The 239,987-nt window shown below is 37.6% G+C and overlaps 25 protein-coding genes, 1 long non-coding RNA gene, 4 other non-coding genes and 1 pseudogene across 59 annotated transcripts; 10 read left to right on the top strand and 21 right to left on the bottom strand.

Moving 5' to 3' along the window:
• Positions 1-604: 604 nt before the first annotated feature.
• On the bottom strand, positions 605-3,709 carry LOC135637022 (omega-6 fatty acid desaturase, endoplasmic reticulum isozyme 2-like). The gene is made up of 2 exons (XM_065149345.1): positions 3,526-3,709; positions 605-2,099 (listed from the first exon to the last, which is right to left on the bottom strand). Exon 2 carries the CDS (start codon positions 2,080-2,082, stop codon positions 880-882), a length of 1,203 nt encoding a protein of 400 aa, XP_065005417.1. The 5' UTR covers positions 2,083-2,099; positions 3,526-3,709; the 3' UTR covers positions 605-879.
• Positions 3,710-6,093: 2,384 nt separating this feature from the next.
• LOC135582262 (uncharacterized) lies at positions 6,094-11,190 on the bottom strand. Of its 2 annotated transcripts, XM_065149344.1 has the most exons (9): positions 10,960-11,190; positions 10,520-10,618; positions 9,862-10,364; positions 9,223-9,388; positions 9,070-9,120; positions 8,155-8,337; positions 7,914-8,025; positions 6,646-7,379; positions 6,094-6,564 (listed from the first exon to the last, which is right to left on the bottom strand). In XM_065149344.1, exons 3-9 carry the CDS (start codon positions 10,323-10,325, stop codon positions 6,262-6,264), a joined length of 2,013 nt encoding a protein of 670 aa, XP_065005416.1. In that variant the 5' UTR covers positions 10,326-10,364; positions 10,520-10,618; positions 10,960-11,190; the 3' UTR covers positions 6,094-6,261. The 2 variants fall into 2 exon arrangements, with proteins under 2 accessions (XP_065005416.1, XP_065005415.1); XM_065149343.1 differs by lacking the exon at positions 10,520-10,618.
• A 3,439-nt stretch (positions 11,191-14,629) lies between these two features.
• LOC103980418 (nuclear transport factor 2) lies at positions 14,630-26,103 on the top strand. Of its 7 annotated transcripts, none has more exons than XM_065149182.1 (11): positions 14,631-14,800; positions 17,174-17,224; positions 20,820-20,869; positions 20,957-21,094; positions 21,889-22,195; positions 22,271-22,497; positions 22,790-22,955; positions 23,030-23,151; positions 23,227-23,292; positions 25,183-25,246; positions 25,702-26,103. In XM_065149182.1, exons 3-11 carry the CDS (start codon positions 20,822-20,824, stop codon positions 25,986-25,988), a joined length of 1,425 nt encoding a protein of 474 aa, XP_065005254.1. In that variant the 5' UTR covers positions 14,631-14,800; positions 17,174-17,224; positions 20,820-20,821; the 3' UTR covers positions 25,989-26,103. The 7 variants fall into 7 exon arrangements, with proteins under 7 accessions (XP_018680631.1, XP_065005254.1, XP_065005255.1 ...); XM_065149183.1 differs by lacking the exon at positions 17,174-17,224 and adding an exon at positions 16,187-16,234; XM_018825086.2 differs by lacking the exon at positions 17,174-17,224 and having other exon boundaries at positions 14,630-14,800; positions 20,820-20,886.
• Positions 26,104-30,775: 4,672 nt separating this feature from the next.
• LOC135635066 (LRR receptor-like serine/threonine-protein kinase RPK2) lies at positions 30,776-34,601 on the bottom strand. Its single transcript, XM_065145898.1, has one exon. It carries the CDS (start codon positions 34,374-34,376, stop codon positions 31,002-31,004), a length of 3,375 nt encoding a protein of 1,124 aa, XP_065001970.1. The 5' UTR covers positions 34,377-34,601; the 3' UTR covers positions 30,776-31,001.
• Positions 34,602-37,534: 2,933 nt separating this feature from the next.
• LOC103980420 (uncharacterized) lies at positions 37,535-46,845 on the top strand. 4 transcript variants are annotated; one of them, XM_065147840.1, is made up of 6 exons: positions 37,535-38,026; positions 38,117-38,496; positions 39,675-39,776; positions 44,443-44,603; positions 44,683-44,961; positions 45,058-46,845. In XM_065147840.1, the coding sequence occupies exons 3-6, from the start codon at positions 39,682-39,684 to the stop codon at positions 46,437-46,439; spliced, it is 1,917 nt and encodes a 638-aa protein (XP_065003912.1). In that variant the 5' UTR covers positions 37,535-38,026; positions 38,117-38,496; positions 39,675-39,681; the 3' UTR covers positions 46,440-46,845. The 4 variants fall into 4 exon arrangements, with proteins under 4 accessions (XP_065003912.1, XP_018680868.2, XP_009395107.2 ...); XM_018825323.2 differs by lacking the exon at positions 39,675-39,776 and having other exon boundaries at positions 37,536-38,237; positions 38,471-38,496; XM_009396832.3 differs by lacking the exon at positions 39,675-39,776 and having other exon boundaries at positions 37,536-38,496.
• Positions 46,846-48,272: 1,427 nt separating this feature from the next.
• On the top strand, positions 48,273-51,086 carry LOC103980543 (heparanase-like protein 1). Its single transcript, XM_009396979.2, has 9 exons — positions 48,273-48,491; positions 49,118-49,154; positions 49,254-49,437; positions 49,542-49,696; positions 49,788-50,021; positions 50,102-50,291; positions 50,366-50,491; positions 50,583-50,682; positions 50,754-51,086. Exons 1-9 carry the CDS (start codon positions 48,273-48,275, stop codon positions 51,084-51,086), a joined length of 1,578 nt encoding a protein of 525 aa, XP_009395254.2.
• Positions 51,087-53,004: 1,918 nt separating this feature from the next.
• LOC103980544 (binding partner of ACD11 1) lies at positions 53,005-57,071 on the top strand. The gene is made up of 6 exons (XM_018824915.2): positions 53,005-53,146; positions 55,077-55,160; positions 55,570-55,673; positions 55,746-55,821; positions 55,916-55,999; positions 56,412-57,071. Exons 2-6 carry the CDS (start codon positions 55,083-55,085, stop codon positions 56,985-56,987), a joined length of 918 nt encoding a protein of 305 aa, XP_018680460.1. The 5' UTR covers positions 53,005-53,146; positions 55,077-55,082; the 3' UTR covers positions 56,988-57,071.
• A 1,699-nt stretch (positions 57,072-58,770) lies between these two features.
• Positions 58,771-70,481, bottom strand: LOC135582081 (uncharacterized). 4 transcript variants are annotated; one of them, XM_065149357.1, is made up of 11 exons: positions 70,106-70,481; positions 69,630-69,661; positions 65,262-65,534; positions 64,630-64,713; positions 64,026-64,550; positions 62,989-63,124; positions 62,643-62,805; positions 62,425-62,553; positions 62,070-62,264; positions 61,657-61,779; positions 58,771-59,025 (listed from the first exon to the last, which is right to left on the bottom strand). In XM_065149357.1, the coding sequence occupies exons 3-11, from the start codon at positions 65,509-65,511 to the stop codon at positions 58,915-58,917; spliced, it is 1,716 nt and encodes a 571-aa protein (XP_065005429.1). In that variant the 5' UTR covers positions 65,512-65,534; positions 69,630-69,661; positions 70,106-70,481; the 3' UTR covers positions 58,771-58,914. The 4 variants fall into 4 exon arrangements, with proteins under 4 accessions (XP_065005429.1, XP_065005428.1, XP_065005430.1 ...); XM_065149356.1 differs by lacking the exon at positions 69,630-69,661; XM_065149358.1 differs by lacking the exon at positions 69,630-69,661 and having other exon boundaries at positions 70,203-70,481.
• Positions 70,482-73,042: 2,561 nt separating this feature from the next.
• LOC135636688 (protein PIR-like) lies at positions 73,043-123,329 on the bottom strand. 2 transcript variants are annotated; one of them, XM_065148590.1, is made up of 30 exons: positions 123,072-123,329; positions 121,007-121,079; positions 119,525-119,589; positions 117,754-117,831; positions 116,001-116,120; positions 114,433-114,503; positions 111,540-111,632; positions 105,546-105,615; positions 105,304-105,368; positions 104,711-104,906; positions 104,426-104,577; positions 102,017-102,110; positions 101,328-101,543; positions 100,520-100,731; positions 99,671-99,818; positions 98,159-98,327; positions 94,755-94,831; positions 94,357-94,527; positions 93,090-93,166; positions 92,900-93,002; positions 92,638-92,757; positions 92,419-92,562; positions 91,154-91,303; positions 89,648-89,791; positions 87,090-87,177; positions 84,372-84,499; positions 77,698-77,902; positions 75,822-75,994; positions 74,139-74,360; positions 73,043-73,461 (listed from the first exon to the last, which is right to left on the bottom strand). In XM_065148590.1, exons 1-30 carry the CDS (start codon positions 123,123-123,125, stop codon positions 73,264-73,266), a joined length of 3,876 nt encoding a protein of 1,291 aa, XP_065004662.1. In that variant the 5' UTR covers positions 123,126-123,329; the 3' UTR covers positions 73,043-73,263. The 2 variants fall into 2 exon arrangements, with proteins under 2 accessions (XP_065004662.1, XP_065004663.1); XM_065148591.1 differs by having other exon boundaries at positions 73,043-73,458.
• Positions 123,330-137,897: 14,568 nt separating this feature from the next.
• LOC135634549 (homeobox-leucine zipper protein ATHB-13-like) lies at positions 137,898-139,317 on the bottom strand. Its single transcript, XM_065144917.1, has 2 exons — positions 138,624-139,317; positions 137,898-138,480 (listed from the first exon to the last, which is right to left on the bottom strand). Exons 1-2 carry the CDS (start codon positions 139,182-139,184, stop codon positions 138,184-138,186), a joined length of 858 nt encoding a protein of 285 aa, XP_065000989.1. The 5' UTR covers positions 139,185-139,317; the 3' UTR covers positions 137,898-138,183.
• A 6,623-nt stretch (positions 139,318-145,940) lies between these two features.
• Positions 145,941-148,318, top strand: LOC135635980 (uncharacterized protein At3g28850-like). Its single transcript, XM_065147467.1, has one exon. It carries the CDS (start codon positions 146,559-146,561, stop codon positions 148,029-148,031), a length of 1,473 nt encoding a protein of 490 aa, XP_065003539.1. The 5' UTR covers positions 145,941-146,558; the 3' UTR covers positions 148,032-148,318.
• Positions 148,319-150,993: 2,675 nt separating this feature from the next.
• Positions 150,994-151,958, bottom strand: LOC103980427 (transcription factor ILI6). Its single transcript, XM_009396846.3, has 2 exons — positions 151,411-151,958; positions 150,994-151,322 (listed from the first exon to the last, which is right to left on the bottom strand). The coding sequence occupies exons 1-2, from the start codon at positions 151,750-151,752 to the stop codon at positions 151,170-151,172; spliced, it is 495 nt and encodes a 164-aa protein (XP_009395121.3). The 5' UTR covers positions 151,753-151,958; the 3' UTR covers positions 150,994-151,169.
• A 4,470-nt stretch (positions 151,959-156,428) lies between these two features.
• Positions 156,429-159,122, top strand: LOC103980428 (F-box/kelch-repeat protein SKIP11). Of its 3 annotated transcripts, XM_065145697.1 has the most exons (3): positions 156,429-156,742; positions 156,831-156,987; positions 157,332-159,122. In XM_065145697.1, the coding sequence occupies exon 3, from the start codon at positions 157,422-157,424 to the stop codon at positions 158,715-158,717; it is 1,296 nt and encodes a 431-aa protein (XP_065001769.1). In that variant the 5' UTR covers positions 156,429-156,742; positions 156,831-156,987; positions 157,332-157,421; the 3' UTR covers positions 158,718-159,122. The 3 variants fall into 3 exon arrangements, with proteins under 3 accessions (XP_065001769.1, XP_018679764.2, XP_009395122.2); XM_018824219.2 differs by lacking the exon at positions 156,831-156,987 and having other exon boundaries at positions 157,335-159,122; XM_009396847.3 differs by lacking the exon at positions 156,831-156,987 and having other exon boundaries at positions 156,430-156,742.
• A 2,504-nt stretch (positions 159,123-161,626) lies between these two features.
• Positions 161,627-173,207, bottom strand: LOC135637129 (PH, RCC1 and FYVE domains-containing protein 1-like). Its single transcript, XM_065149572.1, has 9 exons — positions 172,269-173,207; positions 169,888-169,974; positions 169,523-169,612; positions 169,066-169,146; positions 168,625-168,813; positions 166,481-168,541; positions 165,993-166,139; positions 163,345-163,634; positions 161,627-162,275 (listed from the first exon to the last, which is right to left on the bottom strand). Exons 1-9 carry the CDS (start codon positions 172,344-172,346, stop codon positions 162,119-162,121), a joined length of 3,180 nt encoding a protein of 1,059 aa, XP_065005644.1. The 5' UTR covers positions 172,347-173,207; the 3' UTR covers positions 161,627-162,118.
• A 2,287-nt stretch (positions 173,208-175,494) lies between these two features.
• Positions 175,495-177,393, bottom strand: LOC135636046 (transcription factor TCP15-like). 2 transcript variants are annotated; one of them, XM_065147579.1, is made up of 2 exons: positions 177,267-177,393; positions 175,495-176,750 (listed from the first exon to the last, which is right to left on the bottom strand). In XM_065147579.1, the coding sequence occupies exon 2, from the start codon at positions 176,717-176,719 to the stop codon at positions 175,643-175,645; it is 1,077 nt and encodes a 358-aa protein (XP_065003651.1). In that variant the 5' UTR covers positions 176,720-176,750; positions 177,267-177,393; the 3' UTR covers positions 175,495-175,642. The 2 variants fall into 2 exon arrangements, with proteins under 2 accessions (XP_065003651.1, XP_065003650.1); XM_065147578.1 differs by having other exon boundaries at positions 177,156-177,282.
• Positions 177,394-179,968: 2,575 nt separating this feature from the next.
• LOC135635463 (uncharacterized) lies at positions 179,969-180,650 on the bottom strand. Its single transcript, XR_010495640.1, has 2 exons — positions 180,511-180,650; positions 179,969-180,363 (listed from the first exon to the last, which is right to left on the bottom strand). It is a non-coding gene; the product is annotated as an uncharacterized LOC135635463 (long non-coding RNA).
• Positions 180,651-183,565: 2,915 nt separating this feature from the next.
• Positions 183,566-189,375, bottom strand: LOC135635496 (NAP1-related protein 2-like). Of its 2 annotated transcripts, none has more exons than XM_065146600.1 (10): positions 189,116-189,375; positions 187,908-188,030; positions 187,762-187,812; positions 187,522-187,593; positions 187,275-187,388; positions 187,114-187,178; positions 185,627-185,687; positions 185,306-185,368; positions 185,124-185,168; positions 183,566-183,882 (listed from the first exon to the last, which is right to left on the bottom strand). In XM_065146600.1, exons 1-10 carry the CDS (start codon positions 189,248-189,250, stop codon positions 183,835-183,837), a joined length of 777 nt encoding a protein of 258 aa, XP_065002672.1. In that variant the 5' UTR covers positions 189,251-189,375; the 3' UTR covers positions 183,566-183,834. The 2 variants fall into 2 exon arrangements, with proteins under 2 accessions (XP_065002672.1, XP_065002673.1); XM_065146601.1 differs by having other exon boundaries at positions 185,306-185,362; positions 189,116-189,374.
• Positions 189,376-195,660: 6,285 nt separating this feature from the next.
• On the bottom strand, positions 195,661-197,079 carry LOC103980432 (myb-related protein 306). The gene is made up of 3 exons (XM_009396854.3): positions 196,788-197,079; positions 196,566-196,695; positions 195,661-196,500 (listed from the first exon to the last, which is right to left on the bottom strand). Exons 1-3 carry the CDS (start codon positions 196,915-196,917, stop codon positions 195,873-195,875), a joined length of 888 nt encoding a protein of 295 aa, XP_009395129.2. The 5' UTR covers positions 196,918-197,079; the 3' UTR covers positions 195,661-195,872.
• Positions 197,080-199,559: 2,480 nt separating this feature from the next.
• On the top strand, positions 199,560-202,049 carry LOC135581868 (uncharacterized). 2 transcript variants are annotated; one of them, XM_065147191.1, is made up of 6 exons: positions 199,560-199,598; positions 199,729-199,937; positions 200,036-200,883; positions 200,947-201,336; positions 201,402-201,628; positions 201,696-202,049. In XM_065147191.1, exons 2-6 carry the CDS (start codon positions 199,852-199,854, stop codon positions 201,945-201,947), a joined length of 1,803 nt encoding a protein of 600 aa, XP_065003263.1. In that variant the 5' UTR covers positions 199,560-199,598; positions 199,729-199,851; the 3' UTR covers positions 201,948-202,049. The 2 variants fall into 2 exon arrangements, with proteins under 2 accessions (XP_065003263.1, XP_065003264.1); XM_065147192.1 differs by lacking the exon at positions 199,560-199,598 and having other exon boundaries at positions 199,646-199,937.
• A 1,081-nt stretch (positions 202,050-203,130) lies between these two features.
• LOC135635386 (extracellular ribonuclease LE-like) lies at positions 203,131-204,150 on the top strand. The gene is made up of 3 exons (XM_065146418.1): positions 203,131-203,290; positions 203,362-203,517; positions 203,586-204,150. Exons 1-3 carry the CDS (start codon positions 203,192-203,194, stop codon positions 204,006-204,008), a joined length of 678 nt encoding a protein of 225 aa, XP_065002490.1. The 5' UTR covers positions 203,131-203,191; the 3' UTR covers positions 204,009-204,150.
• Positions 204,151-205,837: 1,687 nt separating this feature from the next.
• On the top strand, positions 205,838-213,512 carry LOC103980546 (beta-1,3-galactosyltransferase GALT1-like). Of its 2 annotated transcripts, XM_009396982.3 has the most exons (8): positions 205,838-206,064; positions 208,287-209,219; positions 210,221-210,456; positions 210,566-210,847; positions 211,637-211,765; positions 211,859-212,038; positions 212,762-212,869; positions 213,192-213,512. In XM_009396982.3, the coding sequence occupies exons 2-8, from the start codon at positions 208,469-208,471 to the stop codon at positions 213,402-213,404; spliced, it is 1,899 nt and encodes a 632-aa protein (XP_009395257.2). In that variant the 5' UTR covers positions 205,838-206,064; positions 208,287-208,468; the 3' UTR covers positions 213,405-213,512. The 2 variants fall into 2 exon arrangements, with proteins under 2 accessions (XP_009395257.2, XP_065006069.1); XM_065149997.1 differs by lacking the exon at positions 211,637-211,765.
• On the bottom strand, positions 213,263-218,257 carry LOC103980434 (pentatricopeptide repeat-containing protein At5g56310). 9 transcript variants are annotated; one of them, XM_065150003.1, is made up of 4 exons: positions 218,021-218,257; positions 217,844-217,916; positions 214,755-217,723; positions 213,952-214,289 (listed from the first exon to the last, which is right to left on the bottom strand). In XM_065150003.1, exon 3 carries the CDS (start codon positions 216,510-216,512, stop codon positions 214,965-214,967), a length of 1,548 nt encoding a protein of 515 aa, XP_065006075.1. In that variant the 5' UTR covers positions 216,513-217,723; positions 217,844-217,916; positions 218,021-218,257; the 3' UTR covers positions 213,952-214,289; positions 214,755-214,964. The 9 variants fall into 9 exon arrangements, with proteins under 9 accessions (XP_065006071.1, XP_065006075.1, XP_065006077.1 ...); XM_065150005.1 differs by having other exon boundaries at positions 214,755-216,799; XM_065150000.1 differs by having other exon boundaries at positions 217,844-218,257.
• LOC135637442 (small nucleolar RNA SNORD25) lies at positions 217,022-217,107 on the bottom strand. The gene has a single exon (XR_010496289.1). It is a non-coding gene; the product is annotated as a small nucleolar RNA SNORD25 (small nucleolar RNA).
• Positions 217,224-217,308, bottom strand: LOC135637446 (small nucleolar RNA SNORD25). Its single transcript, XR_010496291.1, has one exon. It is a non-coding gene; the product is annotated as a small nucleolar RNA SNORD25 (small nucleolar RNA).
• On the bottom strand, positions 217,450-217,529 carry LOC135637447 (small nucleolar RNA SNORD25; annotated as a pseudogene).
• Positions 217,644-217,728, bottom strand: LOC135637443 (small nucleolar RNA SNORD25). The gene has a single exon (XR_010496290.1). It is a non-coding gene; the product is annotated as a small nucleolar RNA SNORD25 (small nucleolar RNA).
• On the bottom strand, positions 217,874-217,959 carry LOC135637441 (small nucleolar RNA SNORD25). Its single transcript, XR_010496288.1, has one exon. It is a non-coding gene; the product is annotated as a small nucleolar RNA SNORD25 (small nucleolar RNA).
• A 2,680-nt stretch (positions 218,258-220,937) lies between the features above and the next one.
• LOC135635521 (uncharacterized) lies at positions 220,938-225,717 on the bottom strand. Its single transcript, XM_065146634.1, has 4 exons — positions 225,348-225,717; positions 223,044-223,153; positions 221,346-221,488; positions 220,938-221,163 (listed from the first exon to the last, which is right to left on the bottom strand). The coding sequence occupies exons 1-4, from the start codon at positions 225,487-225,489 to the stop codon at positions 221,121-221,123; spliced, it is 438 nt and encodes a 145-aa protein (XP_065002706.1). The 5' UTR covers positions 225,490-225,717; the 3' UTR covers positions 220,938-221,120.
• Positions 225,718-226,499: 782 nt separating this feature from the next.
• On the bottom strand, positions 226,500-229,352 carry LOC135635520 (chloroplast stem-loop binding protein of 41 kDa a, chloroplastic-like). The gene is made up of 6 exons (XM_065146633.1): positions 228,928-229,352; positions 228,691-228,812; positions 228,362-228,464; positions 227,880-228,021; positions 227,009-227,286; positions 226,500-226,929 (listed from the first exon to the last, which is right to left on the bottom strand). Exons 1-6 carry the CDS (start codon positions 229,300-229,302, stop codon positions 226,747-226,749), a joined length of 1,203 nt encoding a protein of 400 aa, XP_065002705.1. The 5' UTR covers positions 229,303-229,352; the 3' UTR covers positions 226,500-226,746.
• Positions 229,353-230,584: 1,232 nt separating this feature from the next.
• Positions 230,585-234,994, bottom strand: LOC103980438 (dual specificity protein phosphatase 1B). Of its 2 annotated transcripts, XM_009396862.3 has the most exons (6): positions 234,836-234,994; positions 234,497-234,761; positions 234,247-234,382; positions 232,703-232,829; positions 231,400-231,545; positions 230,585-231,081 (listed from the first exon to the last, which is right to left on the bottom strand). In XM_009396862.3, exons 2-6 carry the CDS (start codon positions 234,602-234,604, stop codon positions 231,014-231,016), a joined length of 585 nt encoding a protein of 194 aa, XP_009395137.2. In that variant the 5' UTR covers positions 234,605-234,761; positions 234,836-234,994; the 3' UTR covers positions 230,585-231,013. The 2 variants fall into 2 exon arrangements, with proteins under 2 accessions (XP_009395137.2, XP_009395138.2); XM_009396863.3 differs by having other exon boundaries at positions 232,709-232,829; positions 234,497-234,987.
• A 382-nt stretch (positions 234,995-235,376) lies between these two features.
• On the top strand, positions 235,377-239,383 carry LOC103980439 (histone-lysine N-methyltransferase ASHR2). Its single transcript, XM_009396864.3, has 2 exons — positions 235,377-236,654; positions 239,079-239,383. Exon 1 carries the CDS (start codon positions 235,469-235,471, stop codon positions 236,627-236,629), a length of 1,161 nt encoding a protein of 386 aa, XP_009395139.2. The 5' UTR covers positions 235,377-235,468; the 3' UTR covers positions 236,630-236,654; positions 239,079-239,383.
• Positions 239,384-239,987: the final 604 nt, after the last annotated feature.

Below are 239,987 nucleotides of genomic sequence, written 5' to 3'. Positions count from 1 at the left end.
TCTTAATTATTTTCTTCTGGAACAAACAAACCCTTCAGGTTACGAGAGAGACACTATGTTCTGAAACAATGGGGGCCAGTTAACATGACCACAACTTTCGACCAGCCAAGGCTTGACACATAGGTCTCAATCATTTCGTATATGCAAAGCATCGATTAGCAATGTCATGCTAGCTCTCGAAGATGACAAAAACATGGATTTGTTTTCTTTTTTTTCCCAAATGTGACAACATTAATATACATATATATATATATATATATATATATTACATCTCATGGGTGAAGTAAGTGTGTCATCCATTATTGACATCCAATCGCTTCATCTATATAGACAGACACTCTTCTTCCCATGGCTTCCCTGTTTATTGTCATCGGATGAATTCCCATGTTACGAGCACCGACCGGCACATCTTGTACATGAGTCAAGATGGCAGGTGTCACAATAGCCGCCTCCTCCGGGAATGGGGGTTACGTCCCAAGTCCCTACACACAACAGTGTTCCACAGATTCGGCATGGCAAAGCCCTGAAGCCAGTCAACTTTATTAACATGTGACCTGTGCTCAAGATTGATTGAAACACAATACCACCCTGAAGCCGAGTCCCATAAAGAAGATCTACTAAGAACTCAGAGCCATGCGAATCCAAACTAACAGACGCTGAAGAAAAGACTGCATCATAAGATGATTATTGTCTCCACACTCGGGTGTTTTTTTTTTCCGATTGTCAGTGTGTTTGATGATTTGATGGATTGGATACACTAACACAATGGAATAAGACATCACCGACCAGACTGCATGCATCAAAATGACGACCGACGACACGACTACGACGAAACACAAATGACCAACCTATCACAGCCACCGTCGGCACCATCACCTCTTAGATGTCGTTTCGATACCAGAAGACGCCCTTCTTCGTGCTCCCCTCGTCCGGCTCCACGTAGAGGCACTCGCGCGCCTCCCTCCACATGGCCTTCAGCAGCGGCGTGCCGTCGTACTGGTAGTACTCGCCCAGCAGGGGTTTGATTACCCTGGTAGCCTCCATGGCGTGGTAGTGCGGCATCGTCGAGAAGAGGTGGTGGGCGACGTGGGTGTCGGTGATGTTGTGGAACACGTTGTTGAGAATCCCGTAGTCTCTGTCCACCGTCGCCAGCGCCCCGCGCAGCCAGTCCCACTCGCTCGAGTCGTAGTGCGGCAGCGACGGGTGCGTGTGCTGCAGGTAGGTGATGAGGACGAGCCACCCGTTCACGATCAGAAGCGGCACTCCGTACACCCTCACCACCCACCAGAAGCCGTAGCTGGCGGCGATGCGGTAGAGGGCGTACACGGCCGCCATAAGGCCTGCATCGGAGATGAAGATCTGGGCGCGTTCCCGGTCCGAGTAGATGGGGCCGTAGGGATCGTAGTGGCAGGCGAAGCGGGGGTAGGCACGGCCGGAGACATTGAAGGCGAGGTACAGAGGCCAGCCGAGGGTGAGGGTGACGGCCAGGGTGAGGATGCGGCCGGGCGGGTTGTTGAGGTACGTGGAATACCAGCGCATGGCGGACTTGGGCTTGGGGACGAAGACCTCGTCGCGCTCCATGGAGCCGGTGTTGGAGTGGTGGCGGCGATGGCTGTACTTCCAGGAGAAGTAAGGCACGAGGAGGGCGGAATGCAGGACGAGGCCGACAACGTCGTCGAGGAGGGAGTAGTCGGAGAAGGCGTGATGGCCGCACTCGTGGGCAATGACCCACACGCCGGTGAGGACGCAACCCTGGACGACCCAGTAGAGCGGCCAGGCGGCGAGGACGATGCTTGGCGGCAGCGTGGGGATGATGGCCAGCGCGAAGTAGAGGAAGAGGGAGGCGAAGAACAGGTCATGGACGACGTAGGAGAAGGAGCGGAGAACGGAGCGCTCGAAGCAGTGCGGAGGGATGGCCTTCTTGATCTGGCCCAGTGTGAAGGAGGGTTTCTCGGTGGGCGAGCGGTGGAGTGGTTTGCCGCCTCCGCCGGAGCGGAGGGGCACGTCCTCCCCCGCCGTCGCCGTCGCCGTCGCCGTCGCCGTCGCCTGCTCCTTCGCCGTCATGCGTCCGCCCGCTCCCATTGCTGCTATGGGCTCACCTGCGACCCACAACATAGATTTTTTACGGGATCAGCCAGAAGAGAACAGAAGAAGCCAAGAATGATGGCCCAATCTAGCTTCCAACTTTGCTTTAAATTAACATAATAAAATAAAACAATACAAGAAAGCACATGCGGAAAGGCCGTTCCATAACGGAAGCAAGCAGTGGGCACAGATACGGCAACCCAAAAATTCTCCCCCGTTTCCTAATGCAGCTCTGACTTAATAGAGCATTACGCAACCTTCGGTAACACGGTTGGAGACCCCACAAAAACCATCCAAACGTACTATAAACACAAGCCATTCATCCTGGACGATAAAGCTATAAATGAACCAATTTGAACCAAAGAAATAAATGAATCGATTTGACGGGGTTGGAAATAAATGAATCGATTTGACGGGGGTGGAAGGAGCATGTGAGACGGACAGCGTGCCTCGTAAATCTCTATCTACATTTATTAGAGTGAGTCCAAAGTGGGAAAGAAAACGAGAAAGCGTCCCAAAGTTGACAGAACATGCATTTATATGTTTATTTAATAGAGTGGGGACCACACGGGAGTGGAATATGTCCCGGACCACTTCGCGTCCCACGTATGACGCCGACCCCGCATGGAGATTCGCCGTCCGGGGGTGCATTAATTTTAGTGCTCCGCCGTTCGTTTTCCTGATATTATGATGTCTAACGGTGGGGATTCATCGTCGCCGGTGTTGGTCTTGGGACGCTGCGGGCCACCGAGATGGACTGTCACCGACCCCGGTCAAATCAGGACTGTCGTCGTCCACGTCAGCCCTAGAGGGCACCATGTGCTCGTTCTCCTTTTTTTTTTTTTATCGTGGTGGCACAGGGGCGGCGTCGACAGAGGCAAGCGCGGTCCAGCTGTGCTGCGACGTCTCCGGACAAGGGGGATGTCGCGTACCTAAAGCGGAGGGCGGGGCACAACCGATGCGAGCGGGTGCCGTGTACGACTGTCGCAGCGATCTGTGACATTGGCCAGCCGTGTGGATCGAGGGATCCGAAGGAGGGTGGGAACCAAAAAAAAGGGAAAGAGGCGAGTTCTTCCTCAGGGTTTAATAATATGTGCTACTATAGTTTGTTCTTCAAAATGAATGCATTTGGAGAAGAAAAATCTGGCGTGCTATTAGCAGTAGATGTTTTAGGAGAAAAAAAAAGGGACTTGAAAAAGATCGACAATATAAGATGATGGAAGGGAAAAAGAACTACTTTGGCCAGTAGATAGATGGAGTCGTTCCAGATCTACAACGGTACAACAAATACAAAAACAAATCACAACTAAAAAAAGCGGAGCATTACCAAATACATGCGATGAACATTTCATAGAGGAAATAAAAGTAGGAAGGATTCTTGTAGACAGAGAGCACCAGATCTAACTCGAACAAGAGAAAGGAACATTATTATTCACGTACCTGAGAGAGAAATTATTGATGAAGAGGAGGAGGAGGAGGAGGAGGAGGAGGAGGAGGAGGAGAAATGATAGATGACACCAATATCAATCTGTGCCTCCTCTTCCTCTCTCCCTCTCTCTCTCTCTCCCTGTGACTCGCGCCGGGGTTGAGAGACTGTGTTAGCTGCGAGAAGAGAGACCTGACCTTCATTTCCCCTTCCTATCCAAGCTTATCAAGGGCATCCACGTGCGGGACCCACACGAGCAGTGTGTGGCAGCAGGCCGAACCATGTTCTCGTGGCCCTCGGTCATTGGTGCTCCTGACAAGATGGCGGGGGAGGGGATGAGCCAATCCCCTCCGGTCCTCTCGCTTGCTCGCTTGCGGGGCCTCTCGATCGGGCCGATCTTTTAGACCGTCGGTTCTCTTGGACGCTACTGGGTCTTCACGGCCGAAGATGACATCGCTTTGCCTTGCCTTCTCCTCATGCATAATGACAAATTGGCCCCTGGAAAGCCCATAAAGGCTCGGGTAGGGTGGTCATTTAGGGACGGGGACGTATCTGCCGATTTCGTGAGTTGCGTGCGCACAAGCCATTCAAATACCTCGTTCATTGGGGCGCTAGGTGGAACTCATCCTAGGAGCCTACACACCTATACCCCAGACTGCAATTCCGGAACCACCATAAGATCTATGAACGACGGAGGCCATGGCATCGACGATGCGACAAGTGGACGTACTTGCCGACTAACAGTCTGGTAGAGGAGGGCAGGGCCAGCTAAGGCGCGGGTGTTTGCAAGGGGACCAGCGGGGAGGGTGACGGACACGCAACGCGCAGAGAGGGGGAGATGCTGGAGGCAATCGCGGTCAGTGGCTACACGACCACGGTCTGTGGCGATGGAGGGGAGGATGGAGTCTACCTGGGAGCGGAAGGCGGGGAGGGCGAGGGCGCTGGTGGGGGTCATGGACCGCGGAGAGGATTTTGAGGGAGGAAGGGGGACTAGCAGAGAGTAGGGTGGCAGAGGGTTTTAGGGTGGCGCCGCAGACTTGGGTGATCTCTAACGGGAGCGGAGGAGGTGGGGAAGACAAAGAGGAGGAAAGCTATCGCGAGTGACGACGTCACGAGTAGGGTCTGTGGCAACGGAGGTGAGGATGGTTTTGCTTGGGAGTAAGAGGAAAGGGCATCGACGGAGGGTAAGACGGGTCGAACTTGGGTTTTCTGGTTTTCATGAGAAAAGCTAATAGAATAATTAAATAAAAGAAAAGATTATGAGTTATCGTAAAAATGATGATATCAAAATAAAATAAAAATACTTCAAAGGTTACATTCAGATAGAGAAGGTTCAATCTCATTAAACCTTATTTTAAATTTTTTATTTTACTAATAATAATTATAAAATTATAGTAATTTCAATTGAGTCTAATTTAATTTGATAAAGATGATATTTTATGTCTAAATCCGTTAATATATTTTATCATATTATGTTGAAAGACTATACCTTCTCGTTACAAAATATGATTAAAACAGATATTAATGTTTATAATTTTTAACCAAAATTTTATAGAACATAATAGCTCTGAATACTGCCACCCAAAAAATTTAGAACGAACCATCATATAGTTATATCTCAACTTCAACTCAACTAAAGATGTCGCATCATCACCTTCGAACTCTCTTCCGTCTTGAATGAGCACGACCACCTAAACAACCTCATAGAAGGTAAGCTAATTCCATACTTATTAAGTTGTTGCATTAGAATATTCCCTGAAGTCAATAACAACATTTGCTTTGTTAAGAAGGACTGTGTTAGAACCCATTGCTCTTAAGCAATATTTCCTGCGGTGAAATTCTACATATTACTTGAGCTGGCGTCAACAAGTCAAACTCGGTAAACCTGTCAAAGAAACCGAGAGACGGAATCCTGTGAAAGAAGAATCGTTACAGAGAGCTCAAAAGTAGGGTTTTTATGGGTTGGGCATTTAAGTCACAAACATATAAATGGATGGAAATACGTACCTCCAACGAACGAAAAATCGATCCGAGACTAATTACAGAGAGCAAGTGCAGAGTGCATACTAGTGGCCGGTGATGCCGTCGGCGAGGCCGTTGAGGCGATGGCCCATGAGGCATATGTCGGCGGCGGCGATCTCGCGGGCGACGTCGGGGTCGATGGCGTGGAGCACGGCGAGCGCGTTTCGTGGCCCTCTCCCCGGATCGCGCTCAGATGCTTTTCGAACATCTGCACCTCGAATCCCCTCCTCTTAGCCACCAGCGTCAAGACCAAGCCGCCCACCCCACCACCGGCCACCGATATTCGCGGCTTCCTCTGCCCCGCCTCCGCCACCGCGGGATGAGGCATGCTGGCAGATGGGAGTAGCGGAGAAACGTCCTGAAATGAGAGGAGAGGGAAGGTACATAGGAAAGCTCGAGACGAAGGAAAGAGAGAGCGGCGTCACAGTCGAGGAACGAGGAGGGGGATGTGTAACCGATCTCTGTGCCCTTTAAACGCCGTCTTCTAATTCCGAGAATAAATCGTCCATAGAAATATATATCATTCTGCAATTAACAATTAAACCCTCCAAGAAGAGCAATGAATAAAAACCTCTTACTTAATTCTCGCAGTCCCCAACTACAGATCGAGCAGATTCTGCTCAACGGCAGAAAACATGAGCTTCCCAAGTCCCCTTGCTGTGACAAGAACCATGATAAATAACATTTCAACACACTATGCATTATATCATGATGGTATGGTAATGCATTTAGAAACCGGCCCATCCGGCGGGCTGGTTTGCATCTGCCTTCTTTGTTGCCCCACTGTTAGTCCTCATGGAAGCATTTCCTTGAGCAGAGCTCCCAGATATCTGCGAACCAGACGAAGCTGTAAAACTCCCCAAATTGAAGCCCCACAGATCTGTTGAGGGATTCAAGGCCGACGTAACATTTTGATGGCCATTGGTTGCCCCGAAAGCATTCCACGTCTTTGTCTCGGGTCTAGGTGATGGAGAAGGGTGCATCATTCCTTGCTGGAGTTCCCACACAGTTCCTTCAATCTTCATCCTCGGCTGCAGCGGGCACAGACATGGTGAGAAATTAGTGTGAAGCCACAAGTTGGGAAGCTTTAAGAGAAGTGACGGAGGAAGTACCGGAGTTATGGACTGCAAGCTCCCAGGATGCTCATGGTTCTTTGTGCTGTCTTTGCCCGGTGGTGATGGGCTTACTGCTGCAAGAGCATGCTTCAATTCCTGTATCTCTTGTCGTTGAGAACGGCAAACTGCGGAGAGCTTTTCATATCTGGATGTAATTTCAGTTTTCTCCAAGTTGGCCTGCTTCAGCTGCCCTTTTAGCTGGTCAACTTCTGCTTCTAGCTCTCTTTTATGTGGTATATTATCACCGGTAATGTTCTTGGAGTTCAACTTGCCAGTACCGAAATCAGCCACAAAAGTATTAAATGTCTCATTCTCAAAAGCTGGTTTCTTCTCTGGGTTGGAACTTTGTTTCATCTCTTGGAAAAATTTGATCTCAAAGTCCTCACCAGTGCGTTCATCTGGCCTCTTCACAGGGTCCCCTTGTTCAATCCTGACTTGATTCCGAAGATAAACATGTCTTTCCCTTGGAGGGCTAACTTTGCAAACACTTGTATTGCGATTCTGAGTCGATGCTGATTGTTTGATCGGTTCATCGAAGTGGGGATCTTTGTTATCAACAACTGCAGAATCCTTTGCATGTTCAGTGGACCAGAATGCACCAAGCGCCCCTCGACCTGTCTTTGGAGCATCATGAAAGGGTTTGGTCTGACGCATCTCCTTCTCGGATTCCCGTGATGATGGTACGGAAGCAAGGCCCCTTCGAGGCATCAAAGTGGTCTTTCTTGGAACACCTTTAGAATTCAAATTGCAATAATCATCATAATTAGGATATACTGCAAATAATATCAAATAAAAAAAATTCAAATGATGTTGGTATCTGTTTTCAAGAAACGCATCTGATTATGCGTTTTTAGACAGTGTAGCAACCAGATAACAAGTAGATTTCTTCACTGCAGCAAATGGAAGTAAGAAAATAAAACAAGTACAATTCTCCTCCAACTTCTCCAGGTTTTTATCAGGCAATCCAAAAGTGAGGCTTTACTTGAAAAGAAAGATCTTCACAAATAACTTTTCTGGAAGTAAAAAAAGCAACTGATTGTTGTCATCTGCAAGATTTCTTTTGCCTAGAGGTTTTCAAGGGAATATAATACTCAACGGAAAACTATGATAATATGAACATAACTACTAGTTTTGTATGAATCATCATGAATGATCATAATTCCTTCACAAGGAAAACGAAATTTTGGAGATGACTTATCTACCCTGTAGACAAACATTTATATGCATAAACTGGATAACTAGCTAAGTTTGGAGCATATTTTTACCTTGATCTTGAGAACCTGAAGGAGGTGGATGCATTTCAACAGCTCCACTAGAGCCATCAGGTAAGTGCTTTTTCAACTCCAAAGGAAGTAGTTCATTAACACGAAACCAGACCTGTCAGATAGATACACTATCAGCACAAGGATATAAGATTTATCCCAACTCCACGGTTACCACATATGCAATAATCTATGACTAACCTAGATTCATGGAGATGAATGACCAATCAAGCAAAGCCCTTGCCTGCGTGATGTCTGGCCTGGTGTTTGGAGAAGCCTTGAGCATATCCTTGATCAGATCGGCTAATGCAGAACTGTACTTTGGTACGTCAGGTATGCGATAGTTCCCATTCAAGACTTGAAGCTTTGATTCACCATCAAATGCAGATTTGAGGAAGCAGATTCGGTATAGAAGACATCCAAGAGCCTGAAAGATGTAACAATTAAGTTATAGACTGAATAAAGTGAATCGACTATCTCTATTATGCATGCAGAAGCAACTCCAGTTCAGAGTGTGATCTGTTTATAAATAGGAAAAATAGGTTTGCATCACATTTGGCAACTTTGTTTCTTTCTTTCTGTACAGCCTTTCTTTTCTGGGTCATGTGGAAGAACCTTGTTTCGGAAGATTTTCGTAGGAGAACTTTTTTTCTATAAATTTCCGAAACAAAAACCGGGAACAAAGATGGACCGAGGATTGCCGTACTGATAGACTATAATTTTATGAGAAGTTCTTTAAATACTAAAAGTAATTGAGTTGGGACCAGCAAAATTACTTCTGAAGTTCGAAAATAAGAGATAAATTTAGTCTCTTATTTTTCAAATACAAGAAAAACAAAAAGACAAAGTCAAGCAATGTCCAAGTTAATTGCAAACATATTAAAAGTGTGCAGAAATGAAAAGTAGAATAGTTTCACTAATAGTTCAAAGCATCAGATTAAAAAATCAAGCTTAATTTATTGGATAACAACAAAAAAGTGAAAAAAAGAAACATAAAGTTTGCTACAAAACTCAAACTGGGCAGGCATTACATCCTTGAGCTTAACAACACAAGAAGCAAGATATCATATGTGCAGAGCAAAAAGATAAGATCCTTGAGAGTGGGAAAAAAAGAAGCTCCAACTGAGAAAAGCTGAGGGAATTCAGTCAGATAACTCACCCAGATGTCCACTTTCTCGCATATAACTTCCCTTCTAAACAGATCCCACATCTGGATCAATTTAAAAATTAAGAATCAAACAACCATTAGTTGAACAATTTATAACAGCATTTTTCTAATTAATTTAAAATCAAATCAATTCTTTGGTTAAACCTCAGGGGCCCTATATGCAGGAGTTGTGTACTTTCTGATATTGTCTTCTTCAATCCCCATCTCTTCAGGCTTGTCAAAGCATTTGTGATTGGTTGAGGTGCTGCCAAAGTCACATAACTTCCAAGCTCCATCAGGTCCTAGAAGAACATTTTCAGCTTTTAAATCCCTGCAAATATCAATAAACACGATACCTGGCATGAGATATTCTAAGCAGAATGAAGAGAGATTTAAAGTTACTGATCATTTTTAGCAGCAGATGTGGATTGGAGTGTCGACATTGAAGGACAACTTGTCAACCAATTTATTTTTCATCTCCCTTTCTTATCTTACCTTCTACCTGTGGTCATAAAAGGACGAGAAAGGATAGCAATTTGACAATTTGTCCCTTTTGGAAAAGGCGAAAGATTTGCTGAAAAGATGCTATTACATTACAGAATAACCTTGAAAATTGTTCTTAGATCACAAAAAATTGCAAGAATCACCAGCTAATTTATATATTTTTTACCATTCCTTGCAAACTCCACAACAAACAAGAAACTTTTGGGCATCAGAAAGGACAAGATAAATAGCTAATGTGTTGGCACATCAATATCATGGTAAGCGAAAATTGGAACATTTAGAACAGGTATGTAAGCCTACCTGTGGGCTATGGGTGGTGATTGGGAATGCATGAAATGCACTGCATTGCAAACATCTCTAAAAATCAAGAGGACCTGTTTCTCCTCAAAGTATCCAGACCCTCTGTTTTCCAGCAAAGTAGCCAGAGACTTCTCACAGAACTCCATTACAAGCAATGCTTCCTTCCTCCTGCCCATGTCCAATATGGTGTGTGCCACAAGAGCAACAACATTTGGGTGTCCTCTGAGCAGCTTCATCACAGAGATCTCCTTCATGATGAGATCCAACAAATCATCATCATTGCAGATCACGTGCTTCAGGGCATACTGTTTGGATGGTTGCACAACATCAGTGGCAACATAGATGCAGGAAAATCCCCCTTCCGCGATGGCATTTCGAACATGAACCTTTACATTACCAACATCGATCGTTCGGCCTTCAAGGCTGGCAGGTTCCTTACCAGCAAATGGCTTAAACATCCACATGATTGCAACAAGCAATCCAAATAGCACTCGTAACTTCAACTGCAGATCAGATCAAAGGTGTTACTAAATATCGATCTATCATCTTAACAAGGTAAGCCTCTGTTAATTGTAGCAAAATGAGTTAAATAAAGATCAAAGTTCATAAAAGGATAAAGGAGACACAGATAGGAAATTCCATAACAAAGCCTCAATACCTAATCTGCACCAAAGCCTTTCGACACAACAATCCAGGATTTTAGACTAGTAACATGGAATAGTTAGTAGCAGCACGCATCGGAGGACAAATTTCCAGACTGCACAAAAATGCCTGACATCAATAGACACACATAATTCTGGAATTATCCAATGAAGTATTCGACTTAACTCTGTAGTTAGCTCTACGATATTGTAAACGACTGATCTAACTCGTCTTAATTAATCCTTTCAACGACCAACGAGCGTGTGGTCTAAGAATCGAGCGTAGGATCTAAAATACGCAACGCATTACAGATCCGCTTGGAGAACCAAGATCCGAGGAATCAAGAGCCCAAATTTGGCGAGGAAAGCGGGTTGCCGGAAGCGGCCACGGATATCCTTTCGGGCTCCGATCAGATCGAGACAAACAGGAGAAAAAAATCGAGGTTTGGGCACATACGCGATCCGGAGGCTCCCGAGGAGATGAACACGAAAGACGCCACGGTCTAAGACTTCGATCAAAGCGAGATCGTAGGCAGGCAGTCTCCCACGATATCTGGATCCAGATTCTTGGCTTGGAAGAGCGGAGACGAGATTGTGGGAAGCGGAAGAAGAAGGGTTGCGGATTTGGCCTTTGTAATCACTCGTAGCTCCGTCGCGGAGAGGAGCTGCGGCCTGCGCTCGAGACGCGTGGACGAGGATGGGCGAGCAGATTTATTCTAATGACATCATCGCCGTCCAATCCGCGAAGCCTACCTACATTTAGAAGGATCAGGACCGTCCAGTATCTCGTCGGTGGCCCAAAACGCTTATCAACGGACACGTATGTGGTAACGTAGCTATTTGGTGGCTTGTGTGGTCAGTTGGAAGTTCTGTTGATTGATCGCATATCTTGTTATTTATGGAAACCCGTCTCATAATTCGATCTACAAAAATATTTTTTTGGATTTTGTATTATTTTTGTTAGAAATAATAAACAAAATATTTTGTGAACATTATTTTGCTGTACAGTAGGGGTTGACATTATTGAATCAAAAGATTTTCATTTCTCTTGTTGTTTTCTCTTCTAATCAAATTGTGTAAAGGGTAGGTGACGTGAGTGAGTTTTGATTAAAGGATTCTAAACCATCAAAGTTTGTGTGTTCTAAAGATTAAAGGGAAAGGAAAGGAAAGAATACGTTCATACTATAAAGAACTAAAAAAGTTGGGTGGTATATGTTGCATTTATCCCAATTTAACAAGTCTAAGATCTTGGATTAAATTGGTGCCTAATCTTATTTATTTTAACAATCGACCGACTGACTTAGACTTGTTGATTTAAAATTTAAACATGATATCAAAGTTAAATCCATAAAATAGTGAGGATGTCAAAATAATATTAAAAAAAACCCTATGTGTTTTTTTTTTTTTACTATGTCAGATTTTTATTGCACCTTTTTGCACGTCCAAATATTTCAGGATTGATAGTTTATTTAATGCTCGTTGTTCTTATTTCGAAGATCTTATTGAAACATCTAAGCAGTTTTCTTTTTTTTTTCTTTTTTTTTTTTTTGCATCTCTCCCTTCTGTTGGCCATCTTTGAATTGTCATATTGTTGTGTGCGAACAGTCTTACGGTGGCTTAATTATTTTTCTGAAGTTAATATGGATTTGCTTCTACAATTTAGATTAGTTTATCTAATTTGTAAAATTTCTTTTAACAAATTTAAGTGATAAGATTGATATTCGTAGAAGTAATTTTTATTATAAATTTTAAAATGGAAAGACTCGTCAAGAATCTAACCCATTGAAGATTTAATTTTTAAGATACGATAAATTTTAAAAATTAAATGAGGTCGGTTCAAAAGTAGTCCTTCCGATTGCCATCTTTCTCTACCATTATAGTTCTATAGTTATTGATCCATTCATCTGCTCGCCATCATAGCTCTTTATCTTTTCTTGTCTGGTGTTGTGAAGGCTTCCTTGTCTTTGGCCCCTCCTCTATTGGAGAAGCTGACGAGGAATGCCTATCTTTCGATCCTCCATCTGTTGAGGGTGTTGGGAATCTACTTTACAAAATATTACTTGTGTGATGATAAGGTTATTTAATCTCGCATTGATTAAGGAGTATGGGAACCAAAAGCTCATAAGTCCGTCAGGTCTTATTTACCCTTAAAGGTATTTTTTGGAACTCACATGCTTCGAAAAATTAAAAATCGTACTCGATGCGATGGTAAAAGGGTGTCGTGGGTGAAATTACTTGTTTGTTATAGCAAAGACACTATTTTTTATTTCATATATTTCTACATTTATTTTTTAATGGTATCACGCTCTCATTCAGTGCTATGGTCAAACATGAGGAGGAGACTATGAGATAACGAATAAAACATGAGGCGGAAACTATGAGATAGTGAAAAAAAGCCTTTGGTGTTTGACCTCGTGCAAAGTTTCTTTAAGAAATCTCCTCTTCTACATATTTTGTTTCCAAAACTTAGAAAGTCTCCTCTCTACCTTTAGTTTTAGATTTAAAGAATAAATTTTTTTATTTCATTTTTAATTTAAAATAGATGCGATTTTAGTGCTTACATATTGTCCATGGTCTTTTCGTGGTAGCTCTTCTATCTTTTTCTATAATTTTAACCAAATATTGAAAACTTTCCCGGTTTGGATCCAACACCATGGATTACCCATGGAATATTAGAATAGGGAATGAATTTTTGGGCATCATAAATGCATTGGGTCGTCCGCTAAAGATCGAGGACTCTTTGAAAATAGAATAGGTAGGTATTTAAGGGTTTGTGTTGAGATCGATCTCACCACTCTTCTATGTAAAGCATTTAGATTGGGAACCAACAAACTAGTTTCTTCCAACCTTGTTTGTACTAGAATTTGCTTATTGTCTGCTTTCTATACAGGAATGTCGGACATCACTTAGCAAATATCATTCTTCTTTAGTGAAACGTGGTGTGGAGGAGGGAATGTTGGATTCTCCTATCAAAATCTCTCCTACTTCAACTATACCTTTGGTGACAAGAGATCTACAGGTGCCATATAAAGATTGGAACATCTTCAAACCATAGATTAGGGTTCAACTACGCTTGTGTCGATGGTGACAGTAACCCCTAGCATTGGGGATGAAAGGAGGCTTAAGCTGGTCCACTTATGTCTTCAAGTAATACTATTAGAAATATCTTTCAAATGCTTTCAGTTTTTAGGAGGGGTATTTTTTTTCAAGTATTTGAGAAACCTGATTGTTCCAAGAATGAGAAGTCTCATATAACATATTATCAATAAGATTAGGAGTTGGTAGGGGACTTGTTTATGGAGTTGCTAATTAATTTTGTTTTGAACTTTATTCGTCTCTATTCGTTAAGATACCGAATGTTATCCTTGATAATATTATAATATTTATTATACATTTTTTTTTGGGAAAGTGAAGAGAACTGTTATAGTTTACATCTCTTATATTAAGTGGTGGTTATAGGAAGGTTTGACACTAAGGACCTTCGTATTATGAAATTTACTTTGCATCGAAAAGAGAATATTATAATATTTAAATAATTTCAAAGGCTTGTTGGTTGATGTGGTTAGTTCTAAGTATAATTGTGTTGACCCATTGGAATTTACAATTATCTTCTAAAGATAATTGGTGTTAGAGATTATTTTTAACTATTTTTAAAAAAATTATATGACTGTTTTTTTTTTTTTAATGTTTGTGGGTAATAATTCTACAATTGGAGCTTTTTTAGTTCCTTGAGTTTTAGATTTAGTAATTTCTTTTAAGCCCACTTTCTCTAATGTTAAGTTGAAACAATAGAGGGCAACAGTGAAGGGGCAACATTATTATTTAAAAAAATATTTTATGAGAAATTAAAAAAAAAGACACTAATTGAGAATTTCACCAAATTAGAGATTTTTTTTAAAAATTTATCCCAAATAAAATCATATAAATAAATATAAAAAATAAATTTTAAAAATAAATAAATTAAGTTTTATTTTATAAAAGACATAAATCATTTCAATTTGTCACTAAATCATGTTTTATATTACAATAATTAAAATTCCGTATAGCGACTCACACCGAACCTTAATATATAAGCGATCAACACTGAACATTAAGTACAGGTGACTCACACTGAACCCCTACTAATTCCCGTCGGTGCCCGCACGAGCCCCAAAAGCCTTTCCTTCGTGGGCTCTGCGGCGCTCGACGCTTCGCCTTTCGTGCCCTCTCTCTCTCTCTCGCTAGATTCTTAGGGCTCCGATCGAAGCGGAGCTCTCCCCTCGCCGCTTCCTCCTCCTCTTCTCCCGATCCTCAAGAAAGTAATCTATTTTCCCCTACTCTTTGCGATCCATGCATTTGCTTGATATCATTTTCTTTTTGAGATTCGTCGTATCGATCAATTCCTTCGCTCTCTTTTTGTGGTTTCTCTTGACGGTTGATTTCCTCCGACGGAGACATACAAGGGTCTGGTTTGGTCACCGGTCTTAGAACGAGTTGAAAGGAAACAAAGAAAGGGTTTCGCAGCATGTTTTTGTTGTATTTGCTGTTGGCACGCTGACGGGTGATTTGTTCCGCTGGATACTTTTGATGGTTCGATTTAGGGTTTTGAGTTTTAGAGGTTTTCGTTCCCTTACCGCTTTTGCCCGCGATTTGATGATTTAGGTTTTTGGATCTGATTTGTTGTACCTTGATCTATTTACGACCGTAGGTCTTCTTGGTTCTAAAAGGCGATTCTATTTGCATTTGGGCTTTAAGTAGTTATTGTTATTTAATGCCAGTGGAGTCCTCCTATGGTGCGTACGGAGGTGAAAGTGGATGTTTGGTTGTTTGGGTTTTGCTACGTTTGATTTGCTTCGACCTCAGTTTTGTGCTACGATATGTCCAAGGGGATGGTGGTTTGGCCCTTTTGTGAGTTGGCCCCCGGTTTAATACGGTTGTGCTCACGGTCTCTTGTGGTCTCTTATGGTTCTTGATCAGTTATTATGCCCCTTCTGGGGATCATGAGTACAGGCTTTGAAGGATGCTTTGTTTCTTACATACATCTGCATGGGTAAAATTTGGTTCAACACTTTGGCATGCACTTTTTAGTTTAAGGGTGCCAGAGAATATCGTCGGACCACAAGTAAATATATATGTATAAGTATTTGGAGCACAAAAGCGGTTTTGCTTTCCTAGTTTACCTTGATCTATTTATTTTTGACTTAGACTATTGGATAGCCTGCTGTTACTGAATTTTCTGATTTCTTGATATTATTTTCTTTCAGATTTTCATTTTTCGGTTTAAAGGATCCTGCAGATTTTCCTTTCTTTTTGTTGGTTTTATGTACACTCTCAATTACAGTGAACTAGGAAGCACATTTTCCTTTTGAATTTTGCACGTCATTATACAGATTGTTCCTTTCTATTGGTTCTAGGATTGAAACTGCTCTTATGTTGCATATGTACTACTTGTGCTGTGATCTTATTTGCTGCCCCTCTAGTTATTTGTTTAAGAAGCCAAGAAACATCGAAGTTTGGTTGTCTCTTTTTTATATTTATATATTTTGCTTATATGGATGATGAACATTATAGTTCATTTTTTTTACTATCCTATTAGTATAAGATGAACCTTGGTAGATTTCTTGCTTTTGTATGTTAATTGTCGTATTACTCTTCGTATTATCTTGGGGATTGATGATACTTTTGTTTTATTGTCACGAACATAGCTGGTTTTGCCTAAGTCGTGCGGTATCTTTGGGTGTCTGTCCGCAAAGGTTAGTCTTTTCGAAATCTTCTATAGTCTCTCAGGACCTACAAAAGAGAAAGTAGGTTAAAAAAAATGTTTCAATCGGGATCTACAAGTAATCATTTCAGTAAATATTTTATAAGCAATGCAAATTATAAATAAACATTATAAGCTCTAAACGATCGTACAATAAAAGGGTCTAAAATGATCCATTATAGATCGAAATTCCTATAAGTGCCCATGTGACACAACTTTTGTTCACAAGTAGGTCACCAAAATAAAAAAAAATGAGGTTGGTAAGTCTACTGGTAGTTTTTTATATGTTGTGTAAAGCATAAATAAAATTTAAAGACACTGACATATATAAGCATTACATCGAACATTTTATTTATAATTTTGTTCGAGATATTTTCTCATATTTATTTCTTCGACGTTTTTGTTGAAATCCTTGATAACATTGCAACTTTCCGTCTTTGTAAAGTCTTTAATCTTTTGTTCCAATCGTAATGCGCCTCTTGGCCACCCAATTGCTGTTGTTAAGTAGTCAAACTTTTAATCCACTATGTTGTTTTAACATGTTAATGACTTTGATTTTAATATGGGGTTTTTCGAGTTGTGTATATCTTTATTGTTTCCTGTGGATTTTTCAGATAAAGAAAAGATCATTCTTAGTATGCGTCGGTCTCTCAAATAACTTATGTCGTTTGAACTAGGTGTATGCTTGTTAGAGCTTTAATAAGCATCGTGACATCGTCATGTAAACTTTTGAAAATTTTGGATTCTTCCTTCATAAAATGTGTCTATCGACTTTTCTTTCACTTAGTTTTCATTTTCAAGAAAGTTTGCATCACTTTCGCTTTCGATTGATATTTTGTTTAAAACTGAAGCGGATAGTTTACTCTTAGTAGCACTGATTACAATTGGTGAGGATTTGATAATTATTATTTTTTATTTGTTTTTTTGTGAGGGTTTTTGAACATTTGTAGAGCTCCTTCGCTGGATATATAAGAGAATTTAGGTATTCGGTTTCGCCCATTCTATTAAAAGTTTGAGAAGACAAATTATTTTGATTTTGCTTGCCTCCTCGAGGGTTGTAATCTATGCATCGAGTTGGTTATTAGCATTTATCAGCTCTTTGCTCACACTTCTAGAGCACTCGTAGTATTTGTACTCATTGCGTTTAGTAAGTTATTATGATTTATCTTCTCAATGCGATTAAACTTTTAGAATATAAGAAATTTTTATCCTAAGTTTGAGTAAGTCTCTAATAGTTTGAGTCGTTTTCGGGATTGTATCGTCTTCTTCATCAACCCTGTCCTATACTCTTTTGAGTAGCAGAGGTACATAACCGCATATTACTTGTTTCGTTTTTTTTTCGTGCACTCTTGCATCGACCTGAAGTTCTTAAATTTTGGCTATTTTGATGAGAAGCTAATTAACACCAGTCTTACGAAACTCCTTAGCCTCTGCTATCCACCTCCTCGACTATTTTCACGATTAAGCGTTTTCCTTTATGAGACTAGAAGATCTATAATTTCACGGAAGTCCTGTATCTGTGCTACCATAGTGTTGTCCTGCTTAAGACATTACTATCCCTTGTCTTGCATTTGTATCCCTTTTTTCGTGATCGATAGATCTGCCTTTATAATACTGTGATACTCTTCCGAGTCCACTTCTATTCTAACTGATGCTTGATTTTGGTTAGCTAAGTCACTTTAGACTTATCGTTGTTCTCTCGCCCCTTTTGACATTCTGCTTCAACATATTTGTATTCTCTAAGTAATTCTCATTGGTCGATAGAAAGATAGACTGCAATTCTCATGAATGGCCTCTGTTATCATATTGTAAAGTTCGCACCAATTCTGTTTTTCTTAACTTCTTTGGTAGTAACATTCGTTTACTCGGTCTTTTCCTCGAACTTGTCGATCTCCCTTACGTGAATATTGTCTCTAAAGCAGTCCAACTCTCGAGCCGCACTAATTGTACTTTTGCATTATCAAAGTCCATCACATGAGACTCACTAGTATTTGCATTCGAATTTTTTCCTCGGTGCTACGACAGCCTCATATGCTGATGACTAAGGCTTTCATCTGCGGTATAATGATTTTTACTTATTGAATTCATAGCCCTTCTTATCATTGTGTTGTTCACCGAAGTGGAGCTCTTAGTAGCTCCTGATCATACTTTCGTATGATATAGTTCCTTATGGGACTAGATTCGTGTGTATCGGATTGTCACGAACTCTTTCACTACGATATGCTGCTCCATGTCGTCTCCTGGTGGCATGTCTATTGTATTTTGATCCTTGTGGGATAAACTAGGATTTTGATAGCTCCATGTGTGGCTTATGCCAACACATCACAAGGCCTCTTCCATTTTCGATTGTGTTCGATCCTTTGGCAATCGACCTTCGTCCACTTGCTCTCGGGTCACACATAGATGAAAACACCGCTTTAGGATATTTCGTCGACTAGTAGCTCCTGAATTATATCGAATTCGTTGAAATTGGTGCACCATTGTCTGGATTTTGGGCCTCTGCCCCTACTAGCATAATCATCGCTGCGCATCGCTTCATTCATGACAACATGAATGATGGTACTATGACATATTCTTCAAGAGTGTTCGCCTCTGTGTCCTCTTGCCCCAGGCCTCCTGAACCTAACTTCGCCTCTGCAAGTTGAGTCGTCTTTGTTCTTTCGTCAAATGCTTCTCCGAGATAATGTGCATGTACCAAAAAGCTCCCTTCGTCTTTGAAAATTTGCAAGATGAGTTCGCTCTATCAGAATGAAGGACTTATGAAACGACATTATCCCACTTTTGTCTCTACAATAGTTTATGTCCTTGAACTTTATCTAAGGAAAGCTCTGTGCCTTCGCTCTATGTTTCATCGTCTATGTCGGCTCGCTTCATGCGACTTGGGTACTTCGTTAAGTTACACTCAAGTTGCTCTGCTCCTCGATTTGTATTGAGTTGATGATTGTCCTTATGCCCACAATTCAATGGGTTAACCCTCCATTGAGTCCGATCTCCATATTGACTCAAAGTGTGCCTTCATTTGTGTTGCCTTGGGTCGCTCCCCCACTTGATCTCGCAATGCATCATCTCAAGCGAGATCATGCGACGACTCCTTGCCTCTCGCTCGGTCCGTTGAGCTTTGTGAAGTTGTTTTTAGGTACTCCTCAACATGTGCGATCCGTTGCACATTGTTCTCTCCCTTTGGAGAGTTGAGACTTATCCCTCCTGGCTATATGTCCCGTTGGAGCAACTTCTCTCTTCGTTTCCTTCTCTTTGAAAGTTTCAGAAACCATCACCCCCTTGGACTATTTCATATTTCTGAATAAACTGTATATTGTTCTATCTCCCAAAAATGCACTTGTTAGATTGCAACTCCACGTCAATATAGCTCTTGTTGCACCCCTCAAGGCCTAGCAACATGCTGAACTCGTTGCACACTTCAGGCTCTTACGGACGTATCATTCTCATGCCGAAGAGAAAGTTTTAATGCTCCATGGCGTGGAGTTTCGGTCGCCTTGGGATGAGCACGAACACTATATCGTTCGCATAGAAGCCCTTGCATGAGTACCGAATTCTTCGAGTTTGCAACTCTTTCGGTCACTGAACAACCCATTCCACATTGCATGGTCTTATTTTTTACCAAGCGACTCACTTGCCTTGAGCACCATTAAGTATGGTTGTCAACGTTGAGCAATAGCTCAAACTCGGCCATCCCAATCTTTGTGTGCTACGCATTCTTCCTAGCTTCTTTGTCCTCGTGGTGCCCCTTGCGCGAAGGGTTGACCATTCCTTTGAATGTCAATCTTAGATGCCCGCTCTTCTGCGCGATTCCTTTTCCCTACATCTCCATGCTCGTTTTCCCTCAAACCGTCGCGCGTGTTGGCTGCCCTCAATGTAATCACGCTAGGTCCCTCACGTTTGCATGTCAAGTGTTTCTATGAGTGCTTGTCTCGCTCTGATACCATCTGTCATGGACTTAGCTGGTTTCGTATAAGTCATGTGGTACTCTTACGTGTCCGTCCGCAAAGGTCAGCCTCTCCGAAACCTCCTATGGTCCCTTAGGGCATATAAAAGAGAAAGTAGGTTAGAGAAAGCGTCTCACTCGGGATCCACAAGCAATCATTTCAGTAAACAATTCATAGCCAATGCAAATTACAAACAGACATTACAAGCTCTGAACGGTCGCACAATAAAGGATCCAAAATGATCCACCACAAACTGAAATTCCCAGAAGTTCCCATATGACATAATTTTTGTTCGCAAGCCTAGGACGGCCACCAAAACCAAAGAAAATGGGGCTGCTAAGCCTACTAGCAGTCCTTTATATGTCGTGCAATGCATAAACAAAATCGAAAGACACGGAATACATAAGCATTATATCGAATACCCCATTTATAATTTTGTCCGTGACACTATGTTAACTTATCTCTGGGTGTTAAAATTTGTGTGTGTACTGTGTAGCTCTTTCAGCAGCATGCCGTTGATTTATGTAATCTGTTTGAAGATTTTCACAAGTCTCCATGTCATCACTATTTGCATTGCAACCTTAAAGATATTTTCACCCTAATAGATGTTCCTACTGTTTTATGGTTTTACAGGCATGGCATTGCCAACTGCATCTCCTGTTTCTCCTCTGAGTCCACAAGTGGTATGAGTTGGTCCTGTGTGAGTTCCTCTTCCATGAATTTGGTTTTTTGTCACCTTAAATCTGACGTTTTGGTTAATGGCTTCGCAGATTGGTAATGCATTTGTTCAACAGTATTACCAAATTCTGCACCAATCACCAGAAATGGTTCACAAATTCTATCAGGATTCAAGCATTGTAAACCGCCCAAATTCTGATGGAGAGATGACTTCAGTGACAACAATGCAAGTATGTTTATCCAAAAACAAGTTGTACTACTTCAGTTTATTTATTTCAGAGGATGCTTGAATGCTCTTTAAGATTCAAGAACATGCTTTAATTGGATCAGTGAATCATTTGAATGAACGAGTATGGAAAGATTTAATGATTGGCTTGCATGAAATAGTCACCAATGCCTTTAATAACATGGTTCATGTTTCTCTTTTTGTGTTTTTTTCTTCTCGTATTTATTTTGAATTTCTGTTTATACTAATGTATTTTTCTGGTAGTTTATTAGTTTGTCCTTATGTCTTCTTGACAATGTAATTCATTTTTCTATAAATTCTTCATTCTAATGATGTTATATTCTATTCATTATTAGTGATGGAAATGTAAAACCTGCAAACTGCATGAACCCTTTGTTTAAGTAACACAAAACAGAGTATTTATAAAATTTGTAGATATTTTGTTCACATTATCCATCTTTTGTGGATTGGACAAGTGGAGGTAGAAAACTGGAATCGTATTATGATTGGTTTGCATTATGGTTTTTGCAGCTAGTGTCTTTGATGGAGGGAGAATATGGAGATTTTGGATAGAAATTTTTTCTAACCAGTAGTTTTTGTTATTTAAGCTGTGTAAAAGGATGACTGCTAACCTTGCTATATTTTGTTTCTTTATATATATTATATTATTATGTGTATGGTTTGGATTATATTGTTTCATTTTATGTCTTTTTATCATTAATGATTCCTTACCAATGCACATTTATGTGCCTTGTAAGATTGGACTGATCTAAATGTACATTTTCAAATATGGAGCAGGCGATCAATGAGAAGATAATGTCGTTGGATTTCAGAAACTGTTTCACTGAGATAAAGACTATAGACTCACAACTGTCTTACCAGAACGGGGTGCTTATTGTAGTGACTGGGTCGTTTATTGGACAAGAAAATGTCAAGAGTAAATTTGCACAGTCATTCTTCCTTGCACCTCAAGAAAATGGAGGTTACTTTGTCCTGAATGATGTGTTCAGGTTTTTGAGTGAAACACAGCCAAGGGAAATGAACCATTTTTTGAGTGATGGCACAAACGATGATGCCCTCAAGGCTCCTCTAACTTCTGATACAGGTACAAAATTTGATCTATAAATTTAGCTTTATTTTCTTGCTTATGATAACTGACAATTTTTTATATTTTTTTCAGAACAAAATTTGCAGGAGTATCATGATGTGGAAACTCTACAAACAGAGGAGGATGGTGACAATATGGAAGATGTACTCAACCAATCAGAGGATGGTGGTTCAGGTGTTGAAGATGAGGTTGTTGTGGATCTTCCAGCCAATGCAAGTGAAATTGATTCACAGACAACTCACGAAGTGATTGCTTCTGGGGCTCAAGATGATGTGCCTAAGAAGTCTTATGCATCAATTGTGAGTTAATTGTTCTAAAAAAGTTATGTGGACTAAAAGGTGGTATCTAGTTTGTACTTTTTTTATATTTTGCCTCTTTTTTAGTGATCAAATTGCATTAAAAGTTCTTTTCCTTGTAGTGTTGTAGCTGTTTAGTTGATGATATTTTTTGCAATTTTTTTTAAAAATAGCTTCTTTCTATCTGTCAATTGTTGCTGTTTTCTAGGAATTTTAATTTTGTTTAAGAGAGTTGTTTACCTCTAGGAGTTGTTTTATTACTAATTTATTTTGTTAAATTTAACTCTACTGTCAGGTTAAAGTGATGAAAGGAAGCCCATCACCGGCACTGGTTCATGTGACTCCTAAGGCAAAGGTGGCTGCAGAGAAACCAGTGGTTGTTTCTCCAACACCAGCTACTGTCCCTGAAACATCTGTTCCTGCTATCAATGATGTCCCTGAGAACAAAAACAATGTTGAAGGTATTTCTAGAATCAAATGTTCTACTTTTCTTTGAGACATATTCTCCTTACATGTGTACTTTCTTATTTTGTAGAGGAGGGTCATTCAATCTATATCAGGAATTTATCTCCGAATGCAACAGCAGAGAAGGTTGAGGAGGAATTTAAGAAATTTGGGCCTATTAAGCCCGGTGGCGTGCAAGTCAGGAGCCACAAGGTTTGGAAAATTCTGGAGATTTTGTTAAGTAAGTTTATTTGATAATTACAATTTTTGCTTCTTTTATATTTGCAGGTTGAGCGGTACTGTTTTGGTTTTGTTGAGTTTGAGTCGCTGAAATCCATGCAAGCAGCAATTGAGGTATTATAGTTGGACTTTAAGTAGACTGGATTTGATTTTGAAGGTTGTGTGTGTTTGAATATTATGTTGGTCGGAATAAAAAATTTATATAAACTTTAGAGGAAGTCTGTTTCTTTCATGAGAGAATATTTTAGACACATTATCATGTTTTACCATTAGATACTCTTCGGTTTTTGATTTTGAAGGTCATGTTTTTATTGAATATTTTGTAATAGAACTATGTGAACTCTAGATAAGTTGTTTATCTCACAAGAGAAACCTTTGAGCCAATATCTTGCTTTACCGTTAAATATTTTCTGCCCCAGCTTTTGATGTTCTTGGACAACACCTTGTCAACCTAAAATTGCCTCATCAGCCTACTGTCATTTTCACTTAAGATTTTCTGCAGTGTTAGATCTGCAGTGGTTGGAGAATTACTTTGGTATTTCTACTCTGTTTCATCTGTGCTTCAGATTTCTTCTTATGATATGACTGACTGGGGGGCCTGGTTCAGTGTTTGGACATTGCTCTAGATGATTATTGTTAGTTTTTGTTAGTGTTTGGACATTGCCCTAGATGATTAAAAGATTTGTTTAATCATTTTATTACAGCGGGAGCTACATAGTGATTGATGTATACTCTTTCTAATGGTACTAACAAGAAAGATCTTTAAACAGAATTAGTAATCAAATAAGGCGGTAACTTTTTCTTTTGATTTATGAAGATGGCAACTGACAAGTAAATAATTAATTGTTGTCAGGAATACAAGTGGTAGAAGTGTGATCAAACAAATATCATGATTCTTGAAAAACAGGAATTGTTAGGTTTTGTCTATTGGAATTCTTACTAAAAGTTCAGTTTGGATCAGTGTAATCACAAGGCGCTCGGGCACTCGTCTAGGCACGTATAATATAATTAAGGATGGCTGGATAACATAATTGGTGGGCACTTGCATTGCTCCTGCGGTATTATAAGAAAGTCAACAATAGGTTTGAATATTTTTTTAGCTTTCAAAAGTTAATCATCACGTTTTGTGAAGTCTATATTTTTAGATGAATTCTTTTTAAGAGTTGAGTATTTACTCTAGAATTCATCTGCCTTCATCAGTAGACATATATATTAAGAATTTCTCTGCTCTTAAAGAACTAACTAGTTGCTTCAATTTTGCTAAATTTGGGGAAACTGAATTGAGCTGGAAGTGCTGAAGGATTCTTTTGCTGTGATACTGAGGCTATATTGTGCTCCATGTATCTCTTGTAATAGGAAGATTTATCTGTTGCCCATGCCCTCTGTAGGATCCAACCTGATGTATATCATATGTTTGGCAATGGCCAAGGGTTTACTGCATAATTGGATGGTTCTTTTGGTCACAATAACCCCTTTGTAGTGGTTGTAAGATTGGCTGATTTTGGACCTCTCTAGTACAAGTCGGTTTAAATATTTCCAAATATATAAGTTAGAAGAAAAATTAAGTTCCATTGATGAGAAAAATATACTGAAAATGGCAAGGATGGCCATAGAGTTGATCATATGCATGTCAGCCCCAATTGTTACATTTGGCTCATCATCATGCCTGTTATGTTCTTGAATGCCAAATGCCAATGTGATTCATGCTCAATGCAGCTTGCAATTAATTATGAAATGTTGAAACCTAAATCAATATTCTGAACTGATTGCACATGGACAGTATGACTGTGTTTGCATATTTACCCATCTGAACACTCAGTTGTATGTATATATGGGATAACCGTGTTTGGGCCTCCATATTTTATTAGTGTGCATGTGATGCATGTGTATGTGAAAGCTTGTATGAAATTTTGGTTTTTTATAAAAGTCATTCTTCTTCCTTTGATCTTTGTTAGCATAATCTCTTTACTGATAGTTTATACTGGACTTGTTGCAAACTCCTAGGCATCACCGATCACGATTGGAGGTCGTCAAGCTATTGTTCAGGAGAAGAGAACAACAACACGAGGCAAGTATCGCCTTTTCTTCATCTAGTTGATTAGTGTATATTTTGCAAAATCTGTTTCATTATTAAAATTTTAATTTCTGAGCATGACATCTGCCTGCTGTTCCTGCATGAAACTACTGTGGTTTCATGTTCCATTCTTTTGTTATCATGAAGTAGGATTGTCAATTGTCTATAATTTTGTTCATTTGCTAGAAACTTAACAGTTTGAGGACATTGAGCAACTTTTTAATTTTTGTTTAGAATTTGATATCCTAGCTTGATCATCAGCCTTTTTTGCCATCCATGCAGATAGGTCATCTTTCAAATTTTATTATATTATGATTTATTTCATTTATTGTTTGTCTTTTCACTCGTTTTGTCCTGGACTTTCATTTATTATATTATGATTTATTAACTGGTGGTGTTAATTTCGCTGGGATAATAATTTTTGGCTTTCTTGCAATTTTGAATGATAGCAGTTGTGAATGGTGTGGTCACCAATAGCAACAGCGGCAGCGGTGGGCGAGGGCGCTTCCAGTTGGGAAGAGGTGCTTTCAGAAACGATAACTTCCGGGGACGTGGAAACTTTGTCTCCAATATGGGCTTTAGGAGGAATGAGTTCAGGAACCGGGCTGAGTACTCTGGACGTGGTTGGGACCCGACTTCCGGTGGGAGTAATGGTTATCAGCCGCGAGCCTTTCAGAATGGGAATGGCATGGTCGGCCGCCCTAGAGGACCCAAGCCAGGTGTTGTTTCAGCTTAGAGCATTTGATGATTCTGCCTCTTTACAGTAATGGCAAAACAATCTATTTCTTGATTAGGTATTTGATCTATAATTGGAAACCTTATTGGAAATCAATTTTTGTCTGGGTTTTTAACTGTCGGCAATAGTTCTGTTTTCTCTTTATCTTGGTGCATCTTGTACTATTTTTTAAATCAAAATCTAGGTAGCCCGTTTCATATCTTATACGAGTTTTCATTTTGGAGAGTACATTTGAGATCTTCCTCAAAGCTTATATTGGTTCTCTTGCATGTGCAACTTGATTATCTTTTGCACAAGTTTTTGTTGATTGGATATTTTATTGTTTTGTTACTTGTAGCTGCTAAAGCCATCATTTATCAATTTTAGACATTAAATGTATGGCTTTTGACTGGGGAGAAATTTCAGACTCTGGTACACAATGTGCTTTTAATTAATTGCTTCCATTTGGATCATGTAGTTGAATTATATTGTTGGTCTCAAATAAAATATCATTGTTTATAAATAATGTTCATGCTTTAACTTTTGTGTTTTTTCTTCTTGTCGATGGTATCATGAACTAATATTTTTTTTCCTGTCAGTATATATAGGTATTTGTTGTCTGATTTACTTTTTCCAGCAGACTTAGATGTTTCTGCAGGTTGCAATTAGGTGCCAATTGGTTTGGGGATAAGAAATCCGTGGATTTCATTAGGTCCATGAGAGTGTTTGGCTGCATGTTTAAAATTTCAACCTGAGATTTTTAAATGTCAAGATATTTATTCTTTGGTTTGAGGATATTTCGTGCTCATTAATGTTAATGTACATTTTGGTTCTTGTATCTGAATGGAACTACTAGTTGTAAGTGATTTCTCAACATTTTTTGTCATTGTTATTCGTCCTTACCCCGGATGATCCTCATGTTCCAGCTTTGACAAATTCATATCGCATCTTCTGTGGTAGAGATGTTTTGCAGACGAAATTATAGATTGTTTTCTCTCGTAGATTGATAGCTTCCTGCTGATATATAATTTTTTTGCCAAGCATTGCTCCCCGTGATTATCATTGAACTGTTTTTTTATTTGAACCAATGGTTTTTCTTTTTAGTGCTCGCTCCTTTATACCTTCTGTTCGCAATGTTCTTTAATTTTTCAGAATTTTTTTTTTCTATTTTCCTTTAAAGGTGAAATATGTCAGGCATTTACCGACTGGAGATAGAAAATTATCCGTACCATATTCGACAAAGAAAGGGTTTCTGTGGCCCATCTACACACTAAATCCTGATACAGCTGCACTGCATTGTCATCTGCTGCGTCACAGAGTCCACTTGTGACTGAAGATGAGCATTAGAGAAAGCTTCTTTACCTCTCTCTAAAAAAGCCACACATGAATAGAAGGCTTTACGTGCGTCATAAGAAAATATACTCGCTTGCATATACAGAAACAAAGGGTGAATCCAATGCGTCATAAGAATATATGCAGGGCAGGAGGCCACACGTCTCCTATTGATTCAAACCCGTGCTAGTCTTGTCACCTAGGTTACGATGAAGCATCAGCTCAACATACTTTTAAATGGTTTAACTAGAGAAGACTCACTCCCTCTACATCTCTCTGACTTCACCATTCTCCATCAGCATCAGCAATAGGCTTGAGATCAATGGGCTTTTCCATCTCGGGCTCAGCAAAACAAGATGGCAATCTCGGTTTCACACAAAAGCCACAACAAAAAGTTAAAAAGGCTACACAACCAGAGTGAACCAACAACATGAAGAATGAAACTCTCAGATCACAATCTCAGTTTGGCACAAGATCTACAAGAAAGGAACAGATTGGACCAGCAGAGTGCCGTGCCAATCCGGAATCCAAAAGCAAATGCGATGGTTTCAAAGACCGCGACTCAAGTCATGAAAATTCCCATCAAATTAGATGGGAGTTGAGCTAAATACTAGGATCAGCTTGGTTGAAGCTTGATTTGTTTCGGTATATTGAAGTCCAATGAATACAATTCTACTCAACTGGTTCTAATTAGGTGAAATATGGCCCTGTAATTAAACTACTTTCTTCCAGTTAGGCTACTTCAATTGTTCTAGTGCGCTTATTGATGAATGGGATGGCGTGATGAAACTTTTAGCTTCTAGTTCTACGTTATCACCCTTTGACATCTTAAGAGAAGACATGGGTTTTCTGGTTAGACCGTTAGCTGTTATAGACTCTGTTGACTGTTAGCTGTTCAAAAGCAGCTCTCTTCCCTTTTCTAAGTTTGAGACTAGCAGTGAAAAAAGATTCAACAAAAACACATGCACAGGTGTGCTTCTTGTTATTGTTTGGCATTAGATACAAAAACTAGATGACTAAAATGAACACAACTCGATTACAAATTCTCGTGTAAAGTCAGACGAACTAAAGATAAATCAATTACCAGACATAACACTAAGCACAAATAAGACATAGGAAGTAGGACCACATCCATGTTATAATGCTGTCATCTGCAGCATCCATTAATGAAGACTTTCTGCTCTTGGTTTTGCTTGCGACTCGACGGTCTTACCAGTTCATGGAGTCCAGTTAGGGTTCAAATTTGGCTTGAAGTTCAAGATCTAATACTAGGTCTGGGATCAATTTTATAATGAAACTATTTTCTATATATCTTCTTTCCTTATGAAATTTTTTCCCTTTCCAATTCCAAACTACAAAGATCAATATCATCACAAAGATTAATTAATTTAAAGATACAACTAATTGCAACATGGAATAGTTATTATCCAACCTGTCTTATGGCAACATGTTTGCTTCTTTTTATTTTCACTAGTTCTTCAGAAGATTCACATGTTTAGAATAAAAACCAATATCATAATGAGCACATAAAAGAACAAGGCAGAGACTGCTACAACAAAAATGGATCTACTGGTTGACGCTTGATCCTTGTATCACAAAACACATCATATGCTATAACTGAAAGCGCAAAAGACCTAGATATTTAAAGGAGGATTGGGTTCACTGTACGATGAGAATCACAAGTTTGATGATGCAGAAATGATATGTCACAATCAAAACTAAGAGTTCTGGATAGCATAGATTCTCATAATCATCTCTCAGTAAACTTGACAAGAAAAAAAGCATCGATTATGAGACCTATGAAAAGTGAAATATTATCCACCTTGTGCAAGTGCCCTTAAAAAACATGCACAACAGGCCGAGTGAAGATACTAAACATTGCCATGACAGCTTATAGTGGTGAAATTGTTGATTTACATCTTGTGAAGTACAAGAAGAAAGCAATTGATATAATCCACCCAGGTAACCCAGGTAAAGGATAAAGAAAATTTTAACCGCTGTTGAAATCCAAACCAAATAAAAAAGGCGTATCTCCCACAAATGATATAATACAATGCAAGAGGTTCCCACCAATGCGAGGTCTGGGAAGGTCAATCTTATCTCTAAATATAGAGAGGTCATTTCTATGACTCAAACTATGATCTCTCGCAAAGAAGCAACCTTACTATTGCACCAAGATTTTTTATCTCGTATCGCATATTGGTCCCTAGTCGGATCGGTACGAATCAGTTGTTACCAATGTATAGATGCATGATACACTAGTATGTACCAAAGACTTGAAGAGGAAGAAGGAAAAGAGGAAGGAAGGTATGGTGATGAGGAAGAGGAGGAAGAATAAGGAAGAAGAGGAGGTAGTAGAGGAAGAAGGAAGAAGAGGTGACAGTGGAGGAAGAAGAAGGAAGAAGAGGAGGCAATGAAGGAAGAGGAAGGAAAAAGAGATGATGAAGGAAGAGGAAGGAACAATAGAAGGCGACAAAAGAAAATATATAAGGAAAAGGAAGAAGAGTAAGAGGAGGAAGAGTAGGAGAAAAAGCATACTTGAAGTCGATGATAGGCGATGGGCGATGAGCGGCAACAACTCACAGGTTTGTCCGTGAGCAACTATGGGGAAGAGGGCTTGTAATCCTGTTAAATATTTTTTTCCTTTTTCTATTTGTGGAACTGAACTATCCAAAACGGGGGAACGAGTTCGTGCCTACCACTGTACATACCACCCATTACGTAATGGTCCAAGCAAAACCATCACCCACGATACCAATGCCTACCCTCAAAACGTGAATTATGTCTAAGCTTGGTAAAATAAGAAGAAATGCAACATAAGTATAGGAAGTGACGAAGACATCACATTTAAGGGAACAATAGTTGATAAACAAGGTCAGTTCAACTCTAGGGCCATGATACACACACTTCCTACAGTTTCTTTCTGCTAAAGCAAAACTTAGTAGAAAATTTTCCAACTAGCCTACACTGATGGCTGAAACTTTAAAATGTTAGCAGATGCATCACAGATCATAAAGCTGACAAAAAAATTGTTAGGCAGAAGTATTACCTTTACACTTGTTTCCACCCTTCCTATGTGAGCCTTCCACGAACGTATGTCAGCATCACATAGTATCCAAAAGAAACACGACCTATGAGTAATGTAATTTTTCCAGAACATTATAAAGCATATATATTTTCTTCCAACATCAATAATCAAGGTCAACACATTACTTTTATGATATTCATAGAAGTACAGAACAATAACTTGGTGAAACAACTAATTTCATTTCTAGCTATCATGGTAAATTTTTTAGTCAAGGATGTATGCAAAACTCATGTGCCTGACAAAAAGCAATTTATTAAACATTTGGATTCCGTAATGCTCATGTATTTTGTATGTCTCTTGTTATGGCAGAATAATCAAATATCTTAGTAGCGGAACCACCTAAATGTGTCAGTTACCAAAGAAAAGTTGGAAAAATACTTCACAGAAGTCTATGAAAATTCTCTCTCAATTAATCTGGTTAATATACAACTGACCTTTTCTTGTTTCCTTTGCAGATATATCAGTGAGCCTCTGAGAAAGGACTAAAAAATTTTATAATTCACTGGCAACAGCTACAACTTAGCTTCTTCTTGAAGGTGATAAAAAAAATGGACCACTTAAAGTCGAAATTACAACCAATACTGAATGGGTTAATCATGCAGCTAATATTGGTGCTAGCAAGTAGGAGGCTGAAGTTGCTTTAGCTGTTGAACAACTTGCTTCATAGTCGGTCTGATAGAAAGTGAATCAACTGTACACCTGACAGCTAAATGCAATGTGTCCACCAAAGCATCATGAGGCCCAACATCCCACAGCCCTTCCATGAAGAATTCACGGGCCCGCCCCTGGCGGAGTAGCATGCAAGCCCAAGCAACAATATTAAAGCCATTTCCGTATGGAGAAAATGAAGGATCCAATGCTTTTTTGTCTGATATCAACTCCATCAGTACCACACCGTAGCTGTATACATCAGCCTTATCAGAAACACGACAAGTCATTGCATACTCTGGAGCAACATAACCAAAAGTTCCAGCTACACCGGTAGTTGCATGTGTTTCTGAGTTGCCTAGAAGCCTTGCCAATCCAAAATCAGAGAGATAAGCTTTGTAATTGTCCAACAAAATGTTGCTTGGTTTAACATCCCGGTGGAGGATACGGGGCACACAATGGTCATGCAGGTAAGCAAGTGCACATGCAATATCCATAGCAATTCTATGGAGTACCCTCCAATCAACAGCTCTTTTGTGCCTTTCCTGTATAAACCTCTCAAGATTTCCTCCTGAAAGGTAGTTATAAATGAGAAACATTTCCTCCTCACTAAGATGATACCCTATCAAAGTAACAAGATTTGGGTGGCGCAATCTCCCAAGTGTTTTAATCTCTGCATGGAATTGTTGTACTCCTTGAAATCTTCCTAGAGAAAGTCTTTTTATGGCCACTAATACTCCAGGTGAAATTTCAGCCTTGTAAGTTGCTCCAAAGCCTCCATGTCCGACGCAATTGCTTGCATTAAAGTTGCCAGTGGCTCGAACAACACTCTCAAAAGTAACTGGTGCTCCAATATCTGTGAAAAGTGTAACCTCTCTTCTTCTTGAAGATTGGGCTGCAAATCTTGGCGCACATTTTCTTGTGTATATGTAGAGGACAATTAAAGCTAAAAGAACAGAAACGACGGCTGCTGCTGATGCTATTGAAGCAATTTCTACAGTGCTGAAACCAGTATTGTTACTATCATTTGTTGGCCTTATAGGTGAAGAACCAGTGTAATCCTGTGTGCTGCGCCCTTGCCGGCCAGAAAGTGATGGGACAGATACAGTATTTACAGGACAAGAGTGGATCAAAGGGTTTCCAAGAACACTATCACATGTCAACATACTGGCGTTCATTGGTAATGGCCCAGACAAGTTATTGAATGACACATTAAACTTTGTTAAAGATGTCATTCTAGCTAAATTCAAAGGAATTGTTCCAGAAAGATTATTGTTGTCGAGAAGAAGAATAGTAAGATTTTTCAGGTCGACAAGGTCAGTGGGAATTTTCCCTGAAAGATAATTGGAAGAAAGATCAAAATACTTAAGATGATGCAATTGACCGAAACCAGCAGGAATGTTGCCTTTAAGATTATTCTTTCCCAGTGAGAGATACTGCAGATGCTTCAAATTCTCAAACTTTGCAGGAATCTCACCTTCAAGATGGTTTCTGCTGAAATCTAAACTGATAATGCCTTCCAAGAATCCAAAACCTTGAGGAATCACTCCAGTAATATTATTACGAGAAACATCGAAAACCACAAGAGGCAGGCACATGGCACCAACTTCTGTTGGAAATTGTCCAGAAATCCAGTTATTACTTAAGTTGACAATGAACGCTTTGACCTCATTGCACTTATTAAATATGACATCACTTAATGGCCCAACAAGATTATTACCATTAGCGAGGAAAGCATAGACAACCTCCTTCCCATATCTATCAGTTGAAAGTGGTAAAGATGGTAGGACGCCAGTGAACTTATTTTGTCCAAAGTTATGGAAAACTGTAATATCATCACCAAAATCATACATATCCAACGAGATTGCAGCCAGTGTTGTATATGAAAAGAATGAAGAATACCCAGATCCTAGGTCATCTAGCAGCAACTTTGATGAAGGGCAAGATTTCAAGTTAAAGCTTGGGATGGAACCAGACAGACGATTACCACTAAGATCAAAAACATCCATACAAGGGACAGGAAGATCCTGATCCAGCCAACCTGTCAACTTGTTTGAGCTCAAGTTAAGAAATTTAAGATTCTGGCACTGACCAAATGCTTTGGGAATACCCCCAGTGAAGAGATTTTCCCCTAGATTAACAATTTTTAAGCTCTCGCAAGTACCCCAACTGCTTGGAATCTCCCCTTGTAGCATCGCCTTCGGTGCCCATAGCACTCTAAGATTTGGCAGGGCTGTGATATTCTCATTGATCCTACCTTGGAAATAATTGAACTCATCAGCGTCAACATTGCTTGAATTAACAGAAAGAATTGTTGGATTGTACGGGTTTGAAAGAACGATAACAGATAACTCAAAGCACCCTCCAAGTTCAGCAGGCACAGGGCCACTCAGACAGTTCCTCGAAACATCTAAAACTTGGAGCTTTCTCAACCGGCCCAACTCTGGAGGAATAACATCATCCAACAGATTAGATGATAGTATGAGTGAGCGGAGCTCACTGCAATCTCCCAAGCTACGAGGAATGCTACCGACCAGAATGTTACCGGACAGGTCCAAATGCTGCAAACTCCGGCAACCATCTCCCAGCTCATCTGGAATCGAACCACTGAGCTGATTCGAAGATAGATATAGTTCTTTGAGGTTAAGAAAATCGCCAACGAAACCAGGGATTGTGCCATTGAGCTGGTTGCCGGAGAGGTGCAGGGTTTCCAAACGAACATAACTAGAAAGAGACAGTGGGATCTCACCACGGATCAGATTCGAAGCCAGGTTCAGCACTCTTAAACTACGTGGTAAATTCGATGGGAGAAAGCCGGAGAGCAGGTTGGCTTCAAAATCGACCACCTCGAGCTTCTCCAATCCCCAGATCTCACTAGGGATCTCGCCACCGAAGGCATGGAACGGAAAGGAGAGGACTTTAAGCTCCACAAGCGCTCCAATGCCGGGGCTCAGCTTTCCGGACAACCGCCTGCAGGAATCCGGGCAGCGCCGCCAGAACGGACCGGACCGAGAGCAGGACGAAGGGAAACGACCAACATCGGTGGAGATGTTGAGGGCCACGACCCTCGATCTCGCGTCGCAGGAGACGCCGGGCCAGACACAATGGTCGGAGCCGGTTGCGTTGGACCAGAGGGCGAGGAGACCGGCGGGGTCGGAGACGACAGAGGCCTTGAACTGAAGGAGGGCAACCCTCTCGGCCGAGCGGGAAGCGGCATCAAGTGAGGACGAAGAAACGACGGCGGAGGCGGAGGCGGCGGCGAATGGGATTATGAGGAGGAAGACACGGACTAGGGAGGTAGGAGGAACCCGGCAGCGTGGCATCGCCAGCGTCCGGCGCATCCTAAGGGGAATCGGAGCCCCTACGCCAACGTTAGGACGGAAAAAGAAACCCCAGCCCTGGTTATCGACGGAGAGAGAAAGGCGGAAGAGTGACAGACGACGGAGACTAAAAAAGTAATTTGCCAGAACGAAAGGGACTTTTTTGGGAGAGCGCTTCTTCGTCGTCTTCTTCTGCTTCTACTACTACTACACTCGACTCCCACTCTTTTATCTTTTTTTCTCATCTAAAGATACATCTTATTAGAAAACACACATTTACACCCCCAATCAACCGATAGGCCAACCCGAGTCTATCAAGATCTCGTGGCTTGCGAAATGGGTATCCAGAAACCGCGTCCATTCTCTAGGTTCCCACTGCTTTGCTGCTGCCGGTGCTCACTCCCACCGTGGACAAATCCAAACGGGCACTACTGAAGGCACCCACCGTACACCCAATTTACAGGGCACCCAGGAAGCGGGGCCCACTATTCGAGCCCGTGAGCTAAAATTTGAGGTGTCGCAGACCGAATGTGAAAAGCGAGTGCCGCTTCGCTTTTCTTTGTCATTTGGAAACTGCATCAGTCCACGCGAGCGCTCGCGTGGGGCCGTCAACGCGTCGGGAAGGATAAGAATCGGAAGACACGTGGCGGGTGGCTCGGACGACAGGGTGGGCGTGACGCCAGAGTGACATGGGCCGTCGATTGGACCGTCGGATTTGGATATGGGAGCTGGCATCCGTTTGATCTCATCTAGATTGATTGAGGTGAGGTTGATTGTTAGGAATATAATCTTATTTTCTTCATCTTTTATAAGTTGTGCACATGTTTTTTTTTTAATTACTATTAGATATTACATTACAATTTACTATCATCGGTCGTCACTCAACGTAGCCATTTGAGAGGTCACCGGGAGACATTAATTTGCATACCTTGTTAAAATCATAAACTTTAACATCACAAATTTGGAAGGTAAATAAAAGCAATTGGTGCAATCAAATAGTTTCGATTAATTTATGGAGGTAAGTAGGTAGGTACCATCTCCAGCACCGACACCTCCCAAGAAATGAGGCAGATCGGATGGTGATAGGTGCTTTCGATTGGACGACACATTTCACACGTTCAATCGGTGTCTTATCCTTCGTTGTTAACTAAGTATAGTTATGTCCTTATCACAAAAGTGCCTAACGTGCGTGGTTGGACTAACACCCAATATGAAGGGTAGAAAGACGTAGCTTGCAACAACTTGTGGTGCATGTCGGCATGCAGCTGTTTTGATTTGCCTGTTCACCATATGGTAGCTGTTAATCCATGAACAAGACGTTTGTGAAGAACATATGGTAGCTGTTAATCCATGCTTTTCAACTCGCCATTAGTTAGTTGCTCAAAATGGACCAAGTTGTATATCAGAACCTTGGATTTGTCTAATTGATGCAATCAGTAGAAGCTAAGATGATAAAAGCAAGAACAGCACCCCCTACTTGCACCACCACCGGCATATGAAAGCAATAATGCTCTTGACTGCACCCCCAACAGAAGAGAAAGGAAGCGGATGGTGAGACACAACCTCACCGATGAGGTCGTCGCCGGCAAAACCTCTCACCGACTACCATAATAGACTTTGTTTCAAAACCCTAGTAGAGTTTCTCTATCTAGATTTTTCAATAAATTTTTACATTAGTATTATTGGATTATGACTTCATGTGATATGTCAAATGTACAAAATACTCAGTATCATATCCTAGTGGAAATATGTAGTACAATATAATTTTTTTAAATAAAAAATATTTTTATTATGTTAAATAGCATATTTGATGCTCACACATGAATTCAAAATTGAGACCTATCACTTATATAATAATGAATTAATCAATCGAGATAGAGTTTATTATCATGTTATTCTAGCATAAGAACATGGCATCTAATGCCTCAATGATGACATCTAATTACTATATGATGTTGACGTTATATGTGAAAAAGCTAAATAACATCATCTAATTAAATTAAAAAAAAATTAGAACCAAGCATTTCTTTTTCATTATCAAATCTTGATTCATGAAACTAATTTATACGAGTGCGGTAAAATCCATAGATATTTATATTTGAATGGTCTTCCTAAGGTGCCGTTGGGATCGATAGTGGGTCTGATTTTACAAGCCTGGAAGATTAGTGCGTAGAGTTTAGAAAATTATCAAGGTGACTATTTTATGTTCGAAGATAAAATGATGTTCTGCCTACAAATATTATCATAGGAGTTTACTATTTCGAACTCATTCTTACTATTCACGATTACTTTACTATTCATAATCTTTTAATAAATTAATAAAAATATAATATTACTATTCACAACCTCTTTAATTTTGTTTTATCCTTCTTTTTTTCCTTTCTTACGGTCTACCTATACACTCTACTATCACTAACTTTTCTTATCGATCATTGTTACCAATCACCACCCCTAGCTTGTCGCCACTGCTCCTTGTCATTGTTCGTCATCCCTAACCTATCTCTTATTACTTCTTACCACCTACACATAGCTATTGTCGACTCTCTCCACTATCCATCATTAATCACTGCCCCAATTTGCCTCTTATCACTTTGTGTCGCCGTACACATTGCTACCTCAGACTCTCCCCATAGCTTATTATTATCGATCTCCACCCATGGCTTGCCCTTCATCGCTCCCTATCGCTTGTGTATACTATTGTCACTAGCTCTCCTCATTAATCGTTATCATCGATCACTGCCTCGTGCTTGCTCCCCATTGCTTGCTATCGTTAATGCTCTCCTCTTCTTCACCGCGTTGTCAACCTGATTGGACATGAAGGAGAAAGAGAAGAAATAAAAAAGAAAAAGAGGTTTTAGATAAGGCTTGAAATATTTTATTAGAATTGACAAAGGAATAACTTAGAAATATCAATAGTAAATAATACAAATATGGTTACAAATAATAATCTCTTTATTATATGCTATTTACCCATACTATGTTTAATAAATACCATAAATCAATTTCTAGTCTATACTACTCTTTAGGTGAGCACTTATAACTAATAAGGAGAAAACACTATTGTGTCATTTAGAGAACGTGTTAGGCTATTTTAGTAAATTAGGTCGGCTTTAACAACCCACCACCTAACAGCGTCGCGACACAGGATAGAAATAATATGGTAATTAAATAAAAGGACGAACGTGTTCGATAATTACTGCTTTTTGCCCCCCTTTCTGTCTTTTCGCAGCCAAATTCACCGATTTTGATCCAGATTTCCCTCCGATTATTACTCCAAATCCCCAAATCGACGACGTCTTCGATCCGAGCTCGTCGTCCTGTTTCGATCGGTACCGATTTGGTCGCCACTCGAAGCGTGCGAACGCTTCTAGGGTTAGAGTTTGTTGGGACCTCGACGTCGCCACTCTATCTCCGGATCTGTTGCATCAATAGATTCTTAAATTAACCTTCAGTGTTTGCCCTATTTGGATTTGTCCTGATTGGTTACCTGGTCGGTGAGATCGATCCGAGGGTTAGGGTTTGTTTCGTGTTCTCGATCCTCTGGGTTGTCGAATCCCTGTTCCTAGATCTCCTCTTCCATCATCTTGTTTTGGATTTTGCAGCCTTTCCCCTCTCGCGATTTAATGTTATCGTTACACCTGTGGCATCGACATCGGGTCGCTTCAATTCTGGTACATAAGCTCTCTGATGCTACCAATTTCTTGGGGTAAATCTTGTTTACCTGTCGAATTGAAGGTGTCTTGATTGAATTTGCTTGTTAGGACTTATTTTCTTTGCAGCCTTTCCCCTATCGCGATTAGTGTTATCGTTACACCTGTGGCATCGAGATCGGGTCGCTTCATTTCTGACAAATAAGCTCTCTGATGCTACCAATTTCTTGGGGTAAATCTTGTTTACCTGTCGAATTTAAGGTGTCTTGATTGAATTTACTTGTTTGGACTTATTGTCGGGAGTAATTAGGTCCTAGGTTTTATAACTTTTTTTTTAATATCTGAAATAGGCAAGTGTCAGCTTGTTGGTTAGGTTAGGACATCTTTTCTTCAATATTTTTTTGCCATTTCCTTGTAACCTTTGATCTAATTTTGTTAATTGACTGCTGTTCCGTGGAGCGCTAGATCTTTTGTTGGATTACTCCTTAAAGGTAAATTGCAGCACAAAGCGCCATTTCCTGTCTTTATGCTTTCAGTTATTTGGCAAGTAAATTATTCTTTCTTAACACTGCAGAAATTTATTTGTTGCTCCTAGTTTAATTTTATATTGTTTGGAAATACATTCTTGTTCTAGATACCTATGTTGATTAAAGAGGAAATTTATTGGGGTTTGCATCTTTTTCTATGCACAATTTTATGCATTTTCATACTTTTCATGTTTTATTGTTAATTACAAAAATGTGGGTGCTTATGCAAAATGGCTTTCCAGAAAAACACTTGATGAAATATTACTTGTTTTGTGTGCTACTCTAGATAGGAAAAGGTATATTATCTATATGAAGGAGTAAAAAGACAATTATTCATCACCCAAAAGCATCTTAATGATGCAAAATTCAAAAGTTTTGTGCGTTTAACATGCTTATTATCCCAGTTTTCTCTTAGCCAGTGTTGCCTTGCTATGTATGCTGACTTGTTCTGCCAGGTTACAGCATGGAGTATGATATTGTCATGGACACATCATGATCACTAGCTTTCCAAAAAGTGGTCTTAATCTGCAGAAAGTCAGGGTATCTTATTCATATATAGTATGTGCAGTGACAAATGTGGTTCGTATTAAGTATCCAAGATCTGGATATTTAAGTGTAACAAATGATGTGGTCAAATCCAAATATGTAGTAGGTAGATTTACACCGATCACATCGAAAATTTATTGGTTGACATTTTGTCATTTATGAAATAAGTAAAAGTCTAAGCAATTAATGCTATATTTTCATTGATCAGTATTGAAAATGACAGTGTATATTGGTACAAAGTCCATATATTCACATGTGATCACATTTTAGTGTTTATGTTCTTGATGCATATGATTGCATATTCCACATGTACAATAAGACTATTGTGAGGTTGTACAGAAATTATGCAATATGGTAATATAATCTCATCGATGTACCATGCTTTGGAATACTAAAGGCCATGCATGCAACACAGCTTGGATTGCTATATGTCATGTCCCATGTCAGTGTTCATACTAACAAGGCATTTTGATTTGTTTCAACTGTAATTTTTCTTATTTCTACATCTTTTTCTTGTACTTGGGCCTATAAAAAGGCTAGAACATTGTAATGAAGATCATCATAAATAATCATTAACTTGAGTTCTTCTATGTTAGTGGTGCTATGTCATATATATATTTTTTAATGATTTATTGTCCACGTGGGAGACGTGCGGAGGTGCGAGGCCTTAATCCTTGGAGTTCGCTCCTTGAGCTAGAGTGAGTATGATAAATATCCATTTATTTTTCTATTATTATTATTCTTTTACCAATTTTCTTGTCCTTTGTCATAAAAAAAAAATATTACTTGATTGGTATCAGAGATTTTGATTTAGCCAAGATGTGCGTCAATCTAAATCTTAATTATATGAACTCGGGGCGAGTTCATACACAGTGGAAACATATGATGCAGGAGCAATTAAGTTTGTTTATCGATTAGTTTAGGGGAATTTTGTATATGTTATAAGTTGTCACATGACAATATCTATTCGAGTCGAAAAAAAGAAAACAAATACAGAGAAAAAGAAAGAAATATTAATTGAAGATTACAAATCTTGGCTAAAGATCTTAAGGATTCATCTATATGAAGATAAAAATCTATCAATGAAGGATATATTAGAAAGGAAAGATTATTCTTGAGATCAAGTCAAGAATATTATCTTCATTAGAGGAAAATTTGATTTTATGTAAGTATAGTTTTTTTTACTTTTACTTTTTTTTTGTATTGGAGCCTATATTAAAATGGCTAGAACATTGTAATGAAGATCATTAGAAATGGATCAATTTATAAATTGAGTTTCTTACCACTTTATGTGTGAGGAATATGAGGCCACATTTCTTTTTTTAATGTTATGATTCCATTGACCAGTATGAGACATATGGAGGAGGTGTGAGGCCTTCACTTTGGGAGTTTGCTCCTTTCTGAGCTAGAGCGAGTCTAGTAGTTATCCTTTTATTTTTTATTATCTTTCAGGTATTATTAGTTTCTACCTATCTTTTTTAGTCCTCTGTCATAGAAAAAATCCTTTATTACTCGTCCTATATCACTTACAAAAGGCTTTGGTGCTCAATTTGAAATTAGTACAATATTTGATTCTCAAGAAGATGGTTAATTTGAAAAGGACAATACAAACCTTATATGATCTCGTAAGAGCTTGTACCTTGCATTTAGGAGGGAATTTGAATAAGAATGTGCACCTAATTGACTTCACCTGTCCATGTGGCCTCTTTCGAAATTTACAGAAGAAATTGTAGGTCACCTGTGTATTGGGATGATGTTGGAGAACAAAAGCTTCTTTGACCTCAGTCAACGAAGAGAGAGTCAATTGAAAAGCTATGCAGATTGAACAAGAAGGTACTTAGAATTTAAGGTTAAGGATTACTTCTTTTTGAAAGTATACCTGATATAAGGAGTTATTGGATTTGGATAGAGGGGTAAACTAACTTTAAGATTTATTGATCCTTTTGAAAATTTGTAGAATCTCAGGTATGTGGCCTATCGATTGACCTTGCCCTAGCACTTATAGGCATTCATATTGTATTTCATGTCTCGATGCTTCGAAAATATATTAGAGATCCATTTCATGTTATTTACATGTCAACTTTTGCGGTAATATAAGTTGACTAATATCAAAATATATTAAGGAAATTTTGGAAAGGAACATATGTTATGTTAAAGTTCATTAGCAACACCAACCACTTGGGAAAGGAAGAGGATATCATAGAGCAATATCCACATTTATTTCCTTAAGGTAAAGTAATTTTGGGCTCCAAATTTTCTTAAGGGAAGGAATGTAACTTCCAAATATTTTTAATTTGTTTTTCTAAAATTGGAGTATAATAAATTATAATTTTCTCCAAACATGTTAGTTGCCTCCTTGTTTGGATAAGCCTAACGAAATATTTTCCTAGTGGAGATATAATTCTTGATTAGTGTTGGTCAGTTAGGATAGGATAGATTTATTTAATTAGTTATTATTTCTAAAAATATAATGATTGATTTCCTTAGTGGGAAATGCTCCATTTTATTTAATGATGGGCCGATCTCTCATGCTTCAATAGAAGCTCTAGGTTCTTAATCAGTGAAGGAGATCATGAGGGAGTAAGATCTTTGGGAGAGATTTATGCATGATCTTAGTATTGAAATATAGATAGTAGATTAAATAAAAGCTTTTATTGAATATTTGAATTTATGTAGTATATTAGATCTATGGTTGTTTTTTTCTATGATCTGCAAATAATTTGTATGATGTTGTTGTTATAAAAATTCTTGTTATAAAAATTCAGATTTGAATTTATTGGAATTTTTAATTTATGAAAATAGATTAAAATTTTAATTAGTAATAATATGATTTTGACAGCTACTCTTTTTTTTCCTGCTAATACATGTTTTAAGTTATTTAACCAATCAATTTTTAAATTTTTGAAAAAAGAATGCAGATGAGAATTTAATTGAATTTGGGATTAGAATTGAATCTGACCTGAGCCAGGTGGATGGGTTGAACCATGTCAACCCAGCGGCTTATGGGCTAATGCAGATTCAATGTATTTGACAACTCTGCAGGCCAATGCATGATGGCCCATGCCCATGGCTTGGCTCGATACGACTTGGCTTAGATTCTGCTTAGTGTGGCTTGGTGCTACTCAGTTTGCTGCCCAATGCTGTGGCTTGATTGATGTCCAGCTTGTGACCATCTTACCACACAAGTAGTGGCCCAGCCATAGCACCTATGCATGCAGTTTGGTTCAGCTCAAATCCTCTGTTATATCTCAAGTTTGGCCTGCTCATGGGCCACAATGGCTCAACATTTGTGGCCCTTTCGTAGCCCATCCTCTAGCCCTTTGTGCCGGTCTATGTCCTGTATGGTGGCTGAACCAGATCGGTTTGGCCGGTTCCAGGTGATTCCAGATCAATTCTGATCGGTTTAAGTCTGTTTAGCTTAAATTGACCATCCCAAATCCAATTAGACCAGTTTAGGTTGAAGGCTGGTTTTATGTTAATTTGATGCCATTCAGTTGGGTTTTATCTGAAATCAATTCGGTTCAAGTCAATTGGACCGCTTTTGCTAGGGTTCAATTAGGTGTTGTAGATGGATCGACATTTGATGATATGGATGTTTGATGGATTTCAAAGATTTGTTGATGTATTCGTTATTGATTTGAATGAAATTGATGAAATTGTAATGTGAAATTGGATTATATGACGAAAATGACTGATATAAGCTGTGATATGAGGACTATGTTTCTCGTAGGCCAATATTGGTAGGGCAACTCCCTTAGGCGATTAGTGGGCTTTCAGAGATAGTTCCTTCGTTGTAGGAAGGAATATATTCTCTCACTTTGGCAGATGAGGGGCACCACATCATCTATTCATTGTTGGGAACATAAGGAGTCCATCCCGTGAGGTAAGACCTCTCCATCCGTTGAGTGCACTATTGATTGCCCAACCTACTCCATCTTGTGAACATGAGACTCGAGACTCGTGATGATTTTGATAATGATATGTGGCATGAACTGATTGACATTTGTTTATGATTTACTCAGTGTGAGGCTTTGTTATATGTTATGAGATGGTATTTTGAGAGGATACTACTCAGCATCTTTGCTGTTATCTTCTGTTTTTGTTATTGTTTTTTCAGTTCAACCTTCTGATATTAATTGCGATTTTGGCACAGAGAAGACCATCATCTACTCATCTATTGCCAGGTGTTGTTGCGAGGAGACCTAATATTTTATGATTTCTAATGCAAGTTGATAGAGCTTCTTTTGCTTTTTGTCAGACAGTACAATTGTTATTTTATGAAATCAATTGAAATCTTTGTTTGAAGAAAATTAGTTTACTTTTTTACTGCTCTCTGGATTGGATGGTTGTGGAAAGATTGTCACATTTTTGTATCTTAGGAACAAAAATTTCATGTAGGATGTGATGACAACTGGTACTGACTGTATGTATTGGTATGTTGATCCATATTGGTATTCTACCAGTTTTTTCACCAACTGGTATTGGCACCGAACCTGTTTTACTTTTGTGACATTTCTGCCAATGAATGGACAAATAGGATCAACTTAGATTGAGTCTTACAATTTCCTTTTAGCATGATCAAACTGTGGATGTGCACCTAACTGCAATCCTCCTTTTACCCTTCAGTCTAGCATGATGTATTTAATGGTCACTGGTCAAAATCTCTATTCACCTATTTTAGTATATCTGCAAAATTTTCTTGCCTAAGAGATGCAGTAAATTGCTTCTTGACGGAGGAGAATAAAATAGGTCATGTTAATAGTTCAAGTCACACAAGTTTTTGTCCTGAGAATTCATTATGAAGCCAATCATTTCTCCCTTGATTGTGGACATTCCTTCAGACAGAATGTGAGGCAAGTTACAGTGATTGGCCACTCATCTTCTTGTGAGCTATGTTATCCTTCCTAGCATTTGAGGCTGTCCATCTTGCTTACGTGATTTTGATTACTGTTGGTTCATACTTTTTTTCATTTGTGAACCCTTCATTCTTGTTTGGTTGCTTTCATAGCAAGTTTGGGAATAATCAGGTTGATATACATTAATGATTGGTCAAATCAAAATATTCACTTTACCTAGTTGTTATTGTGATCTAGGGAAGCATCGTAAGGTTGCTCCTTTGTTGCACAAGCTTAAAATGTAACTAATTCAATAGGGATTTTGCCATGTTGGCTATTCCTTCTATCTTATTAAAATTTCCCCGATTAAGAATTCAGCATAGAATTTAAGTTGATGTTGACTTGATGGCTAGTTGTATAATTGTCAGAACTTTTATTGTCATACAATATTGTTAATCACGTATTCTCCTAAATTGTTTTACTTGGTAACTTGTCCATTTGAACTTATTTTCCCTGTTATGTAATGCAGGTTAAAGATGGTGTTCAACCATAGCAAACAATCTTCTGCTGATCACACATCTGACCGATTTGCTTATGAGCGTGCAAGACATCTGGCTTCTGATGATCAACTTGCACAATATGCTGAAGATTCTCCATCTCTGGCTATCCCTGCTAAATCACCAGCTTCAGGTAACTAAAGGAAACTTTTAATCTGCAAGTTGTACAGTTATTAGCCCATATATCCTTATCATTTTCTTCTGATTTAAAGGTAAAGGGAAGAAGGATTTTTTGAGCTGTCACAAAGATTTTGAGAACGAGACTGCTGATCATTCCTATGACAACTCTCATAATGGTCTCAGTGGCAATCCTAGTCTGTCATGGGTGACAGGCAACACTAGCATGGATATTTGGTTAGATAATGGCAAACGATCTCTTTGTGATGGTGAGACTTGTGAACATGGTAGCAAGCGTTCGAAGCAAGCGGACCAAAATTTACAATTGTGTTCGTCCAAAATTTGCATCAGTGCTTTCGAGGAGTCACCTTCAGGTAGTTTGAATACTTAGCCATTTCCATGCTTTAATCAGGTAATATATTTTTTAAGGAGAGTAAAATTTTTGTCTGATGGTGCAATTATGTTTCTAGTTGGTTCTGAGGATAGGAAGGATAGAGGGACTGCTGCTGTTGCTGGCGATCTTGTTAATCAGGCAACTAGCAGCAATTGGTTCAGCCGAGAATCTGCTTTGGACTCACCTATTAGGATACCTTCCTATCCTAGTTATTATGGAGATACCTGTCAGGCAACTGAATCTGATCAAGTCGAGGATAGATATTCACCTGTTTTTGATTACCATGGTCGGAAACATGTTCCTATTGGTGCTAATCATCAGGCTGATCTTCCAGAGTGGGGGTCCCAAGATTTTAAGAACCATATAAGGGATAATGATGTTTGTGCATCTCCAATGACCCCAGTGACAACTTCACTGTCGTGTGATAATGTTGTAATTGATGGGGATGACGGTGATAAATGGGTTGGGACATGTGTAATTCCTATGCCTGATTCTGCAGTATTGGCTTCAGATGTTTTAGCCTACCATAAGATGGAGTGTAGCTGTCTAGATGCGGGTTCGATTAGATGTGTGAGGCAGCATGTGATGCAAGCTAGACAAAAGCTCAAGCAAAAGTTGGGGCACAAAACATTTTTAGAGCTGGGTTTTGGCAATATGGGCGAGGTTGTAACTGAAAAATGGACTGAAGAGGAGGAACAACTATTTTATGAAGTTGTGTTATTAAATCCTGCATCGCTGGGCAAGAACTTCTGGAAGAAATTGCCTCAGGTGTTTCCTACTCGAAGTAGTAAAGAACTAATAAGCTACTACTTCAACGTATTCATGCTTCGAAAGCGAGCTGAACAGAATAGATTGGATCCACTGCATGTAGACAGTGATGATGATGAATGGCAAGAAAGTGATGATGGTGAATCTTCAACGGAAGAAGAAGATTCTGTTGTCGAATCTCCTCCAGCAGATCAAGATGTTGCTGGTGAAGAAGATGATCTCGAGGAAGCAGAAATAGCCGAGGAAGATGATGATGTAGAGGATTGTGTTTATTACCACCTTTCTGGGTACAATGAGAAACAGCCCTCTGGTGATATAAACAGACACATTGTTGGTGAGTCAACCCTTCATTCTAGCATGACTGCGAGCAATTTGCACCATTTCATGGAGGAGCATGACATTCAGGATGATTCATGCACATCTTACGAGGGCCAGCACAATGGGGTTGTTTCATGTGATGCTGTTGATATATCTGACTTGCATCATGGGTTGATTGAGGACCATGAGAACTTGCACAACGAGAACCGCAATGATGGTCTGAGTGGGTTAGCAGATTATGGTTTCTTTGATGGCCATTCTGATCTAAAATCATGGGATATGAGGTATAGCTGTGGAACAGAGAAAGATGACTTCTTTTCGACATGTAACGTGATAGAGGAGGTGTTTGGAAAAGAACCTTTGGATAAGTGAAAGCCTAGCTGTCGTGATCTTGGCAGTTCTTGATTAGTGTCGGGTATTTGCTTCCTTGCTTTATCTTGTGTTGCCCTTCATGAGGCATTTTTCTGAGTTGAAAGCTTTGGTCTCCTACGATTAGGTTTCCTAATCAAATCAAATCGGTTTAGCCTTTTGTGTCTTCCCTTTGTAAATTATGTGAATTAGGGGCTGTCCTGCCTTGTGAAGAAAATTGTGTAATCGAGAACCTTATATATCGGTACAATCCATTTTTTCTTTCTGAATCATCCATGGTCTTGGGGAACTTGTCAGGGAAGATAAAGCTATTGAATCTGGCAAAATGTATGGTCATGAGTTCACCTAAATATTTGTTTGTCATAGAACTATTTGTTCTTGTAAATTTATATGAATATTTTCTCTAGCATCCTCTGGCTAATTCTACGCGGATGCGTGATTCTGATGGTACAAATTTTTCTTCAGTTTAATTATTTCGGCAGGTGTGTACGTAAAAGTTATAATGGATTTGCTATCATTTGCTTGTTTCCTTTGTGAACGCTGGATACTGCTCATGAAATGGTTGGATGGCATTTTCTTTTAACGAGGGCTACTGAATTATTTGTTTGTAGAGCTTCAGCTTGCATCTCTACCCGCATTATTTTTAAGTCGAATGTAGATTTGTGTTTCTAAAAATTTTCTCCATTCATTCAATTGGATGATCTTTCGGTTTTCTTTGATATATTTCTTCATCCGTCAGCCGAACACCAAATCTCATGTTCGTGTGTCTTCATGATGTGGAAAGACTTGTCAGATTATTCTTCTCTATTTTCCTATAAGGTATGGAAAAATAAAATAGTAAATTTGAGGTGTGTCATGATCCTTGCTGCTCGTGTTCGACTGTTCTTTTTTTTCACATAAGATTTATTAGATTCTCTTCTCTCTCTCTCTCTCTCTCTCTTACCATATAAGATTTATATGATAATATTTAAATCCTGTGCATAACGAGAATGAGAATGTACGTCAATTATGCGCACAAGGGAATGACTAATATCTTTTCCAATAATAGCATCTTGTAATTGCCAACGCACTCATTAATATATATATTATAAAATAAGAAATACTGATAAGAATATTCTTCTTTTAAATAAGGAATGGAATCGGGTTCAGGCCATGGGAAATCAGTGTGAAACTGTCTTTGGAAATGAAGAGTATTATTTAAAGAATTAATATGAAAATAGGCTTAATTCCCCGTATAATATATATTTTTTTCACACCTAATCTAATATTATACTATAATTCCACATGTTATAAATTTTAGGCCATATGATCCAGATGTATATCAAGTTAATAAGTCAACTATAAATCATGGCTACACGTTATATAATTATTAAAGATGAGAATTTAAAGCCTCTCTGATAAATTTATATGTTAAAATATCGGTAATGGTCCACTTGCCAAAGGCCGACTAAATTCCATTTTCATTCACCCACCACTTTCACCTAATAATAATAATAATAATAATAATAATAATAATAATAATAATAATAATAATAATAATAATAATAATAATAATAAATGGAAATCCAAAATATGCAAGTAAAAAAAACATAAAAAGGGAAAACTTCCTAAAGTCATATCGACATCAACATTTGGTTACGCTATCTTAGACCATCGCTACTTTTATCTTTTAGAATTTAACAGCGAAGGGACTCTTTAACAGATTCATCCTCTCATCTCTATCTAAAACTAAGAGCACAACAACTCCATTTCGTCGTTCCTTCTTAAAGCCTCCCTCGCCCTTCCTCCTCTTCTGACCTCACATCTCATCTTCGTGTCTTCCTCATGCGTAAAACAATGCCGCTCTCTTTTTTCTCTTTCGCCGTCCCCCTCCTCTTCCTTCTTCTCTTTTCTGGTTTATCTCCCACCCTTGGCGCGACAGTACTCTCTATCAAGGCAGTGACCACCATTGCGAAAACGGATGATAACTTCGTGTGTGCAACCATGGATTGGTGGCCGCCTGACAAGTGCAACTATGGCATGTGTCCCTGGGGAAACGCATCCATTCTCAACCTGGTATTTGTCTCTCACTCTCCTACTCTTTGATCTGCATCCATGCATGTGAAGAATCATGCAACGATGTTTTGCTTGACGCACGTTCTTCATATGCTCGCCAAGATACATGGTAACCTGGAACTCAGGTTCTATCCTGTGATTTCATGTTTCATGTCAGATATGAACAACTGTTCGCAGAGGAATATATACATATATATGTGTATGTACGTCGTTTCACTTAGTTGATCATTGCTTTATGTCAAATCTTTTCTTTTTGATGTGTAACAAATGTGATCTTCAAATTGTGGTCTCAGTTATCAGAACACAGTGTTAGCGTGTATATATTGATGAGAATTAATATGCATAAGCAAATATGTTCAAATAGATGATAACACATTTATCGTTTTTTTATTTTGATATCCTGAGTTGTCAATACCCAAAAAAAAAAAAAGTCCAATATACATATCAAAGGTTTCTTCTGGATGAGATATATGAGGCAGGTTAATAAACCATTGCTCAAATAGATATAGGCGCATATTAATGTTTTTTCTTCATGATTTTATTGGTATATCACTTTTAGGCATCCCTGTGCACTCATTTTTTGTTAACCTGACAGCAACAGATGATTTTATTGGTATATTTTGCAGGATTTGAACAATCCCATTCTTGTCAATGCTCTTAAAGGTCGGTGAAGCTAGCTAGCATTCTTCTCCCCTTTAATCCAATTAGTAATTACACTTGGTTTACAAAAACATGAGATTAAGGTTTTGTTTGTGGTGACAGCTTTTGGGTCTTTGAGGATTAGAATTGGAGGGTCACTGCAGGACCAAGTGTTGTACGAAGTGGGTGACGGTGCCCATGCATGCCCAGACTTCAAGATTGACAAGAATGGGTTGTTTGGCTTCACCGAAGGCTGTCTTCCCATGCAAAGATGGGATGAACTCAACAAGCTTTTCAATAGTACAGGGTAATCTACATCTAAAAGTTGTCTTATTTCAAATTTGATTGCATCATAGCTTCAATATTCCAATGTTTTTGTTAAAATGTGGTTATTGTGATCTTTGTTTGCAGCTCCATAATTTCTTTTGGACTGAATGCATTAGCTGGGAGGTCGAAGTCAAACTCCAGTGGAAATTTATATGAAGGTCAATGGGACCCTACAAATGCTCGTGACTTCATCAAGTATACCTTGTCGAAGAACTACACCATCGAATCCTGGGAGCTAGGTGATTGCCACAGCAACGCAATCAGAATTCTTTCTGCATTCAGAGCAACTCTTTCTCATCTCAGCGCTTTGTTTCCTTGTGTATCCTCTAGGAAATGAGCTCTCTGGATCTGGAGTTGCCGCAAGTGTTGAAGCTGTGCAGTATGGCAAGGACATGATCGTCCTGAAGAATGTCATCAATGATCTGTATGGACCATCCAAACAACACCCAAAACTTTTGGCACCAGGAGGATTCTTCGACAAGAAATGGTTCGCTGACATGCTTCAGACATCAGGACCCGGTGTCATTGATGCAGCAACACACCATATCTACAACCTCGGCCCAGGTGAATCATCTCATCCTTCTCATTGTTCTAAGCTTATGATCCGAGAGGAGCTCCTGTCTTCACTCGAATTCTGTGGTCAGGTAATGATAAGGATCTTATCCGCAAGATCCAGGATCCATATTACCTGGATCAAGTAGCTCAGACCTTCAATGATGCCTTGATCACTGTCGGGGAGTTCGGCCCGTGGAGTTCTCCTTGGATCGGCGAGTCCGGAGGTGCCTACAACAGCGGTGGCAAAAATGTCTCCAATGCGTTTGTGGATGGATTCTGGTGAGTTCAATCGACGCCCACATGATCACGTTCGGATCTTTTCTTACGTTTCAAATCTTTTCTTCACTGACTAGGTATTTAGATCAGCTGGGCATGGCATCCACATACAACCACAAGGTCTACTGTCGGCAAAGTTTGATCGGAGGAAACTACTGTCTCCTGGACACCACAACCTTCGTCCCCAACCCAGATTTCTACGGGTTTGTTCCACAGAACTTGTGTGATGTTTTCTGTCAAGCGCTGCAGTTCTAGAGTGAGATCTCTTCTCTGTTCCTTTTTATCTACAACCAGTGCTTTGCTTTGGCACCAACTGATGGGACCGGGAGTTCTTCACACAACAAACGACGGCTCGCCTTACCTTCGTGCATACGCTCACTGCTCCAAGAAGAAGGCAAGATAAGAAGAATCACTGTCTTCTTCTCTCGCACGATCTTACATGCTACCGTTGATTTGTTCTTGCAGTCGGGTGTTACGCTCTTGCTGATAAACCTGTCTAACTCCACCGCCTTCGACGTCGTGGTCACCAGCGACTTGAACTTGTATCGACCTCGCTCGGGCAATGAACAAGGACAACATGGGGAGAGGGAGGAATACCATCTCACGGCTCAAGGTGGAGACCTCAGGAGCAGTGAAATGCTTTTGAACGGGAAGCTGCTGAAGCTTACACCGAGCTTTGAGATACCGCATATGGAGCCTTCCATTGTCAGTGCTGGTGCTCCTCTTACGATTGCTCCACTCTCGATTGCTTTTGTCAGATTCAAGGACTTCCAAGCTCCTGCTTGTGCAGGCAACTGAGAGGGTTTCTGTGAATCCTAGTGTGTGTTTCATGCAGTGCTCCTCTTTTTGTCATTTAACATACTGAAGGTTAGAGGTAGCTATTTTTTTTATTCCAATTCCATTATTTGGCGTCAAGGAGTTCTCATGTAGTTTTTCTTCTTCTTTTTTTTCTTTTTTAAAAAGAAAATAATAAATATAAAATTACTAATTACTTAAAAATATTGTTATCATAAATGCTCCTGCCAGCTTACTCTATAAGATTATATGATTCATCATCATACTATATCTACTTTCAGTGGTATATTTGAAGCTTTATTACTGTCTCTATATACATGATAAATATTAAAAAATATTATAATTCAATATGGTTGAATTCTTAGAAAATGTCTCTCCTCTTGAGCTTTTCCTCCCTTCATTTCTATTTTTTTTCTATGGATCAGTTTATAGGATGAACGGATACAGTTATAACGTTTTCAGTATTATTAGCAAAATACTTTAATGCAGTATAGAAACATTGTAACATAATATTTTTTTAAAATAAAGTTTATGAAAATATTATATTTTTATTATTCTTTTACATTATGTTAGAGTACTTTCAGTAATATTAAAAAAATATTATAACGTAATACAAAAATATAACATAAGGTGATTGGGGTATTTTAGGTATTATGTAAAAAAATGGTTCGTTGATAGGTAATTTCTGAAAATGAAACAACTTTTTTGACATTTTTCCCATTAAATATCATAAATGTAATATTTGTCACAAATTTTAAATGCATTAAAATAGTATAATTAATCATTCTAAACATAATCGAGTCGAATTTCAAATGTTGTAATCGAAATTGTTTCTATATTAATCAGTTGGAATCAAATATAATTAAACATAATTTTACTCTATTTTAAGAAATTATATTGAAAAAAAATGTAAGCAGTAGGAAATGAGTCGGAAAGGTATAAATTTTGGTTTTTAAATATTCATTAGACCAGAAAGATAAATTATCTCCTTTTCTATTTAAAAATGGGAAAAAATATTATAATGTTTCAATTGATTTTGTAAACACGTCAATTACCATAATCTTTGACCAAAACCATTTATAGAACAGTGATATCTTTGATATGTTAATAGTGCTAAATGTTAGTTTTACAGTGTCTATCTGTCATTCAGCATTTTATTTTGTAATAAAAAAAACCAAATATTCACTTTGAATTTTAAAAATAAGGTTCACTTTTGATTTTTTTTAATTTGTATAAGAACCTCAATATCATTCCTATTTTCACAAAACAAAATTAATATTGTGTGGAATTTCATATTGTAACTAACTAACCAACTAACTAACTTCAAAATAAATCAATTCATAATTTTTTAGTTAAACTTTTTATAAGTGACTTGTATGTGATATATTTGTAACATCCTATTAGTCCCGTATCAGAAGTGGACAATATGTATGATTGACTAAATATTCGTAAGAACCACAACATAAACCATATAATTAGCTAACTATTTATTGTAAATTGGTGAAGAAGATAAGCCGACCACACTATTTTTTAAAAATATTATATTATTTTTTAAAACAATAAAATTGATATCAATTTTTGGTTATTTCAATTATTTTATTTTTATAAAATAGTATTTTTAGTTATTTGTAATGAATGATTTATTGACCCATAGTTGGTTGTTCTCTTAAAACCAAATAATAATATACTGGGAGAAAAAAAAGATAAAACAAAGAAAAAGAAGGATATTATTTAAGAAAAAAACTTCATGGTAAAAAATCAAAACAAAAAGCATTTTTGCGATTTTAAAAAGTAGAATTTTCGTGTTCAGAGCATCTCCCATCGAACGCGAATCTCCAGGCATTCCTGGCTCGAATCAAACGGTTCCGCTACCCTCCCGCCGGGCCAAGCGGCCCAGCAACTGGAAATGAAACTGAGAGCTCTCTTCCCTTCCCTACCCCTCTCCTCTCCTCTTCTCCCCACCCTCCCCAAGTCGATTAGGAATTCTCGATGGCATCGAAGCTCCATCATTCGCCCTTTTAGCCGATCACGCTCGGTTATCTTCAGGATTCGACGAAGCGTCGGTGAGCTGCTGATCCCTCCGTCTTTTACCCCCTCTTTTCTTTGGAGCAATTTTGTCGATCGATCCCTTTTTTTGCAAATCTGACGAGACTTGCTTTGTTCTCCTTCAGTTTCTGATTCTTCTAGTTGACTTTCAAATCTGACGAGACTTGATCTGTTCTTCTTCGGTTTCCAATTCTTCCAATCACGTGGTTGTATCAGTTTCTATCGAGCGGATTCTTGGGTTCGAACTGTGGATTTGGGAAGAATCCATTTTAGTACTCTGCTTTGTGATTGGAATCGATTGGCCAAGGATAAAAAGGAACAGATTTTTTGTTGTGAGATGACATGATAGGTGACTTGTGGAGGATGGTTTTTCACGAGGAATGTATGAGCGCATTTTTGGTTGATACAGTATTAGAGATCGAACCTGGATAAAACGAAGAATATTTGTATTGCGAAATCAGGGAGAGGAGAGCCCAAAAGAACATGCCAGTTTCGAGGAGATAATGGAATTTTTTTTGCACAATGTGCTATTATGATTATTTTGGTTCTTCTTGTTTTCCTCTTTTACTGATGGGAATTGCATACTCGAACCTTCTGAAGGCGAACTGATATGAAAGTTCTATATGCAGTAATAGCAAGTCATGATCTTTACGGGGAGTTATGGTCAAATGAAACAATCATAATATTATTGACTTAGCAAATTAGGCGATTTCACATTTTATTAACTTAATCATAAACAAGCTTCTTAATATTCTGCACCGAAGATAAAATGGCAATGGTCATTTCATACATTGTTAGACTGCACAGAGGAGACCGCTGATACTTGAATACAGATCCTATTGAGAATTTATGGAGGGTGTTTGGAATCGGATCGGAAAATCGAGTCGAACCTTAATCAAACTATTTCAAATCGATTTAGTCCGAATTGGTTCATCAATTATTTGGTTTTGAAGATTATAAATGACTTTAGTTTAGGAGGGTGGTCTTCTTTGGTTCGGACGAAACCGAACCAATTTTAATTTAAAAAATACTAACTCAACCCAAAGACCCCAAAAGCCTTAAAATCCCTTACCGAACTCAGTAAGCCACCGTTCTTCTTTCATCTCTACGACTTTTACTCATTGTCCCCTTGTTGGTCTCTCTCTCTCTCTCTCTCGTTCTAGGTATGAACCATATTTTTTTTTATCATCCTTCTCCATTAACAATCCCTTTGTTGATTTGTATGCATCATTGTATATCCTCATCATCATTGTATTCTCTATGACATCTTTCAAGAAAAAATAAAATATCACATGTGCATAGGTCCAATTGTTTATAATGTTCAGAATGATATTTGTGATATAAATTTTTGAAGAATGTAGGTCCAATTGAATTAAAATTCTAGTTTGGTTCAATTAAAATGAAATGGTTCATTATATATATATAGATTAATCATTTAATCAAATCGTATTAACCAATTTTGTACTGATTTGATTAGGTAGGTCCGAAATGATTCCAGTTCGGAGTATCTTGCTTTAACTGAATCAAATTCTTTTTTCACAATTTGATTCGAATCGATCTTAATGGTTTAGTTCGAATCTCTTTGAACACCCGTAGGATATAGAATCAAATTACTTTCTGAACTAGTTTGCTGGATCCTCTGTAATAGGATGTGCGATGAAGTCTGTGATTTGGACAATTTGGACAACCATTACTAGCTTCATATATTGTTGCTTCTGACTATACTCATGCTAATCTTGAATCTTTAAAGGTTGTCAGTTCCATCCTGTTTGTAACATAATATTAGCTACTCTTCTAGGTGATTTATCTATTAGATACACCAAAAAAAAAGTCTGTGACTATCCTTTTTTGAGCGCAGGAGCTAGTTTCATGTAGTCTAATTCATTTCAAATAATTGTTTGGATCTTTGCTTTGACGTATGAGGTTATAATGGTTCATCACTTGCAGGTTCCAATGGAGCAGTGCAATTTGAGGGCAGGGGCAGATCCCCAGCCAATGAATGCATCAAACTGGACAATTGATGTTTCAGATGTGAGGATTATAGCTTTGTTTTTCTATGCATTGATTGGTGTAACTGATAGCATTGTTTGATTCTTGGCTTGCTCCATCTGCTGGTCAGAAAGTCCATTCCAGTTTAACTAAATTCATTTTATTTAGTTCATGACGAGTAGATTGTATTGGGGGATATATTTATTTGGATATATTTCTTCTGGTTGCTCTTTTATTTATGCATCAGGTTTGCTATCATATTTCTCGGTCTTCATGTAGAATTTTTTTTTTTTAATTTTAAACCTATGTGTCAGAATTAAGGAGAAGTTGTTTTCTTTTTCTCCTTATGCAGGTAACAACTGCCAAAATTAACAGTGTAGAATTTTTCTTTTAATTTTAAGCCTATGTGTCAGAATTAAGGAGAAGTTGTTTTCTTTTTCTCCTTGTGCAGGTAACAACTGTCAAAATTAACAATGTTTCTTCGGCTGCGTCTGTGAAGGATATCGAAGAATTCTTTTCTTTCTCTGGGCATATCAAATACATCGAAATGCAAAGGTCATTCTATTATCCTCTTGTGTGTTTGATACTTTTGACCAGGAAAAAAAATGGAATTTTTTCTTTTGGCAGAGAATCAGAAATGTCTCAGCTTGCTTATGTCACTTTCAAAGATTCACAGGGAGCAGATACTGCACTTCTTCTTTCGGTGAGTTCAAAATTCTAAAATTCAAAGGCATCTTGCTTTACTGTACGTATTATTGGAGAATTTGGGTTCTAATATATGTTCTGTTTGATTTCAGGGATCAACTATAGTTGATCGTTGTGTCACTATTTCACGGGTTGAAAATTACCAGTTGCCACCTGAAGCTTGCAGGCGCACACTGGTAACTCTTAATTATTACCCTAATTTTGTTTGTTTTAGGTTGTGTTTGCATGAGATGAGAATACTTCTCCATAAAAGCAAACCTATTTGTGTGTATGTCTTTTTGGTTCCAATAGAGTTCTCCATCACACGATCAAAAAAGAAATTACTTTTTCTGTGTTATGTCATTCAAATTCTTCTGGTTTGTTAGCATCATTCAACTTCGTCCCATAGATCAAGTTACTCAAACAATTAGAAAAGATTAGGCGTATAGCTTTTAGGTGAACTTTTCATCAAAATTTTGGTTTAAGTGAACATAATCTCATTCGTGCGACATCCCAAGGATTCTAATATGGAAATCTAATTGTGATATGCTGCAATTTGGTTTAGGTCCCATCTCTTTATTTCTTGTGTGTGTTTCCTGTGCTTGAAAGGAAGACGAGTCATCGCCGACCAATGCAGCAGTCGGGAAGACAGAAGATGTGGTAAGTACCATGTTGGCCAAAGGTTTTGTTCTTGGCAAGGATGCACTCAAAAGAGCCCGATCCTTCGACGAGCGACACCACTTCCTGTCCGCTGCATCTGCCACCATCGCCTCTCTGGACCGCAAGATGGGCCTAAGCGAGAAGTTCAGCACCGGCACAGCCATGGTCAGCGGCAAGGTGAGGGAGGTGGACGAGCAGTTCCAGGTGTCTGGGATCACCAGGTCTGCCCTTGCGGCAACCGAGCAAATGGCCAGCAATGCTGGATCAGCCATCATGAGCAACCACTATGTCTCCACCGGAGCATCGTGGGTCTCGAGTGCACTTAGCAAGGTGGCGAAGGCAGCCGAGGATGTGAGCACGATGACCAAGGAGAAGGTGGAGAAGGCTGAGGAGCAAAGGAAGGAGATCATTTGCAGGGACAGGAGGGAGATGGTGAGTGAGTTTGCACAGGTCTATCTTGATGAGCCCTCGGTCGGTGAGCCTGCAATTGTTCCAGTGGTTTCGGTGGACGTAAAGATCATCTGACTTTGTGAAGATTTCTTCTGTTCATTGTTGCAAATGTTGGATGCTGAATTTAGCATGTTTGGTGATTGAAATATCGTTCTTTCATGTCTTTTATTTTGGTTTGATGATGCAGGATCTAAAATATGGTTTATTTTAGTTTTTCATTTTTAAAAAATATATTTTTTAATATTGACAAAATATTTGAGATGAAATATTGAATTCCAAACCTTTGATTTCATAAGTGGGTTTCTTACATCATCGCCAAATCGCTATTTTAGTTGTAAGAAAAGTTTGTCAGATGGTGTTTTAGATCCTGCATCTGATGATTCCATTTTCTCCCAAAATTTTTGTTATGTTTGTAGATATTACTATTTACATTCCTTTTTTTACTATCTACAATCTTTTTTAAAATTATTTTAATATCTTTAAATTGCTCTGGACATAAATATTTTTTCTCCTACTCTTCCTCCTTACCTAGAGAACTGCATCGAGGGGGCAACAAGCAAACGATCGATGATGACAACGAGTGGCGTGGTATCGATAGTGAGGATGAAGCGAGAGTTTTCGGATGGAGAGCTATAAATAATAAAATAATATTTTATTTTTTAGAGTTTATTAATAATAAGAGGATCGTCAATAATAAAAAAGAGATGATGAATAATAAACTATATATATATATATTATGATGAGATTCGAGCTCAAAATATTATGATAATGTATTAAAGTTTTTACCGACTAAATTAGTTGAAACCCTCAAAATATATTGATAAGTGGATTTGGTACACAGTGCACTACCAATCCAATATTTTAGGTATACCAACAATAGTTTATCTATCATATTTACCCATCAATAATCTCCGCTAAGCAAAATATATTAAAAAACTCTTTAAGAGTTGAGCGACTACAGTTCACGGCTTAAATCTCCATCTTTAACCAATTTAAATTGTGTGCAACAGGAACAAAATCACAATATGAGATTACTTTATACCACTCTACCAAAGCTGAGGAAAACTCAACTAAGATTAAGACTGGTGGTGGCTATTAGTTATGATATAAATTCACTTGAGAAATCGGAATTCCGAGACATCAATACTACGATAAGATCTGTAGCCAACAACAAAGGTGCAAGCCAAATATCACTAATATAATAAATAAAGAGCACACTGATTTGAAACCGATCGTAATTTGCCATATAGAATTCAGTTAAAACGGAAGCCAACTAAGGTACCAACCAACATGGCGAACCCAATTAACCATGACAACCTAAACTAGGCGATGGCATGTCACCACGTAAGAATACCCATTCAATATGACGTCGGACACCCAAAAGTGAATATTTCTTTTTGACACCACGATCACCACGATGACATCTCGCGCGCGCACGCGTGCACACACACACACAAACACACAAAGGATGGTCATACAGAGCCTTGTCTACATGCAGAAAGACTTGTCTGTCTCTAAGCATCAACTTCACTAATTTTAAAGGTCAGTCTTCGCTAGCAAAATAAGAAGAAACACACTAATGCTTCATTAAATGGCCTCTTTAAGAACTCATAAGCTGGAGAAAGCAAAACATTGATGTCTCAAAGATTTTTCTCCATCCCACACTTTGTAATGTAGTCCAATATGATGTGCTATAACAACTGTCTATCTCACCTTCAGGCACACTCTTTGAGTTGGACTCTTGGAGCATTGTAGTGAGTGGGTTACCTGCTCTTTTGCATGCCAGTCTTCTTAGAATAACATACAACAAGAAGAAAGAGCTTTTAGCATGAAAGATATGAAGGAACTGACGCTTCGATTGCATAAATAGTCTTTATTAGGTGATAGGATCGAATATACGGAGAATGTTAGTAGAATGGATCATCAATAGGATTACATTGAATACATTGAAGGATATTCTTGAATTGGCTCCAGTATAACTAGTTTGCTCTCTTCAGATATTTTAGTTGCCGAGCGTGACGAGAGTTGGAATTTGCCCATGATCAACAAGATCAATCTTGTTCAACCTCATGCAGCAGAGGACCTGCTCTGGAAGTTCCTCCTGCTTCTGGGCCTGCATCAATTCTTGCTGAAGTTAGTTCAACATCAGATGGATAAGCATTAGTGGATGTTCAAGATGACTCGGGAGACAGAAATGTCAGGTGAACATGATGCTTTAATCTTTTGTTTAACCATGACTGGATAAGAAAGGAGGTTCTGATCAATGCCCGTGAAGCTTCCATGGTGTTGTAAAGAGAGACATAAGATCCTCTTGATAGTTAATGTGCAGTCAGTCAAGTGATCAAGTACATTCAAGCAATACTGATCCATCTTATCTTTTGGCAGAGAAAACAGCAAATGATCTATGAAAGACAAACACAAAATATTACTCCATTCAGAGCCTTAAAAAGATCTCTCCACACATCTCAATCCTGAAGTCCACTTTAAAGATTAAGGACTACAAATGAAGAAACTTATATTAGAACAAATGTACTCTATCTAAAGCCCCAAGAAAGAGACTTCCACACATTTAATGTGCTGAAGTACACATTGACGATTGAGGGCTACAAATGCATAAACCTGATTGTTTTACTTTATTGGATTCTTATATGATTGTAAATTATATGGGTAGGAAAAAAGGATAGAACAGCAAGATTCAAGATGTGATCCAATAAGAAGAGTATTACAAAAGCACAGTCAGTGTGTACAAGAACCACATGAAGGTGCAATTGCAATATAGTAATATCACTTTCTAGCAATGAACCATATATGTTATTGTGGAACTTGTAAATGGGCAAAGATCCAATGGGACATGGAGTTATGAGTGCGATAAAACCAAATATATTGTGTGCATTTATCATGATAAATTAACCAAGAATAAATTTGATATGTGGGTAACAGTGATCCCATGGAGTCAGAGGACAACTCTTCTATAATTTGATCTCTTTAATTAGATATACATTTCTTGTCAGTATCAGATGTATCATGCTTCTTCCACTTGTGTAGGATTATTAGAGTATGATGCACTAGCAGTACTGAATATATATTTCTTCTGTTTCTGTTTAAGTTAAAAAAAAAAAAATCAATATTTGAATTAGAAAGTAGTGTTATATCAAATTCACCTTTTATATCTGATAAGAATGAGTTCATCTTACATCAGCAAATTGGGAACTTCTTCGCCTAAATATTACAAGACATGAGAGATTATACAAGAACAAATGGATGTTCTGGAAAGCAAGGTATGCCAAACAAATAGCAAAGAGTAATCCTTAATAAAGTCTGTCTTGGCTTAACAATCATGTCATATACCTGAAACAAAAATGAAGAGGATTTGAGGTGCTAAATATGTCTTTTTGTATCACCCTCTGCTCTAGCTTCAAATTTTCTTCAATCTCAATATCTAATTCTCCACTGTTTCACCAACTTCTCTTCACTTAACTTTTACTTGTCTTTCCTTTTAGATTGTTTCAAAATGCAGCAATTTTGATCTAATTACTCTTGCGTGTTGACTATTATGATTTGTTGGGAATATTAATTGAAATTATATTTATTCGGAATATTCATTAACTTGAAAGATGCATGATAACTTTTTGGCACAATAATTAAAGCACACAACTTTGTTGTACAATAACAAAGCTGAGTAATTTCTGAGGCTGCTTCATTTCTTGTACTATGTGGTATACATTTACATCTCTAGTTAATTGATAGGTGAAGGATCATATGTTTTCAATGATTTACATGTTATAATGGCCTTTCTTAGGTGGTATTATATAACGTAGCTTTTTCTAGAAACAAAGAAAATTTGAAATTCAGGTTTAGTTGCTTCTAGCCTTCTCGCTTCTTTCCCCAACTCTCCATCTCTCTATCTCGATCTCTGTCTTGCATATCTGGTTTTATAATCATTTACATAGTCTTCTCTGCTTTGACTTCTATCTAATCTATATTTATTCTCGTTTCCAGTTGTGGATTTATATCAGACCTACTTCTTCATGTAAGCTACTTGATACAGCTTATTTGGAATGAAAGTCTTCTATTCGAAGCTTTAGATGCATTTTTCCTGTATTATCCTCTACAATCTATAAAATTTGATCCATAGTTAAAGTTAGTCTCTAGTCTCTCACTCCTCTCTCATATATATTACAAATTTTGACTCAAGCCTGTTATGGAGCTTATATATTACTGACAGCTCTCGGCACAACTGGAGTTTATGCATCACTCACATTCAAGATGTTAATTATGGAGGAGATGCATGCTTTGCCACAGTCGGGAGATATTTCCTAATGATTTTCTTTCTTAGTGAAGTTGTGGTTGATAGTTCGATACCTATATAGGTGTTAAAGAAGGCTAAGCAAACACAAATCAAAGGTGGTTCGGCTTAATGAAGCTCCACAATATGTGCAACTCTGTTTCTTTGATGTTGCTGCTTGACCATTTGTTGTAGCTCACATTACTTAGCATTAAGTTGAGATTGTGTAACAACTACGGGATCTGTGCACTAAGATCCTAACAGTCATACGTATTTATCATTTGGTTTGGAAATTGGAGATCAATTTAGAATGAATATTTTAAGCAGCTTTGCTCATCGAAGATTCAGGTGAAAACTCTAGACTTCTGAGAATTAGTAACTTGTCATCAAACAATCTATTTTTTTCATGATAATCTAAGCCAAAACACAAAACTGGGCCAAACATGCATTAAAAATTACCTGGATTGTTAAACCCAAATCAAGGATCCCATGCTTCAGACGATCTCGAAAAGCTTCTAGGCCTTTTCTTGATATGTAGCTGAAGCGATGTATGTCAAGGTCAATCTCAAAGTAATTTTCACCCTGCAATAACAGCATGTAAAGAGTAAGTACTATCCTAGTTTTCTAAAACAAAGTACAAAAGTCGTCCATGGTACTACAGACAAACTGCTGGATAAAAAGGTTTTCATAAAACTTGGAAGATACAGGATTTAATTATCCAATTTTAAGATTATACAACTAATTATCCAATTTTAAGATTAAACTGAATTTTCAAGTATATAGGTTAAGCAACTTCTGCACAGAAATGCATCTCAAAGTAACAACATTTTAGAATAGTTTAACCAGAAATACAATACATCTTTTATCCTTACCTGATAAAAAGTGTGTTGAGGGCGTGAAAGCACAGGCTTCCTATTATATCCTTGTATTAGCTTTCTTTCTGCAGCGCTCAAATTAAGATCCTCTGGGTTGACCACTCCACCAATAATTTTTAACCTCTCTCTAAAGGGTACACTGGATTCACTTGCAAATCCTTTAACCCTTTCCATTTCATCATCGATAAATTTCTGCAGAAGGCTAAATACTATCAGCTCAAGGAAACATAGAAGTTGAAAATGTGTACAAGCCACTTGTTTTTCTCTTTTTCCCTGTCTGTTTGTTCTAAGAGTGCAACTAACACATTTATTGCACCGATCAACTGTCATTGATTCCTAAAAAGAAACTTACCCTTACTAAATCCTGGAAACTAGAAGAAACTTCTTTCTCATATGATTCAGAAATTTTAAAATACAACACAAGGCTCATTCCTTCACCATCACCTTCACCAAGAAACATTGCAGCAGGATAAGTAGGCACCTGTTAGGAAGACATAAAACATAAGCTTTGCTTCTGACCTTTTTAATCAAGAAAAAGGCAGTCCTTGTAATAAGCAGCTTGACTAATACCTGAATATTAACAATCAGCAGCGAGGGAAGTTTCCCATGTGGCTTGACATATGGAAGCTCAATGTGTTGAGCAATATGATGTATTTTGCGTGGGCATACAAACAAGTCAACACCAATAGGATAATATGGTGCATAGTTTGGAGCCGGAGATTTTTTCTTGTCCCTGCATAAGAATTTTTACATAAAATACAAATCAATGACAGAAGCAAAAGACGAAAAGGTTAGCAGCTTCAAGCCACAGAAAGAATGAGTTTGACAAGAATATTGAAGAACTCATGCATGAAAAGTTTTTGGCTACATAGAGCAGAAAGAACATTCATTTAACATGTACAGGGAAAACTCATGCCTGAAGTAGCTTTCTCCACGAAGATCAAAAGTAGAAGGATCAAGATAGGACCAGCATCCTGGAGTTGGTTTCTCCCCTCGAGCATGTGGAATAACTAGACCTCCTCGGGGACGAAATAAGAGTCTTGTTGAGGCACCTATTTCAACAAAAGAAAAAGTAGTTCTTGTTGACAATGTTTGGACAACAATGCAAGTTTAGATGAAAAACTTTCAAGAATGAAATGTATAAATATAAGTTCCACACCCATCTTGAAAGCAGTAGTGAATTGCAGAAAGCCAACTTGTCAAGTTTGATATTTTAAAAACTAATGACAAGCACAGAGTAGCCAAAATGCATTGACAAGGTTACCAAATATATTGCTTACCAAATATGTTGTCACCACAAACTCTTGAAGAATTCATCACAGGTATGGAATTTACAAAAAAATAGTACATAAAGTCATGGTTCGCCTTACCGGTCCATATCGGTGTACCGACCAGCTATTGGTATGATATATATTTTGTTGTATCGAGTCGTACTGAGTATATCGACACATGATATATAGGAGCATACCAATGTACTGCCCATATCGGTCCCCTATCGGATCGGTACGTACAGCCCATACTAAGCAGTACATCACGGTATGACGAACCTTGCATGAAGTATGGTACTAGAATGAAAGCAAAGACAACCAACATGCTATACCAAAAAAAAGCTATGTATCAACTAATTCTAAAAAAAAATATTATAAGAAACCTTTTATCCTGATTGTCTCCTACAATTTATTAAGATAGAAGGTTCCAGAACTAACAAAATATGTAAAAGGCTCCTTTTTGATCCTCGAAGAAACCATTAATAAGAGAAAGCATAATATTTTGTACGTGATAAAAAGTGAAACATTATGCTAACTTTGATAACATTCAAGTGTGACATTTAAAAATCCATAACAACTAGGTTGATGTGGGCCATAAGTATATTTTCTATATATATATATATATATATATATATATATATAAAATAAAAATTAAACAGAGTGGATGTTAATTGTTTATACTCACGGAACTCGGTGGTTTCTTCTCCATCATAAGACTTCCTCGTGTAAGAAAGCCTGATAACTGCAGACTTTTTCTTTTGACAAGATGGGCTAAGTTTTGTCATGTGATAGATCTTATCATTGAAGCTCACAGAAGAAACTAATTTGCGCAAGTATGATTGTTTCTTGTTCCCAAGAGACTTCTCTTCAGTATCATGTCTTTCTCTCAAACCTTTAAAGCTACCATATGAATCTGCCAAAAACTTTCTCTTCTTCATACAAGCTTCGGAGCCTAGGGTCTTATTGACCTTTCCCATAGGAAGTTCACGACGGTGAGGCTTTATAATTTCTGAGCCATCAGCATCCTTCGCTTCGTCCTTGCATGAAATCTTATCCATCTTACCTTCTCTTTTTAAGTAGTGTTCAACTGCCAACGTCACTGGAGTAGTACCACAAAATCCCTCCAACTTATACATTGCATCAACTAGTCGTGAAGCATTTTCATATTGCAACATTTGAGCCCCTATTTCATCCACTGATGGACTAGAATCTGCAAATGATAAAAAGTAATAAGTACTTGTTGGAAGGTCAGTTATGAAATTATATCTCATAGGATTCATGTACTTGACCTCCATGGACACTGCTGAAATCATCATCAGAATCAGACTCTAAAATGCTGACCGAGTCAAACCATGTGTCTTCCTGGCATATTCCTACAAACATTTGTATGTAGGTTAGACTTTGAGGAAGAAAATAACAATATACATAGTATCAAGAGAGCAAATGACCATCTGATCTTGTAGTGGGTAATTCTTCCTGTTTTCTTCGATGTGGTGCCTTCTACCACTATCTTCTATTTTCACAGGATGTATGAAGAAATTGCTCATGTCAAAAGAAGTGAACTCCTCCCATTCGAACGATAATTATTATGATGATTCATATTTCATATTACGATGATTATTATTGTGGCCATGTTGATTCATTGGAATTAACCTCAGTACACACTTCTTTTAGATTTACTTCGCCATCAGTATATATACAGAAAAGAAAACATCAAGAGTAGATCTAGGAAGGTGCAAGATTATTATGAGGCAAACCAACTAGGCAAAGCAAATGCCAGGGTGTATATATTTGAAAAAGAAATAGAAAGCAAAACAATCAACTTACAAAAAACAATTCTAAGCAGAGTCTAGGAAAACTGTCATACAATGTATAGTATACATATCCAGATAGAAAATAGTTCGAGTTTGAAGAACAGTACCATAAGAGTCAATCTGACTATGGTGCCACTGCAACTGCGTTAGATGGAATTTTCCGCTTGTTCTTGCAGCAGTCTCAACATGAACAAACTCACTTAAAGCATAATCAGTTAAGCAATTTCCAGCAGTGCCAATCTGAGTTTTAGATGCCTTAGGACGGGAACCTGAAATTTTTCCATGGTATTTTCTGGATCTGTGGGTGTACTTTCGAGTCCTAGATCTACCGCTTGGCTTTGATATGCATACACCCATGATGATCACTCAGCGTTATGAAGCTGGGCAACAAGGACAAATCCTTTGATCAATATTCAAAACTCTATAGGAAATCCAGGATAAAAAATACACAAACTTCAAGAGAAAAAGATCTAAGATGTATGTGCTTCAATAAAAAATGTCAGAAATTACAGATAACAGGTGAGACTGAGACATCATTAAATGTTATATCCATCTTTTTTTCTGTCAGACAGGACTAATAAATGCAGAGTTCACCTGTTTAGAAAATGACTTATTATTTGTAGGTTCCATTTTCCAAAACCTTTTTCAGCTGCTGACTTTAGTACAGTTTTTTACAAGTTTCAGATGTTCTTGATAATATCATGTCAACCTGACGCTTGAAAATGATGACTACAAAACATGTTTTCAGCATTTTATTTAGAGTCAATCAACTCCAGCAATTGCAATGTATCTCTACTGCAATGAATTCAGTTGAGTCAATCCAAAGAATGAACTAAATAATACTGGGGAGTATACTAAGAAAAGGATAAGTGAGATATCATAATCATCATTGTATCATACATTTGATATGCTGGACCAAAAATTACCCAACGAGAACAATAACATAAAACTTTACCAACAAAGACTTAGAAACAATGTAAGCCACTCATCTACCTAGCAATCAAATTAAAAAAGAATGAACTAAATAATACTGGGGAGTATACTACTTAGAAAAAGATAAGTGAGATATCATAATCATCATTATATCAAACATTTGATATGCTGGACCAAAACTTACTCAACAAGAACAATAGCATAAAACTTTACCAACAAAGACTTAGAAACAATGTAAGCCACTCATCTACCTAACAATCAAATTTAAAAAGAATAGCTCACCGCAAATGCTAAAACCTCAGACATGCCTTCACCTATTTGACACCTTTCACAATGCACAGCCTCAGGAACCACAAGTTAAACTCTAGAGATGCACAGACAATCCAGTAAAACACAACATCTCGTGCACATCCAATATCCAATTACAAAAATCACTAACTGCTTCTTACTTCACCTATAGCATGCCCCAAAGAGAGACCAAAGTCATGTTTTATAACTGTGATTCACACAAGCAACTTTAGTGAAGAAAAGACATCTTTAGAATGATGAGGAGAGTTTTCATCAGGATCACTTAAGAGAAAATGAATATAAATATAGATAGAAGAACAAAGATGAAAAAGAAAAGAATCAAGAGAGAATAGTGCTACACGATAAAGAAAAGAGGAGGGAAGAGTATTCAAAAATCAAAACTAAAAGAAAAAAAATGGATGAAGCTCCGATTTATGTCAAGTTTGAATTTCAGGTATATGTCTCAAGCATTAGTCACCCATGAGATGTTAATACTTTGTATGATGTACCAGTGACGCGTCCATTATAATTCATGATGTCAGTCAATTTTCATATCGTTCAAGGCTGATCCAGTCTTAGCTAATTTCTTGGTCTTATAGCCAGAGATATATCATAATAAACTACACTTAGTGAAAATGAACTAGTCGGCAAGTTTTAACCAAATCTAGCTTACTCAATAGCCTGAAAAGAAGAAAAAGAAGAGAGGATTGGCAGAAGGAAAAGTAGAAGAGGAAAACCGATGCGGAGAACAGTAAAACAAAATAGACTTGAGATTGAGTAACAGAGGAGATGTTTCTACTATTATATTTACTAGTCATAGCAACTCTGATATTTGCCATCTGCCACCACTATTACAATATTCTCCATCCAGTACCACATAAGAAAGAGGAAAGCAAATCAAAAGAAGGAAAGCAAAGGTTAGAGAGAAACTTCTAAATGTAAGAAAGTAAAGATCCCAACACAAAAGAAGTGAGATGTCATAAGATTATGAAGTAGCATTAAATTCAGTGGCCACTTGTTTCAAGTAAACTTTTGTTTATTTGTCTCTGTATTATCCAATACTTGATTCTCATGAATGTTCAAGAAGCATTGGGCCACTGTGGAGCCTACTGTCATCTTAGCTACAAGTGAAAAGTTTTGGTCATCATCATTTAGTATGATAGTTTATAATAAATATACATAATTACTTTTATTGAATTATTCTCCCTTATTTTTCATTGTTATCTTTTATATTTTGGATTTGTGCCTTTCAAAAGTGATCCATCTTTTGAAATGTGAATGTAAAAGAATAATTTAGAACAAAATATTTTTGGCTTCTCAAATTTTTTGATTTTATATATTTATGTGACCAATCCTAATCATACTGATATGCTCCAATCATTCCTGTTAATCTCAATCATTGCAAAAACTATTACCAATTTTGCAAACTATGTTATCTATATAAGACATCAAAACTTGCTAGTTTTGCCAGATATTAGATACTCTGAAACATAATAGAAATCTTCTGCAATTTATACATATTTATATTAAAATATTGAGCATATGTGGGACACTTGTATCATTTTTATAAGGCTTAAAAGCAAGTTCGACAATCATTAAAAAATGCATCTAATAAGTACTTTTGACATAGTATTTAATGTTTTGTGAATATGCATGTAATAACTTTGTGCATTGTTTCCAAGCATATGAATGATTACTATAATTAGTAAAGATTTGACAAATGAAGATCTCAACCTCTATAACAATACATTAAAAAGGTATATGCATTAATTATCATGTCCATGTCATGGCATGCCATACAATTATAAGATTTGTCTATGTCTAATCAAAAGTTACATCATGGTTGATTGCCTGAATAATGTTATAACATATTTACATTCAGCTATTTCTTATTTTCTTATTTCTATTATCACATAAATACTAGTTCTAGCAAATCCATCCACTAGTTGTAGGTTTCTTCTCTTTTTTCATTTTTTTTCCCATGGGCCAAAAGTTTGATCCAATTTTATTGCAAATCTACATAAATTTAAATTTCTGTAACACCATAGAGAGAAAATAACAGTTGATATATGTCGTCATTGGTTTGTTGATATAGATACACTCCCTCGATCTATTCACCCTTTGTTGATAAAGACACACTCCCAGAAAAACGTCCTCATTGTTTCTAATCACAATTTTGTGTTAAGTTTATTAGTCATTTGAAGATATTAACCTTCATGATAGGAACCAATTTTTATAATTCTGAGGCCTGGCTGTACTTGATTTAACACTACAAAAGACTGGAAATTCTAGATGAGAACACACCACTACAAACAATTCCATCTTGACGAATATCAATTTGAGCTTAGATCTAAATTAAGTATAATTAGATAGAGGTCAGGTGTAGAAGTTATAGGCTTAAGTTTACCCTTTTTATATTGAATTTATTTTATAGACACTTTCTAGGTTTAATTTGTTGCAAAAACCTTTTTATTTTCAATGTGTTATGTGATTATTTTTATTAAATTTTGGTCTAAATTGAGCTTATGTTAGTTTAAATTAACGTGGCCTTAGTTAGCCAATTTATTTTTTTATTCAGTAGTAATTTGGTTTAGACTTAAAGCTTTGTTATTAATGCCCAATTTTGGATAGTTTTAAATAGTTGTTAGTTGGGACTTTAAATGGCTGTATTCTGATTTGTTTTGTGTTCAGAGAAGGTATATAAGTTCTTTGTTTAGGTTTCATGAATGCAATGCTCACTACCCCATCCAACAACATCAGCAGTAATGATGCTCACTCTCTTTAAGACCAAGTTTTACACATGTACAAAAAGCTTAATACCTACTATTGAAATTATATTTTTATTACCAATGATAAAATTTAATACCATGAGAGACTAATTCTAACAATTTACAACTAACTAATACTGCACTTCAACAATGTACAGTTTTCTGTTTTCAAATCATAAAATAAATCTCAATTAGAAGACAATTACAAAACACAAAGTTTTACTAGGATTATCAAGTAATATAAAACACAATCAGCTTGTGATCATAATCATGAGATTAACCCCAACGAGCAACAACAAGAGGTTAAATAGAGCATTATCATTTGTACCTCACTATGGACTTAACAATATAACTAGATGGTTAAAGTTAGTCATGCTGCAGAGTAGCATTTCACCTTCAAAAGTTACAGAAATCTTAAGAGAATATACTTTGATTTGCAATGGTCAGTTTGAATTGAACAACATTGAGACTTTTGCTGTTACTTACAAGCAAAGGAGGCAGGTATGCAGCAGTTTTACCTAGTTGAAAACATAATAAACAAAAAATTATCCCTTCGATTTTTGAATTTTAAAATGGAAAAAACAAGAGATGAGGTGACTGGAAATTCCACATTGCAGACCACATACCACTGTCAGAACTTATATGAATCTGGGTACAGAGAAATCTAAATATAGGAAAATGAATCACGACGACTTAGATGCATGCGTGCACCTTATGACTCCAAAATTACACGAAAGAACATAGAAAAACAAAGAACATAATCTAGAATCTAGATAACAAACTCGTGAGCAAAACATTAAAACGTAAATTCCTTTTAAGGAACCCAAGATAGGCTGGTACCACCAACAGAGCTTGATGGTTACACCGTATAAGATAAAGTAAGAGGAGCACTGGAACAAAAAATGCACTATACAACAGCGGATGATGAAACTAAAGAAACAAATGGGGAGGGCGACAAATACCTGAGAGTAATTTATTGGATCAGAACAGGACGAGAGGTATAACCCATGAAAAAGATTAGAACGGCATGGATCGAAAAAGAGAAGTAAACATTCTAACCGGCAACAATTGCCAATAGGAGAGGGAGCGGCATCTCAAAGATGTCGTGCCCTCTTCTCTTCTTCGAGTCCCTACGAGGAGGAGGAAGACGAGAAGAGGCTAAAAGGAGAGATTGCCACCCTCGCATCCTGGCTATTCTTAGACTCCTTTCTATTTAGCGATCTGGAAGCCCTCTCCGGATCGAGCGAGACTCGGAGGCTCCAAGCTGCCCCCTCGCCCCATGTGGAAGCCAAGCCCGACGAGAACGGGCAACTACATCGATTCAACGAAGTCTCTCTCTCTCTCTCTCTCTCTCTCATATAATATATATATATATATATATAATAAATTTCTGAAAACACTCCTGATAAATTTTTGCCCCAAGTTCCATCAGACCGGCCTTATGTGCGAGAGGTATTATTACCTCCGTGAACTTAGTCGAACCTTCTTACGTGTGAGGGTCACGACCAAGGTGATACGAGCCATCATTGTCATGCCCCCTCGTTTCCTAGGTGAGACCAACGAGGGTCACCATCGTTGCACCCCTTTCTTCATCACATTAGAACGAGACGGGTTCGTGAAGACGACGATAGGTTTGATAAGACAAAGAGGAGAGGAGGCAACGGTGGAGGTGATGCAAGGGTAGTGTAGGGTGGAGGTGACAATGGGCTTGACGGAGATAGGGTAAATTGGTATTTTCACATAATAATGGGTGTTTCGTGAGAATTTTTCAAAGATATATATGCATATATTAAGAGTAAAAAAATTAAAGTACTTTTACATATGTATTCTTAACATATACTCGTGTTACAATTCAGATTAGTCACGTCTACCTATAGCTACTAGCTAATTAAAGTTAAAAAAAAAATAGAAATATAATATACCTTAAATAGGCATATTATATTCTCATCATCAGAATAAGAAAAATTAAAGGTGTTTTACATAAATATATTTGCAAAATTTTGAAAATAATGTATTAATATCCTTCGTACTGATACGTATGTCCCTCTTCTACTACATTAATATTAATAGATATTAATACATATGTGTTAATATCTCCCTCTTGATATCAATACATATGTAATTAATATCCTTCATATTACTACAGATATATGCAAGTATATCTCTCTTCTACTAAAATTAGGTTAATCACATTTAACTATAGCTAAAATTGACTAATAGTTGAAAAGAAATTATAATATAAAAGTACCTTGAATATTAAGGTATCTCACTGTCCTTTGGGTAATTTATTAAAAAAATTTTAATAATAAGATTTTATCAGATAACATCCCACGTTTGTTTTTTTTTTATTAAGGTTGCCCATTTAATTCATAGTAGGAACAAATATTTACCCTTAATAAATTTGAAAAAAATATTCAATATCCATTACTTTGGTTGACTTTGATTTTTTTGACTTGAACTGATTTGATGGACTGAACCAGATCGATTCAATATAACTCTAAATATTTAATTATTTATTATTAGGGCCTAGTTTATGTGTTTTTTTCCCCTAAATCACTCTGCTACTCTCATTCTACCATACAATAGCACATTTTACTCTCATTCTTCTTGTGGTGGGTGACAATGTCACTGTCTCCATCCATCTAAAGTGGCAGCAAAGGAGCGTCGTCGAAGAGGAGAGGAAGGGGAGCTCGCTAATGACATCGGTGGTGGCATCGTCGTCGTCGACTTCCTCCTGAAGGTATCACCGAAGAGGAGAGGAAGGGGAGTAGTGGTGATCGTTGATAGATGAGTTACTGTCTTTCCTAAAAGAGTTAAAAGTTCATGACTATGAAATAATTATTTCTTTAATGAGTATGGAGAAATGATATTTTTGTTGGGTTATTTTGGGCATTCGGTGGTGTATATTTACACAGTTTTGTTCAGTACATTCATCCAGTTATCCATATACCTGTCACATTTGGAGTAGTAGTCATGGGAATAGTTTCTTTGGTTCATCTTTTCAGAAGCATATCACAATTACTGTTTGGTTCATCTTTTCCAAAAATTTAGTAAATATATGTGATTGGGGGCTATCACGAGAGCACCTACTAAGTTGCAGCTTTTTTTCGATTGTGGGAAGACCGTGTGACTGTCTGATCCCTTAGTGCAGCTTTAGATAATCGAATTAGCTTATGATTCACATATTTTAAGAGTGTTAAAATTCTTAATTGCAGTAACCCTCCCATAGTCATAAAACCCTCACATAGAGACTAAGTTAAGCTCATATTTATGTTAGCATAAAGTTGATGCCTAGCGTGTACAACTTTCCATTTTTCCATTGGTTACTAATCTAATGGCAGGCCACGCGATACCCAATTCATATTGTCTATCAGAGAACAAGTTTGTCGTATGAGCACGTCATCTACTACCAATCCACGTGTAAAGTAATGCCTAGAACATAAACAGACAATCCCGACTTTTCAAATACTAGCTTATACAACATATGCTCACAAATAATTAACCCTCTAATGACCTCTGTGCAATCGCATAGGACCCGCAAAGAAGGAAAAGATTACTGATGAGGCAACAAGCACACAAATTACTATTGTCGCTCCATCGAAATATGAACACTGGGATCATACAAGCACAATTAAAATCGCTAGCTCGATTGAAAAAGAATGGTCGTTTAAGAGCTTGCCTTTCCAAATCAGACAGATCAGATCATATGAAACTACCTATGCAGCCAAGGAATATAACGATTTAGATTGGACTTTGAGCTTTACGCTCAAGAAATCACTCGTTAGATCCATGTAGAGCCATATAGTGGCTTATTTACAGGTAAACAGATGTACAACTCATCCCTTCCTTTTCAATTCAACACACAGAAAGCTTGCAATTTTGCAGAAAACAACTCAAAATAAATAAACAAGAAGCTCTAACCAGAACGTTGGACTGATACAATCTAAATTACCAGTAATTCACATAGGAAGACAAACCTTTTTCTAGTACCAAAGCACCATGCATGTAACCCTCAGGTTGTGATAATAGCACTATTATAGAGATCCAAGCTACTTAACCATGGATATATAAACATCAAAAAGGTTAAAAGAGAGAACAAACTTACATAACAAAAGGAGAGTTAGGTGCCTTTCTGTGGCAGAGTCTCGAATGCAGAGACAGTATTCAAGAATTTCACCCGATGCAAAGGGGCACCACTTTGCTTGATTGCGCATGCAGCCTTGTCCTCAAGGGGGCAACGTGCTCGCAATATGCAAAACACATGATTGTTCAACCTTCTTGATTTCTTCATAGCTTCCAATAGGTTCTCATATCCCTTCTTGGAAACAGAATGAAAGAAAGTTAGCATCAAAAGGGATAGCTTAGTTCTACCATTAAGACAGAAAGATTCTTGCATGATCAGCACCAATAAAAAGCATGAATAGTGAAAAGTACCACTAACCAAGATCTAAAAGCACCTGAAAACTCTCCAAAAGCTAAACCTTAATCTTTCACAAATAGTTCATCCACTTAAACAGCATCATATTTATCATTATATGGGAAATTCAGCAACCTCCCCCAGATTTGTTTGTGTTGCTTTAACCAACTCATTCAACAGCTCAAAACTATCACTATGATTATTGTTCACAAAGGTAAAGTGAATAAGTTTGAGCAAAAAATGTGAAACAACTTGAAAAAGTTAAAAGACTGCTGATCTGTTTTGAAAAAGTTACAAGAACTACTCTTGATTATAACTGTCTTATTAACATAATTGCTATGGATCCATAAAAAAATCATCAACCAATATGTAACAGACAAAAAAAGAAATTGTGAAGAACAATGTGTGTCATCTCTAATATAGAACTATTGTAGTATCTCAAACACCAAATAAATATCATAGACTGCAGCAGAATTAAACTGTATTATCCCAAACATTGGCAAGGCTGATATATTTCACATGACATCACATTATATTAGAGATGTCAACAAAAGGTCATATCCACAAAATTCTTATACCTGCGAGTAGTTATTAATCTTGGCTTGATCAGAAGATGGAGGTTGTACGAAAGTGGAGCTTTCTACTTCAGCAACATTTAGAAACTGGTAAGAATAATCAAAAAGCTCAAAGTGCTGCTGTTGTCCAAGTAAGTAGATAATGGTGCAACCGGCCCAAGCAACAGAGTCGCCTAAAAATTCATGTCTCCTTGATGCATCAAGAGTTGTTTCCTCCAAATATTCCTGAAAGTTCAATGAAACTTTTAGAGATTCCTAGACACGGATATCTAAAAGAATATTCTTTGTTGAATTTAATGATCAGGACTAACAACTTTTAGATTTAGGGCAAGGAAAATCAAATTCTCTGCATTGTGTTGCAATTAAAATATGCAATTCTCAGGCAAAGCTTCTCACCAACCTCATCATTACTGCCCATTGCCTAGATATGTTTGTGTCAATATCATGTAGCTCCCACAGTGTCACATGAAAATTCCATCAAGTTGCTGGTTCATGAATGCATAATAACCAAGCACTTATACATTAAGATATAAAACCTATACTCCATGCAGTATCCTCTTTGGCTACATTATTATTAGTTAACACAAGGTAACCCAAGCAGGAGCTCTGTAACTTGTTGACCATAAAAGTCAAATGCAATTATTGTAACTTCCTATTGCAATAAAGTTACATTCATACGTACAACCATAGATTCTTTATTTAGATTCAAACTTTTCAATAGCTCTTTGGGGTCTTAGTGGTTAAATTCACCTTGGTCACCTAATATTATATCATCAGCAGATGACATGGATCACAGATCTCATTATACTCACATTCATTTCAAGGTGATTCCAGCATCTATTCCTCCGTTGGTGTCAACCACTCAATTTATTAACTGGGTAAACTATTATCAGGTTGCATCGGTCCATCAAAATGTTATCCGATGACCTGAAGAGATAAAGAGACTCAGACTTCATTGTTACTTTTAGGCCCTTCTTGCATTTTGAACCAGTTTCATCTGGTCCTAACCTAATGGTTCAAACTCTTATTGAAACAAACCTCTCAAATTAAAAGAAATTATAGGATTGTATCAAAATAGTAAAGTAAAAAAAAGTCAATATGATGAACTTCTTGATGATTCTACTACGATGTCTACTGTTACTATGCCAGTCCATAAGTTTGTTGCCAACTGTGTAAAACCTGAGCAGGCTATATCTCTAATGAGAAATTCCTTGTTGATTTAGTTTATTGGTCATTGTTGCTATTATGATTTAAATCCTACAAGTTACCTAAATTCAATATGACTATGACAAACAATTTGAAGTGTCCATGTTATGTATGGGTCACAATGATATACCGCTGCAACTGAATAGTAGCATGCCAGACCATGCTGAGTATGTAACATCATTTTTGAGGAATTTTTTAACTTAACACCATTGTGTTCCTAATATGATGTTACCTATGCCTTAACGTAAACAGTGTCCACAATATTCTTGGAGAACTTAAGAACATAGTCCAGCTTTCATCAATCTAATCCTCATATAATGGAAATATGCAATTAAAGTCTTCTCCACTGTAGAGTTTCAACCCAATCTAAGTTTCAATGAAATTTTCCACAATTCTTCATAAAAACTGATCAACCTTATCTTTCATAATATAAATTACACAAATAACTGGTTCACTAATGTGGAAGGAATAAAAACTTACAAACTGAAGGCCACTAAAAATGCGGTAAAAATCTTTAGTTGTTGTTATGTCAATGAACCCTGTCTTTGGAGTTGCGCTCCATTTACTGTAGTGTCTATCCAGTGCTGCACTTATGAAAGCAAGTGTGTATTCTAACACACTTCCGGTGCTCAATTTCGATTTGTACAGGAGATCTGCAACAGAATATCTTTAGCTCCATTATTGCAAGCCAATAAAGTAACTGAGGTATGCTGGTTAAAAAACAATTACAAAAAAAAGATCACATAGGACTATAATAACATGTGACCCTATAATTATCTGTATTCTGTGCAACATGTCTAATTGATAATTCAACAAAAATCAATGTCGCAAACAACAAACATATATCTTTAATAGAAATGGACAGTCATGTGCCAATACTGAACTCCTATAAAACTATAACCATGTCAAATGATCAAAATCAGATGCATAAGAAATTATCCCAAAACAGGCATATTAAGAAAAACAAAGACTCCCTGGGATTAGAGAAATTTTACCAGGAAATCTGTAAAACCTTTTACAGTTTATAATTTGCATTTTTCATTAATATATAAATGATGCAGCCTTCCATTCAAATGAGGATGGATGTGGACAAGAAAATGAGAACTGACAATTTAAACACATTCTAAGGTGACATTTCAAGCTTCCAGAAACTCTTCATTGAATCATGCAAAGTTCTCAGACCAATGTAACTTTCAATTTGCCACTCTGATACTCTTCATTGAATCATGCAAAGTTCTCAGACCAATGTAATTTGCCACTCTGATACTCTTCATGTTGCTTTACTTGATAGATATTTGCAACTCTAGAACCTCAGGGAAAAAAAACATTATTTAAAAAAATCATAATAATATTTGATTTAATACCAATTTATTTTTGCTTTTCTATCAGAGTTTAGATACTGGCTGATCTGTATGCCAAAACATTTTATCATAGACATGCAACCACAAGACAAGGATGGACCTATTTGTACCAACAAATGTCTAATTCCATATTTTTCTTATCAAGATACCTTCTTCATGGATTCAATGGATATTCACCATCCCTTTACTAACAAGCTGTTTGTACCTATTTGTACCAACAAATGTCTAATTCATTATTTTTCTTATCAAGATGCCTCCTTCGTGGATTAAATGGATATTCACCATCCCTTTACTAACAAGCTAGGTAATGTTGCTATAGAGTCTCAAATGAAAAGACAGTGAAGAGGTTACCAAAATTATCCACACGACCATTCCAAGAAACAGATGGAAGAGAGACTATTTTCTTTAGTTTCTCCTTTATATTTACGTACTATTTTCTTCAGTAGTCAAAATTGTTGATCTTCTGATTCAAAGGATCTTATTCAATCCACTCACCAACCCTCTCATTGATGCTTATCTTGATTTTAGTTTATCTAACATTTTCTTAGATTAGTGAATCAAGTTATGCTTGGTATGGTCCACAGAAGAAGATTTAATGATGCATTCTATGTTTATACGTGGATGTGGAATGAGTTTGGATCTGTCACAATCTATCTAAGAACTAGGAATATCACCCAAAAGAAATAACCAAAATAGCCTCATCCTATTATATAGCTACCTAATATTTTCCATGCACATCTAATGTAGGACTTTCACACCAAATGTGACTAATAGCTGGTTGGTCATTTTATCTAAACCCAGTAATATCTGTGAAGCCAATCCGTCCTGATTAAAAATATATTGATATTAAAGTATTACTCAATCATGCTCACAAACATTTGTTAAGCCAATCAGTCCTGATTAACAATATATCGATATTTAAGTACTACTCAATCATATAAAAATAAAAGGAAGATATAACAAAAGTACGACTTCTAATAAGGGTATTTGCTTACCAGCAGCTTCCGCTTGCTTTGACATGATCAGAAAAGACGATGGATTAAGGCATGAAGGGTTTTCCATTATTGAAGATGTTATGCCTTTAAATAAATTGACAATGGGGCTAACACCCGTGTCAAATTGCTTCACTTGGCCATTAGCCGCAGGAAGAAGCCCCAACCATGTGGCTGTCTGCATGAACTGGGTAGTATCGTTCTGTCTCTGTTACAGTTATATTTCTGACTAATGAGTAGATATATAAGTTGATAAACGAACAGAAAAACCTAGTTGCCAGAACACAATAAAAAGAATGAAATTTCCTTCTTAATTGCAACCAGGTCACCCTTTTATTACAATTTTGCAGCACCTAACTATTTCAGATTTTGATTATATATGTATTTACAAATGTGTAGATAAGAATTCAAATACCATATCATTTGCTAACACTTTAGGTAAGCATATCATCAATGACATATAAAAGACTTAATAGTCTTTCAGGTTTAGGGTGATCTCAATCACTTTTTGATTAACCAATGATGATACTCAGCAATCACAAAGGTAGACTGCTTAAGCATAAGCCTTCCTTTAACTAAGCAATCACAAAGGTAAAATGCTAAGCATGCTTCCAGTCATGGACAACAGTTTTGATACAAAAAAATGTTTGTTCGAGCTGTCACATCCTTAGCTGGGATTGCCTAAAGTATGCAGCATCCATGCAATACTTGTCCACAAGGGTCAGCCTAGACCTTAACCTTGTGCAGTCCACAAAGGATCTGCATAATGAAGAAAAGTTTAGAAAAGCGAACATGCAGATAATTTGCCGCCGTCATGTATGAAAAAGGCAACATAACCGAGATCCAAAGCAACTAGTCTTTATTAGGCGCAAGAGAGTCTCGAAAACAAGCTAAATGAGTGCACACAAAGGGGGCTCCAAAGGTATATGTAGGCTCAATGTTCACCTAGCACTTTCGTCGAACAAAAAGTAGGAGCTATAAAGATGCTGCATCACCCCTCAAACATATACCTAAAGCTCCATCAGCCCGATACTACTCAAGGAGTTCCAATGTGCTGAGACGATCAACCGGAAATCAACCTGTGGCACACGAGAACAGTGCTAATTGGGGCCATTTTCCCCTTTGCATGACATCACACAACCAGAAATGTTTCCAAGTTTTACATGATGAAAACACAAAACAAAATCACTGACAACAAATAAATATGGGGCAGATAGTAGTATTTTCTACCCTGTACATGATGCCTCATAGAAAAACATCGAAAACACAAGAAAAAAACAAAAAAAAGGAAAAGCATCATGGACAAGCATCGAACACCTTGTCTATATTGCTCCATGACATTCTTCCTCACTTATTCCTTTGATGCCCTCATCAAAGCCTCTTTGTATGCTGAAAATTGATCATCCTCAACCACAACTTATTTTTGAGCTTCGATCCATCCACTTTGTTGCAACTCGTTGTCGAATTAGTTCAGTTGAGGAAGTTGGCTAAGTTGGAACACTTTTCGTTGAATCCTTTTGATCTTTTGGTTAGCAAGAGAAGAGCCTTCATGTTTGTGTTTAAGCCCCTTGGAGGCATTAGGGTTCCCAATTTCGATGTCGGGTGCTACAAACCGGTCCGAGAGGATACCGGTACGCGGACCATCCTCTACCGGGCAATACCAGCATACTAACCGGTACCGCCCCGGATTCGACGATTACCGAGGCATACCGATCGGTATGCCCCGATGAGGTAGGTGAAGATAATTTTAAAGTTTTAGGGTGTACCATTGGTATGCCCTAGCGTTCCGACGATATATACCTGCTAGTCATATGTGCCCTGCAAGCCAATCGCATGAGTGATGACACGTGTGACTTGACACACAGCCTTTTTGCTTATTATTATTATTTGGCATTTTATCACTTTATCACTTTATATTGCATATATATATATATATATATATTGTGGCGTCGATGGATCTGTGCAATAGGAATTGGATCGTGATGAAATCACGATAATGAGACCGATTCACCTTTAAACACATAATAAATAATCCCGATCATAGATTACTTGAGAGGGACATCGAGATAACCGGATATACTGGTGTGCTGTATACCCGTCCATATGATGGTTGCAGCTGGTCTCATAGCTGCTCATGTGGGGACACTAGAGATACAGTACAGATGCTCATTGGAGAATGAGTTCACTGATTGATCCGCTTAAGGAATGTTAGATGGTTGATGATGCCTTATTGTTAGACAGCGATTCCGTAGTCCCAATGGTGTATCTGGTCCTTAGACTTGAGACACCAAGGATGTCCTGTATGAGTACTTCATTCTTTGATACCAGACTTATAGGTCTGGAGGTTCCAGATTTAGTACAACCGATCATCGGGAGTGGTAGTAAACCTTACGAGTACTATTGAGTGTCGATAGAGGATTATCCACTCTCGATATCATGAGAGGAATATCCCATGTATTCTTGCTAAGACAAATCCCAGACCAGGGTCATTCGGATTGAGAGAAAAAGAGTTCTCCGGGAGAATCCGATTAGAGTGAGACTCGATTAAAAATCGTATGGGTCTGACAGCACCATGCCCGGTATACGATCTCTGGGATATTAGATGGATGAGGGACTATAAGTACACGGTAATTAAGGACATACAAGTCCAATGGATTGGATTCCCCTATATCGTCTAGGGTCTACGACGTAGTAGTCTAATACGTCTACAATCAATAAGTCGAGTGAATTATTATAAAGATAATGATTCATTGAGCCAAAAGGAGTTTTAACATGTATGACTCACGGCCAGCTCGATATTGGGCCTAGACGGTCACACACATATGGTAGGCGTTGCGATGAGTAGAGGTTCGAATATGAGATATCCACCGAAGCCCCTATCTTATTGTATATCCAATAAGCCCCTGAATTATTGGATCATATGGATAAGATCCAATAAGAGCCAATGAGAGATTATTGGATAGAGATCCACTAATCTAAGAGGCTTGAGTAGTTGGATGAAGATCCGATACCCAATAGGGCAGGATCCATTAGGGTTAAGGTGACAGGGGACCTCTATAAATAGGAGAGAACTAATGGTTCATAGGCTAGAGCTTTTTGGTTGCCTCTCATATTCTCCTCCCTCTCTCCACCTCAAAGCAGACCTGGAGTTTTGAGAAGCATCGTCGCAATCCTACTGTGTGGATCACCACTAGAAAGGAGGGAGCATGATCTCCTTCACCGATCTGCAGGGATTTAGGGATATACGATCTCCCTAGGTAACACAATATTTAAAATACGTAGTTTTCTGTTTTACAGGTTTTGCGCATCAATCTTCACACGACAACGAACACATCTTTGGGAATTTGGGATTTTATTTTTTATGTTCTTCCGCTGCACATGTGATGTCGCCCCTAGATTTCCTAACAATACCGATACGTACCGTACCGAGCAGAGCTCAGTACACCGATACAGATCGGTATTCAAAACCCTGGGAGGCATCACCTTACAAAAGCTTGATTGTTGCTAGTTGGAGCTTCGTTAGTGCCATGTCGCAAAACTTGAAGAGTCTAAGGCTTTCTCCCATGAAGTTTGCACTTTATACATTTTGTTGAAAGGGACTTCCAATTGATGTAGAGCTCCACTACATAGGTGAGGAGAATTGGGTTTACTTGGAATGGATTCACCCAAATTCCTCGAGTTGTCCTCCTTGCTCCGAGCTAGTTACTTGACTTCGCATACTCTTTGCTATCACACTTCTAGAGTGCTAGAAGTGTTGCTTGAACCTAAGCTTGATTTCGACCTTGTAGAGCGCTTAAGTGATAACTTTGGTCGCGCTTATAGGATCGTCCACGCCCCATTTGGGGTCAAAATTGTGCTCTCCCTTTGAGAGCACAAGTTTGGTCAATGCTTGGAAGACCTGCCATGACAGTATTATGTCTCATCACCTGATGTTCTTGATCTTCAGCCCGACACTTTCTTGACCAAGTTCTTCTTGGGTAATTGAGTCTCTCTTGAACTCGAGGTCGTTGCAATGTCTTGCCATTATTGATTAGTGGCTTTTACACACCTTGTGACTTGGAAGCATTCCTTACTAATCTTTTGCCAATCAAACTATTGTAGGATCCTTACCAACAATGATTCTTTAGTCATTCGCTTGGTATTGGCAGTCGCTCACCTGATCTTGCTCCTCGAAAGCACCGAGATACCCACAAGTAAGTCTGTCGTCTAACAGCTTGTTTGTGACGTCCCGAAGATTCTCCCACTCCAAAAATGATGCTCGATACAGATGGTTGACTGGATTTTCAACTCCTACATTAAGTTCGAACAGCCATTCCACCTTGTACCTTCGTGGAAAGAGCTTTGGCAACTTACTTGTTGGCACACTAGCATATTCTCTAAGTGCACCCATATTGAGGCCTTCTGACTCTAGTTGCATCATTGTGGGATGAGTTAAGTCTTCCAGCCTCGGTTCCTTCATCACTTGCATAGCTAAATATATGTCCTTCGAGGTCTCTCTTCGAAAGTGCCACCATGTAGGGAGAGTCACCATCTATCATAAAGAGAGAGTTCAAGAACGACATAGGTACTACTTTCACCTCTTGTAGAAACTCCACTCCAAGAACAACTCAGAAATCATCTAAGGGAAGCGCCATGGAGTTAACGCTCTCACTCCAATCACTAATCTAAATGTCGACTCCCTTCGTCGATCCAAGAATAGGCTTTGCCTCCAAATTGACCAAACTCAAATTGTGTGTGGTTCCTGTGTCCACCAATGCATCAACAATTGTCATGTTGCGCTCTTTTAATGTTGCACTCCCCCACTTGACCTCACAATGCATTCAGCAATTGCATTGCCTAATGCAAGATCCTTGTGGCAATCCTTTATTATTGCTCGACTTCAACAAACTCGAACTTGAAGAGTCAGTCGTGTTCTTTAGCCTTTGTTCACGCTTCTCTTGGACTTCATATCACAATGCTTTCAGCAAATGCGTTGCTCCAATGTGAGGTCTTGGCAACAAATCATTGCTACTCGAATGTGACCTACTCAAGCTAAAAGATTGTCTTTGCTCTGCCCATCTAGTGGTGTAATGGCATTGAGTGCCTTCCTTCGCAGTGGCATTCCAACATTGGAGGCTTTCCACCACACAAAAGACATCTTTCTGACTTCGAGACGTTCCATTTGGATCCATGACCTGTCGGAGCTAATTAAAATAGACACATTCAAGAAAAGCAATATTCATAAAAGATGTGTCATATATGTAGGATACTTCAAGGAGGTAGCCAAAATGAATCCAAGAACTATGTTATAAGCATTAATATTTGATACTTAACAGATAAATGACAAGAATTGTGAAGTATTCAAATGACATTACAAAGTGTAACATGGTGCTCATTAAATAAATTATCACCAAGGATACAATATATCCTTAGTAGTGATGATGATTTGATCCACATACAACAACCTAATCAATTTTATAGTCAAATAAGTTATATGGAATCTACCCACCAATTAAATTCAAATAGCCAATAGTGCATGACAAACCTCATATGCCCATTAATCCAGTAAATTAAATAAAACATGCCCTTTAACCACTTGGACTAAAATATTTAAGTCGATATTACATAGCGAATCCTGACTTACACTTCGGATGGGACCAAAGCATAACCATAATCATTCCCTAATAGGCATCGTATAAGGCTCATGGTTGGAGCACATCTTGTACCACCCATGAGAAACCCATTTTGGAGCTATAATAATATGTTCATTTTGAACCAAATGTTATAACCTAACCTATTAGGCCCACTCTGGCTAGGAAGTTGGACTAAGCATGTGGCCCACATGCATATGCTCGTGCATCTAGCAGTGATATTGAAATACGGTTATTCCCAACTTTAGATGAGATATCGCGATAAGCCACTCAACTTTAGATTATAATATGGGGTTACTAGGATATCACAATCTTCCATTCAAATAATTTACATCAATGTAAAGACTTAACAACTAAAATTCCAGTCATAGATAAGACTGAGTAGTTACAAGCTCACTAAACAACTTTACTATACTTTGGTCACTTTTCTTAAACTAGAATAAGATGCACATACTAAATTCTTGGTATGGCCAGCACACTGAGAGCAATAATTCTCGCATTGCATTTGTAACTACTAAAGATCTATAAGCCCAATAATTCATTGAGTGCTCTAGCTAGCATGGCCATAATGTTACTAGTAGTAGTTCAACCAATTTATGTCAAAATGTTTAGTATTTTTATTAGTTTGCTTTATGTTCACTTTCCCAATATAACCAGCGAGCACCCTCTATTCTTCAGTATGAAGTTCAAGTTCATCAAATTGGAAAGTCTTAGGTACCAAGTACCAACTACTAAGTTTTCTAGAAATTATTAAATAAAATTTTTTTTAACAACATAAGCATACTGCATATATTAAAAAGAAAGGAAAATACTTTAATTAACCATTGAATGCCCTTATTTTAATGAAACATGGAGTTGATCACAGGCCTTGCAGTTTCAGGAACCAAATTTTAAGGTATAACAACAAGACATCTATACATATATAGAAAGTGAAGCTTTATACAGTAATGATTAAGACTAAGTGGTGCTTATTTCATTATCCAATAAACGTGAAAATTCAGCATTAAAGTAAAGAAGAGCTTTAGAGAAAAATGTAACAGTACCTACCAATACAGTATCAAGAAGGCTCAACCAATACAATGCACTTCCTATTTCTTTCAGGCCATGAAGAACTTCAATTTTAAGTTCTGACTTTGCACCCCATGTTAATTGCTCATGTATAAACTTTTGGCAGCCTGCACATTAAGTATAAAATTGTCACAAAAAAAACAAGAATGTGGAAACAATAATCACATTATAAGTCCAATTGCAGGCTCTTTTAACTACTTGCCATGCTAGAGAAGATTGCAAATGCAAGGTAAGGAAAAAAAACAAAAAACAAATAGAACTAGCAACTTAGCATCTTCAAACTTCTGTTGATAGATAATTCACATAGAGATAGTTTATATCAATGTCATCTACTAACTGCTTCGTCTGTTAAAAAGTTCTTGTTTAGAGAGAGTTGGATTTTAGTTTTTCTAGATGAGTCTAAAGTCCTTGTAGAAAATACAACCATGTAGTGGTTGTTCAATTACTTGAATCTGTACCTATCATCTAGAAACTTGGCTCTTAAACTTAATCATCTTTTAGAAAGAAACAAGAAACCATAGAAATCCCTTAAAAAATGGACTTTGAACTAATAAATAAAATCAGAAGATTAAGATTGGAGATAGAAAAACAAACAAAATTGTTAAAGGTAGAAAAGAGGTAACTGGTTTTGGGAAATGAAAGCGCAATACTACTAATGAGATCTCAAATAAAATCTAATACACTAGGAGTCAACAAGTTGCTTCACTTTTGTAATTTGATATCTTTAATTATGTTTGATGAATAAATAAAAAAGTGAGGCCCAATGGACAAAGATCCCATCAATATGGGATTTGGGAAGAGTCCCACATGTAACCTTACCCTCACAAGCTGATATGTTGTTTTTATAACTTGAATCTTGCTGCCCACATTGCAAAGGACCAATCTTACCATGACATCAAAACTCACACTCTGATTAATAAAAAAGTCAACAGATTTCTTTTGGATGGGAGGGTGGTGGCCTCTTTCCTGGTTCATAGAGTGCAAAGAAAGAAAAAGTGATCTTGGTTTTGTGAATCTGAAGGAATTCAATTTAGTATTATTTGGTAAGTGGTAGTGGAAGCTCAACAATGGGTGCAACCTTCTATGGCAGGAAATGTCATGTTTGCTAAGGGAAAAGACTACGGGATGACACTGAGAGCAGTCCTACTCCTATCCTCAATTGGGAAAGGTATCCTGCACTATGAAGTAGCTTCAGTCTAGGCATTTGGTTTAACCTAGAAGATGAGTCCTATGGTTGTGACTTAACCTTTGGATGGATAGGTCATTGTTCAGCTCATCTAACGTTCTGGTACGTCAAGCAATATACATCTCAGTTGAAGAGATTAAACAATTGGATTAAAGGACTGTAAGCCAAGGTTTGCAATATTGCCGGGTACAATATGATACACGCTGTATGTACTGGTATGTACTGGTCCAATGGGTCACCAGTATACAGAGCAAGGTAAATCAGGTGGTACACCCTGTGCTCCTGATACGTCTGGTACAGGACCCTGTATCGACTGATACAAAGCAATACAAGCTCTATATAATGCAATTGCTGTTTTTTCCATTTTGCAGTCTTTTTAGGTATTTTCAAGACTTTGTTGACATACAACACTTGGTCCATGCTGTGATCGATAAATGAAATTGCGAATGTTGCTGTGTACATCTGGTTTGGAATTGGAAATAATGCAGTTTAACAAGCTCCTGGGCATATGAGATAATTCTAATGGCTCTCTTCCTCTCTCCATATGGAAAGGATTTTATCAATTATAGATGGGAATCATCAAGACAAATTACCCTTGAAACTTAATTTGGAGGAACATGATGCCCCTTCTCAAGCCACTCTAGAAATGTCTGACCTCAAATAAAGTGAAATGCTTTCTACGAATGTTTCTAAAGGGCAGATCACTCAAAACATATCCTTCTGAAGTAAGAAAGACATTGTGATCTGTTACTTGTGTGGTTGGCAAGATAAGGTGAAGAACCATATTTTTTTAGCATGTGAATCCCTACGTAGGTATGGGATAAATCATCTGGATGTTAAGATGTGAAGTATCCTAGGAAGCTTAAGAAGGTGTTGTCTAACGGGAGAAAGAAACACATTAAGGGAAGATAAAGTTTTGCATGAGACAACTCATTTGTCTTTCATCAACTAGGAACAATGGAAGGCAAGGAATGTGAGACTTTTCAAGGAGCACAAAGAATAATGGAATTTTGTGTAAATCCATTACAAATATTGTAGAGTGGAGAATCAATGTGCCTTATATAAAGAAAGTACTAGAATTTGATGCTTGTACATTGTTAAGACATCTATCTGGCTTACAACCTTCCTTCTCTTTCTCACTTTTGTACTTTTCTTACATTTTGATGAATAAGTTGAGCAGTCTACCTACCTACCTACCACCAACCCACAGAGACAATGAAAAGAAAGCAGTTAGCATGCTTGGAGATGTTAATACTTTCTTTAAAGCTAATCAAAGTGGGAAAGTCAATCTTTTATAACTATATGTTTAAGTGGTTCAACCGTTCAACAATCATCAGTTTCTTCTAAATTTTCAACCAAATCCTAGGTAGTTTTTAATACACAATCGGCATCATGAGCAGCAATTTACGACAACATTACTGATGCTAAGAATAAACAATACCAGCATGATGGAAGGATCATAAATATAATTTCAAATTCAATACAAATATTTAATAGTTTCAAATAATTACCTGCTACACCACCATCAAATGAAAGTAGCCCAATAGACTTTGGCAATGCTTCTTGCAATCCTGTTATTCTTGGTACAATTGTCGTTATCTAAAGTATCAATTAGTATTCACTTAATAATCTTCATTTAAAGACATCATTTGAGTATAGCAAGAAAAAGAGCATCACAACTGCAGTTCAACTTCAAATATCAACCTTAAAAAATGTTCAATGGCAGGAAAGGATAACCAATCACAAATAGTCGGAGCCTATATGTTTGTTGCGGTGTTTTGTTGTATTGCACAAAAAGGATAATAATACACAAAAGTTAGCACCGAGTGTAGCATTCTGAAACATATAGTGTAAATCACAATTCCGAGCATAAAACTTAATTGACAAAAATTTAAATGCGATTAGCTTTATCATTAATCAAATCAACTTCTTCAAAAGACTAGAACCATCAAATTAGAGTATTATTTGTGCTGGTGTAAAATAAGACATCAAGAACTGCATACAACTCATTCGTAAGAAGAGATAGGAGTTAGAAATTGCCAATAAAATAAACAATCAAATGTTCTAGGCCACAAATCTCCACCCAACATGGCACAGACTAGGCCTCAACACAATTCATGATACAATACTAAAACTGGGCCATCCATGAGCCACAATGGAGCCTATCGCTATTTTCAAAACTGTACCTATGTTTTGGATCATTATGGCATATAGTTACAAATTATTATGAATTTCTCTCCAATTTGCATTATCCTTTATATGGTTATTGGTATTTTATATATAGCTTTTTTGTGAAAAGTTATCCACTAGAATATAAAGGTAGAATATATATATATATATATATATATATATATATATATATATGTTTTAATTATGATTTTGTTATAAATTATCTTGCCAAATCTCATCCTGTAATTTTGTGAACCATGGCAACCAGTACCAATTTCATAACAACAATATAAAGCTAGAAAGAGCAAGAGACCTATGCTTTTCCTAGAGGTTTCAAATACTAGATAATGTGGAAGTAGTAGTACAGTAGTACAACATTAAGACCAGAAAGGAGAACTTTAGATGCATTGGATGAAATGCTAGGAAGAAAAAACTTATCAACACATAGAAAGATGTAAAGATACTTAGATGACAGGTTAAGTTCAAAAATAAGAAATTAGCAAACGGAGTCAACTGAGCGTTCGGGAGGAAACGTGAAATGTGAAATGCTACCACCAATCAAGGTTTGTAATACCATCTGGTATGACTCGATATGGGTGGTATTTACCGATCCAATTGCCTACAGCAGAGGGTTAATCGGACAATACATCCCATACAAGACTTATACTCGACTTGTATCATCCAATGTGCCTAGTAGAGGGTTTATACATCCGAAAAACACTTGTATCAACCTTTTTTTCAAGCTTTTTTGAAACTTGGTAGGTACCGGAATACTGACACAATACGTCAATATAGCCTAGACTTGTCCAATATCCAATGCTACCCCACTGCTACTCTAGGCAACATAGTTTCCAACAATCATATACATTCATTATTCTTTTCTCTCCCTCTAATTTACTCAAAGCATACATACATACATACATACATGCCGGAGTTATACATACATACATACATATATATATATATATATATATATATGTATATATATATATATATATATATATATGTATATATATATATATATCCTCGTTTCTTCTCCCCGTGTGGATGAGGACAAGTCACTAACGACGCCAAGGCCTCGTCGCCTCAGACAAGGAGGCGACATCACATCTGCGGTGTCCGACGAGGGAGGGCAGCGACGGATCAAGATCGTCGAGAGAGAGCAACGTCGGATCTCCAGGTTCTCCCTTTTCTTCCTTCTCCCTCGGCTAATATCGTCCGGTAGCGGGCGATGACGGTCAAAATCGACCATTACCGATCGATTTTGAGCAATAACGGGACAGAAACAACCCCAATCGACAGTACCGCCCAGTAGCGGACGATCCGCATACCGGTCTGCTGGCAGATCGATACATATCGCCTGGTACGGGCGGTATCATTCGAAATTAAAATCCTTGTACACATACATGCATACATATTCAACTATCCTCAAAGTGATGTTTCTACGATAATCCACTAGGGGATTGTAGTTCGGATAAGAATGGGCTGTTTAATTTTCATGTTAACTGAAACGTAGTGTCCAATTCATATTTTGGCCAAATATATCAATAGCATGCAAGTTTAGAATGTAATGGTCCGAATGTTCAGTCACAAAACAACTAAAAGCATAATCCGACTGCTACATTTAAGTAAAGATTAAAGCAATCAATAAAAGAGAAGTGTCTGACTATGCATGAGTTATTATTCACAATTGCCTATCAAATATAATAATATGAGCATAAGTAGTACAAATGGATACCTTATGAACAAAGAATAAAATATCAAATAAAATAATGTGCGCATAAGGAGTATAATGGATATCTTATAAACAAAAAATAAAATATCAAACTGGGAATTTTCTTTTCATAGTAGTTTAGAATGCCAACACAAACGCATCCCTTCGTTTTTTTTTCAATATTACCTTACTTGATATATGATCCAACAGAGCTCTAACAATCCAAGGTACTGATCTTGGCCCTAGAAGTTGGGCAATAGCAAACATATGAGGAATCCCAAAGAACTCAGAATATAATGATGCCAAACTTTGGTAGGCCATGTTCAAATCCTACAGAAAAATGATAATATCATAATCAATCTCTAACATGCAAGAACTCAAAACATAATATTGACTATACTTTACAAATAAACACGCTAGAAAAAAGATTCATGAAATAGACTCAACTTCTTGCAAAATATATTAAGAAAATGAAAATCTAGTGAAGAAAGCATACTTTAAACAGAAAGCATAATCAAAATTTAATGCAGAAGGATCAATTTGTGAAAGTTTAGCTCATACTTGATTTAGCAATCCCCAAATTTAAATTTGAAAAATAAGAATAACAAAGAAGTACCTTAAACAAGAATATACAACAATTTACATAATTACTATAAGTATTAAATGAATTAAGAACATGCTCATCACACATTATAGCACACAAATCTGTTACTGTAAACCAAGTTTTCATTAAAATCATATAAGTCCTCACGAGCATGTTAAATCTAATACATCAGAACTTACTGCAAGGAATGTACTAAATCATACAATTTTCCCTCAAAAATTATAAACTACATAAATGTGATAAACAGTTGCAAAAACTAATTGATCTGCATCAGTTAAACTTTGATCATATTTGTGTTGAAATGCAAATACAAATGCTCTATTTAAATGTTCAAATTGTTAGCTTCAAGAAAACTATACAACTGAAATTTCCATATGCAATCTTCTATCAAGTTCAGAATCTCATCATATGAATAAATAAGCATTTCTTTGTGGTAAGTTTAGAATTAGTGCCAATCCATAGACATGAAACACATCTCCACAACATCCTGCAAGGTAACAAAAGATAATTATAACCCTACGCCATCAAACAAAAGATTTCTTATTTTATTAGATCATATGTTCATCAAGATATAGTTCAATTGAAAAGGTCAGGAATCCAGACGTCTTTAGAGTATAAATTATGATTTCAAGGTGAAGATTATGGATCACTAAAGTGTTTGATTAAAGTATTTGACTTCTAAGTATTTGATAATTTTTTGTACCTATCAAGGCCAACAATGTAAGTGTTGCATCTTGTTAACTATACAGGTTTTATTTTCTTTTTCTTTGTTTATGCAATTCAAACCCAAAACTGAATATATTGACAAAGCAGTCGATACTGCTATTATAATAATAAGACACTGCTTGTTTAACATATCCCTGATTTATCTGCTTGCCTCTTCTTCAACTTTTATAATTGTTATTGCCTATCTATATTGACTACTGCCTACCTACATTGACTGAGATAACCAAACAAGAGAGGAAGTTACTGTTAACGGAAAATGAAGCATCACTCAACCATCATTATATATATAAGCTAACATGAATGAAAATGGGAGACAAATAAGAACAGCAAGACAGTTTTTCACAATTCCATAGGTATCTTACCTGAGAGCCGCAATATAAGTATGGTTTTCCACTTGGAACAGTTTCCTTTTCATAAGGTTGGCATGGTCCTTTTGCAGAACGAATGAAGCGTTGGGTAGTGTTACAAAGAATAAAGTTGGGCAAGAAATCATTCTGCATCTCAGCCCAAATCTAGTAATAAAATAAATAATTAATATCACATTCAAATAGAATAAATAACAATGTCATTGGTAACCAACTCAGACGGTTACTTCACATCAAGGCTTAAATACCGCCAACCCAATTTCTCCCCAAGTCAATCTAAACACTGGGAAGTAAAACCAAAGAACCAAAGAAATTGTCTGGATGAAGAAACTCATAGTCACTCAAATCACAATGATCTGCACAAATATCAAGGATCACAATCCATCCCACATTTTGTCACTCAAAAACTCATAGATTTAAGCCTTTCATTTGGAAAGAAATTTCTGAAAAATGGGACAAGTTAAATATCTCAAGAACCATGCCAAAGGAAAGAGCCTTGCTAGGTGATGGGCAACAAAGGGCATTGTGCAAGAACCTCTAATATTTGGTTAATCATTTCACTTATTGTCTGGATGGAAGCAAAAATTACTTTATGTTTAAAAGTAATTGGTTAATTATTTCACTTAATGTCAGGATGGAAGCTACTTTTGTGATGTTTAAAAGAATAGAAAAATATGTTAAGAACTGTAGACATATTGAAGTAAAAAAAAAATTTCAAGGTTCTAAATTGAGGGGAAAATAGAAAACTAACAAGAAGGTCACTAAGTTGAGATAGAGGCAGTATACTGCTCTCACTCTATATTACAGAATTTGTTATTGCCCCAAACAATTTGTTATTGCTCCATGCACAAAATCATGTAGTTGCCAACATTAATTGTATGATTTATTTCAGTAATTACATTTTTTTCCATGAATCAAGGATTTCAGGATTTATTGCAGAAGTAAGGCCACAGAAAAAATCTTCCTGTGGGTTTTTATCAAATGAAAAAAAAAAAAAGATTATCTAATTATAATTATCACTAAAAAAAGGGGTATGATGCAAGAGATTCTACACTGGGGTCTGGTGAAAAGAGATTCTCACCATTGTAGGGTCCTAGGAGGATTAGCGTACTTTCATCTATAAGGGAAAATTTTGTTTCATGCCTTGGACATTCAGGTTGCAAGCAGCCATACTTTCATAACAAAGTTCGCTCTCATGTAAAATTAACATTACAAATAACAGATAAATGTCAAGTTCTAAGAGAACAGATAAGAAACAAAACCTGTGAAGAGAGACGGCTAGAGAAGGAAACAAGAGAAAGGTTTTCTTGAATCTCATTCAGCATCATAGTAAAGGAATCTAGTTCAAGATCTTGGCAGAGAAATTGATGTGTCAGCTTTAAGACATCCAAGAGCTTCTGCAATTCCTGTAAGCAGCAAAGTATTAGATTTAAACCAAAAACATTACATTCTAAGAATCTAACATTAGTAAAACAACTTACCACAACAGCACAAATATCCTGGCTCTCAAAATGATCAAAGAGAAAATCTATGTTCTCTCGAAACAATCTATTCATTCTTTGAGTGATTAGACTTCTCAGATTTATAGTCCTACCCAAAACCTTAAAAAAATAAACAATAATAAATTTTCATTTAGCAAATAATAAAGATAGAATACACTGAAAAACTCATTTACAAGAGACAGAAATGTAGATATTAATATGTTGTAAAAGACCACTTAGGATATCACTTGATTCTACAAACCTTTATTCTCCTCAACTTGAAAATCTTGTTGAATCTCATAGGTTTAGTCGAACAATTGTAAGCATCATCACATGCAGAAAGGAAGGATTGATCAAGTAATACACTGTAGAAAGGAATGGAAAAAACACTAAAAGGCAGCACATATCTGAAGTTAATGATGTGATGAGAAATGGTAGGAACGAATAAGTACCTTGCAGCAAAGCTTTTGTAATGCGAAAATATAATCTCATGGAGCTTGTTGACAAGCTGATCGAAACAAAGATCAACCTACAGGCCAGAAAAATCTCAAGTCACATCCAGCAAAATGTTAAAAGTAAAAGTTTGATTTGCAAAAATAGCACATCAAATACAAAATTCATAACTCAAGAAGTTTGTATGAAATTAAATAGGAAGAATTTCAAAGCATAATTATATATTCAAACCAATTGCTTAACACCACAATTGTTGGTTTGATGAAGCTAATATAGCAAAGCATTGTGTAAAAGACAAGTAATATTGCTTCAGCATTATGTGCATAATATATCTCAAATTTCCAGTATCAAGGCACTTATGATCAAGTTACTAGAAGTTACCCACTGTGTCTTGTATACCAGGTCATAACACAGTTCTGATGTGGAACCAATTAAATATTCATAACAAATAACACCACAATTGTTAGTTTGATGAAGCTAATATAGCAAAGCATTGTGTAAAAGACAAGCAATATTGCTTCAGCATTATGTGCATAATATACCTCAAATTTCCAGTATCAAGGCACTTATGATCAAGTTACAAGAAGTTACACACTATGTCTTGTATACCAGATCATAACACATAGTTCTGATGTGGAACCAATTAAATATTCATAACAAATAAGCCACTAGTACAAATTAGACATTTAGCAAATTAAATGTAAGCAAGAAAGTGAACTTAATGCATGAAGTTACCCCAATACAGGTGTCGGAAGGGTCAAAGTACGAACACATATCTATATTAATACAAAGATTTTTTCCATGATTGAAACCCTAACACTGGTCACCCAAGTGGTAAAGGAGCAAAATAACCATTGAACTAGGCCCGCCTCTCAGCAAAACCTAAAGTTAATATATAAAAATAGAAAGAAACCTGAGAATTGTTTAATGTTATGCCTCAATCTGATTTATAAAATTCATGGGAGCATGTGATCAGCTTTTGTAAGTGACTTCACAAGTTAATAAACTACATTTCTTCATAAGGTATCAAACTATATTTCACCAGATCAAGGATGAGTAATATACCTCGACAATTATGTAATGTTATGGCTCAAAATAAAAAAATATTTTACATAGTTTACATATATACCATAGTCATGTCACAAACATAAGCTATCATGCTGGGCACAAATTTCTATAATAATAATAATTATTATTATTAACATCTAAGCAAAAGAAATGTCAACATTTTGAACACTGTCAAAAATGTATGCATATTACACATACCTCAGCTTCAATTTCATCATAAAGAAATCGCTGCTTCAGCACTGTTAGTGCATGTTGAGCAGAATCGTTATAGATATCAAATGGCATTAGAATGCTTTCAAAAAGTCCAGCATCTTGCGACTCGATCACATGATCCACGAGCATCCAAGGAAGGGAGCAATCAATTGGAAACTGCACAAAGCTATTATGTTAAACAAATTTCTCCAAGATTTAGAGAATAATTAATTTATACAAATGCCAGTTCTGTTAATTGGTGAAAGCACATTCTTGGACAAGTACAGAGAAGTCTAGCATAAAAATTTGGAGACTAAGAAGATTGACAGAGAGTTAACCCGAAAACAACCAATACTAACTGATGCGATAACTAGCTAAACAAATGCCAGTTCTATTAATTTTACCTGGATCACACGAGAAGATTCCAAATAAAATTCTCTAAACCACAGGAACCCAAGGTCTGTCAATGTACAAATAGTTGCTGCAATAACCAGACAACAGTGAGTTACTCTTAAGAATAAAATATTGTTTATTTTTCTTTCGACCATCAGAGCACACTTATAATATTGAATTTACTGGAAGTTTGTTATCCATTCAAAGACAGAAAAGTTCATAGACAAAGTACAAAAGGAATGTATGAATATCTTAGCCAATTATAAGAGAAGCAATGGAATTAATATCAGGCACAAAACATCTTCAAAATTGTGCTAAGTAATATGAAGTGCATCTTGTAGAATATAGCTACCCTAGTTCAAAATCTCGATATCGAACTGCTATTGGTCTCTGGGAGCACTAGTAAGAGTCCACTACATTACTATGTGTTAGTCATAAGTGCCCCGCAAACCAATCACGTGAGTGATAGCACGTGTGACTTGACATGCAGTCTTTTTATTTATTATTATTATTTAGCATTTTATCACTTTATATTGTCTGTTGCATGAATATATTGTGATGTGTATGGATTTATGCAATAGGAATCGGATCGTGATAAGATCACGATAATGAGATTAATTCACCTTTAAATACTAATCATAAATAATTCCGATCATAGGTTACTCGAGAGGGGCATCAAGATAACCGGACAGACTGGTGTGTTGTATACTCGTTCATATGATGAATGCAACTGGTCTTATAGCTGCTCGTGTGTGGACACTATGGATACAGTGCAGGTGCTCATTGGAGAATAAGTTCACTGATTGATCCGCTCACGGAATATTATATGATTGATGATGTCTTATTGTCAGACAGTGATTCCGCCGTCCCAGTGGTGTATTTGGTCTTTAGACTTGAGACACCAAGGATGTACTGTATGAGTACTCCACTCTTTGATAACGAACTTATAGGTCTGGAGGTTCCAGATCTAGCACAGCCGGTCATCGAGAGTGATAGCCAACCTTACGAGGGCTATTGAGTGTCGATAGAGAATCATCAGCTCTCAGTGTCATGAGAGGAATATCTCAAGTGTGTTCTTGCTCAGACAAATCTTTAGCAGGGTCATTCGAATTGAGAGAGAAAGAATTTTCCGGGAGAATCTGATTAGAGTGAGACTCGTGTAGAAACTATATGGGCCTGACAGCACCATGCCCGGTATACGATCTTTGGGATATTAGATGAACGAGAGACTATAGATACATTATAATAGATAGGTCCAAAGGATTGAATTCTCTTGTATCGTCTAGGAACTGCGACATAGTGGCTTAGTACGTTCGCAGTCGATGAGTCGAGTGAATTATTATAGAGATAATAATTCATTGAGCCAGAAGGAGTTATGATAGTATAACTCATAGCCAGCTCGATATTGAGCCTAGAGGGTCACACACTTATTGCAGGTATTGTGACGAATAGAGGTTCGGATATGAGATATCCGTCGGAACCCCTATCTTATTGAATATCCAATAAGCCCTTGAATTATTAAATCCTATGGATGAGATCCAATAAAAGCCAATAAGAGATTATTGGGTAGAGCCCCACTAATCTAAAAGGCTTATGTAGTTGGATGAAGATCCAGTACCCAATATGGCAGGATCCATTAGGGTTAAGTTGACAGAATGCCACTATAAATAAGAGGGAACTAAAGACCCATAAGCTAGAGGTTTTTAAGCTGCCACTCCTTAGCTATCATAAGAAGAATATCCTATGTGTTCTTGCTTAGACAAATCTCTGGCTAGAGTTATTCGGATTGAGAGAGAAATAGTTCTCCGGGAGAATCCGATCAGAGCGAGACTCGAGTAGAAACTGTATGGGTCTCATAGCATCATGCTTGTTATATAATATCTGGGAGATTAGATGAATGATGGACTACTGGTACACGATAACTAAGGACATATAAATCCAAATGATTAGATTCCCCTATATCGTATAGGGGCTACGGCGTAGTAGCCTAGTACGTCCACAGTCAATTAGTTAAGCAAATTATTATGGAGACAATAATTCACTGAAACAGAAAGAGTTCTAACATATATGACTCATGGCTAGCTCAATATTAAGCCTAGAGAGTCACACACATATGGTAGGAGTTGCGACGAGTAGATATTCAGATATAAGATATCCACCGGAACCCCTATCTTATTGGATATCCAATATGCCCCCGAATTATTGAATCTTATGAATGAGATCAAATAAAAGTCAATGAGAGATTATTGGATAGAGATTCACTAATCTAAAAGGTTTGGATAGTTGAATGAAGATCCAATACCCAATATGACAGGAGCCATTAAGGTTAAATTGACAGGGGGTCTCTATAAATAAAAGCGAACCAAAGACTCATAGGCTAGAGGTTTCTTAACGGCCACCTCATATTCTCCTATCTCCTATCTCCTTCTCCTCAGATAGTAAGTGTGGAGATTTAGGGAACGATTTGAGAAGCGTCGTTGTAGTCCTACTGTGTAGATCACCGCTAGAGAGGAGGGCGCTTGACCTCTTTCATCCTCTCCTACAAATCTACAAGAATTCAGGAAGATATAATCTCCCTAGGTAAAACACAATTATCTCACTCATGGATTTAAGTTTCGCGGGTTTTTGCACACCAATCTTCGCATGACGACAAACATTTTTTTGGGAAATTTAGAGTTTTTGTTTTATGTCCTTCCGTTACGTATGTGATGTCACCTCTAGATTTCCCTACATAAAGGTCAGATCATTTTGTCTCTGTTTAACAAAATTCGAGAGATCAATTGAAATAAATATTTAGATAGACAAATGTGCGTCAAATCATTCAAATAATATTGACAAACATATAAAAGAGTTTGCTCAATTTCAAGCTTTGTACGAAATATTATAGTTGAAACAAGGCAAATAGGTTAGAATTCTTAAAATTCTAGCATTGCAAGTTTAAAAGAATGCATAAACAATAGAAGATTCAAAACAAAAATAAAAAGTTTTCCCCTCATAAGAAATTACCAACTAGATACACATTGGTGTCCTCACATAACAACACGAAAAGACATGTAATAATCTAATTTAGATTAAGGTGGACATAAGATATTATTGGTTCAGAAAATATTTAATGTTCCCTTGGCCCCACTTAATGCATTAAGAAGACAAGCAAAATTCATTCTGGATTAAGTAGGACAAATAAAATTATCGATAACTTAGTTTTTTTGGCCCTGCTGAAGGCATCAATTCGTTTGGATTAAGTTGGACAAAAGAAATAGTTATTGATTCACAAGATGCTTTAGCATTTTCTTACATGGGCATAGTACTATACAGTGAATCATATTTACCAAGTTACCCTAAAACACAACCTTGATAAAAAAAAATAGCATAAAAATAAATACATAAAAAAATAACATCAAATAGGAATGAGCACCTTTGTAATCAATAATATGTAGGAAAAACCTAAGTTTATAGAAGAATGTCTCCAACTGTTTAAGATCTTCAACTGAGATTCCTGAGCCACTATTCCCAAATAAACCTCCAGGTTTTCTTAAATTGCCACCAGAAACGAGCTCACAAATCAAAAATTGCAGGCAATGTACCTATACATAGAGATTGAATTTTTTATTTAATCAACTAATGTTGAACATAAAAGAAAATTAGACCGAAGAGAAAAATGCCTTGGCACATATCAACCTACCAGCACAAGCGGAACATATTCAAGAAAATTAATAAAATAGATAAAACTTTACAAATATTGCAGCTATGATATCTTTGTCAAAATATCAAGAATATAGCATTCTTGTTCCATTTTGATGCATATAAAACATTAATTCACGATGAAGTACATTTACAAATATAGTATAACATAAAGAATAGTTGGCCTACAAAAATATAAGCTGAGAATATTATGCGATATGATTTTCCAAGTTATGTCAAAATCAAGAATGTAACTATTGGTTATATGTGAAGTCGTACAGTACAAGTCATCTAGTATGCCTTGGCACATATCAACCTACCAGCACAAGCGGAACTTATTCAAGAAAATTAATAAAATAGATAAAACTTTACAAATATTGCAGCTATGATATCTTTGTCAAAATATCAAGAATATAGCATTCTTGTTCCATTTTGATGCATATAAAACATTAATTCACGATGAAGTACATTTACAAATATAGTATAACATAAAGAATAGTTGGCCTACAAAAATATAAGCTGAGAATATTATGCGATATGATTTTCCAAGTTATGTCAAAATCAAGAATGTAACTATTGGTTATATGTGAAGTCGTACAGTACAAGTCATCTAGTATGGCTCAGAAAATTGTTATGCTGATTAAACAAACAAAAAAGAGAAAAACAAAAGAGGAGAAAGAAAAACACAAAAACAATCATAGAATAGATAAGAGCACAATTACTTATTTATAGCACAAAGTCACTTTTACTTTCACCCCTCATGGATTGTCATCTCATACCAACCATGGGGTTCCGGTTCCTAACTGGAATGGTACATACCAACTGGTACCAACATATCGACATGGTACACCAGTACATGCTACTAGAGGAAGAGGAGGTGGTGGAGAAAGAGGAGGAAGGAGAAAGGAGGAAGGACAAAGAGAAAGGAAGAAGAGGAGACAGCGGAGGAAGAGGAAGCACACCCAAAATCAACAGTGCTAGCCCTAAACAAAAGAAAGTATTTTCTTTTTGTTTATAGGTTGGTCCAGACCACCCATAATGGGGGCAGTCCACATATAAATTCACGCCCAAACAGGTACATATTGCTAGTCTCCTACCAGGGCGAAACTGCAGTCCATGCTCCTAACAGTGGTATTTATTGGACAAAATGGAATATTTCAGCAACTACCTAAATCATTGGTCCCAATTACTTTAACAAAAATTCAACTGTCAGAATAAAAGAAATGACACAAGAACATAATCAAACCTGAGCAGCAGTGGGAGCAACTGGCCTTGGATAAAATGCATTTTGCTTGGTTTCCTCATTTTCTTGATGCGATGAATGCAATTCAGGCTCAGCTTTGCTTGTATTTGCCATCCAATCTGCTGATAGGGTACGCATATCAGAAAGAAGCCTGAAAAGAGAACAAGTTGCTTATATACTGAGTGGAACTGATGCATTTACAGAAAGAAAATATCTTAAACATCAAACTCAAGACATCAAAAACTTGTAGAGCATATTGGTACTCATATATAGAATAAAAATTGTAATAGTCGAACCTATCATCAGCACAACAAAATTCTGTCATAAACAAAATGAATAACAAAAAAGAATTAGCATGTGCAGCAGTTGAAATTCATTTCAGTAGCAGGTATTATAGAGGTACAACCATCTATTACTATTAGGACAATTTGATGAGGTCACAGAGGCTTAGCATCAATAGCGAGTGATACAGCATAAAGAAGTTCAACATAAGACAGCTCAAAGAAAAGTTTCCCATTTGCATTAACATTCATAAGTTCTCAATTTTTTGCAACTGACTGTGTGGAAAAAAGTCAAAGTCAAACAATATTCAAAATCAAATAAATTGTTACTCCAAGAACTAGCAAAAAATGAGGATTTTATAACAAACTATCTTGTGAACATATTCTACTAGCCAAATTAAGCAAAGAGCTTAATCGCAGAGATAAATAAGAATGGTTTAACAAAAAAACCTGACACCTACTAGCCATCAGCATTACCTATGACATAGAAAAGTATGCATTTTATATCATGACCAGCTTGCGAAGAGGTTCAAGGGATTTATGACATGACATCAGAATTTGCTAAATTTACCTAGATAAGTCTTTCTTTTTCCGAAATGTTGTCCGCAACATGGTGTCTAGCCTATCCTGCACAAAATCTTGCACTTCTGCATGGATTGTTTCCCATAAAGCATCAGCAACTAATGTGTCACAATGCTCCATCATCAAACCAATGCTCTTTATGTAACCAACAAGCTCTAACAATGTTTTACGTTCATCAGCTGTATAATTCCAACGTACAACCTACATTGTGATTATTGGCAGTTTATATCACAAAAATAATAGTTAAAGAAATCAGTACAACCAATATAATTTAGGAGCATAAGAATATAAGATAATATAGATGCAGCATATGATCAAGACTAGGTAACATCTTCCACAAATTTTGCCTAAAAAAAAGAAAGGCACAATTTCAACCATCAGATATATGTTAATCAAATAATAGAAAGCAATTTCTTATTCACTGTGCAGAAACAGAAACTCTTCAAACTTGTAAGAGATAAATACTATAAGCTCCATAGCACTTAAGAAATAAACTTCATAACTGTAAGCAAGAAAATGATTTTAATCATGACTATGGAACAACCAGCAAATCTGAGAAAACCCAGTCATGCATAAAGCAATGAATGGAAAACAATCAAGATGAGCATACAAAACAACATTGCTGTATAAATAATCCTGCTTCAGACAGAACAAATCCAACAAGCAAGAGAAATTGAACACTAAAAATTAAAAACATTTTAATGAATTATTAGCTCCAATAGTCATGGTAGGTTCGAGGATCATACAAGGATACTACACCACTGATGAAAATAAAAACTAAAGAAACAAAGTATAACCTTTTCGTAGTCAAAAAAGGTGGTGGAACTCTGATGTGCACCTACAGCAGCAGGTTCCTTGCATGGGCGGGAGAATTTCCAAGCACATTGTTCCCATATCCGCCCAGTCCATCGGCTGAGAAGCTGACAACCTTCAACAACCAAGTCGTACATGTTTCCTTTGACTTCTCTAGACCACTCAGTATCAGCACCATCAGTTGATTTTAGTACAACAATCTAGATACAGAACCACCCAACAATTGAAGCAATGAGATAACTAAAGAAATCAGATAAAGAACAGAAAAGAAAACTGCAAATTAGCATAATGGAGAATTTAATGATCAAGTCATGGAGTACTATTTATTTTCTCACAAATTATAGCATGTCATACCTGCAGGCGCACACAAACATACATTTATGGATCCAAAGAGGCAAACAAGTGAAATTTCAAAGGCAAAGACGCCCAGTACAAGAAAATACAATGTGTGCCGCACATACATAAAAAAGATGGTGTGAATATATGTGTCACAGTATACAGAATACTAATGTGTGCCGCACATACATAATATATATGAGACTGAGAAAAAGTTAATGCTTAGACAACCACTAGTTGAATTGAATGTTCTTCTCACAAAAAGAAACCACCACAAAAACAAATAATGGGACTTGATACCATAGTGGACAAAGGCATCAAAGATAAAGACAAGAACCTGATTCAAGGCTGAAACAAAACGAATTGAGAAGTCATCATGCTCCGCTCGAATAGTTCCAATGTGGTTCACAATCAAATAATGCCTCTGATAAGTGGACCAGTTAAGGATTAAATGCACAAAAAGAAAATCAAAATCCAGCATAACTTTTAACACCATGGAAAACCAATTTCAAGTCAAAAACCTAGACTTGAAAGTTGAAACTGAGCAATTGAATCTACAATAATAGTCTCATATAATTGAAAAGACTGATAAAGATGCTATATTCGGTCTTTCAACTGGAAAATAATGAAAGTCAATCACCTACTTGACTCCAAACACACAAAGCTATAGGTTGCAGACATCAGTCTAATCCACATTGTCAATTGTGCAGTTCAAACACACAAGGACTGCATTTTTGCCTGGTTCAGCTTGTACTGACCAGTATATATCAGTCCAAGACCAAAACAAGACATGGACTACCCCCATTTCGAGTGGTCTGGTCCAGTCTATTAAAAAAGAAAAAAATCTTAAAACTAGAGCCTACGTTCTCTTCTCCATACACACAAAGCCCTGTGAGTCGTTGCTGCAGTCCTCTTTACATACGCGTAGAGCCCCACAAGCTGCCACTGCTGTCGCCCGCCACCGCTGTCTCCCCACTGTCCACTGCACACCTTATGCTTCCTCTTCTTCTCCTCCTCTTCCTCCATCGTCTTCACTTCTCTTCTTCCTTTCTCTTCCTCTTCCTACTTCCTCTTCCTCCTCCCTCCTCCCGTTCCTCCACCGCCTCCTTTTCTTCCTTCTTCTTTCTCCTCCTCCTTCCTCCTCTTCATCCTCTTCCTCTATAGCCACCTCTTCCTTCCTCTTTCGGTGTTCTTCCTTTCAAGTCTTTGGTACACCGATACCAATTGGTATGGACTGATATAATCCTTGATCAGACTGAATCTTATCTATTGAGAAAGCCATCAATTTTAGAAAGTCAAGCATTAATATCGAAACTAGACCTTTGATTATACAAATCTCTTAAAAGAAAATAATTTTATACATCAAAGAGAAAAAATAAAAGAGTGTGCCCCGTGCACAAGACTTCCGCCAATGTGAGGTTTAGAAAGGGTCAATGTACACAGCCTTCTCTTTAAATATAGAGCGGCTATTTTCCATGACTCAATCCCTATTCTCTCGGGTAGCAAAGGAGCAACCTTAGCAATGTACCAAGGCCCTTTTACACATCAAAAAGAATAGTACATAAAATTACAAGTGTTTTATTTTTCAAATTCAAAACTACAATACTACCTAATGCATCTCCTTCACCTTTTCCTTCATTGTCCCCTTCTCTTCTCCTCCACCATCCTTGCATCCCTCACCTCTCCTCTCTCTTTCAATTTTCCCCTCCTCCCCTAGTCTGACCCACAGCAGTCACCACAGGAGCGTATAGATACATGATATGCTAGCCACTAGTACTGCCCCAGTCAGCCCAATGACTATCTTATTGGTACTCTTCAAGATTTGAAACTTTGGTTTAAAGGAAAAAAAAAATCATCTCTTCTTGCTTTCGATTTAATAAGAGTAACAAAAATCATATTCCCTTTCACATAGTCATTAAACTTACAGTCTATCACAAATTGAGCTGACTAGGTTGTATCTCACATGATAATTGAATCAATCATCAATCAAGATATGAATGTACATGGTCAACTAAAAACCAACAAAATAAAGATCAAATACCTTGTTTGGGAGTTTACTTCACCAGCTTTCAGTTACAAGATATTGTTAAACAACAGTTTATAAACTTCAGCTCGACGAAAACATCATATAAAATATGATTATTGCAGTATATTTAAGTATAGGTCCTTATCATAAACATGAATATGCCTTCACTACTAAGATAAAGCAACAATGAAAATCAAAACAAAATTTATACCCACAGATAGTTCGAAAATCAAAGAATCAACAGATAAACAATGAAAATCAAAACATGAATGTGTTACTATATCAAAGAATCAACAGATAAACAAAGCAATTACTTCAAAAGAATGCTCAGATAAGGATAAAAGCTTCACAAAGTCCTTCCAGTTCAAGCCTCAAGCTTTGTTAATTAACATAGACTTGCAAGAAACATCATAAGTTGACAAATATTCATATCTAGTCATATATTCTACACAAAACAAACACAAAAGGCACAGAAAAAATAGCTAACACCAAATATAATCAAATATGTCAGTTCTTTGAACTCGTACAGTGTAAACTTAGGCCCTGTCCTTACAGATATAGGACAGAATTCATTCTAACCAAGCATATTACAAAGAAGCACCATTATTTGACACTTTTTTACACTAATTTCTAACTAAATATCAGAGTAAAATCAGACCATAACAAGCCAGATTTTTGCTATATAGAAAAACAGCACGAAAATAAATGTGTATAGGATATTCTTGCAGCTCACGAGGTGGAATTTCATGAGGCCCAGGAAGCGTGAGAAGACGAGTTTGACTAGAAAAGCTTTGGAAGTACATCAAAAGTTCCTTCATTATAGCAGCTGGTGAAAGATGAAGATCGGGAAATGCAGGAATAACAGGATCACTCTGCCAAAGAAGATCACAGAAAGGGTCAATATACCATGCTAACTTAACAGTCTTTACAAAAAAAATGGACACAAGTATTAAACATGATTTTCCTAATTTATATGCATACTGGAAAAGTCTATGGAGATAATACCTTGAAGATGTTAATAAGCCGATTAAACTTGACCCTCTTATACAGTGACTCACTCTCTTTTTCAGATGAGGTTGCTAAAACAACAAGAACCGGCAAAACACGAAGTAGCATATGGCGCTCTGGAAATAAGAGTGCAAAGTCTAGCTCCAAAGATTCAACACAAAATACTATGAGTACTTGCAAGATGTCTTCTACACTATGCTTGAATCAAGGATGTCAAACTACCTGTAAATATACTCAAACCAGGAAGAGCCTAGAAGACATTTCCCAAATAAGAACCTTGTCAACTAGTAAAAAGAACTTAAGAAAGCTTATCCAACATATGGAGAAGCCTATAGCCATAAGCAAACTAGTTGAGGCATCACCTTAGTCTGATTCATGCATATAAAAATATGATACACGCAAGTCATTGCAAAGACCATAGTATTTGTTAAAAAAAGTTAAAAAAAAAAATAAAAACTGTTTCTTCTTTTTTATGGGCAACAATAGCAAAAGTATCAAATAATAATTGTTTCTGTTTAATCGAAGATTGATGGGAATGTATCACTCAACAGAAAAAGTCTCTGTTGAGTAAGACATTAAATAAAGGATACGTATTTGTGCGGAACATCTCAGCGTGCAAATTCAATAGAATAGCCCATCTTGTACTTAAGAAAATCTGCAAATATAAATGTGAGTTTAGTGTTGGTAAAATCTATGGATATAGTAACATCTAAGGAAACAAAATCTCAAACAACCTACTATAATGGAATGGTCAAGTTATAGAATACACAATCTGAGGCCCTCACGGATCCTATACCAGTAAGATAAATGAAAAAAACATATAACTAGAAACCTGCAGATCGTCTAACTCTTCTCTCATAGAATCAGTATCCTGCCACTGAACACTCACTTGTGTAAATGTTCTGAAAAATTAGAAGTATAGAAAAGAATCAGTTACCAATACTTTCTGTTGTGGAGTCAGAAATAAATACAGAAATCTGGAAGTGCGATTTAGGGCATCAATAAGCAGGAATGAGAATGCAGTAAGCAAAATACATCTAAACCTAACTAACCCTAGAGAATATTATAATTTATAACTACCAAACTTAATATATGATAAAGCAGATCCTAGGAATGTATAACCTTCAAAATAACTGCCCTATTTGTATGGATTCATCAAGCAATCCATGTGTTTTTTTTTTTAATCATGTATAGAATCGAAAGCAACTGGAGCAATATTAATAATTTAATATAATTAATTTCATCTATAGTATGTTACTATGTTATTGCTAATAATAACATAAATTTTACAACTAAATGGTATAGTCTATTTGAAAATTCCACCCCGAACTTACAGTAATTTGCTATCAAAGTACTTAATTTGACATGTAGTGCTTTGGGTTGTGAGCGAAACTAGAGTATCTTTGAGCATGAAAGGATCACTAAATATTTTTATTTTAATTAATTTATTTATTTAGATAGCTATATTAATATATTTTTAAATTATATGACATGACATATTCACTTAAAGAGAAAAAATCAGTTGGAACATCAACGATTACATGATCTTATTTACATAAAGTATAATCAAGCTTTGAAAGCTCATCATGATTTGCAAAAATAGAATTGATCCAATCTCATTGCAAGATATTGATGATTCAAATAAGTGGTTGATGGGAGAAATAAGTGCCAACTTGCAAGATATCGAAGACGAGCTTGTATTTGAAGATGAAGATTGACATAGGGAGATATGACAAGAGCTTCAGATGCTGGAGAATTACAAACATATACAAGACAGATGACAAAGAGAAAAATAAGTGCAAAAGCATCAAGCTCGGCTCCTGCTATTATTGAAGACATAGAGAATGAAACATATTTTAATAAAGAGGAAGGACAAGAGGAAGAGGACGAATTCAATGAAGATTTATGTGAAATTGATGATAATATTGATTATGATGAATGACTTTGATGTAAAATTTTATTGTTTTGAATTTTGAAGCTTTTTGTTAATGTGACATTATGATTTTGTTCCTTAGATTTTCTTAATTTAATAGCATATTTTTATTTAAAAATTTAAATAATTATATTTATTAATTATATTTTATATTTTAACACCTCACTTCGCTCGGGCGAGCGCCTAGCGCCTCCAGTGTTTTTGGACCTTGGCGTCTTTTGGCGCCTAACGCTTTTTAAATCGCTAAGAGAAATTAGGGAGGAGGAGCCTCCTTGGTATAGGAGAAGATGAAATCTCCCCGAAAGATAAGTCATAATTCGAATTTTATTATTAATTTATTTTTATTTTGCTTTCACACAAAAAGATAGAAATATAATATTTATTTCTTATGGTTCACACAGAAAAATGGAATTTATACTATTTACTTTCTAAAATTCAGATCACTCACTAGGAAATAAATCAATTAATAATTTAATTGATTGAAAATATTCCTAATTTGTCCACATAATTAAAGAAATCAATTTTAATCATTTCCTTAGCCATACTACAAAAATACGAAAGTTAATAATTTAAATAAAGCAACACGTTATTTATAGTAATTTATTTATGTTAAAGGAAAAAAATTATCGTTGATTACATTTCTCCCCACTTATCAGAAATTTGGTCCTCAAATTTGATATGAAAAATGATATTAATCAACATAGTTGGCACTTGAAATAGTAAGTTAAAAGATAAATCTAAATCAACTTGAAAATATTTAGATGTAAATGTGCCACTCGAAAACTAAGTCAAAAGATGTGTTTTTTTTGTTGTATATTTTTTTTTTTTTTAGCATAAAAAAATATAAGTAATTGAGAAAACTCATTCAATAAATTTGGTTTTAGATTACCCATAACAAGCATATCAAATTCTACATCCAATAAATCATGATAATTTTAAATTTTAAAAACTAATTGGTTGTTGCCATAAAATATAAGTTAAGGCTACATGTGTAACTCAACAAACAAAAACAATTGAAAGGATGAAAATTTATTCAACCATTCAACATATATATTCTTTAATAATTCCAAATGATTTATATATTATGTGTCAAAAAAATAATGTTATATTTAATTCTCATTAGATCTCATCATTACAGTAGATAAATAATATATAATAATAAATTTACCACTTATTAAATTAAAACTGCATTCAAATTTGTTATACGTATAATTAAATTTAAATATCAATGCATGATCAAATTTGTTCAACTACAAAAGCACAGATATTATCAATGTTAAAAATAACTTTTGCAAACCATCCAAACACATGTTAAATCTAATATCACCTTTTTGTTTATATATTTTTGAAAAATCTTACAAAATTTTTGTACTTAAAATTTGTCGAAACTTTTACATCTGAAAGAATAATTGATACTTAGTATGATCTTCAATTAATAAAACTAGACATGTTAACCATAACCATTCATAACAATGTAAGGCAAATGTGAGGAAGATAATCAACCCTAAAGAAACCACACAATAACTAGCAAATATGTTCTTATAATTTTTATTAAATTTATCATATTTATACTTATAAATAAGAATAATATCCCATGCAGAGGATAACAATATTCAAAAAGTAATATGTCAAACTTCATTCATGTATAATCTACTTAAAAATTAAAATCATAATGAAATTATATGAATGAATTTTAGGTCTCCAATAGAAATAAGTTATGGTCGAACTAAAAATTGCCACAAAACTAATGCAATAAACTTCATTTTTTTAGTAAAATGAATATCTAAATATTTCATAGTGAACGTAAGCATCATATATCAGTTCTAGTCAAATTGCCAAATAATTTTGTTTAAATATTATATATAAATATAATATATGCATCTTTATGAATAACTAAGTCAATTGATATTTATTTATTTATTATAAATACATCTATAAAAAAACATTCTATAATCAAATTAACAACTGTTATCTACTTTTCAAAAGGTGGATAAGAGTGTCATGACAAAATTATATTCAAAACATAAGACTTTACGAGAGTTTCTACGATAAAATATTATAACATTTATTGTAATTTAGAGAAAATATACTAAAATTTTGGCATTTTACTCAATCATCTTAGTTCAAGTCATTTAATGAGACTCTCCTTGAGTAACATCTTTAATTAATCATTTCCGTATCAAAAATATAAATCATATTTGGCTCAATAAAATGACCCTAGTCTCTTAAAATCATGCTTCAGTTGCATTATTATGTAGACCTAAAATCTAAATCTCAAAACTAATGAGTCATCTAATATTCAAATCCTAGGATCTCATATTCTGATAGGTCCTTAAAATCATTGCTTTGATACCAAATGTCACAACTCAAGTCTAATAGGCTAACTGGCCTATCAACTCTGTTTGGCTCAAACCGTTGACCAAAATGCTTAAGCCAAAATTGATAATAGTATACTCATCAGACCCTTATAAGCCAATCTTAGTCTTGCCCACTTCTGATGAGAGATTAATCGAGATGTTATAATTTCACCCACTCAAAGGTTTAATGTCCTCGTTAAGTCCCAACATAGCCCAGATGAAACCCTAGCATGGTATATGTGAGGCATAGCTAAGTGGTGGTTCCACACGGTGATGAGTTCTCTAACTCTATTCATGGGTAACTCGTTCTTACTCGAACCCGCTCACCATGCTCAAATACTAGGTCAGCCCTATACCAAATGTCATGACCCGAGCTTCCTCACCATGTGAGAAGTCCTCAATGCCTACTACCTACAATCTAAACCTTAGGAGGTTCTAGCAACAAAGAGAGGAGACCAAAGACTGATAGCAACCGCAACCAACCGAAAACACCGACGTGCTGGCCAAAAACAACCAAGGTTTTCACGCACCCATAAGCTTTCTTTCATACGTCCATTTCCATTATTTCAAGTTTCGTAGTTATGACTTTAACTTTACAAATAATAGAGGTTGCTTTATTTCTATTTTACGCTTGGTTTTACTGCAACAATTCTCTTCTCTACCAAAACTACCATCTAGAAGGTGGCATTGAATCAACAAATCGTCGAAACCAAACACCATACGGATCACTCTCCCCCCTCCTCTGCCTCATTCTCCTACACGTCATTGCCAGCTCCACTCCATTGCACCATCACTGTGGCCACTGCCTCATAAGGGCCACCACTTCCTCCATCTCCAATCCTCTACCCATAAGCCTCACCTACTTTAGTCTTAGTTTATTAATTCTCTCTAAAACACATCCTTGATAAAAAAAAATAGCATAAAAATAAATCCATAAAAAAAAAATAAAACATTACATCAAATGCTAGACGACGAACCAAGCGAGACGTCGCCATCTGTTGAAGACTTGGTGACCGACCAAGAGAAACCCCTTGAAGAGGATCACTTTCTGAATTGGACACAAAGGACTAAAACCAAGTGCAGCAAGATGGTTCTCCGAAGAAGCTGCTAAAGTCGAGTTTCCCCACCGTCAAAGCAAGATTCAATGGGACGTGAATCACTCAATTGAGGGAGCCGTGTTCAGAGACGATCTCGATTCTTGACAATATTCAACCCTATTCGATCAAGCAAAGCTCAAGCCCAAGGACTTCAGGCAAACCTCTCCCTATAAAACATCTAAAAGGAACCAAGAAAGCCTTCAACAAAGAGGCAATCGGCCCTAGTTTCGCAGTTCAGAGGAGTGAGAAGAAGAGGGAAGAATTCTGCATCGCTGCAGCCAACTTCAAACAGTAGCCTTCTTCCTCACATTCTAGCAATCAAAGCTCCACCCCAAAGCTTCGTCTAACTACAGCGAGAAGTCCTCAATGCCTACTACCTACTCTCCAAACCTTAGGAGGTCCTAGCAACAACGAGAGGCAACGGAAGACCGATAGCGACCGCAACCTACTGAGAGCAATGACATGCTAGCCAAAAAACAACCAAGGTTTTCACGCACCCATAAGCTTTCTTTCACACGTCTATTTCCTTTATTTCAAGTCTCATAGTTAGGACTTTAACTTTACAAACAATAGAGGTTGTTTTCTTTCGGTTTTACGCTTGGTTTCCTATGATAATTCTCTCCGCCAAAACTACCATCCAGAAGATGGCATTGAATCGACAAATTGTCAAAACCAAACACCATACGGATCACTTTCCACCCTCCTCTGCCTCATTCTCCTACATGTCATTGCCGGCTCCACTCCATTGTGCCATCACCGTGGCCGCTGCCTCATAAGGGCCACCGCTTCCTCCTCCATCTCCAATCCTCCGCCCATAAGCCTCACCTACTTTAGCCTTAGTTTATTAGTTCTCTCTAAAAATTTTATATTATGGCTCATTAGCTTACTTCCATAACTTTTGCAACACAGAATATCTCAAAACATATTAGTACAAAAACATTAATTCATTCATCAGTGTTGTTTTAGTTCTCAACTTTTTGATACATAAATAAATTAACCAAATTACTCTTTGATCTCTAAAAACCCACCAAAACACTTGTACCTATTTTCATCCATTTCGAAAACATTCCTTCACTTGCTCTAATTTTACAAAGAAATAAATAGTTTCATAATTTAGTCTTTTAGTTTCTAACGTCATTATTAAAAATTTGACATACAAACGTAATAAGCATATATCAATTCTATTATGTGTTATTTACAATTGGAATTCACTTAATTTTTTGAGTTATTTTGCAAGGTGGAATGTGAATACTCATAAAAAAAAAATTAACAAACACAAGATGTCGTTAAAAGTTCTTTTTTTATATTATATTAACCATTTTCCCATGTTCTCCATTATATTAGATAACAAATTCAATTACTAATAATACTTAACCATTTAGCTAGTGCAATGAACTATTGCAAACAAAATTGATTGAAAAGTACAAGTTATTGCATACCTCTTATACCATGAGAAATCATTGGGAATGCTAGCTTTTGCGTTTTTGAGATGATCAAGCTGCACTAAAACATCAAGTAATTTCAACATAGACCTGCCATACAAAAAACTTAGTATCGATTTCCCACCACTAGGGAAAGCATCATTACAAAAGATAGCTACCATGGAAATAAGCTAAAACTAAACTAACTGAAAATCATAAGTCATATCTTATCATACTAACGAAAAAAACGTGAGTTACTTCATTAATTTTATCAACTTATACTTTGAACATGAAATAGCAATTCAGAGATGAAGTGACAAAATCAACGTGAACAAGAAATAGTAAAGCACAATTAGGATTATATTGATGAAATAATCTTTTTTTCTAATTATAGCATCGAAAAAGGAATTCTAGAAGCCCAAAGCATATATAAACATATATATATATAAATAATCAAATTCAAGCAATGCTTTATGCAGCCAACAATAGTGGATAACTTATCGTGTTTTCGACCATGGTTTATAGTTGATAACAAAGTTTTAAATTTCGAATTGTACCACCTATACTGGGCGGTATCAGCTAGCGGACAAAACAAGGAGCACGACGGGGAGGAAGACGAGGCTGCAGCATTCGTTGGACGGAGAAGGCATAACGAAGAAGAGAGTTGGACATGGCGGGGCACGAAGAAGCGCTCTGTCGGACAGAACACAGAAGGGGGTGGGTCCTCACTTCATTGGGCAGAATCCTATAGGGGGCAGGTCCTCACTCCGTCGGGTGAAACACGATAAGGGGTGAAGGGATCACGGACGCTGTGGTCGGGGAGGTTGTGGTCGACAATGAAGGAAGGGATCCTAGCACAGGTAGGACTGTCGCTTCCTCTTCTCGCTCTCACCATCATCTTGATCTTCTTCCTCACAATCGCTGAGGGTGGCAACGACGGAGGAGCGGGAGATAAGCTCGCCCTGGGCTAGATCACAGTTGGATCCGACTGTCGCGAGAGCATTACGGAGTACCACACAAGGGATGAGTTCGAGCTGGGGATAGAGATGACGCGTCGCATCCTCGCCCGCTCCGCCATCACCCCCTTTCCGTCTCTCGAGATGGAAAGGGGATATTTTTATAAACAATTTTTATGGTAATTATTACTCATAAACATATGTATATAAAAATACATATGTTTATGAGTAAACATACGTATATAAACATATTTTTATATACATATGTATATAAAATTATAAATATATGTATATAAAAATACATATACCGAGTGGTACATCGATACGATATGAAATTAAAAACCTTGGTTGATAAGATATGTTGATGCTTACTGAGTGACAAAGAACAACCTAAAGGATATACTTAGTAAAAGTTTAGATGCATACCAATTTCTAAGAGGGAGAAAGGCATTGATCCGTGTATATTGATTAGCTTGACTTGGTTGTGAAGTTAATTCACGAATCTCCAATGCTAGAGAGATCCAACATAGTTAAGGACTCAACAGTTTGGGGTTTAGAAACTTTGCAATGGTGGAATTTAGGTGGTGGGATATTTGGTGAAGAAAGGAAGAGGAGGATGGAAAATAAACAATTACTTGGACTCACTCCCAAGACCTCCAAACTCATTTTGGGTAAAGGTCATTGTCTTACACCACTCGGATATATTGTAAGGCTAAAGAAACATATTCTCATGACTAATTACAATGCCCTTCCATCTTTTTATAGAACCTAAGTACAAGAAGTGAAAATAGTGAAATAGAAAAAAAAAATTAATTACATAAAGATACATTAATCCTTTATTTTTAAGAGACAGAATTTAAAATTTGTCTTTGTAAATGATCTTCCTTTTTTATAATATATCTTTTTTTATTGTCTTTCATTGTTGTATAATACTATAATGTCAAAACTTTCTTATTGAGATGAAATATCAAACCAACCAGATTATTATTTCCTCCATCTTTTCTTCTTCCCCTTATAGCAATCTAATTAATAAAGGTAGACATATATCATTTTGGCATGTGGCAACTTATGATTTTTACAAAAATCCCCTCTAAAATACTAAAACTATTTCAAAGAAGAAGATGACAAGATGAACTTTAAAAAAGTCAATTGAACCTGAATTCAAGTTCATCAACAATTGAGTTGACTTTTCTTCTATCAGCACATAGTGTAGACCCAAAAAGTGTCCTGATTCCCACCACTAAAGCAACTCTAGTTATCTAAATCCAGCAAAGTTCCAAAATGAACACAAATATTTATCAAAAGACTGATAGACCCTTATTTATAGACTAGTATGCCTTGCATATTTTGCCTACATCCTTACTCTCATGCCGCTATGCATTCATCCATAATGATGCACACCAATTCCTTATCAACCCGAAGTCCAAAACGACTACACAAAACAAATTCATCGAATTATGTGCCTTAGAATGTGATGAGGCCCATACATCACCGTACAACTTTTAACATATATTTTGTGCTAGTTCAATGACATGCAGGATTCAATAAATGGAACATTGACCTTTTTCTGTATAAGAATAGAAATTTTAACCCAACCGTAAGAAACAATGAACAACTTGAACATTTAATCATCCAAAAATTCATAAAACAATTCCAATTGTAGCATGAAACTAATGGCAATCAACAAAACTCATAATGTCAAATTGCAATAGAACTAACAGTTCACATTAATAAATTCATAAAGTTTCACTTTAAAAATAATGTCAGTGCAAAATGCTGAACATTCAGAAAAAAACCAGCATAACCCTAATCCGACACAAGATTTCAAAAGGTCAAGAGTTCAAGAACATGAGGGCAGAATATCCTATATATAACCTTAATTCATTATTACCTAAGTGATCAAAATCGACCTTAACATCAGAAACAAATGGAAAATGGTAAGTTAGATATCAAACCAGAAATGAGTTATTGTGGGTCCATTCATCAGTCTTTCAGGCCTAGAAAACCTCTGCATATCGGCTGCCAACTAGATGACAAACATAGGAATTTAGCATTGTAATGTGCATCAAATGCATTACATAAAAATATTAAGAGATACATAAAGTCCAAAAGAGTTCAGATGGACAGTACCGTATTGCTTCAAATTAATCAGTTTAGAATGTAAAATGTAGTTTTTTTGTTGCAATACCATACCGTACCGAATAAGTCTCAAAATTAATCGGTTTGGAAAAGGATGAAAACAAATAAAATGCCTCCAGTTGCTCAAATTTAACTTATTTTCTTCCTATCAACATATGAGACAATACCACATGCAACACACTTTGCTGCAGATGTGTAACCTTGGACACAGAATTAAAATTTGATCAGCATGAATACAACTACATTGCAAGGCACATATGGCAACATGGCTAATCAATGACTGAGTTACTTATATATCTATCCAGCTATTGGCGACTTGATACAAATCCAGACAATATCCTTTGTCACTTAGACATAGTGCAACTCAACCAAGACCGCAATACCTAACAAGCCAGGTTCAGAAAACCAGTCGGACTAGTATGTACCATCCAGCACTTATCAGTCTGACCAATTAGAACTCCAATTACCCAGTTTGGTTTGAAACTGGGTTTTCTTTTTCAAGTTTTGTATCTGGACCAAGGTTCGCAATACCGTACCATACCGGTATTTCGACCTGGGCTCAGTACCGGTACGGTATAGTGTACTGAGCGATACACTCAGGTGTGCCGAGTACTATAGTACTGCTATAATACTACAGTGCACTGCTACAGTGCTATAGTTCACTGCTACAGTGCTGCAGTGCACTCGGACTGGTAACAGATAGTCCGCGTACCGACAACCTGTCGGACCGATACGTACCGCCCGTACTGGGCGGTACAATTCGGTACTGCAGACCCTGATTTGGACAGCTATGAATCATTTTTTATTTTTTACCTGGTCAGCTATTGACAGCTGACAACAGCTATTGGTTTTTAATAGCAGCCTGTTAACTGTCAAGTGTCAATAACCCTCTCCTCTCCTCCTCTCCTCCCCTCTTTCCCTCTTTTTCCTCCACCTCTTCCTCCTCTTCTCCTTCTCCTCTTCCTCCAATCCTCCTCCTCCTCCTCCTCTGCCTCTTCTACTCCTCATCCTCCTCTCGTTCTCCATCTCCTTCTCCTTCTACTCTTCTTCATCATGTCCTTCTTCTCCTCCTCCTCATCTCTTCTCCCTCTTTCTCTTTGCTCCATGCTGACTGTTACATTTCTTTTGCTGGTCGTTATCTCCAGGCAAGTTACATGTGCATTAATAACAAATGGCAGGCACTTCATTGTGGAAAAGAAAACATTAGAAACAAACAAAATAACAAATGGCAGGCACTTGGTTACAGAAAAAAATGGTTAGAAACGAACTTCATAACAAAGAGCAAGCACATCCATCATAATAACAAAAGGGAGGCACTTCATTACGAAAAATAAAAATTTAGAAAAAAAATATTTATTGAACCTATAGAAAGTAGAGTACAAACTTTGGAAGCAGCTGATGCTTGCCATCTCTGAATTTCACGAAGCCGACTCATCTCCAAATCAAGAACCTGATAAGTCTCAAGATACAAGTCTGCTTGGTTGTGCTTCATGGAATCAGGCAGCTGCACAGAACACACTCTCTAGGTTTAGCAGATAGTATTACAATAAGTTTATAATTTTTTATATCATGTAGATGTAAACAGTAAGTAAAACTATAAAAGGATATTCATTTCAACATTACAATTTATTCATTTTTATTTGTATGTAAACACTTTTTTAAACTAAATTCCAATACCTAGATAGAGTAACCACAATTCAGAAGTGAAATAAAATCTTTTGATAACGCAACCCCTACTTAGCAATCCGAGGTTCTAAATACCACTTTGTATGCCTTTTCTATACAGTTGAGAACATAAAGATTACTTGCAACAATGATTTATGACTTCAACATCGCTCAAGACTTCAATGTAACTCAATTTAAATCTCTCACATCTCTCATAAGCAAGCAACCATAGTAACTTCTTCCTAACTAAAGTATAATTCTTGTAGGATCTATTTTATCTTTGATTTTTGTCACATCTCCAGCAATACATAAAAGTCTTGCAGAAGCTCTATTTTAGACCATGTGAAAACTGAAACTATGACATAAGGCAATGATCTACAGATTGATCTTCATATATATTGATTCTCATCAAATTTGTACTCCTACTTGAACTGTCATAGTTGCCCTACTCCTACTTATCCTGACTTCTTTTCAACTTCTCATATTGCCACTTCAGATTTTTAAGGATCAGCCAACATGGCAAAACATAATAAGGTCAGCTTGAACACCAAACAAGATGCAAGCACAAACAGAACAGATAGAGCAAAAGGGCTGAAAGCTGAGGTAGATATAAGATCATGGCATTTAATACGAACATCAGAAGCAAGAAGAAATAGTCCAAAAAGAGATAAGGAATTATCAACAACCATTGTCTTAAAAAAACTCAATGCTTTGTAAAGACTACATCATAACTGATTTTGCTGTCCTTTATTCTTCCTTCTCTCCTAAGCATAATTCATGAATTCATAATAATCTGTATATCAAGGTTGATTTAATGTTTGTGGGTTGTCACATATATCCCATTCAAATATCACACTGTGTGTTTGTATAATAATTAGCTGACAACATAGCATCTTACCAAAAATAGATATAACAACAAAATACTAACCTAAAGCAATTATCTTGTCAAAAATAAAGAATTCAATTTTTTGCTGGTACATGTCAGCAGACAAAAGCCAATAACAAAGTGTCGTCAATATCACATGGGCATAGATGTATATGAAGTAATATTTTTCAGATATGCATTAGAAGAACATTTGAAAGAAGAACAAAATCATAGAAGTGACATGAGACCATCTGACCTACAATTTTTCTATAAGCATACAAGTTTTCTTGAACATAATCATCAATATATAATAATCAGAAGTGTATCAACAAAATTTGAAAAAAAAAAAAAAACTTAAAAGTCTAGTGCACGATAAGAGACATCTAAAACCCCATAGATAAATGAAAAGTTGACAATTTTAAATTAAATAATACTTATGTGCAATTATGTAACTGCATCAAAGTTGCGAATGACATATTTTAGACTAAATAACTTATGTTATTATGTTATCTAACTATATACACCATGTCAACTTATCTATAAGCTGATAATGGAAGAACACAATTAACAAAATAAATGAGAAAAAACATCATAAATGAGTTAGAACCTGGGGAAGAGCTTTGACGCAGCTGCGGTATGTATAAAGCAAAGATGCCATCTCCCTTCCTTCATGGATCAGTGCATTCTGCATAATTTTCCAAAGTTACATGTTTATACTATTTGGTGTGTACAATAAGCAAATTTAAAGTGCATCTAACAACTTGCCTCAAAAGATGTGCATCTGACAACATAAAAATAGGAACAAAATTCCAAAGTATTGTTATTATTCTACAACTCCTTTTGGAGCATAAAAAGTAGAAGAGAAACGAATATAGACAAAATATTTCACTTTCACCTTTATCATATACGTAGACCAACCAATTTAAGCTAAAATTTCTTTGGTTTATCCAACCATCACAGTAGCCACATGCTCAGCAAGACAATGAATTGCTAATCAGCAATTGATTTAAACTTGTGAAAGCCTTGCACATGATCATTTTACACGGCACTAAAATTGAAACAACAAAATAAGATTAGGAGTCAATGATTACAAATTGTTGCCACATGGAGAGAGATTATGTAGCAACAAGAGACATTAACTGAAGGGAATGAGAGGGTCAACCCTACCACAGGAGTATGACCTATTAGATCCCAAACTCTTGTTTGGATATTTGCCGCTCCATTTAAACCAACACCACTTAAAAACTTTGCAAGCCTTCTTTTCTTTCCCATTTTTTCTTAGAATAAAATTGTAATTCTCAGGCGCAGCTTTCTCTATAAGCATTATTTAAGAAATAAAAGACCTGCATAGACTAAGATACTTAAAAACATACTGAATGAATACCAAAAACCATTGAAATTTCTAACGAAAATCCAAACACCCATATGAATCAAACGGACTCCCAAATATACCCAACCTAAACACAATATGCATCAGTCTAAATCTGAACACTAGTTGGCTGACATGAAAGTTTCTGCATCTGTGTACACTCCATATATGTTGGTGTGTAACTTCGGCTACATCGGGAGGAAATTATAGAGATAAAGACAATCAAAGCAAATTATAAGCACATACGGAAAGATGGCTTTCCTTTTCTTTGATGGATCAAAAATTTAGTAAAATTGAAAAAATAAAAGTTACAGATTGATTCCACTCAGAAAACATATCACCAAGACTTAAAAGGTTATATCATGACAAATACAAAGTCATTGCATTACCTTAGCATTAAGTGGAGGCTAAGCATTTTATCTTTCTTTCCATAAACCTACATGTTCGCTTTTATTATATTCAAAAATATAAAGTTTTTTTTCTTTTGCAGACAGAAACAACTTCAAGTTCACTCATGCAAATTGCAGATATGCATATAATGGGTAACATTATCACAATCGTAGCTTGAAAGAAGCCAAGTATGGGCAACTTTGTTCTTAAAAGTAGTTGTATATACTATATAAAGATGACAAGATATTCTACAGATGAAACACAGGTAAGCAATATAAGTCCACCTCAATAACAAAGTATTGTAAAAAGATACACAATACTAACAGAAAAAGCTATGAAAGATAAATAAAGATTATATATATACATATATATATATATATATGTGTGTGTGTGTGTATGTACATGTACATGTACATATATATATGTACATATATATATGTACATATATATATATATATATATTTATTTATTTATTTATTTATTTATTTATTTATATTTATTTATTTATTTATTTATTTATATTTATATTTATATTTATATATATGTATATGTATATGTATATGTACATATATATACATATATATACATAACTTTTGTAAGAAACAAAGTCATATTGTACCAATTGATTAATAGCCTTTGTATCTTCTCCAAGAGAGAGTCGATAAGCAGCGACGTCACCAAATTCTACATGACACAAACATAAATATCAGAAATGAGAATAATAAAATATATCAGACTAATGAAAATCAGAAGCATAAACACCAACAGGGCCTCGTCCTAGTCGTTAGTTACCCTGTTCACCTAGGGGATCTAGGATCAAGAAGTACCAGTGAAGATGGTGCCCAGGTATTTAACCTAGGCAATCTCATTAGTGGGCATTCAATTCCACCATGTTTTCTCAAGCAAAATAATAGCAATCATAACTTAGACCAAAAGAGAACTATTTGGCAAACATAGATATACATAAGATGTGAATCTAGCATCAGAATAAATGAAGGGCACACAATGAAATCCATTGGGCACCAAACTCAATTATTTCATATATGGAATACATGGATGCCAGAGAATAACCACATGACAAAACTTGAAAGAATCCTACAAAAGACAAAATTTCACTAACAGCAAGCTGAAGTTCAGAATAGTTAGGTATCTAGTCAAACTTTTAAAGGGGTAAAGGTGCATGCCAGAAGGCCTTAGAGGAGAGGATATCATGGCGTAGAATTGCTTCAAGATTTCAAAATAATTAATTACCAAGAATGGCTCAGCCCGAATGAGACGTGTGCATGCAGGCCTAAACTCATCAAAAATAAATCTTAAACTTCAAGTATTATCAAGCCCAAGCTAAGTCCAATGGAGCATTATCGCTCATTAAATTCTGTAATTAAGCCTCAAAACCTTCCTGCCAAGTCTTAGACTCACTGCCAAACAATACATTAGAACCACATGTCTAAGCCCAGATTTTCAGGGACACCTTTGGCTGGGCTCATGCCATTCCTGTGACACACATTATTAATGTAGTTTGACAAGGCAACTGATGATCATGTTATCAAACAATGCATTAGGACCATAAGTCCGAACATAGGTTTCTAGGACATCTTTGGTTGGGCCAATGACATTCCAACCCTGCAAGATGTATTATTAATGTAGTTTGACCGAGTAATTTATGATCATTTTCAGCCAGAATCAAGGTCACAAAAGCACATTATCCAACTCATCCATTGCCATGGAGCTTCCACATAAGTGCAACACTTGCTCTAGCTTTATGAGATGTATAACAACTTTAAAATTTGTAGCTGTTCTTATTGCTTTCAATTATCAATTCTCCAAAGTCCAAAGAGAATGACCTAACCTAATATAAAGCCAAGTTGAATGTTGCCGATGTTGTAAGCCATTCATTATAGCACAAAGAAATAAGTATTTCCAGTAACACCAACTCTCACAAGGTCTACAATTAGCTAGTCCAGCAAAATACCAAAAGAAGTGACCAACAATCCTTGGAAGCTTTTACAGAATGATAATATATTAGACCACATACACTGCAGCCTGTTGTTGTATAAAACATCATTTACATATAACTCAACAGAACCAGTTGCTAGATTACCTAGAGGGCTATTAGTTGCACATCTTTCGGTAGATAACAAAATAGCTAGTCCCTGCACATCTGGCTGCTCATCCTGCAAGGTAATAAATTAGTTAGTTCTATTTCAAAGCAATTTACGCTGTGAATTTATTTAATAGAGTCCCAAACTCGTAAATTGAAGAAATCCCATTATTTAGATAACTATACTCTTGGACCTCTTAGTAACCATGATGCATAAGAGGAAAAGTTAGGAATATCCAAGTTGCTGAGGAAATTGATATTATAAGAAAAAAAAACTACGAAGATGTGCAAATTCTCTAAATGATGGCTACCCACAAATCTGGGTTGTAATCCTACTTTTAGATATCTTAGAGCAAGGATGATAAAGACATTACTGATGAAGTTTGAACAAAATGGTTAAAATGAACATATCTCATCATGAAGAAGAAATGTACGGTATTTATCTTCAACCATTCTGAGTATAACCTGAAAGAGTCATATTTTTGCCATAATATAATAATTTTGAAAAAATTTATTAATTGATGGTTGCTACCTTGGGCCTACTAATGCAAAACATAACTCCATATTCAAGTTGCCAGGTAAAACTCCAAAGGAATTTTATTTAAGATGCATAACCTCCCAGTGTTCTACAAAATATTCATTTTAACATTACAGAAGAGAGAAATAGAAGACAACCCAGGAAATGGTAAAATTCATACAGTATGTTACATAAACAAGGAAAATACTATGGAAACAAAACAATAGGAGCAAGCATAAATTTTTAATTCACAACCATATAAAAGAAAATTCTTAGTTAACTTTAAAGTATTTAGATCTTTATTTAAACTCTCTAGTAAAGTCTTCCTAAATCTCCTTCTACCTCTCCAGATACTTGTAACACTGACAATCTCACCTCTTCTAGCCCTACTAACTACAGTATCTATAAGTTGTAGCATATGTTCATACTATCCTATCATCTGAAAAATAAAAAAATCATCTAAAACCCACTTGAGCCCTTTCTTTCACAAGCCACTGAATTTCTCCCAAGGGAGTCCAGACATCTAGAGGACCCTTGTGATCCTTTTGTGATCAACCTAACCAATCCTGCAAAGCCAATCTTTCCACAAGTATCAAAGATGGCCTGTTTTCTAGGTCTCAAAGAAAAGACCCTCAATAGTCCAACAACCTTAAAAAACCGCTAGGACACTAAATCTATGCTAAAGAATGATCAACACCTCAACTTTTGATCAAAATCCTTCCAATATTTGAGCAAGGTTTTTAAAGAACTAGTTTGATATTTCTAAAAGACACTACTATCAAAGACCCTAAATCTATGCCACAGAACAGTCAACACACTACCCTTTGTTGTTCAGAAGATCAAGAATCAGTTGGATCCAGACTCATCTTTCTCCCAAGAAGTCCAGACCCACTACAAGGAACAAAACCAATGGCATCGACAAAACCCAAGAACCATCAAAAAAGAACAATCAACACCTTAACTTTTGATTAAAATCCTTTAGTTATTTGAGCAAGATTTTGACAGAACTAGTTCAACATTTCTAACCGATGCTACAATCGAAGACCACCAAACATCATAGACCTCAGAATACTCCAGCATCATTTAAGAACTATCGCAACCCTCAAACTATGCTACACAACAGTCAACGCACTACGCGTTGTTGTTCCAAAGGAGATTAAGAACTAGTTGCATCCCGACGGAGTCATCTTTCTCCCAAGAAGTCCAGATTCGTTACAAGAAAAGGAACAAAACAATGGGCATCAAGAACCAATGGATCTCGAGAGACTCATCTTTCTCCCACGAAGTCCAAATCCGCTACGAGGAAAGAAGAAAACGAACTGCATCAAAGAATCCAAGAACCATGAAAAAAAGGACATGGCATTTCGGTTCCCGAACAAGAAACGACATCAGATGTTGAGAAACCTCCAAGGAGTATGCCGAGAGACCAGCAATGGCTTCTTCGACAGGATCCGCCACAAGAAAAGAAGCAAAACAAACGGCATCGAAAAGTCCAAGAACCATCCAAAAAAGAAAATGGGGAAGAAACGGCATCAGATCTTGAGATACCTCCAAGGAAAAGGTCGAGAGAGCAGCAATGGCTTCTTCGACGGGAATCGCCATAGGTCTCTCTCACTCTCCTCGTTCCCTCTTCGAACCCTAGTCGCGGACGGATCGAAGGTTCGCGGAAGGAGGAGGAGACGGAGGCGACGGTGGGAGGGGAATGGGACGGATCGAAGGTTTGCGGGAGGAGGTGACGGTGGGAGGCGAATGGGACGGGGAGAGCTCCAAGGCCTAATGCCCAAACCTGTGTCTACCTAACAGAGAACGGAACGTTACAGCAAAGAGTTATAGGATCGAGAGATTTCACCGCACTTTACCAAACTTTTTGTTTAATAATAATATATATTAAATCGAACGTTTTGTCTTAGGGGACGGTGAAAAAGAAATACAGTAGACTTCAAGAAAATGAAACATTACAAGAAAGAATTACCATAACTTTTGTTTAATAATAATTTAATATTAAATCAAACATTTTATTAAAAAAAATATTATAATAATTTATATATAATAATAGTTTGGTAATGTATCAAAAAAATTCCAACTCACAACCTATAATTTTAAAAAATACAAGAATTATTTGTATCCCTTGTGAGAACTGTTACTTTTATAATTAAATTATTTTAAAAAAAATCGAACTCTTTGAGATCATAGCTCACTAGAACGGTAACCTTATTTTAAAAAAATATATAAAAAAAAAAAAAAGAAGAAAAAAAATTAAGACCTATAAAAAAATCTTATAAAATCAATAAAGCAAATTATGCAAAACTCCATCGTCTATCACTAAACAATATATGTAATAGTGTAGCTCCCTATCATTATTCTTTTTTTTCTAATGACTAAGTGGTAAAAGTAGGATTCGAGCTCAGCATCCTATGATCCATGTATTCACTACTTTATCTTAGATATAGTATAGAGTTAGTAACAAAATTGAGCATCCTGTGTAGCTCAAGTGATAGGCTCGAGGGATCTAGAAGTACATGGAATAAGATCCAAACATCTAACACAAAAATATGTGAGTGATCCATACATGGAATAAGATCCGACTCATACAACTTCTATTATTTGTAAAGTCAAAGTACTAATAACAAAACTTTAAATAACGAGATAAAAGCATGATAGAAAGCTTACGGATACATAGAAATGCAACATATACTTCGACAACCCATAGGTGCTCTCGATATGTTACAATCATTATCAGTTTTTGGTATCATTCTCTCTTCCCTATTGGAATATGAAATGTGTGAGTCTCACAACTAGCATGCTAATAAAAGTAAAAATAGTATATATTACCCTCACTTAGTAATATGATTTATCATATCTATGCTTTATTAACATGATAAATTATATACTCATGACTTTTAAGATTGAAGTACATGCTTTTTTTTAAATATCATCATCGATGTTCTATAAAATATTGATTAAACATACATAAGCATCAATGTTTGCTTTAAGCATAGTGCAACAAGCCAAAGTGTGCTAGCATATTTGAATATGATGTTAAGTTATGGTAATAAGCATACATATAGTGACTAAAAGTAGCAGTTGAATTTTAACCGGCCTTAAGTGAATCTCAAAGCTTGAATGAGTTTGACCATGACTAATATAAGAAAGTTTGAGTTTTAATAATTATATATATATATAAAGGATCATAGGCTACTTAAGCACGGATAAAATAATAAAAAATTAAATATAGATGCAAATAAAAGAGAAGTGCTATATTAAATATTGAGATACATAAGTGATATTCAAGAATGAGTTTAAAAAAAATAATCATCTTTGTCAAATCAAATTAGACTCAATTGAAGTTATTGTAAAATTAAAATTATATTAGTAAAAAAACTATAAATAAGGCCTAATAAGAGTGAACCCTAAATCTCTAAGGCAAACTAGCTTCTCTATTTTAATTTGACTTTATCCTCTTTATCAACATCATAACTCATGACTCTTTCTCTTTTTTTTTTCAGTCATTCTCTTAGTTTTCCTTGTAGAGATTAAGAAATCCGAGTTCTAAGAAAAACTCAATTCTTTTCTTACTATATATAAGGTTTCAGTTTTACAAATTATAAGCTAATAATTTTCAGTAACTTTTGAGAAACATAGATTTTAAATTTATCTTTATTTTTTGAATATATTTTGTATAATTCTATTATGATTCTAAGACCTCTATTATGACCTCAATCTAAGATCGGTGAATAGAGCGATGATTGTCCCAATCTAAAGTACTGAAAATCCCTTATTTTTTTGAGAGAGTGTTTTATTCAAGTTGAATTGGCCCCCCTTAGAGATATGATTAAGCTCTAACCTTCTTACATATTTTAATATGTTCCCTTAAGATCGTGTGAGATTTAGAATTGAGTAAATATCACTTCTATGCACCAAGATATGAGGTTTATAAATTTAGACAGTCCCAACTCAATTTCAACATAACAAAATAGATATTGGTAATAAATTAGGAGGGTAGTTTAACTTCTAAATAATTATATTTTGAGCTAAAATTTAGTATATATTTAGTTTTATATGTCTCTTAGTTTTCTATAAAATTTTAATTCAAGATCATTTGATTATCTAGAATAGTGAAGTATTTTTTTTTTTGAATTGTATGATGGCTTGATTAATACTAATTAGTCATTTGATTAAAGAGTGAAATGTTAAAAAATTGATGGTGGAATCTAGATGGATTTTCAAATTGAGTATAGTGTCTTTTGAAAAAATTTATCAAACTTTTTTTTATAAATTATTATAATAAATTACTATAAATCAATAATTCAAGATATATGATTTTTAATTAAAGTATCTTTTGATCCTCTACTCCTAATTTAATAGGTTTATCGCTTCATATGCACTCAATCATTAAGGAATATCATATTTTATTAGCATCTTCATTTTTGAGGTCAATCAAATAATTACAAGTTTAATTCACTACTAAATAGTGGTCATATAAATTATCATATTCACAATGTAATATAAATTTTCGTATTCACAATGTATTTTAGAAAGTATGTTTCGAATTACATGGTTGTTATGAGCTAAATATGAATGTATGTTTTTTGTAAGCATAAAAATATATTGTATGCATGTATATATAATGATATGTGATGTGGGAGTGGTTGTGAGAGTGCATAAATATGTTATGACATGCAATACATATATATGCTATGACAAACGGTGTGAGAGTACATGTATATATGATGACATATGGTATGCGAGTACATATATATAGTATAATGTACGACGTAGGAGTGCACATATGTATTATGATAGGATGTAATGAAGTGCATGCATATATTATGATCATATAATGTGCGGTGTGAGAGTGCATATATATATATATATATATATATATATATATATATATATATATATATATATATATATATATATATATATATATATATATATATATATATATATATATATATATATATATATATATATATATATATATATATATATATATATATAATGATGTACACGTATATTTTATGATTACGCATGGCGTGGGAGTGCACATATATATTATAATATGAAATATAGAAGTTTATGAATTTGCTATATTTCATACATGTACATATAAGCATTTTAAATTATTTCAACGTAAAATTTTATTATTATTATATATACTACATCGCAGGGTTATGTCTGTTAAAGAAATCATAGGATGAGGTATCTATCATTTACTAATGATTTAAAAATATTTTATACTACTTACCGAGTGATTATTCACTATACACCATATTTTACATGTAAGGATATTAGTAAACTAAAATACTATTTTATAGGTAAAGATATTAGTGTTATTCACTATAGAATTTTTATTATTATTATATATACTATATTGCAAGGTTATATTTGCTAAAGAAATCATGAGGTATCTATCATTAAATATCTTTTACCAATGATTTAAAAATATTTTATACATAACATTATGCATATTATCTTGAATAAAACTATAAAGACTTACACAGTAATTACTCACTATAAATCATATATTTATAGGTAAGGATATTAGCAAGGATATTACTAAAATCATAGGATATTAGTGCTCGATGGAGAAATCTTTCGTTGTTATGTTTGATAAGTAGATAAGATTTCCCTAACTGTTGAGGAAATCTTTCGTTGTTATGTTTGTCCTAGATTGGTCCAAGGCCCGAATAAAGACAACATTTATGAATGGCCGTCAGCCTCTCGAATGACCCAGCCCACTGTTCATTCTTCTGTTGCGGCTCCAGTTGATGTGTGGCATCGTCGGCTTGGCCATCCCTCACCCTTTATTCAGCAGAAATTATTATCTTGTCACTCTCTTCCTTTTTTTAAGTCCCCTAATTCTATGATGCATTGTGATGCTTGTCTTAGTAATAAGAGTCATCGGCAGCCTTTTGGTTCATCTTCAATTTCCTCCTCTAAACCTTTTGAAATTATATATACTGATGTTTGGGGTCCTGCTCCAATCTTATCTTTTGATAAGTTTCGATTTTATGTTATTTTTGTAGATCACTTCTCCAAGTACACATGGATATATCCTCTTTCTCATAAATCTGATGTTTCTCGCGTTTTTTTCCACTTTCCAGAAGTTGGTCGAAAACTATTTTCAGTCTACCATTAAAACAGTCTACTCTGATGGTGGCGGTGAATATCAAGCCCTGGCGTCTCATCTCTCAGCTTGTGGCATTCAACACCTCAAGTCTCCTCCACATACTCCTCAACTAGTTGGTTCTGCCGAACGCAAACATCGGCATATAGTAGAAACTGGACTCACACTTTTACATCAGGCTTCCATGCCTTCAACTTTCTGGACAGCAGCCTTTCAAACTGCTGTCTACCTAATTAATCGGATGCCTACACCAGTTCTACAACACCAGTCCCCCTTTGACACACTGTTCCACAAACCCCCTAACCTTCGTAAACTCCGCGTGTTCGGTTGTTTATGTTATCCTTGGTTACGTCCCTATGCCTCTCATAAGTTAACATCCCGATCTTCTCCTTGCGTCTTTATTGGTTACTCACTTGACCATAATGCTTTCCGCTGCTATAATCTCCACACTCACAAAATCTTTGTATCACGTCACGTTATCTTTGTTGAGTCTAACTTTCCTTTCCAAACCCTTCCATATCCTGCCATACGGACCACTTCACTATCTCACTGGAGTATACCTTCGGATCAATCGGACGAGCCTCCCATGTCTTCGTCTACTTCCTCCCCTCCTGATCCGCACTATATCACTCCAGTTCAACACTTGCCCGTTTCCTCTGTTCCTACTCCACTCCACTCTTCTCCAATTGATGGGGCAATATGTTCCGAAACACAACCATCCTCTTTACCTCCTTCTCGCCCAAGTGCCCCTGACGTGTCTCCACTTGACCCGGCTTGTGCCACTGCTCCTCACCCAACATTACCTCCTAATCCTGTCATCTCCAATCATCCTATGACCACTCGCTCTAAGCATGGTATTTTTAAACCTCGTCAAGTACTTAACCTACAAGCTGTCATGAATTCCTCATCCCCCAACATTGAACCCACCACCTTCACTCAAGCCCAAAAATCTCTGCATTGGCGTATTGCCATGAGCGAGGAATATAATGCCCTCCTCCATAATTCAACATGGGATCTAATTCCTTTTCATCCTTCACAAAACATCATCGGGTGTAAGTGGGTCTTTAGAATTAAGCGGAACCCAGATGGCTCAGTTGCTCGATATAAGGCACGCCTGGTCGCCAAAGGGTTCCATCAACGACCTGGAGTTGATTTCACTGAGACGTTTAGTCCTGTTGTTAAACCCACTACAATCCGGCTTATCTTGAGTCTGGCTACCACTAAAGGCTGGCAATTACGACAATTGGATGTTAATAATGCCTTTCTACAGGGATCTCTATCTGAAGATGTTTTTATGCAACAACCCCCCGGTTTTACTCATCCTCAGTATCCACAGCATGTTTGCAAACTTCGAAAAGCCATTTATGGACTTCGTCAGGCTCCGAGAGCTTGGTACACTCAACTTAGCTCATTTTTGACTTCTGTCGGCTTTCTTAACTCCAAATCTGACACTTCGTTGTTTCTGCGACATCATCATGGAAACACAGTGTATATTCTGGTATATGTGGATGATATTATTGTCACAGGCAACAATCCCGCCAGCATCCAAGCGTTCGTCAAACAGCTGGCAGCTCGATTCTCGCTTAAGGATCTCGGACCCTTGAGCTACTTTTTGGGCGTCGAAGCTACCTTCACATCTTCCGGTCTCCTTTTATCACAACGCAAGTACATTCAAGATTTGTTATTAAAGACAAACATGCAGGATGCAAATGCAGTTACAACCCCCATCTCTACTAGCGGTTCTCTCAAATTATCAGATGGAAGTCCTGCTACGGAACCCACTCAATACCGCCAAGTTGTTGGCTCTTTACAATACTTAGCTCTCACGCGTCCAGACATCTCATTTGCTGTGAACAAATTATCACAGTTTATGCAGCAACCATCTACTCTACACTGGTCTGCGGTTAAGAGACTTCTACGATATCTTAAAGGGACTCTAAATCATGGACTCTTTTTTTCGTAAACACTCTCCACTTCGTCTTCATGCATTTGCCGATGCTGATTGGGCGGGCAACCTTGATGATAGAACATCCACATCGGGGTATATTATCTTCCTTGGTGCTCATCCAATCAGTTGGAGTTCTAAAAAGCAAAAGACAGTCGCCCGGTCTACAACTGAAGCTGAATACCGTGCCATTGCCGCTACCACTGCAGAACTCAATTGGATCACGAATCTTCTCCAGGAACTCAACATCGATTCCACTCCTACAATATATTGTGATAATATTGGAGCTACCTATCTATGCGCTAATCCGGTATTCCACTCCCGCATGAAACATATTGCTATTGACTTCCACTTTGTACGTGATCAAGTTGTCCGCCGTCAACTCCGTGTTTCTCATGTTCATACAGCTGATCAATTGGCCGACTCACTTACGAAGCCTATAGCTCGTAAGCTGTTTGCATTACATCAGTCCAAGATTGGCCTCCTTGATAGGAGCACCATCTTGCGGGGGCATGTCAATAACTGTTGAGGAAATCTCTCTACTCTGTTGAGGGAAATCCTCTAACCCGTTGAGGAAACTTCTCCTCTTAACATGTATATAAAGACGGAGGATATGTCAATAACATTCAACTTCTTCTTCTACAACTCATTTATCTCTTTATTTTAACATGGTATCAGAGCAGCTCCTCTTGGCGACAGCAGCATCGCCATGTGTTAGCCAAGCGGCCACAGTAGCACGCTGCCTCAAACGGAGTCATTGAAGAAACACGCTACCTCAAGCGGAGTCATTGAAGAAGCACCAAGACACGGATTCAGAGCCAGTGCTAACCGGTCTTGCCTTTCTTCGCCGGCCTTGCTCCCTCTCCTATTTGCTGCACCTTCCTCTTCCTTCTTCTTCGCCGGAAGGACAACGTGGTCCTTCAGCCCCACGTTGAGCAGCACCAGAGAAGACATCAGCCGCCTCCTGCACTTCTCCGGCCAGTAGCAGTCGCAACTGCTGCATCTTCCTCTATCGCAGCAGCCGCCTCCTGCACTTCTCCGGCCAGTAGCTGTCGCAACTGTTGCATCTTCCTCTACCACAGCAGCTTTCGTTGCCGTTTCCCTCTACACAACGGCGCCTCCTCAACGGCGGTGTCTTCCTCCTCCATAGCGACAACGGCGAACGACGGTGTCTTTCTCGCGTCTTCCTCCTTCGCTGTCGCAGCCACTTCCCGGCCAGCAGCAGCCGCAACCGCTGCATCTTCCTTCCTCTATCGCAGCAGCTTTCATTGCCGCTTTTCTCTATACACCTAATTGCTACAGATTTCTCTCACTGCAGTTTCCTTGAGTACTGCTGCAGATTTTTGCGGTCATTTTCCGGCGAACTGCAGCCTCTACAATCTGCTGCAGCAAGCAGCAATCCACAGCAAGCAATCTATAGCAGCAGCCCCCTCCCTCATTCTCCACCTTGTGTGACCTGAGTATCACACAAGGTTCGCTGCCTTCTTCTACAAAAAAAAAAAAAGAAAAAAAAAAAAGAAGGAAAATGTCTTCGTTCACTTCTTCTGATGTTTCAGTTCCTGTAGGGACTCCCACTTCTTGTTCTTCTACAGGGCTTATCTCCATCAATGCCGCCACGCTAATCCCCTTTAAGTTATCAAAGGGTGGCAACTATGCGTCCTGGCGAGCTCAATTCTCTAATCTTTTATTTGGATATGATTTGTTAGGTTACGTTGATGGTTCTTTCAGTTGTCCTCCGGCCATGCTCAACATCCCCGGTGATCCTAATCCAGTACCCAATCCAGCTCACAAACTATGGCTACGTCAAGATCGTCTCATTCTCCAAGCCATTCAAGCTTCAGTTGCTGGATCCGTTGCTCCCTTGATATCTTCATGTGTGACAGCTGCCGATGCATGGTCTAAACTGCAAACCACCCTGGCAAATCATTCGCGTACTCGCAAGCTCAGTCTTCTATCCAAGCTTATGGAGACAAAACAAGAGGGAAGTACTATCTCTGATTATTTACAACTTATCAAGGTTATCATCGATGACTTGGCCTTGATAGGTCATTCCCTATGTGATGAAGAGGTTGTCATTCATACCCTCAATGGTCTCGACACCGACTACAAAGAATTGGCTGCTGCAATTCGGGCACGCGACTCGCCAATCTCTTTTGAAGATCTCTATGATAAGTTGACTGACTTGAGCTGTGACAGTTGATCCAGGCAGTTTGTCCGCACGCTTCAAAGACATCTCGTAGTCAGTCAACTTATCAACAGTTAGGGAAATCTCCTCATTTAAGTCCTCTTTCTCATCAGATTTATGAGAAAGAGGATATATCCATGTGTACTTGGAGAAGTGATCTACAAAAATAACATAAATCATAAATGAACAGTGGCTAGGTGTCGGAGTAGTTAGGAGATTTGCCTGTGGCCAGTGTGACGGAGTAGGGAGGCGGAGACGAGACCGGCAAACTTTAGCGGAATGGCCGACTTTGTCACACAGTTGGCAAACGACCCGTCTCTGATGGCTCGGTAGGGCAGGACGCCAAGACGGATGATGGCTGGAGTCGCCACTTTGCGAGAAGGGATGACTAGGAGGATAGGAGGGGTGTTGCATGGAACTCACAGAATCAAGAGGCGTAGTAGCCAAACCTTGGGTGATGTTCGGTGAGTACCGAGCGTTCTTCCGTTTAGACTTGTGACTGACTTGAGCTGTGACAGTTGATCCAGGCAGTTTGTCCGCACGCTTCAAAGACATCTCGTAGTCAGTCAACTTATCATAGAGATCTTCAAAAGAGATTGGCGAGTCGCGTGCCCGAATTGCAGCAGCCAATTCTTTGTAGTCGGTGTCGAGACCATTGAGGGTATGAATGACAACCTCTTCATCACATAGGGAATGACCTATCAAGGCCAAGTCATCGATGATAACCTTGATAAGTTGTAAATAATCAGAGATAGTACTTCCCTCTTGTTTTGTCTCCATAAGCTTGGATAGAAGACTGAGCTTGCGAGTACGCGAATGATTTGCCAGGGTGGTTTGCAGTTTAGACCATGCATCGGCAGCTGTCACACATGAAGATATCAAGGGAGCAACGGATCCAGCAACTGAAGCTTGAATGGCTTGGAGAATGAGACGATCTTGACGTAGTCATAGTTTGTGAGCTGGATTGGGTACTGGATTAGGATCACCGGGGATGTTGAGCATGGCCGGAGGACAACTGAAAGAACCATCAACGTAACCTAACAAATCATATCCAAATAAAAGATTAGAGAATTGAGCTCGCCAGGACGCATAGTTGCCACCCTTTGATAACTTAAAGGGGATTAGCGTGGCGGCATTGATGGAGATAAGCCCTGTAGAAGAACAAGAAGTGGGAGTCCCTACAGGAACTGAAACATCAGAAGAAGTGAACGAAGACATTTTCCTTCTTTTTTTTTTTTCTTTTTTTTTTTTGTAGAAGAAGGCAGCGAACCTTGTGTGATACTCAGGTCACACAAGGTGGAGAATGAGGGAGGGGGCTGCTGCTATAGATTGCTTGCTGTGGATTGCTGCTTGCTGCAGCAGATTGTAGAGGCTGCAGTTCGCCGGAAAATGACCGCAAAAATCTGCAGCAGTACTCAAGGAAACTGCAGTGAGAGAAATCTGTAGCAATTAGGTGTATAGAGAAAAGCGGCAATGAAAGCTGCTGCGATAGAGGAAGGAAGATGCAGCGGTTGCGGCTGCTGCTGGCCGGGAAGTGGCTGCGACAGCGAAGGAGGAAGACGCGAGAAAGACACCGTCGTTCGCCGTTGTCGCTATGGAGGAGGAAGACACCGCCGTTGAGGAGGCGCCGTTGTGTAGAGGGAAACGGCAACGAAAGCTGCTGTGGTAGAGGAAGATGCAACAGTTGCGACAGCTACTGGCCGGAGAAGTGCAGGAGGCGGCTGCTGCGATAGAGGAAGATGCAGCAGTTGCGACTGCTACTGGCCGGAGAAGTGCAGGAGGCGGCTGATGTCTTCTCTGGTGCTGCTCAACGTGGGGCTGAAGGACCACGTTGTCCTTCCGGCGAAGAAGAAGGAAGAGGAAGGTGCAGCAAATAGGAGAGGGAGCAAGGCCGGCGAAGAAAGGCAAGACCGGTTAGCACTGGCTCTGAATCCGTGTCTTGGTGCTTCTTCAATGACTCCGCTTGAGGTAGCGTGTTTCTTCAATGACTCCGCTTGAGGCAGCGTGCTACTGTGGCCGCTTGGCTAACACATGGCGATGCTGCTGTCGCCAAGAGGAGCTGCTCTGATACCATGTTAAAATAAAGAGATAAATGAGTTGTAGAAGAAGAAGTTGAATGTTATTGACATATCCTCCGTCTTTATATACAGGTTAGAAGGAGAAGTTTCCTCAACGGGTTAGAGGATTTCCCTCAACAGAGTAGAGAGATTTCCTCAACAGTTAGGGAAATCTCATCTACTTATCAATGTTCGTGGGAGGCGTTTTCTCGAGGTTGTTATGTTTGGTGTTCTGTTCGATGATGTCGAAGCGTTTCGGGTCTGAGTGAGTACGATTTCTTGGTTCTTTTGTTGGTTTCCATGGGAAGCTAACGCCGTTTCTCGTTCAGAAGATCGAACTCTGGATCTTTCGTTGGTTCGCTCTCGTACGTCTCGTCTTTCTGGGTTCTGAGCTGATTATATGCTGAAAAATATGGTTTCTTCGAGCTCGGCAGGCGGCTTCTCTCGTCCTTGTTGTTTGCTTTGTCTAGTAATCAACATGTTCAAGAAAATCTTAGCTTCTACCTGAGAATGAGTCTCAAGCGTAGAACAGAGATGGCTCTGGTAATTTGGATCTTGTGGGATGTGATGTATAGTTACTAAATATTGTGGCGTGACACTGCAGAGTGCTCAGTTTTTGTTGCTTCAGTATGCTCTCACTAGGATTAAGTTTGAGATCTTTAACTTTTGAGTCAGTAGTATTCAATCTGGTCCGGTTATATGACTAGAACTATAGAACTAGAGCATAATTCGATGCCTCTTCTAGAGAATTGATGCCTCATTGATCTTTTCCCTACCCTAACGTAAGATGCCTGGAGCAGAATTTTGTGTTTTGTAGGTAAACGAGTATAGTAGCTCATCACGATCTTCTGGGTATTTTGGTCATGTACCTACTGTAGATCCATATCATTAAGTCTAGTTTGATCCAAGAGAAATCGTCAATTTCATTATTTTGGTTTAGATACTTTATAGATGCGACTGCTTTCCCAAAGAATATCTCTAAACTGTATTTCTGGAACGGTAAAACATGCATATGGTTTTATATATCTTGGATCTCCTTTCTTCTTCATCTGATCTTGGATCCTTTTTGGTCTCTGTTGCGCACACATACGAAAGGAGGTGGAGCATGACCATTATTTACGGGCCTTTTTTGGTGTGTCTCTATCTGGATATTCTGCAGGTCCTATTAGTATTTATGACTCAGTTGCTCGATCGGATATGAAAGACAGCCAGATGATTTTTTTTTGATGTAGTAGGATTTAGATGTTGTAGGATTTTTTTGATATTCTACTTTAGATGTTGTAGGATTTTATTATGGGAATGTTATAATATTTTGCAAATATCTGTGCTACTCCCGAGGTGGTGGCTTGATGTCTTTTCTCGGAGGAAACCTTAAGAATGCTGTCGATGTCGGGAAGTTGTGATCCTTGTTTGGATGGGTGGTATTCTTATTTGGGAAGTGGGGAAGAAACAATGATATCCGGAACTAGTTGTCCATACTGTCAGGTCTTGAATCTGTCCTAAAACTCTTATTTTAACTAGATTGGTTGTACTTGTTCCATGGTGTTTAAGAAATGGTGTGGGAGAGAGAGTTTGTGTCTAGCTGAAATGGCTTTGAAAGATTCCCATTCCCTTAAACTTTCAGGCACCATTTCTGTCCATAATTGTTGTCTAAATGGTTCTAAAAGAGTCCACTGTAATTAATACAGGTTATGAAAATTATGATTAGTTGTCAATGGAAGAAAAGACCGAGGATTGGTCTAAATTTCTTAAACGAGGCTCTTTGAAGATTGCATTGGTCGCCGTCTCAGGCAGATTATGATTCGTGGAGTCCATTCCTTGGGAAAATTGAACAGATCAAGTCCTCATTATTTGTTAGAGTCATCCTGTAGTTGTCTCAAACATGTCGTCATGTAAAGTTGCTTGGATCATTTTTATTGGCTTTGGATTCGTTATCTGTGCTCGGTATTTGCAGCACGTCAATAAGCTCAAGGATCATCATGCTTCCCTTTTCGATGGTGTGGTCATCAGGAATGTTCACTAAATCACTGGTCTTTGCGGCCGTGGTTACAATCTGTCACCTGAACAGCACAGAATTATTCCATGGTATTATTCCCTAATGGGAGAAAGTAAGCAAGAACAATAGAAAAGGTCTTTTGTGTCCCATTAAAGTCAGAGATTTTGACATGTATTTATCTCTTCAAAGCTCAAAATCTTTTATATAGGATTCGAGGTAAGAATATTAAAGACTAGACAACATGTCGGAAGAAAGAGATGGATAGAATTTCTTAGTTTAATCCTCGAGAAACTAGCAGGCTGCTTAGTGTTCCTCATCTGCTTTGTTTTCTCATTGTTTGGGTTGTTTCTTGGCAATCAATGTTTTCCTGCGAATGGTTTACATCGTGAGTTCTCTCACATTTAAAGACTGCAGCAGCGTCTCATTTTTGACATGTGAAATTTCAATCTCAATAGCAAAACGTTATGGTTTTATGATCTCACGCTACTGGCAATCCAAATTGCAAGCAAAATCCATTGGTTATATGTACCCATGTGCAAGAGTTCAGATATGTGTCTCGAACTCCCCCCCCTTCCTCGAATGTTATCTTGCTACCCGGCCATGATAGAGGACTGTAGGATGAAAGAAAATGAGTAAGAAATTCTTTAGATTTTATGTGAGAGGGAGGGCATATAAAAAAATTCATGCTTGAGTTGAGGTTAACTCAAAGATGCTTGCAATTGATTATGCATAGTAAAAAATTTGATTTTTTTTTTTGTCATAAACATATACGAAAATTTTTTTATCGACTTTTTTTATTATTTATTTATGTATTGCAAAAGAGCCTATAAGTTACCAACATAATCTTGTATGTTTCTCCTTTTACCGTGTAATTTTCTTCCAACATACTTCTACATGCCCGATGAACAACGCATCGATCCGAGCAGATGTTTGCCGATCTTTCCAAAGCAGATCGTTGTCTGAAGTGGACATGTCGTCTGATATGGACACATTGATAACTGTACCTCCACATGCTATCGTGGCCTCCACGGCCGTGCCAGCCACCACTGCAACAGTGTCACCATCTCTCTCTCTCTCTCTCCCACTCTCACTGCTCAGATCTAATCCGCCGGTACTTTTGGTCTCTCTGTCAGAGAGGAAGAAATGGAGTTTCCGATCTATTAAAGGAGGAGGCAAACATTCCCACCATTATTACTCTGTGGAATCCGGAGCTACGGGAAGGAAGACAAATGCATGTCTAAGACGACGTTTTCTTTTGGGGAGGGGGTGGGAATTGGGGGGTGAAAGACTCCACGAGGCACACTGAGATACGACCACCATTTCTGTACTTGATGTTCTTATCCACTGCCGCATTCTTGGTCAAGGAAACAGTGTTTTCTCTCACTGTTTGCAGCACTGCAGCAGCTTACACCATGCCTTCTCTATCTCTCTCTTTGTCTCTCTGCAGATCATGACCTACTCTAATTGAGTGTTGAACGTAAGGTTGGAGGGGTTGGATAGATAAAACGAAGGCATCTCGTTTCAGACAGTAAATTTCCTGGTCCAAGATTTACTGGTGTTCCTGATAGCGAGGACTGATGAGAGTCACAAGCTCAAATGGATGCTTGCGAAGCCATTGTCCCACCATACTGCTGTCTCTCTGGAGAAACCACGAGATGATGTCTCTCTCTCTCTCTCTCACTCACTCACACACACACAAACACGCGCACACACACTTGAGTTCGATGTTTGGCAATCATCAGGAGAAGCGAGGCAAATATGGTGAGTCGTCAGGGAACAGGATCGATGTGGATGATGAGCAGATGATAAGCATGAAGATAGTGGATGACAGTGCGTGTCACATGGTTCCTTCCCGTCCTGAACCCAAGCTTAAGCTTGTGTGGCTAAGGCGAGCATTCCTTGTCAGAGAAACCTTTTTGCCATCAAAGCAGATGAGCTGTTCTCAGACCCACCTCGCCATCCTCTCCTTCCTTGAACAGTTTGCTGAACTAAGATGTAGAACAAGTACCAAAGTTTCGAGGAGAGAAACCCATTATTTCATGGTTCAGCAAACATCTATGAACAGCCTAATGAAACCTATGTTCCAATTCTTGTACGGTATGCCACACCTCTCAAGTTATGGGAAAAGTAAACACACAGATTGACTCACAGAAGATACATAACATCACTCACCAATGAGAATTACTTATTGTCGTAGCAACTCCCTTCCTCTTTCCAGCCCAAACTGGCCGCTTTCTTCTTCGTGCACCAGCGCGCGTACGTCCTTGTGCATACAGTCTGCTCTTCCTAAAGCATGTGATGATGACCGTTCGGTAATTTATCGATCAGTCGGTGGACGGAAGAACTACTGATGAAAATTGTGTTGCTCTGACCATGCCCAGAAGGCGGATTGATCGTCTGTGCTGCAGAACATGGTGCAGAAGCTCTCTTCCTGGATGCTGCTGTGTTCTTCCTTGGGTGTCTCTGCCTTAGCTGGGGGCGGCCTATAAGATGGGAAGAAGACTCTGCTCTTGTGGGGATCCGATGTTGAGAGATCCAGATTGATGTCGGAGCTGTTGTCGCTCCTGAAGCTGCAGGAGCCCTCTGTTTCCTTGTTGAGATTGATGGGCTCTGAGGTCTCCTTGCCTTTGAGAGCCAAAACCTGCAAGGAAGAAGGAGATATAAGTGCAGAATTGTCTTCACATTACTGATCTAAATGTGAACCTTCATCGTCGATCTCTATACTGTCGCATCTGAGAGGCACGGTTCATTCGCAGGATGTGACCCGTTCATGGCAATCCCTACCTCGGAGAGAAGCTTCTTGTTCTGGGCTTGCAGGGCTTCGTTCTCCGTCTTCATGGCTTCGAGCTGTCTCTTGAGCACATCGTAGTCCTTCTCCAGCTGCTTCGTCTTCCACCTCGCCCTCCTGTTCTGGAACCATATGGCCACCTGCCTCGGCTGCAGCCCGAGAGCCCTGGCCAACTCCATCTTCCTCCCCGGCTCCAGCTTATTCCCGATCTCGAAGTTCTTCTCCAGTACCCTGACCTGCTCCAGGTTCAGCCTCTTCTTCTTCTCGCCTGCCGGCTGCGATCCGTCGTCGGAGAGGTCCTCCTCGATGTTCAACTCCTCGCAGGCCTCCATCCTCGAGAAGGACACGGATCGTTTCCCCAGAAGGGTCTCCACGCTTGCAGCACCCACGCAGTCGTTCGACAGAAGTCCCAGTGTCAGGTCCTGGGGGTAGCTCGCCAGGTAAGGCCTCTCGCCTCCGAATCCCGGAGGACTGGTCTCGTCGTGGGGAATCTGCAGCAACAGGTTCGCAGGGAAGAGCGGCGGCATCCCATTGCAGGTCATCTGGTTCTGAAACATCGGCGATGGCAGACGCTAAAAGCTGCTCTGGTCGATGCCGATAGCTGCCATGGTGGTGAGAGGACGAGGAAGGAAGGAGGAGCGAGTGGTGCAGTATATGAAAGGAAGAGAGGCGTACTGCTAATGGGGACAAGGCGTGGAGTCCAAGTCACAGCAAGGGAGATGGAGAATACCATGGACGGGTGAAGTAGACGGCATCGGCAACCTTCACGCAGCAGAAGAATCCGAGGGAGATGGCAGCAATCAACAGTGCAGGTGGTAATTGCGTCCATGTTGAACACAGTCATCGGACGAGGAATTCTGCTGCTTAATTGCTCGGTTTACAGTGAAAGAGCAGTGAGATCTGCTTCGCTACGGTGAGACGGTGCGCTGCTTGTTGTTTCAGCTATGAGTCAAACCCAAATCAATTCTGATATCGTCATGTATCGATCTATGGTTAATAAAATATAAAATAATAATAATAATAAAAGAATCAAAAGACGAACCTGTGAAATAAAATATAAATTATTTTAAAAAAATGAATTGGATTTTTCTAATTATAAATCTATATTAATTTAATTTAATTTTCTTATTATTAGTTTGGTTTGATTTAATCCATCAGACCGGTTCTTAATGCATTAAACGAGACCGAGAAAGAACCAATTATAAAGAGATGGTCGTAAAACAAAGTATGGGTATTTTTCGGATTCAGAAAAATAAGGACGGTACGCTAGATAAATAAATAAATAAATAAGGGATGTTCTCTCTCTCTCTCTCTCTCTCTCTCTCTCTCTCTCTCTCTCCATGACTTTGCCAATAATTTTGTTAGAGACTTTCAATAAAGATCTAAATGATCTACACTATTTTATAGAGATCAACGACGATAAAAATATCTATAAAGTCGACCTCAAAATAGTTAAGACATTACACATACACCATATACATCTCACCATACACCATATACATGCAAGAATTATGTACGCCTCAAATGCTAGCATAGTACATCTTAGGCAAATGACTAAAAGACATAGCTTGGGCAAGATTAAAATCGCATGGTTAAGGTGGCGGAGGACAGTGAGGTTTACGTACAAAGCAATCTCGGTAAAGAGAGCTCCCAAAAGATGGAGAACAAAGACACACCACTTTTTCCTTTCTCTCCATCCCAATCTGTGCTAAAGAGTAAGAGATTAAGATAGGAATCCGAAGCAGAAAAGAACTTGACTAAAAGAACTTGACGTCATGACATGATGAAGCAGGAAAAAAAATATATGTTTCTTGGATGCCTACAACTTTGAAGAAGAAGAAGAGAAGGAAGACAGGCAAATGTCACAGTACAATATTTTGGTCGTCTTCAATGTCAACATTGTCACACGTCTTTGCTCCCAAGGCAAACAAAGTGGAAGCCCATTAGGACATGTAAAGGAATCTATGATATTTTCTTCATACAATTTGTATTTTATAATAAATGACATTTTTTTTACTTGAATATAATTATTGGGATCGACATATAAAGTTTATCAAAAAGTTTTATGATGGAAAAAGAACCTGCATACATATGATTTCGATGTTGCACCTAAAATGAGCTTATAATACTTGCATAACATCTGCTTGCGTTCCAAGAAAGTTCTCATCGCCTCCGATGGCATGGAGGGAGAGGAATGGAACGAAGAAAAGGACGAGCGAGCCATTATAGCTCTCGTTGTTGCAAGGAAGGGGACGATCCCGTCGATGGAAGGAAAGAACAAAGGCCGTTGTTGACCATAGTAGATCATAGTGTCGGATGCAGATGGAGTCAGGTAACAATAGCACATAAGAATGTTGATGGTCATAACTCTTGTTGAGATCAATGAGAGGAAGGGATGCAGAGATCAATGGATACGTTGTAGGGTGGTGGCGATATTACTCGTGAAGGAGAAGACTCCTCGGTCATGTGCAGCCTCCCTCACATGCATGGATAACTACGTAATTATATTGATTATAGGATTATGATTGTTAAAATATAAGGTATCAAATATTTGTTAGATTTTATATATATATAGTCTAAATTTTGTACTTTTAAGTTTGAACGGGTCGATCCAACACAAATTGACTGTGTCAATTTAGTAATCGAAGGAGGATATTTAATAAAATATCATTAAAAAATTGAATTACAAAATCTCATAAAAATATATCTCATTTACCGTAGCATGTGTGTCAATCTTGAATTCACACCACTAATGATGATTCTATAAGACCATAAGTTCTCCTTCCCATCAAGGAATTAGGCTAAGTGATTGTTCCTATCAAAACCTTCCTTCACCACACCGGATAGGTATAAGCCTTCCTTTTTTTTCCCACAGTAAATTTAATTCACCGTAGCATAAAGAAGTTTCCACCCTAAACATTTTTTCTCCCAATATTTCAATCTATTTTAGCTTAAACCGTCCTTACCTAAATCTAAAGTGCTCTTCACTAAAAAGACTAGTTATATCTTGCATACGTAATTGAAAAATAGATAAATTATAAACATAAAAATCATACTTATGTTATTGTTATATAAAAAAAATTAATATCAAAATTTGAAATCAAATACCAATATATCAATTTTATGATACGTACATTTTTGCTGATATTCAAAAATCTTTTATCTTATCTACGGGTATGTCTTCTCCTCTTTTCATATCATTTATAAGTTCACTTTAAGTGATGTAAAAGAAGATATGAGAGAAGATTTATAATATCTCGTTAACTAGCTCACATGACCAATGAGAGATGAGAGAAGATATATGATCTTCGAATAATTCTTAGGTAACTATAATATATATCTAAGATTTTAAATATAAAATTGATATCTAATTCGATATACGCTTGAGTATATAAGGCTTTCAACTACGCATATATAATGAATATTTTTTTATCTAATTTTTTTCTAAGTTATTTTAAAAATACTGATTTTGATTAAAACTTTTACTTTTGTCATAAAGCTGTATACTAAATCTTTTTGAGACTCAGTAAATATATTATTTTTGAAATAGTCTTAACAATCCTTAAAATCTATCATTGAATATATCAATATTAATAATATAATATACCTTATTCATATCTAGGCAAGTAAAATATTATCTATATATAAGATCAATATAATAAACTTGCTCTCATTAATTTTTAGATATAAATACTAACCAATAATATTTTTTTAAATATGAAGAAACTAATGATATTAAGAAATATCATTGTTTATAAGCTTATTTAAGGTCATAAATAAATTTTTTTAAATTTGCATATCAAATTTTGTATTTCTTTTATTTTCTTTATGAATTATTTATGTTAACCCATGTAAATCTGGATTTCCATTAAAAAAACATATTTTTATATCTATATAATATAACAAAAAATTGTAATGAACCATTAATATCATGATAATTCTTAACGAGATTATTTAAAAATTTAAAAATATCTCGTTATGATCAATATATTTTTTATGAGTAAAACTTTTGACTATAAGTTTGACCATTATATCGTTTCTTCTTTTCAACCTATCATTTGTTGCTCGTCTGCTGCATCGCTAATCGCACTCGCTCGCCTATTGTACCTACTCACCCATCGCATCTACTCACTCGTTATACCTTGATGCCAAAAAGTTTGCTTCCGATAGGCGTTGGACGAGCAAGTGTGATCGACTAGCGATGGGGGAGCTAGTGCAACGGATGATGAATCAGAAGTTTGTATACAATTAATAATTTAAAAAATAATAAAATTATATTTTTATCATTTTCATTCACACCTGTTTTATATATGAATATGATTTTTTCCGTTAACGAAATTAACTAAGAAGAATTAGGATTAAATGTTTCACTTTTATAAGTATAAAGATTCAATATTACTTTTTAAATATAGCGATCGGGATGCTAATCATAATTAACTATAAAGAATAATCTATATTTACCTCTTTTAAATCAAGTTTTTGAGATTCGGTCTTCTCCTAAATACTAGAAAGCCTCAATCACCATGCTAATAATAACTTACTGCACATGTTTTTAATACAATCTCAATAGGTTGAGCGAAGACACACAGTGGCCATGTCAAGTTTCTTCTCAGGTGAACTTGACCTTAGTAGGTTGAGGCAAACCTCACCAAACCTCAACCCACGTTGAGAGAGAAGCATCCTTTACATGTAGGCCCCACCTTAGAATCCTAACTTATAATCTTATATAAAAAAAGAGTTTTATTCTCCCCATTAAAGATTCAGAATTTGATCTTCTTTAAACATCCTACCACTATGGCAAGTATCCATAGTAGATAAATGATTAGAGCAAATATATAAAAGATATAATATACAAAAGGTATACTCACACCAAAATTAGGACTCGCCTTCCGTTTCGTGTGATACGTTCTCTCGTTTAATAGAATATATTTTTTTTGAAACACTTGATATGATCGACTAAGTCCAAAGGATCCCCTAACACATCAAGCATCCATATTGAACAAAACAAAAAAAAACTTTTGAAGTGTCTTACACGATGCAAATGCATATCATGTTAAATAAAAAATATTTGAAACATCTAACACAATCAAATTATCAGCTTTTGCACATAATATATCTACCTAAGATTTAAAAAAAAGATATTCGAAATCCTTATTTGCAAGTGATATGTTTGTCTATTATAAAAAATCATTCAAGGTGTCTGATATGATCGATCAAGCCTAAAATATGCCTTTTCGGGTATGATGTATCCATTTAAAATAAAAAAAAAATTGAAATACCCAATGCATCCCATTATATGTGGTGTCTCTATCGAAGATAAAAAAAAAAAATTATTTGAGGTATCCAACATAATCAACCAAACCCAAAGAGTTCTCTACTGCTCGAGATAAAAAAACACTTGAAGTACAAAGCATTCATTTAAAGTACAATATATTTATTTAATATAAAAAATCTGAATTATTCGAAGTGACCAAAATATTTTATTTGTGAGTGTTATATTTGTTTATGATAATCAAAGGACTTAACACATTCAAAATATTTTATTTTTCATATGGTGTATCTATCTATAACAACAACAAAAAACATGAAAAATGCTCGATGCGTTTAATAGGATGAAAAAATATTTGACAAGCTCAAATGACAATGTATTCCTCTTTCTGCTCGGTACATCAAACCCAGAATAAGAAAGCAACAAAAGTACTACCAAATCATATTTAATACATATCACAATGGTTAAAATCTAAAAATAATCATTATGCTCCGAGATAGAGAAACGTATACGTCGAAATACAATGAACGTGAATGAAATTGATCATTATTTTCAACCAATCAAAACATAATACATAGAATGCAATCAACATATGCTTGACATGTCGTCTCAGCATAGATACTAAAAATCTATTTTTCTCATTAAATCGACATCAATATTATATGACACAACCCCTCCATATATCTTTTAGTTACAAAATTACAAAATGAATAATGAATACTCTTTAAGCTTTTTGATGCTCCCAACAAATAAACATGCCCTGATTTGATCATGCATCGACTGGTTTTACCTTTTTCAAGTGTGACAACTCAGAAAGTCAGATTAATTTCACATATAATAATTTATTTACGTGTGATGAAAAAATCACGAGTATGTATTGTCATCGAAGTATGTTTAGCTACGGTTGTAATGCATTAGGATGTACATCATGATTATGAACTCGACGACCTTTCCTCCCGATGGGACTTCTTGTGATGGGATCGGAACCGACACACCAGAAGCTCTCATGGCATGACCACTATTCTTGGTCAAAGTTGACCCATAACACAAGTGTTCAGTCAACTCGTGTCGGATTTCGTGGCATAACTTTACGATTTCAATATAATATCTCTATAATCAAATTAAATCTTATAATTCCTCAGATTAAACTGCTTTTTGTATCTCTATAATCAAATTTCTCTAGCTGAGAAATTTGCATGAACAGAAATATCTCTATAATCAAGTTAATGGCTCAGGCATTAGGCGACCTAACACGCCACCCACTTATTGCCGCACATTCTTGGTCTTAGTCAATATCTACATTGTCATCAAAATAAATGTAGGGGAAACATAATTTATGATACAGCCGTTCTCCATAAAAGATGAAAGTAAGTGCCCACCAATTATATTTATTGTTATGGAAGCAGATTAAATAGAAATCTGAAACTAAGAATCAATTAAACAAAGGATTCAGAGGGGAAATAAAATTACGAAGATATCCAGATGTAGTAGAAACAAGAATAATAATAATAATAATAATTATTATTATTATTATACGGTCATACGCAAACAAACGAAGGCGCATTAAATATAGGAAAAGGCGAGCAACCGACCCCTAACCGTACCCGGCCCCACACGTCCCTCCGGATCGCTAACTCTTCTTGGACGACCTCTTGTCGCTGTGAGCCACGTTGCCCAGCTTTGAGTGGTCCCCGCTTCGCTTCAGTGGCTCGGATCGCCAGCTCTGCCGAATGCAACGTCCGACGTCATCTCTTCCCATCTCCGCCGCGTGTCCAGTTTCGGTGGGCCCACCTCTTCACTTCCGCCCACCGCGGAGCACGAACAATCTCTCTCGCTCTCTCTCTAAGAAGCGTTTGCGTTAGCCATTGGCAGACGAGGGAGGCAGGGAGAGGGGCATTGCCCGGAGATCTCGGCCAGACTCGGCTTCGACAGAAATTGTTCGGATTATATATATATATATATATATATATATATATATATATATATATATATGGCCAATGTGAGAGAGGGGAAAGTTGAGGAAAGGGCTGGTGGGTGGGTTTGGGGAAGAAGGGGTCCAAAGGAGTCCACTCCAGAGATGGGTGATGAGGATGCTTCCTTCCGTTTGACTTCAGCAGGCATTTGATCCGGGTTTTCTGACTTCTTCGTCGTAGTGGGCGGCAGTTTCTTCCCTCTTGCTTTGGTGGATTTCGCGTTCTTCTCCTGTTCATTTTTCTGGAACTCTGACTCGTTCTGTTCTTAGTTCCTCTCCTTTTCTCTGTTTGCTCTCATCGAATTCAGTACGATCAAGAACCGACTTCTTCCATCCTGCGTTTCTGTTGTCAAGTTGATACCTTTGATTTGTTTCTGCGATCACAATCGAATTTTGCTTCATTACATTCGCCTTCGTCGTTCCTTGAATTCCCTCAAATCTAAGCCTTTGCCGCCTCTCTCTCTGTGAATGCATTAATTATGTTCTATTTTGGTGGCTCGGATCGATAGGAAATGCAAAATAAGAAGACTCTCTGGGAATGTTCCTAAAGATTGCATTTTTGGGATCGCGGAACGTTCACGGATATCAGCATAATTCCTACAGCTTCCCGAGCCGCTTCTGAATCCTATCGTCCATCTCTTCGGATCGATATCGAAGCTAGCGCGGAGATTTCCCCTGTTTCCATTCTCCATGGGTTGCACGGGCTCGAAGCAGCTCCGCCGGCGCCGCGGGGGGAGCCCCGGTCATTTTGTTCGCAGCCACTCCATCCCCGTCCGTTACGCTGACACGGCCGTCGCCCAGCGCCGGTGCTGGGATGATCACCACGCTGTCGCCCTCTCTTCCTCCGCCCTTGGCTCCCTGGTGGTCCACCGCGGCGACCTTAGCTCCGACGACGAGGCCATGATGAAGATCACCAACGACTTCCCGACCGCGGTTCCGCAGGCCGGCGTCGCGAAGGAGCTCGGCCTCGCCAAGACCTGGTCAGAGCTGATCGAGCGCCGGATCCTGAAGACCCCGACAATGACCCCGCCCAACGAGCCCGAGGTCATCAACGCCTGGGAGCTCATGGCCGACCTTGAAGACGCCAGCCCCCTCCTCCTCCCGGCCGTTGGCGTCAATCGCTCCTTCTCCTTCCACACCTCGCGGGACGTCCGCCGTTCATTGCCGGATACCGATCTCTCGGGTAGATCCTCGTCGCCAAAGCCGCAGTGGATGCAGCTCAGTCCGAAGGATTCCGTCGTCTCCGATTTTAACCCAGAGATCCTGTCGTCCTTCCGTAAGGCCCTCGACGAGCTGTCGCCGCAGCATCAATTCTGTTCCATCGATCGACCAGCTGAGCCCGACAAGAACGAAGAAGAAGATGATGAGGAGGAGGAACCATCTGATGCAACAACACGAACAGCAGAGTCCGCCGAAGTGCCGCAGCATCAATTCCGTTCCATCCATCAACATCCTGAGCCTGACAAGGAGGAGCAGGAGGAGGAGGACCAGAAGAAGAAGCCATCTCATGGAAGAACACGACCAAAAGAATCCGCCGACGGCCGCGAAGATCCGAAATCCATCAGCATCGTTCGAGCAAGGATCGACGAGTTCCAACAGAAGATCGATGCTAGGAAGACTAGCAGCAAACCCGACTCCGCAAAGGTGGCGCCTACCTACAAATGCCCGCCCGGCGGGCAGGGGAAAGTGGTGCTCTATCTCACCAGCCTCCGCGGGATACGGAAGACATACGAGGACTGCTGGGCCGTCGGCATGATCCTGAAAGGCTACGGCGTTCGCGTCGACGAGAGGGACGTATCGTTGCATGCAGGATTCAAGGACGAGCTGATCGACATACTTGGGCCGGGTTACGGCGGCAAGGGACTGCCGAGGGTCTTCGCCGACGGGAACTACCTGGGCGGGGCGGAGGAGGTGCGGCACCTGCACGAGCTTGGGAGGTTATCCAAGTTGTTGGACTGCTGCGAGATGACGCCTTCGATGGGGAAAGGAGGAGGCGGCGGCGATGCGGCGTGCGAGGGGTGCGGTGGCGTCAGGTTCGTCCCCTGCGAGATCTGTTCGGGGAGCTGCAAGGTGTATGTGGAGGAAGAGGAGGAGCTCGGCGGGTTTCATAGGTGCCCGGAATGCAATGAGAACGGGCTCGTTCGATGCCGGCTTTGCTGCTGATGCTGCACGCAGCGTGATTTCCGCCAAGTGCTCGACGTATTGCTGTAATATGTACAGTAAAAAGAGGTGAATAAAGCATGGAATAAGAGAAGCTTTTCAAAGATTCAGTTAGCTTATGTAAAGTGTGTCTTCCATTTTTTCTTCTTCGTCATCATCTTATGGTGTCTTTCTTCCTTGCATTTGGTTTTATGTGAGGAGACACAGATGGGGAAACCCATTACAGTGTGAGAAGATTAAAACAGTGCAACCTGGATGTCAGAGATCTAATTCTCTCATCTTTTTGATCATATATATTCTTTCATCTCTTCTTCTAGCTGGACTGATTTGAAACCACAGCTTCTTATTCTTGGTTGCTGGCTGGTGGGCCATGCCTCACTATGCTCTAAAGTTGCGGTCACTATAGCTCTGTCAAAGATGATGGTGCAGTGGCGACAGCCATTGAAGTTTCAGCTAACTTCACACAGTTGAATCATACACGCTACGCTTCTTCTTATCTTGCAGTGGGGGGCAAGCAGATGCTGAGCCAGGAGAAGGGAAATCAAGAGAATCTTCACAAAAGATGAGAGTGTGTTCCTCTTCTCTTACAATAATAATTTTCAGATTAGTGGGAAGACACCACTGGCTCTTAATTAAGAATAACGAGTATTTTATGTCCATTGGTCATAATATTTACCAACTTATTTATAAGATATCTCACAGAGGGTGGAATTCAGCTACAAGTGCTGAACATGTAATGTATAAACTTCTTCTGTTCATGTTTGCAATTGCATCTCGATTGTCTGTTGGGAGTGTTATGGTCTTTGATTTTGCCCCATACATCTCTTCTACTTCCTGAAGATTGAATTGACATCTTTATGGCAGGATGTGTCCGTCTTTAATCATCTAAACGTTCCCCTTTTGATCTGATTCCCTGTTTTATTATCTGATCGAATCATTTGCCGAAGAACTTTCCCTTCTTCCAATTAAATGTAAACACCAACCTGTTGCTCCTTTTTTCTCGTTCAGTTTCCCAAGTCAAGCAGAAACCCAAGAACATGTCTACCATTTATTTCTTTGAAGCTTCCTTCACCTCATTGCATCAGTTTCAGAGAAAAAGAGCATCTTAGATTCATTAGGCTAAATTTCATAGCTAAAACCTTTCGAGCCTTTTCTATCAAAATCACTGATCGCACACTTCAAAATATGAAACCTGTAGAATCAACTGAGTCGAGAAAACAGATGGTTCCACCTCCATTTGTTATCATCTCTGCCTTCCGAGGCACGGTAGGCATCGAGTGTATTCTTAAATTTGTTGCGGAGTACAACCACTTCTGAAGATCCAGCCAGAGATCTTCTGAATTTGGCATTCGATCTTCCTTTAAATGATGACATAGCGTCGAGGTCTCAGTTAGGAAACTCCAGCCATATGTCCTTCCCCAAGTGTGTCCATCTCCTACAGAACTCTCCAACTTTCGGTGTACAAGGCACATTATTTCTTGCATGAATTTTAGCTTCAGAAGCCACCTACTTCATCTTTTATTATGTCAGTAGTTCTTTAGGGCAAATCATTATCTTATTCCATGACTCTCCACCAATAGCTAACTTCAAGAAGATGACTGCATGCTCTTTTCTCTAACATAAAAGTAGTGCAACCTAATCAACTTAATGTGTAGTATTCTTCTTGTTTTTTGCTTGGCACTGTCCATCGATTCCCCCTGAGGCATCTCTAAGAGCAATTACCATGCTGTTGGCAATCTCTATGTCCTGCTTAATCTTCTAGAACACTTCAATTTGTTGGTATCAGTTACAACCTTGATTACTGTTCATACAGATTGAATATATAAGCACCAGCCTTGTGTTTCAACCCATCGAGGAGTGCAACTTTAGTGAAGTACAAGTACACTTGTAAATGTATATGATTTTACATGATAGAAACCATTTTTTCGACAGTAGAGAATTGGTCAAGAGAAAATTAGAATCTGTGTGTACACATAGAAATTGAAATTTCGAATGGGGAAAAGAAAATGTAAGAACAAATCAATATTATAAGCATTTTTTCAAGAAAGAAAAGAAGATGACATGTTTAGAGCAAGTGCCTGCACACAAACATGCAAAGAAGACAAAAAAAGTAAAAAGCTTGAATGAAATTTTGAGAGAAGCTTTTTCTTACATTTTTATATAGAATGGATTAATTATCCTATATCTTTCAAAAAAAAAAATATTTTTATTTATTAGGGTTGGTAAGTATTTTTAGAAGTCCTAATTAAATTCTAGTTATATGGGAGGAGTCCTAATTAAATTAATACTCATTAACGATTCAAGTAGGAAGAATGCTTACAGAATTAGGATTTGTTCCTTAAATATACCTTAAGCCTTGAGATTTTAGTGAAAAAACGGACAAGACACTTAGTGGTTCTATGGTTTTTTCTTGGTAGATTTAATGACGGTCGAGAGAAGAGTTCTTCTATTTATTTGGGTTAACTCAATATAGAATAATATTTCTATCTTAATTTTTTAATATATTAAATAATTTGATTTTCTTTATGGATATAAGTGAGAGTTGCTGAACCATAATAAATCTCGATAATATATATATATATATATATATATAGTTCATCTTTATATATTCTTTAGATTTTCGAGTTTTCCCCTTCTTCCAACAATATAATTTGATTACTTATTATGTGCACTTGGAAATGCAGCAGTATTTGATGTCATTCAGGTACTTTTGCATGCACTTAGTTATGCCAAATTCTCCTCTTGCAAGTTGGTTTATGGAGGAAGGAATCAAATCTACGGAGATTGACAAAAGAGAAAAAGAAAAGAAAAACTACAGGAAGAAGAATTTGACCTTTAGGGTTCTGCAGCAAGATCCAAAATTTTGTGACTGAAGCCTTTTTCTCAAATCAATCATAAAAAGAACTTTGTGTGACTAACTAAAAAAGTACTCTTTTGTAGCTCTCACTGATTCATAAAAGCCTTGTTACCAGATCATATAATGGCTGGTGACAAAGTCACAAGAAAGATAATAGAGATACAATCCAAGCCACAACGAAAGAAAAGTTTTGACTGTCAACGAGATCGACCAGTATTGATGTGAACATTGACAGCTAGTAGTTGACCTTCACTGTATCAGAGAACAAAGATGAACGAGATAATTCACATGAGAAGGCTTCGGATCACCGCGGCTTGAGCGTCGCTGCTGTCGGTCATGGCGAGCAACTGTGCGAGCCTTCCGCTTAAGCCATCCACCTCGCGCTGCAAGCTCCTGATATGGTTGCATGCGTCTTGTAGGACCTCAGCTGCCGACACCTATGGCGACAACATACAGTAATCAGCAGTTCATACTCATGGATCGAGTACTTACATCAAGTAATAGCTTTGACCGTATGATAGATACCCTATCAGTGCTCCGAATTCGGTGCTCAGGTAGCAAAGCTTGCAACTTGGCCAGGAGGTCAGCGATCTGCTCATCAGTGATCCTCGAAGAGGTCGCCTGCGTCGAGCGAGATCTCCTGCTTGCCATCTTGTTCGCTATAGGATGCAGTCTTTCAGAGGAGAAGTCGCAAGCCAATATATAGATGGTGAGTGAGGAAGAGACAAGTGCAAGTGTGGGCGCAACGCTATCACTTTGTTGCGGGGTTGGAGTTATGAGAAACGAAGAGGATGTCATACAGAGAGAGAGAGAGAGAGAGAGAGAAAGAGCAGTAGACGTGTTGGCAATGGTACGAAGTACATACATGTACCAGACGGCAATGGATTTTGTCAGTATGTTGCAATCTAAATTAATATCAAAAGTTTGCTGCTAAAAGAACATCTGAAGTATGCAATGGAGGCAACATCATCATCTTGAGAAGCTTCTCCTGCTGCCGAACTCCAACGTGTTGTGCATGCTGAGTGGGGTGGTCCTAACGAGACTGTGGGAGAAAGGGAGAAAGACTGCACCGTGTCTTGATGACACTTTACAGATTGTAAGATAAGAAGCATCGATCTGCTGCGTATATTTTGCCTTTAAAGAAAGCTTCAGCGTTGAGCAACCCAAAAGATATGCACGAGAGAGAGAGAGAGAGAGAGAGAGAGAGAGAGAGCCGACACAGTTGCGGTTCATATAGTGGTCGTAGTTACTTCCTTCAAGCTACTTACGAATACAAAATATATTAAAGACATTGCGAATAAGATAAGATTTGAACAAAGCACACGTACGTACAGCAGGGAGTCTAAAGATGGAGGAGAAAGAAGCGTTTGAGAGTGCAACATCACCAGCTAAAATGATGGTGCTTATAAATTATACCTTTCATTCTTTTCTCTTCTCCCTCCAGATAAGTCGGCAAGGGAGGGGGGCAGTGAGTTCCGCCTCACTGTTCCAACAACAGCATGATAATAAAATCCAAAATGATGATCCATCCAACAACACTCCGTATCCAAAAGAACACGTCGTTGTCCTACTTCTTCTTCTTCTTCTTCTTCTTCTTCTTCTTTTGTTCCACAGCCTTAACTACTATTAGGTCATGTTGTGCATCAAAATGAAGATTCCAGTAACTCCACCTATCCCTCCGGATAGATGATCAAGTTCCTTTGTTTAAATTATAACTTGAGTTGTTTTGAGGAGCTACTTCCGCAGTAGCAAAATTATAACTTGAGTTGACCCTTACGAGCGAGTTGTTTGTTTAAATCAGTGCAAGGAGGCGACTTCTCTGGGCGATCTATTCCATCGTCACAAGGCCCCCGGCCGAAGATATCGGTGGATACGGCGGAACGCAAGAAAACATCACGCCCGGGTCCCTTGATTGCTCCGGCAAGGGGAGCATGACATCAAGGGGATGGCCAGGGCTTCGTCATCCTCCTCCATCTACAGCTGCGGAGACGGGCAAATGCTAACGGAGGTCGCCTTCGCTGATTTGACTTGGGATGACATGGTTCCGCTTACCGTCCCAGCCGAACCGGTGACTAGGGCACTCTCTCCCCTCCCGGCCCGATGGCGTCATCTACACCCAGCCCGAGAAGTATTCGATCAAATGCCTCACCGTCCTATTCATGCACTTGCAACCCTTCCGAGTGTCCAATCGAGTTCCTCTAAACTACCAACCATTTTCCGGCCGATGGCTGGTATCGATAGATCTTTCGATGATACTTTCTATTCCTCTTGTAGGGTATGGTGGGACTATCGAGGTTAGCATATGACGTATACACATGATCATGGGTAGGGTAGGGTAGGGTAGGGTATGGTGGGACCCCGTTAAGGTGATTTCTGCATACACGAGGCAGAATACAAATCCATTCTTATTACTGAACAAGGAGGACGTGTATGCTACGTGGAGCTTGCAAACACCACTCACAACATTGTGATGAACTTACCGACTCAAAACGCTTGGAACTCATGTCGATGACATTCCGCCCAGTTAGCCCTCCCTATATACGAACTTCAATCTTCTCCGACACCACCGTTAGTTATCTTGTAACGGCGTTATAGGCACCGGTGATGAGTTTGGTGATCGTGTTGGACCCATGCGCTGGTCAATCTGGGCTTAGACATGGCGGAGAATGTGGACTCATATGTTGGTTGGGCCCTCAAACTTATGCCACTCTAGAACTAAAATTAGACCCCCATTGACTAAGAATTAAGTTAAAGAAAGTAGTGAGAGCATATGTGGACATCGGCTTGCAACTTAGTGATGGTGTTCGATCTCCCCTCCATGCACGGTAAGCACGATCGATTTCACTTGGGACTCCAATGATTGAAATTAATCCTACGAAACATAAAGAGTATATGTTATGAATATACATACTCTCCCCTCCTCCTGCCTTTGTTGTTGTCACAACCCTCAGATTCATGTCAAGACATAATAATCTGTATAAAATAAATACTGCCAGTCAATTTAAGGTTCGGAGGATATAAGATGATAAAATTGCTACTTTTCGATGTAGACGACCGAGATTTGAATCATGAAAACAGGCTCTCCGTTATGAATTTTCTTTGGAGGTAACAGAGTGAGTTCCGTCCTGTTTTCCAAGCCCAATGTAGACACCAAAGGGAGTAAGCCTTTCGAGTTCGTATGCCAGCAATCTCTTGTTGCTCCTGCTGTTGCTGAATTGTTTCTGTCATCGAGTGTTCATATGGAATAAACCCTAGTTCATGCAGCTGCAGATCACATAAGTCTCTCTTTCTCTCTCATTATTCCTATATCTGGATGCTGAGCCCATGTTCATTATTGTATTGTAGCTGCAGGCTTGATCACATGAGGCACACTGCACGCATTTATCATGCAATCTGATCTCCCACACTTGGAAACACTCTGACGAACAAAATATATATCGATCTTGTGGTGGGGAGCATACTGGTGTTGAGTGTAATATACCATGGTGGACATGACAAAGATTGAGGCCTCCACTGACAACAAGAATCTAATCAACTTCAGTGATAGCTCATGCTTGTTCTTGAAATTTACACATACCGGCATTGTTTATTCCATCTTGCTTGGCTAAAGCTAAGAAATAATGAGATCCACCATGTCCTTTGCTTGTGCAGGAGAATAAACAAGATTGGAGGAGCATAATGGCCTAACGGAAAGGTGAGGAGGTGACCATTCAGCACATCCTGCAGCCCCATCTGCCAGTAGATTAAGAACAAAGCCACAAGTTGCAGACCAAAGAGGAAGATTGCCACCAGCCTCCAAGATTTCCACTTGTCCGTGGTGGTGCGTCAAAGAACATCTGTATGCCGAGACTGCAGACCTGTTGATCACGTTCCAGTCATTTCTCCACTAGTGAAGTCACACCACCATTAGGCCGAGACATGCATGAGGACAAAACTGTTTCGAGTTCCAAACCCTGAAGACATGCATCAACAAATATCTGTGATCCAAGTAACAGGAAGAACAATGCAGACGCCATTACTGGCCAACCACACTCCATTACATCCTTGGAAGGAGTGCTCTATAATAATTAAGTGAATCATGTGATGAGGCCAAGGTAAAGGAAGCACTATCGCAATAATGGGTGCTCTCTTTTTTGTTTTTTGGTGTCTCGGAGTGACAGCTTGTTGGCCTACTGTTTAAAGATTCACCTCCTCTTTCGCAGTCAAAAAGAGGCAAAAAAGATTTGAAGTTCGATTGAGCTGGACCAAGCCAGCGAGCAAAACTTCTGTCTTCATCTTATCTTACAAAAGTGTTCATCGCCCAACCTTGTTTGGGATTCATTTTCTTCCTTCTCCGTTGCTTATCATTGGAGAAAGAAAACGTAAAGACTTTTTCATCTTTCGGATTATAGGACTTTTTCAAGGGACCATTTATCTCGAGAGACACCACAACCTAATACAAGTTATGTTAACAAGATTGATAGGATGTAATAATATCTTGTCTTGTCTTACATAAAGGACATGAGGATAACGTGAGGATAAGAAGATGAGGAGCTCAGCCTCTCTTCTTTTTATCTTTCGGACTTCACCAATAAATAAATAAATAAATAAATTATATTTTGGTATGGGAATGAAGTAAAGGAGACAGCAGCAATCCAACACAACGAGGAAAGCTTGTTTGATGCAAAGACTATCATTTCCAAGACGTTATTTAGACATCATTGGAGACGGCTACAAATGCAGCTCATGAAACCCAAACTGTTGAGGTTGACATGTTGTCCTTCTTGGAAAGAGAATTATTAGGGTTTCAGAGGCTCAAAAGTGAGAATCACCATTGCAGGGTCAGAAGCAGTACTTGATGCTGGAGAAGACAAGTTTGGTTTGCTTTGAACCAGCCTGGAAAAGCACCACCAGAAGCTTCTGGTGCTTCTTTGACTCATTTTGATGGTTGACAGAGGAAATATCTATCTAATCGTTGTTTGGTATAATAATTAGCAGAAAGGAGGACAGACTCTGATCAATAATAATTCAATCAGATGAATATTAGTTTAATAATAATAATAATATTTTTTTAAAAAATATTTATATCATGCTGCTTGATCGAATTGATAAAATAATTTTATTTAATTATAATTAATAAAATTATAATTGATGACATTTGGTGGATACAATGAATGGAGACAGGTTGTTGTATTATATCACTCTTTATACTATTGAATGAAGCTCGTTTTTATTAATATATTTTTTTTCTCGTACAACCATATAAAGTTTCGATAAGTACCATCTTTCGCATACCAAATATCACAATGTTGTCGCAAAATTAATTATATTTTATTAAATATTTATATTTTATAGTATTATTATATTTAAATAATTATTTATATATTTAATTCGATTAAAGCCATTATTTTTAGAAAAAAAAATATATTAAATATTTAACTTTATTTAAATGGATGGATTAGATAGATATAAATATGAAAAATATTGGAGGTAGTGTCATCGAAACATGGGAGTGGAGAGGAGAAGAGAGAGAGAGAGAGAGAGAGAGAGAGTGAGAGAACGCGAGGGGCGATGGGGGAGAATAAAAGGGGGGCGGGGAGGCGGTGGTCAATAAATGGAAAGAAATGAGCTGCTCGCGAGGCCCGAAGCGGGTGAAGCGCTATGAATTCTGAGCACTACCATGATAGGATCGCAAGGACGAATCCGATCGAAGTAGGAGAAGCTACCTTCCCTCACTCTGAGGAGGAAGAAGAGGAACATCGAAGAAGCACAAATTTAACAGATCATTACGAGTGAAAAGCACGAATTGATGGACTTCACCTTCTTTTGAATCCTCCTCCTCCTCCTCCTCCTCCTCCTCACTGTTGTCAGTCCACATGTAAGTTCAAAATCTCGCCTTTCTTCTTCTTCTTCTTCTTCTTGTTCTTCTGATGTTGATTCCCGTGCCCGCGCGTCAATTATGACAGGAAGAAAAGGATTTTAGCAGACACTGTGATTTGTGCGTGTTCTTTTGAGCTTCTGTTTTAAACGGAGATCTTTGCGTCGTCGGTTATATATTATGGAGGAACGGAAAGCTGGAATCTTTGGCTTTGTTTTGGTGGGAATTGCGAGATCTGTGTTCCGGTTCGTCCGCGCTAGGGTTTTACTTCTTCAAGATCTTTTCTTGTTTTGGCGATTGGTGCTCTTTCTCTAATCGTTACGTCGTTAAATCGATTGGATTTGTTGAAGCGAGATCGAGGAACTTTGTGTCGGAATGATTGGATCTTTGCGGGAATTTCTGCTTTGGTGACTTCTTTGAGGGAACTTTCCATGGTTCTTGTGAATTTGATCCGCAGTAAAGCTTGCTTGATCTGTTCATATCAACCAAGTTGCTTCTTTTATACCACTGTTCTCGTAGATGTATTAAGATTGTTGCCTTTCATTTAAGCAATCTCTCTGATGGTGTTGTTTTGCTTTTGCCACTGCAGCAGATTGTGCATTCATAGCTTTGGGAGAGGAATAGATTAGCTTAAACTTGTCCCCGGTGCGGGGGTGGGAATTTGGTGCGCGTCGAAGACATGCTAGAGAAGGAGTCCTTTTTTATCTCGAGAGCATTGCCGAGCTCCTGCGAGCAAGAATCCAAGTTGGCTTACATGACCTATCATCTCCTTGAGATCACTACCAACAAACGCCCTCCGCTTGTGGAACCTTTGGAGCTCTGTGAAGCTGCTTCAGTAAAGAAGGCTAAATCCGAAGATCACTCGGAGCCTCCGTTGCAGGAAATAACAAAATTACCTCTTGATGAATCCAGTTATGATGCCCACTACTCCGATACAAACTCTCTCATAGTCCAAATTGGCCGTGACATGTCTATAAAGTGTCTCCTTCACTGCTCTCGGTCAGACTATGGTGCCCTTGCATCCCTGAACCGAGCTTTTAATTCCTTGATCCGGTCCGGTGATCTCTACAGGCTACGGCGACAGATGGGGATCATCGAGCACTGGGTATACTTCTCCTGCAATATACTCGAGTGGGAAGCATATGATCCCTATTGCGGACGCTGGATTACCCTCCCAAAAATGCCACAGAACGATTTCTTCATGCGCTCTGATAAGGAATCATTGGCTGTGGGCACTGAGCTCCTTGTTTTCGGAAGGGACTATACCTGTTGTATTTCCCATATAGTACTGAGGTATAGCATTCTGACAAATTCTTGGTCCCAAGGTATTGAAATGAACTCCCCTAGGTGCTTATTTGGATCAGCCAGCTTTGGGGAGAGAGCTATCGTAGCCGGTGGCGTAGATGCACAAGGTGCTATATTGAGGTCCGCGGAGCTTTACAATTCTGAGACACAAACATGGACAATTCTCCGTAGCATGAATAAACCAAGGAAGATGTGCTCAGGTATCTTTATGGACAACAAGTTCTATGTGATCGGCGGAATGTCTAGCTCTACAGAATTGCTGACGTGTGGGGAAGAATATGATATGGAGAAACATACCTGGACGGTCATTCCAAATATGTCCCTAGGACTCAATGGTCCAAGTGGTGCACCTCCGCTGGTTGCAGTAGTTAATAACGAGCTATATGCAGCTGATTATGCAGAAAAAGAGGTTAGAAAATATGACAAGAAGAATAACTCTTGGATCACTTTGGGAAGGCTGCCTGAGAGACCAGATTCAGTGAATGGTTGGGGCCTAGCTTTTCGGGCTTGTGGTGAACGACTCTTGGTGATTGGCGGACCGAGGGTGCTTGGAGGAGGGATGATTGAATTAAATTCATGGACTCCGAGAAATGGGCCTCCAGAATGGAACATGATTGCCAGCAAGCATTGTGGGAGCTTTGTGTATAATTGCGCTGTGATGGGCTGCTGAGATTTGTCTGAAGAATTGTTGCATGCCTTTTGGAAGAGGATGTGGAAGATTGATTGGTTGAAGGGCATAAAACACTGATTCGACCAGGGTAATCTCTGCCTTTTTGAAATTTCAGATTTTACTCGGGATTTGACGGAACACTCTCTTCTAAGTAACACTTGAGATTTATCCTCTCTCTTTTATCTTCTAGCCCTGCCCTGATCTAAATTAAGACAAAACATTTGAACTTCTTCCAAAATGCCTATTCGCATGAGAGTGCTCACGTGGGTCATGCAGTACAATTACATATAATAATTTGATGTAGCTGCATGTTCCTCTGTTTATTAGCTTTACAGTGTACTATTCTGCCATTTCATTCTTGTTGCCACTATCTCAAGGAAATAAAATTGGTCATCAGTTCTTGTATTCTTTGTTCTGATGTGTGTGTTCCGCTGTAGCTTACTACTCTTGGGCTTAAGTTCATATTTATGTGCCAAGGGTCCCATTGCTTTCATATTTTGCTAATTTACTTTCTCAGAAATCATGTGTTGGATGTGGCTGAAGCTTCATTAGATTTGATATCCGGGGACATCTTCAAATAGTTCTCTATGTAGTTGGTGTCGGTCATCAATTATTAGATTCCTCTCTTAATTTAAACATAGATGAATTTGGAAAGAATCTCTGAGATGCAGAATTAGTTGGAAAAAATGGGGATCGATTAACAGTCTAGGCAGATTCAGTAGTTGGACAAATTTAGACGATGAAGAGTTTTGCCTCTGTGTTACCTCTGTTCAAGCCCTTGTGAAAAGGATAAGAAACTCGTTAAATCTTAGCAGTCACGAGCACAACTACTGATTGCCTCAAACATACATAATTAGACTTACGGGCTTAATTATTTTTTTTCCAGTATATTGGGATTTGGAAGTTTCTTATTAATTGTTCATTACTCCAAGGGAGCTTCTAATGCTTTTATCCTCAGACATATAGACTGGTGTGGGGCATGAATGACTAGAAAGTTAGTTAATTTATACGGAGTTGGAGACTTTACGGAAGAAAATTTTTGGGAATAGCTCGCTCAGCAGATGTATTTAATACCACCAGTTTTAGAACGTGTGATTTCAGATTTTCTTTTCCCCCTATTCTAATTGCCGTCATCAGCATTAGATAGGGATGTTTCCTGCTCAATTCCAAAATTAGCTTCTTGAGGTTTCAACTCAAGTGTCTCTGAGAATCATACCTGTACAACTTTCCAGGTTCTTTCTAGAGCAGTTTTATTATTATTTTTCTGAACTTTTTTTTTTCCTTTATCCTCTCTCAAAATACATTACTTTTTCAGTTGACCTGGTTAAAGTTGTCGATCTAGATCGTCCACATTGCATATTTGGAGATGCTTGAAGCAGGAAACATTTTATCACTTCTCTTGGTTACATGGATGTTTTATGTAAATGTAATGTTTGGGAATACGGGATAAACATGCTGCTTGTTCCGTTGTTTGGGGTTCGCTAAACCGATGATATCATCATCTTGTGTGTGGTTAAGATTAGTTCCTTAAATGCTTTAGCATAAGGTAGGTAGGTGGGTAATCCATCTTGTCTTATCGGTTCCTTGTATTTAGTTAATGAATTGGACACAAAGAGTAGCCTCCAGAATCGAATTGTTTACAACAGAGTGGAAGCCTTACTTATGGTAAATCTGGTTATACCTACCTGCCATTCATTCATTCATTCATTCATTCATTCATTCATTCATATGCCTTGTGTATATATTTGTTTCTGTTTATCTTTGTCTCTACTTGTGGTCAGCAAGTTATGCTGGAAGAAGTTGCTGATGAATGAAATGTACTTGGGTTCGGTAAACTGAAGAAATATTTGTGCTTTTGGAAAAGGACCAGAAAGTTTGATTGATGATGGAATTCCATCACAGGATCTTGTTGTGAAGAAAGATATATAAAAAAAATCAAAAAAAGGGAGCAATTATCTTATTCTTAGTGTAAGTGTAGTAAAGATGAACTCAGATCGATCGATCGATCGATCTTGGTATCGTCAATTAATCAGTATTTTCAGAAAATTCATAGGATGAAGATTTGAACATTCAACCCAAGATAGGTGATGAGTCAGGTGTATCACTGCATTTTTTTTTTTCTTTTTCTGTTTTTTTAAGTATTATTTTCCTTTTTGCTGGTGTTTATTTTCTTGTAGCTATCATTATACATCTCTTGAAATCAAATGATAAAGCCGGTCTTTAACACTCGATAATTCTGTAGGATTCTCAAACGATCAAATCTTTTTTTGTGAATCATTACATTACAAAGAAATGGAGTGAATGGCGTTGGTGGTTACAGAATGAAGAAAACAAAAAACAAAAAAACACGCTTTTAAAGTGTTTTCTACTTCGATCCTCTTTAGCCAAACAAATCATGTTTCACGGAAACGACCCATAGCTACAAAAATTAATTGATTTGTTCACAAATTAAAACATTTGAGCTTACAAAGAAATTAAAAATCCCTCAACTTTTATTTATTTGTTTATTTATTATTAAAAATATTTATAATTTGAGATTAAAAATATTAAAAATCGCTCTCTTCTCCGTCATGCTCTATCCCTTTCATCCTCTTTTACTATATTACAAAAAAAAAAATTTATAATATCATCAAATACATTTAAATATAAATTTGACCTGTTATTTAAAATTGACTTAGATATTAAATTTAGAGTTGATTTAGAACACTCAAACGTAGGAGGGGATTTCTTTCATACCTGCACCTCAAGTCCGTGCCATGTTTTCTAGCACAGTAAAGAGGATTAGAGAAGCAGCAACCTCTTACAAAACGTAGGAGTGGATTTCATCATTTCATCAATGCCAAAGAGAGAGTAACATAAAATGCTATGCACTATTTCGATGATAGAACATCATGAGAATGGGCCACCGGTGAGAAAATGTCAACCATGATGCTCAAGCAAAAAATGGCAGAATTGAAGCACTCTTCCAGTTTTCCTATAGATAACAAGTCTAATCTCTCATGTCAACCATCTTACTTTCTTCTTCAGTGTTAGCTTGGGAACACAGCTAACTAAAGAGTATCAACTACCTTCAGTGTTATCATGACTACGATCATCCAAGTACAGTCGGAATCCATGAGAAAATGATAAAACCTCAAAAAAACAAAAACAAAAATTGATGTTCTTCCTGGACAGAAAATTAGATGCATGGAAGATAATATTGCATGATTTTTGTTGAAGGGGTTAAAAGGAATCCTCTAAGGCAGCAGCGGCCACTGTAAGTGACTGGCACGTGTGGCTATTTTCCTTCCAAACACTGCCCTAGTATGGTGCAACAATCAATAAGGTAAGGTATGTGCATCGTCCACCGGTTCTAAGGAATATTTACATTTACCGGGGAGCGGTACGGCGAGTTTGCAGCATTACTGCTTGGTCGAACAAGCCGTCCTTCCTGCAAGATGCGCGGAGGTAGAGGCCGAGGCAGAATTTTCATCACTAAGGATAGTGTATTTCTCCTGAATCCTTGATCGATTTTCTACCCACCACTTCTCTGCTTGTTGTTCACTAAATCTTTTTCGGCTGCAAAGAAAACAACAATTATCATAAAAAAAAGACTCTGGGATGATAAAATACTGCACCAACAACCAATAGATCTTTCTAGTTCTCCAATATAAAGGCATCTAAATATGAACATGTAACAATGCCTGTTGCATGAACAGTAATGATAGGTTATTTTTGCAACTAAATTCACAAATTGGACAGCATATCTGATGAATTACAACATAGTAAATCTTGTTCAGACGTAAATCTTTCAATTAATTGTCAAGTCAAGACTGTGCAGAATGAGGCTTATGAATATTGATAAAGCAAACCTAGAAATTAACCGCAATATTAACTAACCTCTGTTGTCTTTTCCAATACTTGTAAGAAAATTGAAAACTGAAATGTTTGGTGTCAAAATGCATGTAGAAAATTGAAAAATGTTTTGCTTTTATTCTTTCTGTAAAAGTTTGCCCAGTTATTAGACTCACCTAGTTCCTTCTAAACTTTAGTCGCTTAAAAATCAAATTAATCATTGAACGCAAACCTCAGAAGACGTGCAAATAGCAACTTAATTAAAGTTTACTGGGTGTGTTCTGTATCCCAGCTGTGGTTATCTTGTACTGCACTGTCTCTTATTTGTGAACTTGTGGGACAATTTTCGTCCCAGTGTCATCATGTGGATTTTTTAAATGTATGTAAGATGACATGATCCTGGGGATTTCTTATTGTATAATCTTGTAAAAAATGAGAATGAGTAAAACAAAGTACCTGCTTTTTCCCAAGAAAAGTAAGAACTACCAATCTAACTGCATTATCATCCGACACACATGCAATAAAGTCCACAGAAATATGACGACCACTTATTATCTAGACCAAGAAACAATATTAACACTATATAGACAACGAATCATATGCTGATCACTCAAAAAAAAAAAAAGACTAGTCATTTGAAACCGTTAAGAGTTAGAAATAATAGTAAAAATTAGTATCTTATCTGTACCTTCTGTTATATTACTTCTGGGACAAAAAAACAGAATTAGTGATAAAGATGTTTACCAATAGACCATCCATGTAAAATATGACATGGGTAAGAGGCTTCCCATACCTAAAGCACACTCGCCTGAGACATTTATCACCACCAGGCAAAGAAGATATGCTAAAGTAAACACCTGGTTCAGCTTGTTCAACCCATTCCACTTTTTCTGACAATGTGTTGTTTCCATTGCAGACTACTGGATTACTCAAATTACCATTTGACACAGATAACTGGGAAGGTAGCAAGTTGCTTGTTGTGTTGTCAATGGATTGTAGTTTCGGTGAGTCAGATGTATAACCAGACCCATAGTTGCGGGATATCAGAGATGCCTCTGGTACTCTGTCAGCCATAATCTTTAGCTGCCAAATATAAGAACTGGAAATTAGAACCCAAAAAGTAGTGAATTGTATTAAAGTACAGCATAGTAGCATGAAAAGAGATTTTTAATGCATCTTGCCATCTCAGCATATAATAAGCCCACACACAGATCAGATTAAAGGATCAGTATTCTAGTAGCTTAACTTGAAAAAAACTAGTCCTACCTACAGTGCCTGATAAGTAACTAAATATGGCAATGAGCTTCTGTACAGTATTGCAATAACAATTGTTGGGACACTAACAAGCCTGATTCATTAGAAAATATATAATAGCGGTCTAACAATGGGAACAATGCTCAAGTGGTTTTAGACTAGGGAACCATAGAAGGCATTGTTGTACTTTGCTCTATTGGATCTTAGACACTAAAATTCTTTCCGAGTCCTGAGTTCATGATTCGAGTAAAAAAAATAGCCGTTATATATTTAGAGGTAAGGCTGTATAAATTGACTCTCCCAGACCACATATTAGATGAGGCCCTCTACACTGGGTACACCCTATTTTAGATCCTGCATGTACTGATTCTAACCAAAGTAAAGTGTTTAGTTGCAAGCAAAATTAAGCAAACGAAACTACCATCTTTCTCTCCAATATTGATGATTAAACAGATGTAGTTAAAAATCTGCCACAAAATCTAAATGTTGGATCTGCTGCACAACTGGGAATAAAAGCTGAATTATTTACTCAAGATATTTGCACTGAATACTGGAAGAAAATCTATTGAAATCTTTAATTGTGTTTCTTTTAATTAAAATAATACTATTTTTCATGGTTTTGTGCATGAAAGACAAATTATTAAAACTAACTATTTCTTAAAAATGATTAAAAATTAGAAATAGGGAGAAAAAACTTGGATTGTTTTTATTGAACTAGATAGAGAAAACCCATATAGAATCTATTGTGATGTGTTTTAGAAAATAAAAACAGTGCTTAGTAGTTTTATTGTTGTGATAAAAGATATATATGATAGGGTTGTCACTAGTATTACAATTGGGAGGAATGCATAGTGAGTTCTCTTTAACAATAACTTCATGTCAAGGATCAGTTATGGACAAGAAGTTTCTAAAAAGTATAAATTTAGGTTATCTTGGATCTGTTATTCACAAAGGATATTCTAAGGTTATTGTTAATAGATATAAAGCAGAATGATAAAAATTGGGGAGGGGTATCAAGATTTTTACATAATACTCACGTCCCCTTCAATTAAAAGAGGAATTTTATCAGACAACTGTAATGCTAATCATGTGTCATGGATTGGAATTGATTTAGGAAACTTTTACAAAAAAAAAAAAAGTTGGTGTTACCAAGATGAGAATGCTAAGATGAATGTGTAGGACAAGTAGGAAAAAGAGACCAAGAAATGCTTATTTTCTTTGAACAATCAGCACATTTATGATAGAGGGTAAATTGAGGAAAACATATTAATGATTGTATGAACAGGTTGCAAGGAGGCCAATAGATGTCTCAGTTAGATGAGGTGAGTTGAATAGAGTTACCAATGCGAGGAGATGTAAAGACTTGAGAAATCATAACAAGAGAGTTGACTACTTCCATTTGGCTTGTTCTATTGCCCAGGTGGATCCAAATGATAAGAAAAGCTCTACATAGCTAACCTTAAATGGCTGGAACATGACAACCTGCTGTTCTGTAAAATCCCTAGAAAGATCTAAAATATCTTGGCATATAAGTGGATCATATTGTGTTGCTCCAACTGCATACTGGTATAGAATACACCATACTTACCAAGGTATAATGACAGTTTAACTGATATTTGTTAATCTTTCATAACAGTATACCATAGTATATCATATTGCACCAACATATCAGAACATCTCAAGAGGAGCCTGGCAGGCATTTGAGATATAAATCCTTAATTCATGAAGACCTCAAAGCAAGTTCTTAGGTACCAATACCATTCCAGAATCTTCTTAGACCTTCACCCATCGATCAATATGATGCATACACCTCAGTGCACCAAAAGAATTACTAAAAAATATTTAATATGTTAGTACTGATTGAGACGGTTGGTAATCCAATACACCTTTGGAAGCCATGATTCAAACTTCAAAGTACAATAAAATTTCAGAGGAAAATTTCTATTTGTAGAAAATAACCAAGTGAAACATGGAATCCGACATGAATAAGAACATGGTGTACATAATTTAGCATACTAGACCAAGAAGTCATTAGATGTGTGCTACATAGAATTCCTAATCTGCAAATTTAGAGGAAAGATACACTCACCACATTCACAAAAATAGCACCTAAAAAGCTGGTAGATCAATTTTTAGAACCAAGGGTTACTTACACCAGGAATAGAATGGGTAAAGAAAAAGCTCTACCTGTGATGTCAGAGACTTGATTACTTCCTTTGCAGCCTTGCCCTTTGCAGTTTCTTCGCTCACCATTGCTTTTGCATCTGTCAATTGTTTTGTTGTTTTCTGCAATTCCACTTCTAGAAGTTGTGATTTACATGCTAGCTCATCAACCTACAGAAAAAAAGTTCTAGTTAATGGTGTACAACTGATCAATCATGAAATAAAATGATTAATGACAACCAAAAATTCAATTGGAAAATTTAAATATAACTGAAAATTTAAATGGAAGACAAATATGTGTTATGATCCTTGGATAAGCAAAATAACAGATATGATTACAGGAAACTGTCAATTATCAGTAATGTAAGAAGTTGATATGAATGTCCATATTCATAGTTTTGCAAGTACTAAAACAATATGCAACCAAATTCAGTCGAGTTTATGATGTGGTAGCATGTGCGCTATGAGCCAAAAATCTACAAATAACCCACTTGAATTTACAACACACTTACCTGTGTCCGTAACTTAAGGATTTCTTGTCTTAGATCCTCATTGGTTGGGTTCAAGTCATGACATATTTCCAAGCATGTATTAGTGGCATCCCTTGATATGGCCAATGAATGCAATGGACTTCGCTTACATGATGTAGGTGAATTTGAACGAGAAGCTACTCTTGAACCTGGGACAGAAGCAGAGAATATTTTCTTTGAAGATGCTTGAACTTGAAGAAACTTTGAAGAACTTGATGGATATCCATTGTTTGATTCCCTGGAATCTCTGTTTTCACCTTTAAAAGATTCAAATGATGAGAGCCTAGAGAACTGACCCTGCATCCTAGGACCAGGTGAATCTTTGTCAGCCAGTTCACCAGGCACCTGGTTTGTACTTCCATTTTGATGCCTTGGAATTTGAGGAATCTTACCATCCCCCACCACTTTCCTAAGCTTGGTATAACATTCATCACATACACGATACAACTTATTAATATTTGGTGCTAAAGAAGCTCCAGTAGATTTTCTGCTGCTACATGCTTTGCAAAAGACTAAACCACAATTATAACAATTATGACGTTTTCTTCTGAATCCAAAATGGAGATGACAACCAGAACATATGGACTGATCAGCACTGGACACCCACTTATGAAGACAGATGATTGCAGTAAAACTTGCACCACATACAACACTCTTCACTTGTTTGTCCTTTAAAGCTTCAACAAGTGTCGGAGTATTTCGGTCATCATTATCCCCATGGCCTAAACGGCCATTCACTCCTTTGCCCCAGGTATAGACTTCAGTTCTTGAGGTCAATACAGCAACATGATAAGATCCACATGATATCTCTTCAACAAATTGATTTGAAATCTTTCCTTCAACACGAGTGGGAAGCTTTCCATCGGTTTGGGGATTACCAAGTTGCCCATAGACAGTACTTCCCATTGTATAAACATGTCCAGAAGTTGTTAAAGCAACAGTTATGTCATGCCCGCAAGCTACCTTACAAATATTATCAGAAAGAGATGCTACACATGCTGGAAGGAGTCTGGGTTCCCTATCACCATGTCCAAGTCGACCTTTATCACCATCTCCCCAAGTGAATAGTTTCCCCATCGCAGAGTCACTGGAATCAGAGGATGCATCTGAAATTTCCACAATTGCAGCAGTGTGCCAAACACCACAAGCTGCACGAACAGTGCGCATTCCTCTCAGAGCTTCAACTTCTCTTGGTATGTTTGTGCTTCTATGATCACCATGACCCAGAGCACCGAAAATTCCATCACCAAATGTAAATAGCTGGCCTGCAGAAGTCACAACGGCTGTATGCCATGGTCCACAAGATACTGATGACGCATGCAGACCTTCCATTGGACCACACACTTTTTTCGGAATCCAGTGACTCGCATCACTCCCATGACCCAGGAGACCTGAACCGTGAGTACCATCACCCCATGTAAATAAATCCCCAGACAAAGTTACAGCGCATGTATGATATTCGCCACATGCCACGAGTTCAACATTCATACCACCTAGGGCATCCACAAGCCTTGGCTGCGAAACATCAACATCATTTCCATGGCCAAGCCTGCCTCCTGATTCCTCTCCCCAACTGAAAACCTCCCCCTGTTTGGTAACCAAAACTGCATGATTCTTACCACAAGCTATATTGTGAACATCAAGCACTACTGTTGACTCCAAAGCTTTTGGCAGTGATGCATCAATCGCAATGGTCGAGGAAATTCCAGCCCTTTGCAAACCACCACCAAGAAACCCATCACCTATGCCTTCTCCCCAAATGAAAACATCACCTAATGCATCAAAATCCTCATGATTTGATCCATGGCTTGATGAGCTAACAGCACTAGATAAACTTACTCTAACAGTATCAACTGCAGAGCCCTGTCCATTAGTAATATCTGCAGCTCCTGATGAGTGTGAACAAAAAGATTTACATAGAGATTCTGAGTGTAACAAACTCCTGGCTGGTGACGTATACAATATCACGTCAGACAACACCTTCCCCAAACCATTAACTGGATGGTACTCATAAGAAGTATTGATTTGGTCATCACTGGAATCCTTAAAAAATGAAACATGATAGGGTCTATAACCAGTAACATTATTATATAGCAAAAGTTAGACAACGAACAAACTTGCCAAACCTTATGGGAGATATCACTACCACTGAAGGGTGATGTGAATGGAGAAATTTTACGAATATATGTAGTAGGACTATCAGACGAAGTCCTATCCCCTTTTGATTCTGATCTCAACTTCCGATAATTTCCTCGTGAAATCAAAGCCTTCAATCCAACAAACCAGGCTTCTGCTTCGTCCTTGTCCTTGCAGATCTGACAAATTCATTTTAATTGAGAATTGTATTTAAACAGTGTGGTTCACAATAAGTATAACATTTATGCTAGCTGTGCAGTATATCCAAACCATCAGTCTGTTTGCATATATGCTACTGTATGTATCATGAACACGTGATTTCAAATTGTGTCTAAAGGTCAGTGTCAGAAGAGAAATTGCAGAACATTCTCCCAGAAGATACAAATAGTAAAGCTAGGTAAAACATGAGGAACAGGAATGGATGTACGTACCAAATCTAGTGATCTTTCGTTGTATATAAGAGAAAATGACTGGTATTCTTTATCAGGCCGTGGATACCGCTGAAATATTGCCTAAAAGAATAAAGAACACCATAGTTCTCATTTAAACTACAATTCACAGTGATCTTTGAATAAAGCATTGAAAGAATCAGAACAGAATCTCATAAAGTTAATTGTAATAAATAACAATAAAACATTCTATTACTGTGTCACAAAGAGGGGACAATCAGCACAGTAATGTTCATATTAATGTTATATGGTCAATTTACATGGAAAGAAGTAAAAAGGAAAGAGTACCTAAATGCAGCAGGTAAATGTTTATGGTTCATGACAATATTATATTACATATATGCAAAAAACATACTCTCATATTTAGTAAATGAAAGATGATGCATACATATGGAAATAAGCATCAAGAAGATATCTAAAGATGAAGAATTGAACTTACAGTACGCTGTCCTGGTATTATCTTGTAAACCTGACTAAGTTTAAGTTGTTTCTCATCCCTTCCGGAGTACCAAATTAGCAAAGATTCATCCTGGAATTTAAGCACAATAATTTAATGAGATAAGATTGTGACACCAAAGAGAAAACAAACATCAGGTTAGATATAGATACATAAAGCTTCATGATTTCTTGTTCAAGTTATAGGGGTTTGGATGACACCTTTAACTTAGAAAAAAATGAACTGCAGTAATCATATAAAAACAGAAACAATTTTTAACATTCACTATCAGTCGAGGGCATATTTAAAATAAGCAAGAATGAAAAAGGACAGACGTAGTCTTCCTTTAACGTTGTAGAGCAACTTACATTTGAAAGTCTGAAAGGACAAAACTTTGGCCTTCCTCTTCGTCCATACTTCAATAGATATGCTCCTTTCTTTAAGGCTGTAATTGCCTGGGTATCATGAAGTAATTAGCATCAACAATAAAGAACAGCACTTATTTGTTTATTAACCCAATTCATCACCTCACTCCTTCCTACAAAACCATATAAATATCACTATGTGAAAGATCTAAAAGATTAAAAGTTCAAATGGCAAACTTGAGAACAAGTTCTGGAAGGATATCTAAAGCAACATGTTTACTAACCCTGATTCATGAAAACTAATCATTTAACTACTAGATATACAGATTATATAAGAATCTATTTGTTTGTTTTCATGTTTATTAACCCTGATCCACAAAGATTAATCTTTAAATTCTTAGATGTTTAGATTAGTAAAAATAAAGTAATATTAGGTAGAAATTCAGGTTACTTCTGTAAATAGGCTTTTCATCTTATTATAAGCATGACTTCTTTTCAATAAAACATCATTTTTTAATCCTTACATGAATTTTATATTTGTCTTCTAGATTAGCTAGCTGCACCTCTATCTTATTGCTCCAGTACTGTGTAAAGAAATTGTATATACAAAACTTAGTGCATCCAAGATGAGAATACTGAGGTAGATATGAGTGGTTACAGAAAAGGATAAAGTAAGAAACGTTTTTTGTTTACTAACAATTAATTGTAGCTCCTGTGTAGGATACAATACAGGACAGACAAAGATTCTCCATATTAGACAAGGTGAGTCAATTAGGATTAGTGGTTCAAGAACTGACAGAAGGATGTCTAAGGAAAATCTCCTAGAAACAAATGACAACAGACTTGATCCCTTAATTTGACTATAAATACTCCTCATTAAACTCAATGGCAAGAAAAGATCCATTATTACTTTTTATGTTTTTCCATACAGAGTCTCATCTTTTGAGCTTCCTAGTAATCTCTTTGATGATAAGTGGGTTTGATTCCCTGACAACCAAGAGAATCTGCCACTTAATAGCATATATAGCCTTCCTATGAATGAATAATAGGACTCACACAACTATTGAAAAGGCCAGAGCACATGCTAGTCGATCTCTATTTTGCACAGTCCAAATATTATGGAGGTTTTACTGGGGCGTGATTCCAATTGGTGATTTTGATTCGATTTAGTGACTCCAACTGCATTAAGTGTGAGCTGGAACATGAATATTGATCCCATATCTCCTCTATAGCAATTATGCCATGGAAATTTTCAGACTTTATCTGGTCAAGAAGGATTTGGGAAGTTCTTAATGCAGTCATTTCCTTATATAAGAGAAGATTATTTTCACAATCAATTAGCATTAAATAAATATCCTTGCAAAAGAAATGGAGACAAATTGTTTATATGTTTAACCTTAATATAGTGTAAAGATCACAAGATCCATGATATTGTTAATCTAGAAATATAATGTAGTAAAGTTAGAGGATATAAATGATTATTAGTTCAGGTAGTTGCACATTTTACACAAAAAGAAATATATACATGGACATAATACCATGTTTTCAATCACATATAGTGTTTGAAAATATAATACAGAAGAACAATGCAAATGAATTAACTTTATATAAATCCTCGATCCATATATTAGTTTTCACTGCTTATCACATATAGTGTTTCAGAATATAATACAGAGAACAATGCAAATGAAGTAACTTTCCATAAATTAACAATCCATTTATTTGTTTTCACTGCATACAACATTTTAAATACCACAAAACTCCAGAAAAGGAATGGCATGCACTAATGTGTATCATAAGCCCCAACAAAAAAGAGACATAGTTCAAAATTCAGAGACAATTTTTCAAAATGATTTTGAGATGAACTGGGATGTTTATTGTCACAAAAAGAGAAAATGAGCATTTGCAAATGACATAAAGAACTTGGAATAGCATTGAGTATGACAAATTCTGCAACAAATGAAGACCAACGTTAGATGGATCAGATTGGAGCAACAAGTGGTTGCCACGGGGATTCAAATTACTAAATGCTCACTTGATCAGATGAGGATATAATCAGAAAATTAATTTGTGCATGTTCAGAAAAGGCATTGTATCCAATGAGGATGTATTAAATGAAATCTGAAAGTTCAAAGACTAAGAGGAAGCCCAAGTAGACTCCTTTACCCTACTATGAAAACCTAACTCCATATGACACACCAAGATTTGAAAGGATAAGGTAAGATTCCTCTGCATGTCAGTATCTATTTCAAATTTTACTTTTTAACTTTAGGGGAATAGATTGAACACCTCAGTTGTTGCTAAACCAGAAGGAAACACAAAAGATCATACACCAAAAGAGATAACGAAAGCAACAAAGTATTGGAGTTGCCTCAGAATGATACCTGCTCTACATCCCTTTCCACGGGACCATTTCTCAGAGGATCTGCCATCCACGGACCGGGATCAAACAACATACGCATAAAGAACAATCCTTTCCGGCATAATGAAAAGACAAAAGACTGCTGCTGTGGACTATCTGATGCTGCCCCATAAACGGAGTCGAGAGACGAGCTTTCGCTTATGGAGCAGAATTCTACCCCAACATAGCATCGGTAAAAACCAACAAGGAGGGCACCCGGCACGATCCAAGTATCTACTCCACTGAGACCAAATCAATAACAGGACGAACTGTTGTTTTCAGCCCAAGTTAAGGTCTATGAAGATCAAAGAACTGCAATGCCGGTGATTTCCACCCTTAAAACGTGAAAGGAAACAAAGCATGCCATGATCCTTCGAGAAATCGTTACCACCTTAGCTGTTGTTGTCAACCAATACTCGCTGCGACAGCTCCGGAGCTCGGAAATAGCTCAAAAATCTCGACGGAAACCCCATAAAGTCGTAATTCCCAAAAGAATGTCTCGAAACTCCACGAGACGCCAGGCATCCGAATCATAAACGAAGGAAAACTCCAACGCGAAGAAGGGCTACCGTGGAGGGACCAGCTACGCGACGCCCTAATATACGACGAAGACGTTGGAATCTAGGATTGTCTACTTCGGATGGATGAGGCGAAGCAATCTGAGTCGCCCGCAATGGCGTTAGCCGGAGGGAATCGCGAGATACTCAGGATCTCCGCCGCGCGCGAGCTCGATAGATGATCGGATCGAGAGATTCGCCGCCCAATCAACGACAAGAAGAAGAAGGAGAGATCGAGAGAGAGGAGGCGACGAATTCAAATGCCGGTGTCCTTGCAATTGCTAACGTGCGCCTCCGCAATCTCTCTCTCTCTCTCTCTCTCTCTCTCTCTCTCTTTCTCTCCCCCTCCCCCCACCTCTCTCTCTCTTTCTCCTCTCTCCTCTCTCCTCTCTCTTTCCGGTAATTAAAAAACACGTCGGCATCTAAACCCCATTAAAATTGAGATCAACGTATACTAATACGGACCGGAAACGCGCACGAAACTGTCACCCCGATACTCACCCACGCCAGAGATGTCCGTGAGGCCGCCACATAGGATGAGAAAGATTTAGGTGGAGGAACTGTGGCACGTCAAAACATTATCCTACTGAATTTGTGGCGAGCCACGCTTGCTTTTTCTACAACTAAATAAATGGAATATCAATCACACACAAAATTAGGGAATTAAATACATGACATGACTTATTATTGACTGTGGAGAAGTGTAAGATTTCGGATGACCAAAATATAAATGTGAGGATGTGATTAAGTGACATATTTCCCTTTAATTTTGTTATGAATTTAGTAAGTATTCTTTGGAATAATTTTGAGAAATACATGTATATGACATCAGCATTTGGATTGCTTAATTTACGCAATTGGGCTATGTAATTGGGCCTCATATGTAACATAAATGATTATTTTGACCCAATAATGTTTTGCTTTGCTTTGTATTCAAAGATCACATATCGTAAGGGGCATTGGACATTTTTTTTATAAGTGGATTTAAGAATGTGGGTTTTTAAATAGATAGATAGTAAGGGGTATTTGTTTTCTTAATGTCGGACTATGATCCTCTACATCAGGGAACACCCATCACTTTGAGTCACCAAATCAAAGCTGATGTAGTGTTCCACAATTTTTATAAGGTTATTTAGAAAAATCCTAAGTTTATGAGTTGCTCAGCTTAGTGTCTTATAAGCGATGCAATACGATATTATTTTATATAGCTTCGTGTTAATTAATCATGCTTTATTCTACTTGTTCAGCAAACTAAGCTGTCTTGTGCTCATCATCAAGACCAGCGGTGAAGCTCATAAACAACATTATCCAGCCAATTAAATAAGGTGATGACAAATCAAAAAGGCTCCGCTTGCCTTTAGACTATCTTAATCACTGGAATCAGATGTATAGTGCTATGTTCCAAAGCTGTTGTTAAGATACATTAACTTAAGCTTAATCTCCCCCCTCATATACTTCACATCACTCTCTCTCTCTCTCTCTCCTGGAGGTGCGGGTGTGAGGAAGGGGTTCAAAGGCAGGAGGAGGATGGAGGAATAGCATGGCGTTCATCATGATGCCATCAAAAGAAAATAATACATGTACAACAGCCATGATAGGAGAACATAAAGCGTCAGCCGATGAAAGCCTGGAATGGGACTTTTCCCAAGAAAAGAGAGGAGGAATATTATTTTTCAAGCATGCGGTAGAAAGGACATCAGATTCATCCTAAAGTGACTACAATGTGTCAGATATCATTTGCATAAAGAGATCACGAAAGGAAAGGACCTCCAACAGTTGCTGAATATACTTCCAAACCAATTCAGCATACAACAAATTTATCTTGTTTTCACCAACATCTTATGCATGTAATTATGCATGTCAGTGAGTATTAGTTTAGTGAAAAGGACAAAGAAACACACACACACACACACACACACACACACACACACACACACTCTCTCTCTCTCTCTCTCTCTCTATATCTCTATCGATTGTGACTCCTTCAGGTGCAGTGACTGTGTTGCAGTTTTCAGTGCTGGAGGTTGGAGCTGTTCTTCTTTGAGGAAAGATGAGGAGACGGATAAGAAGACTTCATGTGGTTAGAGTTACCCAATATGATCCATCTGCTGGAAATGTGACAGCTCTGATCTGAAACGAAACAACCGACAGCTCTAGCATGGAATTATAACTCCTTTGGCCTTTTGCCATGCTCTTCCTTCTTATCCTTGTATGACACTCTGCAAGCGCCGAGCCCACACTCGTGGTGTTCTCGTGTAGAGAGAGTCGGGATGTTAATCACTTGTGTGTGTGTGTTTGATCGTGGTTAGAGGCAGCAATGATTGATCATATCACTCTCTGAGTTGGATTGTAGAGAAGACATGTGAGTCGATCTGATCGTCTCCATTGAATAGGAACCTCATCTCTTTCTCTTCTGCGGCCCTTGTGTCCTCTTCCCTTCTGCCAGTCTACTGTTTGAGCTGAAGCTCTCTGTCTCTGTCTCTCTCTCACGCACTCAGCCGATGGACATCTTACAACCACCCAAAAAGAAATGGAGAAGAGAAAGAGAACAGTCCTATAAGTATCAGAACTCTTAATTCGTTGATCCAAAGGGCATTGCTATAGCTCAGCAACCAAGATAAGAACCCTAGCGAAACCATCATCACACATCAGTTCACACACCAAGAAATGACTTGCATTTGTATTGCCAGAACGTAGGTTTTTGTGGTCAAAACAAATATGAGAACCAAAGATCATCCGAGTGGATCAAAATGTTTAGCCAGAAGAAGAAGATAAGTGCATGCATGGTTGTGAGAAGGGCCTAGGAATCGCTGGTGCTCATCGTGTCGTGTCGCTCGCAGTCTCGGTGCCCTTGTTGGGACGCGGACGGCATCGCCTCGGAGGTACTCGGCGACCGGTACATGTTGAGGGCGGAAGGGATTCCCATGTGGCCCTCGCCTCCGCCGCCGCCGCCGCCGCCGGAACCCAGACCTAGCTGCTGGCTCGGCAGGAGAGCCATGGGCGTAGGGAAGTTCATGAAATGCAGGCCACTGGACATGGAGCCTCTGAACATGGTGGTGCTTCCCACTTGAGGGAATGTCCATATAGACTGGCTGTTACCACCCACCATGTCTTGTGTGTTAGGGTTTGTGACCATCCACACCGTTCCTGGCATCTGCCCATGGCTTGCTTGGCTGTAGCCCGCCATCTGATGCTGCACCGGCTGCAGTTGATGTTGATGAAGCTCCGACTCCCATCGACGTTTACGTATGTTCCCGATGTCGCCCTCCGACGCCGCATCGAGGCCGATATTGCATGAGTTGAAATTGAGAAGCAAGGACGAGGACGAGGACGACGGGCCCTCCGTGGGGAACGCGGAGCCGCCTCCACGTTCCCATTCGTTGTGGATTCGGAGGGACGTGCCGGGGAGAGCAGCCGCCACGCTGTTGAAGTAGTTAGCGGCGCGGAGGTGGGAGGGCACAGAGACGCTGGAGCCGGAGCTGCGGAGGGAGATGTTGAGCGACGTGAAGTTGGCGGGGATGGTTCCGGTGCCGGTGGCCGCGATCACCGCGGGCTCAGCCTGCTGGAGCAGCCACTCGATGGTCTCCCCGTCGGTCTTGTGGCCGAGCTCGCGCGTGAGCTGGAAGACGCGGGCCGCGCAGAGGGCCGGCATCCGGATCCGGCGGCCGCGGCCCTCGACCTTGGTGTGGCGGTCCTTGTTGGAGCTCCGCTTGGGCGGCGGCTTCCTCAGCCGATCGACTGCGAGCTCGGCCGCGGCGGTGGTGGAGGATATGGCCAAGGAAGGGTAAGCAGAGCTGGAGCATGAGTCTTCTTCCTTCTTCTCGAGGAGCTGGAGAGGGAAGTTGGGCCGTCGGGATCCGCCGGCTTCGCCTTCCATGTCCGGATCAGATCATGGCACTGCACAGCTCCTGCAAGCACTCGAGATCCGACGACGGTAAGGCAGAGGGCGGGGAAGGCGAATCTAACACTTAAAATATCCGAGATCCAGCGGTAGATATAGAGAGAGAAGAGGAACTGAGTGTGAAGCAGGAGTTCGGATTGTAGGGTATACTAGGATCGATCTTGTGGACTTTGGTAGGACATCTCCAACTGAAGATTTCAAGGATGCAAGACCATGGAGAGAGAGGGAGAGAGGCGAACAGAGAAGAAAGTGTGTGTGTGGGGGGGGAGGGGGAGAGAGAGAGAGAGAGAGAGAGAGAGTTCCTGCGAAGAGATGAAGCTACTGCATCAATCTTGTGGATCTTGTAGGGCACACTAATGCGGAGGGTAGGGAATAGATATAGGAAGAAATGGATAAAGAAACATCAATCTACCTCAACTTTGCAGGACATTCAACTTCAAGTTTCTGATGTGGTAGAAAGATATGAGAGAGAGAGAGAGAGAGAGAGAGAGAGAGAGAGAGAGAGAGGTAGCCTGTAGCGCACCAAATCATACTTTCGGCAACGGAGATGAAAGAGATAAAGAGGAGAAACTATAACTCCAGTCTCAGTTTAAGAGAGAGAGAGAGAGAGAGAGAGAGAGAGAGGGAGAGAGAGAGAGATAAGGGAAGAGGAAGAGAAAATTAGGGCCATATAATAAATTGGAAATTGCGTGTTATTGCCCCCAGTGACGGTGCATGACGGGTGGGATCAAGTGCTACCCAGAAACGGGCATAAAACCCGACCCGTTTAAATGTTGGATCAGATCCCCGCACGTATTTAACGGAAAATAATTATCTACTATTAAGGGAAAAAGACAAAAAAAAAGAAAAAGAAATTATCATGGGAAAAAAATCCATAAAAATGAAAAAAAGGCATAAAATAGAATCAAAATATCCCATGTGGAGCCACAAACTTTACGTATTGTTCCCTTCTCTCTGTCATGTCCTTTTTTTTCTCCCTCCATATTATAATTATTTTCCGGAAATTAATTATAGGTGCCACAGTGGCTGGCTACACATACCTGGCTCAGACTCCACGTGCGGTGCTCTTTAATCGTTCGACACCCAGAAGACAGTGGCGCCGAGGGTGGGTCCCAGTCTGCATGTCAAAAAACGGGAGGCTCCAAAGAAAAGGTAAGCACGTGGGTCCCTCTCGCACCAGTATACATTCCTTTTCCTCCTCTCTCTCTCTCTCTCTCTCTCTCTCTCTCTCCCTACTAACTTTGAGGCCTTGCTAGTGTTAGTTTATTTTTCCCCACCCTTTTTTTTTTTTTTTTCTTTCTTTAATTCTTTCTTACTACTCCAAAACAAGCTGAGTTTAGTGTGAGGTTTTTTGGGATTATAAATTTTACAGAACTGGTTTTTCTTTTCGAAATTTTATTCTGTCCTCTAAAATAATTTTTTTGATTCTAGATTTTTATTTTAGGGAGATGAACTCTGGATGTGACCACAAGATTTATTCTTCGCGATCTTATATGCTGCATCTTCTCTGATTTCATGTGGATGGCAGGCAGTCTTGTAGCAATAATTATACTGAAGATTTTTCAAAAAATAACTACTAATTATTAGAATAGATAAGTCTAATCATAGAGGTGATTCACCAATGACTAAATATATGTCGTACCCATTATATAAATTAGTTCTAATAATTTTCAGCATTTTAGTCGGGATCGTTAAAATTATTTCTTTAGTTATTCCCTATATATAAAATCACTTTATATATTATTTTAGCTACAAAATCGCTCAAACAAAATTTACCTCGAACATAGTTGTCGGAAAGATTTCATTAGACATAAGTTTTATAGAAAACACTTGAATCATTAGCTCGAATAAGTCATAACTCGCTTTAGAGGTTCAATTGTCAAACGTGAAGATAGACTATTTCGTGATTCAAATGGATAATCAATTTATATACTAAAAAAAAGGTTAATTCCAGGAGAGTCTCAAATAATAATAATAATAATAATAATAATAATAATAATATTATTATTATTATTATTATTATTATTATTATTATTATTATTATTATTATTATTATTATTATTTGGGTGATGATTCACTATTTCATTAATGAACTCATATATAATTAATTTCGCAGGAAGCCCATTATTATGGACAATGTCAACCATGAATGTCGATTATTATGCATGAAGCAATCACATGATTGCCAAGTTAGATTGAAAAAGCAGCAACGAGGTCTGTATGAGCCTTGAAAGAGACTGAATCGAATTCCTTGCTCTGATTTAGACGCAAAGTTGAGCAATTCATGAAAATATATAATGACCTCTGTCGATCCGAATATTTCAGTAAGCTTCTCAAAATCTTTGAAGAGATAAAAGCCTTTCAACGAGGGATTTCATAGATGCGCATTATGTTGATGAACTGATGCGTTGTAGCTGATGAGTCAGCTTGGTCCACAGGGTGATGTCGGGAGTCTTCGGTCGCCTGAGCTGGATGCCAAAGTCGGTCGAGTCCTGTGGTCAGTGCGTTGTCGTCGTAATATTGATTGACGTTTCTTCGTCGGGATGCTGATTGACGTGTCGGGAGGAAGGATGTCTCTATCGATCGGGGTGGCCTTACCTCGGACGTTGTTGCTTTCTTGCAAAGAAGGCTCTGCCGGGTGATTCCCGAGCCCCTCGACAAGTAAGTTAGTGTGGGGTTCTGCTTTCTGGCTCTCGCTCCTTCTTTTCTCCTCCCACCCTTGGTCGGATGTCGGCCAGGTATTTTTATACTACTGTATGAGGGTCGGTCGTACGCGGGTTTGACGTGGCGACCGATCCTCGAGAGGTGAAATAGTACATTTGTGTGATCGTCGTCCCGGGACGTCTGGAATGACGACATGCAGTATCGTCCCGAGCTTACCAGGACAGGATATGTCGAGCGATGTCTTGATATGACTGCTGGCTCGACGCGTGAGAGTGCTTCTCTTGTTGACTTGATCGTAGCATGGAGTGACATCGATTGTGATGTGACCTTAGCCCGAAATATATGATATCACATTACATGTATTGTATGTGGGCACACACATAAAAAAAACAATATATGCTTCATACCTTCTGATGTATACATCGTGTAGAGTCCAAAGAAGAAAAGCTTTGATGGCATTCCATAAACGTGTAGTTGATTAATTCTACAGAAATACCAAACCAAGCTTTGTGACGTTTGTTGTATGCACGAATGCTTTTATTGTATTAAGTCGATGAACTTGCAAACCGTAATATATTTTGGGCATCTAAATCATGTTCAACATGCGTGATCTTTGAGGCGATTGGGGTTTGAGGATTCAATTCTTCCCCATGACCATCAGATTGTAGCCCGACTCTCTCTCTCGAGTAGGAAACCTGGATCGAAATGTTCAACACACTCCTCTTTCATTCTTTTCCTCTAGTCATAATAGAGCATGGTGGGAAGAAGCTGCGAAGGGGAATGGGCTTGGAGGGAGGGAGGCTCCAGACACAGCTGCAGAGTGCCGTTTTGGGGGGCGGAGAGGCATTTCGACAAACACCTTTGGGGAGTTGAGTTGGCTGTGAGGCGAACGCGATCGTGGCCTGGTGCCGCTGGCCGCGAGTCTTTAGTGGCCGGTGCTGCTGCTGCTGCTGATGCTAGAACCAAAATGGAGGAGACAAGGGCATGTTAGAGCGACATAATTGCAGGGCACCTCAGCGGGAAGGGGAAAGGGGAAGGGGGGAAGGGGTGGAGACGAGGCGCATGGCGACCTGCCAGCCGTCCAATGTTGTTGCTACACGAACCAGAATTAAAGGTGACGATGTCAGGCCACCCTTGGTTTGGCTGTAAAGCGTTGGGGGTTCAGCTGCGGTGGGGCCTCCCACCCATTCCTGTTCCTGAAACCCACGCTGCCTGCCCTGCCCTGCCCTGCCTGCCTGCCTGCCTGCCGTCACCCACAAACCTTACCTTGCGTTGTGATATTTGTAATCACGTCTCTTATTTAAGTAAAATTAGATTAATTTAGGAAATCTTTAATACCAATTTTAGAGGGTATCTATTTGCACTACATCTATCTATCTATCTATCTATCAATCTATCTTAATCTTCTGTCTAGGTTGATTAGCAGTAAAAAAGAAGAAAAAAAACCAATCATCTGTCTAAAATAATTTGACATGACAAATATAAAAATAATATACCTTTATTATTATTATTATTATCATCTGACTAATATTGGAGGAGTTAGTTAATATGCTTATTTGGAACGAATGAAAAGAAAGTGAGGTCATCATCCTACGTGACCGAGGAGGGAATCTGAGAGGTGAGAAGTTGGAAGTCAGCAGCATGCAACAGGAAAGGACGTGGCACTCGGCTGTGTCTCCTTTTGCTTTTCTTTGTCTAAAGCGAGTTGCAGGTCATAGACTGTTTGGAGTAATCAAAAGGCCTCGAGTTGCTATCATTACAAAGGCAAGGCAGCGGATGAGTTTGGAGAAGGAAGGAAGGAAGGAAGGAAGGAGGATACCATATGGACATGGATGGATGGATGGATGGCCGGCTGGGAGGGAGTGACAAAGCAGATATGATGGTGATGGAAAACGAAGCAGATATAATGATGATGGACATGATTTCAAAACGAAGCAGATATAATCTTTATTTTCTGATCGCTTCGAAAGGACAAAAGAAACAAACAAACAAAAAAAAAATCTAATTTTTGGTTGGCCTTTCCGTAAGATTTGAAGGCGGAAGAAGTTTTGATCATCCGTAAAAGAAAACACATCTTATTTTATTTCTCTGGTGAATCTTTTCGATAGGATTTGAACATATATGAAGTTTTGATCTTTTGCTACAGAAAGAGAAGAAGAAGAAGAAGAAAAAGGAATGAATTGATCGTAAATAATCAGGACATTTAAAAAAGAATCGATATGATTTCATCTGTGTTCATTCGATTAAAAACAAAAAAAAAAAAAGAGGTTGGATCCCAAAAAATCTTAACTCGGATGGATCAATGTGGAATATTCTAATGACAAGATGATCATGAATCTATCTAACAAAGCAATTAAATTGTTCAGGCGTTACAGCATCATCATCTCACCCGAATAATTTATTTGCATGTCGTGCGAATGTATGTAGTTCGGATTATGAGGGCCATACGACGACGACATTAGGTTGAGGTGGAAGCTAAGTTGGATGCATGCAGCGTAGGTAAAGAGTACATCGGTAAGCAGAAAGCTCGCAGCAGTTTCCAGCTTTACCAGTACTTTCTTTCATTGGCTAACAACAGTAGCATTGATTTCTGTATCCTTTTGTTGCAGCTCTCGTAATGAGTATGAGTATCATCTGCTGCTGCTGCAGCTACAACAAAAACTCGAGTGTGTATGTATCGTGGACTCGAAAAGAAGTGCAAATCTCTAAAAAACAGTTTCAAGCAATGAGCAATAATTAAATTATTAATCTGGTGCTAATATATCTAACCTTTTTGACCTTTTGAAATCATTTTATACTAAAATATTTAGACTAGTGATGATGCATTCGACGAGTGTTTACAACCTCACACGGAATCAACACTTGGTCTTCATCCCTTAACCCTTTGAATATATATATATATATTTTTTTTTCAGATGGAAGCACCAATGTCCTGCTTCCCAATGTCTATGTTTTCTTCTTCTTTTCTACAATGTATGTGTGTGTGTGAGAGAGAGAGAGAGAGAGATAGAGAGAGAGCTTTGTAGCTGATGCTGCAGCAGTTGTGATAGATTCAGAAACTGTAGCTTATGTATATGTGTAACCTTACTTTGCACATCTTTCGGGAGCCCACTTCTCCCCCTCAACAACTCCATAATAGAATGAAACGCATGAATGCTCGAGTTGGTACCCCAATACAATGAAACAACCTTGCCAACATAATGGATAGCAAAACAGTCTCGGTGGGTGGGGGGGAACAGCAGCAGGGGGGGAGGTACCACTCGGGACTGCAGTTGGGTGGGAGGGAGGGAGGAGGAATATCAATGGTGTCCTTTGAATCACCATGTCACTGCTACAAGCTCAGTGCAGGTGGTGGACTGCCATTGGAGTTTACCATATATATATATATATATATATATATCTATCTCTGTGTGTGTGTGTGTGTGTGTGTGTGGGTATCAGATCCAAGCTGTCGTTTCCATAAAGGAGTCACTGGTGATCTTTTGCTGCTTGGTATCCAAAGGAAGTTGTCTGAGGAAGACACCCAACAAAACCCATGCATGGATGCACAAGTGGGTCTGCTTTCACCAGCGTGACACAGTGGGACATCACATGTTCTGCTGCCGATGATCTCTCTGTTTGTGCAGCGATTACCTCATGCATCCATATATGCATATTGACATGCGTGCGCCACCCACCATATGATCCAAAACCTACATCTATCTAGTTAGTAGTAAGGGGGATGAAGAAGGCATCCTAAAATATTTGATTGATATTAGTGGTTGAGGCACATTTGCCAATCCAACAAATTGTTTCAAATCCTCGAAACAAAATAAAGCCAGTGGGATAGCAAATCAAATATATTTTATTGTGTGATAATTCATAGGATGAAAATTCAACCAATCAATCAATGCAAGATAAATAAATCAAATGAACCACCATCACATCACGGTAATATTTTCGGTACAACCAATCAATTAAGGGCTTGAAAATGGAATAATTAATGAACCACAAGAGGATAATTAATCTAAAAGGTTCATATCACACCCTCCTCCTAACAAAAGAAGCATTGGGGTGCTTTCTCTTAAGATCCAAAGCCTGTCGGAAACATTATATCAAACTGTTCATCCAATAATTAGATATAATAGTTGAATCACCTTGGACACACAAAAGGCCTCATAGACCAAATTGAGTGATAATATATGATTGAACAGATTAAGAAAAATATCATGTGAAATTGCTACAAAAATCATGGGTCCTAAAAGAGTTGAGTTGAATATGAGTGACAACTACCAGTACAATTCTTGACCTCATACTGTAATCCTTCAAGCGACTACAGCTAGAAAGCATTCCACCTCTTCACTACCTATAAGCCTCGACCTGCTTGTCCTATGAGAGAGTTGTAGAAGCCAAAGTGCACACAACTAGAGTTGGTTTCAGCTTGGATCTCATTCTTCATCTTCATCATCTTCGGGCTCACCATCCTCATCAGTTTCCTTTGACAAGAAAAAGGAATAATTAGGCCACTAATGGTTCGTAGAAATAGAAACGGAAGCTCCACCATATATAAGCTTGAGCTAGAAAAGTGGATAAGAAAAAATGCAACTGTTCTCTGCCCGAGAAATAATTCATTGGACAAATGGAGGTCTTGTGCAAGTGCTGAACATCATAAGATGTCGGCCAGCATCAATTCCAATCTTATACAGATTGTCTTGTGCTTGGGAAACATGAATTTGAAGCATGGATGGCGGCAGATATGTAAACATTATTATGTGGATGCATTCTGACTGCAAAAAGTAGAATATTCACCTTATTCATTTCAATTGAAATCAAAAGAAAAATTGCGACACTCGCCATGCTCAGCTAGTTAAGATTGTAAGTCATGACAAACTATAATCATGGTGGAAAGATATACCTAGAACTTTGTAAGTTAACACCTGATAGGCTTGAAAAATCAATCTGCTTCAAATCCACTACCCGGCAAAATAGGCAATTTAAACAAAGTGATCTGGGAGTTTAGTTTCAGAATTTGGGTCGATTTCAAGTATTTCTACACTAGATTTCACCAAAACTGATCATATTTGACTATATATGATCAATTCAGATGATATTTGCCTATGATAATACCAGAATAGTTTCACTCAGGATGTGGACTATAACATCTACACAAAGACCAACTACAGCAAAGCACACATGATTTCAATTGGGACCATGACATGAATGCTCTATGGATGTGTAAATTAATCGATTACCTAGCGAAAGCTACCATGGCACAATACATATGCTTTTCACGATGCAGAATCACCATGATTACCCCACATGTTGCACATGTCAAATAGTAAAGAATGATTGAATAATTTAATGGACCTTGATAAGGACATTATGACTTTTGAGTTTATTTTACAAGATTATGATACCTCCAAACAATCTGACATTAGATGTCTGTTACGACAATGGGACTACATAAATCATTACACATTTTACAAATAAAATCTGCTTTAGAAACCTGTTAATACAATCTGACCAAATGAAAATTGGTTCTTATGAAATCTTAAATGTAAATTTGAACTCTAGAAAATTCATTTTCATGTCCTGATGATTACAAGATCAAAAGGGTAAACCTCAGAGGCTAGCTTCCTTACACTTAAAAATAAACATCAAACAAAAAAATGTGCACTTGTACCAATAAAATACAAGTGCTAGCTGGCATGAGTTGTTAAAAAGGAGAAGAACATACCTCATCATCATCTTCATCTCCATCAAAATCCTCCTCATCAGCTTCCTGTACCAATAAAATAGAAAAGTTTGAAGAATCAAAAAGAAATTCCAATTCAAATGGACGATATGTAAAATTTCCAAGCGAGGAGCAGAGAAAGAATAGAGAGGAAGAGTAGAAACAAGTTAGCTAGGAAAACATACATTGTTAAAGTATTTTAAAGGATTGGGCCACAAGTCTTCCTTGATTATCTCGGCCACCTGCACCTGCAATTGTTAGAAGATATATTGCACAAGAAGAGACCTTACATCACATGGAGCTCCAAAGCTGTTTCTATTTAGTAGTTGTTGCGCTCTTTGAATAAGATAGTTTAATTAAATTTCAAATAGGAAAATGAACAAATGTCCACAACTAGTAATATCAAATCACATTCACTTTGAATCATCCTCAACATCCAACTTTCAGTTACAAAAAAAACAAAGCAAGAACCATTATAAGTTCGAAGAAAAAAAAAAAAACATTACCTCATCCATAACTCCTTCTGAGAAGTCCTTTTGCTGATTTTCACTGAACCAACTGAAGAAACTGTTTTGAGAAGGGGGCAAACTGATCAATTAGGCTACGAAGCCATAGATAAAAGTTGAAATCTAAAGATTGAGTTCATCAATGATGCCAATTCATTGATGCAAACTTAGTTGGTATTATATAATAAGATTCCTCAAAGAAACATCAAAAAGTTGAAGTGCATCTCAACATCTTATGACTGTTGCATAGGTTGATCTTGTGATTTTAAACTATCATGCAATTAAAACTAAGTTACCATGTGCATTTTTTCACCATGCCACTTGGAAAAATGTCACTTTAAGTTGCAATACCATATTATATGACTTTTAGAACCATATTTCAGTCAACATAATGATGTCCAGTTAGGCAGGCTATAAAATCATCTCATAGCTAAGGACAGTTATTCCCCCAATGATTTTCAACCAAAAATTTGGGGTGGAAACACGAAGAAATGCTAATTAGGTAGTCACATTTGCTTATATTCATCCAATACTAGGCTTTTATTGCAATAGCTTGTATAAAGCTCCATTCAGTAAAACCCTCTTTCGAAACTTATTTATAACCAGTAGGATATGAATTAACCAAAAGGAACTGAAATACCATCATGAATGCTTGTCATCACCCAAGTTTAAAATGGCCCTTCACATGAACACTACAACAAGATAAAGAGTTAAAAACTGACTTCAGTCAGAAACTACTATAATTTACAAGCAAGAACTGTGATTGCTGGCCAGTAATGTCATGCTGTGGCATATTGACATTCAGCAGGGTGCTTGTGAGTTCTATGTATACTTATGATAAAAAAATATGTTCAGGCATGCAAGTGGCATGTGTCAGGGCATGACAACGACCAAAAATGCCAACCCAGTGATACCACACAAGAGAAAGTCAACCACTATGGCCTGTAGAATACAACAAAATCAAATTGGATAAGATGGATGAACTAGCAAGATGCTAGTATCAAACACTTCAGATATAGAATAACTACGAAAAGCATGAAAATAAGGGAAATTAAACTCCGATTTAGGGTTCTCTAAATTTTTTTTATCTTAGAATAAGCATGTTAGACTTTGGTTATGCTTACAAACATGCTCAATTGCCAAATCAATTCACATTCAATTAAGGTATTAAGAAGGTATAACATAGTGTGACTCTTCCAAATATAAAGCAATCAACCAAATGAAGCTTTGACGAAATTCGGCTTTCTGGTGTTGATAGACAAATTAGTACTTGCAAATAAGAAATCTTTACAAATTGTACCTGATCTGAGAGTAGAAAGCTACATTAACATTAACTTCTAAGCAACATAATTTTAAAGTTCTAACTCAATAATGATAAAAATTAGCATTAGTAACACAAGTATCACAAAAAAGCTAATTACTCAATGATGCAACATATGTTAACAGACAAATGTTCTGCAGAAAAATTAGTGAGGAACAATATTAACCTCTCCTCAGCAAAGGGTCGCTTGTTCCCCTTCTTCTCATGAGCATCACCATTGGCAATATGTTCCTACAAATATGATGGCAAAAGAAATTATAACTGCAACCTGAATAAAAAATATTAGCAAGGAAATGCTTGGTGCAAACAAGAAATATTTTTTCTTACCATGCCGTCCTTCCACTTAATTGTCGTACCAGTTACATTAGTTGTTCCTTCATCATTGAATGAATATGTCTTTGTCAGTTTTGTGTCCTCAAAGTATGGGTTATTGGAGAAGTTCTACAACTTGCAGAAACAAATTCAATTAAACATAAATGCAAAACAGAAGCCAAAACTGCAAAAAAAAAAAAAAAGGGGGTGGTGGTGGGGGGTGGTGGAGGGGGAGCTATTAAGTAAGTGTTCAACAACTCACAAATGTAATTGAATAGCCTGTCTTCACATCCTTAAAATCTTCGACATCTAATGAATGCAAGAACTTGAAAATCTACATTAACGAGGAATGCTAGATTTCAGAAACAATGCACTATTAAAATTTAAACAAATTCATAAATTTAGATCCATTGAATTCAGACTAAGTCACAAGATTTAAAGTGAAAAAACATTATTCAACTTAGCTATATCTGGCATCCTTCATTATTAGCAGCTTATGTACCTCTTGGTCCTTCTCAGTTAGTAGATCACCAAGAGCAGGATGACTCAAGAACTGCATATCATCAGGAACAAAGAAAAGATAAGTCAAATGAGATGCCTCAAAATGAACATCCACACCCATGATTAAAGAAATAAAAAGTTACATACCGCAGTTAACCAAAAGTCAGGGATATGTTGGATAATTTCAGCCCGCCTGACAAACACAGGTCTGCGTATCTCATTGTATTTCTGTTCCACTTCAAAAACTTTATCACTTGCTTCCTCATTGACCTATAAGAACAATTTTAACCGTCATATGGTTGGACTAAGTCAAACACATGTAGCCCAAAAAAAAAAACAAACAAACAAATTATACTTTGGAACAAGAATGTCACGATAAGTAAACAGTACAAAGAAGGATGAATGCCCAAGATACAACCAGCAGTTGACATGTGATGACATGCTATACTAATATACTGCCATTTTTGCAGGTTCTTTGCAATACCTACTCAATGATGATAATCAGCAAAAAAAAAAACAAAGAACGAATACAAAAGGCATACACAAGGTAGAATACGAAATATTGTGCATTCCCAGGAAGGTAAGACACCACAGGAATTCTGAACTAAAAAACAAAACCTCCAGTCATCATATCTTTATCACAGGTAAAACCTCAAAGATATCTTTATCAGCATTCTAGTTTCTGTAACATGTCCTTTCAAAAAATCAATGTTTCATAGCTCCCTCTATTTTCCTTATAGTTCTCTTTTTCTTTTTCTTTCTCTAGCAACTTCTCTGCACGGTTAAGCATCATATTGAAGCTTGATAACTGATTCTCAACTGAAAATTACAATATTTGTAAACATTTAACAACAAGAATCAGTATCATGTTGACCACAAGCTTGGAGGAATCAAGAAAGCCTTCACAGGAAGTAATAATTTCCTAACAGTGACATGCCAGAAACAAGAAAACACCCAAACCAAATAACAAACCCTCATCCATCTATCGAGAATCATAACACGACGCAAATTGCGAGTGGAATGAAACAGAAACACGATACAAAAACCCCCATCCAAAGATATCAGTGCGTTTAATTACTCATATAGAGATCAAAGCGAGGAATCCGTCAGGGAGTTTGAGCGGCACAATCAACCAAAAGTAGCCAACACAACGTACCGTCCAAAAAGCTCTCTACTTTGAACAATAAGAGGCACGAAGCAAGACAACACAAGGACAAAAAATTAGAAGAAAAAGGCATCACATAATTCCAGAGAATCGAATTATGTGACAACTGAAATGGTTTGAATGGAAAGGGATAAAAAGAATAAAAGATATATGTTTTTTCTTCCTTTTCCTTTGCAAAAGAAAGCGTTACCCTCTCGAGCTCGTCTTGGATCTCCTGGAGCTTCTCGATGGAAAGGACGAGCTCACCATCGATGTGCTGCTCGGGTTCCGCCCCCTCGGCTCCGGGCTCCGCGACCTTCGATTTCTTCCCCTTGTCGGCCACCATCTCCTAACCGCCGACGCGCCTAAACCCTAACGCTGAATCCCTTTTTCTTTCCCTGCTCGGCACGGGGAAGCAACCTACAATGGCCACCGGAAGCGACACCAAACTCCCTCCATCCCCGCCGTGTCTCTGTCTATTTATACGGCCCCAGGTCGCAGCTTACTGCAGTTTCCCGTCACCACCTTGGGTGAAGAATCCACTGGCACGGCTCATCCTAACCGTCCGAAGAGTGGGTCCGGAAGAGTATGACGGTGGAGATCGTGTGAGGGATGGCGACTGAGTCGCTAGGGGTGGAGAGGCAGCGGGAGATATTTAAAACCCTAACCCTAAGGGAGCATCAGCCTCTGTAGCCGTTGGATGGACGGCCAGCATGCCTCATGATAATGATAATGATGATGATGATGATGATGATGATGATGATTCTTCTATTGGTTACTACATTACTTTTCTTTTTTTTTTTTCTATGGTGTATTTGCAAATATTATATATATATATATATATGTATGAATGTATGTATGTATTTGTAAACTTTCATGAGGGTTTGCGGAAAATGATAATTGTTCAAAAGGAAATAGTGACTCATTAACAAAAAAAAAGATAAAAGAAAACTTTTCATAATGATAGTGAATAGTAATAAAAATTATGCATATATCATATTGGGATGTTGGGCTTGGATTTCACAATCAAGCCCAAAAGAGTCCATGAGAAGTCACACAAAAATTATGGTTAATTCATTACATTATTATTATTATTATTATTATTATTATTATTATTATTATTATTATTATATATATGCATTACTTTATAAAAAAAAATATTGCAAGTTTTCTATAAAAAAAAAAGAAGAAAAAAAATAACTTCAATCAATTAGCTAAATTTTACAGAGATAGAAACCAATGAACTAAATTGAGTACCAATGTAATAATAAGAGGGTTGTGCTTATGAGAAAGGAGTTGTTGTTTTATGCTGCTTGAAAACTTAGATTTTTCACACAATTTTGCCCATAATATAGTCTCCGAAAAGGACATAACAAAAGAATAATTTAAGACATTTGAAAGGAAAATTATTGATTTCTCCATCTTTGATAGCCTTTACTTCAAATTCTCAGCACTAATTTTCTTGCACCGAGTAATGCTAACAGTTATTTTTCTCCATAAAAGCATTCTAATTAGTGTTGGTGAAAAATGGCATGACACATTTCAACATGTTATAGTGACTAATCTTTACATGGAACCAATAGGCATGTGTACCTCTATCAAATTTCTTGGGATTAGACAATTTGAGCATATCTCATGCGATTGATATGAACCCTTTCATCAAATCAACTATATCACATGATCTTTTGTGTACATGAGAAGACCATCTTCTCACACTAGGAAAGAATCGAACAAAGAGAAAACGCAATCATGGAAGGATGGAACAATGAGAATGGGCTCAAAAACAAGGTTTTCTATATCTTGATATCATTTATTTAATTTTTCTATCTTATTCGACAATACTTATTACTCTGGTATATTATCAAAATAATAATGTTCTAATGCAAATATTTTGCTAAAATATTTATGTCATGGTACATCAATATAATGATATATATATATATATAGGATTAATACTATCAAAATTAGTATACTATATGCGTATATGTATTTATATACAAATTAATATTCTGTATAAACATAAGACTATTGCTAATACTAGATCAAGTAATATATATATTTTTTTACAAAAGGATAAATGAAGAATATGGGATTCAAGCCCATGACACTATGATGAATTGTTAATGTTCTTACTTATTAAGTTCAATGTATTCAATTTTATCTCTATATTTAGATAGATTAATTATTATATAATATTATTTTATGAAATCTAATTAACTATGATGACTAAGAACCCTAATCGACACATAAAATCTCTCTCCGTAGAAATGATAGCAAATAATCATTGTAGACAAAAATAAAAATGATTAAGTGATTATTGCATATGTAATTATTTGAGTATTTTAATATTTGCATATGCCACTAATGTCAGATAATTTAGTTGGTAAAAACTTTGATAATTTATTATCAGGTTCATATTTTTATCACTTATCATTTATAAAATAAATAAATAAATAAATAAATACTACTGATATCCAAATCCAATTTTAATTTGATACAATTAATATTCTAACTTTTTGAAGCCGACTATATATATATATATATATATACATATCTATATGTATATATATATATATATATATATATATATATATATATATATATTTGTCATTAAGCTCTAAAAAAAATTCATATCATTAGTCGGATAAAAAGTATTAAATCATTATTACTAGTTTATAGTAAGGTCATATTTTTAGACAGCCATCTACCTCTTCTGGAACTATAATAATAATAATTATATATATAATTTTTTTTTCTATATTACAACGCCCATGATCACATAGCAGATATTCATACATTCTTAAATAAATATTTAAATATTTATAATAGAAATATATTTTTGAATCTTCATATACCTCTCACTGTATAATTAGCATATGTTTATCCTTTATTTAAAGCTACATTTAATTATTTACGAATGAAAACACTTTTAGGCCTTCATCAACTAATCTTTGTATTATCGTAGTAATTGTATCACATCTTCTATACTAGCGATACTATTTATAAGGTCACATTAGTGTATGTCTATATTATCTTAAACTATAATCGGTGGCTGGGAAATGAAATTATATACTGTTTTTTATCTTTTTCTAGTAACTTGGATCATATCCATCCTAATATTATTGTCTCAACGATATAAAATAAATACAAAACTAAAAAATAGATTTTTAATCTTTTTTTAGGAGGTAGTATAAAAGGATGCATCATCCAGAGTGTCAAGTTGGACGATTTATGCCATCCAACCCCAATTTATGAGGGACATCAATGACTGTTGAACAACAAGTTTGATCTTGCATTCGGTGGACCTTAAATGGACTATTTATGTGTGGTTAGACGTATATCAACAATAAAATTGACCAACAACAACCTCTTTGTTGTCTGCACTTGTCAGTCGAGAATTTTAGCACACATAGATATTTCGTTTTGTTGTCTGAGGGGCGTATCCAAAGAGACTACTGTATTTAATGACACACAAATAAGAAAAGAGACTGTATTTTCTATTTTTATGTGGTGCATTTGATGGATGTCGCATGGATTATTTATGTCTAATATTATTAGATATTGGTAAAGCATTTTGGGACGCAAAGAAACAAAAAACTAAAAATTATTTTGAGTTGCACAAGTAAAAAAAAAAACAGAAACAAAAGTGTTTTGTCAAATTACTCTTGTAGGATTCTAAAAAAATTGAACTGCACAAAATTATAAAAATAAAAATTCCTCATATGTTTTTAAGAGTGAAATCGATTAATGACTCGTGAAACTTATTATATCTAACAAGTAAATAAAAAAGAAGAGAGAGAGAGAGAGAGAGAGAGAGAGAGAGAGAGAGATAAAATGAGCAATATCTAACAAGTTTCATGTAGCTCGTAAGCGGAGTCGTCTAAGCGCGTTGCGATGAAGAAGATACTCTTCATTCCCAGGCTGTGTACTGTACTGTACCGTCCGAGCCACATTATCCATCTCGAGTACTCCAGAGATGTTACATAGTGAGTGTTGTGTCTCGTAAACCGATGCAAGGCAATCGATTTAGTTCGTGATCGCCTATAAGAATAGCATCGAGCATTTCTCGAAGAGGTGCAACCGGATGTATCCTGAGAGCTTCTGTAATTGGAATCCATGATCGCTTATTTATAGTTTCATTATGGCTACTTCGTGTTGTCGAATACCAATACGAATACGAATACAAAAGCTCACCGCACCGTACCGTCGAATAGTATTGTCGGGTGACGGGGTGTCGAATACGTGTTGCTGCTTCGGTGTTCGGTCGTCCATATCGGTATACGAGACCTGATACCATCAGTAGTATTACACGTGATATAAATGGCACAATCAAAGTATAAGCATCATAAACTAAACACGATCGAATTGAGTTTATTATTTCCAACAATAATACATGATGTGTAAGTACGTGGTTGGTTCGGTCAGCTGGAAACCCGAGAATCATGGAAGGATGTGGAACTTTATGCTGCGGAAATTGTCGGGCAAATTAACTATTCATTTAGTCCTGTTGGACTCACACCAGAATAAATTTAATGCCCAGTGTGTGACATCTAAGGTCCACATTCCTAACGCATGCAACCATATCAGCACGATCAAATGTCATTTCTCTATAGTTTAATCTTTAGGAGCTTATTTTACTGATCTACCAAACCAAATAATATGTATGCTTCTTTGTTTGGAGGAATATATAATTGATGTTTTTGTCTGCACGGTATGATCCTGATCCATATGTGTGGAGTCCTTCCAGATGAAAAAGTATTTTTTCTCTAGTTGTTACTTACACAAAAATCGAAATTAAGATAGGCTTTTCGAACCGATCTCTCTCTGATATTTAAATTAGTCTCGAGATCAATTTATCTAGGTCTAAATTCTCGATTTGTGCACTCTGGAGTTAGGAATATGTTTTTATACTTGACATTAAAGAGATGAAATATTCTATAAATATTTGGTAAGAAAAGCAGTTTGTAATCGTCCTAAGTTATCTCCTAGACTCCCGTGATCCGCATGTGTGGAGTCCTCCGAGATGAAAAGTGCATTCTCCCTAATTGTCACTTGCACACAAATTGAAATTGGGAGAGGCTTTCCAAACCAATTTCTCTTATGTTTAAATTAGTCCCGAGATCAATTTATTCATATCTAAGTTCTCGATCTGTGCCATCCTTTTTATTTGGAGTTAGGGGTATATTGTTATACTCGACATTAAAAAGATAAAATATTATATAAAGATTTCATAAGAAAAGCGATTTGTAATAATCTCGAGTTGCCCTATAGACTCCCGTGAATATTTTTGTGAATATTTCACACGAGAGATAGTTCATAACTAACTTGAGTTGCTATGAACTATTGAGAATATTCTTATGAATATTTTATAGGGAGGCAATTGGTAATCAACGTGAGCTTCCTCTTTGACTCTAATATCACCATGTGAACAAGTGTGTATTAGGTCATCTAGCTTTTTCTTCCTACGAGTCTTATGTGACGTTTGCATGATGAGTGTAGGGATAATTGTATATTTCCTATCAGAGACATCAACATAATTATTAATACTATATATATATATATATATATATTGTTGGGAATAGAACCCTAAATAACAAGCAACAAGAAATATCAAAATGTTCTTTTTCTCAGTTTGTGTAAATTAAAAAGGATACGTCAATACTAACTAAATACCAAACTATCAAATATTATAGCACACGAGCCAATGAAAGAAGCAATAAAACAGTGAAAAAGGACCCATAAATGCAAAAATAAAAATAAAAATAAAAGGAACCACATTCAAGTCAAATGTATGAAGATGGAGGTTGAATCAATCTTCTCTCTCTCTCTCTCTCTCTCTATTTCTGGTTCTCTTTTTTTGTTTTATGTTTACTTCATAAGTTAGGATTAAAATTTATTATTTATTATATAATCTGTATCGGTGGCATCACTTGTGACAATGACGGGGACAGGCCAACACATATTGTATTAAAGGTGAAAAGAAGGTTTGTATATCCAAGGACGTCATGGCAGCCATGAGAGTGAAGCATTTACACCTTCATCTGCATGAGAAAGAAAGGATGAAGAGCCTTCACTTGTGGAGCTTTCCAGACCATGCAAGGAGTAGAGCTTTCTTTGTTAGGTTTGTGTTTCTCCGGGTCTAACAGGAACACATATCCAAGCCATTAAGAGTATTCATATGGTCCTCCAACAGTTATCAGTCACAAAGATCAAAATAATGGAGTAATCCAGTGAATTAAAACTCACAATGACGCCGTAATCCAACATAGGATACGTCCTAACTTGTAAAACTAATTATTTTTTTCTCCTATGCTTATGGAGATTGATTCAAGAATTATGAAGTGTATATATATATATATATATATATATATATATATATATATATTAATTTATTAAAAAATAGGATTAAAGACTCATCATTGGGTTGCGGTAGGAGTTAGAGAGCTATTATTATTATTATTATTATTATTATTATTATTATTATTATTATTATTATGTGAAATAACCAACCATGTCATGCAGTGAATTGCCGGATATTATTATAATATTACGGGATAACTATTCGTGCTTATTCATGTCAATGACTTTCGACTGTCACGTGAGATCGAGTCTCCGTATGATGTGATGGTGATTTGGATGTTGTATCCAACTTTGACGTACGTCAGGCGTATTGTTGTATTGACTATCTATCGTCTTGCCTATCTATCTTGGAGCCTTGTGAAGGAGTAATCCTCCAAAAAAGAACATAGAGCAACATGACATGATCTACTATCAGTGTTCTTCATCTTTTTATGCAGTTACACCATTCAAACTAAAGCTTCCATTACAGTAGTAGTAAGAAGAGGAAGACGAGTTCCCAAAGCAGACATCATTATGCTGTTCTTCGGAATTTACGCCTTAATCTCCTTGAGTTGAGCTATCTTTCCGCTCAAACATCAAGGGATGGATCAATTCATCTCAGGGTCCTCCTATAACAACTCAGCCGTGTCATCCAGTGGCATACTGTCGTCAAAGAGCCATGTCTCGAACAAGGAGATAAAGACTGGAGCTTCCATGGCCGCCCTGTTCTCGCCTAAGAATAGGTTCGGCTCCGATACCTCCGGCGTCGGTGTCTCGATCTTGAACGCTGAGTCCGGCAGTCCCACCGGTGACACACCGTTGTTGCTTGCTACGGTAGCCGAACCCTCTGTGGAGGTCGAGTCGCCTCCGGCCACCATGTCAGCTCCCGCGGCAGGCGACTGCTTCATCCATCCTTGTAGCAGCCGAGAGATGTTCTCGGTGCTCGACGCGTAGGTGGTAGTGATCGGTGCCGTTAACGAGAAGCCGCTACTCTGTGGCTTCCGGTCGCCGAGGCAGCTCGGCTTCTGCAAGGACAAGGCCTCGGTGAGGGCTTGCTTCGCCATGCGGATGTCGGCCTGTACCCTCCTCTCCCACTGGTCCTTGGAGACGGGTGGGCATCTGGAGAGCCCTCCGTTGGACGTCGCACCGTCTCCACTTCCCTGAATCCTCCTCAGCTTCTTCTTCAGATGGGTGTTCCAGTAGTTCTTGATGTCGTTGTCCGTCCTCTCCGGCAGATACGAAGCTATGGCTGCCCACCTGCACTCCCTCGGACGCATATTAACCACTGCAATCCGCGATGAGGCGAAGGAGGACGTCGATACCTGTTGCCAAGAAGAGCTTGGAGATGGACGATGAGCCTCTCCTCCTGATCTGTGAAGTTGCCACGCTTGATGCCCGGCCTGAGGTAATTAGTCCACCGGAGCCTGCAGCTCTTGCTGCACCTCATCAACCCTGCCCGCGGAAACCGATACATAAGCAGTGATTAGGAACAGATCACAGTAATCATACAACATGTACGCGATGCTAAATCTTGAGGAGCTCACCGGTGTTGGTAGGCACAGCCCTCCAATTACCAGGGCCGTGCTCCTTGACGTAGGAGGCTAGGACAAGGTCCTCTTCTTGAGTCCACGGGCCCTTCTTCACGCCTTTATCGCAGCAAGGTGTTCTTCCCATGGCAACTCTTCCCCAGAAGCCGCAGAGAAAGGCGTGCAAGGTTCACAAGGCACTGCGACTCGGAAGTCTCTTCGTTTGAAACAGAAGAGGCAGGCGAAAGGAAAGAGAGAGGAAGAAGTCAAAGGTGGGCGGCAGCAAGGAGAGCGAGGTGACGAATCCGTCCGTCCTTTACTCTCTCTCTCTCTCTCTCTCTATATATATATATATATATATAAAGGCCGAGCGTTCAATGAGGTTGCGCCTGGAAGCTTCGATTCGAAGGCAAACATGTCTTCCTCGATCTCCGCTGACGGGTCGGATTTTGAATGTTGTTAGAGATATCATAAATAAATAATATTTGGTAAGAATAATTATAAGATATCATATTTATTTTATAAAATAAATCATATAGTTAATTGATTGATCATTCATGCTAAATCCATCAAATATTTTAATGTTTAGAAGAAAAAAAATTCATCTTTCATATTTGAATCTTTTGATTCGCTTTGAAATAAATTGGCTGTTTCATATCGATTTTATTAATATTTTTTTTAAGAAAAAAATCATCATTTTTTTTTATTAATGAAGTTGTTTTTTTTGGGAAAAAAAAATAAGTATGGGACTCATAGCAATGATTTTTTAGTAATACTTATTAGAACCAAATTGGGAAGTGATCCGATTAAGCCTTATTAGAATAAATGGGACAATTAATCTTACAGTGTGTTAATTAATAAATAATTTAAATATATAAAATAATTAAAAATTATATACGTAGTCAAAAATTAAAAATATAAAAAATGTAATTAAAAAGGAAATTTTTAATACAAATGAAAAAAATGAAAACATTAACCAATATTATGTTCAAAATAAATTGTTCAGTGACATTGAAGAAATAATTTATCCAATATAATTATCATGAATTAAATAACATATACACATGAATCCTTGATCAAAATAGACACCTTTAATCATCTCAAAATGTCAATTCCGTGATTCTACCATAACAAGTCAATTCCATGCTCTAATCTGAATTTTTAAAAGTCTTGCTGCAATATTTATTCCAATAATCAAATCCAATTCTCCTTATATGGGAGCTTCATATCTCGTCTTCTTCAGAGTTATCAATCCTAATTTATTTCTCACGTTAATTCTAATTTAATGATTTATGTAAATATCCTCAGAAAATAACTAGAAAGAAAGAAAGAATGAATGATTTAAGATCGGATTGATTTGACGTAAATCGATCGATTCATACGACTTATCCAAAAAAATATTTCAGTTTATTTTGATTTTTCGACACGAATCAATTTTTTTTGGTTCGACCGTCCGGTTTGGTCCGATCATGTAACTAACTACATTTCTCTCTCTCCGGACGATGGTTTCGTGTTTAGACAGACTAATTTACCCAACCACACAATGGTTGGGTCCTACCTCTCATGATCCACACAATCTGTGCCATGTTGATTGCTCGATTGACATTTGTCGAAGATGCGAAATGATCAGTCCATTTCCTCTCACGTAAGCATTTCTCGACGGTCAACACACGCACACAATCACTGCTTTTGGGATTTATCTCGATTAAGGTGTAGATTAGAAAACAATAAATGAAATAAATATATAAATATGTATGTTTATCGAGGCAATGTCTGAGAAAAAGAAGAACAGGAGGAATGATGCTACAGCAACAATTCGCAGTCTAAGATTTGGATTGATGTGGATGAAATTAAATGTGGAAGGTTTCTCAATTATTTCTTACAATGAGTGCTAATTATAAGCATGTACCAATGGATTTGATTAGAAGGTTGCTTTCGAACCATCAACCTGATCTTGATGATCCTTGAAATGCTTGGAATACAATCGAACATACCTCCATGTTTTCTTGGATTGGGCATGTGGGATTTGATGAGAGACTCATCCAAGTTGCAATCCAAATTAGGCCGATATAGTAACTTTTGTGTGTTCTTATTAACCGATGATGATTATGTTCATCCAACATTAATTAGGAAGGTGTGAATTCCAGATTTGATTGATTGCATGCTCCATTTATTAAAATTAGTTTAATTAGGCTTAATCTATTTTGTTTGAAAATCATATATCGAAAGGATATACAATAATAATAATAATAATAATATCCCTACGATGCTCATGTTAGTTGTTTTTTCAAGATTAGAAAATAGAATATATAATTTTTTTAAAAATAATCCCATCATATTTGAAAAAAAAAATATTCTAAAAAAATCGAAAGCTGTATGTTTATCGGGCGCTAACATAGATATCGAACGATGTGGTGTCGATCATTTACCTATCATTTTATATATATCAAGCATAAACTATTGATTTCATGTTGATATAGATATTGATTTCATGTTGAAGGTTGGAGTAACATGAAATCAATTCAATGTTTTCCGGTGAATCATGTTGACACCATTCTCACATAGCAGAGAGAGAGAGAGAGAGAGAGAGAGAGAGAGAGAGAGAGAGAGAGAGAGAGAGAGAGAGAGAGATGGAAGGACTGCTTGCTTGGATCCCTTGCAATTGGCTTGGTCAGCCATTCACCTGAGTTCTCTCTCCCTCGCAACACTTGGCAGCACAAGGAAGACCACCAAAAACCATGAGATCTCGCAGGCTAGCTAGTTGGGTAAATTGCAAGCAACTCCCTTGCCGAGAAACCTCACTTTCGTGTCTCATATCACATCCATTAGGTGGGACTTCGACCTCCCATTACCATGTATTCCAACCCCAAGCTTCATGTCTTCCATTTGGGTTCACGTTCGAGATCTTTTAATGTTTATTATTCCGTTGTTATAGGTAGATTGTCCATTTGTTCTGCAGATCGTACAGAGCATAACAAGATTACGGATGCTTGCTTGAAGCGGAGTTAATGGTGGGTGAATCACATATATTATCTGTTGTTCATGTGCACCACCTCAGTTCCATGAACAGGGAGTTGGAAGGATGGATCTCCTCGATCACGCTTGCCGGTGTTTTACCCTCATTTCACTGCTCATTTTGATCGGCTTCACAGTCAAGCGTGCTCTCAGGTGAGATAAGTCTCGGAAACTACTGCTTCGTTGATGCTCAAGCTAATTATCCCTGTTTTATGATCTGAGAGCTTGCTGTTCCGTTCGTGGCCATGCAGAAGCAGGATAGACAAGTTAGGCGAGTCCACCAGCTCAAGCTTGGCCCCAAGTCATCGGAAAGACAACAATGAAGAACCTGTGTCGCATGTTAATGATGATGACGGAGAAGGCGAATCTTCTTCGAGCACGAACACGAGCACGAGCACGAGCACTCCCAGTGGCGTCATGGAAGAGCCAGAAGCCGAAACGAGCTTTTCGCCGGATGGAGATCGCAAGCACTCTGGTGCGGCGGCTGCTGGTTGCGATGCCGCACACAGGAAATCGCCAAGCAATGTGTTCGACGAGGTTGTAGCTGAGACCGGAGGAGAGCTCGAAGCAGAGGAGTTCTCGGGCTTCGGTTCCGATTCCGACTCCCTTAGCATGAGCGACGGCTACTCGGTGCATGAACTCGTTGCAGACTCTGATGGATTCTTGTCGGAGAGAGACTTCGATGGGCATGAACATGCTGCAGGTGATTCAACAATCCATGAAGAAGAACGTTTGGAGGATAAGGCAGTCCACATCTCCAGTGGCAACAATCCTTCAAGATCACTCTCCTGCTCAGAAACACAGTGGAAGGACGCAGGTGATGAGGACGACGATGGGTTGGATCATCTCTGGGAGCATCAGCGCCTGATAGAACAGCTCAGGTTGGAGTTGCGAGGAGAGAGGGACATCGGTCTGCCGACCATTGTAGAGGAGTCAGAGAGCCCCAAAACGGTCGATGATCTGAAGCCACTGACGACGATCGACAAGAGCTTGCTGCTGCATGAGGATCCCGTGGACGAGCTACACAAGTCACACAAGAGCTACAGGGAGAGGATGAGGAAGCTTGACGTCTTCAACTATCAGAAGATGTTTGCAATAGGTAAGCGGCTCATCCATTGCCATCAACCATCCAAATCTTAACAACTCGTGTTAATTATTCCAGGCTTTCTTCAGCTGAAGGATCCTCTCAAATCAGTGAAACCTCGCTCATCCATTCTCTCCCAAAGCTTTCGGTCGATCCGTCAGAAACTAAGCGCTGATCCAACTGAGAAGTTCATCAAAGAGATACATAGTGATTTGGAAATGTTGTATGTTGGGCAGACATGCCTGTCATGGGAGTTCCTGAGATGGCAGTATGAGAAAGCTCGGAAATTATTCGAGTCTGATACGTGCGGAAACCATTACTACAATCGAGTGGCTGAAGAATTCCAACAATTTCAAGTCACCATTCAGAGGTTTATCGAGAACAAGCCATTTCAACGACCAATGCTGGCACATTTCGTTCGAAATCGGTGTGTTCTCCGAAACCTTCTCCAAGTGCCTTTGATCAGAGGTAAGCGACACTAAGTTTCTTCCTGTTTCTTTTTCTGGAAGGATTGAGCGTCAGTTTTGTTGCAGAGGATTTGGAAGAGAAGATGGACGATCAACAGAAAGTCAACTGTGTTATAACAAGTGAATCGATAGAAGAGATCATGAAGGAGTCACTGAGGATCTTCTGGGAATTTGTCAAGGCAGACGAGGATGCAACTCCATGGATTCTCAGAGGCTTCATAGGGTCTCATGCTGAACTGCAAGATCCATCAGATTTTGACCTCATGGAAGTTGTCCGATCTGATCTACACAAGGTAGATCATGTTGACATGACAAACACTTGTAATAATAACTCTTAACATCCTTCGTTTTCTTGTGCAGAAAGAGAAGAAGCTGAGAGAGATGCTAGGAACTGGGAATTGCATCATCAACAAGTTGAAGAAGCCAAAAGAAGACAGATCGAATCAGGACCTTTTCTTCTCTAAAGTAGACCTCAAGTTGGTAGGAAGAGTGCTACGGATGTCCAAAGTCAAGACTGATCAACTGGTTTGGTGTCGCAGGAAACTGAGCAACATCAAGTTTGTAGAAAGAAGGATCTGCAGGGAACCCTCCTTCTTGCTATTCCCATGTTGATACTGGTGTTGTTTGTTTCTCGATTATTCTTCTTACACTACAATAAATCATCATTGTTGCCATCTTCAAGCTATCTCATCATGTATGCAGTTTGCTTCTGTACATGAGCTATTTATGCAGAGGGTTTTCTGCAAACTTAGTGAATCCAACAGCAGCAACAACGAGAAGCTGTTTCTGAAATTATATATATATATATTGGGGATCAGATGTATCGGTGTTTCCCCACCATTGAGCTCTATCAAATTCCTAGTATTACTTTTCTTGAGCTTCCTCTGCTATAACTTAGAAAAAGAAAAAAAAAAGAAAAGAAAAGAAAAGTGCTCCTCCTGCGAGCGTGAGATTCTTCACACAGATCACAGCTCTTCAATCTCCTCGTGGCCATGGGCCTACTAATAGCAGCGCATGACATCGGATGTGGCCAGTGAACCTATTTGATCTCTCCATGCAACCAGTGAGGAACATAGAACGGTCATGGTTCACATGCCATTGTTCTTGGCTGCCGCCATTATTTGATCTCTCCTTGCAACCAGTGAGAAACACAACATCTTTCGACAGGAGGCAGACTGGAGTAAAACGAGGAACACTCTGCCTATGGAAGACTTCGACACCTCCTATTTGTTCATCTTCAAGATAAAGATAAAAGAAGAGGAAAACCATCAGTATTGCAAAGTTTCATCACTGTTGGATGTAATGCTAGAAGATTCACCTCATTTTACCTGAAGAAACATAAATTCTTTTTACGGTAGATTAAAAGAACAAATGCTTTGACCTTATCATCACTCTGTTTTGACTTGTCATCGGACTCTTTAAATCTTTAATAACATGAGATGAGACTATTTATTAGTCTTCTTTTAATCTTCATCTCAAACATTAAGTAGATGGTCCTGAAGTAGGCCATCCTTCAGCATCATTTGCATGGAGGACGCCAACACTCTTACTGATCCAAGAAGACGCAGAAGAGGGCGGTCGCGTGAAGCTTGACCTTCTTCTTCCTTGCAGGCGTCGCTGACCCGCCAGCTGAAGCCAGGCAGGTTTTCATGGAAGCTAACGAGTATCGTAATCCATCCAAACATGGCGTTTGCTTGCCTCACAAACAAGAGCACTGCAAGCTTCCACAAAGAGAAAGCATGTCGCCCTATTCATCATGCCAACATGGTTACGCGATCCATCTTCCAAACGCTTTGAGTCTCTCCTTATATGTAGGCCAACACGTCGAGGGAGTCTCTCATCCCTTCAGACCAAACATGAAGTTGCCACGGTTCTCTGCCTTCCTTCTCCTCCTCCCCCTCTCCGCAGTCGCATCCACCGCCCACGACTTCGACTTCTTCTACTTCGTTCAACAGGTGGGGAACTCTTCTTCCTTCCTTTCTTCCAAGAGGCGGCAACCTCGTGACCACTCACGTTCTTGCTGCAGTGGCCAGGATCGTACTGCGACACCAGGCAAAGCTGCTGCTATCCTTCCACCGGTAAACCTGCGTCGGACTTCGGCATCCACGGGCTGTGGCCGAACTACAACGACGGCTCCTACCCATCTAATTGCGATTCCGATTGGCCGTACGATGCGTCCGAGGTGATCTATCTCTGATACGAACTGAGATGGTCGAAACATCGATAGCTTACATCGATCTGTGTGTGCAGATGAGCGATCTGATGGGGATGATGCAGATGAACTGGCCAACGTTAGCATGTCCCAGTGGCGACGGCTCAAGCTTCTGGAGCCACGAATGGAGGAAGCACGGGACTTGCTCCGAGTCCCTTCTCGACCAACGCTCCTACTTCCAGGCAGCGCTCTACCTCAAGAAGCAAGTCGACCTGCTCAAAGTGTTGCAAGATGCAGGGATTCGACCCGACGGTGGATTCTACAGCTTGCGAGGCATAGCCGGCGCCATTAGAGAAGCCATCGGTTACACTCCTGGAATCCAGTGCAATGTGGATGAGTCGGGTAACAGGCAACTGTATCAGATCTACCTGTGCGTGGATACTTGGGGGAAGGAGCTCATCGAGTGCCCCGTCTTCCCCAGGAGCAAATGCTCGTCGCGAGTCGAGTTCCCTCCCTTCTGAGACGCCAGATTCGTGCTCGTCTTTGGCCACCTAACTCTTACGACACATCGAAAACAGAGATTAATTACTGCATGCCATTTCCTTCCTATAATTTAACTGTTGCAAAGACATCAATGGAGCTCTTCTCTTGCAATCGATTATGCCCGTCAATTATTCCATCTGGATTTTCACATAGATAAGAGTCGAATGGTTCAAGTGTTGTCTTCTTTCATGTCTCTATGTTTTTGGCGCACTCCTCTTCCGCTGCTAATGGTAAGAAAATTAAATTTAATTAAAAGAGAGGATCGATCACATAGCGAAGATAATTATAATATTTAAAATTTAATAAGAATAGAGAAACATCATAATAAAGATTACTATGAAGAAGAAATTATGAAAATAAATAAGTTATATACAATAAAATAAAATTATATGAATTTAGCCGTAACAATATGTAACTTTGGCCATATAAATAGATGAGCTTTATCATGATAAAAAAAAATATACAGAGTTGTCAGCAAAAAAAATAAAAATTTTAGTTTACCTCTTATTTCATCCCTTTTTTTTTTCTCTCTTAACTCTATTTATCTCTTTTTTTTTCTTTTCCTATAAAGATATTATTTGGATCATAAGACATATAGGAGTCGGTAGAAAGAGACTATGAGTAGCCTTAAGATAATGTCATCCTTAAGATGAGCTAAAGAGTTTCCTTGAAGGACATGAGGAAGAAAAATAAGAAAGCGTTTTATCTCATCCATCGACGGTTAGACGAAGGCAACTTTGAAAAAGTTACAATCATAAACACATCTATAGATACTTAAGAGATTCTTCAAAACTCTTTGAAAGGAATCTTTAAGTTAAATTTAAAACATTACAAATGAATGAGTCTGAGACTATTTTAAATTATTTTATAAGAGTTCCTACCATTGTCAATCAACTAAGAAAAAAATTATGAGAATTTAGAAAATATGCATATGATCAAAACAATACTTTGGTCGAAAAAATTAATTTTATCATGCCCTTTACCGAAGAGAATTAAAGAATTTAAACCAAATAACTATTGATGAACTAATGAATTATTTGCAAGCATATCAATATTTAGTTAATAAGAAGAAACTAAATGCAGCAGAATGAGTTCTCTAGACAAAGCTCACTATGAAAGAAAAAAAATGAAGGCTTAGGTGATCGTAGCTATGGAAGAGGTTAGTTGTGACAGAGGAAGATGAAGAAACAATGAAAAAGATCAAAGTCCAAAACAAAAACAAGAAAGATGAAATACAATAAGTCAAACATATAATCATTTCAAAATTCAATGCTATTGTTGAAAAAAAAAATAATCATTATACTTTCGAATATTATTATAATAAAAATAATCAAATTAAGAAATCATACAAGTGGTACTTAGACACGGAGACTAGAAATCATATGTATGATTACAAAAAATTATTCATGAAGTTGGATAAAATAATAAATGGATAAATTTATAATCTATCTCAAAGACGAAAGTCATCAATTTTTTAAAATATTTATTATGTGATAGATTTGAAGAATAATATTTTTATTCATGAAAATATGTCATTTGTTCCAATGAAATAAAATGGTATTATTGTTCTGATGGATACTTTTCAGAGAGGAAAGTGATAGAGAGTGAGGATTTGGCCATCAAGTTGGTGTGTGGAATTTTCTTGGATTCAGAGGAAAAGATGTGTTGTGGTTGCTGCTGATGCTCTTGTCGTTGTTGCTGTGGGGTGGTGTAGTTGGTCGTTTGTCTTGTTGCGCGAACGAACGCTTTGGTGGCTGTCCGAGAATAGAATCCGAGTAAGCTCTGTTGTCTGTCTTCTCTATCTGCACTCCGTAGTGTAATCTGATGTAGGAAGGATGGGAGATAGAGTAATGCTGCTGCTAGTACTGCTGGCAATGATGGATCCAAAGAAGCCCAGCTTGGAATACGATCCCAACGGAGGAAAGAAGCTTCTTTCATCTCTCTCTTATATGCGTTTGGCTTGGTTGAAGTTATCGCCGGCACTACTTTCTTACGTTTCGGTTTGGTCGTCAGTGATGCTAACATAGAACGCAGGTAATCCTCTCTCTCTCTCTCTCCCTCCCTCCATTTGATTGTGGACTTTCTTTCCTGGAGTTCAGGGTTTTCAATCCCTGGACGTGCTGCTTCAGCTTATCTTTTGTAGGTGACCTTCTGAAATATGCTTCTCTTGATGTTTCATCGAAGGAAAAGCAACAAAAAGAACCCTTTTTTGTTCATTTTGACCCACTTCGAATGGTGTCATTTCTGTTTCTTGGTCCTTCCTCTTTCTCCGGATAGAAGATGAATCATTGATGCGGTGTTATAGGAAGCACAGCAGCTGTAATCTGCCTGATCCCACTCATTTGCCTGTAAGCTCAGCAGCTTTTCTTCCTATTGCTGAGCTGAGCTGAGCTTGCTAATTCTTTCTTTCCTTTTCATTTGAAGCTCGGTATTTTTACTACTCTGTCGACCCTTCTTCACCTAATAGATCTCAATTCTGCCAGAAAGGAAGCGCTTTTAAGGAGTACTTTGAATTGCTTTGCCTGATGATCTGCTGAAATGTCTGCTGCATTTTTCCAGCTTTTTAGATTAGCTTGTTAATTCCTTTTCCTCCTTTTGGAACTTTAAATGTCTGCTGCATTCTTTCTTTCCTTTTGGAACAAATCTCAATTCGATTATGATTTTGACTATTGGTATTCGATTAAGTTTGTGACCACATTGCTATGGAAGAGATTGAGTTTCATTGATTTGTTGGATGTTTTCTTTTTGGGGGAACTTCCTCTATTTTGAGGTGCTCTTTCTCAGCTCATCAAAAAGGGGCAAATGAAAAGAAAAAACAGAGAAGCAAAGTGGACTTGCAATTAACAGTTCGATTCATAGAAAATCTCCATCCTTCTTCATAATAAATACAAACCATCATCTTTTTAGTGGTGATTAGCATTGAGTTAAAAATAGGTCATCTACTTGCTGCTTATCTGACTACATTGGTTAACATGTCAGGAAAATTAAACAATATGAAATCAAGCTCATAATCCCCACATTCTTCCATCTGTAGAAAGAAACACATGACTGAGTATTTGTTACCTCACTATTGTTGCACTTCCTAAATGTGAATCTGACAGAACACTGCAAATGCATCATTCAATTCACTTCCATGTCCAAGGAATTGTATTTGAACTCGAAGAATCTTGTGGACTTAGGATAACATAAAAGTAATTTGATATAATCTTAGTGGCTAAATAGAGAACTGAATTTTGCTTTGTCATTTTCCAAATGCCACAACAATGACAACAACAATAAAATCGCAAGTCCCAACTATTTAGGGTCAATACATGAATTTTTTGTCGCCATTGAGATCTATAAAAAGTCATATGTTTAATTACATTTAAAATACCTAAATCTTTATTTATGATTTCTATTAAAGTTTTTTTACGTCTTCCTCTATCTCTCATCGCACCACCAACATTAATCATTTTACCTCTTTTAACTACCGTATTCGGAAGTTTTCTAAACACATGCTCATAGTATTTTAAATGATATTTTCTCATCTTATCCTCTGTCAAAGCAATACCTTATTGTTCACGAATAAAAATATATTTATTTTTTATCTTTCATAGTAATTCCATACATCCATCTTAATATTCTTATCTCGGCAACACAAACTATTTGAATATGTTGTTTCTTAACTGGCTAACATTCAGATCCATAAAATATTGTTAGTCTCATAACTGTCTTATAAATTTTTTTTTTTAATCTTAAGGGTATTCGATGATCATAAGACTTGTGACGCTCCTCACCATTTTTAACTATCCCGTTTTTACTCCATGAATAATATCTTCATCGATCTCTTCATCTTGCTGAATAATTGATCCAAGATACCTAAAGCTTTTACTTGAAGTAACTTTTTGTCCATGCGATTTAACTATATTCTCCTGTCTATATCTAGAATCACGAAAATTATATTTTATATATTTGATTTTAATCCTATTTAATCTAAAACATTTAGTTTGTAAGGCTTGCTTCCATAGCTCAAGTTTATAATTAATTTCACTTAGGCTCTCATCAATTAAGATAATATCATCAACAAATAACATACTTAAAAAAGGAGGATAAGATTTACTGTGTTAGCTTCATGGTTTATATATCATTAAAATAGTCTTTACACAAGAATTTGGCTGCTTGAAGTTGCAAAGACCCTTTGATTTGTTTGACCTTGGCATTTATAATTAAATACTTCATTAGGCTCACCTTTGTTTTTGTTCTTTGTTCATCTTCAGTAAAATGCTTCTGGACTTGCTGGAATGGTCATTTCCGAGCAAAGCAGAACCTTTAGATGCAGGAGCTTCTTTGAGAAACAAGCTTGGTTTTGTATTTGTTGTATGGTTCTTTTGGCTAAAAATTTTTTGGTTCAAGCAATAAAAGCTTCGGAGATATTGCTGGAAGGCTTGTTTCACAAAAGATGAGAAAATGGTCTGGAGGTTTAGTGTTACTCTTTTTATTTTCTTTGCTGCTCCTGAGACTGTGGATATTGGAGAATCCCTTAGCTGAAAGTTCTCTTCAGAGTCCTTTCTCTGTGAACTATTCTGACTATTTTTACTGGACAAATCCTGAGGGTTCACCTGTAGTTCGTAATCCAGAAAATGACTCACATGTAGTATCTACCGTCACATTAGTCTCCAAACTTTTTTCTCCAAGAAATCTCTCTGTCTCAGAGCTTCAGTGTCTACAGACTTGGAATCATTTGGACCACTTAATAAGCAGTTCTCAAGGCCTACCTCATGCAGTAAAGGCAATCAGGGAGGCTGGAGCTGCATGGGAAAGTCTGATGACCTCAATCGAAGAGGAAAAAAAATATGCTGGTCCTGGAAAAGTGAAAGAGAAACTTTGCCCGTATTCTATTAGAAGAATGAATGCTTCAGAATTTGGTCATGATGTTTTCAAGTTGGTGATACCTTGTGGACTGGTTCAAGGTTCCTCTATTACAGTAATTGGCACTCCAGGTGGTCTACTCGGCAATTTCCAGATCGATTTAACAGGGTCCACACTTCCAGGGGAGCCAGATCCTGCTGTCATCTTGCACTACAATGTCCGCATTCACGGTGATAAAATAACTGAGGATCCAGTGATCATCCAAAACACATGGACTGTGGCTAATGACTGGGGTGAAGAGGAGCGTTGTCCTCCTCTGGATACTGAAAATGATGGGAAGGGTACTCATTTACATGCCCATAACAATTCTTTTTCTTTTGTGCTAAAGATCATGTTGAACTGTCTGCTGCATGAAGATTATATCATCATTAAGTTTTCTCAATAATTCAATCTAAGAACACTCACCGTGATCATATTTCTCTTATTTGTTTCCTCGCTTGTAAGCTGGTCTATTGACTTTCAGCAAACCACAAAATTTTTTTCTCATGCCATTTATGGGAAGTGTTTTTTCGAAAAAAAAAGCAACTTTTGATGGAAATGTATGTCGTTCCACATTGAATTTTTCTGGAACTGTTATTCGGTTCTTTCATGTACCCTGGTTAGTCGTTCAGGCAAATGAATGAATCAATGAAACTTGGCTTCGAGCTCTTACAAAATTTAGTCTTTTCTATACATCTGAAGTAGTAGGGGGTTTACACACAAGAGAAAGATTGTTCAGACTTCAGAGGATGGTCGTTCCGAGAACATGACAGTTGTGTTATGAAAGAGATAGTCGTATAGTGATTCAGGGAGATTGAAATGCAGGAGGTATTGCCTAGAAATGCTTGACAATTGAGGAGGTAAGACCATGAAGGAACAAACAGGTGTATCTAGATGATGAAATGTTTTAGTTGACCAAAGGTGAATGCAGCAGGAAATCAGCTGTGGGGCTAATGCTTGAAAAGAAGAGGAGTTTGGACCGACTTAGTACATTTTGTACATCAGTTTGGACAATACTATCTCATACATCAGAAATGTATGAGATAGTCTTGAAATTTCCTGTTTGTGCCCACTCTTCTCACTTTTTTTTCTTCTTCTTGCTGCTGAGGGTTTTGTGCAGCCAAATTGCTAGATAACTATTTCTATTGAGTGCATTTTCACTTGTTATTTGATTCCTGATCTGCGGCAAGAAAGTTTACTTCTTACATGTATCCTTATCGTAGTACATGTTGCTTAAGAATTTAATTGCATACTTTTTCATTTTCGTACTAATGAAGCTGTAAGTTTTATCTATTCCTTGCAGTGGATGATTTAGAGCAATGTGATCCTGTGGTGGGTAGAGACAACAAGGGAATCATTACAGCTAACGACCACTACAATTTTTCAAGACGTTCTATGCTCCCAAAGGATGGTGCAAAACCAACAAAATATTTTCCTTTTAGGCAAGGATATATTGCCATTGCTACTATACGGATGGGAGCGGAGGGAATCCAGATGAGTGTAGACGGGAAGCACATAACATCATTTGCATACAGAGAAGTACTATTATTACCAGCTTGTCCATTTTCTGATTTCCCAACTCATCTGGCTATATGGCATCATCTAGTGATTGCCATCATCTTAGTTGACATCTGCTTCTGTTCTACAGAGCTTGGAGCCATGGCTTGTGGGTGAAGTAAGAATATCAGGAGACATACAATTGATATCTGTCATTGTCAGTGGTTTACCGACATCAGAGGATTTAGAGCATGTTTTGGATTTGGATATACTGAAGTCATCTGCAATACCCATTCACAAATCATTGGATCTTTTTGTTGGTGTTTTTTCAACAGCAAACAATTTCAAACATAGAATGGCAGTTCGAAGAACATGGAAGCAGTATGATGTTGTTCGTGTCGGATCTGTTGCTGTGCGTTTTTTCGTAGGTCTGGTAAGAAAGCCAAACATGAAAATTATATAATTTCCTACAATCATTTTACCAGTTTTTTTCTTCTTCTTTTTATGTAGTCATCAGATCAAGATCCAAGAGAACTTAATTAGAAACAATATACTATGATTTGATTGCTCTTTGTGTGATTGGTAATATTTCTTCCCTCAACTTAGCTAAATGTCAAGAGCAAATCTGTGTAGCCAAAAACAAGTAGCTATGACATTATGTGTCGTTTTGTTGTTGTAATAGTCGCCCAGAGGTGTGATTGAATGTACGATAGGCGAGACAGTGACCACCTATTCAAGAAGCGTAGGTACTATGTATCATTTTAATGTCTTGCTTATGATAATAAGCAAGACCTGACCTCCCCAAACCCTACGATGACGTGAGACTCATGCATTGGTTATGTTTTATTTATGATAATAAATTTTCTGATCTGCCATAATATGATATAATCACATTAAAATGCTTGGACTTGTCGGTTATTAGAAATTTTTGTTATCTAAATAACTTTTAAATGGATCGTCTAATGCTTCTTACAAGAGAGAAATCATTTTACTTGATCCGAGAGCATATGATTTCAATTTTAATGTGTAAATTTTTTAGCTGCTTGTGATGGAAAAAAAAAATATTTTCCTCTAATTTGTTGTGCATTTGAAAAGACATTTTGTTTTAAAACAAGAATATCTTATTATAGAATTCTTGTTGCCATACTTTTATTAATATTTCGATAAAGTCATATTAATATGTTCACGATTCTCTTTTTTTTGCTTTCCGGGTTTCCAATAGCATAAAAATGAAATGGTAAATGAGGAGCTGTGGAAGGAGGCAAACACATATGGTGACATCCAACTGATGCCATTTATCGATTATTATACTATCATTACATGGAAGACCATAGCCATTTGTATCTATGGGGTAATATGGACCTCAGTTTGTTGACACCAAAGTTTGTGGAGCTGGTTTATGCTGTGTATGGTTCTAACTAACTTTTGCTTCTTGTTCTAACAGACAAATGTTTTATCGGCAAAGTACATAATGAAAACAGATGATGATGCTTTCGCGCGTGTCGATGAGTTGCTTACTTCCTTGCAAAGGGCTAACATCACACATGGGCTATTGTATGGTCGGATCAACTTCAGGTCTCGACCTAATCGAGAAGTTGACAGCAAGTGGTACATAACCCCCGAGGTAAGAGTTTTGAAATGTATATGTCTCGATAAATTTATTTGCTCAGGTTAGATGGAGTAGTACTACACTGATACGGGTGATAATGATAAGTGGCTGATGGATGCAATGCCATTTCAGTGTGTATGAGCTCATAAACTATCTATCTCACAAAGGATCTTAAATTATAGCAGATGCTGCAAAAACTCATACAGGTTCTATTTTGTGGTAGATATAGGAGGGATCCTCCCCCCCCATGCAATAAATAGAAGACAGCTACAGTTGCCTTGTCAAAATTTCTTTCATGTGTGCTGCTTGACCATTAAGAAGATCTTTTTTTGGTCTTTTAGATATTGAAGTTGTCAGTGTTGTTTTTAGAGTCCTTTTTGACTTTCTCTCGTCTCAGGACAAATGGCTGTAACCTTTGTTTTTGTTTCTTTTCTTTCTATTCTCTAAGTCAAAGGTGATTCGGAATCTGATTTCTCGGATATTACAAGGAATATTCTCTAAGTCGAATGCTATCGGGTTAGTATCCGAAGGAACATTTAAAATTGTTTTGTCTGTCTTTTCTTTTTTCTTGTGAAAATGATTGTTGTTTAATTGCATGCCTGAGGGAGGGATTGACGGTAAGAATAAAAGTTGATATTTAAACCGGTCACATTATTTGTGTTTCGAGTAAATCTACGTTTCATTGGCAGGCATTATTATTTAGAACTCTGCTAACTCATAGTTTTACTTTTGACGAAGGAATGGCCGGAAGAGAGGTATCCCCCTTGGGCTCACGGTCCGGGATACGTGGTGTCGCACGACATTGCAAAGGGTGTTCATAAGCAGTATAAAAGGGGCCATTTAAAGGTGCTTCACATTTTCTCCTGCTTTGATTAATCGAGATATGCAACATAGCACTTGTTTATATATATATATATATATATATATATATATAGTTTTTTTATTCCTAAATGAATAAGATTAAATTTCTTTTTTTTTTTAAATTAAATTAATTATAGATTAGTAAGTACAATAAATGTTCATGTGTGAGATACGTTAGAACAATAATAAATAACTTACTTAAGTGACTTGCGACATGAATAATCATTATTCAGACCATGCCAAGCCAAGCCAAGCCAAGCCATCCTCCATCGGTTTAACCTGTAACGATGATTGATGTGATGTGCAGATGTTCAAGCTAGAGGATGTGGCCATGGGAATATGGATAGAGGAGATGAAGAACAAAGGGATGGATATTAATTATAAAAATGAAAATAGGATTAATATCGATGGGTGCAAAGCTGGTTACGTGGTAGCTCATTACCAGGAGCCCAGAGAGATGCTATGCCTATGGCAGAAGCTACGAGACACTCACCAACCAAGCTGTTGCAGGTGGTCATGATGTTGTTGTTGTAAATGAGAATGAGAGAGAGATTGATTTTGGCTTGCAATTTTTGGATGTTTGTGTTGCAACGTGACATTAGGATTTTGGCTTCCATCCATCCATCCATCAGCTGCAAAACAAAAAACAAGATGGCTGTGATCTACCAACCAGCTAACAAAATCACTGGACATCCATCTTATTTCAAGAATCCAAACATCATACAAACCAACCAACCAACCATCTACATCATGTATTTTGACTTGGCAAATAAATCATCACCATCACAACAAAATTGGGAATGAAAATAAATCTTCAATGATCAGACTAAACAACAAAAAGTCATTACATTCACTATATCATATACAGAACACTTCAAAGGAAAAAGTACAAGTCATGGTAGAAACAGGAAGCCAGCTAAGAGTTCTAGATGAAATACAAATGCTTGCTGAAATAATAGACAGCCAGCCTACATCGATCACAACTGGCCACCTTAATAAAACACTCCAAAGATCCAATTGTATATGTTTATGTAGACATCATTGCTGTTCAATAGTGGCTCATCAAGTTGATGGAGAAAACACAATAACACCCCAAATAAACATAAAAGTAACAATAGCAATAAAAATAATCCACAAAGATTATAAAGGCAACTACCTAGCAAGAATTGCAATTGATACATGTTCCTCAATGACCTGACTACCAAGAAAAAAATTACAACTCTAAACATCAAGACAACCAAATAGCATCTTGTACAAAGGTGCATCAATCTTCCGACCTCTGTAATCCAGACAACCAAATTCAGGTGTCCAATAAAATTGTGTCGTTGGAATTAGAATGGACCAATCTTCAAAGGAACAAAAAATGAGACAAGATGAGAGCACCATCCTCTCTAGTACAGACAACCTACAGGTGTCGAATAACAAGGCATCAGACTAGACCTATCTTCAAGGGAACAAAAAAATGAAAAGATCATAACATCATTAACCATGCTTTAGACAGAACTATATCAAGGAAGATCTTAATACGAGCTTATCCTTTGTTAAAATGCTTGCTTCAGAATTTTGATCTAAAAACCCTGTTTCTTTAGCATACAAATGGTGAATGAGTTTTTTTTTGTTTTTAGATGTACATTTCAAAATAAATGGATAAATATATTACTTTCAGTTCAAGGATTGGACACACTTTGTTAGCAGTAGCTAATCCCAACAAATATCACCAGCCATCCTAACTGACCAGAACAACAAGCCAGAGAAAATGTCCCTTGCACAGGGCCACAGGCAAGACAATTAAACAGCAAATAATACAAGGAAAGAGTAGACAATGCCAAGAGTAAACGAAGATAGGAGTCTAGAAACAAGGTAAGCAAACCTTTGGAACAAATACTCGTCATGGCTCTATGTAGTTTGACAATCTCTTCATTTAGATTACCAATTTTGTGCGCTAGAACCAGAAATGGACCAGACATTGTGCATTAGAAAGTCATGAGCTGCCTCTTGCCCGATCACCGGTATTGGCGGCATCCGATGAAATACTTGATGTGCTGAACAAAGGTGGAAGCTCCAGTTATCAGCCAAGAAGTCATGAATTAGACCCATTTGCATATATTAAGCTGCAAGCAGCAGGCTTTCTAATGCCCAATTCCAACATCATATCCCTGAACATTTGACTATCACCTCGCTTCATAGATGCAACATACAAATTGGATACAGAGACAAGGTGGCCAGCCACCTGGTCTGGTTCTAGTTCCATAATTCTGTGGATCACCTGGCCTGCAAGTTTATCATCCTTATGTATCCAACAGCCACCAAGCAAGGCTCCCCAGATAGCAGAATTAGGCTCCACTGGCATCATTTTAATCAGCTCTTGGGCTTTGTTCAAGTGACCTGCACGGCTGAGCATGTCAACAATGCATCCATAGTGTTGTATTTTTGGTCTGATTCCATACATTGAAATCATCTGCTCAAAGTAGCAAAGCCCCTTGTCAATCCTACCCGTGTAACTGCAGGCACATAGAACCGCAATAAAGGTCAACCAATCTGGCTTCTCATTTTCTGATCCCTTGCACTGCATTCTTTGGAATAGATCTAGTGCCTGATCACCATAACCATGGGTTGCAAGGCCTGCGATCATGGTCGTCCACGTGACAGTGCTTTTACGAGGCATCTCGGTGAAGACCTGAAATGCATCATCAATAGCTCCACATTTAACATACATGTGGATGAGTGCATTATTCAGATTCACCAGACATTCTCTTCCATGCCAGAAATTGCAGACATGTGCATGGATCCAACGTCCCAATTCCAAGTCTCCCAAACATGCACATGCTGACAGGACAGCGATCATTGTAACTTGATCAGGTTTTACTCGAGATATCCTCATCTGACTAAATAGAGTGAGTGCCTGACCACTCTTACCGGCCTGCGCACAACCTGCAATCATGGTGGTCCACGACACTTTGTCCTTAGCAGGCATGTCATCAAAGAACCTAAATGCTGTTGCCACATCCCCAGATTGCAAATATCCAGCCAACATGGTGTTCCATGACACAATGTTTCTCTGGGGCATCTCTTCGAATATCTTATGAGCTTTAGCGATAGACTCACCTCTCATGGTGGCAGAGGCAGCATACATATTTATTAAATTAGTCTGAATGTACACACTGGAATCAAAGCCACCAGAAATGATTCTACAGTGCAATTGCTCCCCTTGTGGCAAGAAATTTGGCCCCGCCTTAGCACAGGCAGCAAGGAGGAAAGTATATGTGAAACCATTGGGCTGCAGCGTATCTGTCCTCCCTCTTCTTCTCATCCAATTGTAGATGGTAAAGGAGCTCTCCGGCAAATCTCCATGAAAAATTGCCCTGATCATTTGGTTGCAGAGGGTGGTGTTTGGTTCCTCAACCTGGTCAAAAGCTAGAGATGCATATGTTATATTCCCTGACACAATGCAGCAGGAGAGAAGCTTGGTGATGAGGACATTCTTGCAGGAGAAGCCATTAACCACCAATTTTGCATGCAACTGAGTAAGTTGCTTCATGCTCTTGCATCCTTGAAGCATCAAGAACAAATGCTGCTGTAGATCTCTTGAGTATGGTTTCCAAGAAGCAAGAGAGGACAAGCTGAGCATCCTTTAGACCAGAAAGTTCTCCCAGACATCTAAAATTGGCAGTTTTCTTGTTGTATTATGTGAAATGACTTCAACTCTAATGACATGATCTCACAAGACTAATTAAAAGTGGCTATAGGTGAACAGATCAACCACTGCCCTCATGAACAGAATTCTTGTTCCTGCTTGTCAAAACAATGTATTGTTTCTGCAATCCCATTAGCCACCACCTGAACAAGCAGCCAAGACTGTATGGGAAGGGCAAGCTGGGATCCTTGGATAGCATATGTGAGACATGCAACAGATAACTGATGGACATGATAACAAGAAAAAGATTACTTTTGAAAAAGGGATAATCCTCAGTGACCAAGTAACGATGCAAAATGTTAAAAGAATACAGGAAAACCCATTGTTTTAGAACCTGACATCAGTGTAGATAAACTTATTTGTGCAAACATTTCAAGAGAAAAAAAAGTACTAGGTGAGAAAGAAATAAAAACCTCATGCATCTTAAAACAGTTTGCAAGGTTAACAACTCAGTCCCTTAGATGTTCTTTGATTATGCAATCATATCTGCAATAATCATTACAGGTCTAGTAGGCTCATCATCGTTGTCCATTATTTATTTTAAAATCTAACATCATTTAGATCAATTTAATTTACACAAACATTTAAAAAAACCACTAGATGAAACATAAAGACCTCCCGTATCTTAAAACAACTTGCAAGGTTGACAACGTAGTCAATTAGATGTTCTTTGATTATGCAATCATATCTTCAATAATCATTACAAGTCCGTAGGCTCATCATTGTTGTCTATTAATTTGAAATACAGGAAAAGCCATTCTTTTGGAACCTGGCATTATCATAGATCAATTTCATTACACAACCATATGAAGCAAAAAAACAATAGATGAGATATAAAGAAAACTCATTGCATTTTAACAGCCTGTACGTTGACAACTCAGTCCCTTGATGTTCTTTGACTATGCAATCATATCTGTAATAATCATTACATCATTGTCCATTATTTTCAAATACATATGTCAGTATTTTGGAAGCTGACATCATTGTATTATGCAAACATTTCAAGAAAAAAAGCCCTAGATTAGATATAAAATCCTCCTGCATCTTAAAACAGCCAGTGAGGTTGACAACTCAGTCCCTTAGATGTTCTTTGATTATGCAATCATATCTGCAATGATCATTACAGGTCTGTAGGCTCATCATCGCTGTCCGTTGTTTTGGAATACAAGAAAAGTCATTATTTTGGAACTTGACATCACTGTAAATAAATTTAATTTATCAAACATTTCAAGGGGGAAAAACACTATATGAGATTAAAAAAAAACCTCCTGCGTCTTAAAACAGCTTGCGAGGTTGACAACTCAGTCCCTTAGATGTTCTTTGATTATGCAATCATATCTGCAATAATCATTACAGGTCTGTAGGGTTCATCATCGTTGTCCAAACCATGGTTAACGAAACAGAGTGCACCAGAGATAGCGAGGAAGCATAAACATCCACACCTAAAGATAAAAAGTCGTGAACAATTTGAATGTGGCAAGCATGAGGCAGGAAATACTGGTTGTAGCTGCCTTTTTCCTCCATGTTTCAAGAGACATTCAACGCAGCTTCAAAGATAAACAGCAGAGGGTAGGCATAGGTGATGGAGGGATTACTTGTCGGCGGCAGCCTTCGACAACTGGGAAGAGGAGGAGAAGAATCGAAAGGAGAACGGCCGGTAACCAAGCGGCAGAGGGAAGGAGGAGGAACGGTAGTCCCCCGCTCCTATTTATAGACAAGGAATGGCGAGTCGGATTAGGGTTTTGATTGCCGTGCTTGAACGGTCGAGATCTCATCTTGGAAACCCTAATTCATTGGGTGTTGTTACACGTGTGTTGTTGAATTCATGATTATTCTATTTTACCATTGACGAACGATGGCAGTATTGAAATTTGGAAACATCATTATTATTTTTATTTTATTTCACCAAATTTCAACATAATTTAAATTTCACACAATCTATCTAACACACAAATACAGAATAAAAGATAACAGAGATGAAAGATAAGTATGCTTACAACAAATTCGTCAAAGAAAAAGTAAAGATGCCAGAGATTTGCATGAAATATTGAATCCATTCATTTAATCCCACCCTATTTGTTTGAGACCGGTCATTCATTTAATCTTCACTGGTTTAGTTTGTGACAAAGACAATAAGGGTTGTACGGAGTACCACCATGACCACCTTTCCAACATACATATAGTTTGTGCCCTCACAAGACTATAGAAATCCATGCAACAAATATCTTTAATGTTAATAGTAATAACTTTGTTCACAGGCCAAGAACAAGACCTTGAAGCTATTACTTTCAATCATCTCAATCAGACGAAGAACAAGACAAGAAACAAAACAAACCTCTAATTAACTCGCCACAACATATGGCCGAATCAAGCAAAGGGTGCATAAACCGAACGACAAACACCCGAATCAAGAAGCTGCAGAGTTTGCTCTAAAGGCAACGAGAGAAAGCCCCAAGCAGAGAATATATATATATATATATATATATATATATATATATATATATATATATATATATATATATATATATATTCTTATATGTTTTTAATTTTTTTTTATAAAATTTCATGATAATTGAAGATTGTTTGATTAGCTAGAACAATAAAGTAAAATTTTTTCGTAAAATTATATAATGGTTTGATTGATATTAACTAATAGTAAAATTATGTTAGCTAGTAAAATTTGTTTATAGAGTAAATTTTTAGAAAATTGATGGTGAAATTTAGATGAATTTGGAGGTTGAATATAGCCTATTTTATAAGGGATTTTATCAAAAAATTTCTAATAATTATTACTATGAATTATTATAAATCAATAATTCAAAAGGTAGAGTCCTTAATTAAGATATCTTTTCATTGATATCTTCATTTTTTAATTCAATAAGGTAAATATAAGTTTAATTCACTGTATAATAGTAATTGTATAAATTATTGTATGCATAAGATAGTTTGAAAAAGATGTTTTCACTAATATGATCATAATAAGTTAGTCATAAGCAAAATATGAATATATATATTTTTTTTGTAAGTATAAAAATATATGAATTATGATAAAAAAAAATTTATATGCATGCATGCATGATGACTTGTGGTATGAGAGTGTATGTGTTTTCTATGATATGTGATGTGAGAATGCAATAATATGTTACGACATGCAATGCACATATATACTATCACGTACGATATGAGAGTAAACATATATATATTATGATGTGTAATGTGTGAGTGGACGTATAATATGAAAGTACACATATATATTATGACGTACGATGTGAAAGTGCATGCATATGTTATGATATGTGGATTAAAGTCTATAAATTTGTTATGCACATATAAGCATTTTGAATTATTTCGATGTAGAATTTTACTTTTTATTTTTGTATATGATATGTTATATAGTTATGATCGCTAACAAAATTATAAAATGCATGTTCACTTTAATAAAGTTATAAAAATTTATTTTTATTAAATAATTACTCATTGCATACCTTATTTGTAGGTAAGGATACTAGTACCTAACTCAAATGATTGGGTAGAAAAGTGAGCATGTGCAAACCTATACCAACAAAAATATGAACGCTAACCTATTGTCATTTTATATATATAAATTTTTGACATATCATGTTTATATTTTTTTTAGAGACTATGATTATATAAAATGTCAAAAACATTATATATAAAGAAAATCATGTCATGTTGTTTAACAAGTTAGTATGTTTTAATCCTAAGATTATCTACTATTTATACACTCTTAATAATAATAATAATAATAATAATAATAATAATAATAATAATAATAATAATAATTAAAATAATAAAACATTAAAAATATAACATCTTATTTTAGTCATAGGATATTAATGAAACTAAAAATTAAGTTTTACAATATATATTTTATAAAAAATGATGAGAATAAAATTTCAACTATATATGCACATTATTTATTTTTTATGATACAGCAATCAACAAACATAAGTCTGATACATATACATAAAAATAATAAAAAAATACTTTTAAATTTCTAATAGTTTATTCATAAATAACTACAGATGTCTATATATATATATATATATATATATATATATATATATATATATATATCTTAATTTGTGAATTTATAGAATCATCGAGAATTTGATTGAAACACTAACCAGTTCTAAGCCTAATTGAAACAAATGGACTATGGTCATGGTTCATAGTTTGACTAATGTAACAACCAAGCTTTACAACAAGGGTCAAACTTACTTGAATGGTCTACCTATGCACAGTATCAGTGTTTTAGTGATATGTTTTCCAATTAACTTGCTGACTAAAATAATTTTTAAAATAAAATATGGAACCACCAGCAAACTTTTACCTCGATGCAATTAACAGTAAACTAAACTTGATGTTTACTCATAATTTACATATCTCCAAAGTTTATGCAGTATCAAGTTTCATCTCATCCTCAAATGAGTTTATGAACTTTTAGGAAAAGATCATGGGCATACTACTAGTTCCCTCCATATCTGAAGAAGTGTCTGTAGACAAAAGCCATCTCAAGGATCAATTCTTCCTCCCTTCACACAGAATGATGTGATACCCATGCCTGCATTTGTGTCCAATATTTTGGTTATAAACCGATACTACCTTATAACATAAGCAAAATTTTCATAACCACTTTTAAAGCATGAAAAATAACAACATCCAAACCAAATATATCAAACTTCTAGCACAACAGACATGTAGAGGTTGGATGATAAAATCTGAGAAGTTAGTCAGTTGGCATACGTTGATTTAAACGGTGCACTGGTAGCTCCAACAAGTGTACTAAATGCCACATCCTGAAAAGGACCAGCCATTTTACCCCTAGGAAACCATCCAAGGTCTCCGCCTTTCTTTCCTGATGGACACTCGGAATACTCTGTGGCCACCTGAAACAGAGCCAGCACAAGGCGAGAAAAAAGTAATTCCTCCAACATTTAATGCATTCAAAGCAGATCTATGACTATGCATTTAGGAGGAAAAAAAACAAATAACCTTTATAGTGGAGAAAGAGAACAAATAACGTCGACAGTGGTACTATTAAAATTCTTTGTGATATAATGACTGTACATAGACAAACTAGCAGAACACTTCAAGAGAAACCAAACTTGACATTTAATGAGCTTCAAGATAATCCATCAAAACAGAACTTATACGACGACTCATGGTTTCCCTCTAAATCCCCATTGTCATAGATACCCCTAAAATATTATAATTAGTTTAAATGGAGCCAAAAGAAGTTTGGCCTGGCAAGACAGTAGGCAGAAACCCTCACTCTTTTTTTATCTACAAAATCCATTCTAGAGAGGCATTTGGCAGTACACATCAAACTATTAAAATGATAAAGGTGCAAGGAATAAACCAACTTTAAATATCTATTCCAATATTGTTGAGAAGATATGAAGGTCTGCAAGTAGCAGTTGTAGTACAAATACAAAGAGACCAGATCAAAAGAATTTTCTCAAGAAAAAAGTGAAAGCATAATATATAAAGCAAATTAACATGTTCTTGGAAAAAGGAATGATCTAAACAGGTTATATCTAAATACATATAAGATTTGAAATAAGCCACAGAACTGAATTATGTGATATTGCAAACCAGTTTAAGACTAACACTGAAATTAATATTTCATCTCAATTTATTATATCAATACCCAAAGAACAATCAAACTCAGCCAACATGTCACATAGACCAGCAAACAATTCAACATAAGTTTGATAGAATCAATCAACAAGCAGTAATCCAAGCTGAACTGAAACTGATATTAAGTAGATAAACTTTGAAATCTGACTCTCACTATCATGTTGGTAAAGTTCCAATTTCCTTATGCACCAGAAACTGCTTCCAAGTTGCATAACTTGGTGATTAAGCACAGACAAAGAATGCAAACAACTTGAATGAGAACTTCACCATACACCACTCCCAAGTTGCATAACTTGGTGATTCGTTGCAAATAAGAAGGCAAGCAAACTCAAATGTGTGAGAAACTGTCAAACTTTCTGCTTATTCATAAGTTGCTCAAGCAAAGGAAATTTCAAACTGTGCAATGGGCCAAATCAATTCAGTTTAAAATAGTTAACTAGAAAGCAAAAAAATGTTAAAAGGTTTAAAGTTTAAGTTCCAGAAAGTTACCTACGTCACAATATCAACAACTGAAGATTTATCTTGATCATTCATTGAAAATGCAACTAAATATGAAGGAAACACATACTTCAATGTAATAATACAAAAAAAAATGAAAATGAGAAAAAAAAGCACAAAGAATCTAGCCAAAAGAGAAAAAGAAACACGAAAGCAGAACAGAGAAAGCAAATGGAGCAGGGAATCATAAAACAATAGAAGGATTTCAACTGTCTCACATTGCTCTGCCAAACTATCTAAGCTAGAACTGCACACTCTCACAAGATATAGACACAATTTCAGTGGAAAAAACAGAGATCTTGCCTTTGCAAATTCAGCAGGGGGAACCTTGTCTCCATTGCTTAGCCAACCATCTTGGAGCTTCTTGTATGCTTCGTTAATCTTGCCTTGCTTTTCACATAATATGTGCCGTGCTGAAATGCAATTAATGGCTTTATTAAGACCTATTAAGACATCCACTGTGAATGAAATGATACTAATTGCTTAAATTGGTACCATATCTCTCTTGTGCATTGTTAAACCAAAATACAGTTAGCAAATGCTGCAAGATAGGAAAGATTAGCCCATTTCATAGTCATGATGCCCATATAGATTTCCATAATCAGATTAGTGTAAGTTTACATCCGACCATGCTTTTATTTTTTAAAAAATCTTAGTATATTCTACTATAGCAAACTTGTTCAAGAAAAAGAGTCTCTAGCAACATTCCTGGTGGTTGAAGGTAATTGAATTTGCCAAAATTTTCAGCAAGCTGAAGGTAATCGATAGAAAATTTGCCAAGATGGATCCATATCAGCCATTAGCTCACCAGAAGCCAATACACGAGCAAAACCAGAAATAAACAGGACTGACCAAGGGTTGGCTGATTTCAGCTTATCCTGATATTTTGGGAGATGGATTAGACAAACTTAATCAGAATTAATTGAATTGATTGATCACTTGATCCAAAGCAAGAGTTGCACCCCCGTGGGAAAGGAGATGTCTCCTTGTATCCCACAAAGAAATGATAGAAGCCCATGCCTTTCTAACTGGTAGAACAGGACATTATAGTTAATCTAGTTCCTGTTCCTATACATGTGCCAATAGTATTCAATAACACAAGTTCTTATAACAAAAATAAGATTTTAACTAAAAAGAAAGCCAAACATTAAACACACTGTATAACTCAAGTCAGTAGCATATCAATGATACAAAAAATATGGCTTGTACCAGAAAAATAAGAATCAAGGTCAATAACAGTTTTCATCAAGTTAGAGTGAAGATGTATTGACCCTAATTAAACTACCAAAGGGAAGTGAATATCTAAAGAATAAGAAAACACCAACAGGTTTCCATATCAAACTAGTATTTGGTCATCAGCCAAAAGAAAATGAAGCATCCATATGTGAGTGTCATCATAGGGTTTTTAAGCATATTAATAACAAAAATATTATATGCCAAACCAAGTCTAAACAAATAAGTGATCAAGTATTGAACATATTATATGAAAAACCTTCCATTTACCATGAAAAGAATGTGAACAGTAATACTGAAATGTACACTAACAAAAGCCAGGACATACAAAAACTGCCCGACATACAAATCATATACTCAATCCCACAATCAAGTAGCCAATTTTCTATTCCAAAACTTATTAAACTACATATATTTATGTAATTAATGTTAGCATTAACTGATATACATAGGAAAGTTTTGGTGTAGGACAAGTTGTAGTTTTTTTTTTTTTCTTTTTCCTTGTAATTTGGGGGTGGTGTTGCTGTAGGACTCGTCTGGAGTCCTTCATGATATTTTGATGCTTGTAAGTCCTCATTTCTTTATAATCCCACAGATAAGGATCTAGATACCTTGTTAGTTACTATCATTTTCCTAAAAACATAAAATATTGTGCATATGCACCTCTCCTAAGAAAAAAAAGTTGGTTGATCATTTATACACGTAAATATGCATCACGAACTTAAAAATCGACTTTTGAAATCAGATATAGCTATTAAAAATTTGAGTCAGTAATTCCTTTATATGAGACATTACAGATAGGAGAACTCCTATATTTAATTGTTGAAGAGAAAAGCGAAATAATGGACAAATCAATACTCAAATTTGCACAAAAGCAATTTTTTTTCGACCTTACAGTTTTAGGGCTTCTTTAATCAGTTAACCCAAAAAAAGAAAAGAAAAGAAAAGAAAAGAAAAGTTGAAAATTCAACAATAGAAGAGGAGCAAAGAAACAAAGAAAAAAAAAGCCTCATAACTCATCAACCTATACATAACAAATGGACAGAAAAGGGGATCATATTTCTGTGGTCTTACAAAGAATGAAGGATGCCTATATAATTACACCATATGAAAGTCGGAATTTATGTCAAAAGGAACAATAAGAACGGATAAAATGACAAATAACGGGTATATATTCCAACATAAAGAGCAGCTATACGCTTCACATACATATTACTCTGCAGTAATCCGTATGGCATTATCTGAAATATACACAGCTCGTCAATCACCCAGATTATAAGAAGCACAATTTGAACGAAAATACACTATAATCTTAACTGATTGTGAAGGAAACTATAACAAAAGGGAATCATGATCACGAGAAGAAGCCACAACCTTTGACATAAGTGCAGGTACCGAGCCCATCACTTGACTTTCCACCCTTGGCTTTACCCTTAGAGGCATTCTCATCAGATGCAGCGGCCTGCTTTCCCTTGCCCTTCCCTCCCGAATCCTTGGGTTTCGAGTCCCTCCCCATCACCTCTCGTGCAAAAAATCGGCTACCTGAGACGCGATCGAGCGAGACCAAACACAATCACCCTGAGAGTTGGACCAAATGAAAGGCAAGATCCATCCGAAAGAAGCCGATCCAACCCCGGAATCAACAACAGTCAAAGGAAAAGGGGAGGGAGAAGGCCAGCCAAGAAATCACAGAAAACAAGAACAAACGCGGGTGGAAAGGAAGACATCATCTACAGAGAGAGAGAGAGAGAGCGATTGAAGGCTTACCTCGAAGGCGATCGTAGGAAAACAAATATGGGGGACAAACCGAACCTAAAAAGGAGACGCCGGATGATCTTTTTAAGTGTGTACTACCGATATTGCCCTCGAGGAGATCATGATCCAAATCTTGCTTATAAATTGCGGTGCAGAAAGTGGCTGACCGACGACATTATAAATTGGTACACTTATTTCAAGTTAGGTCATAAATTCCGATAAGCCCTAATGAGAAAAGATTTGCACCGATCCATCCATCATATGCAAATGATAAATGATGAAAATGAAACTTATATGATACTTTATCATCTAAACTATCTTACTATAAATTTTGATCATTTAAAATATCATAAATTTAGAGTCAGGTAGTAGTGATAAATGATGTCAGGCACATAAGTAGAAAAAATATCTACAAAAACTATTATCGGAGCATTCTCGACTAAGGGATTTGAATATAATCTCTCTCCTGTAAAGTCGAACTTTACTCAAACAAGAATTGATCAACTGTTGCAGTTATTCATGAGTTGGGACTCACACTACCTGAAGATTAAAGTAAACATGCAATGTTGTAACATTTGAAGTCTCAACCGGTTGCCACTCACACTCTTACCTGAAGTTTGAAGTAGACATATTACTCCGTGGCCGAAGGACCAGAAATTTGAAGGGTGATTGTCTACACCAATTCAATTGGCACTGAAACCTTTGTCATGTCAGATAAATGAACTATTTGCGTTCCAGAGGAAGTCACAATGTTCATCCAAACTACTGATCTTAAAGGAAGAAGAAGGAAAATCCATTAGGATCTTGAGGGAGGGAGAATATGAATTTCAAGTGCAACCGCATTCAGAGCTTACAGAAGAACTGATCCTTTTGACCGTACAACTAATCAGAACACCTACCAACTCCATAAATTTTATTTAAGAGCGTGTAGATGATATGCACAATCCTTGATCAATATGAGTCGATACAAAATGATGATAAGCACAAACTCTGGTAGCAGATCAATGAAAGCGGCACTCTATACAGTAACTGCGACTTTAAGAGACCCCAAGATCTTATCATCAATATCAAATTGCATCGGCTTCTTGTCTCTGCCGATCTTGACATACTCATCAAACCGCTCCTTCAAATCTTCAGGAAGGTTGGTACTGCTAGTCCATCCCATTATCTCCTTGGCAGCTCTTGGTTCAGCATAAAAATGCTGCATTGCATAGAAGATAATTTAGTCATCTTGGCTAAAGTCAGATTGAGTTTGCGAGAGGATGGCCAAAGGGCATTACCATATTCCGGAAAGGAAATGCTTTTTTAGCATCAATTCCGACAGCCTTTGGGTCATAGTGGATAACCTTTAGTTCGCGGCCAGCTGCTTGAGCGCATAGTTTTGCCAATCCATCAAAAGTTACAGCACGATCACTTACACAGTTGAAGATTTTGCCATTTGCAGCAGCGCTGTTCTCGACAGCAAGAGACAGCATGCTAGACAAGTCCCTTACATGTGAGATGTTGGTCAGTTGCATCCCTGATCCAGGGATTGGAACTGGTCGATCACGAACAATTCCTGCATAAAAGAACATAGCTCATGTCGAAAATGAAGTTTCACATACAGTGACAAATAGAAGAAAATAGGATCCGTTAAACAACAAATGATGCATAATTGTGCTAATATTTATAGGATGCAGGTGTAATGTTTAGTTAGAGGAAACTGTCCAGTCTAGTCAACTCAAATTATAAGCAAGAATTTGCTATATCATGAAAATGACTGCAAAGATTTTCACACGACAAACACTCTACTGAGCAGAGCTTAAAATCCTTTGATCTGATCCAGGGTGTTTTTAGAGTTAGCATTGTCCTTTCTACATTCATTACAAGGCCACTTAGCAGCTGAGTAAAATTTGATGCATGCAACATTTTGCTTGTGATTTTGGGATGCCAGCACATTGGTTATTGACAAAAATATTTTTTTACACATGATCATATATATGTGTGCACATATATTCTTTTACGAGCAGGTATGCATACATGAGAATTGGCTCCTTGCTTATAAAGCATTCATATACCTAAAAAATGACTTAGACTAGCTTAAGACATTTCAAAAGAAGACAGAGAAAAAGGAGAAAGTCAAGATGAAAAATAAAGTGAAGGATTTCTTACGATCAAAGAACCACTCCTCACAATCTTTGTTGTTTCCGGATCCTATCATGTATTGTGGACGAAACACTGCCCAGCTACTAAAAGATAATCCTGCCATATATTTCTCCACCAATACATGACTTGCATCATCTTTGACAAGATCCTGCATTTGTCAGTAGATGCTTTTCCATAAGATGATCACCACAAACACCAAGCATAATTCAGAGACAAAAATTAGAGTCGACCTCAGATGTTAAAGGTAGACAATAAAATTCGAGGAGTCACTAAAGAGCTCAGCTGCTAAAGCAGAGATTAAATTCTGACACAAATCTATTATTGTTTATTCAATATGTTGATATATGTGGTATGGCAAAAAGTGCCATTGGATTTTGCCTAGGACAACGCCATGTTAAAAGAAACCTGATGTTAACTTCCCTGCAAACAAGTATGCCCAAGAAAAATATTGACCATAGATAACAAGGGGTCTAAATTATACTGCATACCCCTTCAACATGAGGGATCTCATCCAATGGCTTGTAAATTCCAGCACTACTAATGTAGAGAAATTGTTCCACTCCAGCAGATATAGCCCAATCCGCAACGGGCCTAAAATTCATAGTTAGTATTGCAATAGATGAAACTTTTATGCAATAGTTTAGTAGTTTTCAGTAATATGGAATAAATCGACAGAGGCTTTTGGGCATTGGAAACAACAGTGTCCAAATCAAGAACAACATCAGGACATGAGCTGCATAAAACTTGTAAGATAATATGATGATAACTTGGTTATATTTGTTCTGAATGCAAAGGGAGCATCGTGAGAAATACTCACTTCACAGTGTCCAAATCCTTCCCATTGTTATCAAGAACAACATCAAATTTGGCCGTGCCAACAATGTCGCCCACTTGCGCAGGGTTGCCCCACACTGTCTTGCCCCCAGCGCTCACCAATTCCTGCATAATCACCCAAAGTCCTATTTGGAGATCAACTAAAGATAAGAGAAGAAAGATCTAGCAGAAACAAACCTAAATCAAAGAATGGGGGAACAAAGGAAGAAGGACGACATACAGAGAATCTGGTGAAGGGGGGTTTCTTCATCTTGTCGGAGCTCTCATCTCCGACGGTGAGAACGGTGACCTCATGGCCAGAGCTGAGAAGCTGCTGGGCGAAGTAGAAGCCGATGACGGCATGGCCGCCGCTGTTAGTGTTGACGACGAGGACCCGCTTCTTGTCGGCGGCAGCAGCGGCAGCTTTGATGGAGAAGACGGAAGTGGAGGGAGCAGAAGAGAAGCGTCTCGAGGAACGATGAAAGGAGAGCTTAGTGATGGTCGGGGAGGTAAAGGCGACGAAGGAGAGAGAGCGGTGAGTGAGAGGAGGTAGAGAACAGGACGAGGAGTGGAGGGAGGGGAGAGCGGGGGCGGCGAAAGTGACGGCGGCGGCCATGGCAGGAGATAGAGGGGGCGGCCAAGTTTGACAGGGGTTTGGAGGAACAGCTTATGAGGCATATAAGGAAGCAAAGAAGCGGTCGAAAGAACCAGCGCCATGGAAGCGAGGATAACGTCTTCCCGCCTCCACTTATCGTTTCGCTCATCCGATGGACGCCGGTGCGCCGTTATAGAAAGACCGTTATCACGGGTAAATAAGCCTAAACAGTTAGCTACGTTACCGTTATTTAACCCATGTGGCATGTAAATACGTACGAATTTTAAAGCATAATATGGAGGTAGGTTGACTTTGTTTTTTTTTTGGGAAATGTACATTAAGGGTCTAATACATATTTCAAATATAAATTAATATTTAATATTTTTAAAAATCATATTTGACCTGAATATTATATTAAAAATACTTAAATGCTGATACTATCCGAGGTAACATTAGTATTTCAGCATTTGTGAAATGTTAATATAAGTTTTTTTTAAAAATTCACTTACCAAAAAAAAAGTTTAAAAAATTAAAAATATCTTATAATTTTATTTAAAAATTTAAAATTATTAAAATGATTTAGTGATAAATCAATATAATTTATATTTTCTACAAGATTATTTTTTATTTATTTTAAAATTATATATAACATATTTTTATTTATTATATATTTGAGCCATATAAAAATTTATAAGATTACATTTATTTATTTATTTAAATAAAAATATGTATTTATTTTTAACCAAATATTAAAAATATTAGAAAGATAAATTTATTATAAAATATTTAATGAACTTTTTAAAATATAATTTTACTAAATAATACTTACGCTTTTACTCATTTAAAATATAATTTTCATCCATTATATACCAAGCACCCAAAGTTTTTCACAACAGCAAACTCATTCAAACTCTTCTTTTCTCCAATTGCACGTTAAAAGGTGTTCCCAAACGCAGTCTAATTGGCTGATTCGATCCAAATTTTATGATTTTTTTATAAATAGTTATATAATTGTCATGGTTGTTTATGAATTTAGAATGGATTCAATATGATCTCTCCCGTCTCCTTCTTCCTGTTCCACTAACAAACACGTGTTTGTCCTAAAGAACACGATGAGAAGGCATATTAATGTACTCACAACTTGCTGGATGTGATTTAAGAACACATGAAATTTTCTAGCATTTTGTATGTAAAAAAAATTCAATCTGCAACTAAAATCGAAAGTCCAAAGCAATGCTTTATACTCTGGTCTGAAAATAGCATCAATGTCATGAGCAATTTTTGTTGTCCCAACAAATCAACTTGTTCACAGCTAATAGATGGTTTAACATTAGAGTCAACGTACAATACTCCACATAGTCAACATAGGAAATTATCATGTATCACAAATCACAAAAAATGTGGACAAAGTTATCTGAAGTCCTACTTGAATAGAGTGTAATTTGCAGGCTATAAAACCTATCATTTTGTACAATAATGCATTAACCAATCCGGATGTGTCAGCAGATACAGAAACATCTTATGCCTGATGTTATTCACCATAATTATTACTTCAAATCACCAATGAACAATAATGGCTCACTCAGGATTAAAAATGGCAAATGAAATATACCGTAACTGATAAATGAAATATTTCAAAGTAAAACAAACCTCCATGGCTCGACTTCTGGTCCAACTCAGATAAAACATGTATCTTGATTCACTGCTTGAAAACCAGCACCAGGAACAGGCATCATTCAGCACCATTATCCAGATGATAAAAAGGTTTAACAATCTGGGTTTCTTTCTCGCTTTTGAATTCTGAAACCAGCAAATAGAAAATGTCTTTTAATAACAGAAACAAAAACTGGGGTGCACCCATAACTCATTCACACCACTGTGAATCAAGTATCCTGCTCTCATGGTCTTTTATTCTTTCCCCTAAGATTTTTGTTCCATTATCTTTGAACCAATGGAAACATCTTCATGTAAAAAAGAAAACAAAAACAAATCAACATGAAAATATAATTTGATAAATCACTAATTCTTGTTATAAATGCTAAAGAAACAGAAATAATGATGCCAACAAAATCTGAGTTCATAAAATCTCAAATAAAAAAGAAGCACATCTTGTGTTACCTCCAAGAGATTTCTCAAAATTCTCCAATTGGATCAGAAAACCCTGATTAGGAGCTATATTAGGTCGTTTGCTCCTAACTAGTGACAATGCATCTGAAAGACTCATCCAATGCTTCTTCATCAAATAAGCAACAACAACAGTGACACTGTAAAAGAAATACAAAAAGCCCATCAGCAGCTAGTTGATTGCCTAACATGCCTAAAAACAACATAAGTTATTTATTTTCAAATATTTAGAATTTGCATACTACACTCACAACAACTAACATCAATTTGAATTCTTTCATATATTACTGCTCAGAGAAACACTACATAGAGCAACTAGCATGCCCAAAAAATTCGGATTTTCTGTTAAGATACTGAACCACGCACCACATGTAAGAATTCCAATGCAACAGCAAAAAGACAATCTTTAATTTTAGGACAATCTGTATAATGAGAGTGTTGTTTAGACTGGATACTCCTTTGAGGGGAAAAAAATAAAATATATACATGTGTGATATTACAAGTAAAACAAAGAAACACAAACAAATGATGCTCAAATAAAGCAACCAAGGCTGCCCATACCACACACTACATTGAACCGAATATAACTGTGGTATGCTCTCTATATAAACGTATGAGAACCAAATCTATCATACAAAACCTAGGATATGTGACAAGGAGATAATATACACAAATTATGGATCTCCATTGGAACCATCATCATTGGGGCTTTCTTATAAGGACTTGTATATAGATCTTGTCCAGACTTTGTATTGGCAATCACTACTACTAAATCAATAAAGTTCCCATTTAATGCAAAAAGAAATTTGTCATGCAGCTTGTTTTACTCCTTGAGGAGATACACACACTTTCAGCTATTATATTCCTCAATGAGAAAAAAAATTGTTCCAGACATTTTAGGAAATTAGGAGGTACACGGTCTTTCATTAAGCTGGTTGATCAAATCTTTGTGACATTTACATTTTGATGGTAATCAATTCGAAGATGCAACATGTTGCACATACAGGAAGCTTAAATTAATTTATGCAATGTACATGAAAATATGAATGGCACTCACAATCTCCTCGGTTATTTTGAGGAACTCAGCCATTGCATTGATCTAATTATGGGGTCCTACAAAAAATATTTCAGTTGTGAAATTCTGATTGGTATCTAGAAATCAGCTTCATGCAGAATGATAACAGCCTTTGGAATTTGGAATTCACAATGTAATTTTGAATCTATTATTCAGTTCTTCTCAATGGTAAGTCCATCTCAATTCACAGAGTTTAAAAGCAGCAAAAAAAAGAAACAATACATTAACCTTCTTGACATTCCTGCAAAGCAATGAACCAGCACACCACCACCGGCACTTCTGGCTTCATCAATGAAACTAAAGCATTCATCAAAATATTTATCCAACTCTGTGCTTGGGGTGTCAAGAACTAGATAGAAACAAAAGATACAGATTATTAGACCAATAATTCTACATAATCTAGAATAAATTGTGTATTCATCAAAGGAAAAGAAATGTGCATATATCAGTTTCAGAGAAAGCATCGTCAGCAATCTTGATATTTTACTGTCACTGGAAGGATTGAACCTTCACCAGATTAAATTACAGGCATTACCAACTGGAAGATGGAGATGAAGCAAAATTACCTAGCCACACCATGGAGGGATGACTAGAAGAATTTTAGTTGGCAAAAGGAGTCCTATCATGACTCCAATAACCATGTTAGTTCTTAGTTGGCAATAAGTTTAGCACTTTGAAAGTTCTAAGTGCCTCTTTTAGCAGAATTTTGGAGAGTAATGATATTAGCTTTCTTTACATGACTATAATAATAAAAGCTTGTAACTCTTAAGAGGTTGTGCTTGCAACTTTTTTCCCCTTCATGCAATAAATTTTGCATGGTTTAGTAGATTAATTTTTGTAACTATAGCTTGAGAGAGCTCTTAAAATACCGTATTAGAGAAACACTTATTACAGGCCTCCTTGTAACATTGTTCAGATTGATTTCGTGACAGATACAGAAGAAACGACAACTGTCATATCCCTGGATGGAAATTTTTAGGACAACAATTTCTCATTATAAGTAGAGTGGAAAAAGTATAGAAATGAGAGTGAAGCTAACAGCCCCAACTAGGGCAACTTTGGCCAAACAACAGCAATAATAGAAGTCGTAGTTTTCTAAACTAGTAACATGAAAAAGGAAAGAGAAAGTATGGTAGAAGAGATTATATAGGCAAGAGACTAATTCATCTGGTAACACCACAAAAGGCTTGTAACATAGTGAAAATATAACTAACATAAAGAACTGAAATGACTTTCAATCATCTACAAACTGTTCCTTCTTAGATTTCTTACAGAGAGAAGAATAGGGCCTACAAAATCAAAATATAATTGTCATTATGATGAAACCAGGGAGCACAGTTGTAGAGCATGATCATACACAAAACTCAGCAGCAGCAATTGTGGGACAGCTTTGAAGACTCAAAACAAAATGAAAATATAACTACAATGAAGAACTAAACTAGTGACTACTTATTATCAGTAAATTACGAGAACTTGTCCTTAAATAACCAGAACTTGTTCTTGAATGAAACGTCTCAATATATACATATACATATACAAACAGCATAATAAATCAAGTGGTGAATGTTAATAACAGATAGTAAACAGAGCAAATTTTAAACCACTTTAGAGGTATCCAAACAATAAACACAAACAAGATATTGGCCATCACAGACACCCAATATTGCAATCAAAGTGCACATCGACAACGCAATATAGTCAAAGAAATTTCTAGTTGTGGTTTTTGCAATCAACCAAGTTACGATGCGTAGAAGGATTTATCGTACCATCAATCTTCTTATAGATGAAATCGTTAGGGTACGCAGGGTCCAACGATTTGGCCACGGTTAAGAGATGGGTAATGTTGCGGTCTTTCAGCGCTGACTTGTTAAGCGCCGCGCCTACGGAACCCAAAAACAGGCCCTGAGGCAAATGGAGCGAGCAAAGATGTCTAAGTATCATCATCAGCTCCAAAACCTAGAAATCCTGGAACAGCTAATCAACTCGGATTGGCTTGTTCTTCTCGTCTCATGTTACCTCCTCGATCTGGCAAGGGACGTCGTCCTTTCTCGCGTGTCTTGCACAACGCAGTGCCTGGACGCAGGCGAGGATCCTGCTCCTTTGAAGCTTTTCGATCCGAGACATCTCTGATCGGATGCCCAGATGTGCTTTTGTTATGGGATGGTCAGCAGCCAACGATCGGAGACAACACCACGGATCGAAACACAGTATACAGCAGCATCAATTTGCCAACTCCGATTTCAGATTATGGAAAACAAACAATTCCGAGCACAAGGCAAAGCTGCGTATGAAACAGGATGGAAATCAGATCTAGAAATGGTATGCTGGAATTAAACACTAAAGAGTGCAACAAACAAAAGAGGGGGCGAGTGGGTGGAAGCAGCGTCGTATCCTCCGCGCCGCCTGCCTTCATCCGCAACCGTTCCAGGGGAGCGAGGGAAGGAGAAGGAGAGCGCAAGCGGAGAGGTTAAAAGGCGAGACCTTCAGATTCCCGCACGCATGTGGTATGGCTATTAAACCTGTAAAACTTGCCTGTTAATCAGGAAACATAATAAATAATATTATATCCATGAATTTTATCATATATGAATTCCAATTCAACTCCAGTAATATAATACTTAATATATCTTTAAAATCAACTAAAGGAATCCGATTTATTATATGGATCAAATTAATAAGAAAAAAAATATTAGTGAATTCTATTTCACTCGAACTCAAACCCAATTAAATATTATTAAGTACACGAAACTAAATCTCAGTCCAATTAAATTCTGATTAAATATGGGTATTTTAGTCATTTCATTTTTTAATTTTGACTTTGACCATGTCGGATGGTAAATGTGAGATTCTGGAATCAGTTAGGGTTACATATGTAAATCCACGTTTACAGGCTTAAACCCCATCGAGCGACCTCGCTCGACCAAACTCTCCATCGGCGGTCGCGGGGCAGCAGAGTCGGCAGGGAGCGGCGAGACAACCACCCAGCCCATGTCTTCTACCTCCGTCGAACCGCTCGTGAAGCTGGCCGAGCTCCCTGACCGCGGGCGCGCTCTCGTCGCCACCCGCCCCATCAAGCCCGGCGAGATCCTTCTCTCCGACGCCCCTCTCATCCTCTACCCTGCCAGCGCCTCGGCCGCCGCCGCCGCCTGCTCCCGCTGCTTTCGATCCCTCTCTTCCCCCTCTTCAGCCCCCATCCGCTGCCCCTCCCACTGCTCGGCCTCCCCCGCCGCCTCCTCCTTCTGCTCCGCCCGCTGCCTCGCCTCCCACTCCCCGAATCTCTGCCTCGCCCTCTCCCGCCTCCCAGCTTCCCTCGCCTCCGAACTCCTCTCCCCGGCCCTCTTCCTCCTCGGTGCCTATGACCTAGCCGTCGCTTCCCCCTCCGACTTCCTTCGCCTCCTCTCCGTACATGGCACCGCTGCCGCGGACGTCGACGCCCCCGCCCTGCACTCCCTTCTCTCCTCTGTCCTCCCTTCGCCTCCTTCCGGGTTCTCTCTCGAACTCACTGCCACGCTCCTCGCCAAGGACAAAGCAAACGCCTTTGGGCTGATGGAGCCGTTCGACGGTGGGGATAGGAGGGTGAGGGCGTACGGTATCTACCCGAACGCCTCCTTTTTCAACCATGACTGCCTGCCGAACGCTTGCAGGTTTGATTACGTCGATCACGGCGGGGAGAGGAACTCTGACATCGTCGTGAGGGCGATCCATGACATTCCTGAGGGCAGAGAAGTGTGCTTGAGCTATTTCCCCGTGAATTGGGGTTATGCTGAGAGACAAAGGAGGCTCCTTGAGGATTATGGGTTCCGATGCGAGTGTGATAGATGTGTGGTGGAAAAGGATTGGTCGGATGATGATGATGTCAACGATGAAAGAGGAGAGGAGGAGGAAGGAATGGAAGAGGATGAAGGAGATGAAGCAATGGAGAATATGGAGGAGGCAGATGATGAGGATGGGAAATTCCCTCATGCCTATTTCTTTGTGAGGTATGTTTGTGACAGAGACAACTGTGGAGGAACATTGGCTCCTTTGCCACCATCCCCTGAGGGTGTGCTTTCTAATCTTATGGAGTGCAATGTCTGCGGTTGGTTGAAGACCGAGGACAACACTGATCAAGATGGAGGCGAGGGTAGCAGTGGTTTGATGCTAGATTGAGCAAACTGGGGTGCTATTTATTAGTGTATGTTATATTTTTCCTCTCCCTTTCTCTTTTGTACTATTGCTTCCACTTTCTCTTTGACAGTTCTCTGATTTTTCAAATTTACTATACTAGTTCCTGGTAAATCTGCAAATGTAGAAGGGCTGGTTTTAGAATTCATCCCATGATCGAAGAGAAACCATACAAACCAACTTTGCATGTTACATTTGTATGTTTTGGTACAATAGGTCCCCCTTTTCAAATAAGACAGCATAATACCATATGAGAGATGCAGGGTAAGCTAATTTTATAATGATAGAATTTTATTCTTCATTGGTGAATTCTGTGTAGCTATTTATATTTGATTTTCACTGTGCAATGGATTTTTGTTTTTCTCTGCTTACTTCATTAAAGGTTTTCTGGTTGTTTCTTTGTCAACTATAGTGTGAAGTCATCAACCCCTTTCACAGCCTGAATGTTTTTCCAAATTCTTCAAATTTAGTATTTTACCAGCATTGGAAGCCCTCCAAACGTTATGGATTAGCTAAATCAGTATCCATAGAGCATATTTCAGATTCTTGAAAATGATTGCATTTCAGTGCATGAGGAAATTCCCACTTGGCTAGCTACTTGTTTCACATTTTATAGCTGTGTCATCTCAATAGCCTTCCTCTCCCCAGAAGTGCTGTTCATGCCAATAGTCTTATAGCTTCTTGTGTGTTGCATAAAACACCAAGGGTCTTTTAGCATTGGGAAAATCAACGTAAACTACAAATAACTGGTGTGGCACCAGTCTGCTTTATTTGACTGTCAGCAAAATTGATAAAAGTACCACCACAACAACTGTAAGCCAGCATAAAAATTCTTCACCACCCTTGCAACATCATCATGGAATTGAATATATTGTGTATGTTACACTGATGCATAAGTAATTTTGAATCATGTCCTGTGTTGGGAAATTGATTTGAAAGCTCACTAGAAAAGTTTGCATATGCTTTCTGGTGGGATAACTTTTGTATGGATGGTGAACTGGTTCAACCTGGTAAGTCTCTACATTTCTACGAGAGGTGATCCAAAAGACAAAAAAAGATAGAGCTGTTATTCTAGCCAAAACCTGATGTAACTAGTAATGAAATCTTAGTTTCGTATCTGCTATCATGACGACTGCTTTTTTGTTAGTGCAGTTGGCATAACCTATCGTATAATTCAGTATTTTACATTGTCTTTTTATCATTTCCAAGACTTTGTGAATATATATAATTTTTCAAAAGACCAGTTTTGGTTCTTCTATATGCATTTTCCATTGCCTCTGGAAAAGACATCATAACCTCCAATTGTTATTCAATAGAATTGATTTTCAGTAAACAAACCCTGTTCTTTACTGGCAATTCTGGAATTTGTCTTTTTGCTAATGCTGCAGTGATGATTGTGATTCCTGTAGTGTATGTTCTTGTTGTCCATCCTGGTTGCATGGTTTTCTATATCTAGCTCATTTGAAACACCAAATTTTGTTATGTAATCTATCATTTAGTAATGGTGCCACTAATCCTCAATGTCAATTTCCATACCAATGAACACTTAATATGAATGGTTTTCTTGAAAGGAGGCTATGATGAAATCATTCTGAAGATCATTTAACCTTTCTTAAGTTTCCAGTGGATACACATATGTGATCAATTTGGATTTGGCTAAACATAACTGAAAAGAGAAAAGGTTCCATAAGATTTCAACAACATTATATTACTGAAGTCTCAAACTGCTCTCAGTACGGTACATAATAGCTAAACTGCTAAATCAATTTTGTCAAGAGAAGGATTATATTAAAACCTCAAAATGCAACTTTAGTGGGATGAATAATTACCTTGAGGTCCCAAGTGAACTCGTACAATCGATGTCCTACTTTTTTTCTATATTTCCTTGGTCAGAAGAGGGAAACAACTATCTTTTTATTTATCATTCTTATGGAAAGCTTGTTTAATGCAATTTATTCCTTTCACTGTTTTCCACTATAGGAACAGTAATGATAGAAAAGAAGCTTTGAAGTACTTCACTAGCTTTACTGAATAAGTTGTTTGCTCAATCTTTATCTTGTTTATAGTTTTATAAAGAGGACATGCACTCTTAATTTGACATGTTTCTTGTAAAACATTACTAGTCAATCCTATTGTTGCAACACAATCAGAATGCATGACATTGTTTTGCTGGGATTTTTTGTTGTGATGATGACGCCATGCCAAGATGGATTTGCTTTTAATAACCAGTTCATCTAGATGACCAGTAGTGTAATTGGATTTTATTTTTGCTGCCTTTTAAACTTATCTATGCTGGATCTTACTACCAAGCTGACACTAGTTGGAAATGTTGTTTCTTTTGGCTTATAACTCCTCTTACACTGTCTTTGAAATTTCTATTGTATGCTGGATACAAATTGACATCTTCTGGAATTTGGAAATGTGTTTCTTTCAGCTCATAGCCCCTTCAAGGTGCAAAGTAGAGTGTCCAATACATTCAAAATTTTGCCTCAAGCTAGAGTAGGAGCTGTTATAGCATGACTGAAGAAATTGTCCTAGGGTTCTGAAGGGGGCTACTCAGCAACCATGTCCAGTTTTCAATGGTGTGCAAGCTTTATGATCTTGAGCATATTAGGAATAATTTTAGGAATGAAGTCCCATCTTGTTTTGCTTGATCTAATTTATTTCAGCAAACCATCTTGTATTGAAGTAGCTTTGCTACAATTTCAACTTTCTTGATTTTAAAAGCCATTGCTCTTAGTAGTTGCAAATAATCATCATGATTTTTCCAGAAAAGAGGCATTAAAATCTAGACTTATTAAGAGTCCTGTTCTTTGTGGATTCTCTTTCTAGCATGCAAACCTGCATCTATCTGTGCTTAAAACTTGATACCACAAAAGGTCCACTTGGACAAAGTTATTTTTCTGTGTCAACTCTTAAAATTGAAATTTTTAGCTGCAAGTATGAACTGCTGCTGTTGCTGACAACTGATACAAGATTATTTTTGTGGATTAACACATACTAAAATGTTGAACATTCACTGATGTATTGCATTATGGTTATCTCTGGATCAGTGGAGTGACAGTAGGATCAACATATTTGTTTTTTTTTTCCCCTAGGTAGTGCTTCATGTTGCCTTCAGGGTGATTGCTGCTTAATATAGTCTACAAGCTTAATAGAATCCATTGATTAAATATTTTCTTCTTTCTTCTTTGCAAGTTTAAAAGATGCTTAACAATTTTTTTTCTCAATATTCTTTATTAATATGGAAAGTATATAGTAGAACCTTTGAAATCAATTGGGGAGTTAAACAAATTCATTAGTTAAATGATTTTTCTTTCTTCATTTTAAATATATATATTTT

This window comes from Musa acuminata, chromosome BXJ3-4 (genome assembly GCF_036884655.1).
Source record: "Musa acuminata AAA Group cultivar baxijiao chromosome BXJ3-4, Cavendish_Baxijiao_AAA, whole genome shotgun sequence".
In the NCBI taxonomy this organism is placed as follows: Eukaryota; Viridiplantae; Streptophyta; class Magnoliopsida; order Zingiberales; family Musaceae; genus Musa; species Musa acuminata.
The sequence above is the reverse complement of the archived record's forward strand: the minus strand, read 5'-3'. Positions and strand labels throughout refer to the sequence as shown.

What these genes read in the sequence shown, in the direction of transcription:
- LOC103980428 (XM_018824219.2), top strand. Translation starts at nt 157,422, where the DNA reads ATGCTAGAGAAGGAGTCCTTTTTTATCTCGAGAGCATTGCCGAGCTCC.
- LOC135635496 (XM_065146600.1), bottom strand. Translation starts at nt 189,250, where the DNA reads ATGGTGGCCGACAAGGGGAAGAAATCGAAGGTCGCGGAGCCCGGAGCC. An exon ending in CAGGCTATTCAATTACATTT is followed by an intron (nt 187,389 to 187,521) that starts GTGAGTTGTTGA and finishes TGCAAGTTGTAG; the next exon opens with AACTTCTCCAATAACCCATA. An exon ending in CGACCCTTTGCTGAGGAGAG is followed by an intron (nt 185,688 to 187,113) that starts GTTAATATTGTT and finishes TTCTCAAAACAG; the next exon opens with TTTCTTCAGTTGGTTCAGTG.
- LOC103980439 (XM_009396864.3), top strand. Translation starts at nt 235,469, where the DNA reads ATGTCTTCTACCTCCGTCGAACCGCTCGTGAAGCTGGCCGAGCTCCCT.
- LOC135634549 (XM_065144917.1), bottom strand. Translation starts at nt 139,184, where the DNA reads ATGTTTCAGAACCAGATGACCTGCAATGGGATGCCGCCGCTCTTCCCT. An exon ending in ACAAGAAGCTTCTCTCCGAG is followed by an intron (nt 138,481 to 138,623) that starts GTAGGGATTGCC and finishes TCTTCCTTGCAG; the next exon opens with GTTTTGGCTCTCAAAGGCAA.
- LOC103980543 (XM_009396979.2), top strand. Translation starts at nt 48,273, where the DNA reads ATGCCGCTCTCTTTTTTCTCTTTCGCCGTCCCCCTCCTCTTCCTTCTT. An exon ending in AAGCTTTTCAATAGTACAGG is followed by an intron (nt 49,438 to 49,541) that starts GTAATCTACATC and finishes CTTTGTTTGCAG; the next exon opens with CTCCATAATTTCTTTTGGAC. An exon ending in CATCGAATCCTGGGAGCTAG is followed by an intron (nt 49,697 to 49,787) that starts GTGATTGCCACA and finishes TGTATCCTCTAG; the next exon opens with GAAATGAGCTCTCTGGATCT.
- LOC135636046 (XM_065147579.1), bottom strand. Translation starts at nt 176,719, where the DNA reads ATGGAAGGCGAAGCCGGCGGATCCCGACGGCCCAACTTCCCTCTCCAG.
- LOC103980434 (XM_065149999.1), bottom strand. Translation starts at nt 216,512, where the DNA reads ATGCTCAGCTTGTCCTCTCTTGCTTCTTGGAAACCATACTCAAGAGAT.
- LOC135635521 (XM_065146634.1), bottom strand. Translation starts at nt 225,489, where the DNA reads ATGGGGAGGGACTCGAAACCCAAGGATTCGGGAGGGAAGGGCAAGGGA. An exon ending in TACCTGCACTTATGTCAAAG is followed by an intron (nt 223,154 to 225,347) that starts GTTGTGGCTTCT and finishes ATTGCATTTCAG; the next exon opens with CACGGCACATATTATGTGAA. An exon ending in CCCCTGCTGAATTTGCAAAG is followed by an intron (nt 221,489 to 223,043) that starts GCAAGATCTCTG and finishes GCTCTGTTTCAG; the next exon opens with GTGGCCACAGAGTATTCCGA.
- LOC103980438 (XM_009396862.3), bottom strand. Translation starts at nt 234,604, where the DNA reads ATGTCTCGGATCGAAAAGCTTCAAAGGAGCAGGATCCTCGCCTGCGTC. An exon ending in TCCCTTGCCAGATCGAGGAG is followed by an intron (nt 234,383 to 234,496) that starts GTAACATGAGAC and finishes CATTTGCCTCAG; the next exon opens with GGCCTGTTTTTGGGTTCCGT. An exon ending in GGAATGTCAAGAAGGTTAAT is followed by an intron (nt 231,546 to 232,702) that starts GTATTGTTTCTT and finishes TTTCTTTTACAG; the next exon opens with TGTCACTGTTGTTGTTGCTT.
- LOC135635980 (XM_065147467.1), top strand. Translation starts at nt 146,559, where the DNA reads ATGGGTTGCACGGGCTCGAAGCAGCTCCGCCGGCGCCGCGGGGGGAGC.
- LOC135582081 (XM_065149357.1), bottom strand. Translation starts at nt 65,511, where the DNA reads ATGGGTGTATGCATATCAAAGCCAAGCGGTAGATCTAGGACTCGAAAG. An exon ending in TAGTCAGATTGACTCTTATG is followed by an intron (nt 64,714 to 65,261) that starts GTACTGTTCTTC and finishes AAATGTTTGTAG; the next exon opens with GAATATGCCAGGAAGACACA. An exon ending in CTCAACACACTTTTTATCAG is followed by an intron (nt 61,780 to 62,069) that starts GTAAGGATAAAA and finishes CTGTTATTGCAG; the next exon opens with GGTGAAAATTACTTTGAGAT.
- LOC135581868 (XM_065147191.1), top strand. Translation starts at nt 199,852, where the DNA reads ATGGATCTCCTCGATCACGCTTGCCGGTGTTTTACCCTCATTTCACTG. An exon ending in ACAGTCAAGCGTGCTCTCAG is followed by an intron (nt 199,938 to 200,035) that starts GTGAGATAAGTC and finishes GTGGCCATGCAG; the next exon opens with AAGCAGGATAGACAAGTTAG. An exon ending in TCCGATCTGATCTACACAAG is followed by an intron (nt 201,629 to 201,695) that starts GTAGATCATGTT and finishes TTTCTTGTGCAG; the next exon opens with AAAGAGAAGAAGCTGAGAGA.
- LOC135635520 (XM_065146633.1), bottom strand. Translation starts at nt 229,302, where the DNA reads ATGGCCGCCGCCGTCACTTTCGCCGCCCCCGCTCTCCCCTCCCTCCAC. An exon ending in CCCCCTTCACCAGATTCTCT is followed by an intron (nt 228,813 to 228,927) that starts GTATGTCGTCCT and finishes GTGATTATGCAG; the next exon opens with GAATTGGTGAGCGCTGGGGG. An exon ending in AAGGATTTGGACACTGTGAA is followed by an intron (nt 228,465 to 228,690) that starts GTGAGTATTTCT and finishes TATGAATTTTAG; the next exon opens with GCCCGTTGCGGATTGGGCTA.
- LOC135637129 (XM_065149572.1), bottom strand. Translation starts at nt 172,346, where the DNA reads ATGCGTATGTTGTTTGATCCCGGTCCGTGGATGGCAGATCCTCTGAGA. An exon ending in GTCCTTTCAGACTTTCAAAT is followed by an intron (nt 169,613 to 169,887) that starts GTAAGTTGCTCT and finishes CTTAAATTCCAG; the next exon opens with GATGAATCTTTGCTAATTTG. An exon ending in GTAGTGATATCTCCCATAAG is followed by an intron (nt 168,542 to 168,624) that starts GTTTGGCAAGTT and finishes TCATTTTTTAAG; the next exon opens with GATTCCAGTGATGACCAAAT.
- LOC135637022 (XM_065149345.1), bottom strand. Translation starts at nt 2,082, where the DNA reads ATGGGAGCGGGCGGACGCATGACGGCGAAGGAGCAGGCGACGGCGACG.
- LOC103980420 (XM_065147840.1), top strand. Translation starts at nt 39,682, where the DNA reads ATGTCATATATATATTTTTTAATGATTTATTGTCCACGTGGGAGACGT. An exon ending in AGTTCGCTCCTTGAGCTAGA is followed by an intron (nt 39,777 to 44,442) that starts GTGAGTATGATA and finishes TATGTAATGCAG; the next exon opens with GTTAAAGATGGTGTTCAACC. An exon ending in TGCTAAATCACCAGCTTCAG is followed by an intron (nt 44,604 to 44,682) that starts GTAACTAAAGGA and finishes TCTGATTTAAAG; the next exon opens with GTAAAGGGAAGAAGGATTTT.
- LOC135635066 (XM_065145898.1), bottom strand. Translation starts at nt 34,376, where the DNA reads ATGCGCCGGACGCTGGCGATGCCACGCTGCCGGGTTCCTCCTACCTCC.
- LOC103980427 (XM_009396846.3), bottom strand. Translation starts at nt 151,752, where the DNA reads ATGTATGTACTTCGTACCATTGCCAACACGTCTACTGCTCTTTCTCTC. An exon ending in GAATTCGGAGCACTGATAGG is followed by an intron (nt 151,323 to 151,410) that starts GTATCTATCATA and finishes TTGTCGCCATAG; the next exon opens with GTGTCGGCAGCTGAGGTCCT.
- LOC103980418 (XM_065149182.1), top strand. Translation starts at nt 20,822, where the DNA reads ATGGCATTGCCAACTGCATCTCCTGTTTCTCCTCTGAGTCCACAAGTG. An exon ending in CTTCAGTGACAACAATGCAA is followed by an intron (nt 21,095 to 21,888) that starts GTATGTTTATCC and finishes AATATGGAGCAG; the next exon opens with GCGATCAATGAGAAGATAAT. An exon ending in TCCTCTAACTTCTGATACAG is followed by an intron (nt 22,196 to 22,270) that starts GTACAAAATTTG and finishes TATTTTTTTCAG; the next exon opens with AACAAAATTTGCAGGAGTAT.
- LOC103980432 (XM_009396854.3), bottom strand. Translation starts at nt 196,917, where the DNA reads ATGGGAAGAACACCTTGCTGCGATAAAGGCGTGAAGAAGGGCCCGTGG. An exon ending in GGCTGTGCCTACCAACACCG is followed by an intron (nt 196,696 to 196,787) that starts GTGAGCTCCTCA and finishes TTCCGCGGGCAG; the next exon opens with GGTTGATGAGGTGCAGCAAG. An exon ending in CAAGCTCTTCTTGGCAACAG is followed by an intron (nt 196,501 to 196,565) that starts GTATCGACGTCC and finishes GAGGGAGTGCAG; the next exon opens with GTGGGCAGCCATAGCTTCGT.
- LOC103980544 (XM_018824915.2), top strand. Translation starts at nt 55,083, where the DNA reads ATGGAGCAGTGCAATTTGAGGGCAGGGGCAGATCCCCAGCCAATGAAT. An exon ending in AAATACATCGAAATGCAAAG is followed by an intron (nt 55,674 to 55,745) that starts GTCATTCTATTA and finishes TTCTTTTGGCAG; the next exon opens with AGAATCAGAAATGTCTCAGC. An exon ending in AAGCTTGCAGGCGCACACTG is followed by an intron (nt 56,000 to 56,411) that starts GTAACTCTTAAT and finishes TGTGCTTGAAAG; the next exon opens with GAAGACGAGTCATCGCCGAC.
- LOC103980546 (XM_009396982.3), top strand. Translation starts at nt 208,469, where the DNA reads ATGAGAAAATGGTCTGGAGGTTTAGTGTTACTCTTTTTATTTTCTTTG. An exon ending in TACTGAAAATGATGGGAAGG is followed by an intron (nt 209,220 to 210,220) that starts GTACTCATTTAC and finishes TATTCCTTGCAG; the next exon opens with TGGATGATTTAGAGCAATGT. An exon ending in TGCGTTTTTTCGTAGGTCTG is followed by an intron (nt 210,848 to 211,636) that starts GTAAGAAAGCCA and finishes GGTTTCCAATAG; the next exon opens with CATAAAAATGAAATGGTAAA.
- LOC135636688 (XM_065148590.1), bottom strand. Translation starts at nt 123,125, where the DNA reads ATGGCGATTCCCGTCGAAGAAGCCATTGCTGCTCTCTCGACCTTTTCC. An exon ending in TGCAACTAATAGCCCTCTAG is followed by an intron (nt 119,590 to 121,006) that starts GTAATCTAGCAA and finishes TGTGTCATGTAG; the next exon opens with AATTTGGTGACGTCGCTGCT. An exon ending in GCGTCAAAGCTCTTCCCCAG is followed by an intron (nt 116,121 to 117,753) that starts GTTCTAACTCAT and finishes TGTTCTGTGCAG; the next exon opens with CTGCCTGATTCCATGAAGCA.
- LOC135582262 (XM_065149344.1), bottom strand. Translation starts at nt 10,325, where the DNA reads ATGTGGATGTTTAAGCCATTTGCTGGTAAGGAACCTGCCAGCCTTGAA. An exon ending in CTGCATATAGGGCCCCTGAG is followed by an intron (nt 9,121 to 9,222) that starts GTTTAACCAAAG and finishes AAATTGATCCAG; the next exon opens with ATGTGGGATCTGTTTAGAAG. An exon ending in GCTTGCAGTCCATAACTCCG is followed by an intron (nt 6,565 to 6,645) that starts GTACTTCCTCCG and finishes TGCCCGCTGCAG; the next exon opens with CCGAGGATGAAGATTGAAGG.
- LOC135635386 (XM_065146418.1), top strand. Translation starts at nt 203,192, where the DNA reads ATGAAGTTGCCACGGTTCTCTGCCTTCCTTCTCCTCCTCCCCCTCTCC. An exon ending in TCTTCTACTTCGTTCAACAG is followed by an intron (nt 203,291 to 203,361) that starts GTGGGGAACTCT and finishes TTCTTGCTGCAG; the next exon opens with TGGCCAGGATCGTACTGCGA. An exon ending in GGCCGTACGATGCGTCCGAG is followed by an intron (nt 203,518 to 203,585) that starts GTGATCTATCTC and finishes CTGTGTGTGCAG; the next exon opens with ATGAGCGATCTGATGGGGAT.